The sequence below is a fragment of the Equus caballus genome, chromosome 24, assembly GCF_041296265.1.
Source record: "Equus caballus isolate H_3958 breed thoroughbred chromosome 24, TB-T2T, whole genome shotgun sequence".
Lineage (NCBI taxonomy): Eukaryota > Metazoa > Chordata > Mammalia > Perissodactyla > Equidae > Equus > Equus caballus.
Window position 1 is genome coordinate 51565496 of NC_091707.1, and position 288358 is coordinate 51853853.

Consider the following 288358-nt stretch of genomic DNA (forward strand, 5'->3'; position numbering starts at 1 on the left):
GCTGCTCTGTCCTGTTCTCTGTATCTCCAGCGCCTGGCAATGTGCTGGCACAAGTAGGTGCTCATTAAATGTTTGTTAAACTGTTGTTGATAATAATAAGGCTGTTAATAAGATTAATTGCACCTTCCATTGAGTGCTTCCTCTGTGCCAGGCAACCATGCCAAGCTCTCCAGAGACACCATCACCAGTCCCTGCCACAATCCCACAAGAGGGATACGGTTAGCTCTGATTGTCAGAGAGGAAAATAAAAGTCAGTGGGTCTAGCTGGCCCACACCATCTGGTTGTGTCAGGATTTGAACTCAGGTTTCAAAGCCTTGGTCTTTTTCTTTATACCCGGGGTCAGCAAACTTTTCCTCTAAGGGAAGAGATGGCAAATATTTTCATCTCTGCAGGCCACGCAGTCTCTGTTGCAACTACTCAACTCTGCTCTTATAACACACAAGCAGCCGTGGACAATACGTAAATGAATGGGGGTGGCCGTGTGCCAATAAAACTTTATTTTCCAAAACTGGCCGGGGGCTGGATTTGGCCCTCCGGCTGTAGGGGGCAGCCTCTCGTGTTATGCTACGTGCTGTTCGTTGCAGGTCACTGTGGATGGCATCCCGGACCCTCCTGGAGTTCCAGTCCTCCAACCAGAGTCAGCTCTTGCCTCCAAATGCCACATCGTGTGACAACCTTCAGGAAGCCTGGGACCTGCTGCACAGAGTGTTACCAGCCTTTATCATCGCCATCTGCTTCTGCGGCCTTGGGGGGAACCTCTTTGTGCTGTCGGTCTTCCTCTTGCCCCGGCGGCGCCTGAACGTGGCAGAAATCTACCTGGCGAACCTGGCGGCCTCCGATCTGGTGTTTGTCTTGGGCTTGCCCTTCTGGGCAGAGAACATCTGGAACCAGTTCCACTGGCCTTTCGGAGCCCTCCTCTGCCGCGTCGTCAATGGAGTCATCAAGGCCAATTTGTTCATCAGCATCTTCCTGGTGGTGGCCATCAGCCAGGACCGCTACTGCGTGCTGGTGCACCCCATGGCCAGCAGGAGGCGGCGGCGGCGGCGGCAGGCCCAGGCCATCTGCGTGCTCATCTGGGTCATGGGGGGCCTCCTGAGTGTCCCCACGTTCCTACTCCGCTCCATCAAAACTGTCCCGGAGCTGAACATCTCTGCCTGTGTGCTGGGGCTCCCCCACGAGGCCTGGAACTTCGCGAGGATCGTGGAGTTGAATGTGCTGGCCTTCCTCCTGCCGCTGGCTGCCATCGTCTTCTTCAACTACCACATCCTGGCCTCTCTGAGAGTGCAGACAGAGGTCAGCAGGACGAGGCACAGGGGCCCCACGGATGGCAAGACCACGGTGCTCATCCTCGTGCTCGTGGCTACCTTCCTGGTCTGCTGGACCCCTTACCACCTCTTCGCATTCCTAGAATTCCTGTTCCAGGTGCGGGCTGTCCGAGGCTGCTTCTGGGAGAACTTCATCGACCTGGGCCTGCAGTGCGCCAACTTCTTTGCTTTCATCAACAGCTGCCTGAATCCAGTGATTTATGTCTTTGTGGGCCAGCTTTTCAGGACCAAGGTGTGGGAACTTTATAAACAATGCACCCCTAGAAGTCTTACTCCGATGTCCTCATCCCGCAGGAAAGAAATCCTCCAACTTTTCTGGCGGAATTAAACAGCAGTGAGCCAAGATGCTTGGCTTCCTTATCAGTTATTTCTGATGCAATAAATACTATGGTGGTAGGCTGAATAAGGGCCCCCCCAGATAAGCAGGACGTAGTCCCTGGAAACTGTGAATTTATTTTTGGTAATGGAGACTTTGCAGGTGCAATTAAACTAAGGATCTTGCAATAGGGAGATTATCCTGGATTAGCTGGGTGGGCCCAATGTAATCGCAAAGACCTTTATAAAAGGGAAGCAGAAATGGCGGAGTCAGAGAAGGCCATGTGACAACAGAAGCATGAGGTTGGAGCGATGCAAGGAAGGCACCCCCTAGAGGCTGGAAAAGGCAAGGAAATGGATTCTCCTCCGGAGCCTGCGGAAGGAACCAGCCCTGCTCGCATCTTGGCTTTAGTGCAGCGAGATTGATTTGGGATGTCTGTCCTCCAGAGCCATACATAATAAATTTGTGTTGTCTTAAGTCATAAAGTCTGTAGTCATTTGTTACAGCAGCAACAGGAAACTAATACACATTTCCAGTAAGGGTCTCTTCTCACATTTCCACTTGCCTGTCCAAAATTTTCTAGGTTAACTGCTGGGAATACAGAGATGATAAAGCTAGAGATCCTAACCAAAAGGAATTTACATAGATCTAAATAATTATAGTGTCAAAAAAGAAAGTGATAAATCGCATGAGCACGCCACAGATCCTGTACCCTGAGTATTCAGAGGGAAAGAGGATGGGGTCCTGCTGGGGTATCAGGACAGCCGTTGTGAAGGGAGTAAACTGTGAGCTGAGTTTTACACCGTAGAATCTGGATACGTGGAGAGGGAGGAAGTGCTGGTGGAGACATCATCGAGACACACAGGTAGAAAAGTGTGGGTCCCCACGGAAGAATATCTACCGAACACCGAATGCATCGGCTCTCTTCTTGCTACCAGGAGCCCAATGGTGAACCTGGAAAGTCTGCCTTCAAGGAGCTCGTGGCAACAGGGACAATAATTAGGAGAGTGTCATAGGGCGGTTTGGGGAGAACGGAGATGTTCAGAGGATCTACGATGGTCCAGGGCAGGGAGGGAAGCCCAGAGGTGTCCAGTGGGCTGTGAGGGCCTGCTGAAGCTAGAAAGCATGGATTTCTTGTGTGAATGGCTCTAGCGATGCTCAGCAGGCCCCCAAAAGGCAGGAATGACCCTTTGGTCAGTGCTCCAGCCCTGTAGGTTTCCTGGAGAGCAGACTATGGTTTGGACGGCCTGGATTTAGGTCAACAAGCAGGATCCAGTCTGCACACGTGGTTCATTTGGTCCACAGAGTGTTTCAATGTTTTTAAGTTGGTTACCAATATTTAAATTCCACGTGAGAATCCCGTGAATATTTGGAAGCTCTAGCAACTCTGAGTCTGCGTTCGTTCCTTCAGCTGACATTTATCAACCATCTGCTTTGTGCCAGGCACTGTTGCAGGCAGGAGAACACAGCTGGCAGTAACACAGAGGAACATCCGGGTCCTCTTGGAGTTGACCTGCTGCCCACCCCCAGGGCACCAGGACAGCCTATACCCAGGGCAGAGGCTGGAGTCACCCGGCTTGCTCGCCTCCAACGCCAGTGCAATTCCTGAGCTCCCGGAGGGCGGGAGACGGTGAGCAGAGGCCCTGCAGTGAAGCCGCGAGTACAGGCAGGAATCTCAGGCAGGAACAGAGACTCGGAAAGAGAAAATAATGCCCAGTCCTCCTCTGCTGAGAGTGAACTGACCCGAATAGGCCCTATCTCCTCCTTTCTCAGCCCCTGCACTAAACCTGCAGCTCAGAAAAATTCCTTTCTACGGGTTCCTACATTCCAGAAGAGCGTGCTGCCTGAGAAATCAGAGCATTGCTCGTGGCCTGCAGTTCAATGGTAGAGTAAGACCATCACTGGGACCTCTGAGAAGCCAGACGCCTGACGGATGGAATGCACGTAACACTCACCGAGGCCCAGCGCACAGCCCGGCCGCGGGACGGAAACCGCAGACCCCACAGTCAGGACTCTGGTGCCCTTCTCTTGGGAAGGTCAATTATTCATCTGCAGAGGGAGGAACTCCTGCCTTGGTTAACAGGATCAGTGCTGTGGGAGAAGTTACTATTTGTGAGTCCCCCTGGATCTGGCTGGACCCGGAGTATTTCACGCCTGGGTCCAGGCCCGAGCCTCACCTTGTGGGGCTAACGCCTGGAGTGGAAGGATGAGTTAGCAAACGGTCTTCCAGCATCCCTGGCTCCAGCACCCACATGGGCTCCCGCTTTCTCTCTGAGAAGGGCCAAGAAGCTTCTTCTCCAATCCTCCTCCAGCTTGGGGCCTTTCGTGTGAGGCCACGACTGCCCACTGCCTTCCCCCCCAGCATCAGTGGCCCATCCATCATGGGCCCTGAGTGGCGCCAAGTACCCACACAGCCCAGCCTGGGGGATGCCTGGGTGTTGCAATGGACACAGGCAATTTCTTGTTCTCCGGAGATGAATCACGAGCTTGATGAGGAGCAGGTGGGAAGTTTTCTCCCATGAGCTACAAGAGGCTTTAAACATCATCGAAATGAGTGTGTGCCAAACTGGTACAATCCGAATAAAATCTGGAAAGTTCTATCGATGTCAATTTCCCTGCTGTGATATCGTACCATATTTATGCAAGATGTTACCGTTGGAGGAAACTGCATAAAGAGTACAAGGGATCTTTCTGTAAATCAAAGAAAAAGTCTAAAAAAGAAACTAGCAAGTCCAACCCCTCATTTTACAGATAAGGAAAATGAGGCCCAGAGATGGGCAGACACGTGCCCAAGGTCACCCAGTGAGCTGGACTCCTGGTGCAGGGCTCTGCCCAGACCCAGGGATGCCCATGAGGCTGTGAGGTCAGAGAAGAGGCCTGAGTGCCAGGGATCCCACCATGTGAGTCACCTTGATGGTGGCAGATGGTGGCCGGGGTTGGTTCAGGCAGGGAGCAGAGAGCCAGGCCTACTTTCCTGGAGCTTCAGGGGACAGAAATGTATCAGAAGGGTCAGTAGGGGCTCAGCAAGTAGGAGGGGAAGACGCTTCAGGGTTTTAGTTGACAGGGAGCTCAGTGTGCTGTGGCTGTCAAAATAGCTGCTAGGCTCTGGGGCTATATTAATAGGAGTATTACATCTAAAATGAGGGAGGAGATATCCTATTTAGCTTAATAATCAACAGAGTACATGAGGAGTATTGTGTCCAGCTCTTGGGTGATTCAGAAGAAGGGATCAGACTGATGAAGGGACTCAATATCATACCCTCTGTGACACTGTGAGGCCTGACAGGGCTTCCCTGAAGAAGATAAGGCTCGTGGGGAGAGGAGAACAAATGTATTTAGTGTGACCCCAGTAAGACCAAAGGCAAAAACTTCTGGCCCAATCTGAGGAAGAGCTTTCTGATATGCAGAACTGTCCATGATAGCTGTCCCCTGATAGACCTGGAATAACAGTGGGTCTCCTGTCACCAGAGGTGTCCCAGCAAAGTGGCAGGGGACAGGACGTTGCAACGAGGACCCCAGACGCATCTGTAGCACCCCCAGCCTCGAGGAGCTTGCTGCGTGCAGGGGAGGCAGATGAGAAGAGGTCACTCCTCAGGACGAGATGCGTAATCACGGGGTCACATGCACCTGGGAGGGGTCCGAGCAGGAAGGGGGTACAGGGGAGGGAACCCCGACCTGGTCTTGGTGGTAAGTAGGACAATGAGGGTGTTGGCCACCTGCAGCCTTTGCCTCACTCAGGTTCTCAGCTGATGACACCAAGGGCTGGGAGAATTATAGCAAGGCCGAGAGGTCAAAGTCCCCTCTAGGCCACGAGTGTCAGTGGAGACTCTAAACAGGGGAGTGAAGTTTGAGAGCGATCGCTCCACTGGAGTATGGAGGATGGATAGCAGGGTGTATAAGTCACCTGCTGCTGCATAACAAAACGCCCAAAAAACGAACGATTTAAAGCAACCTCCTTAGCTCAGGGTTCTGCAGCCTTGGGCTGGGTTGGCTGAGCGCTTCTCCCGCTGGTCTTGGCTGCGTTGACTAGTGTCTCTGTGATCAGCAGCCAGTCATCCTTGGCTCTGCTTCTGGGGGTTGAGCGGGAGGGTGCAGAGGTGCAGAGCCGACCTCAGATGGAGTTAGAAACCATCGATGGGTTAGGCGTAATGGTGGGAGGCTGGGAGCACCCCAACCCCGACCTCCCAAACTGAGAGCGAATCAGAGCGGCTGATTCGTCCCCTGCTCTGACTACGCTTATCCAGCGTCCAGTACGTGGCAGGCACGGTGCGAGGCACGGGGGTGCAGAGTAAAAGGAGACAGTTTCCTCGCTTCTGAGACTTCACAGGACATGGAAAAGACCCTCTGGGGCAGCCTGCTCATTTTATAGATGGAAAACCTGAGGCCCAGAATGATCCACGCTGTTGCACAAGGACACCATCAGCATGAGATCTGGACCAGGCGCCGGCTCTTCTGCTCTGTTGAGTCCTCCAGCCTGTACACAGGCTCCAGGAAAACGCTTGCTGAGAACGTCTTGTCTTTTGACGGGGGCAGGAGACGCCTCCTCACCCTCAAGAGAAACAGTATTGCTGCTCAGCGATCGTCCCAATTCCCCCGTCCTTCTGGGAAATGGGGGGATTGAATTTCCTCACACCATGCAGGCCAAGGGTGGCCTTCTCATTCCTTTGGCCAATGCGAGGGGACTTGTCTGCCACTTCCAGGCAGAAGCATCTGAGAACACAGTCTCCCATGCTCTCTCTTCCTCTGCTGTGGCAAACCCTGAAGCCTTGTGTTAAGACGGTGGTGTCGTTAAAATGTAGAGACCCCATCAGCCTGGAACCCGAGTGACTAGACGAGCAGAGTCCCCTGAAGACCTGCATTAAACACGCAGTGTGTGTGAGAAATCAGCCTTTGTTGGTTTAAGCCACAGAGAGTAAGGGGATGTTTGTTATGGCAGCAGAACCTAGCCTATCCTGACTGATGCACCTGGTTTCAGTGAGGAGGGGCTGCTCCCTAAACGCTGGGCCTCTTTCTCACCCCTGACTTGTCTCTATGGATGAAAAGCGACTTATCTGATTGACCAGCTTCCAAAAGAGAATTGAGCCTGAGGAGCTCAGTTCCTTCCTGCATCCTCGCTCCTGGAGGAGGGCCTGTCTCCAGACTCGGGTCTTCTCTCAGCCATGAGGTAAGCTTAGCGTTCGAGGCTCTGCCCCAGAGTGGGAACTGTCACCATTGCCTGGGCCTGGGTGGGTAAGTCGGCCTGATTCCGGGATTCAGAATTAAGAGGCCCATTGTTGCCACATGCCTCAGTGACGTTGTCCACCTGAGCCCTTCTCAGTAATAAGGATTATGCTGTGGCCCCCAACTGCTGACTCCTGTCTGCCTCATTCAGCTGAGAACTGAGGCAGGAAAACAGGAGTGTCCTCAAACCCCAGCTCCTATCATCTTGCCCATCCCTACTCCAAGGGACTCAAATTCCAAACATCTTGGGCAAAAATATGAGAGCCCAATGGTGGAATGCAAATTTGATTCCCGAGAGAGCTTCACCAAATCCTCAGTAATGTCTTAGCAAGTTTTGACTCCAGGTTTCTTGACCCCTTGGATATTTGAGGCCAGACAGTTCTTGGCTGTGGGGGCTGTCCTAGGCATTGTGGGAGATTGGGCAGCATCCTTGGTCTCTCCTCTAGATGCTAGGAGCAACTGCCCTCCCTCAGATGTGACAGTGAAAAAGGTCTCCAGATATTAGCAACTGTCCCCAGGAGCAAAATCACCCCCACCCCCACCCCCAGCAGAGAACCATAGTTTAGCTGATCTGATCCAGCTGGTCAACAACGGCCTCAAGGAAAGCCTGGTGGTCTGGGCAAACTTCTCGGAGGTGGTGAGACTTGAGCCCCTGAAGGATTGAATAAACAAAGACGAGGGGAGAAGCCATGGTCCTAGGAAAGCATGAGCGAGGTGAGGTTTGGTGGCAGGTGCCCTGGGAGATGGCCACAGCAGGGCAGGACCACACAAACCACAGTTGGACGATTAAGTAGCCAACATGAAAATCACCGAGAACCATCTCCAGCACGCATGGCGCATGCAATAAATGTTTGCTAATATCATTACAGCAGAATCTCTCAAGTCCAAACAGTGACATGAGTTTATAGCAACTCGCCATTATTGATTTTGGCGTCATTCCTGGTGTTTAACAATGATTCCCTCTAACCAACGCCTGAAGCTTCTCCCAGTGTTATTTTCCCTTCCTCATCCTGTGGCCAACCTTGTGAAGGGGCAGGGGAGGGGTGGACTGCGAAAGAGTCAGCAAAGGAAGGGAAGAAGGAGATTCATACACAGTGAACAAAATGTCAACATTTTAAGTAAAGATGGGACCCAACGGGCCCTGGCTGAGAGCCAGGCAACCAAGATGGGCTCCAGGTGCAGGGTCGGCTGCTGTCTTTATTAGAAATGGTGATGTTTTGTTCATCATGGATGTTTTCACATTACTTTTGGTTTTCTAAAAACATTGCAGTAAATTACTGTTTCTCTTGGTTATTGATGTGCCTGTGTCCACCCCTCCTTAAACTTTGTGCACAAAGCAGGTGCCGCACTCGCCTCACGCGAGTCCCAGCCCTGAGTGGTAGGCTTAGGGGGCTGGGGGCTGCATTTCCAGTAGAGGAAGGAATCTTGCAGGAAAGCTTAAACAGACTCACCAGAACACAACAAAAGATCTTTATCTGAATATAAAGCACACTTCCCGTATATCATGCCCCAAATATGCCTTATCAACCTCTTGCGAAAACTCCAGCAGGGGCAACTTTCCCAGAACAGCCCCATGTGCGTTACCACCCAGCTCAGTATTTGTTTACAGGGAGAAATTAATCGTGAAATAACATGACATTTTTATTTCTAATTCAAGCATTGTCCTCGGCTAAGACGAAGCTGCCACAGAGAAGCCTCGTGAAAGAGTTGGGAGACTGAGGATTTTTCCAAAGCGTTCCCACGAGCACAGGGTCAGATTTTGCGCAGGCTGGGATGCGCCCCGGGGCTTTGCAGGGCTGACGGCTGAACCAACGTTGCTCAGGAAGAGAGCGGGCGACCCCTGCTGGTGTTGAAGAGGGTTGCTCTTTCCCCAGAAGATTCTGCACAAATTTTCAAAGCAAGCCCTTTAAATGGATTACAACAGACCTGATTCAAAGCGTTAACAGAACGTGGAAATGTGAAAAGGCAGCGATTTCTCTTGAACAGGGTTTTTCAAAGATCTTTTCCTTTTTTAAGTATGAACCTTGCTGGTGGGTACAACTTCTACAAGAGGGCAATTGGCAATAGCCACCCAAACTTTAAATGGGTGCCACATACCATTGACTCGCTGTTTCCCCTTGTGGTGCCCTGTCTAACGGATAAACCACTGTGAAGCCGAGGGGCAGAGAAGCTCCGTGACTCGCCCCGGGGGAATCTTTGGGGTGGACAGTCAGCTAAAATTCCAGTTCAGCAAATAGGACACACAAAGGCAAGAAGACAGCTTTCAACATGAAATCTGGTACAAAGGCTTCTTAAAAAGGGTTTTGACGAAAATAGTATGGTCTGAAGGGGGGAAAAAGAAAGTAAAACTTTAACTCAAACTGAAATGGAGACGAGAGGGAGACATTTATTTGACCTTAGAAGCGTTTATTATAAATGAAAGGAGGATTTCTGAGTACGGGGCCATGACACTGATGCTGACTTTAAAATAGCCTAGTTTGGGGGTTGGGGTGCACTGAACTTGAACAAATGTTCAACGTATTTTGGAGTCACAGCCTTTAGGGCTCCACCACTACAAACAACTGGGCCACATCTGGGGTCACAAAATGCCCACATTAGGGTTTTGGCAGCAGAGTTAGCACTTTGCACTGAGCTTTCCTTTATCTCTCCGTGGAATCTGAATGTACACGAATGTTTTGCCCTCTTCTGAAAGCCTTAGAAATTCTCACTGTAAGGATGTGCTGGTGTTCGTTTTTCTCAACATCCCCAAAACCCAGAAGACTTACCTCCAGCACCTCCTTGACTTCTATTTCCAAATGCTACCCAAGCTGTACCCTTCAAGCCACGTTTCCCCGTAACAGGCCGTCCGAACGTCAGGCTGTAAAGGGAGCCGGCGCCCCCAGCTGTCCCAGTGCTGCCCCATCTGTGCTGACTGCTGGGGAAGCAGGTGTCCGGACGGTGGGGGAGGAGCCAGGCGGGGTCCTCAAAAGCAGGAATTCCACCTCTAAAACCGCTGGGAGGGGTTTCTCTCCTTTCCTCAGCTTGTGAGCCATGACAGGATTCCTCGGGAGCAAAACAAATTGATTTACATCTATAAAGAACAAAGGCAGGCGTGTTGTACTTACTCTGTCTTATTTAGAGTTTGATGTCTGCCCACTGGGTTCTGAGCTCCCCGAGAACAAGGACCATGTCTTTCATCTCTAGCCCAGGGCCTTGCACACAGTAGGCATTCAGAAAACAGTGACAATAATGTCTCTGACATGGTACTTATTATGTGTCAGATGCTGTTCAAAGCACTTTCCATATATTAACTCACGTGATCCCCATAACAACCCTATTATTGTCTCTGTTTTATAGAGGAAACTGAAGCACAGACAGGTTAAGCAACTTCCCCAAGGCGACACAGATAACAAGCAGTGGAGCCTGGGTTCACACCCAGACAGCCTGCCTCTAAAAATCTATTTTCTTAGCTACTATTCCAGTGATTCCCAAACTTTTCTATAAAGTAGAGTCACCTGGGCAGCTTCAGCAATACACCTGAGGAGTCATGATTTAATTGGTCTTGGGTGGGGCCTGGCTTTTGAATTTTTAAAAGATCCTTGGGTGACTCCAATATGCAGATGAGCTTTGAGACCCACCACATTATACTTTCCTGCCTCGTTACCCAGCAAAGGTCCCAGAATTTAATTCATTTGCTCCATGTGGAACTGCTTTCAGGAATATAAACAAACAAGCCGAGGAGAAAAAAAAACCTACCTCTGGTAGTAGCAGAGTATCTCAGAGTGCAACAAATTGTAATTCCAATAGAGCATGTGCTAAGAGTGTGGGTCTGGAGTCAGACACTCCTGGATTCAAATTCTAAATTGTGAGCTGCACGTAGCGAGTCTGGCTACTTTGCTCACCAACCCCAATTTCCTTCCTTCCTAGGCACACAGCAAGACTACATTACCCAGGAGCCCTTGAAGGATCACGTGACAGAATTCTGACCAATAGAAGGGGGGGCAAAAGTGAGAGCTCCTAGGCCTGGCCATAAAAGTGGTCCTCCTCTCTCCCCAGTGCAGTGATCCCCGTGGAGGATTCTGAGGCTCCGGGACAGGAAGAGACACAAGATGGAAGGAGCCTGGGTTCCCCCATCACCACTTGCAGGAGCGCTGCCAGATATTCAGGAGCACCGCCTGGACTTTACATGAATGAGAAACAAACTTCTTTTTGTTAAGCTGCTGGGATTTGGGGGTTTATCTGTCATTAGTGACTAGTGTTCCTTAACTAGTACATTGTGTGGCTTTGGATAGATCACTTAACCTAAGCCTGGGTTTTGTCATCTGCAAAATGAAGAGAACAGTACAAATAAGAGAATGCTTGAGTGCCGGAGCGTTTCCATTTGCCCTCCGGATCCACTCTGCACCGCGCTGAGCCTCCGATGCTGTATGTAAGTTGAGGTCCACCCATGGGAGGCTCCAGCACGAGAGGGGAGGGTAGAAGACCGAGGACGGGGGTTTCTCTGGCCCCCTCTGGCCACTTTGCTCCACCTAAGGCCACAGCTGCTGTCCGCAGCCCTCTCCTCAGCTCCAGGGGCTGTGAGTCACTCTCCCTTTGTCCCTGCAGACCTGCGATGGGCTTAGCACTCCTTCAGCCTCACGGTAGATGGGATGGAGAAGGAGGCGCCCTGTGTTCCCGTCGCCAAGGAGAGCAAAGGGGAGAAATCACCACAACTCACATGGCTGAGGCCCAGAGCTGAAGGTGGAAGAGGCGCCAAGTCTTTCCGTGGCCCAGAGTCAGCCCCAAGGTACATGTGGGTGTCCCTTGGCCCTGACCACCTGTGTTAAGTAGTCCCTGCCTTACACCCTCTGCAGTGGCCCGAGTGGCCATGTGCTTCCTCCCAGGGCCCTGGCTGACACTGAGTGTGAATGCCACATTGCTGAGTGCGGAACAGAGGAAGAGTCACATAGTGAATACTCGGCAAATGCGGAATTTTCATTTCATTTCTTATATATTTATGTATTTTATTACTTATTGCTAAAACCAAAAAAACGTGAAATTGCATTGAATAAAGGACATCTTCAAGCACTAATCATGTGATCTTGGGCAAATAACATCCCCTCTCTGGGCTTCATTTTCCTCAGCTGCTAAATGACTAGGTAGGACTAGATGACCACTGGGTTCATTCATTTGTTCGTTCATTCATTCACTCACTCCCCAGTCCCTGATTCTTAATTCTGGGCGAGGCCCTGTGCTAGATACCAGGTGTGCATGTACCCTGCCGGACAATAAATAGGGAAACAAATCCATATGGATTTGTAAAATGAGAAGGGCCGCAAAGGTTTGCTTTAAGGTTTGCCCTAATGGAGAATAAAGGGGTAGGTAGGGTGGCTGGGCCTGTCTGAAAACAGTGACCTTCGAGCTGAGCTGAGGAGGAACCAGGCAGAGCGCTCTGGACGCAGACGGGGGACCGCGGGAGGCCCCCTGGGCACAGCTCTCGCTCCAGGCTGCCCATTGTTCTCACCGGGGAGCTCTTAGCCCAGGGTTTGCACCAGGCGGATTTTGGCACCCAGGGGACATGTGGCCACATCTGGAGACATTTTGGCTTTTACAACTGAGGAAGAGGCTGCTAACTTGCCTCTATCGGGAAAGGCCACGGATGCTGCTAAACCTCCCACAATGCACAGGACTGCCCCCACCATAGAGAATTATCCCGCCCCAAATGTCAAGAGTGCTAAGGCGGAGAGATCCTGATTTAGCCCCATTCTCAGAGTTTGATTTAATTGGTGTTGAGTGGGGCCTGAGCTTCAGCATTAAAAAAAAGTCTCCAGGTGGTCTAACCCCTGCTTACAGGATGTGGCAGAACTGAAGGAGCAGAGTGCCCGGCACCCAGCCAGGCGAGGGGACGGGGCTGGAGATGCCGGTGAAGAGATGGATCAGCAAGTTCATTCTGGCTCAAGTGTTCGAAGAGCCTTTAATCTGAATCTTTCAGCAAAATTCCTTTCTTAGTTTCCTTATCAGTGAAGAGTTTTTACTAATTTAGACAACTGCTCGAGTTCCTCTTATGTAAAGTCCTAGAATGAGCCTGGGCTTCGGGAGTCACACCAAGTGACCTTGAGCAAGTGTCTTGACCTCTCTGAACCTCAGTCTCCTCCTCTGGAAAACAGACACTATACTGAGTGCCTCTCAGAGGGGCCACGAAGTTATATAAAGAACACGCACAGTACCTAGCACACACTCAGTATCTCCCTCTCTTTCACAAAAGCCATGTGTGAAGTGTGACTTGTGCTTTTTCCCTGATTGCTCAAAGTGCACGGTTATACAATGACATCTGTCACATCAAAACCTCCTTTAAAGTATTGTCTTTAAAAATAAGTATTTCTTTTAAATATTCCTTTTATAAGTAAAAACATTCCTCCAAACAGATTTATCAAGTATTTATCTAGGTCCCTAAGACCGAAACTACAAGATGTGTTTGCCACAAGTCTACACTGTGGGGATAAGATAACTAATCTAGGGATTAATATCCCAAAGGGGGGAGGAGGGGCAAGTTTTAACATTATATGCCCTTAACGTCTCAGAAATGTAGCAGGTAGATATAAGGTTTGCGATCAGAAGTTCCAGGAGTGTGGAACACCGTTTTCCAATAACAGGATCTGACACAGCCCTGTCCCCCTCCCCACCAGGAAGTACTTTATCCAGGTTTTTGGAACAGTTCTCGGCAAAAGACAATAGTGTTTCAAGTCAACTCCAAAGAGTAAATATTTTAATTTTCTTCAAGAGTATTTTGTATTCTTAATTTCATAATACTTTAAATAATCAGACTAACAAGTTACAGTTCCACAAAAATACTCATACAGCATCAGTATTCTTAAAGTATTCACACATATCCATGATGAGCTTAATTGGGAAACTTAGCAATGACAGTCAACGTGTACAAGGATGTTCTTTTGACTTGTGGTGACACCAGTTCAATGTCTACAACATGTCAGGAGGGACTAAGCTAAGAGCGAACTCGGGGCCCCTACCAAACTTCGCAGTGACAAAGCAAATAGTCCTGTGTGACCGACAAGCTATACAAACCGTGTAAGACTAAATCCAACTAGAAATTGGGAGCTGCCATTTCATATGTACAAAACGCATGTGGAACAGCAAAGTCAACACATTTTTTACGGGAGGGCTGCTAGTCCAACCACCCGGGGCATTAGAGACATCGGGGAGCCCACATCGCGCTCACAAGTTCTTGGAATCTGCGGAGAGCACTGGTGCTTACGTGAAGCAACGTGTGTGAAACCAAGGGGCCAACAGTTACAGGAGGCGAAAATATCTAACACCTATGTTTTAAAGAACTGCTGACATTGCAAAATATGAATTGTTGAAACTCACTTAAATTTCTCGTCCCAAAAGCAGCCATCATGGTGGTGTGTTAGAATGTCTTTTCTAGCTCTGATTTGCAGGCACTACGATGAAGGGAAAATAGCTCTGATTTAAACTGGCTGACTTGCAACTGTGCATATAAAGTCTATTAAAGGGAACGTGCCCTAGCATGATCCTGAAAATGGTGAGATAAAAATCGGCATTAAAGCACTCGATCATTCTTGTATGAAAAGACTGTATCTTCCAGTAAACAGAAATAAGATTTCTTGGTAATGAAAGAAATCTTTTTTTTTCCTTCATCATCTATACACTATGTAAATATCTTTCCTTTTTAACCTAAGACTCACAAATTTACATTTGATTTCTTCCATTCAATACCAATTGGTATGTCCAGTTGATGCATTTGCAGATACAAAAGAGCATCTTTGTGTTGCACAGTCCCTTACTTTCAAGGAACTTAAAGAACTTCACAGACATTCTCTCTAATGTCTTACGTAGCTCAGGAGGTTGTGAAGGGAAACGGGGATAAGACTGCTCGCTACAGAACACCAGCCCGGCCACACTCCCCACAATCCTCAAGAATTACACCCAGTGCAGGTGTAAGAAAACTGAGGCAAAGTTAAATGATTTCTCTTAAGTCATGTAGCTTTTTACATACACGAAATTTAATGTTAAGACAATTGTTAATGCTGAAACCATTCGGTACCAGTGTGGATTCCTCATTTTAAATTGCTTAACTTCAGCTCCGCCTGCAGTCTGTCCCTCTGGTGAGAGTGCACGGGGTCAGAGAACCTGAATCGAACGACACCCATGGAGACATGCCACCTCTGGATGAGCAGCCCCCGCAGGGCAGACGTGGTTGTGGCTGTTTGGAAACTGAACAGAGGCACTAAACCTACAGAACACAGTAAAAGGAATTCCCTTAACACCTGGAAATACTTTAATAGCATTTAAAAGTGACGTGCGGCAGGAGGCAGGAAACACTGGTTTTTAGTATTTTTGCCATTTTGGGCCCACTGCTACAGGGGCAGATTTTTTTTTCTTAAAGTGAATTTTGCATTATAAAAATAATGATGTTAAATAAATGTGCTTAAGTGGGAATCCAAATTGTACCCAAATTTTGTTAAAGCAAAAGTCTACTGCCACGATGTCTAGAAGAAACAGTGTATCACACAGATCCCAAAGGGCCAATGTGGAGTGGACATTTCACTTGTAGGTAAGAGCGATCTTGGGACAGACGAGAAGGGAAACTGCGGGGTCCAAATCAGCCCGCTTCCAGAGAAGACATCGCCACGGTCTTCACTGCCTTTACATTTGGGATGTAAGGTGGAGCTAACACCCTCCGCTAACACCATGTGCTCCGGATCTGGATCAAGCCTGCTCACCTGACTCCTTGGGGAGATGCCTACACGGACTCACGCAGTAACACCTGGACACGAGCAGTCTACTCCATTCAGAAGCATCACATCAAAAGTCCACCGCGCAGGCACTGTGGCCGTTCAGAAACGCATCCCTCTACGGGATCCAGGACGTAAAGGAGCCACAGCTACCGTGTGCGACGTGAACGGAGAGCTCTCATTCAACAACGCCACCAGTCCGAGGCGTCACAGGTCCGAGGCACTCCACTGAGCATCACGTCCCATACCATTATTCACACACACATACACACACGCACACACGCCTAATCATCTGAAAATCTCGGTGGGGCTTTGTCATAAGAAACTCTTCATTTATGAGGCTTAGAGAAATTAAATGGCTTGGCCAAGTCATCTGCTGGATAAGTTATAGATCTGGCAACCCAAGGATCATGCTTAACACTCTTTGTGCTGTGTTGTTGCAACACAAAAGATATTTTTAAAAAAGAAAAAATTAGGGATATTTAATAATGCAGAAGTATTCAAATATATATAGGTCCTCCACAGAAACACCTCGAGTAAAGAGCATATTGGTTAAACTGACAATGAATACAGCCTGACGCTGAATCTTTCTGACACACAAGGTTTCTGTTCCCAAACATGGGTTCTATCAAGAGCAGGTGCAGGAGGGCAGAACAGAGAAGAGCCATGGAGATTACATTATAAAGCTATATGTTTAAGTGGGGTTTATAAACTGATCTGTCAAAAGATGGGACCATTTGCAACTCAGACTACGAAGAGGAGGATGATTATTTCTCCCTATACTGTACCTAACCGAGCTTTAAGTATAACTATGGGAAATATATGTAAAAGTTAAAGAGAGAAGAACTTTTTCAGTTTGATTAATCATCATAGATAACACACAGAGCACGTTCCACTGTAAAGGAAAAGGAGAATACTGGGGTCGGTGCGCAGGGCAGTGAGGACGTGCCCCAGAGGCAGGCTTGACCCTTCACAGTAATAACCAGCGAGAGCTTGTGTTGACTCGGGGCCCACGGAGGGCTGCGGGCTCCAGTGGACTGGACAGAGTAACAAATGGTTCCGTGACGCCTAAACAGGCAGTTCCTCTGGGCACTGCCCTTTTAAGTTTTCCATCAGTTAAAAGGAAACAAAAGAAAATTAAATGCCATTTAACACAATTTTTATAAATTTTAAATGTTCAGATTTTTGGTTTACATTGTTTTCTTGTTTAGAGCTTTAGAGAACAACACTGACTCAACGTCATTTTCCAAACCCCAAACTGAAACGTAGTTCATTTTCCAAATCTACCTCGATGATACTCCCTCCACTTTAGAAAATGAGAAGTCATGTCACGCAGTTTTAAACAATGGATGAATACAAAGTCCTACGTTTTCTTTCTGCTGAATTAATCTACAGTCAGGGATTGGGTTTTTGAGAACAATTTCCCTCTCACTCCTAGGTAATGATTTACTTGATATTAACCAAAATCAATTTTGAGAAAGTGTTCCCAAGCATCTTGGGATAAATCATAGTATTGCATCTATGAATATGCTCTAAGAAAAGCAAAATATTCAGGGAAGCATAAAACAATTTTACCTTTAAATAAAAATACTTTATTCATTCCTGACAGGTTATCAAAATGTACATTGTTAAGCAAGTAAAAACGGTACTTTGAAATAGTTAACTAGGGAATATTTGGAGGATTTTTGGTTAATTTTAGAGTAAAAACCACTTCCAATCTCCCTTTGCACACATTCCTAACAAGTTGCACTAAACCTGCTTAAAATTGAACATACAATCTCTTGGGCCCCCGTTCATTATAGAATGCACGTTTTCATTTACATTTAAAATAAATGAAAGCTATTACATTTGAATTACCTTCCTTTGCCAAAAACTTTCAGACTTCCTCCTTACATAAAGAATATAGCACAAGACTTGTATTAATCTAAAAACACATACACATACAGAGGATAAAGTGCAACACAACAGAACATGTCTGCGACATCCACCTTCTCAAACTCCCACAGGATTTTCTGAGCTCGTGGAAAGAATGCTGTTCTCGAGCAGCAACGATGCGAACAATGAGGTTATTTCCCTCACTGCTGTCTATATTGAGCACCCCGCCTGCTCTGCTCTCCCTGTGGCTTCTCTCTCTCATTCTCAGTGAAAGTCTCAAAGCTGTGATTCTTTTTAAACCTTGAGAAAAATCAACTCCTTGGAGCCACATAAATAGTGCTTTCAAAGTGTTCAAATGTCTTTTAGCACTCTGTACTGTAAAAGGAGGTTTCCAATGACACCTTGTCTGCGACAAGGAGAACACAGTCACTTTAATAAAAGCAAGCATTCCACCAACTTGGCAGCAAAGGCTTTAAGGACTTTCGACACCAGCCACCAAACATTTCTACAGGCGAGTACCAAGCCAGCCCTAACATGCCAGAGGTTTGGTTGCGTGTTGTTTTCGATATTCAATTATTTAACTAAGAAATGCTTTTGTTCCTGAGATGAGCAAAATAAAATTAAACGAGTTCCCTCTAAAGCTGCCAATGGGCCACTATGCTCCTTGTCTCCACCCTCCTTATCTTCAGAAGGAACCGCCTCTGAAGCATCAGTCTTCCCCATGGCGCCATTTCTGTGACTCGTCTTGCCGAACATCTGGTCTAATTTGGTTTCTCATGCCACCTAACACGTTTGATGTTGCTTCTGTGGCAACAATCAGAGGTTTCACCACTGCTGGAGGAATCTGGCGCAGGACTTCGCCCACAGCGCCAGTAACCCCTCTGCTCTCGTGCTCTCGAGCTGCAGTTTCATAAATGGTCTGAGCCGTGTCTGTAATTCCCTGAAAGGGGAAAGTGGAGAAGAGCAAATTACTGGTCCGAAAACTCTCCAAATTACCCTATAACACACACTTTGGTAGACTTAATCAACATTATGTTTGTAACTAAACCAAAAAACCCTGCTTTTGAGATAACCCAGGATAGTTATTTTTATAACAAAATTCTAATTGTAATGGAAAGTAAGAGGCATTTATTATGATTTAGTATTCTGTTGTGACATGCGTGTGGAAGATGTAGCTACACTACAATTTCATGTAGGGAAGCTTACAGAAATATTTAATGAGCCAAGAGTAGCTTTTCTGGCATTATTCATCACTCTAGTTAAACATGGCACACAAAGCTTCTGGAATAAATATAATCACTAAAAATCATGGCGATAGTTCCTTTGATTCAACTGTAACAAGAAAACCTAATTCTACTAAGCTCCAAAAAATTATTTAATTTGTTTTAAATTACTGGCTGTGTACTAGAAAAGATAAACTGGAACATTCAATTAAGATAAAAGGCTAAGTAGAACATTTTATTGGATTAAATAGAGAAAATTCTGAGAACATAAGGCAGGAACATGTTTCATAATTAGAACAAAGCTTCTGAAGCATGTTTTAATCTTTCCTATAACTGTAGAACGTTGAAATAACCATCACTGCTAGGCTTTACAGCTGACCATACAGATGTGCAGGTCAAGCCAAAGTGCTAAAACTTCACACTCGACTTTCAAATGTCTACCATTTGCCTAACTCAGAAATCCCTTAGGGGACACAACAGCTGTTCCATTGTGACTGTTTCAGTGAAGGGCACAGCACAAGGAACTCTGGGCTCCTCGGAGAAACCAAGGAACCTTGTCCTAATCCAGAATCTAGCCATCACTTTGACAAGCTAACAAGAGTATCATTTCTACCCAGCACAGCACGCAAAAACACGTAATACCGTAGGGCAAAAAAAAAAAAAATGAAGTCCAAAAGAACTAAAAAAAGAGGAAGTGCTATTGTTAAAACTATCTACAAGATAATAGCCAATAAGTGAAACCATGAATACAATGAAGAAAACGCTTACAATGTACACCTTTGTTCACGTCATCTTCCTCCCCCCTCTCAGCTCCCCTCCCTAACCCATAAACAATAAACAGGTATTAGTTTATTATAACACAATGATTAACACCACCAGATCTGGAGACAAGAGAAGTAAATTTAAATCTCCACTCCATCACTTAGCTGTGTGACCTCAGACATCCTTTAACTGGGGAATTAAAATACTGTGGTGATTGTTAGAACTAAATGAAATAATGCATCTACAGAGCTTGGCACAGTTTAGCAGGCACTAAGTGTTCATTAAATGATTCCTAGTTAACTCCTACTACCCTCACCACAACTCCCTGACTCCCACGAAACAGAATTATGTAAAGCAGGGGTCGGCAAACTCTCGGTAAAGAGCCCAATGTTAAATATTTGTGGGCCACATAGTCTCTGTTGTATGCTCTTTTTTTTTTCTTTTTACAATCCTTTAAAAATTGTAAAAATCATTCTTAGCCAGAAGGCCCATATAAAAACAGGCCTGGGCCAGATCTGATCTGCAAGCCGTAGTCTGCAGACCGCTGATCTAAAGGATGAGCCTATCTGTGAAACACATGGGATGTTTTCTCTCGATCTTTGAGTTATTAACATCTACAAGGAAAAAGAAATTTACCAGCATTTAGGAACCTCTATTTAAAAGGGTCTTTAAAATAGAATTCAGATTGAGTCTCATCAAGCACACCTTACCTACATCCCAATCCTTGCCTACTCTTCTCCCCACACTCCCTTCATTCTTCACACTGACAGGGTTAGAGAAAGAGAACTCAACCTCAGACCCAGATACCTGGGCTCCAGCCCTGGCTCCACCACCGACTCGCCACGTACACTGGGAGGCTGGCCCTGCTGAGCCTGCTTCCTCGTCTGTAAGGGAGGAAGACCACCTATCTTTAAGAGTTACTATACACTTGCATGCAGTAAGCACACAAATATTTATTGTAAAATGAATGTAGATTAAATTAGGCAAGCATTGTGGGAATTGTGAAGTGCTACATGTCCAAGTGCTATCATATCCTGCTGCCAACTGCCCCTGCCATGCCTTAAACCCAGGACCATTTTTACGAACCTAATTTCTAACATGTCTGCTGATAACTGGTGCAACCCTGACATCTGTAGGAACCGGTCTGACTGGTGATTTTCTCTCATTCTGACTAAATCTCTTTTTCAGAAAGGTGACCAGTGGTCTTGCCTTTATTTATCCACTAATCCATTTCTTGGGGGCCCTACCTCAGTGCTCTTCCCACCATTTGGGACCACAGAGGCTACTTTTGTCAGGTCAAGGCTGTCCTAGGCACTTCTGCCTGTCAGAATATGATGAAGAAAAGTATCTTTAACGAAATCCTAATAGACGAATCCTAAGTTAAATGACCTCAAACTTCATGTCATATTAAAAAGAATGTCAAAAAAGATTAAGACAGAGAATGCCCCCAACAACACCCATAAAGAACCAGGGTTCACTGGTGCAACTACACTGCAATTTGGCAATGCTTAATAAATGTCGAGATTCAAACAGTTACGAATCACCAATCCCACCCTTAACAACCTCTTGCACATATGAACAAAGGGACATTTATATGAATATTCCTATAGCAGTATTTTAGGGGAAAAAATGGAAACTGTCCAACAGGACAATAAATAAATTATGCCATATTCATACAATGAAATACTATAAAATAGTTTAAATTAGATCTACATATATCAATACTGATAGATCTTGAAAGACAAGTTAACTGAATGAAATAAATAATACCATTTAGGTGAACTTTTAAAATATAAACAATATTTATGTTTTGCTTATAAATACATACTTACAACGATAAAACTATAAAAACACATACAGAAAAACTATATACCATCTTGAGGATACTGAAGGTGTAGGAATGAGATCAAGGTGAGTGATTTACCTGAAAAGTTGTATTTCTAAACAAATCTGAGGTAAATACAGCAAAGTATAAAAAGTGTTAAATCCAGTGGGGAGAACACAGAGTTTGTTTCTATTATTCCTTGCTTGCTTCTGCCTGGAAGGAGAATCAGTCTTCTTTCGATCACTACTCTTCTCGTCACAACGTAGCCCTCTTCTCTTACCTCAAGCAGGCATCTGCACTCGCTATTGGTAGCAGATCCAAATCCACTCCCAGAGATTTCTTGGGAACAAACTCCAAAGATGGAATGCTCTTTAGATGAAAGCCAGGCAAGCAGGCAAAAGGCAAACTGCTTCGGGCTCGTCCACTCAAGTGCTCACTTACCTCTTTCACGACACTGTAGGCCTTGGCCACGCCTTCCCTCAGGTCTACTGGCTGGTGGGCTAACCGGTGATGAGGAAACCTTTTGATCTTCTTGGGCTCGATAGAAAGGGTACCAGGAGACACCATGTCATAAGCAGTCTCTGCTGCTGCCTGGGTCATTGTAACAGAAAGTAAGAAACGAGTCAGAAGGAAGTCTGGAGAGCTGTGCTCCAACAGTGCACTTCCTACAGGGAGTGAGGACGAACAGAGGGGCTCACACGCCCTGACACTGCACTTCTGCAGTGTTTGAATTCCTTACAACAAGAATTTATTACTTTTATAACAAGAACATTAAAAAGTGTGCATTAAAAACTAATATCTGGATTGAGCTGATTTTTCAGGCCCTCCTCTGTCCTCTGAGAACACTCTCCATGTTACCAGGTTAGTCAAGAACCCACGGTTTGGGGCCGGCCCCGTGGCCAAGTTCGCATGCTCTGCTTCGGCGGCCCAGGGTTTTGCCAGTTCAGATCCTGGGCAAGGACATGGCACCGCTCATCAGGCCACACTGAGGCAGCATCCCACATAGCACAACCAGAGGCACTCACAAGTAGAATCTACAACTACATACTTGGGGGCTTTGGGGAGAAAGAATTAAAAAAAAAGAAGATCGGCAACAGTTGTTAGCTCATGTGGCAATCTTTAAGCAACAAAAACAAAAAAAAGAATGCACGGTCTGTGAACAACTGGATAAGGTCAATTGGTGCTTAATACTTAATATAACAAACTTTCATACAACTATTATTTGATCTATAATGCTTTCTTTACATTTAGCTATGATCTTTCCATATAATGGTGAAATAAATCCTTGACTAACTTAATGGTTATAATTTACCTGAAACAGGCAAACAAATTTGATACTGTATTCCACTGTTTTATTCTACTCAAAATATAACACTGGACAGCTAAGCAACAAAAAAAGAATGTTATTAAATCATTGCAAATAAAATATCTACTCTCAACATTTTGTACATTTTCACACTATGATTTTAAAACAAAATAACCCAACGACTTTACAACGGCACTTCCTCTTCGTGTAGATCAAGGTAGCGCATGGAGAGATACCTGTATGGTTTGAACCATTCTGTTGGTGAGTTCCAGAGCAGCCATGGCTGTTGAGGTGCCGAAGGAGGCAGCGCCTCTCTGAAATCCTCTGACGATGCGACCATCCTTCCGGTACTGCTCTATTGGTAACCAGACCAAGTCCTTTAGGCCTTGCACTATAACAAGAGTCGACACACAGAAATCAATAGGAGGATGGAGCTCAGATCTCTGCTATCATCCTAACCCTGGGGTTTTTAACCCCTGAAATGGCAGGTGAAGTTTTGTATGTATGTCTACACTTGTAGGCTTTCTAGAAAGATGGTCGTCACATAGACTCTCAAAGGCATCCATAACCCCAAAAGGGTTAAGAAACACAGATCAGGCAAAATAAATTACCTTTGATTAAAAAAGAAAACTCACCTAATTGTACTAGTGAATGCATAGGCCCAACACCTCCTAGGATTCCTGGTAGTTGGTTCTTCTTAATGTCAGTAAGCCATTCAGTGATTGCATATGAGAGTAATTTGTCAACACCTAGCAAACTAGAGAAAATGACTATTAGTATATAGGAAGGAGAAAGAAACTTATAGGTTTAGATAAGTTTGGGGGATTTTTTTTTTTACTTAAGACAAAAAAATTTACAAATTACAAGAACATTACAGACATTCGATCTGAATATATACATACATACATACACACACACACACACACACACACACACACATATATAATCCATACGTAATGGTAATAATTTCTACAAGACTTAGGTAATACGTATAAGTGCGTTTCTCCACTGTTCTTATTTCTTGATCATCTAAAGCTCTTGCATAGGATTAACTCAACATCTATAAATTGCCACACGGTTCTTAGCTACTAAGAATTACTACCTTGTGAACTTCTGGTCTTTTCACTAAATAAGCTAATTTACAACTTTGGGAAACTTTTAAAAATATAGCTATAGCTGTTTTTGAAAAATACTACTCTGTCCAAACTACTTCTACTCTCTCAGGATAAAAATTAGCCCCTAATCAGTAAGAATCCTCTGAAAATGAGCTCTCTGCAGACAATACTGTAAAATAATTAAATTATATATGCCTGCTAAGAAAACTCAATTTGTAAATTGCTGTAAACTTTAGCAACTACACCTTACAGCCTCATATAATAAATCAACCTACCCGTGTCGATAGAAAAGCCTCTTCAGCTTTAGTTCAGAGCAGTTTAACTGGGCCAGACCAATCAAAATCCCGGTTAATGTACCCTTTAAAATTAAAAAAAGGCCAGATTAATCTGTAAATCGAGAGATTTAACATTTAAAATGGTTGTTATTTGGCAAAGTCAAAGCAATATTCACTAATGAGGCTAAAACACTTAAAATATTTACAGCAAAAAAATACATATTTTATAATATGTATGACCCAATTTATATCAAATTTTACTCATGAGATCTTAATGATGTTTAATTTATTTCAAAAACAGAATTCAATTTTAAAATCTTGCACTTCATTTCAAATATATATATTAACCATGACAGAAAAAAGTTTTAAAACTTTAGTTCATGAGAAAAACAAATGAGATAATTTCTAGAGTACATCTGTGCCACGTTTCCAAACCTGATCCATTGATACATGTTTGCCGTGATAATCAAGTCGAATAGGAACTTCCGATGTGAATCTAAATTCTCTGAAGATAAAGAAAGGAGGGGAGTTATTTATATTCAAAATTACTAATAGTTGAAATTAGATATAAATTAATTTGTTCAACTGGAGAATAAAAACAAAACCACACAATACATAATGTGAATATCTTAAGGTCTAAATAAAGGAAAATATCTTTTAGCTCTATCTTTTCTTAAGGTAATATAACAAAAACCAATGTTAATCAGCTTATAAATTGTATTTATTTTATATTTAAATTTTTTCACAAAAGCCTTTTCCTAGTTTACTAAATTACGTTTACCTTAGAAAAATTTATTCTGGCAGATATTCTCAATTCATACAGAAAACAAATTAATAAAAACAACCTTTAGGATTAAACCAAAGAGTGTAATCACTACCAAGAAGTAAAAAAGAGAAGAGGTAAGGTATTTATTTTAGCTCCATGACGAAGCAGAGAGAGCCAGAAAACCTGGACATGAATCCCAGTTTTATCCGTTATATGGGATGCAATCACGGGCAAGTAACTTAAACTCTCCGAGCCTAAATGTCTTCTCAGTAAACTTAAAAAATACCACCTACAGTGATTAATTTTAGTGAGCATTCTTGAAATGAATGCTTGTAAGTAAGACACTGACACACAAATAATGGGAATTCTGTGAGAATGAAATTGAATTATACACCGATGGTACATATACATCAAACAAAAGGAGCGGGGTTTCAAAAGCTGGACTGTAAACTGGAACTTGAAAAACACTTTTTCTACAGAATAATGTCAGCGATTACATCCTGAGCCACCCCACAGAAGCCCACTTAACCTACAGTGAAATGGAAATGCTGTATTTCCACCAACCACTACGAGAAGCCTGGATCCCAGGTCACCCCGCATCTTCCGAATACGCATCTCCATCCGGCTCTCTGAGCCAAAGCCCCTCGACACCCGCCTCTTCCTTCCTCACTCTTTTTTCTTTATGGCACATATTAGCACAAATCCTATATTTTCCTTACTTGTAAGCTCAGTTAAATAGGGATTTTTCTCTACTTTATTCACTGTGCCTTGAACAAAACCGAGCACACACATAGTAAGTGCTCAATAAATATTTGTGGAATGCATAAATGTTTGGCAGTGGGAGGGGAGGCACTATTATGCCATCATTTGGAAAATGCACTGAATGTGAGATTAAGACTGTGTTCTAGCCCTGGCTCGGCCACGAACTAATTGTGTGGTCTTGAGCAAGTCACCTCAGCTCTCTAGGCCTTAACTTCCTCATCTGTAAAGTGAGTGATTTGGACTATATCACTGACAACCATCCCAGGGTCCTGGACCCCCTAAGAGCTTTTGAGAATAGAAACAGAAATCTATAAGCTATTTTGAATAGTTTAATGAGAAAAATTAACATGGTACCTAAGTAAGTTAAGAAAGGCTACATAAGCTGATTAAAAAGTGTCAATTTCTTTGCTTTCAGGCCAGAATTGTAACAATTCAATTTTCTTTATATTGGTTAACTGGTGTTTACAAAAAACCAAATTGGTAGTTTATATGTGATTAACACAAAATGAGAACTCAAATTATTACTTAGGACATACAATTTTTTTGGTAGAAAAAATTTTCTAAAATAAACAGATCAATGTGGGAAAATGATAAAAGAGGTTCTTCTTTTGCGGTGAAAAGGTTTAGAATCCCCAAAAGATCCTCTATCCCAGGATTTTTCCAATTCTCATATTCTATTATTTTTCTCTATTTTCATCAGCATACAAGGTATTTAAACATGAAAACACTTTAAAATAATTATTCTGCCCACTTTGGGCCACAACTAAAGTCTAACCTCAGATCTGAGAGGGAAAGACAGAATTTGGGGACCAGTGATGTCAATGGGAGAGGAACACAGAAAACCAGGGAAGGAGCTCATTGTCCTCACAACACAAGTGGCTTTGATCTTCAGCCCTTCTCCTTCCAACAGAGGCAAGGCTCCATCCCTACTGGCAAGAGTTGGGAAAGAAAGAAGACGGGAAGAATACATGGGTCTGGAAACGAGGGATAAACTCCAACAGGTATAGGAAGGGTCACGAATGACACGACAGTGAAGAGGAAGGGCAGAAAGAGAAAACTAGATAGAAAATACTCATAAAGGAAAAGGCAGGAATGCCAAAGTTGAGGGGAAGAGAGGGACAGAAGGAAGAAAAAAGGAAGAAAAAAGGAAGAAGCTAAGAGGAAAAGGAAATTCCTACCACAGAATCTATAGACAGATGAATTCTGAACCAAGGTTACTATGTGTAAATGACACGTGCCATGTAGGTGAGGACCACATACAAATAAATACACCAGTTGATTATTTGACACTGCAAAGAAAAGCTGGTGTAACCTCATGATTACCAGTATACAAATCTTCAAAACTCTAAAATCACTTCATTTGTTATCAAAATTAAATTATTTACCTAAAAAACACAGGCTGATCAGTAAATGATGCTTCTTCAGTTGAGAAGTCCTTCTCTTCCTCTCCATTAACCACTTCCACAGAATTGGCACTACCATTTTGGGAAGGGAGCTTTGGCCCAGGGAAAGAAAGAACTAGATTTGGTTCCTTCGAGGTGCTTAAATGCCTTGGCAGACTGCAGGTGACATCAGCTCCAGGAGACCTTTTAACTGAAAATGTAATGTGCACATTTAAAAAATTAGCTATGTTTCTTTAGAGAAACCATTTAAATCAATCTAGATTTAACTAGTTTTGCTACACTTCCTTTAATAAACACAATTACTACTCCAGAGAAAATTGACTTTCACCTTTTAAATTATTACTTTTACATAAACTATATTTGCATAATTTAACAAAAATAAACAGAGAATACATTTATGTAATTGACAATAACAATTGTAAGTGTATTCTCTAAAAGGCCTCACAACAATCAAAATCAACCCAAAGACTTGTTGTAGACTTTTTCAAACTATACATATTTAATACCTTCTGGATCTGGAGCCATTAGCAACTCCACTTCTGTAGAAAGACTTGTGAAGAAATCTTTCAGGAAAAACAAGGCATCCTAAAATTAAGAGACATAATTATAACTAAAAGGGGGGGAAAAGGTAACTTTATTTCTAAAGTTATGAAACAACGTATCTTAAAGTCTCATATTTTACTCATTATTCAAATACAGTGATAATTTACTGAGTCCTTACTAAGTCAGGCATTGGCTCTATTCTCAATCCCTTCTCTCTCTCTCCCCCACCACACACATACACACATACACACACACACACTCTCACTCTTCACTGTTAATTGTCACAACTTTATGTGAAAATTAATTTATAGATGCAAAAATTAAGACAGAGAAGTTAAAAATTACAAAACTAGGAAGGATTTCTAAATCAAAGTACATTTTAAGTTTTCTTAGAAACAGCGTTTTTATTTGGCATGAGTCCTCATTCTAAATTGGTAACGGTAATGTTACTAACAATAGTAGTAGCAGCAAGCATGTACTGAGCATTTGCCACGTGCCTTAAAAGTTCTTAAACCCTTACTCCTGCTTTACCACTGTTACACTGCCTTAATACATTTTATTCATTAGACATCATATTCAAAATAAAAATTAAAAACAAATAAAATCATCCATGCAGTGCAGTCTCTTCTAAAATTATATAATTACAAACAAAAATCTATGGATCTGTCTTGATGATGTACATGCAAGCCATATTTGCCTGTTATTAGCAGCTTCATTTTGCCTACCTCACTCAAACTAACAAGTTCATCTTGGAGAATACGAAAATTAAATGCCTGAACCTGTTCTTTCTTATTCTTCCCTCCTATTTTAACAATTCTAAATTAATATAAAATACTAACACTGCACCAAAAATGATGTGCAGGTGAATCACAAAGTCACAATATTGGGTAGCACAGCAACTTTGACTGACCATTCCAAAGGATCTGATAGACTACTGATCACATCTATCAGAAGTATATATAAATGACGTCAGTTAGAAAGGTACTTTTCTAAGTAACACGACATATGGGAAACTGAGGGATGGGACTGAAGAGCAAGCAGGTAGTTTCAACAGTATTGGAAATACTCTGGTTCTGCAGTAGGGTAGTGGATTCACGAATTGTTAATTATATTATTATGCTTTACACATATATATTTATGTATATATCTGATACATTATTTACATGATACACATTTATTATATATTACTGTCTGTTTGTGTATATATATCTCTCTCGAATACTAATGGTGAGAAATAGTATATAACATGTTATTCTTTGGCCGCTAGATGGTGATATTTTAATGCTATAAATGTTTTGACTCCATGACTGCCTTCAAAAAAAACAGAGAAAATTCCAGGTGTAAAGTTGCTCTTTAAAAAAAAGGAAAACTAAAGAAACAGTACTTTGTACTACAAATGCACAAAACAACAGACAAAGGGATACTATTCATCAGCTTTTCAAAATGTTCTCAGAATTTTTGATTTTGGTATTGATGCTAAACTCTTTATAATTCAATAAGACAAACAACTTAATTTTCAAACTAGCATCCCAAGGACTCTTCACAAAAGAAGATATACAAATAGCAAATAAGCAGGTGAAAAGATGCTCAGCATCATTAGTCATCAGGGAAATCCAAATTAACACCATAATGACCACCAGGTAAAACAGCTAAAATTAAGACAATAGCAAGTGTGGTGAGAGTGCGAGGCAGCTGCAGCTCTCATCTGTCACGGTGGGAAAGCACAACGGTACAAAACTGTGAAAAACTCTCTGGCAGTTTCTTACGATAAACACACATCTACCCTATGCCTCAGAAATCCTGTTTATACATACATATTTTGTTGTAAGTGTCCATCAATTCCAATTCCTAGCAACCCTGTGGACAGCCTGGTCTCTCCGCGCCATCCTCTCCCCTTCCAGCACTGTATCAGACAATGCTCCACTGCTATTCAAACATTTTTTTCACGGCCAATTTTTTGGAAATGAGGGTCCAGGTTCTTCCTCCTAGTCTGTCTAGTCTGGAAGCTCCACTGAAACCTGTCCACCATGGGTGACCCTGCTGGTATTGAAATACCGGTGGAATAGCTTTCAACATCACAGCAACACGTAGCCACCACAGTATAACAGTTGACAGATAGGTCGTGTGGTTCCCTGACCGGAAAATGAACCCAGGCTGCGGTGGTGGGAGTGCTGAATCTTAACTGCTAGACCACCAGGGCTAGCTATATATATATTATATATATAATATATAGATATATTTACCCAAGAAAAATAAAAACATATGTCCATTAAAAAAACGACACACACAAATTTCATAACAGCTTTACTCATAACAGCCAAAAACAAGAGAAATCCAAATGTAACTCAACAAGTAAATGGATAAACAAATTGTGGAATATCCAATGAAATACTACCCAACGATAAAAATGAATAGCTGATACATGCTACAACATAGATGAATCTTACAAACATAATGTTGAGCACAGGAAGCCAGATACAATTTCATTTATATGAGGGTGTGGAACAGGAAGAGCTTATCTATGTGACAGAAATGATTTAAATGGTTGCTTTGCGGTGGTAGAGACAGTCTACAAAAGGACATGAGGGGACTCTGTAAGGTACAGAAAACGTTGTATATTGCAATTGATGTAGTAGTTACTTAAGTGTATATATCTGTCAAGATCAAGTTGTACACTTAATTCTGTGCATTTTATTATATGCAAATTATACCTCAATACAATTTTTTAAAATTTAAAAAAATTGTTTTATTATTTATGCTAAACTTTGACTATAAAAGTTATTTCTAGCTTTAAAGTCCTATGATAGAGGATATTAATAGTGCAATAGGATGAAGTGTTAAAAGAATTATTTTTCATGTCATACTCAGGCAATTAAGCCACAATGCTGAAAAACTGCAAATGTGCAAACTGGCACTGCTACATATTCATCATTTCCAACCTCAGCTGACACCTACTTATCTTACCAGAATGGTCTCACATCACATCTCACAACCTGAATCAGGCCTTCAACGCCTTTACAAAAATCTCACGTAGCTGACTGCACAGCATTCCTGAAGACCTTTCCTGATCACCCCTCACTCCGCAAACTCCCGGCCTGCTTAGGAGCCCTGCTCTGTGGGTCACATCTTTATGCCTTTCTTATCACTTGTCTTTATCACAGGATGTTAAAATGATCTGTTTTATGGCGGTCTCCCCACTACACAGAGCTCTTTGAGGATGAGAATGTTTATTCATGTTTGTATCCCCAGTATCCTAGTACAGAACCTGGGACAAGGTGGGCATTCAGCAAATGCTTTGGAATTAACATATCTTCCCCCTACACTGCTTTCTGAGCAGTACAATACTAAAATGAACACAAGACTAGGAGAGTCAGGAAATCAGGCCCTTCACACTTCGGATCTCAAACTGCCTGGTTACATGACCTCCATCATCCACTGCCATGCCCCCTCCCCACCCCCTCCATGGAAATCACTCCATCTGCCTAGTTTCCTCCCTACCCTACATGCTGGACACGCCAGGCTTTGGAAGCAATTGCACTGAGCTTCAACAGTAATGCAGCTTTTTAAAAACATGAGAAACCAATGTGTTGCTTTCATACTTACTGTCTTTGATCCAGTTAAGATAAAGTCAGAGATATGCTTGGTAAAAAAATATATTACTCAAAGCATTATCATTCATCAACTGACTTCTTTTCAAAAGAAAAAACAAAGAACACAAATATTTGGCTTTCTGTTCAGATAACCATTGTCTATCTCAAAATATGTACGTCAATCTTACAAGATGCAAACCAGGCAGGCTGTTTTTGTATGGTAATATAGTTCAGTGAGGCTTAGATATTTGTAGCATAGCTTTGTTTTCCTAGGTTTCATATCTTGGGGAATTATTTCCCATTCCTCCTCAGTTCAGTCATAACATTTATTTCCCTGACTGTTTTCTCTAAGATTAATATTTCCCCATTTTAAAATCATAATGCTTTATAGTTGTAAAGAAGAAATTAAGCTCAACATTCAAAAAAAAAAAAAGTCTATTAAAGAAAATTAGGCTTGCTAAGTCTGGTAAAGTCACGCCATAAAGATGTAGCTTGCTCACACTGGTGATTTCCACAGATCGAACTTCCCATAAATACTTCATCATATTACTACTAGGCCAATGTATGGATAAATTAAATTAAAACAAGGGGATCAAAAGATGTTCTTCTCATAATGAGAAAACATAACTCTAAAGCACTCACTGGCGAGTCTGAGCCAGCCCAGAAGCTACAGATATTAAGATAAAGTTGGGCTAAACGTCTGTGCTTCACAATATATTTTTTCTGCTATTTTGTTTACAGTATAAATGCTATTTAAGCTTATTCCTAAAATATCTGTTACTTATTTAAATAACAAATCAACATAAATAAACAAATGAATAAAGAGGACAGATTAGTGGTTACCAGAGAGGAAGGGAGTTAGGGGTGGGCGAAAGGGCTAAAGGGGCACATATGTATGGTGCTGGATCTAAATTAGACTATTGGTGGCGAGCACGATGCAGTCTATACAGAAACTGATAAATAATAATGTACACCTAAAATTATACAATGTTATAAACCATTATGACCTCAATAAAATAACTGAAAAAATGAAGAAAACCATAAAAAAATAAGTAACAAATCAATATTATTTAAGCAAATGAATAACATCAACCCACATATTTCTACTTCCAAACCTGAGCTCACACCAATATGAGGTATGACAGGAGGGTTTTGTTATTTCAAAAGCAGATTATTTTAAAAACTTCATTTATTTTCTTCAGTTGTTACATGCTTCATTAATAACAGTAAGAGTTAACGCTGATCTTTAACACTGCATGCCAGGCACCAAGCTAAATGTTTTACATATACGTCTCATTTAATCCCCGTTTTTTAAAAAAAATGATGCTACACATATTGCTATTTCTTCCATTTTATCAATGAAGAAACTGAGGCTTGGAGAAATTAAGTAACTTACCCAAAGCTACACAACTAGTAAAAGAGAAGTGAGATTTAAACCCAGGTCAGACTCCAAACCCATGTTCCTCATCAGTCTACTGCACTACCATAAAGCATCATATTTTCAGATACTTGGAATAGTTTGTCAAAGAGGCACTATGTTTTAGCCAGTTCTCGGGGTCAAAGTGGAACTCAGAATAATTCAGTGGGATGCTAGCTGGAACACGGGAAAGAGGGTTTCTTTATGCCTTTCCATAAATCTCTGTTGCCTGTGACCCGTTTAGATGCCAATTTACTGATTTGTCATTCTGCCCAAAGCAGGAGTTCTCTGCCAGGTGCCGAGATTAAGACACAAGCCTTCCTATCTTTCAATCATAGATATCAGGGAGTCCTTTACTGCTCTCTGAGCATAAGTGTACATCTGCATTAGGAGTATGTGTGTAAGGAGTAGAGAATAAGAAGTAGGTCTTAAGGGCTATGTCACATAGACAACGAGCAGGAGACTGGAGGCAACATCTAACAAGGTTTACTCACCAACTGCTCAGATTCCAAATGCCTAATGAAGTTGCCCTGTTCTTCACGAGAGGGGGTCTGCTTTAATTATGCAACTTTCATAAACGTGAAACAATACTAACTATCACAATTCTACTAAGTTAAATCTCTCATTCTGAATGGGGATATACATCTATATATTGACTCCTAACTCCAGGAATCACCCTTGCAGTACCAACCTGGTCAATATTGAGACGAAGGGGCATCAGCGACACTCCTAAGCAGCATTCCTGTGGGGACCTGCCAGACTCTGGGCGCACGTGTAATGCTTTAACTGTCAACTACAAGATAAGAAAGAGAGAAACATTTTTTTCCCCAATGATAATTATGACCTTTTTTTCATTAAAAAAGGAAAAAGAGAAGAAAAAACAAAAACCATTTCTATTCCCTACATTAGAACAAAAAGTGGAATTCTTTACCCTCTTTCCTTAAAAACCTGAATCAAGGGGCTGGCCCCGTGGCCGAGTGGTTAAGTTCGCGCACTCCGCAGCAGGCGGCCCAGTGTTTCGTTGGTTCGAATCCTGGGCGCGGACATGGCACTGCTCATCAGACCACGCTGAGGCAGCGTCCCACATGCCACAACTAGAAGAACCCACAACGAAGAATACACAACTATGTACCGGGGGGCGTTGGGGAGAAAAAGGAAAAAATAAAATCTTTAAAAAAAAAAACCTGAATCACACTTTTTCAGGTGCACACTCCTCAAGAATCTGATGAAAGATACGGATTCTCTTTAGAGGAAAACAATTCCAACGGTGATGTTGTACGAGCAGTCTCAAAGAAGTCTGCTGAGCCCCTGAAGCTAATCCACAGACCCATATTCCAAAGACAGTTTCTACAAAGTTTTCTTCTAGAAGTCCTGAGCTAATCACTTCTGCTGTACTAAAACGTAAAGTGTTAGAAATCTGGAACACTTCCAGCAATACTAAATATTTTGTGTAGATCACCATGGAACTCTGCTTTTCCTCAGTATCAATATATTGGCAATTATCGTGAATGGACCCTAGAAGTGACATGCAAAATAATTTTTAAAACACAAAACTGTTAAGCAGCACATTTAAAAGAGATATTCATATTAAAATGAGGAAAAAAAAATCAGTAATCTTCTCCAATCTAAATCTTCTGCAGTTAGATATAATAAAAACACTTTTCCAAAACAAATATAACAAAAAATATGAAGTTTTAAATCTTACCATGTTGGAATGAGCTTTTCGAGGCATTTCTTTACTGCAATACAGGTACAAAAACTTATTCATTTGTGATGTTGCCAGGCGATCTCGAATTTCAAGATCCTGCACGATGAACACCTGCCGGGAGACTGGGTGTTCTAAGAGGCTGGAACTGCATTCTGGCTTGCATGGGGGGTAGACCTCATGCTGAAACTTCACCTTCACAGACAAGGAGAAGGAACATAGAGCAAGCTTTACATTTTATTTAAATGAGATTTTCTCCATAAAATGCAAAACATCACTCAGCAGTTTCTTTGAATTCTCAGCTTTCAATTCCACTTTCAGAGAATATAACATTCCTTCATTTGTTCACTTATTTATTGATTGACCTGTGCATACCCTACCATACAAAGATAAGCTTGACTGACACTTTTTATTTAATCCTGGTAAAATCCCTAACATTTTCAAGCAAAACCCTCAACAGGAATAAGACATAAACTTATCATCTTGCATATCTATGAAATTGCTTGAAAATCAATCATTGAAGGCAGACTTCAAGTTCCAAAAGAGGGTAAGGATACAATTAAATACAAGGAATTGTCATCACTACAACCCTCCTATGTTAAGCACCCTAGTGCATGACACTTGGCACAATCCCAGACAAGCTGACAGAATTGAATGCACACACTGCCACAGGCGGCCTGGCCCTACTGGTCTCTAGATGTTCACAAAGGACCTGACATATGTGCTATCCGACAGCAGGCCTTCCCAGACAGATGCTCCAAGGGCAGTGGTTCTCCAGGTGTCGTCCTGGGGAAAGCAGCATCAGAATCACCTGGGAACTCGTTAAAAACAAATCCACAGGCCAACCTAGGACCTGCTGAATGAGAAACTTTGGGGTCCAGCAGCCTGTGTTTTAACAAGCCCTCAAGGGGATTCTGATGCCTGCTCAACTCTGAGACACTGCTCTAGGGGTAGCCTAGGAAAACAAAAACAAAACCCTGCAGTCTTCTCAGAACGTCTGAGAAGGAAAAAGAGGTGAGAGTTTTATACAAGACGCCTGCACTTTTCCAGTCCGAAGGGCTGGGACTGCCGGCTCTAGGCCACAAGGCGAGGAGAGGCAACCAAAGAACCCCACTAATGCTTCTGCTTTAGTGGACTTTTCCTTTCAAAATGCCGTCTTACCTTGCTTAACTGTATTTCCATTAAAAAGTCATGGTTTCTTCCTTTTCCCCCACATACCATATTACGTCCATGTCTTGTGGGTGTGTGAGAAGGGGAACTGTGGGGACTACTATAAATGGGGGAAAAAAAACCTTTTGTTAAAGGAATATTCAAAGAAAGGCAATGAATAACATCAGGAAAAATAAGATGAAAAGGAAAATAAGATTACAGAACGCCACCACAAATTGTATTACTATAAACCAAAACCACATTTTTTATACTTTAAGACACTGAGAACATTAATTTTATTATTGCCATTAGGGCAATCATCTGCTTGCTAAATATTTAGAACTACAGAAAAACCTAAGTATGATATTGGTGTTCATATCAGAGGACAGACTTAGAACTGAGACCTCCTTATAAGTTCCTTATTACTTCACAAACCCTTATAGTAAGAGCACAAGTCCTAGAAATCCCAATTAATACAAAAAAGAACTATAGTAAAGTCAGAAGTTTTTAAAAATCACTTTTAAATTGAAAAAGTTAGTACACTGTCGTGCCAAAGGTTACCATTCCACACAACCTTTTCTGACCCTCCCCATCCAATGAGAATGTTTGCCCCCACCACACCTAGTCTCTCTCTCTAGTTCTCTTCTAGCACTACCGAACAATGCACTCATTTAACAAGTACTTCAGGAGCATCGACTCTTTGCGTAGTACCCTGTGGATGCTGGAGACTCAGGGGCATGCACGGTCCCTGGCTCCTGACGCACAAACATCACTTCATTGCCCTGATTTGCTCACGTAACTGTCTTTGCCTTTTGAACTGAGGGCAAGGTCTGGGTCTCATTCATTTTAGTGAACGTGCTGAACGGAAATCACATAAGTCACCATGTTTTAGTAAAAATACAAACAATGCAAACAAGTTCACAAATGGAAAAATGTAAGAGCATCATTTAAACTACAGTTTTTAATACTACTTTATAGATTTTTTTTTAAATGATAAATTCTCTGCATTTTTCTATAAAAAGAATATATTGGTCTGCCAAATAAACTTATGTAGAAATTAACTTACTGATAACTTTTAGCTGGAGAAGTAGGAGGGGCTGTTCCAAAATCTTTTCCTCCATAAAGATGCCAAACAAGAGAGACTTCTTTAACAACGTACCGAACCACAGGAACGGGAAAGTGTAACGGGGCTTTGCTTGTGTCTGTCTTCTTAACAGGCACACTAAAATAATTCTCTCTGATCACAATTGCATCATCAACCATTACTTTTACCACTGGTTCTTCTTCCTTCTCCTAGGATGGAGAAACAGGTAACACACACTCTCTTATCTCAGAAGAAACCACTGATTATAGTGCACATCTCAAGGGAATTTCTTGATTCTTTCTTTTTAATAATTTCAATATATAAAATGGAATAGTAAGCACTGACATTAATCATCACATAAGATACTCTGTTTTACTAACCACAAAATGGATCCCCTGTTCTATGGTTACTCCATAAGGACTTTTTATAGTCCACAATTCACATTTTACTACTTGTTTGACAATGAAAAGGCACAGATTTAGTGTGCGTGTGTTGATGCGTGTGCGCGCGTGTGTGTAGTTATTTAATTCAAAGTCAATACTGCACTCCAAACTTGACATACTTCAACATACCGACCAAATTATCACGTTCCTAATAATGAGCTTAACCTGAATTTGATTGGCTTTTTTAATTTCCTGGAACTTGGTAAAATTAATACACTCACCTAAGTTACCACTGAGTTCAATACATATAGACACTAAATGGTGATTTACTGGGTTCAATTCCAGCACCAATGCTTAACCATTTTCGTTAGTGAACTGTGCATTCACTAAATCCAGACCACCCTTTTTAAATGTCAGCATGATACTAAAATGGAAATTATATATATCAACCAACCACCAGCCTTCACACAAACCTCATCTTTCCCAGTTCTTGGACTAGCAACTCTGTGCAGCACTCCTTTCTGCCATTTAATTCCACTACCCTGAAGAGTTAACTTCCCATATACAACATCTGTAGTTCAATAATCTATGTAGGAAATTTTGCAAAGACAGAGCATTCTTCTGAGTCTCTGAGATGTGTCATAGAAACAGTAAAGTATATCAAACATTTATAAAGCATCAATAGTACATGACAAAACAAAGTAATTCTGAACTGTGAAAAGTTAAAATCTAAAGAATCTTTTTCAGGTAGCCTTTGGACAATTCAGTATATAACATATTTCAAGGCCTTGAGCCTATTATCAATTTATTACCTGAATGGTCGCTCTTGGCGCAAAAAGAATGCAGAAGTCGTCATTTTCCGTGGACACACCTGTCACTGCATCACTAATCAAGTGGTGAGTGAATGAGGCATAAGTGGGGCCAGGCTCCTGGGACACATTCCCACTCTCATCTGGAAACAGGAAGAGGTCTGAACAACACGGCTCCTGAATTTGAGATTTTTCATCCAAAACACCTAGGTAAAAAGATTACAATATTCTATTTAGGCAATTTTGAAACATCAATAACAGTAACACTTATTAAGCATTTTAACCACATGTCAGATACACATTATGTACCATTTATTTCTTACAACAGTCTTCTGACTACTAATAAAAAGACTAATAATAAGTTTGAAGTTCTCTAAGAAAACAGTAAATGACAGTCTCTTAAAGTTACAGACAGTCTCCTCTTAGTTATTTGGTGTTAGAGAAGCTGAGGAATTCGGCAACAGCTGGTTAGCGCTGACTGGAGTTTCACTTTAGCCAGAATTTCATATTGACAATTCTGTCCTGTGGGTGGAGTTCTGGAAGAAACTTCTTGGACAATATTGCAACAGAGGGAGAAACTGGTTACATCTAGTAGTGTCTCACCTAAATCTATAGGACATCTCTGCTTGTGGAGCAGGTAGGGGAATCGGTTGCTGAGCATATCTTAGGCCAGGGCGCGATTCCAAGCAATAAAGACTACTTCTTAGGGCGCTGGATACCCAAACCGGACACCTGTTCTCAGGCAGCTCTCTCAATATTAAGTTCACAAAAGACTGCATGTGTGCCAAAATCTGTATGTGACCATACATTTTCATACATTTATATTACATATCAGATTTATGAATTCTTTTGCCATTCATTCATTCAAACCAAACACTGTAATATGGATTGAGAAGACTAAGATGAATAAAGTGACACTTTAGCCTCAAGAGGCTCACAGATTAGATTTTAAATTCTTCTATGGCAGCACCTCAGACTTACTCATCCTTATAACTGCCCTGTGACTAGTACAAAATCTTGAATACTGAAGCTGCTCAGTAAATATTTACTAAATATTCTTTCCCACATAAATAGGTTAGCTGCTAATATTTATTACAAATAATGTAGCACATAGGACGCTAAAAGTTCCCATCTTCTTCCTTAGTTCTAATTTATTCTAAATTAGAATAAAAGCAACATGTAATGCTAAACTTTTCAAACACCATGAAATAAAATTTAAAAATTAAGGATTCACAACATATAGAAATAGCTATGTTCATCCAATTAGAAAAAAATATGTTTTAGATAGATGCTCCAAAATATTGAGATGCTTCCACTTGGCTTTCAAGACTAACTGTGTAGTTCCTCCCTGCTTATCTAACTTTATTATCTAATTCTTCTCAATAAGAAGGGAATTTCTGTTCCACTAACAGGCTGAGCGGCTAGATAATTAAGGTCCACACATGCCTTCGTCTGTACCTCTGCTGATGGTAATGACCTTGCCAAGATTACCTTCTGTCTCCCCTCTACACATCTAAATCCTACTCACTTTTTAAAAGCCAACTCATTTCACTTTCACCCAAGCCTAATGAAACGATTCCAATCCTTTCCAAACAATAGTCCAAGTATATACCACATTCTAAAGTGTTTTCTTATATCATTTCTCAATTATTCTAAGTACCAGCATTAGTCTGGTTTACTGCCAATTTGTTTTACTAAACTATAAGCTACCAGAAAACATAAGCTTTGTCTTCCACTTAATCTGTATCCCCCACAACACCCTGGCCAGTGTTATTCATCTGCAAGACACTCAATAAACACAAGCTGACTAATACATATCTACCACAACTCATACCTGTCTTTTCTTTAATAAGTTACTTACTGAAGAATTTATAGGAACACAAATGAGGTAAGCCTCAACTACAACATCAGTACATCCAGAGAAACGGTCTTGGTCTGTCTTACCATTAGATTGTGGTTTTGCAGATGAAGTAGCTTGTTGCATGTCAATCTCCTCCATAGCATCACTCATCAAATCTCGTAAAATTTGTTGATCTGCTTCAGGAAGTACTGGACCACGTGAGGATGATCGACCACTGGAATCTACCTACAGCCAAAAAACCTAATTAAAAGTAACTGAAAATGCTCTAAAAAGCAAACTATTTAACATTTATTTTGTCCTACAAATACACTACTTTTTACAAAAACACTAGAAAGAGGAACATGTTCATTCTTCTGTATTTGGCCCAGCAGCTGTTACATTTCCATTTTAAGTTTTTAGTATCATCATCATCACTCCAACAACTACTGGCAAATAGAAATAAATGTGTCATTGCCTCTAAGCCAGCACAGTGAACTAGGATCTTGAAGAGGAAATACATTAGAAGAAAAGGAAGTTGGAAAAAACTGCAGCAAAGCTGGGGAAGAGGGGCTCTCTCTCTGTAGAGAGTTTGATCTGCTCAAATCTGATGGCTACCAACGACTTTCACCCCTTCGAGACAAAGCCACTGTAGGTCAGAGACTCATTGCTTGGAACAAATAGACACACTTAAGGACAGTGGGGGGCATACACAAGAGAGACAGTCTACTAAATGGTGATTCATGGACTCAATTTCAGCACTGATGCTTTACCATCCTGGTTAGTGAACTGTGCTCATGAAATGTGAACATGACTCTAAAATGAAAAGATCCAATTCAAAACGGATAACTTAAAATAACTGTTAATAAACTCAAGAATGCTTTTAAAAAAGACTAAACAGTAGAGAGGGAGTGTCATAGATCACCTTATTAATAGTGAAAATATGGCAGGAGCAAGGAATCAAAAACAGAAGCATAACACATAACGTGTAAGATCATCCTGAACGAATGATAATGCAAGGCCAGCCAGACCCTTACTAGAGGCTCCACAGCCTAAGGGGATTGAGAATTCTGTTCACAGAAGAGGCTATAAAGAAGAATGACAACACTGAAAAATAAAAAATGTTAAACAAACTGGACATTGCTCAATCTGGACGTAAGACATGGCAGAGAGGTGACACTTGGGGGCATCAGAAAGCATTAAACCAGGAATCAAAATATCTGGGTTTTTGTTGCTGCGTCTGCTACTAATTAGGGCAAACTGCCTAAATTCTCTGGGTTTTAACTTATTCATTTGTAACACAGAGATGATCATCTTTAACCTCTCTATTGCACTGGATTATAGGAAATTACATATGAGAAAGTATACTGAAAACTGGAAAAGTATACTGAAAAGTAGATGATAAACATGGACGATAGTATTATATAAATAAGTCTTCTGGTAATAATATTAACATCTGCCATCTACCTTCTCAGAGCATTTTTACAAACAACTTGCACACAGGCAGCTCTTATATGTTAGGGGCCAGCCCCGTGGCCGAGTGGTTAAGTTTGCGTGCTCTGCTTCAGCGGCCCAGGGTTTCGCTGGTTGGGATTCTGGGCACAAACACGGCAACACTCATCAAGCCATGCTGAGGTGGCATCACACATGCCACAACTAGAAGGATCCACAACTGAAAATACACAACTATGTACCAGGGGGCTCTGGGGAAAAAAAGGAAAAAATCTTTAAAAACAAAACAAAAAGCTCTTATATGTTAAAAATATTTTCTTTCTTCCCAGACAGATGAAAATAACTTAAGTCTGGAAAAAAGTATTACTTTGGTTGAGAAGATTAATGTATTCTGAAACAAAGGATATCAAATGGTAGAATGGTTTTCCAAAAAGGCCCATGGAATCAGCTTTCCAGACCCTATCACTCTGAAGCGATAATTTTTCAGTTTCTTTTCTGTCTTATGACTGGCATGAAGAAGACCTCGCTGGCATAAACACGTCACTCACGTGGCTAGAATGGGGTGGGGGGGCGAGTGACTTCTAAGGAATGATGTTGCAGCTGTACCTTCATCTTTCTTGGAGGAGCTCCAGGCCGCATCTCCGCCTTGTTGGCTGCGTGTAAGTCCCCATAGCTTGCAATGTACTGAATGAGGTTCATTAACGCAGCACAGGAATCTGAGCACGTCCTGATATGGACAACATCACTGGAACAGTGTAACTCAAAGCGTGGCTCAGTCTGGACGGGACACAAGGGAAAAAGGATGACAGTGTTTTCCAAACAACAGACAAAAATTTCTTTTTTGCATAGGCTTATTACATTAAATAAAATATAATATGATAATTGCCTTGCAACAGGACATGTTTGTTTATAATAACTCAATCTTGATTTTAAAGTATTTTACCTATTTTTGACTAAAACTATGTAAGTGGAAAAATAATTTTATAGTAAATTCAATATTTTTTTTAGTGTCTCATTTGAAAAATAGGACTTAAATAAAAATTTCCATTTATCTTAATAACTTACTTGCTCTCCATCAGAATCAGACTTCACCGCAGTTATGGTTAATTCCAAAAGCCCCATATCCATCACACGAACATAATCTAAAATGTTAAAAAGTAATTAATAAAATGCCTAAGTACAGCTTTCAAAAGATGCTTATCCAGGGCCAGCCCTGTGCTGTATTGGTTAAGTTTACACACTCTGCTTTAGCAGCCTGGGGTTTGTCGTTTTGGACCCTGGGCACAGACCTACACACCATTCATCAAGCCATGCTGTGGTGACATCCCACATACAAAATAGAGGAAGACTGGCACAGATGTTAGCTCAGGGACAACCTTCCTCAAGCTAAAAAAGAAAAAACAAAGCTTATCCAACAAACACCTAATAACACTAGCATTTCTTTAAAATTCATGGCAGGTAGTGCTACAAACGTTTACAATGCAATGGAAATATAGTTTCATGCTACAAAAATCCTACAATTCACTTTATTTTAGTTAGAAACAAAATTTGTCTTATATTAAAAAAAGTGTATACTTAACTGATGTTATAAGGACATTACAACTTCAAACTGACATTTAATAAGATCCTTAGTTCACTGGCATTATCCCAGAGTTATAATGCTTTAAAATATTCACACACAAATATAATAGAGCATTATCTATCCCCAATTATCTTTTTTAACTCTTACCTCTATTCAAATTTATAGTGACAGTATTACACTTGTCAGACAGATGTAAAGCAGCTTCATCCAAAATTATTCTGAGAAAAAAACATAAAATCAACATCTAAAATACTTATTGGAATATATGCTAAGTGATTACTATATACATAGTTGTATCATTCTTTCTGATGTAAATATTATCAAAGTGATATGCAGTTTCTAACTTATAAGTATATCTAACACTTCTTTAAAATGCATGGTTTATGAGTGCTAGGAATATTTAAATGGTGTATAGAATGAAATTAAATCATCTGCTCAAATTAATTCTAAATTTTCAGCATTTTTTTGTTTGGTAGATGCCCAAATTCACAAGGTTTAAATTATGAAAATAAAGTATATCAGGTAATTTGGGAAGTTTATATATACGTTTTCAAAAGTAAACTAACAACCTCAGGAATTAATTTCCTCCCTATAAATGAAATACAGTAACGAACAGAAGAAATGAGATGAATCATCTTAGAAAGAAAAACTGAAAACTTGGATAAAGGGACATGACTATTAGTAAAAGGATGTTGGCTTTAACAAAACATCGAGACTTTAATCAAAGGGTTTAGACAAATACTAATTAGCATGCTCGGAACAGCTGCATTTAGCATACAATGAAGTGCACACAGGTACCTGAGAGTAGAAGATGACTTGTCCAAGGCCACACTGCTAGAAACGCTGAACGTCTCCACAGTGAGAAGAGATCGGATGGGCAGAGAAAGAGGCCTGAGACCACAGAGAAACGACAGAACATCAGACTGCTGTGACGACACACCCTCCTTTCAAAAGCATCTGAACCTTCACTCCACTGAATTATGTATTTTTCAAAACCTAGTATACATTTTAAACAAGAAAACTTTATCTTGTTCCATTTGTAAACTAACCTATAATCAAGGGCACAGCTCCAGAGATGAACATGAAAAGTTGTAAATGAAGTTGGAGGATTATATCCCAGAACAGGCTCATCAGCAATATTCAAGAAGTATAAAATCTATAATCACAAAAATATAAAACGCCCTGCTTTAGAAGAAAAAAAAAGTTTTGATATGATATCCTTAATATCAATGTCAAACAAAATATCTCACAGAAAAAGCAATGATTTATTGGAAAATCATAATACTAAAGGAAAAAAAGTCATCATTTTGAAGGAATTGACTTCAAAAAGTATTTGCAAAACTAGCATTTGAAATAAAGAGGCCCATCCAACAATTGAAATGCTACAGAAATCTTGGAAAATCATATCTGATGAAACTAATAAAGTATCTATAATATACTTTCACATTATTTTCCTTGGAATAATTCTTGAAAAAAATTTTGTTAAAGATTGCTTAAAACTCTCTATCTGGTTTTCTATATAATCCATTGTGGAGAGAACTTCTTTTTCCTTAATTTATACCCAGCGCAGTCTGAAAACCAGTCCCTACCAACATCTATACTCCCATATTTGTAATCTAAACACGGAGGTCAGGCTAAATCTCACCCTTAGAAACACTTCTGTGTTCATACTGCCCATCTCTCTACCCACCCCTATATACAGATATATATGTATATATCTATATAGGACATATAATATATATATCTCCTTCATGTTTCCTAAATGCTTTTATGAAAAAAGCTTTCTGAAAACATTGAAGTTTAAAATAATTTATTTTCCCAACACAAAGAAAAAGTTCCTCTTTCTAAAGAAAATGAACAAGAATGACAGTGTACTAGTCTTCATTCTCACATAAAGAAGAGTTAACTTCTTAACCCAAAATTTCCTCTGAAAAACAACCAACTGTATTTCATTAACCAAAGAATTATTACACTGGAAATTAATTATAGACACTCTTATAAATGCCTGAAAGCACGTTACTGGCCTAAGGAATAATTCTGAAGTTATGGCAGTTAAAGAATAGACATGTGTTAGAAGTGCAAGTCAACACATCATTTACTGCTCCTCTATGCCAGGCACTGTACAGGTCCTGGGACACAGAATCCCTTCCCTTTAATGACATAAAGGATGACTCTGTCTTTGAGATATATGGGGACCAAACTCTAAGATAAAAAAAATCAACCACATTCTGAGGTAGTGATAATGTTCCATTTCCTAACCTAAGAGGTAGTTACACAGGAGCGCTGACTTCATGATAATCCAATGAGCACTGAACATTTATGATTTGTGAACTTTTCCAGTACATGTAATATATGTTAATATAAAGTAAAACTTAAATCAATACATATATAACAGCTCTGTTACCTGCTCATGCCAGCTAAGCCCAGAAGGAAGCATTCTGTGCTGGAGAGTGGCTCCTTTCAGTCCTACAGCAATGAGAAATTCCTATCCAGAGCAAGACAAAGAATTACCTTTATCACCTACATAACCCTCTAATTCAAAACTTGAAAAGTTTTTCTAATTAAGTGTGTTTAAAAAAAAAAAAGTACGTTGCCTTTTATGCAATCATTTTTAGCTAGTAATCAAATCAACAGCAAGTACTTAATGGTATAAAAGTACAAAATACAAACCTTTGTATTGGACTCGGATTTATCAGACAATATTTTAACTGCAACAGAGAGCATATTCATAGCGTCTCCTCCAACACCATCTGAAGAAACTTTACTGAGGCCATCTTCTTCAGAGGAATAAATAGTAGGTTCCAACCAATGTGGGCGGGTAGAACTGGGCAGTCGTGTTTCTGTAGGAAGAATCACTCCATCCACTATGCCTACACCCGCATTGAGGTGAAAATATAACAAAACGGTTACTTGAATTAGTTCACGGACTTCTATAACTCCAAACAAAAACTCGATGTACCTCCATTGAATATAACATAATCCTGAAAGCAAAATGACCAACAACTAGCTTGGCAATAATAACTCATAACTCTCTGCTCATGCTGGTATGACTGACAGTACCCAACTTAAAAAAAAAATTAAGATTTGAAATGCTAGGAAAATTAAATTTAAATAGGAAAACCTGATAAACATTAAGAATGTGCAAGTATCTCATGTGTATTCACAAGGTAACACAGGAAATGTGCTCAAAGAATAGTAAACTCTGTATCTGTTACCAAAAGGAAATACTGCTCAAAAGAGAACAAAGAATGTAAAGTCCCATCAACTGATCAATAGATAATAAGATACGGTATACCCATAAAATGGAATATTATTTGGCAATAAAAAGGAAAAAAATACTGAAACACTCTAATGAACCTTGAAAACATCACGACAAATCAAAGATGCCAGTCACAAAAGACCATATATTGTATGATTCCATTTACATGAAACATCCAGAGGAGACAGATCCATGGAGACCAAGTAGATTAGTGGTTGCTTAGGGGAGATGGGAGGGCTGTGGTGGGTGGTTATAGCTAACGGGCACAGAGTTTCTTTTGGCAGTGATGAAAATGTTCTAAAGTTGATTGTGATGATGGTTACACAACTCTGTGGAATACTAAAAACCACTGAAATGTGCATTCTAAATGGGTGAATTGTATAGTATGTGAACTACATCCCAACAAAGTTGTTGCAAAAAAAGAACATGAAGTCAACTTCTAGTTTACAATAAGTATTACTTTGCCAGTGGAATCAGAACCCCCCCACAAAATAATTTCTAATATGAGAAATTTCTCTTCTCAATAGATTTGATTTATTAGACAAAACTTAAACATGTCTAAACAGAGGTGAACAAAACACACATATTTAACATTTGTCCTACCTTTGTGGTACAGACTGAAACTGCTAGAATGAAGGCAGATGTAGTGCTTGTCATCAAAACCTTCATATCTGGTCACACAAAATAAGGAACCACCGTTGAACTCTAACCAGAATTCACCATGCTTGTTTTCCAACAGATCTCCATTATCTTGCTAATGAGAAGATTAGAAAAACATAGACGCCATTATTTAAATGCAGAAAAGTAATTCTGACCCTTAGAATGCTCCTCTTGATTCAGTTTAGGAGAATCTCCCACATTGCAGCAAAGTGGTCTGACTCCTGAACCATCCAACAAGATGGTATTCAAAACTGAGTAATTAAATGCTATGTGGGGTCTCTTCTGCCAAATGAATCCCTGTACTTCATCCTCCTTTATAAGAGATAAATTACTAGTTATCACCTCAAGAGCAGAACCAGCATGTTTTCCAAAAGAAGGCCCACATACCATTTGTCTTTTGATCTGCAAAGAAAGCTAAATTCTCAAAGCCGCTGTCGTCATGGCGCGCCTCAGAAAACTGATCTTCATCAGTCAGTGAGACCACCTCAAACTAGCTCAACTACTGATGCATATATCACGGCAGATTGAAAACAGCACACACTTGAAAAAACACTTTGCATTTGTAAATGCTTACCTTTACCTCTGTAAAAACTGACATTAATCCATGATTAATACTCAGAAGAACTGAGAGAAAACTCTGCGAGTTCTTGTTCTGAGAGTCTAGTTTTTTTTTCCTACGGGAACGATAGTTGGGATCAACAGTAGAAAAATACTGCAAAGTCTCCTCTTCAGATCCACTTTCCTCATCTATGAGAAATAAATGTCACAATTACATGATTCTGACAGCTTATTAAAATAACAACTTGAACATTATCACAAGAATATTTTATCACAAGAATATTTTACAATCTATTTTTACAAAAAATCTGGAATAACAATAAAAATGTACTTTCTACGTTTTTCTCTTTACCACTGAATTTCAGACAATGTATATACTATCACTACAAAGATAACTTTAATTGATATTAACATTCTCAATATACAGATAGATGTGGGGAAATACTGTAAATTACTAAAAGGTATTATAAAATGTAGTTACAAATGGAAAACATCATCAAAGAAACATTTTTAAATCCATGCATTGAAGAGGCTACTACTTTGTTAATTCAGAACAAACTTAAAATATATTACCATAGTGTACTGTTGATTTAAATTGACTAAAACTATCTTTGTTGAAGGTATTAATCAGCTGACTGGCTACTGAGAGCCCAATACCATAAGAAATATTTTCGAATGTCTCCACTGGTGAAGGAGCTGTTGGTTCCCACAGCAGCAAGTCATTAAAAATCCTATAAAAACGAAAGTTGAAAAATAAGTACATAACAACTAGTTCAACTGAAAGCAAACTAAAGAATATCCCTTAAAGAAATCACAAGAATAATGGTTTTTATAAATAGTGACACAAATTAGATCCTACAAAAAAGTTTTGTAAAAAACATCAGGGCCCGGCCCTGTGGCCGAGTGGTTAAGTTCGCGTGCTCTGCTTCCACAGCTCAAGGGTTTGCCAGTTCGAACCCTGGGCGTGGACATGGCACCGCTCATCAAGCCATGCTGAGGTGGCATCCCACATGCCACAACTAGAAGGACCCACAACTGAGAATATACAACTATGTACTGGGGGGCTTTGGGAGAAAAAAGGAAAAATTAAATCTTTAAAAAAAAACCCAAAAACATCAATTATGTTGTTTCAATGGAAAAACAACTGACATGGCTCTAGTGCAGGGCAGTGAGGAAGCAATCTGTACAACTAGATACCTGCCTAGCCTTACCTGTGCCATATGCATCAAATTACATACATCTAAATGCACTTTAAAGGAGGAAGTTAATTAAAAATAAAAATCCATCAAGTACCAAAGGAAGACTGTTCGCATGTGCAAGAGCACTCTAAACCGTAACAGATCACGCGTGGTCTCATTCGACCCTCCATCAGTCCTGGGGGGCAGCCAAGGGAGGACCACTGCTCTCACTTTACATTTGAAAAAACTGCCTCACAGAGGTTAAGTGACCTGCCCAAGGTCACACAGCTAATTAGTAGAAGTGGGACCAGTGCCCAGATCATGTCCAGCTCCCCTCAGTTCTTTTCCATTACTCACTTCCTCTAGGGATATCTGCTTTTTCTCTCTTCAAGAGAAAGCACAGCTTCACTGGGAAGTTTGCATGAGATGAAGACTGCATATAGAACAGGAAATAAGGAGAGGAAACCCTTCCAACTTTCTAACTAGTTAGAACAGCCAAGTCAATTCTGGTGACTAATGGGGTGACAGATGTCACAGCTAGGCTACTACATCCTACTTTTTCGAAGAAATATTTGACTCTACTCAGATGCTCTTCTGTCCCTACCCTCTCCCCAACACCCATGCTCTAACCTTTCAAGAAAACTTTATAATGTCCTCCACGAAGACTTTTGTTACATTTGGATCCGCGGCATATCCCTCACATACATAATTCAATCATAACACCATAATACTCTACTGTATTTTCTTGTTTCCCCTTCCTGGATTGTAGCCCCTCAGAGATAGGAACTTGTGTCTCAGTCATCTTTATGTGTGCCCAGCACAGCGGCTGTCACATAGCAGGCAGCAAAGGTTTGATGATGAAAGGACCAGTGGATGACTCACATGGAAGGACTGCCAAAACCACAGACTCATCGTAAAGCCTAGTGTGAATACCAATCAAGGTGCCAAGCAATGATGTAGCCTTGGCCCCTTCCTGTGAGAAGCCACTTGTTTAGGAACTTCCCGGGCCAATTCTAGAGCTTCTGAAGCCTTGGAAGTATAATCCAGGACTGAGGACTATGACTCTCAGCAGACTGTAATCTCCACCCAAAAGGTCTCTTTACAGAAGCATCACTAGATAAAGAATACCAGGATTACGGGGCAGAAACAGGTCTGTCACAGACACAGTGACAGCTATGGCCCCGAACTGTGTGGTACGCACTTGGCTTGCTGCTTCTTAGGCATACTACTCACAGGACAAAGAAACACGAGTCTAAATCCAGGTCTTAGTCTAAACCTCTATATAGAGAAATAATGAAGGTATAAAATGAAGAATTTTCTCAGGAAATGCTCTTCCTTTACCTTGTTCCCAACAACCATACTCTGATCTTCATAGGTTAAGGAGAAACTATTACGTTAAATAAAACCTTGAGTTCGTACTATGTGACTGTAAATACAAATTTCCTATGATTTTACTATGTTTTCTTATTTACTTTTTGGTCTAAACACAGTCGACACCATTAATACCATAAAACATTGGATGATGTTTTCAGTATCAAGAAAGAAAATACTGCTTAAGATATTTAAGGACACATCACCATGATTCTGTGGCTATGAGCCTGAAATATAACAGATGCTCAATAAATATTTGATTAAATAAAACCAGTTAGAATTCTTCTTTATATTCTATTCTAAAGGACTTTCGACATAGAAAAAAATTCTCCTATACCTGAGCCTGTCCTTCTAAAAGGAGCCAGTTGACCAAAGCACTAAAGGAATAAACCAGTATTTTAAATGTTTGAAGTAAAGACAGAGTTGATTATAACTCCTGCTCAGAAAAATACAAAAAAAAATTATATATATAAAAGGCATTATTGAGACATTTAGCAAAACTTGAACGGGGTCTGAAGGCTACATGGTAGTAATGTATAATATTAATTTCCTCATTTTGATGGGAATGACGGTTATGCAGAAGAATGTCCTTCTTTGTGAGAAACACACACTCAGGCGCTCAAGGTTCAAGGGGCATCACGTCAGCAGGACACTCTCAAATGGTTCGGGGAAAAAAACTCTTTGTCCTGTACTTGTAACTCTTCTGTAAGTTTGAGAATGTTTGAAAAATTTTTAAATAATATTAATTTGAAAATAAAAAATACATATACACACAAAGCCAAATAAAGAGCAAAGAATCCACAGCCTGCAGAACTTAGATAAGGGATTTCTATGGCCCACAGAGTGAGGGAGCACTGCAGTATTTCTACAATTCTAGGGGCCTGAGAGACGGAGAAGTGGGCAGAGACAACCAGAACAGAAACTCTCTTAAGCAACCCCATTTAACCCACACTCCAGATGAACAGATAATCTCTAGTTCCCGGATTGAAGAAGTCAACCACGCCCCCCGCCACACAGACTGACGCTCCCCACATGCTAACCGCTGGCTTCTGGCAGACTACTCTCCAGCGCACCGGGAACTTCTGCTCCCACCAGCTCAGCTGTACGTTCTGTCCAGTGACCACTGGTCAACTGTGTTTGGCCTCAAATCTGCTCATCCCAGCTGTATGTTATTGTAAGTATAGTTTTATTCAATATTGTGCTGATGGCTTTTAAGTATATAGATTGAGGTGAAAAAAAATCTTTAAAAACAGGATTCTGCCCTCAGATTGCTGTGAAACTATTTTTTCACTCCACTTTAAAGAAACTGAAATTGAAAACGGTACACAAAGCCTTCTGGGCATACGTTAGGTAAAAATTTCCACCAGTGGCTCATATTCAAAGACAAGGCCTTGTCCTGTACTGAAAAAAGAAGTGGTAAATGAACGTATATTTATATATTGAACGTGGAAGGTATGCATTACTGTTCCATATTCCAGTTTAACCAACAGCCACCTGCTCAATCAGTGCAGAAAGAGAAAGAAATGGATTAAGCCCTTCTGACCTCTGGGCTAGACCCTGAACCGGTCGTTTCATTTTGTTCAGTCTTAGTGTGCACATTCGTTAGCTCTTAGTAGTAGACACTGCTCAATTATAAAACAGAGTAGCCTAGAGGTAAGTGGTTTCCCAACTTTAGCTCATGTGTGAAGTTGTACAGTTAAAAGAATATTGTGAGGGCAAGCCTGATGGCATAGTGGTTCAGTTTGCATGTTCCGCTTCAGAGGCCTGGAGTTCACCAGTTTGGATCCCAGGCGTGGACCTACACATCACTTATCAAGCCGTGCTGTGGCAGGCATCCCACATATAAAACAGAGGAAGATGGGCACAGATGTTAGCTCAGGGCCAGTCTTCCTCAGGAAAAAGAGGAGGAGTGGCAGCAGATGTTAGCTCAGCATTAATCTTCCTCAAAAAAAAAATAATAATTGTGAAAGCCCTCTCATGTGAACTTATAAATTATATGCTGCTATTTATAAAGTATGTATATTATAAAACAAATATAAAAATAAAAAATTTTAAAAGATGTTTTGGAAAGCTAAATAGAAGTAATAACACTTCCTTCCTACCCCTCAATAGACTCTCCCGTGAATCTCATCTTCAACACAACTGAACTATGTGGATCTTCCTGGAACTTAATTTTCTGATTCTAAGACCAAAAGCCCTAGTCATTGACAGTCAGTGAGGAGACCCAGAGCTTATTACCAACAGTTAAGGAAAATAACGGGCCAGGGATATTCTATACCAAGTAAATCTACAGAAGAAACAACAGTTTGGAGTTTCTGAAGATTAAGAGAAATTAGAACAACGTGCTTACATGTGGGAAGCTACGATGATAGACACGAAGGATGTCTTTTTCTAGTATCCCACAGGACCATCTTTCAGATATACTACAGAAGAGATTCCTTCAGTGGGTAGGAATGACAGCGGTAAGAGATGACTACTGAGTGCTTGCTCTATGCCAGGCACTATTCTCAGAACCTTCCAAGCACTGGATCATCTAATCCTCCAGACGACCCTCTGAGGCAGGTAGAAGCATCAGCTCCATTTGACAGTTGAGGAAACTGACCTTACGGAGGATAGGGAAATTGTCCAAGGTCTTCAGAGTTTAAGATCTTCCAACTCTAGAATGCCATTTATTTCAACATATTTGCTTGGTATACATGTTTAAGGGTATTTAAATGTAATAAATTTTTATATAGAAGTCTATGTTAGAGTTTATAATTGTGATGGGATGCTTTTTTGCACTCTGAGAAGGGATGCTGCTCACACAAAGACTCTAGGCTTCTGATTCTACCCCACTATCTGCTGGCCCCCTATACAAATATCTCCCAATTCCTTTCATGTCACTGTACACACAGAAGAGAGATCTGGTCAGGCGACAGAGAGCGACCAGCCAACGTGAGGGCAGAGGGAATAAATATCTCACACACAAGTAACCCAGTTACCAAACACACTGGTTAGGAAACTCTGCTAAGACAGTAGCCCGTCATAATGGTAATAGTTCTATAATCAACACCATCAAAGTACACGGAGATGGCAGAGAATATTAAACAAGGAAATAAAAGGGAGAAAAGAGGAAATAAAGAGGCAGGGAGGCAGAAAAGTTCAATCCCAAAGATTCAACTATAAAGGCGTTCAAACTCACCTATTATAAAGCTTCTCATAAAAGCCTTTATTAGGTAGTGTTAAATGAATATTGGGTAACGTAAGTTCCAGCACATAGTGAGAGTTGCTAATTGCTTTATCCTGAAACTCTGTCATTTCTACAGGGTCTCCAGGCATCACCATCTAAAATATAACAGTTTAGTACAAAAAAAGGTATCAATAACCATTTTATGTCAGCATCATCTTCTGACCCTATCCGTAGGACTTGGTATGTGAGCAAATAAATAAGCATGTAACTTTTAACTTTAACCAAGAAAATAATAGATATTATTCAATCTTGGAGTTAAAAACGTAGGAAAAACAGTATACAAAGTCTTTCTGAAAAAGATAAAGAATTAAAATCACTGCTATATAACAGAGGACAATTCCTTTGCTGCTCGCTCGCACTTTAGCTTTACCTGCTCATTTTCAAACATTACTCTTCGAGAAGAAAAGGGAGACGGGGCTGGTCTTCTCAGATCACAAACATCTTTCAGGGAATGAGCACCTCCTTCCTCTTCTTCCTGATAGTGGCCATCACTCTCTTCTTCCTCCTCAGCTGCTATTCTCTCCAAAATGGAATGTATGGCTGGTGGGTTTATTTTCAGTACAATTCTGATAGCAAACACAATTTAAAAGATCAAGCTCTAAGTGTAAACTCCAAAACTTTAACTTTTATGCAGACTAATACAAAGACCACTGATTAAATGATTGATAGGATTCAGTTTCTCTACAAAGTGTAATTATGTCTACTGAAACCCCTACTTGTAAGCATGCTGTAAACTTAGAAGTGTGGAATTGATGAAACAAGTAAACAAAAGAAGGGCCTTAGCATCTTACACATGGCTAACTGAAATCTGATCTTTGGAGGACAGAAAGGTTATTTTTAAATTTCATTAACAGTCAACAATTTTTACCTAAGAATTCTATTTATTATCATTAAACCAAATCTTTCCACATGCAGTCTCTTCTGCTATCACGGAGTACTTGCACATCTAAGAAACCTCATGTTATATAAATTGCTCATACGGAAAAAGGAAAGACTGATTAGGGAACGGTTTCAGAACTGCAACAACAGAGTAATGTTTTCCTTCAGGAATTTCAATAATAAAAGACTTGTTGTTGTTGTTGTTTTGCAGCTACAAACCCAAACTCTCAGGGGCTGCCAGCCTTTGATGACGTTAGATTTTGCTCCAGAGTAACGCCATTCCCTTCCTAATCCTCTGCAGCACATCACGAGCCCAAGGCTTTGCGGTCTCCCTTTTACCACATCAGCCCCTTGTCATCAGGAGGCATGGCACCTCAAACAAAACAGCTGTGTTCCATCTACAACAGCTTTTTTTCTAAGTCAGTGGTGCCAGCTGGTTCTAGTTAAAACTATCACAACTGTTTCCTAATTTATAGATATCCTAATAAATTATGCTTCCAAATTACCTAAGTGAAGTAGACTCAATTCTTATGATGAAAACTCATGCTCTTAACTCCTGCTCATTAACAGGCATGCACTGATAATGCCTGTCCTAAGAGTCCAACGGGGCTGATACATAGGGCGCATAAAAGGCATAGGGGTATAAAAGAAAACAGGCAGAAAAATGGCTCAAAAAGATCACTTTAATTCTTAGAAAAGCTTCAAATACTAAGTTTTCAATATAATAGTGGATCATTATTTCAAGTAAACTAAGTTCTTTTAAATGTAATCCAAGTCCACTATGAGGCTAATTTAAGGAATATCCCCTGCCTAAGAAATCCTGAAGCAGTGTTTCTCTAAGTCCACCAGCATATTGGAATCACCTGGTATAATTTTTAAACTATAGTGATGCCCGGGTTCTATACCAGTATATCTTAGGGAGGGGCCCAAGAATCAGTATTCTGTAAAAGCTCCCAAGATTTGAAAAACTGTCCTAAAGCAATCACTGACTATAAAATTCATTTGACGACTAACCAAATGGTACCATATGAGCTCTTCTACAGTAGCTATGAACTATTTTTAAAATGGTTAATGATTGTTATCTAATTAAACTAGGTATCGAGAACAGAGGACACATTTCATAGCTCCATCTCTCGCAATATCTAACGTACACCTTTCATATAGTAGTACTCAACACATACTTTTATTTAAATTGTCCATCTTCCTCAGGGTTCTCTCATCAAGGCTGAATATTTTTAGCGTAAATTTAACAGCCAAAATGTCAGTTAAAAAGAATACAGCAATTTATTTCTAAAAGGAAAATTTCATTAAATGTATGCATCGTATGCATTTGCTTACTCACCGTGGCCAGTCAAAATCATCTGATGATGCTGTATCTCCATCTACTCCACTAGACACTTGGAAAAACTTAATAGATGGTTCTCCTTTATCTTCCTGGAATGACCCTAATAAAACAAGACTGATTAACTGAAATGCATGTCTTCTCAAGTACTACAAGATACTTTTCTCCTTAGAGGAGCAAAGATCCTCTCAATCAAGGACAGAATGCAACGTTAAGTTCTACAACATTTATTCATTTGCTCCTGTTCCATGTGTACATGTAGGGAAACAAGATAAGCAGATAAATTAAAGATGCTGTTTTCTGTTCAAATTCTTAAATACCAATGTTTAACGTGTAAGGTACACAATCACAATATAGTAAATACAGCAGTTACCACTTACTGAGTGTCACTTGATTATTCCTCATAAAAGTTTATGCAGTTAATCTAGCAAAGATATAATAACTACATTTCTTAAATGTTTATTTTGTACCAAGCACTGTAAGAATTACCTCTAGTCACAACAACCCTATACATGTTTTTTCATTCCCTTTCACAAAGAATGACTTTCCTCCAGAATGAGTTTCTCACCACTAGAGTTAAGGCAAGATCAGATATCCCCAAAACGCCCTTTCATGAAGTCACAATCGGCAACAATTTTAAATAGGTCTAAGATGTGTACAACTGAGAACAGGGAAGGGAAACTGCAGCCCGCCCAGGAGGGGATGAGCAGAGGGGTGTGGGGGCAGGAGAGTGTGGTGGGAGCAGGGTGGCAGTGTGATGGCAGAGGCAGCGTGCTTAGTAACCACAGGCTAAAACATCAGGAAGTTCCCGAGTTCTTCACAAACTGGGTTCCTTCTAACTCTATATATTCTCTTCATTAGATGACAAAAGAAAAGTAATTCAGAAAAACTAAAAACGAGTTTGACAAAGAAAAGTGACCAGAGATGAGTATGATGGTTGAAAGCTCAAGCTCCAGTGTGGGACTCGGGTTCGAATCTTGATTCTAGCACTTTCTACTAAACGACCTTGGAAGGTACCTCTTCTTAAGTCTACAAATTTCTCACTTACAAATGATAAAAGTAATCGGAAATAATAAGCCTACCGTAACTACGATGATTAAAGGAAACAATATAAAGTGTGTGAAGTGCTCAGCACAGGAGCTAACACAGAGTGGTACCCAGTGAATTCTGGCTATGAGTAGCCTTACAAGTAAGTGGAAGGTGCTGGGTAAAATGTAAGCTAAAGCAATCTATTCCCCGTAGAAAAGAAATATTTTAAGAAAGTAAATAAATCATTGTGCTTAGTAATTTCTCTTTAAAAACTGACTTACATCATATATTTGTATACAATACTGGAAAAAAGCTGTTACTCTTGTTTTCTAACAGAATATTCTTTAATTTTATGACATTGTGGGGCTGTCAGATACTTTTTCATGATTTACATTTCAGTGGCACTTGTTAGTTTCTAGTCTGGCTCCTTTACAGGCACGTTCAATCTTACCAACTAGATCTCTAAAGGTAAGTTCCAATTTAATTTGCTCTGGGGTTGATCCTCCTACGAATTCAGTCTTAAATTCTAGATCTGTGAATGATAAATGAAGGATCTCCTTCTGAAGCGACTTCTTAAACCATGGTCCTCTTTCTTGATCTGATCGAAGATCAGGTATCGGGAAGCGAACAGAAAGGTTTAATGCTGATGTGGCAACTTGTACTGATATCCGACAATTTGCAGGATTATGTGAATCATCTAGAAATACTTCAGTGAAAGCCTTGTGCTAAAACAGAAAACATCAAAAATATGCCCAAATGTTAAAGTAAACATAAATTACATTAGTATTCAACATTACAATATGTACAATCACCGTTTCCTCATTCAGAATAATGCACTAAAATACAATCCAAATTAACTATCATATTAACTTAGTGAAATGAAATTTTATAATGCAACAGCTATTGACAAAAGTCATAACTAGTGGTAAAAGTTAAACCCTCATGAAAAAAAACAAAAATAAATCAAAATAGAAACTGAATCAAAGTAAAGACACAGGTGCTATAGACGCACATATATCTTACTATAGTCTAAAAAAGAATAACGTGTAAACTAGCTTATCAGCAAATTCAACACAGTCAAAAATCACTACAGCACCTAACATTCCATTTGAAGAATTTATCTACTAATACGCTACTCTAAACAAACACTCAGTATGAAATCAGATGAATTACGCCCAATGCAAAGGCCCATCCCTGACTCATCTTTATATTTCCAGGGCTAAGCCCAGAGCCTGGCACATCATAGATTCTAAATAAATATTTTAGAAACAACTCACTCCAAGCTCCCATCCAACCCAAGAGTATGATGATCCCATCTGATGGCTCTTAGAAACTAAACACACATATGCCATCTACTCAAAGCCGTGTTATGATAAAAGGATCAAAGAACATGCCCTTCAGATAAAACTCTATTCCTATTTTTTCTCTAAAATGTATTGAAACCAACAAAGATTTAGTCCAGAGTACACTGTAGTGACAACACTCCTTGATTTCATGAATCAGTCTCTAACCTCCTAGATTAGAAAGTTCCCTTTTATGCTAGACTTGGATTTTTAACAAACCTATTCTTTTTCTTCCATATTTAACATTCTATTATTAACCCCTACTCTCAGCAAAAATAACCCAAGAGATTAAACCATCATCCCAAAACATCTATGGCTAACAGCAAATATAGACACTAACCCCATAGAACTTAAAATAACTAGCAAATGGTGACAATAAACAATGCTGATTTAAAGTGAATACTCACCACTAATTAAGGGAGAAGCAAATAAGTTGAAAAAATATCTTTTCCCTTTTCTTTTTAATCAAAGTTGTCTCTGTTCCTGGTTCTACAGCCTCAAAATTCCTAACAGACTTCCTGCAACTCTAATGGACTTGATTTGCTTAGAAACAACACCAGGCACCAGATCTAAGTGCTCTAAAAGCGATATAACATGACGCTCGACAACACAATACTGTAATGTATGTTCTCATTTTCAAAAGTATATCCTGTATTATATGAGCTACATTTTATAGGTAGCTCAAGTAGTTTGTTAAATGTGTGAATAGATAAAATTTTGTAAAGATACTATAATCACAGTTTATAAAATTCAGATAAACAGGAAAGGAAAGAAAATCTAACTCTACTATTTTAACACAATCAATGCTACCAACTGGTGTATTTCTATCCATTTTTTTCTATACGTTAATTTTATTTACAGAGCTGTAATAAAAGTTTACGTGGAATAACACATTCCACTTTTTCACTTAATCCTTCTTCATGTTGTTGCAACATCTTTATAACCATCATCTAAAATGGCCATGTAAAATTTCACTCAGTATATTAGCAAAACTTATTTAGCTAGCCTATTATCTAGAAATAAAAGATGTCTCCCTTCAACAAAGATGCCAACAACATACAATGGAGAAAAGATAGTCTCTTCAATAAATGGTGTTGGGAAAACTGGACAGCCATATGCAAAAGAATGAAGGTAGACCATTATCTCACGCCATACACAAAAATAAACTCAAAATAGATCAAAGATTGGAAGATAAGTCCTGAAACCATAAAACCGCTGGAAGATAATATAGGTAGCACACTCTCTGACATTGAACTTAAAAGGATCGTTTCGAATACCATGTCTTCTCAGACAAGGGAAACAAGAAAAAATAAACAAGTGGGAGTTCATCAGACTAAAGAGCTTCTGCAAGGCAAAAGAAACTAGGATCAAAACAAAAAGACAATCCACCAATTGGAAGAAAATATTTGCAAGTCATATATCTGACAAGGGGTTAATCACCATAATATTTAAGGAACTCACATAACTAAACAAAAAAACAAACAGCCTGATCAAAAAATGGGCAGAGGATATGGACAGACATTTTTCCAAAGAAGATATACAGTGGCCAATAAACACATAAAAAGATGTTCAACATCACTAATCATCAGGGAAATGCAAATCAAAGCTACACTAAGATACTACCTTACGCCTGTTAAAATGGCTATAATCACTAAGACTAAAAACAACAAATGTTGGAGAGGGTGTGGAGAAAAGGGAACCCTCATACACTGCTGGTGGGAATGCAAACTGGTGCGGCCACTACGGAAAAGAGTATGGAGATTCCTCAAAAAATTAAAAATAGAACTACCATACGACCTAGCTATCCCACTACTGCGTATCTACCCAAACAACCTGAAATCAACAAGCCAAAGTAACATATGTACCCCTATGTTCATTGTAGCACTATTCACAACAGCCATGACATGGAAGCAACCCAAGTGCCCACTGACTGATGACTGGATAAAGAAGAAGTGGTATATATACACAATGGAATAATACTCAGCCAGAAAAAAGACAAATTCATCCCATTTGCAACAACATGGAAGGATCTGGAGAGAATTATGCTAAGCAAAATAAGCCAGACTGAGAAAGACCAACACCAGCTGATTTCATTCATATGTGGAATATGAACAAACATATGGACAATGAAAAACAGTTCAGTGGTTACCAGGGGAAGGGGGATGGGGGGTGGGCAAAGGGGGTGAAGGGGAGCACGTATGTGGTGACGGATAAGAAATAACATACAACTGAAATCTCACATTGATGTAAACTATTATGAACTCAATAAAAAAAAAAGATGTCTCCATTTCTTCATTATTACAAATAAAGCTGCTTTAATAATATATGCTATTTAACCTATTAAGAATACTTAAGTTCAAAAAACAAAAATAAAATCTTTCAAAAAAAAAAGGGTCCAGCCTCATGGCTGAGTGGTTAAGTTTGGGTGCTCTGCTTCGGAGGGCCAGGGTTTCGCTGGTTCAGATCCTGAGCATGGACATGGCACCGCTCATCAGGCCATGCTGAGGCAGTGTCCCACATGCCACAACTAGAAGGACCCACAACTAAAAATATACAACTGTGTACCAGGGGGCTTTAGGGAGAAAAAGGAAAAATAAAATCTTTAAAAAGAATACTTAAGCTCACAAATAATGCCAATAAGCCTATCAGCTAGCTATAATTATGGTTAGTATTTGCAATTTTTTGAATACTTACCAGACTAATATGCTTATTATATGAAGTATACATGTGAGACGCCATCATCTCCACTGTAGTAAGTTTCTGTGGTTGAAGCAAAGAATTTAACCTGTCCACAATACTGATATCCAGCTCACAAAACACTGGATTTAATTTAATTTGTAATTCTGCCTTCTGAGGCACGGAACTAAGCCTTGCTTGATTACCCTGTAAAAAAAAAAAAAAACAAAAGCATTAATATGATCAGTAACAATACTATAAAACTAAGTTTTATAAAACCTTATGATTGTGACAAAATATATATAAAATGAAAATTTACAGGTGGTAAACTCAGAAAAAGATCTCTTACCTGGGGTCCTTTATTCTCAGAATGCTTATAATGAAGCTGAAGACACACAGGGGGGTGGGAATCAGTTCGTTCTTCGGAATGGAACATTAAAAGCTTGAAAACAAAGATAAAGATAAATTAAATGTAAGATATTAAGCTATAATTAATCACATGAATTAACAGAGGTGCTAATGTAATAGTAGAAAGAACTTTTGAAGTCAGAAAAGCTGGCTCTAAGTGTCATTTCTGTCACTCACTAGCAACATGAATCTTAGACCAGTTAGTTAATTTTTGTGATACTTAAGCGTCTCAACTGCAAAATGCAGGTAAGGACTCAATAAAGTAATGCCCTAGAAAGTGCTCTGAAAATAACATACAAGGGCCAGGTAACAGCAATAACTGCCATTTTGATAGCTCTGAAAAGGCTCTCTAGAACACATTATTAGGATAGTAAAAAAAATAAAATTAATAATAAATGAACACAAGACATTTCACTTGTCTTGAACAGTGCTTAGCACACAGTAGGCATTCATAAGTATTTGTTGAATGATAGAACTCTTCTGAATGAAATCAACTCATTTGTCTCATAACCTGTTTGCCACTCTAAAACAAGTAAACTTTGGGGCCGGCCCCGTGGCGCAGCAGTTAAGTGCACACATTCCACTTCAGCGGCCCAGGGTTCACTGGTTCGGATCCAGGTGCGGACATAGCACTGCTTGGCACGCCATGCTGTGGTAGGCGTCCCACATATAAAGTAGAGGAAGATGGGCATGGATGTTAGCTCAGGGCCAGTCTTCCTCAGCGAAAAGAGGAGGATTGGCAGCAATTAGTTCAGGGCTAATCTTCCTCAAAAAAAAAAATAAAAAATAAAACAAGTGAACTTCTAAATTAAAAATTCTAACAGACTCTTATAATGGCCTTGAATGCCATACTTTAAAAAATCTGTAGCAACAAAATACAAATGCACACACACACAAAAAAAAACTCCTTCCTATAGGACTGCCTATACCTGTTTTAAGAAAATCATTACTGTTCATACAATTCTTAAAAAGCAAGACAAATTTAAAGAATAATCCTAAAGGAAAAGTATCTAGCATTTACCTCTGTATAGTGGGGAGAAACAGAATGAAAATCAGTCGGAAACAGGCACTCCAAAAGTTCCATTTGCCCAATGGACATGTCAGTACTAAAATATCGGGAGGCTGATCTTTGTCTTTGTTCATAGGATACTTTGATGCCAGTACCTATAAACCTATTAGAAAAAAAACGTAGCATTTAAGAGTATCCATATACTTCTAGATTAAACAGTGTGTCAAAGACTAGCACACAAGTGTTAATAATGTACAATTCCCTAGCTATTCTGACAAGTTCAACTTGTTAGTAATAACTAATATTCCTAAGGATATTAACTAGAAAAACTTTCAAATCTCCCACTCCCTGACATAAGATAAAGAAATCAGTTCTGTTGATAGGAAACTATACAGGATATATTTTTTTTTCCAAAACTGCCCTTCCTTCTTCCACGTTTTAAAATTTACACTTCAGTAGATAAAATCTCTTAAATCTGTAAAATATATAAAATAGTTTCTTGAAATCATCTAGAAGCATCATGCAATATTTAAAATCTTCAGTCAGTGGAACTCAAATGGAGATCTACCTCTAGTTTCTGCTGCTTTAGTTATATTCTCTACTGGTACATATTTGAAACTTGGTCAAAATGGGAAGGAAAAAGTGTTCTGCAGTTTGATTATAAATACTATGGTCCTAATCTGTAGAGTTTCCTTTGCTCGTTATAAAAAGTATTTTGCATAATAATTTTAATACTTAAAAAAAGTTAAAGTTAAAATAAAAGCCCAAAGTATTTTCTAAAAATATTAATATATGTATCTAAGCCACCGTATAAAATAATATAGAACTCGACAATTTATATGTCACTTCCACATAAAAATAAACAGTATTTGCAGGTTAACGATATTTTACTCACAAATTTAATTATCGCCTCATCTATTAGGACTGAACCCATCTAAAGATCCCTGGCTGTTTGGACAGCTTGGACTTTTGCAGCAGAAGTTGAAGATGCAGCATCCCAGGCGCAGGATCAGCCTTGGCACCATTTCCCACCTCGTGGGCAGTGCCATGTGACTCATTTCCCAGTCCCTTCTCTAGTTCATTCTACTCTCACCACCACTGCCATCTCAGCTAAGCTAGTGACAATAGGAACTATTTTTATGATTATAATGGTGTCAGTGGGGATGATGGCAAATTTAGTCAAAGATAGTTGACGAGAGCAGGGCAGGGAGCTGAAGAAAAGACAATTTAGAAAACTCCAGATCATCTAGATCTTATAACTGAATGTTCCACATGCCAAATAACCTAAATGAGAGATTCTATGGTAAATATCTTTGCAGCATTGCAGGAAGACCTCACCCATTCCACTCAATTACAAATAAAATGTGAATTAGGAAAACAAATAGAGAGAGGTTGGGTAGATGGATACAAAAGTCCACATTTGGTTCTTTTTCAAGGACTGTGAATAAATATGAGAGAGTTTACCTAAGGTGATCATGTGAGCAAGCTTCTGCAAATACTGCTCGGAAAGACTTAAAATCTTCTGTTGAAAATCTTGCTGGATCAATCTTTTCTATACAAGTAAAGAAAGCTATCGCCATAGGTGTCAATGGATTAAGGTTCAATGACGTTTCAGGTGGAGATAAAGGATCAATGTGAAGCACAGAGACTGAAAAAGCTCCCACAGCTAGTCTAAAAATAAGTTCAGGCCTGGATTCATCCACTGAAACAGATCTAGATGGGAGAGCTGAAATATGTATTAAAATTATATATATACACAAAATTTAATACTTAAACACAATCTATTATATCAAAATTATAAAACATTCACTCATGTATTAGTTTCAAAAAACAGGTGATCACACAATAGTTTGAATGATATTAAACAAGTAAAATAAAATAAACTGCAATCTTTCAGCATTTGTATGCAGGATCCTTCATACTTAAACTACAAAAAAAGTATGTTGCAATAGGACACATATGAACAAAGCTTTTGCATTAATATAAAAGTATATCGGAAAAGTCAGAGATTAACCAAAAGCTACTCGCCAAATTTTCCCTTTAAGCTTTGTGACTATTTTAATTAAATTTTGCAAAGAAGAAACCTGAAGTTCTCTTTCAAGGAAAGTGTAAAGAATGAAACAAAAATCAGATGGTTGATTGAGACTCCTTAAACTGCAATAATAATAGGAAACTTATGATATACTTTTTACTAAAAATATTTAAGCATTTAAATACACAAAGAATAAAATGCAGGGGCAACTATTCTCTAACACTTCACAGGCAACCGTTCAACAATATTTCATTTTCTTCTAAACTTTGTTAAATGGTCTAGAATCAAAAAAAACTTATGAAGAAAAAGAAAAGATGTAGTAGAATGGCATTTTTTAAAAACAAATATAGGGGCCAGCCCAGTAATGTAGCGGTTAAGCTTGCAAGCTCCGCTTCAGCAGTCCAGGGTTTGCCAGTTTGGATCCCAGGCATGGACCTATGTGCTACTCCTGAAGCCACGCTGTGGCAGGCATCCCACAGACGGAAAAGAGGAAGACGGGCACAGATGTTAGCTCAGGTACCATCTTCCTCAAGCAAAAAGAGGAGGACTGGTGGCAGATATTAGCTTAGGGCCAATCTTCCTCACCAAAAATAAAAAATATATATATATAATTTTTGAGCAAGATTAGCCCTGAGCTAACATCTGTGCCCATCTTCCTCTATTTCGTATGCAGGACGCCTACCACAGCATGGCTTGATGAGCGGTGCATAGGTCCACACCCAGGATCTGAACTGGCGAACCCTGGGCCGCAGAAGCGGAGCACGCGAATTTTACTGCTATGCCACTGGGCTGGCCCCAAATATATTTTTTTAATCTTTAAATTTTTAAAAATTCCAGTGGAAACTATCAACAAATATCTTATTTTTACTTACAGGTCTTCTGTAAAGGTGCCGAGTGAACTAGGTTGGATGGCAATGTGGACCCTCTCACTGGCGGTTCTTTATGATGATCAAGGAAATCTCCCCATGTTGGCTGAAGCTACAGAAGAATATTTTTAAAGCACGTGAATAAAGTGTAGAATTTTAGATGCCAACTTTCCGAGAATAGAACAAAATTTAAATAATACTTTACCACAGTAGCACTTAATGGAGATCCTGCTGGGGTATTTGTATATGTACTAGTTAGCGATAATTCAAGGTCCATATTTGGGGGATCCCCAAGGGGTGGAAGAGAAGAAAGACTATGGGACATGTCCATATCAGCCATGGAGAAGAAAACTTCTTCCTCTAAAGAGAATTACACTTTGTCAATTGTATTATAATTCCACCAATTCACGTCTTTAAAGTAAGTTAATACACATTAACATAACAGTCTTCCTTCAGATTATCTGACATATAGTGACACCCTAAATTTTGTTACTTCCAATGGGGTAATTATTTGGATCCAAGATATTAATGGCATAGTAAAAACTCAACTGAATACAGGTTAACAAAAGATTAAGCTATCCTACTGAAGAACTTGGTTTTTTTTTAATATATGAAATGCAGTATTACATGGTATATTTTTAAGTGTAATACGACAATTCAGGAGTTAAAATCCAGATTTTAAAATAGTATAAATGTCATGCAATCTCTGGTTTCATATGGATACAGTTATTTCATTAAAAAAAGAAAAAGTTAAATATATTATTTAGAATTCTATTTATGTTTTAATTCCCTCTTTCTGGAGAATATTTCATCCTCATACAAATGAAGTTTGTTATGGCCAAAATTTGAGACTTTAATTTTTTATTTAGTTCAACATTACATACTTAAATTGATTCTTATTATTTATGGTATTAGTGCTTCTACATTCTGAAACACCTGTAAATGCAAAGTAAACTAGGTAAAGATTATGTTTACACATAACTGATAGAAAGATTAATAGAGAAAGGCTCCTATTTAAAGGAATCTATTGTAAATCATTACATGAGCATATAAGAATTTGACAAAACAATTACCCCCAATTTATCTTTTGCGTAAATCTACATTTTTATAAATTGACTTCCCTTAGCATAAATCATGATTTACAAAACAAAACTACACAATCAAAAAACGATACTGTAGCACACATGTGCCTATGCTTCCCTGTAATGCTGTGGTTAGATCAACTTATAAATTTAAATCTTCTTACAGTATGGATCTTTAATTTATTCATTACTAAACTCCATTTCACAGCGGCCAAAATTAAGTTTATTTTGCTCTTTGAAGTTAATGTATGAGTTTGGTGTCAACTTTTGGAGTTGCTTACCACGGCTAGAAGGTGTACGAGCTGTTTCTGTCTCATAAAAGCTTTGCTCTGAAGATACAGCCACAGAGAGGGAATCTTTTCTCAAATAATACCGATTTAATTCCATCTGAATTCGATATTCGTCTTCCTGCTGCATGGGTCGATTTTTTCTATCTTTATTAGCTAACCCTATTTTGCTAGAATTTTCTACAAGTACACAAAGGGAAAGCAAAACAGTAATTAAGTTTGGAGTTACTTAATCATTTCTCTCCCAAAACCTACTTATCCAATACCAATGGCAACTTAATACCAGTCACTGCGAAACCACCACTATTTAATATTAATCAGAGAACTAAGCAATAGCTTTAAGCAGCTAGCTAGGAATCACAAAATCTTATCTTTGACAGAAAAGTCATTAAAAATATTTTAAAATGTGTGCTACTTACTGTGTTCAAGAATTATACTTTCTCAGTTGTATGAAGTACTATCCCCAACCAAGGAATTTTGAAAAAGTTAAGAATGTAACACAAATAATGTGAATGATAATTTGTGCAATGGTAACACAAATAGATTCAATCAAATTTAACTATTTAGGATTCTTATTTACAATACATCTTTTTAATTTCACACAATCCTATATAATAACAGAATTTCCTATATGCATGTTATACATTTTAACTAAAAAGTTTTAAAGAATTAAAAATAGTAACAACAGACTTATACTTGCCTGGTCCAGCAACAGCTGCTAACATATCCAAAAGCAAGTGTACCTGCCTTGGTGACAGGAATAGATGAATAGAGTCTATCTGTCCATCAATATCCAACTTCAAAAAAAAAAAAAATACTTAGGATGAACACGCTTTATAACTTCATCACCATAAATCCCAGTATTTTACTGCACTGAGATGAATACTGATTATTTAGTCTTAGACTCCTTCACCTAAGATTCTCTCTACTAATTCACACAATCTACACGAAAAGACTTAAAGGCCACCAAACTGTTACTCTAAGGGAGAAAATCCTTCTGAGAAACTCCATGTTGGCAAGTCCAGTGTCATACTTTTTGTCTCTAAGTTTTCTGAGTATTTAAGGTATTTGAGGAGGCCTTAAGACATAGTCTCCAAGAGAGAATATTAAGGTAGCAGTGGTCCAATATTCATTCCCATCATGATTTCAAAAAGATTCAAATCATCATCTTTAAAGCTTGATTCAAACCAACAGCGAATAAAGTTGGCTTTCAGAAGCTTGCCCATGGATCACACTCCTCAGCAGAACACGTGCCAACCTTCTCTACCAAGTGTGCCTCTCTGAACGCCCACTATCTTCCACAAAGCCCACTCTCTGTTGGGCAGGGGAGCGTAATGCCGATGGAAGAGGGGGCTCTGGGCACTTCCCTTCTCTTTTCCAACTCTGTCTATTTTTTCCTTCTAGAAATAAAAGCCTCATCCCATTCTCATCCTGATTCCTGTGGAGTATACTGTGACAAAAGCAATTACTCTCTTCTCTACATCACATTCTCACAAGTTGAATAGGCCTGCCTTACTTTTCATTCACCTCCTCTTAGTTCTAACACCAACTCCTATTATCTTTATGCCATTTTGCAATTTAAAAATAATTCAAAACCTATTTCTATTTGGAAAATGGCAGCTTCCCCAGGAGAGAAACAAATTTCTTCTGATTCTAAAAACAAAAATAAAATAATTTACATAGTAACTTGGAGAAATTTCCATGATCTAAGACTATATTCTCCGATAATAATAACATTATCATCTTCTTTTGAGTATTGAAGCACTATACTTTCATTATATGTTCTCTAATTCTTAGTCCTGTTCCTGTTTTACAGATGAGGAAACAGGTTCATGAAGATTAAGTGACTTGCATGAGGGCATCTCACAGATCCAGAGCCAGGATTTTAACCTAGGCTGACCCAGATGGAAAGCCCTCACTCCTTCCCTGGCATGGCTGCCCATTCTGCCCAAACAGGACTTGTTTTATGGGGCTCCTTACTGAGTGCTGACATCCCAGGCCATGAATCATCAAGGAGTTAAGGCTGGGGATAGTGGGAAAATCTCTTTCTGATCATACGTCAAATTTTAAAATTTTTTAATTTCTTAGTATTGAAAGCATAATCTCTGACCTTTATTAGAACGAACGATCAAATTTCATTCATAATTTTCATAGAAATATTTCATTATTAGTACATTCTGAGTTCGGCATACAAAGAACAAAACACATATTCCTTTCCTCTAGAAATATAAGTGATAGAATATAACTAAAATAGCAAATGTCATGGCCAACCCAGTGGCATAGCGGTTAAGTTTGCGTGCTCTGCTCCAGTGGCCTGGGGTTCGCTGGTTCAGATCCTGGGCAGAGACCTACACACCATTTATCAAGCCATGCTGTGGCAGGCATCCCACACATAAAATAGAGGAAGATGGGCACAGCTGTTAGTTCAGGGCCAATCTTCCTTAACAAAAAGAGAAAGATTAGTGGTGGATATTATCTCAGGGCTAATCTTCCTCAAAAAAAAAATCCAAATTCAATGTAACATGGTAATTGAAACAAAATGTCTGCAAATTCAATACAGGCAGTCCCCTATTTTCCTATATAATGCATTCCTGAAAACATATGCTAAAATTGAATACACAAAACACCAGACTTACACACTATCAGGTGGGTACTAATCTCAGAGAACTAAAAAATATATGAAATCTTTCATAATATTCTGAACCCACAGTTGAAAGACTTAAGTCTAACAAACACTGGAAAGAGACTAAAGCTCTCACCCTTTGAGCACTTCTAATTAATGTCATCTTTGTCTATACTGTATTAAGTTTATGAGATCTATGTTTCTCACTGCTAACATCTAGAGCTTTTATTTTTCCGTTTAGCACTGTCATAAATAAGAACAAAATGTACTCAAATACCCAAGTTATTACACAAAAATTACCAGAAAGGCAAGGACAGCAATGTCTGCAAATGTTAAACACCGGTTGGCAGACAATGCCACCGCGCCTTAGTTCCAGATGTTCATTAGTCGCCTGACACACAGATGCCCAAAAGTAACATCTAAAAGGCATTTATACAAATCAAGATGTAATGTGCACAAGTTTGGGTTTGCACAAAGATCAAATACACAAATGTTGAGGGCTGTGTACAACTAATCAAAACAGAACGATAAACCTTAGTGCTACAGTTCTTTCTTCTTAGAGAAACAGCAAATGCATTCCCCAGAGGCACGGGGGTTTGGGTTTCGCAAGGATGTCACCACAGCACAGGATTCCCGGCAGCGCTTACAGATACCCATAGCTTTCTGCTCCATGAACAATCTCACACTCTTTTAGGAAGAGGCTTAAGACCTGGTGAAAGGATTTCGTACCATCTGAGGTAGGACAGAGCAGTAAACAAGGAGGAGGGGATGATCAATAACAGGAATGCTGTCACTCTAACCACCACCTTCCCTTCCTCCTCCTCCAACTCTAGTCAAGCTTTCCAGTCAAAGGAAGGATTTCTGGGGATCCTTCAATCTTCTGCAAACCTTTTCATGTACACTCACGTGTACTCAGAGACCCCTCTTTCATGTTCCCACAGCAATTTCTATACTCCTTATATCTTTTTAAGCAAAGCGATATTGCACTCATCTCTGCCTCTGTCCCAAGAACTTGCAGAGGCCTGGCCTGCAGCAGTCACTCAAACACCTAGAGCTAGGGAGGTCAGTAAATAACCAAACGAATAAACCCTGATATCTGCTTAATATAAACTACATTTTACAGAGATTACATAGAAAATTAGTCTTCAAAGTCTGAAAATAACTCGACAAATACATCTTTGACTGACTAAATAAATGCAAGTTTCCTGATTCTCCAACTGACTGTTCAATATTGTTCCCTAAGAAACAAGTATAGCTGTCTTTACACTGTCTTCAAAAAGCTATGAAACATCATGAAAAAAATCAGTCTCTTTTCATAAATATTATACAACTATAAAAACAGTCATTCCTTTAAAATACACATAGGTGGACATTTTTACATCCATATCTTAAACATCTCCTACAGTTAACTTTTTGCTTTCCAAATCTCTTCTCCTTTAAACTTAACTTTATGAATTATAGAAAGACTCTTTAGTAAATTCCTAGTTACCTGAACTAAGGAATGTTTTGAACTGCTGGAATGAGGAAGAGCGAGTGTAAGAGGCAGCTCGAAAACCTGAGCTGCAGCAGGAGGGCAGACAGTCCGCACGTGGACTTTGTGACCTAAGGACAGAGCACCAGCTGAGAGTAAAATGCTGACTCCAGGACAGTGGATATCCTAGTTACAGGATAATCTACAGCAACGATCAGAGGGTCACTGCATAGATTAAAGAATACTTGTAGTTGTATTTTGTTTTTTACTATAGAAAATAAAACAAATACTGACCTTAGCTCCAGGAAGTACTTCATTCTGTTTCAAAGTGAGACTCAACTCCAACCTACCAACCAGCCCTCCAATCTGCACTGGGTCAGAGGGTGCTACCTCTGGCAAATTTCTCGTTAGTTGTGGGTGTGGCTCATACACAATTTTGGGATTCCAGCTAGGTGACAGCTTTGGCTCAGTTTCCTACAATAATGCAGTAAGAATAAAGTAATTCTTTAAAATACTTGTGTAAATAAACTGAAATGCAAAATACAATCACTAACTTAAGAAGAATGAAATATTTGACAGGCAAAACTGTATTACGTGACAATGGATAAACCAGTATCCTACAACTAGCATGAAACCCAGTAGTATGTTAGCAGAGTACCCTGATAATACAGGCAAATCATGGAGAAGAAAGTTATGAAAAAAGCACAGCATCTGTTCAAGTTATAGCAATACAAAAACTTAACAGACATTCTATAATTAAGAAAATATGATCTATGAAATAACATAAAAGGCAAATTATGGAATGACTGATTTATAAAAGGACTCTCTAATCTTAGGAGATTAACAAAGAGTTCCTTATAAAGCTTTTTTAAGGTATGATTTATAAGATAAATTTTCAGCAAAACATTCATTATTAAAGATACATGTGAACACTGTTTGATTTCCTGTTTTTACTGTTAAAGGCTATTAAATATTAATATACCATTTTTCCCAAAGATGCAGTATCTAATGTTTCTTTATCCAATTAATAAGCCACACTGCTAGGAAAGGCATTAATTATAAATATGAGTGTTTTAAAATCTCTGAAATATATACCCCCATTACTGAATATTTGTGTTAACTTTCAGATTAGATGCAAACTCATTAACAGATATTATATATCCTAGCAAGATTGAATAGCCCTCATTTAAACCTTTTAAAAATCTGTGATTTACTTGTTGTTTTTTGGTGGTGTTTTTCTTACCACTGGTGCAGCTGAAGACACTGGGGAAGATTTTGCTGATGCAGAAAACTCATCCCAGAAGAGAGACACTCCAGAGAGCTGAAGTAATTTGTGAGCAAAAGCTGTGGGTTGATGTACATTTATTCCTGAGGACTCGTCAGCAGTTTCATCACAATATACAGTTCTGAAAGTTAAAAACAAAATGAGCATTTGCATAAAACTTCTAGGAAAATCTACTTGCAATTAAAAGAAATGCACATAGCTTTTTAAGTTAAAGGGATTTTTCAAGTGTTAACACTCCTTAGAATATGCCTATAATGTGAGCCAGCATTACCATGCTTTACTTCAGTAAATATTCCCATGAAGAGACCTTGACCCAAGAAGAATAACTTTGAGAGGTTCCTAAATTTGGGGAAAACATTACTAACTTCCTAAAGTTAGCTTCAAGGAAAACATTCCCGTGCTCCCTCACAAATATCTCTTGGTAATAGTGAGAGGACATGTGGCCCCAAGTCACAAGTCTGAAGTGAATGACATTTCTTGAAATCAAATGACTATTCCATGAGTTCTTATGACTGATCTTCAGTTTCGACAAAATACAGAATGTAGTTCTAACTGCATGAGATTTTAGATAATTTTTAATAGACCATTTAAGATAATGCAACCTAATTTCAAAGATCTGTTAACAACAACTGTTTCACTAATAGGTATGTTTTGTGAAAGACAGAAACCATAACATATCTGCTTAAAATTTGGTAAAGGCCCCCAAGAGATCCATATACAAAGTGTCTTTGGCGCTCAGTGTGCATTCTGCTTACTTCCGTCAGCAGTTCAAATGGCATTAAGACACAGGTGAACAGCTCCTATCCCAAATCAGCACTCAGGAGTGTGTACATCAATCACTCCGTTTTAGAGTTCCAAGTGGGCACACACCGAAAACTAAAAGTGATGTGTGTATATCTTTTTAAGTAAATCACTATTACACATATTGGCCTTAAAATACCCTCAGAGAATCCTCAAACAAAACAGTAGTCTTAGCCCTTCTCACTAAAGCAGCACTTAGAGCAAGCACAGGAAAGCAAAATAGCCTTTCACGTTAACGAGACATGCCTAAATAGTGCACAGCTCGTATGAAAAAACTCCAGTGGGAATGCCTTAAATTCAGTAGCACTCAAAATTCATTATTCTGATTTGATATTAACTAAAAGAGAATTAGTTGCATTGACTTCAACATCGTATTATATATAATTATACCCCAACTGGTACTTTAAATTTTCAATAATGGGATTAGAATATAACTTGGAGAGCAGCACTTTACCCTGAAACTATGCAATACATTAATTTAACATCACCTCTAATATCTAAAAGCATCACGAAATATAATGAGAGTTAGATTTTATTACTTACAAAAGAAAAGACTAGGGTCATTTGTTTTCAGATATAAGAAGTCTTACCTTTCTATTCGAATTTCAAGTGCAGTTCCAGTTTTGGAATTTTCTGGCACATGTTCAATTCTCAAGACAGTGTCTATAAAAGTGACTTTTACTCTTCTTAGTACTAGAGTAAACACGTAACCATCAACATGAGACCATATGTATACTAAATAAAAACTTCTAATGAAAGGAATAAATACTAAATTAGTTTAATAAGAACTTACAAAATAAAAAAGTTGAATTTCTTTCCTTAAAAATCCCCAAATCTTGAGTTTTATAATAAATATTTGCCTTACTGAGCATTTACCCCACGTTACATCTCAACAGACATTTGGGGCAATGACTAACATTATAAGTAGAATTCTAATCCTTCATTATGCAAGTCTAATAAAATAAACAGAGGAGAAAGTAGGGTACAAAAGAATATGAAATTAAATTGAATACAATAATTAAAATAACTTCAATTCTAGTAATTCTTTTAAAAATCATTCCAATGGATTTGGCGTATACAAGGCTTACTAAATAAAGGTACTAAATTATCATATAAAACCTAAAATTTTTTAAAATAATCAGTAATGCCAAACCTGTTTCAATGGTTTCAGCAAACTTTTCAAGTCCTTCAAAAGGCTGGGATCCTTCTCCTTGTTCATCTGTCAGTTTCTGGCTAAGACATTCTTTTGCCAATTGCATACTGCTCGTCATGAAACTTGACCAATACATAGGCTCGGAACCAGTTGCTGCAGAAAATATAGATTAATCCTAAATAATTTCCCATAGTTACAACAAAGCCATTTCTTAAAACAACACATTTCAAACAGGTAAATTTTTAATCCTCCATGAGATATTTAATATCATGGTGTTACCGAGGGATAACAATTCTAGAATTATTTTAGAAATTGCTCTTGAGCAAACATCATCTTATAATAACTAAGAAGGGAAAAAAAACAGATCACAGAAAAAAGTCCAGAGACATGTGCTCTCATTACGTGATATATATCTGCCAAATATTAACTCACATATTCATTCAACAAGTATTTAACGGGGCATTTTACATCTGCATGGTACTGTTCAAAATACTGTAGGGCAAGGGTTGACAACTTTAAAGGGTCAGACAGTGAATATCTTAGGCTTCGTGAGCCATATGGTCTCTATCATGGCTACTCAACTCTCTCACCCAGTGCAAAAGCAGCCAGAGAATAAATAAATAAATGAGTATGGTGGTGTTTAAAAAAAATTTATTTACAAAAACACATGACAGGTGACAGACCCGATCTGGCCAGCAGTAGGAGATAGAAAAATAAAATAATTATTAATTCTGCCCTCAGAGAGCCCACAATATAGTGGAAGAAATGAGAGATGATTAAGAAGAATTAGTAGGCAACTACTGACAGCTAAGAAAAGAGGTTAATTCTTCTAGCTGTAGGAATTCACAGGAACTCTGGTAGAGGTAGCAGGTGACCTAGGCTTTAGAAGGTTAATACAAACGTAGATTAAACAGAAGAGCGTCCTTGGAGGAAGGAATACATGAACTGTGAAAAGTCCTTTCCAGCCTTCCCTCATGAGAGAGTTCCACCACACTTTGTTACATTATTCAAAACAAACTGACAGAGATTACCGTAATTACTGCCTTCCAAAATGGAATTTAAAAGCCCTTCTAATGGAATATTTTCAACGTAAGGGGAAAATATTTGACTTTCCATAGAAAAGTATTATTGTATCTACTCATATGGTTAAAAGATAAAATATTCTTGATAATTAAATACCAGACTATTAAGGAGGATTTCTATACATAGATTACCAATATTCAAAATAATGGTGCTACAATTCTAGAAGGCATAATTTAAAACTTTGGTGTTTCAGACAGTACTTGGGATTAGAATTCTTCACGTACATCTTTACAAATATCACTTGTCACTGAAAGAAAAATTTAAATTCAGAATTTAAGATGACTTACTGTCATAACTTATTGGCTTATACAATACACACACACAAATATACACACACTCTCATAGTTTTGCTGAACTATTTGAAGGTAAACTGCAGACACCGTAACACTCACTCCTAAATCCTTCAGCATCTGACTCCTAAGAACAAGAACATTCTCCTGCAAAAGCTCAATAGCATTAACACCCAAGAAACATAACGGTGACACACTATTATAATCTCATATACCTTCCATACCCAAATTTTCCCAGCTATCCCCAAAACATGCTTCATAGTAAAAAAAAAAACAAAACAAAAAACCCAAACCAGTATTATATACTGCAGTTAGTAATTCATGTCTTTAGTCTCCTTTAACCTGGAATGGTTCCTCCACCTCTTCTCTCTTTCATGACAATGGTATTTTAAGGATACCAACCAGTTAGTTTATAGAATTTCCCTTATTTTGGATTTGTCTGACTGCTTCCTTAAAATTTGATTCAGATTAAGCACTTTTAGCAGGAACAGTACATAAGTGGTGGTGTGTCCTTCTCAGTCCATCACATCAGGATATACGTGATATCAGTTTGACCCATTACTGAGGAGGTTAAATTTGATCACTAGGTTATGTGGTGACCGTCAACTTTCTCCACTGTAAAAGAAACTTTCTTCCCTGTATAAATAATACGTAATCAGTGCGAGATATTTTGATACTGTCTAAATATCAAGCTCCTCAACAACCTTTCACTAACAGGTATTAACTTTCATTGATGATTCTCACTTGTATCAATTTTTACTTTGGTGGCCAAAAACATGCTGATATTCTACCATTTTTTCTATGTTTATAAATAGGTATTCTACGGCAGTGAAGAGCTTTCCCTTCTCCCTGCCTCCCCTACATACTTATTTATTTGTATCAACATAGAGTTAGGGGCTTTTTTTCATTTAGTGTGTTATAATCCATTATTGTCATTATTCTTTTTGATACTCAAGTCTTCCCAGATTTGGTCAATGGGAACCCCTTCAAGTCTATCCTGTGTCCTTTTAACATTTCTCCATCAATCTCTGAGCACTTCTTTGCACAATACTTTGCACAATACTTTGAATCTTTAAAGCACAAGTCACTTTAGATAGTTGATAACAAATAATTAAACCAAATCATCTATATATTATTAAGTTCCTGTGGGTAAAGAGGGAGAGAAATAACTGTAAAGGTACAATAACACACACCCTACATAGACCAAGTCCTAATATTTTATACACTGAAAGTCTCACAAATACAACACTGAGTAATAAATACTGAATTTAATGCAATTAGGTTACCGTCCCAATCTCTGAAGAATAAAAACAGAAACGAACAAAACAGAAACAAATAACACACTTACCTACGCGAGGTCTAGGTCGAAAGACCATTTCTAATCCTTTCACTTCCAGTGCACAATTATCCTGTAGCAAGGAGCCCCATGGAACTGACAGAGAAATTGACTGTATGAATCCTTCAGTGACTTCTAAAGGCGCATCTGCTGACTCCAGGATCTCATTGAGACACTAAAGAGAAAAACCAAGTGCATTCTGAAATCACAAGAACTCAAAATTGTTAACTTATTCAAAGATGCTGAATATGCTCATATATGTGTCAGGCACTAGGGCTAAAGAAAGCAGAGACCAAGATAAAGATGATTCCCGGTCCTCACTAAGCTTACGAGATAGCTTACCACAAAAGACTCACGTAATTAAAGTGTGGCGAGCTGCATGACAGAGGAAGTACACTGTGCTATTTGAGGACGTAACAGAGCCAGCCCAGAGACCCAAGGCCGGCCGCCCGAGGAAGCACTATTTTAAGCTGAGGTCAGAGAAGGCCAAGGAGCTAACCAGGCAAAGTGGTCCAGGTAGAGACAACAGCACGCGGAAGGATTCAAAAAAGCAGAGGCCAAAGAGCACAAGTACACATACTGAGATACAAGAGCATTTGGGGAAAAAAAGGCTGCTTTAGGCTTTAGTGTAACGTGCCAGGGTGATGAGGCAGAGATAAAGCTACAAAGATAAGGGAGCGGAATCCAAAGAACCTTGTAATTCATGTTTAAGAGTCTGAACTTTCTCTCAAGGGCCATGTGAAGCCATGGAAAGATTTTAAGCAAGGGTGCCATGATGAGATTAGAACTTTTAGTGGGCTACTCCTGCCGCCATGTAGAGCATGTCAGAGGAAAGCAAAACTAAGAGAAGCTAAAATAACTGGTTTGGCAAGAATAATGACACTAAGGACAGTTACATTAGGAAGTAGAATTAACTGGCATCACGAAGAGTAAAGAAAAGAAGGAATGAAGAACGACTCCCAGGTTGCTGGCTTGAACTGCTCAGATAGTGGGCTGTTTACTGAGATAGAGAAACCTGGAAAAGCAGGTTAGGGGAAGAGGAGGAGCTCAGTTCCAAAGAATACATATGAGCAGACACCTAGGTGGAGATGTCTAGGAGGTGGCTAGATATTCTAGTCTAGAGCTCAGGAGAGCCCTCTGACCTGGAGATACAGAAGGGCATTACAAACACAGACAGTAAATGAAGCCTCAGGAGTAAGGAGAGACAGACAGCCTTTGGGAACTTTTGCAGGGTGAAATAACAAGAGGCCTAGGATAGAATCCTGATAAACACCAACATTTAAGAAACAGGTTAGGGGCCAGCCCAGTGGTGCAGTGTTTAAGTGCGCATGGTCTGCTTCGGGAGCCCAGGGTTGCCCGGTTCGGATCCTGGGTGCAGACATGGCACCACTTGGCAAAAGCCATGCTGTGGTAGGCGTCCCACATATAAAATAGAGAAAGATGGGCATGGATGTTAGCTCAGGGCCAGTCTTCCTCAGCAAAAAGAGGAGGATTGGAAGCAGCTGTTAGCTCAGGGCTAATCTTCCTCAAAAAAAAAGAAAAAGAAAAAGAAACGGGTTAAGGGCCAGCCCAGCAGTGTAATGGTTAAGTTTGGCATGGTCCACTTCAGTGGCCCAGGTTCAGTTCCCAAGGGCGGACCTACATCACTCATGGGTGGCCATGTTGTGATGGCGACCCACATACAAAATAGAGGAAGACGGGCACAGATGTTAGCTCAGGGCTAATATTCCTCAAAAAAGTTAATTAATTTAATTCAATAAAAAAAGAAATATATTTCCGATAAAAGTTTTTATGTTTAATTATTCAAATGTATAATATATTTATATTGTTTTGATCGACCACACTTATAATAACTGTAATAATAATGCAATCCAGAGGAAAAATTTTAACACAATGCCTAATGATTATCTGAAGGAGTTACTGATAAGTTAAGATTAATATGGTAAGCCCTAAAGCAACCACTAAGAAAGCCACTAAAAAACTCAAAAAAAAAAACCTGTGAAGACATCATTAAAGAAATTAAAATGTTACAGTAGAAAATATTCATTTAATGCAAAAGAAAGCTTAATGGTAAGAGGAAATTCTTTTAAATGATCAATTTCAACTTAGTTACATGTTCTTATTGTAGAGAAATGATAGCTTGATCAATAAAAGACTTAAGCATAAAACAAGTAAGTTACACCAAAACTCTGCAGAGGAAGTAGGATGGATATATGAGTTCAATAGGAAAAAATACGATGTCAGATTTTCAACTAGTAATAAAGAACTTATTCCAGCATTTCGAAAATATATAATGTGGGCATTTAGATCCTACTGGGCGAAAAAAATTATATTTTATATCAATACTACAACAAAAATTATCCTCTAAAACTATTTAAACTTATGAAAATTTTTAAAGTCAATTTTAAAGGAATTGTAGTTTTTCAAAATTTAAGAGAAAACTGAGCAAACACGACTGAAGAACGCTCCTTTCAAACAGGGCATGTGGTCAGGTCAGGCTCAGTCATTTACTAGCTGGGTGGCTTTGGACAAGTTCTTAACTTCTGAGTCTGCATTTCCTCATCCATAAAATAGAGACAGTACCTATCTCATAGGGTTACAGTGAGCGTAAATGACATAATAACGTGTAAAGCTACCAACATAGTTCCTGGTACCAAGTAAACACTTAATAAATGTTGACTATTGTTCTTTATTTTCTACAGCACCTACGTTGCACAATGACGAGCACTATTAGGAATTCGAGGTGTGCTTGACAGTATGAAGAAAGTTTATATGTTTCTTTTTAATACATACCATAAGACTAACTAGGAAAAGAATACATCCTTATTAGTTTAAACCAAGGCATCAGAATTCAAACAGAAATAAAATAGAGCATAAAAATTTGCAAGAACTGATTCAGACCAATTAACATTTAATTAGCACTTACTATATACAGGACACTATACTATTTTATACCTACATTATTGCATTAAATCCTCCCAACAGCCCTCTCAATGAGATATTTTTGTGTCCATTTTGCAGACATGGCAACTGAAGATCAGTTACAGAACAAACTTTTAAAACTAAATGGAAAAATTCTCAATCCCTTTAGTACTAGCGTTTTTCAAAATGCAGTCAAGGACCACATGCATCAGAATCCACTAGGAGACGCTTCTTAAAAATGCAGATTCTCGGGTCTTTAGAACCAGAATCTATAGGGAAGGAGACCAAAGTCTGCATGTTAGCAAACTTCCCAGGTGAATCCAGTGCTGCCAATGTTTGAGAAGCTCAGATCTCTTGAATCATTTGAAGCAGTAGGTGTACAAAAGGAATACAGGAATCAGAAAGACTTAGGTTTGAAATCTGGCTGCACTGCAAATATTAAGCCTGAGTAAGTTACTTAACTTCATGGTAAAATGGAAATAACACCCAACTTAGAGCAAGAAAATGTATATAAAAGCACTCAGTACATTATACAGAGATGGAAGGTGCCTAATAAATGGTCATTATCTTCCAAAGCAAACTAAAATCCCCTACCTCAACTCCAAGTCCCCTTGTCATTAACTGCATTCCTCTTTCTTTAGTCAAGGTAGCTATTTGCTCAAACCACAAACTACTGCCTGCTAACCCTCAGCTCCTCTGAAACCACTCTTAACTGCCAATAAACCGACAAAAGCAACAAACAATGTTCAGTCCTCATCTTCCTTGAATTCTTATCTCTATCTAATTCCTATGGTCACTTCTCTTTTTGGAATTCTAACTTTCCTTGGCTTCCGTAACACTCTTTACACTTTCAGTCTTTTTTCTAATCCTTTACCACTTAAAATGTTGGCATTCGCCTAAATTTCGTCTTCAGCCTTTTCTGTCTCAGTCTAATCTACCTACTACCCAAGCACTCCGTGCCGTTCCAGTGTTTCAGTCACTACTGATACTCTGATAACCCAAATTTTTATCTCCAGCTCTTCCTCAATGCCAATACTATAGCTCCCACCGCCTCCTGAGAATCCCTATCTGGATGTTCCAAGACCCCCTCAATCAATGTTAAAACTTATTCTCGCCCCAATCTCAATCTCTTCCTTTCCTCTCCCACTTGCTCCCCACCCACATGATTGGGACAACCTTCTCCTTCTCTGCTAGCATTTGCTATTTCACCACCAACCTAGTGCTTTTCCTATCTTTTCATATCAATTTTAAAAGAAAAATTTAAATATTTGATACTAAAAAGAAGCCATCATATAAGAAAAAAGCAGTAGCTCAGAACTGCTAATTTCATAAGTATTTCCATAATTAAAGTCTGAAATTTTTGCACCATAACGTTATCTCTGGGAGAGATGAAATAAAGGGCTATTACTTCATACTTTATATATTTCTTTATAGATATATATAGACAGATAGATATAGATAGATAGATATAGCACCTTTCTTTACTGTTTGAGTTTTTTTGCCAGGAGCATATATATTAGTTATATAAAAATAATTAAAAATATACCAAAGTGTTTTAAACTGTATATAGGCAATGACAGACTCTGTAACATGGGGATCTGTCAACATGAGACACCATCTAGGAAACTGGATTTGATAGAATTCTCTTCTCAATAAACACCAAGTCTTCATTTGTCTCAATTTTGTGGCCACCTTAAACTTACAGTTCAGGAAGTTTTATTACAGTACTGAAGAATACTATTAAAAGAAAAAATATGGTAAATGTTAAGGAAATCGTTCTGGAGAGAGTCAACAGTTCAAGAATTTCAACTGTGCCACTAAGCTGCAATATAATATCCCTAAGTATAAGATGTTCAAATAGGTTACACTTATACACAATCTTATACACACCTGGCAAAATCCCCTATATCCTATATCATACAGTACTCAGAAATGCACTTATTCTGTGAAACCCCAAAGTCTATGACAGTGTATGAGTACAACAAAATTCTCAACCTACTTGGCCAAGTTGATTTCCTGTTATTTACTCAGGCAACACCTTCCTCATTAGTCCACTGAAGTTATGTCCACATGATTCAATAATTCTTAAACTAAAAGCAGAGCCACCTGAACTACTCAGCAAAGAAGTGCCCTATGGTAGATTACCTTAGAGTTTTGCTTGTTTTGTTTAAGGCCATTTTGCTTTCAATTATCATCAATGAGTTTCATGCACAAAGACAGAAAAAGAGAAGCTAACACTGGTCTCTACTACAGCGTTTGGCAAATGATTAGTAGTCAATGTTTCCTGAACACAAGATAATTTTATTATACGTACCAGCATAAGCAGCAAAGCAACAGAAACAGATTATTAAATTGAAATTAAAAGGCTTCAATATAATTAATTAACATCTATCTTCCTGGACATGTTGAACTTCTGTGAGAAAAGGGTCTTTATCTAGTTCGCTGCTATATGCCCAGTGTCATCAGAGTGGCACGTGCCAAGAGCTCAATAAATGAACTAAGTAATGAAAAAACTTGACTAAAAAAATAAGAATAAAGTCACAGTCTTAAAAGTGTGAAAAGAATGAGTCATCAAATCCAAACGCCCACCCAAACAAAATTTCCTTCTTTTGATATTTTGCATTTTGACCACTCAATGGGAAAAGAACTCATGAACTAATAAGATAGCCCATTCCAATTGTGGAAGAATTCCAAATGCCTTCCCTCTGCTCCTCCCGCCACATCAGGCCCTTTTAAGGCAGTGATCTCCAAAGTGGGGCGTCTATATTCCAGAGAGTACAACAGATGATCTGTGTCTAGGGAAGGAGGAAGAAAATTAGACATCCTATATTAAATTTTTCACACTGTGAGATTTAAAAGTTGTGCTAATATTGAGTATACAAATGGGCACTGGCACGCTCACTCAGGCCATACATCAGACTAGTACAAAGAGAAGACTAGGAGTTCCACAGAGGGGAAGAGTGAAGGGGGGTGCCCTCAGCTGGATGCTCCTCTTCAGCACACTGAAACTTCCTTGAGCATACTATATTCCACATAATAAAAGCAGACCTCTGAACAGTGCAATCTTTGTAAAGAGACAGGAAGTGACAATAACTTTCTGATTTCCTGGGTTTTCTATGGCCAAATATCTAAGAGTTGAATTCAAAGATGATAAGCAATTTTCTTCTACACAAAGAGAAGAGTTCTAAATATGCTGACTGTTTATGTGATGACGGATGGTTATCACTAGTATATGCTACTTCAATAATAAGTGAGAAAGTAACTGCTTTTCAAAAGATACCTTTACTAAGGGAGAACCTTTTTTGAAAAATTATATTTGGAAATATTTCCATTGTTACATGATTTTGTTGCTGAAACAATATCTATTAAAAATACCACCTTTTTTTTAAGTCATTATCAACACAGGTTAAAAAAGGTTTGAAAACATAGAAAGATTATTCAAATGAATTTAAAAGTCTTCTGAACAAAGAATTTTTTAAAATAGGTTTTAAAGTTAATTTTTATATATATAAATGTATATTATTTATATAAAAATGAAATACCTTCCAATTAATTAGCAAGAATAACTGATTGAGATGCAGGAAGAAGGGAACGTCACAGCCAATTTCAACACAATCCTATGTCTAACTGATGGTTGAGAATTGAAACATTAGCAATGTCACCAATGACGCAACTCTTCTATTTGGATCCCTGAATCTTTGTAAGGTATCTTTTTTTCAGTCATGAAAGTCATTAAAATCAAGTGTCAAAAGTAACTGAATTTGGAATCAGAACTTTGAATAGTTATACCTAAGGGCCACATCAAGATTTTTCTTAGTCATCAACACAGAATGCTATAATTAATAAATAAATAAATCAGCACAGCAAACGTTTACTGGATGCTTTATTTCACGTTATCGTTTTGGTTGGGCATATCCTTCACCTTCAAGGAGCAGAATAAAACAATCTTCAGATTAAATCTGGCCATAAATTATTCTGCCAAGGATCCTGAAGTCAAACTGTAAAATTCAAATATCACCTCTGACTTCCCATGAGGATTAAATAAAACCACACAAATGAGAGTGCCTAGCACAGTGTTTGAAGTAAATAAATAGATGCTTAATAAACATTAACTGCACTTTCCTTGGCTTGAAGCCATATAATTAATGAACCAAGAATTAGACAGGTTTGAATCCTCATTGTACCACTTGCTAGCTGTGTGAGTAGGAGCAAATTATTTAACTTCAACTGTAAAATGGAAATAAAAATATCCACCTTATAGATCATTAAAAGAAAAGTCAATAAAGAATAATACATAAACTCATTCAACCCACAAAAGACTATTAATAAATGTCCAACCCCTCTCCTTCAAGATAGCCTATTCATAAATGTACCAAAAGTATAGACTCATAGGAGGTTAAATTAAAAACTATCCATCAGGGGACCAGCTAGGTGGTTAAGTTTGCACTCTCGCTTTAGCAGCTCGGGGTTCGCGGGTTCGGATCCCCGGTGGAGACCTACACACCACTCATCAAGCCCTGCTGTGGCAGCATCCCCATATAAAATAGAGAAAGACTGGCAACAGATGTTAGCTCAGGGCCAATCTTCCTACCAAAAAAGAAAAAAATACATCCATCAGAATCCCTATCTTCTAGTAAGAATTACAGCAATACGGTATCCTCACACAGTGCCTGGCATGGAGTGTACACTTCACTAATGTTCACTGAACTAACTGTGGCAGCCAGCGCTGGCCTCGTGTGGGACTAGGTCTTTCTGTTATTCAAACCAGGGCTCTTTCCACTATCCTGCGTACCCTCCCTAGTTTAAGTCATCTCCTTACTGATGAGAATATATGCTTATTCCTATTAGTACCAGTTAAGGGTCATAACAAGGTGTTACCATAATTTGAGTTTTTCAGGGTTCTATGGCTAAGGAAGTCACTACCCTGTTAAAAATACTTTTGCATGGGGGCCAGCCCAGTGGCGCAGCGGTTAAGTTCGCACATTCTGCTTCGGCGGCCTGGGGTTTGCTGGCCTGGATCCCCAGGTGTGGACATGACACTGCCTGGCAAGCCGTGCTGCAGTAGGCGTCCCACATATAAAGTAGAGGAAGAGGGGCACAAATGTTAGCTCAGGGCTAACCTTCCTCAAAAAATAAAATAAATAAAAATAAAAATAAATACTTTTGCATAAAAGAAAAAAACCCACAAGCTTCTTCCTTAAATCAGGAGGAAAAAAAAGGTTTCCTTTTGTTTGGCACAACTATCAGAGGAAAGTGGCCTATGTTTATGAATTCCTAAATGTAAACTGTGTAGGCATGCTTTTAGGATGGCAAAACTCTAGAATGGTACAACCAAGACAAACTGTAAGCAGCCAGCTCCAGCGCAATCAACAAAGCCACTCCATTCTTGTCAAACTCAAGGCTGAATACACTTGAGTAAAATACTATGCACTGAACATACACATGCAGGTACAACCGTATACGGTGAGTGGAAATACACATGAAGCACCTGTAAGACACAGTGAGTCAACCCGCAGCCTCTGGATGACAAATAGAAAACAGGTTTTAAAATGTCTGAAAATTGCAGCTTCGGCGCTTTCGCAACACCTGCGTTTACGACCTGTCACGTGAAGCCAACAGGCACTAATGGGGCCACACAACCATTCACAGGCTGGCTTTGTAAATATACGATGAAGCAAAAGCGGGCAGACCTGCAGAGGAGGCCAGCACCTAACTTTCTTCCAGGTGGCAAACGCTGTCCCGAGACTGCGGTGTGCAAGCAGCCAACCCAAAATAAAGGAAGAACTAAGGATTCTGACATCCGCAAAGGTCCTCCTCATCCTTAATCTTTCCGGGGTGTCATCTCATGAAATAGGGTTTGTATGCCACAGAACCCCGAGACCCCTCCTACCCCAAAGGGCAGCGCTGGTCCCCTCCTCCGATGGACCCCTTTCAGCCAGCTTCACAGACCCCAAACCACAGACTCAACGGATTCCTATACTGCAGATTCACTACCTCTAAGTTTCTGGAGCACGTGATTTGGGGGCGCAAACTCGCTAGAAACAGACTCAACAAGACTTGAACACATTTTTCTGAGCCCTGCCACGCTTGGATCCAAACAATTGCCGGGGAGGGTCTGAACGTCACCAACCTTGGATGACGCTAGTTCAAAGCGCCCCAAGGAGAAGAGCGAGTCCCGCCCGGCCGGCCGCCGGCAGCTCTTACCCATTTGTCCAAGGGAACCTGGGCGAGGGACCCGGTGCCCTGGTACAGGTCCAGGCTGAGCTGCTCCAGGCTCAGCTTCTCCTGCAGGAAGTGGCCCAGGTACCTCTGCAGGAGGTAGCGACAGGCCCTCTTCTTGATGGACTCGGAAAACGGCCAAGGCATGATGAGGGCTGGCAGCTGGGCCGGCGGGGGCTGCGGGCGGCGGCGGCTCGGGCCTCGGGGCCCAGGCTCTGGCTGCAGGCTGCGGCGGCGGGGCCTAGGGTCCCGGCCGGCGTCCCCAGGCCGCGGCGGGGCCTAAGCCCGCGGTGGCCCCTCCATGCCCTCACGGCGCCAGGCGTCCCTCAGGGCGACCCCATCGCTGGCTCCGCTCGCGCTGGGCCTGGCGGGGACAAGACAGAGGAGCTCCCGTCGCCCCAGACCCGGGGGCTTCCGCGGGGATCCTAGTCGGCACAGGGCAAGGGTGCAAGACAGCGCGCCGGGAGGCGGCAGGGGCTGAGGGGGACAACACCGCGGCGGCGCGACGAATTTGTTGTCATCCGCGGGGCGCGCTCCTGGCTCTGAGGACGCTCCCGGCGCGTTCGCGAGACGCGGACTCTCAGCGCGCGGCCCGGCGCTGGCGGAAGTGACGCCACACTGGGGGCCGAAGGGGGCGGGGAGAAGGGCCCGGAAGGGAGCAGTTCCGGCTCCGAGGGGGCGGGGCGAAGGCGGGAAGGGGAGGGGGCGGCGCCGGGCGGCTGCAGACGCCTCGGGAAGGAGGAAGAGGAGGACGCGGGCTGCGCGTAGGTGAGCGGCCGCGGGGCTGACTGCGGGCGGGCTGCCACTGGGTGGGGTCGGGGCTTGGCCAGGGGCCCTCCGAGCGGGACGCGGCGCAGCGGGCCACGCCGTCAGGGTCCACAGCAGATGGGGCTCTGTCTCCCGGTTGAGATGGGTCTGGGGGCGGGTCCGGCCTGGGCCCTGCGGGTCAGACCTTAGACCTGGATCCCGGAAACGGGCGCTCGGAGCGCCGCGGGCACCATGGGGAGGGCTGCAGCCGCTCTGGAGCACCCCCGCCCGCCCCCCGACCCGAGTATTGACCGGTGCCCATTGTCAGCAAGTTATTCGTCCCCCGCCTCCTTCAAGTATTGTCTCCAAAGCTTCGTTTCGTTACTGTTTGTCTAGAGGCTTTCAGTTTACAGAGCGCTTTCTTCCTTCTGGGTGTGCTGCACCAAGACCAGGAAACTTGAGTTTTCGAGGTGTTTGTGGGCAGAACTGCTTTCTCTGATCAATGTCAAAGCCTTCCGACCCCTGAGAAACCTGGGCGAAGTATTTGTGCTGTTCTGGGCATCTGCGCAATCGTAGTTATGTCTTTTTGGAGACAACTCCTGCAGGGGCGGAGCTGGCTCGTAACTTAGTTAACCCGGAGAGACCGGCGTGCTAATGTTCAGTGACCTGGAAGTCTTATGTCCTGGGTTAGAATCCTGACGCTGGCATTTATTAGCCGAGCCACCTTGAACCGGCCCCTGCCCTCTCTGAGTCTTTGCCAAGTGTGAGCGTATCAATATCTTGTCTCTGAGGATTATTACGAAGCTTAAAGGATAAGAGTAGGGAACGAACCTAGAGTCCTGATACATAGAGTTTAATTTGATAGTAAGTTAAGACGACCTTTTTAAGGAGATTTTATTAATATGTTGATAACTTTCATCAATGCCTTAGAAATGCTAACACAGCGCAGAAATGTTGACAGATAGAGAAAGCTCTGGTTCCCCTTTCCACAACCACTTTTTCATTTTAGAACCACTGTGCTCTCCAGTGTATGTAGTTGCTTGGATTGTTGGTGCCCCTCATTCTTTGTAGACTTGTCCTGGGCATTCTGGGTAACTTCAGTTCCCTTGCTCTTCATTCATTCAAAAATATTTGTTAAGGATCCATTAAATAAAGGTTTTTGCAGCTAGTGATGTGAAAACGTAAAGAATCAGGTAGAACCTTCAAGGAGCTTATATTCTAGTGTGATAAGTCTATTCCTTTATTCAATAAATATTTATTGATTGCCTGCATGTATCAGGGGCTGTTCTAGGTGTGGGGATACAGCAGTGAACAGAAGAAGTCCCTGCCCTCATGGAGCTTATATTTTATTGAAGGGAGGGAAAACAAACAATAATCCAATAAATCATATACCTTGTGGTGTTAGATGCCATAGGAAAAAATAAAGCAATATAAAGGGACAGGAGAGGGGAGAGATTTGCCACTTTCATATAGAGGGGTAAGGAAAGATCTCTCTTCTTTAATAAGGTGACATTTTAGTGAGACTTGGAGAAAGGTGGGGAGCAAGGCACATGAATACCTGGAAGAATTGTGTTCCAGGCAGGGGAACAGCAAGTGCAAAGCTTTGCATGCTTGGTGAGTTCAAGGAACATCAGGAGGGAGTAAAGGAAAGAGGCGTATAATTAGGGGCTAAGGGGGTTGTCAAGTCATATAGGGCCTGTAGGCCATTATGAGGACTTTAGCCTTTACCTAGGGTGAATGAGCTTGAGGAGAGAAGTGACAAAATCTGCCCTAAGTCATTTCGCAGGGTATTACAAAAGGCCTTGGGAGGTTTGAACTGGACTTTTGGTAAATGAGGACAATCAATTTCCTGCAAATCTAACTGTTAAATAAGTGATTTCCTTTGGAATATAGAATGACATTCAGGCTGTCCATGGAATGCTTGAGATTTCAAATATCAGAAAGGGAAAATAAAAATTGGAACATTTTATAACAAACATTCAAAGTGTTAAGTGTGTTGCCTCGTATGTTTTATGCTTTCTAGGAGAAATTCAGCATATATGTTAAGTTTTAGGACCTGTCATCATTATTTCTTTAGCTTAAATAGGGTACAAACTCGTCCTAAACCACAGTACTATTTTTGTGTTTTATCAAAGACAGAGTATTATCACAAAATGTTAACACCTAGCCTTAATTAAGTGAGGAAGATGAAGATAATTTCCAATCAAACACTGTCAGCTTTTTAAGAATTTTATAAAAGGATTTGAAGTGACAGGTTACACGCTACATACTAGAGGCTGAATGGGTCATCCTTCAAAGAAACCCATGTTAACATGTGAAATAGAAGCCAATGAGATGTTGTTGGCCTTTTTTTAAGACTTGCACCTGAGGCAACAGGAATATGAAGTTAGGGCTCCCGGGGGCACACAGCTCTCAGAGTGAGAGGGCAGCAGCCGCAGCCACCTTACATAATGTAAAGACACCAAACTTTGAGTCAAACAGCTTGAGTTTCAGGGTCAGCTCTTTTCTCCCTTAAAGATATTTTTAAACACTTTATTTTTAGTGAATAATAATTAACAGATAATATTTCTTGAGTTTACCATGTGCCCAGCACCATGCTAAGCCATACTGATCACTCCTTGTTCATGTTGAGAGGAATTTCCAGACCGTGGGGTATGATACAAATAAAGTAACTGATTAAGATACTGCTTTCTAGCCCTCAGTGACTGTTGTAATGTCAACTGAAAAGTCAAACTTTCTTTTGAAGTGAAAATTTTGAAATCTGTGTACTGCTTTTGAAATCTTTCTGGCTCTGTTCTTTTGTCAGGCTGTATGTATGGCCATCCTCCTACACCCATTCTTTTGTCATCAAGGCCAAAGCTGACCTCTGCAGTCTTTCCCAGCTCTTTGATGCTGTAAATTTGTGATGGCACAAAACAGAGTCTAAGAAATTAAGAAGTAGAGAATAAAGGACCTAGTAATCAATATTTTGATAACCAGTTTCATGAATCCCCCCAAAAACACTAACACAGCCCAAAAATTCTACCAACAGAATAAGAGCTGGTTGCTAAATTATATATGTATAATGTTATAAGGAGTCATTTTTGGAAACTTCATAGGAGGTGATACAACTTACCGGAGTAACTAACAGCAGCTGTAAGGTGTTCCAGTTTTTGAAGGTGCTGGCTACAGAACATTGCTCAGAGCCTGGTAGAGAGCCAATTTAGAGTTTAAATGGAAAGCAAAGAGGTTTTCTATCTCTTTAGATATTGATTTGTTTTATGTTGGTTAGAATGTACTTTATATTAAATATAGTTCCAAATCCTCCAGATATATCCTAGAAAATTATAGAGAAATGAAAAACTAATTCCTGGACTTTTTTTTACACTTTCAATCTTTGAGAGTCTTTTCTTAGAATCTCATTTACAATTTCTGGTTTTGAAGGAAAAGTTTACAGGGTTATAGTGTTGCTGCTCATTTACAGTTTAAAAGACTTCTCAAATTAGCACTATATAGTTCTTCATACTCAGCTCCCTCCTTAAGCAACAAAAGCACAATACAATTCTCTTGGCTTGATCTGTTATTACTAGGTTATGTGTATGTGTGTCTGTCTTTGGACGTGGGGTCCAGAGTAATTTTATGAATGGGTATACAAATGGAAAAATAAGTCATTTTTATTTACATTACAAATACTTTATATTTGTAATACTACAAATGATTCTGATTTGAAATTTTTTATTTCAAAAGTCTTAGAGCTATTGAAAACAGATTAAATGTTATGTTACAGAAAATAAAGAATAAACTAGCTTTAGCTTTGCTAAATTCTAAATGTTGCTAATTATAATTAATTAACGTTACTCATCTTTACTTTCAAAACAGTTGTTTGAAATGCAGATAAATCCAAACTTCTCATTTCAGTTGAAAGTGAAGCTACCGGTTACTTTAACTATCTTAATAGCCTGGCTTCTCTAAGGAGAAAATGTTTCTGCTTCCTACACCTTGTACTTTCCAACATATCACGTTTTTTTAAACTTTTTTGTCTTATTGCAAATATAATACATTTTCTTTTTGCCATAAAAAATTTAGAATATAAAAAATTAAAAAGTTGGGGCTGGCCTGGTGGCGCAGCCATTAAGTTCGCACGTTCTGCTTCAGTGGCCCAGGGTTCGCCGGTGCGCATCCCGGGTGCAGACATGGCACCACTTGTCAAGCCATGCTGTGGTAGGCGTCCCACATATAAAGTAGAGGAAGATGGGCACAGATATTAGCTCAGGGCCAGCCTTCCTCAGCAAAAAGAGGAGGATTGGCAGAAGATGTTAGCTCAGGGCTAATCTTCCTCAAAAAAAATAAATAAATAAAAAGTAGAGAATAAAGGACTTAGTAATCAATATCTTGATAACCAGTTTCATGAATCCTCCAAAAATGCTAACACAGCCCAGAAATCATGCCAGTGGATGGATTCAGAGCTATCAATAATCACCTTGACTTTTAACAAAGAACAATATAACTGAAGTGAGAAGAGCTATAAAAACTTAGAGAAGATCTCAGTACTAACTTTCTGCCAGTTCCCACCTCTACCTGTTAACTTTATACCCCCAACCCAAGGCCTGGAATTTCCAGCTTTTTGAGTTAATTTCTTGGGTTACAGCAGTATTTCTCTTACTTTCCACTCAAATAGGCAAAGGAAACCCTAAGCGTGTGGGGGCATAACCTAAAGAGGACATGGCTTGAGACTTCCATTTGCTTTAAAATTCTAGGCAATTTTGCATCATACTCCATAATATTGTTACTATAACAGTGATGTGTATTTTCCGGGATGTCTAATATGTTTATCCTTGTGGCTTTGTATGCCTCTTGTCACAGGGCTGAATACTGCATGGCTTGAGAAGCAGAGAGTTAGAATTTTTTCTTTGGTTTATTCTGTCAGAAAATATTCAGTGAAGACTCGCTTTATGCCAGACGCTGTGCTGGTGATAGAGACATCACAGGCCCCCATTTGCAATGAGGTATAAGTACAGCGGTACCAATGCAGAGGTTCTACTAAGGAAGGAGGATAGTGATTAACTGTCTTGAGATCAGGTACAGAATCCTGAAATAGATGTGTCTGTGCTGAATTTTGAAGGATTAAAAGTCTGAAAGTAGTGTCAACGTACAATTTTCTTAAAGTTAGAAACATGGGTCTTACACAAACATATAGTAGGCATGTGTCAAAAATGTATGTAACTCATTAGTGAAGGAAACAGCAAGACGGTAAAGTTGATTCAAAGTAGTATAAGAGAGACCAAAATCAATGAAAGGAAAACTAGTGTAATAAAATGGCAAAGTTAGCTCAAAACTGGCTAATGGGATTTCCACTTCTGGCTAAGATAGAGTAACAGGGACCAGATTACCCTTCTACCTGAAACAGCAAAAAGTGGGCAAAAATATATAAAACAATGGTTTTTAAGACTTTGGACATTAGGCAGTGGAAGACAGTGATCCCCGAGTGGCAAGATAGAAATGATGTAAGCCTGTTGCCCCGTTTATTGCCTGAAGAGAATTTCCAGGAGTGGCACTAGGAGGAGAACCCAGGTGGAACCCAGCAGTCTCCCTGAATTGAGGATATGAAGCTAGGAGAGGATAGGCAATTAGAACAGAGTACTGGGAAGTAGAGAGCTTCACACAGAGTGAGAGTTGTGGAGATAGCAGAGGGTCCCCTCCAGCCTGCAGCTGAGTACTGAGCAACACACAGGGATGAGGAAGTTGCCCAGAGCTGGAAAAAGAACAATCTAAAAGAATTAGAGGGAAAAAAAGAATTAGAGGAGTTTTCAGAGCTCAAACGATGAGGGATAGTTCCTGTTCCTATCACCCAGAATGGAAAACTTCATAATTCTAAAGACATGGGGTAGAGCGCTCAGAAAGGTTTTGCCTTTGTAGTGGGGCAAAATTAACCAGAGACTAAATGCAGCCTTGATACAGCCTTAAGTCTAAAGCAAGAGCCAAAAGAATCAAGCAGTTTCTAGATACCTACATCCCAGAACAATGCTCAATAATATTTAGAGGCATATGAAAATATCCAGCACCATATAAGGTAAAACTCACACTGGCATCCAATCAGAAATTACCAGGCATGGGAGCTGGCCCCATGGCCGAGTGGTTCAAGTTCCACGTGCTCTGCTTTGGTGGCCCAGGTCTGCAGCTTCAGATCCCAGGCATGGACCTACTCCAGTCCTCAGCCATGCTGTGGAGGTGTCCTACATACAAAATAGAGGAAAGATTGGCACAGATGTTAACTCAGGGTGAATCTTCCTCACCAAAAAAAAAAAAAAAAAATTTACCAGGCATGCAAAGCAGCAGTATACAAGCTATAATGAGGAGAAAAATCTATCAATTGAAACTAATCCAGAAATAACACAATGAAATTAGTAGACAAGGACATTAAAACACATAACTATTTCATATGTTCAAAAACTAGAGAAAAGATTGAGCAGATTAAGTAGCGACATGGAAAATATGTTTAAAAAAAAAAAGACCCAAGTAGAAGAGATTAGAAACCACAGAAGAAAAGATGAGTGAAGCTGAAGACATAGCAATAGAAACTATTCAAAGTGAAACACAAAAAGAATGAAAAAATGAACAAAGCAGTGAGGAGTAGGACAACTTCACTTGGACTAATATTCATGAAATTCGAGTCCCCAACGAGAGGAGAGAGAGATAAATGAAGAAATAATGGCCAAAAATTTTTGAAATTGTTAAAAACTATAAACCCATAGATGCAAGAGGCCTAATGAGCCAAGCAAAAGAAACACAAAGAAAACTACACCAAGAGGAACGAAGATAACGATGCATCATATTTCTCATGGGAAATAACGCAAGCAAACAATAGTAGAGAAACATCTTTAAAGTCTCGAAAGATAAAACAACTGTCAAACTAGGATTCTGTACCCAGCCAAAATATCTTTCACAAAGGAAGATGAAAGGAAGGCTTGTTCAGATACACAAAAGCTGAAAGAATTCAACAACAGCAGACTTGTGCTACAGGAAATGTTAAAGGAAAGCCATCAGGCAGAAGGAAGATTATACAGATCATGATACAGATGTAGATAAAGACAAAGGAATGAGGACCACCAGAAATGTTAACTATATGTTAAATATAAAATATTTTTTATTATTACCTAAATCTCTTTGAAAAAATAATTGACTGTTTAAAGCAAAACTGACATGTATTATGAATTTTCTAACATATGTAGAAGTAAAATGTGTAACAAAAAGAGCACAAAGACTATATAGTATACTCCTGTAAGGTTCTACACATGAACTGGTGTAATAGCACTTTAAGGTAGACTGTGATACATTAAAGATGCATACTATAAACTCTTAAAGCAACCGCCAAAAACACACAACAAAGAGTTAAAATAATCCACCAAAGGATGTAAAATAGAATCCTAAAAAGTTGTTGGTCCAAAAGTAGGCAGAAAAATAAGGAAGAGAGAATAAAGTACAGATGGGACAAATAGAAAACAAACGGCAAGATCAATAGTAACCATGTTAATCAATCACAGTTACCATATTAAATGATCTAAACATCCCAATTAAAAGGTTGAGAGCGCCAAATTGGATAAAAAGGCAGGACCAAACTATATATCGCCCACAAGAAACTCACTTTAAATATAAAGACATTGCTATTCCCATTTGCAAGAGCTTAAAACAGCCTGCCAAAAATCAAAATGAAATTCCCCTGTCTGGGTATCAGCATCATGTCAGATTGGGCCATCCCTATCTATTAATCCCTTAATGTTTTTCTTGTATTAGCTTAGCTAGGCTAGTCTCCTTACAATTCCTGCCACACCCTCTGCAGACTCTTGCTTATGCATTGTTCCCCTTGAAGAATCCTTCACAACTCTCAAGTCCTTTCTGCTTATCCATAACTCCTCATCTGTGCTCATTCAAGACCAATTTTGACTGGCCTGTTCCATGAGTCAAGCCCCATCATAATTAACAATTATGTCAGCACTCTTCAAGAACAGTAAAGAATTTACTGTCTTTTCCCTTTATATTATAGATGAGAAAACCATGAGCCTAGTGAGGTTACATGGCCAGCCCAAGTTCATACAAGTTTAGTGGTAAGTTTGTAGTAGGACCAAAACATCATTATTTTCTGTAATTATCTGGCGCTTAGAATTAAGTACATTTCTTAGGTTATAATTATGATGTGTGTGTATGGCGTTAATATTTGTGTGCATATTTCATGTGCCTGTCTTATCTCCCAAATTAGGCTGTGAGCTACCAGTAGACATCTTTAATTAGTATTCTGATACTTAGAAAAATGCTGGATATATAGATGCACAGTGGATTATGATACTTGATTAATAAACTTAGAGTCTAAATTGACAAGATTGAAAAATATAAGAGGTAATTCGTTAGTTTTTACCATTTGAAACATTGATGGGTACTTCCCGTGCAGAGAGTAGCTAAGATTCAAACTAGATTTTCTAATGTGTATTTCCAAATCTTCCTACTCATATATACAATGTTTAATTCAGTACCTTTACATCTATCGATTTTTCAACCATAATATAAAATCAGTTGATTTTCATTATTCAAAAATATTCACAACATCTAGACCCGTGGTTTGTGATACAGTAGCCACTAGCAATTTATGTTTAAATGAGTGAAAATTAAGTGAAATTTGAAATGTGGTTCCTCAGTGACTCTAGCCAAACTTCAAGTGCTTAATAGCTACATGTGGCTACTACTTACTGTATTGGACAGCACAGATAAAGAACACTTCTGCCATCACAGAAAGTTCTCTTGGTCTAGAATTTCTTATATAATGATAAGTTATTTTGCCTACAGCTTATACGACTACAACAAGGGGAAACCAACAGGGCTGACCCCATGGCCGAGTGGTTAAGTTCACGCACTCCCCTTATGCAGGCCAGGGTTCGCCAATTCGGATCCTAGGCGTGGACCTACACATCACTCATCAAGCCGTGCTATGGCAGCATCCCACAGAAAAGAACTAGAACGACTTACAACTAGGATATACAACTATGTACTGGGGCTTTGGGGAGGAAAAAAAAGACAGGAAGATTGGCAACAGATGTTAGCTCAAGGCCAATCTTCCTCACCAAAAGTCATACCTTAAAAAAAAAAAAAAAAAAGAAAGGGAAACCAAGGGTTTTTACAGGATTCACATTGATGAGTAAGCCGTTCTGGTAACCTGACAGCAGTTCTAATGTCTCAATAGTAATTCTAGTAGTTGTCCCTTCTCCGAAATGGGCATGTATTTCCTTGTCCTCAATGGTGCAGGCCTCCAGTTGGGTACACAAGATAATCCATTCAGAAATAAGAAGAAAATAAGTTTATATTTCATGTTTTACCATCTCCTGTTTAAATTCATATTTATGTTTTTAATATTTTAATTGTAGAATATATGTAAATAAATATACATATAATGAGATGTCTGCTCAAGATATTTTTAGTTATTGGAATGCATCTACATCAACGATGTAGAAACGACTTGTCTAGTGCCCCATTGCTAAGGCCACCCAGTTACTCCCTGCTCTGCTTTTCTAGCTCCTGTCATCACCAACTGACTTCGTGTTTTTTGGCTCTGTGTTCAAACTCCTCAAGAGAGGATCTGATTGGAGAGGCCAGTCACCATCCAGAATCAAGTATTTGGGCAGAGCTCTTGATTCAGGATGATTCATAAACCCTTTGCCAGCCTCAAGATGGTGCCTTTAATTGAAACAACCATCCCTGGCACATTTTGCTGTCATCATGGCATTGGAGTTACAGAGTACAAAGCATGAAACCTGTAATTAAGGAACCTTTCCAAGGAAGGCTGTGAAATTGACAAGTACTCTGGGCCTCCTTTTAAAAGAACCGTGCAAACTACCTGTTTCCATTGCCCATCTGATATGTTAAGTAAATTATGACTTCCAAAAAGGAAGAGCAGAGATTGAAGTCTCCTTGACCACCCTCATACCCTTTTCCTGATGATAGGATGTGGATGGACACTGCAGCAGACAGAATAATGTCCCCCCAAAGATGTCTATATCCTAATCCCCAGAAACTGTAAATATGTTACCTTACACGACAAAGGGAACTTTGCAGGTTTGATTAAGGACCTTGATTGGGGAAATTATCCTGGATTGTCCGTTTGGGTCCAGTGTCATCAGCAGGGTCCTTATAAAAGAAGTGCACGTGTCAAGAGTCAGAAGAAGGAGATGTGCCCACAGAACCAGAGGTTGGAGTGGTGTGCTTGGAAGGTGGAGGAAGGGACCATGAGCCGGGGAAGGCAGGTGGCCTCTAGAAGCTAGAAAAGGCAAGGAAACAAATTCTCCCCTGAAACCTCCAGAAGGAATGCAGCCCTGCTGACATCGTCATTTTAGATTTCTCACCTCTAGAATTGGAAGAAAGTAATTTGTGTTGTTTTAAGCCACTAAATTTGTGGTAATTTGTTACAGCAGCAGTAGGAAACTAATACACATATTAATATTCAAATTCTACAAAGCTTTTGTTAGACACTTTCTATATGACAGGCACAAAAATATCAGGGTTCCTTTTGTGTGTGTGTGAGGAAGATCAGCCCTGAGCTAACATCTGTTGCCAATCTTCCTCTTTTTGCGTGAGGAAGATTGTTGCTGAGCTAACATCTGTGCCAGTCTTCCTCTATTTTATGTGAGATGCCACCACAGCATGGCTTGACAAGCGGTGCTAGGTCCATGCCTGGGATCCAAACCTGTGAACTCCGGGCCGCCAAACCAGAGCACATGAACTTAACCACTACGCCACCAGGCTGCCCCCAGGGTTCCATTTTTTAAACCTCTTCTATAAAGCTATTGAAGAGCTAGATTAATCACTGCTTTTCATTTTGGCTAGCTCCTCAATCAGGATGCTAGCTTAAAATGTTAACTTGTGTAGTGATTCAATAATAAAATCTGTCATTTTCATTTGTGTGTATCATCAAAAGTTCTGAATGTGTCTGCTATGTTATGTGTCATCCAAAGACATTTCAGAAAAAAATCTTCTAACAGTTCACAGTTTTAGGAAAGGTGTCTTCCTCTTTTTTGCCCCTTGGTGCTAATTATTACACAACAATTTGATGACGTACTTTACTGACCTGTGAGGATTTCTTCCATTCTAGTATTAGATGTTTCATCTTTCTCCACCATTAAGGTCATAATTGCAATGAATTAGACTCTTGCTTTACATCAGACTTGCTCAGGTAGACATCTTTTTTCATGTAATGATTATTATTTCTGACATGCATAATTGAGGTACTTGATTACTTGAGGAAAATAAAGATGTTTGGTATTCATGATAGTAAGAAATTTACAGTAGACACATTTCAAAATCTTCAAAACTGACCATAAAAAAACAGAATGGGCTCACTTCTCATACATAAAACCAAGTATAATATTAAGGAGTATAATGATTATTTTTAGAATAAAGAAGAAACTTTTAGAAAATCAAATATTTTCCCTTTCATAGATTGTTAAGTCAATATTAGATTTCAGTTATATGACAAATTGCTCCAGCAATAATTGGTAAATTTATCATTAACTTGTATTATTAGTAGTGAGTGACTAATTCTGTAAGGTGCTGTGGGAGACAAGATAAAGGACCCTTAAAATATATCATTAGTTGAAATAGCATTGGAGGAATATATTTGCACATTTGCTATGTAATTTTTTGAAATAGCTTTACATAGTTCATCATAAATTGCCTTTGGCAAGGAGTTTTGACTTTTACTATGTGCAAATGACATACAGCTGTAGGAACTCTAGCTCCTTAAGATTTTTGCTGTTAATTTAGAGCAGTGGCTATACAGTAGAACCACCCAGAAGCTCTGAAAAAGTACCCAGGAGAATCTCCCAGAGATCTCATTCAGTTTCTCTGAGGGCTCAGTGGCCAAGGTTGAGAATCACTAACTTAGAGGATTTTGAGCTTCACACAAATAGGGCACAAGTTAGTAATTTTAGAAAAATGGATGGAATTTGTAAGGTAAGCGACAAATGGTGTGAATAAATGTTCATAACAAGTTGAGTCCTGCTACATTCTAGATAGAGGATGCTTAGTCCATATCAGAGAAATGAAATCTTAACTTACTTTTAAAGCCTGCAGGTAAAGAGAAAGCGTAATATCTTGTTCTGAAAAGCCCTTTTTACATTCCAAAGCAGTCTCACATTTATTAACTTTTCTTATGCATATATTTCTAATTTTAACAATATTCACTGCTACCCCAGTCACGGAAAAGAAGCTAGAACTGCATAGCAGCCTGGCAGTAATACTGGATCAAATTAGCACAAGAAATAATATTTTTTAAATTATGATGTTTGGGACAGTTCAAAAAAGTGGTGACTAGATAAGTTATTCAATAAATGGTGTTGGGACAGTAGGCTATCCATTTGGAAAATAAAGCTATACAGAATAAATTCCAGATGGACCAAAGAGTTAAATGTAGATGTAGAGAATGAGAATTCAGAAGACAATCGAGAGGATTTGAAAAATGTAACCATGAGGTAAGGAAGGCCTTCTTAAGAAAACCCCAAATCCAGAAGTCGTAAAAAGGAACTCTTGAGAGGTAGTGTACTGTAGTAGGTAAAGGCTTGACCTCTGATTTCAGACGACCTGAGTTCATTTCCATTTCTATGTTTTACCGCTACATGATCTTGGAACTAAAAATATCCTGTAAATATCCGAAAGACTGTTTAATCAAGGAAATACTTTTTCAAACAATGAAACATCATTGTTTGCCTCTCAAATAGGCAAAGATTAAAAAAGGATTGGACAGAATGTGGTGAGAAAGTACAGTCCTCGTATTCCACTGGTGGGGTATGAGTTAGTACAGCCTTTTTTTGAAGAGTGAATCAGCAGTATCTGTTGAAAATTAACATGAGCAAATACTTTGACTCACCAATTCCAGTTTTAAATCTCTCTCCTGATTTTCTAATAATTTCTATTTATTCCAACTATTCTATTTCTAAATATTTCTAAAATAAATATACTTTTAAAAATAAGTAATGTAGTAGGATTTTACTGAGAAATTGTTTGAAATAGCTGAAAACTAATATTCTAAATTCTTATCAATATGGGAATTAACCTTTTGGGGAGCAGTGGAGAACAGAGATCCTTTTTTGAAAATCTATAGGTGTCTGTAATTTTGCTGTGAAAATCTACTGAAGACGGCTTTAGGCAGTATTTTCCCTAAAAGTTGTTAGCTAGTTAATGTTTTTTATTAAGCAGGGTTGTAAGGCATCGCTCCTTTTAATCAAACAATATTATTTGGAATGTCTTTCTATAAACAAGTTTTATATCTACTTTTTTGCAGAATGCAAACAGACTGTAATCCCATGGAGGTGAATGGTGTGTCCCAATCTGAAGAAAATGAGCTTAATGGTTTTGACGGAACTGATATAAAAGACATGAGGCTGGAAGCTGAGGCAGTTGTAAACGATGTTCTCTTTGCTGTTAACAACATGTTTGTCTCAAAAAACCTGCGCTGTGCAGATGATGTGGCCTACATCAATGTGGAAACAAGAGAAAGGAACAGATACTGCCTGGAGCTCACTGAAGCAGGGCTTAGGGTAAGTCACTGTTCTTTTTAGAGAAAAAAAAGATTTATATCTTTACCACTTTATCAAAAAGGGATGGGGAAAGGGGGGAGGGAAAGGGTGTTAAATGAGAACTCAGCACTCAGTAGCTTCCAGGGTTTTTTTAAGGAAAACTTTTTTCCTAGGAATTTTTTATTAATAATAAAGTCTTTGGGTCAACATGGGGAAATTGATTTTATTTTTTTAATTTTTTGCTGAAGCAGATTCTCCCTGAGCTAACATCCGTTGCCAGTCTTCCCCTTTTTGCTTGAGGAAGATTGTCGCTAAGCTAACATCTGTGGCAGTCTTCCTCTATTTTGTATGTGGGATGCTACCACAACACAGCTTAATGAGCAGTGTGTAGGTCCACGCCGAGGATCTGAACCAGCAAACCCCAGGCCACCAAAGCAGAGCACTTGAATTTAACCACTACACCACCAGACTGGCCCTGAAAAGTTTTTGAAAAAGAAAAAACATTTGATTTTTGCACAGTGTCATTTTGATTTAATCACGTCCACCAAAATTATGTGTTCTCTGCATTGGATGAGTTGCAGTCGTTGTGTTGAGAGGATCTTTTTTCACCTCTTGTAAATGTCTTTTCTACTAAAACAAGATACTTGATTCCACTGTCCTCTAGCCATTAGATCAGAATTAAGTCACAGAAGAATACTCCACCTCCAAATTTCCAAGAGTGTCCTTTACTGCCTGTGAGCTTTTCTAGGCAGCGTGACCTCTCTGTACCCTTCAGACCAGAACCATGAGTTTAGAATAGTAGAAAGCACTGCTGATAGCAGCTTTTCTTTTAAAAGGAAAAAAAAACTTACTATTATGAAAATTTTTGACCTACTGAACAAAGGAGTAGACATTAGAAACTCCAAAATTTAGTTTTAACTTTACTAATTAGTTAATGTTCAGTCTTGATCAGAGATCTCTGAGTTTTCTCTTTCTATAGCTGCTAAGAGTAGTTCCCCAAAAGTTACACAGTATCATGAGGTAGAGGGCAAGATCTAAGCAAGTAAGAATGTTGTATAATATGATGTCAAACAAGTATGTGAACATCTCTTAATGTCGCTAGATTGAATTTCTTAAAAGTATAATGAATCGTGTGTTCTGTATATTCCTTGATAGACGATCACTTACCCTGAAGCAAAGTGCAAGGCCAGCATCTTCACTACCCTCTGTTCCTTCCCAACTCCCACGCAGATAGCTGCTTAGCGTTGGGAGTAGTACCTAAGTTAACTAACCTTCATGCTCTTCTTCCTGAATCCCTAAATTCATACTAAAAGCTTATAGTCTATAGAAGTGGATCTTAAATAGAAATAGGCAAATCGAAAGTAGAGATAAATGACCTCCAGGAAATTAATTCTGTCTTACATTGATTAGTTCTAAGGTCGCCCTGGTGAGGCTGGAAGGGTTCTGATCAGAGTCAGAATTCTTACATGTGAATTTTAGTGATCTTGGGTGAGTCAGTCACCCTCTCTGAGTCCCTGCTTCTTTATTATAACCTAGAGATTTAAAAAAACTAAAGGATTTAGGAGATGATTATATGACTAAAGTTTGCAGAAAAATCTAGATCAATTATAAAACCTGGCATGTAGGTATTCAAATATTTGTTTTTTCAGTCTGATTCAGTTCACATTTATTGAACAATTGTCCTGTGTCATGAATTGGAAATCAAACCGTGAATAAGACGTGATCCCTGGCCACCAGGAAGACGACATGCCGATAGGGCTAGAGAGGGGCACGTAGAACTGTGATAGACGGCAGGATGTCCTGAGATAGAGCAGGGTTCTGCAGAGGTGTGATTCTTCTTCCTTAGGTGTCTGTGTCTGCCTTTCATGAAAAACAACAACGTTGGGGGCTGGCCCTGTGGCCTAGTGGTTAAGTTCCACGCACTCCGCTTTGGCGGCCCAGGTTTGGTTCCCAGGTGCGGATCTATACCATTCATCAAAGCGGCCATGCTGTGCCGGCGACCCACATACAAAATAGAGGGAGATTGGCACAGATGTTAGCTCAGGGCAAATCTTCCTCAGCAAAAAACACACACACGACAACAACAACGCCACTTCTATTTCTAACATAAACTTGCATCTTCTAGGGCTTGAACAGATGTCATAAAAATTTAGGGTTTATGTAGGAAATTCACAAGCTTTAGTCAGGTCAACAAAAACTAAATTGATTTTGCCCTGCACTGTGTTGGTGAACCATGATATATCTTATAATCTCATTGTAGAAAAAAGCCTTAGCTTTGTTTAAAGAAAGAAAAAAAACACAGAGTAACTTTCCCTTTTCTCTCAGAGCTGAGCGTTCATTTCCCTGTTGGGTAAGTAATGTATTGGTAATGTGGAAGTGACCTTTCAATTAGAAAGCAGGATTAAAACTATAAACAATTCTTAGAATTCTATATAAAAAGAGTCCAAACCAAATAAATAACAATCAAAATATGGACTAAGCATATATTATGCATTATAGTGCCTTTATATGGTAGACCCGCAATGTATGTGGAATGAAATAGAAGCATGTTTTAGACTATGAATTTGAAATACTGTTTTTGTGTAACTTTTTAAATTTGGGGGAAAAAATTATAAAGAGAGCATTTTGCTGGTGGTGTTCCTATGTTATAAATTGCTTATATTTTAAAGGTTGTATTAAAAATAGGCATATTCCAACTATTGATTGAGGAATGGTGTCATTAGAGACTGACCCATTTAAACACTTGGTTTTTGCTTTCTGTGCCAAGATGGAACGTACTTATGTCCTTCACGGTTGCCTTTCTCTTGTAGGTGGTAGGTTATGCCTTTGACCAGGTGGATGATCACTTACAGACTCCTTACCATGAAACAGTCTACTCCTTGTTGGATACGCTCAGCCCTGCCTACCGAGACGCATTTGGAAACGCACTTCTTCAAAGACTGGAAGCTTTGAAAACGGATGGACAGTCATGACTAAGCTTTTCCTTTTAGAGGGGGCTGTGCTGGTGCAAAATGTTGACATAAAGCTTGAAATTCTTGCATATGGTCATAGTAGAAAATGCATCTTTGGTTTTATGTCTTTATCATTTCTTGCTTCAAATTTAGGCTTTTGACTCAGAACATGATTCACTAACGAACTGTCTTTTTTAGTTTCTGATTCATTAAGGAAATCCTGAGGCTATTGCTGTGACACCATCATTAAGACATTCCGATATCTTCATGTAGTGTCTCTGCATTTGAAAACCTAATCAGTATTTCATTCTGTTATTACGGGACTTTGATGCTGCCAGCACTCCCTTTTACATGGGAAATTCTAGATTTGCACAGTAATATAGCAATTAAAATGACCTAGTTTCAAACTTTGATTCAGCTTGCTAAATCAGGGGTTTACTACTAGCTTGGACTGACTTTGGAGTAATTATTTTGCTACTAGCCTTATTGGAAACAAACTATCGACTAGTTTCCCCTGCACAAATTTTGAAATTCAGTGCTTCACTTACTCTATTTATATTACTAATATGGACTAATAAAGATGAATAATTATGTATTACTTAGCTAGTATTAAATGAGAAACAGGTACTGAAATAGTTCTGTATTCCTCGTTTGCAACAGCCAGCCAACTAAGAGGACAAACCTTTAGGAAATGAATGTAATAATTACTTGTTTCCAAGATATTTAAGCACATAAGCAAATACAGGAACAGGCTCCATTCTTTTTCTTAGTAAATAGCATCGTCAATGTGTGTGATTTAAAAGAAAGAAGATTCTGATTTCCTGAAAAACAATATTTTGGCCTGTGTTGATTCTTCTTATGAATGTTTGTTTACATAATGTACAGAAAGTATTTTTGCTTCAACGTTTACTTTCTATAATGTAGTGCTTTGGTATTCCCACAGCGCCCCTCCTTCCCCGACAGATGTACAGTGCTCTGTCTCAATGCTAAATCTTCAACGGAACGTGAGTGCATTGTATGGGTTTGAAACCAAAGGATGAATGAAACATTCAGAGACTTAATATTTGAAAAAAAGAAACTCTGTATTTTATATTTTATTACAGGTACTAATATTTATAAAAATAAACTGTACCATTGCTGCTACATGTTTTCAAGTACATGTTGAATAATAAAGATTGGGGAGTTGTTTTTTTAAAAGTAGTCTAAAGCGGCAGCTGTAGAAATGTTGATCGAAAATTCTGCCTCTGGTCACACCTTCATAATTTGTCATTTGCAGACTTTTTAAAGTCATTATTAAATAATAGGTACTTTTAGCCTCTGAAGATCACGTGGACCAGAGCAAATTCAAGTTCCGTTCGGGTCGTTACTCATTGTCAGACTTCACTGGAATGCTTTAATTACGTTTGGTAAATGCATGTTCATTCTCAGCTTTATTTTCAGATGCTTAACTGTTTGGGCACTGAAGTCTAACTTCAGGTTGAACTTTCTCGTGCTTAATCTCAGGCTAAATGTAAAGGATATTTGTAAAGTTTGAATAAAGTTCTGTTTACTCATTTTGAGTTAAGTATGAAGAAAAGTGACTGTATGTTTAAAAATTGAAATTGTTCATTTTGTGATAAATGATTGATTCCAAGAGCTTCTGTTTCCATTTTTGAATTCCATATTGTTAGATTTTGATGTGAAATGATTTGCTCTTTTTATTACCATGAAAGAGGAACAGAGAGAGAAAACATTAATAAAACTACACAGATTATAAAACCTCCACTAGGGGCCAGCCCCGTGGCCGAGTGGTTAAGTTCTCTTGCTCCACTTCAGCGGCCCAGGGTTTTGCCAGTTCGAATCCTGGGCACGGACATGGCAGCACTCTCAAGCCATGCTGAGGCAGTGTCCCACATGCCACAACTAGAAGGACCCACAACTAAAAATACACAACTATGTACCAGGGGGCTTTGGGAGAAAAAGGAAAAATAAAATCTTAAAAAAAAAATAAAACCTCCACTAGAAAAGAAAACCTTCATTTTATCTAGATTGTTTAAAGAATTTAACCAGATAAATTGTTTTGATTTCACTTCCAAAAGAAAAGAGAAACTCTAAATAATTAATTCTTACAAATCAATGAGAAAAAAATGAGAACAGTGGGTAAATAATATTATCAAACAACTCAGAAAAATATACAGATGTCCAGTAACCACTTGAAAGATATTCAACCTGACCAGTAATTCAAGGAAGGAAAATAAGTGTAGCTATGTTGAGCCATTTCACCTAATAATCTAATAATTTCTCTTAAATATAATGATGTCAATAAAGATTTAGTGAGGGGCACTCTTCCATTTTGCTGGAGGATACAGTATGGTGAAACCTTTCTGGAAAACCTTGGTAACAAAGCCTTTACAAAGCTTACAGCTTCTGTACCGGTAATATCCTAGCAGTCTAGCAGAGGGAAATCATTGAGCAGAAGATACACTACGAGGATGTTCATTTCTCTAATGGAAAATTGGAAAGGCTCTAAAAAGTGGTTAAGTTATGAAATCCTTTTGGTGGAAAAATATGCAGCCATTAAAAATTATGAAAAAAATGACAATAGGGAAAAATTGCTACATGAAAAAAAGGATATAAAACTATAATCTATTTTGAAAAATAATCATATGCAGTAGAAGGAAAAATGAAATAAAATATTCTACGATGGTAATAGTAGTCATCACTAGGTAGTAAGATAGGTAATTTTCATTCTCTTTATGCTTTTTCACATTTTCTACATTACCTTGTATGTGCTAATTGGAGGGGAAATGCAACCGATACGGGGTTTCAGGTAGTTGAAGAGCGTTTCTCTCTAGCGGAAGCACCAAGCTGTGCCGACTTGTGTCCGCTCCCAGGATCCTTGAAGAGACAGTATGATTATGAAGAAAAAGACTGCACACCTCATTTCCCATAATGACACTCTTCCCACCTTTGCTCCAGGTCCAGAATCAGTCTTAGACTTCCCACACAGCTAATCAGCAGCAGCTAATGGTGTACTGATCCCTAGCTTCCTCCATCACAACACTGCACTATTCTCTCTCCAGTGTTCAAAAACATAAAATGTGCTGTTTGATTGCTAAGGGGGAACAGAGTAGGAAAACACAGATTCTGATAATGTGCCGTGTTGACCTGAGAACTCTGCCTTCAACCCCTTTGTTTTGTGGATGACATAGCTGAGGCTTGGACAGACTGAGGGACTTGCTCAGCAGTCCGCCTGTGAGCAGCTGAGTTAGGCAGAACCCAGGTCTTCGGACTCCCCACTCTCCCCATACAGTACATGTCAATAAAACATCACCCAAACTTCGGTTATATGAAAGCTGATTTTGAAAGAGGAAAGCAATAACAGTAAAAGAAAGGTTAGGTGGTATAATAGAATTAATCAATAGAATCTCCCTTCCTACCTACCAATATGATAGATATAAAATTCTCTGGAAGCCATCCCCTTCTAACTATGGTGCTAGCTTATCTACTTGCTATCAATAGTGCAAACAAAAATAAAACAAAGGTGAGTTCGATTTTATAATAGGATGACCAGTTGAATAACTTTTCAAAGTACGTTGCTGCTTAACTGCCTATCAATACAGACAAACTAGGAGCCAGCCCGGTGGCGTAGTGGTTAAGTTTGCAAGCTCTGCTTCAGGCGGCTGGGGTTTGCAGATTTGGATCCTGGGTGCAGACCTACACACCACTCATAAAAGCCACACTGTGGTGGCGTCCCACATACAAAATAGACAAAGATTGGCACAGATGTTAGCTCAGGGCCAATCTTCCTCACCAAAAAGAGCCGGGGGGCGGGGGGGTTAAACAAAATCCGGAAATGAGGCATCTAGTGAATTCTAGAATATTTGATCTTACTAGTCATTTGAAAGAATGCTGAAGAATATTTATTCCATCAAGTTTTGCACTGGTCTTGCATGAGTATTTTCACATTTAAATCGACACTGTCTTGTTGATAATCTTAAAAAAGGAATGTTGCTATGAGCAAGCTGTTCCCAAATTGAGTTTGCAAAATTTCAAAGTTTTAATTATTTTATTAAAATGAAGTTTTAATGAGACATGGATGAAAACAAAAGGAGGGTGGGAACCAGAAAAATTGAAGGAAAAGGCTCCCCATTTGCAGAAGTATGCCTTAGCCTTGCAGCGAAAAAGAAACAATTTCACCTTTGAAGACCGCTTACTAAACTGCTTTCATACACATCTTACTTAATCCTAACAGCCCTGCGAGGCTGGCGGTTTCATCCTGTTTTACAGCCAATTTAACAGCTTGGGGAAGGTCACAAGATTGGTCCCAGGCTTCCACAAACGGCTGCAGAGCAGGAACTCAAAGCCAAAGCTCCTGAGTGCCCAGAAGCCCCCAAGCTGTCTGGAACTCCCGGGCCACCTCCATTTTTTGAAGCAATCAGTATTTTAAAAAATACGAAAAAACTGTTGCGTGTGTTAAGTGCCTATATAGTGTTTAAAGCACAAAAATATTTCAATAGAATCCGGCTATTCCAAGAAAATGGCAAGACGTATTGCCAGTCCAGCACGACCTTTGTGGTCCTGTGATAAGACAAGTTCAACATCATCTTTTAATTGTCGGTTTATCTCGCCAACCGCACGTATATCTCATTTGGAAAGGTCAAAATCTAAATTCCACCCTTTTGTGAATGTGGGTGACTGCCCGGCACGTGGCCTCTAGCCGCCCCCAGCCCACCCCACCCCCAGAGGTCTTTCTGGAACTGCTTCGAAAGGACCCCTAAGCCAGCTGAGCCCCGTGGACCAAGCGGCACCCGGCTGCACAGTGGGGACCACCCATGCCGTCGTTCGGTTGTCCTAGACCCGAAACTCCATGGCAACAGCTCTTCTTTGCAGTGGGACCGTCTCCTGGTCAGACCATCCCACGGGGGACCGTTAACTAACTCCAACATTTCAGAAGAGGTGGGCTGCGGGCTTTATTTACCTTTTCATCAGATTCATCAATATTTTTAGTCCTCTCTGTCCACTGGACTCTGGAACGTGTTTCCAGAGTGTCTGAAAGAAAGAGATGTAAGGGAACAAGATCACACGTCCTCCTGTGGCAAGGATCCGAAAGAGGACGCCCGAGGACACGTAGCGTGCAGCAGGGCAGAGTGGGGCCCGGGCTGCACGCACGCGGCGCTGCCAGCAGCCCTCGCGCGGGACCCCCGTCCGGCCCCAGGCCCGCAGAGCCCGCCCAGCCCGGGAACCCGGCGGCCCCGCCCCCCGGACGCCCCGCCCAACGCCCTAGGCCCCGCCCCCAGAGAGCCTCCCGTCCCGGCGGGCCCCGGGCCCCGAACCCCCCTCCTTGGCAACCAAAGCGACGCTTTCTCCTTAGCAACCAGCGCGGCTCCCACCATGGCGAACAAAGTTGCTGCCCCGACGGAGAAAGTTCCGCGGATCCAGAGGGTCTTTATAAACCTGCTGGACACATACAGCAGCGGAAACATCGGCAAGGTGAGCGGCGGCGGGTCAGAGCAGGACCCCAGCTCCCAGTCCCCCGCGCCCGGCCCCCGGAACCAGCGGGAGCCTGCGCCACTGGGCGGTGTCAGGGCCTCCCCTAAGGGAGCGTCCCTGGTCCTGCGCACGGCCTATGCTCCCTGGACCCCAGTCCGCACCCAGGGTACACAAGCGCCCCACCTGGAAGCCCAGGTGTTTGCAGATCGCCGGTGCAGCCCCAGCTCCTCTTCCGTTAATGAGGGGAAACTGAGGCTCAGACGGAGACAGGGGCTTGCCAGAGATCACACAGCGAGTTGGGGACAGGACCTGGACCTGGACATAGAGCCCGGGTCTCTGGCCTCCTAACTAGGTTCTCCTTCCCCTCTGCCACCGCATCTGAAGCAGGCAACTGACAGATAAATCCAGCGGTTCTATCCCCCACCGAGCGTTTTTCCTTCATCCACCCCTTCAACATGCGGTCTCAGCGTCTATGTGCCCGGCAGTGTTTTGGGCCCTGACTCCCATTAGGCTTCCTCACCCTTCTCCATCTTTAGCCCTCGAAAATGAAGATATTCAAAAAGAGGACGCTGGGACCCTTCATCTTAAAATGCTCAGTAGTCAAAAGAAAGCCATAATTTTATCATTCCCCTGAGTAGGAGTCGCTGATCTTCATTCTGCGCCCTGGAGCTACGCAGAAGTCTAGCCTCACCCTGGGCATATTTCTGCGAGGCTATAATGATCACACTTTCGGACAACACAAGCTGCCTAAAATAGGATGAGGCTACAGTGCATACCGTCTGTATTGGTTTCCTAGGGCTGTGGTAACAAATTACCACCAACAACGGAATTTATTCTCTCCCTCTTCTAGAGGCCAGAGGTCCAAAATCAAGATGTTGGCAGGGTTGGTTCCTACCAGAGGCTGCAGGGGAGAATCTGTTCCATGCTTCTCTCCTAGCTTCTGGTGGTTGCTGGCAATTCTTAGCATCCCTTGGCTTATAGACTCACCACTCCAATCTCTGCCTCCATCTTCACAGAGTATTCTCCCCTGAGTGTCTCTGTGTCCAGACTTCCTTCTTCTTATAAGGACACTAGCCACTGGATTAGAGCCTGCCCCAATCCACTATGACCTCATTTTCGCTTGATGTGCAAAGACTCTGTTTCCAAATATGGTCACATTCACAGGTTCCAGGTGGGCAGGAATTTGGGGGCTGGGGGGAGCAGGAGAACACTATTCAACCCAGTACACCACCTAAAGTTGATCAGTCAAAAATATACGGGTTTAGATATATAATTTATATGTAAAAATAGTATATTTTATATATAGCATGTAATTAGATGTGATAAACAATATTTGTGATATTATATATGATATATATCTAGTAGAAGGGACTAAAGACACGTGATATATCTTCTCCATTACCAGAAAAGGGGGGAAAGAAGGGACAAGGACACACACAAAACAAACAATAAAAAGGTGGGTTTTTTTTTTTTTTTTGAAGAATGGAAACATTAAAAAGACAGGTGTATTATGAACTTATTTGTGTCTCAAAAAGTTTGATACAGGGGCTGGCCCCGTGGCCGAGTGGTTAAGTTCGCGCGCTCCACTGCAGGCGGCCCAGTGTTTCGTTAGTTCGAATCCTGGGCGCGGACATGGCACTGCTCATCAGACCACGCTGAGGCAGCGTCCCACATGCCACAACTAGAAGAACCCACAACGAAGAATACACAACTATGTACCGGGGGGCTTTGGGGAGAAAAAGGAAAAAATAAAATCTATTAAAAAAAAAAAGTTTGATACAGATGTAGAGAAGATAGATGGATCAATCACACAGAAAATATCTATATGCAGAAAATGTCTCAAAGGATACCCAAGAAACTTAACTATTATCCCCTCTGGAGGATGGGGTTCATTCAGTCATGAACACCTACTAAATGGCAGGCACAGAGAACTACACAGTGAATAAGACCAAAACAGGTTTCTGCCCTCAAGGACCCTGCCTCTCCGGAAGGAGACAGACAATAAATAATTTTTAGAATAAACGAGATATTTCAATGTGTGATAAGTACGCTGAAGGAAAGAGAGCGTGGATGTTGACCGGTGGCTGGGAACAACTGCTTTAGAGTCGCATGAAGGGGCTCTCTTGAAAGGAGACATTTAGTCTGACATACACGCGATGAGGATGAAGCTGGAGGAACTGGTTCTCAGGAGGCACAGGAGAGGCCAAGGTTCTGAGGTGAGAGTCAGGTTGGTGTTTTCAGAGGTCAGAGGTGCAGGGAACCGGGGGCTCCAGGGCTGACTTCATTGGTGCAGCAGGCGCAGTGCCCGGGGCCCATGAGACTGGGGCCCACAAAAATGTTCTAATTTCTTTTGAAGTCAGAAAGAAGCAAATGAAATTTTAGAGTCAAAGATTGTGTGTCTTTATAGCAAGACAGTCATAAAATAGAATTTTTAATATTTTTTATGGTGGAAAATGCCCATGAAAGTCAGCGTGTGGCCCTGCTCAGCAACGATCAGTGCCTCGCACCTGGTCAACATTAACACTTTATCGATACTTGTTGCATTAATTAACGAAGCAGAGTCAAGCACAAAGGCCCAGACTGTGCGGGTCAGGAGTTGGGTTTATATGCTAAATCCAATGAAAGCCGCTGCAGTATTTGAAAAGCGAGGTGACATGAGTGACGTTAGGAAGGAGGGAGAGAAGAGAACTGAACTTTTTACTTTACCCCCGTTTGGTCTCTGATTATTTCTGACAACATACTATTTTTATACTAAAACGTTTTCTTTTGGTATCAGAGATCTTTCTCAAAAGTTTTTCAATAATGAATTTTCTAGTTATTCCTTCACTAACCAGGACCTCTCTTTCTCAAATTCCAAGTAATTGCTGTGATATGTACTAAGCCACATGGGAGTGGGAATTGAAGCTGTCAGGGTGGGGGGCGAATTTTCCTCCTACCCCTCTTGAGTTCTTCTGGCTGGACTAATAAAAAACCTCAAGACCAATCACTAGGAGAAAAACCAATTTAATATGTATGCATGGGAGGTCATAAAAATGACTCTCAGAAATGACCAAAGCAGGCAGCTTTTATACCTTTTTACATAAAGAAATAATAAATTTGTGAGGATTTAAAAGGACAAAGAAACTTAGGTTTGGGTGCTTAATTAGTAAGAAATTTAAGCAGAATTTGGGTTTGAGGTAGTAAATTAGTAAAAAAAAAAAAAAAGGAGCAAGATTTCTCTATACAGGCTTCTTGGCTCTGGTGATAAGGATGTTTCTCTATCCTGGTGTGAGGAGGGTATCTTTCACATGCGAGATTTATTTCCTGCTTTCAGGGGGAGCAGAGAGAGGAGGGTCAAAATGCCCTTTTTGCCTTGGCTGCTTCTCAAGCAACTTTTTTTTTCCTTTTTGAGGAAGATTAGCCCTGAGCTAACTGCTGCCAATCCTCCTCTTTTTGCTGAGGAAGACTGGCCCTGAGCTAACATCCATGCGCACCTTCCTCCACTTTATATGTGGGACGCCTACCACAGCATGGCATGCCAAGCAGTGCCATGTCTGCACCTGGGATCCGAACCAGTGAACCCCAGGCCACCGAAGTGGAACATGCGCACTTAACCGCTGCGCCACCGGGCTGGCCCCTCAAGCAACTTTAATACAAAATAATCAATATGCCATTGTGGCAGATTTGGGGGCGGTCTGACCTGGGGCCCAACAAATCATAAAAAAGAAATAGAAGCCACATTTCTTGTCTTCAGGCCTACAGCCCAGTTGGGCAATGCCACCTCAGCCCCTTCTTGCCCAGGCCCCTGGGAGGGAGTAGCGTGGTGGGGTGTGGCACGTGTGCAGCCTTGGGTATCAGAAGGTCCCTGCCCATGCGGTCTTGGGAAGTTATTTACTGCTGGGCACCAATTTCTTTGTCTGTGAAATGGGATAATAAAATTGAACACGTATGTTTGAGAGAGAAATGAAAACATAGATGACCTACTTGAGAGAAATATATTCCAATAAGAGAGTGAAACCGACAACCTTGCATCCTAACTTGGACTGTTTTTTATCAAAATAAATGAGGTGGGACTTTATGTTTGGTTGGTTTTGGTACATTTTTACTCCCCAAGGTGTGATAATGTCATGATTATTTTATGTTATTAAACACATTACGTTTAATATATAAATTAAGATAAATTATTTTTATTTCTGTATAAAAAGTATATATATATGAAACTCTTTAATACTGCGTGAACTACTCCCAAGGAAAACTTTCATAAAAAAAGAAACATAACTTTGCCAACTTCATTCTGTTTCATTATTCACTGAGGCAGCCACTGGCCACATATTTAAATGTGGCGAGCCCAAATGGAGACGTGCCGTAAGCATAGAAATGCACCTCGAATTCCACTGGTTTAGTATGAAAAAAATATATAAAATATCTCACTAATAATTTTTATGTTGATTACGTGTTAACTCGCTAATATTTTGGATATATTGGGTTAAATAAAACATTAATTAATTGCACCTGTTTCTTTTTCCTTCCGATCACGTGGCTACTAGCAAATTTAAACCATCTGAGCGGCCCACATTACGTTTCTGCATTTCTCTTAGAGAAGTGGCGGCTATAGCCGAGCTCTGCCTGTTGCCAGAGCAGGATCGTATCCTTGACAAGTTCTTTAAGCTCTCTGAGCCTGAGTTCCTCATCTATGACAAGGGGAATCATAACAGTACCCACTTCACCGTGTTGCTGTGGGGCTAAGATCCATTCAATGAGATCCCCGTGTGCAAGGCCTTTGCTCCGCACGTGGGCACCTCCAGCAAGCCTTCAACAAAGGTTCATCTCCAGAATCCTCATCCACCGACTGCCCTCCCTCTAAGTTGTTCTTAGTAGTGGGGAAATTTCTGTTTTCTTGCAGTTTCTATCGAACTGTGTAGTCGGGGCTTCACTTGAAGAAATTACAGAAGAAGAGGAAGAGGAAGATGAAAGCAAGTCAGCTATGCAGGAACCCTCCTCAGTCAAACTGAAGGAAGGCACGTTCCAGATCGTGGGCACGCTCTCCAAGCCCGAAAACCCGCGGCCCACCTTCGCGGTGGAGACGTACAGTGTAAGTACGGGGGGCTTGCTAGGAGTAGACAGACAAACGGAAGACTCGCCTTCCGCTCCAACGTCTTACAGTGTGTCGTTACTCTGCTTCTCCTCCCCTCTCTTCTGTGGGGGGGCGGGGGGAGGGGATGACGAGGGACGGGGATGCAGGGGAGCGGGGAGGCGGGGACTGGGGTGGGGTGCGGATGGGGAGAGGACCTTCTCCTCTGATGGAGGAGACCGCTGTGGTCTCCACTTTACGTGTTTGCCTGAAGGACAGAATTTACATGCAATGTTCTTGGAAAGGACACATCTCCTTTGAACTTTCAGACTCATAGAATTCTCTATACTGTGTTTAAAATATATTCTGCCCTGCATCACCCTAGCACCACTCTGGGCCACGGTGGGTGGCATCCGTGAAGGAGACATCTCCTTTGGTAATAGGTCACTCAGGAATAACGTATCATCACAGGCTGTCTTATTGAGAAGCGCTGCTCCCTCCATGTGACAAATTCTACACAGTCCTTGTCTTGAGACCTTTAAATAGCTCCAAGAGGGGCCTCCCTCCCAGGCCAACCCCTCCCATCGCCCTGCCTGCTACTCTCCAGGCCCCACGAAACAGCTTTGCACATACAGGAATAGCCTTTCCTCTTCCCTCTCCCAGCCAGCCCTATTCATCCTTCAAGATTTAACTCAGGATGTCACGTCTTCCAGGAAGCCCTCCGTGATTCCCACTTCCCCACTCCTAGTTTGGATTCTGAGCTCTTTTCTTGTGCTCCCATAGCATCCTTTACCTTCCTAGATCATAACTCTTTTCACAGCCATTGTTATCGTCTGTCTATTGCAGGTCCCTCCGACCGTAACTGATCAGCTCCTTGAGAGCAGGGATCACGCCTCATTTATTCCCCTTCTATCCCTGCATCTTCCACACTTAGCACAGCAACTGGCAGAAAGTGGCCCTCAATAAACATTTGTGAAATGAATGAATGCGTCCCCTCCCGCCACCTTCGGGAACTTTCTTCACCACTTACCCTCTTTCACACCCTTCTGGATCTTCATTCGACACTGGCTTCTTTCTTTCCACCTATGCATACGCTCAAATCTTTCCCACTGTAAAAACACTTAATTTGGCCACTCTGCCGGCTGCCAGCCTCTGTCTCTCCCCCTGGCTCCTGCTACCACTGAACTTCAGAGAGGGACCAGCCACATTTGTAGGCCTCACTCCTGCGCTCCCAGGCCCTATTCTGTCCGGTGCTGGCAGGCTCTGTCCCCACCACTTCACAGGCAAGACCCTGACCAATGACACCAGTGAGCTCCTAATTCCCAAGGGCCTGTCCTACCCGGCTTCCCAGGAGAAACTCTCCTTCCTCCTTCTGCAGCCATTGCCCCTGATCTCCCCGATGCGTCCATGCGCTCCTTCCCGGATTCTTGCACCAGCTCCTTTTTTTCCCCAGAGCTCCCTCCTTCCTCGTAATAGTTGTTCTTCCTAAATCTTATCCAGTCCTCTGGCTTCAGCTCCCGCATACAAGCCAGTGCCTTTCAAATCTGTCTTCAGCTCTGTGGATTCACAAACCCAACAGCCTCCTGGCCCACCCACCCGGATGTCCTGCAGGCATCTCTAAATCAACATCCCCCCAATTAAGTTTATTACAGTACTCTACAAAACCACTCTGCCCTTTGTACTCCTGATTTTTATTAAGGACCTTGCTGACTATATCAATTGGGGCCGTTTGATGCTGCAAGTAAAAGAAAAAAAAAAAGCAATGGAAACTGGTTTAATAAAGAAATTCATCAGCTTATATGGCTGGTGGTCTCAAGGGAGAGCCAGCTTCAGGGCTGGCATGATCCAGGGGCAGCAGCTCCTTTTCCTGCCCCTTCCTGGGCTCTGCCTTCCTCTGAGGGTGACTTGATCCTCAGGCCAGCAGCACAGTCCAGGGCCTTACATTCATACAGAGCAACACCCCGATGAAGAGACTTTCAGAACATCTCAGAGAAAGGAGGATAAACATTCCAGCAGCCTCCTGCAAACATCTTGAATCTCACTGTCTTAAATTGAGCCACATGCCCATTCCTGAACCAAGCACTTGCCCTTAGATCAATAAGGCCCATCCCTTATGCTAGAGGATGGAGTTAATTTCCCAGAGGCTGAGAAGGGGAGTGTCTGAACAAAATTAGGGTTCTGTTGGACAAGAGGAAGAGGAAATGGACGTTTGTAGACACTCAGCAGTGTCCTTTATACCATTCGTCACGTGCTCACCCCACCAGGGCTGAAAGCTCTTGGCTCCCCGCTGCCTCGCATACTCTCTTGGTCAAAGGATGCTCAACCTGGGGCTGGCCCCATGGCCGAGTGGTTGGGTTCGTGCGCTCCGCTGCAGGCGGCCCAGTGTTTCGTTGGTTCGAATCCTGGGCGCGGACATGGCACTGCTCATCAAACCACGCTGAGGCGGCATCCCACATGCCACAACTAGAAGGACCCACAACGAAGAATATACAACTATGTACTGGGGGGCTTTGGGGAGAAAAAGGAAAAAAATAAAAACAAAATCTTTAAAAAAAAAAAAAAGGATGCTCAACCTGCCTCTCTAATCGCTAAGCAGAGACTCCTTCTGTTCTCGCCGCCATGTGCATTGGTTCAGATCTCCAGCTTCTCTCGCTATTTGTACCTGAATTTGCATCACTGAGTGTGCACTCAGCACCCTAAAGATCCGCAGATGAACACGGAGCTCGCAGCCCAGCAGGGACTCTGCGACTCACGCTAGTCACTCCAGGACAGCACGGTAAACATGACGACAGCATGTGCACACAGCACTCTGAAAGGGCGGGGCGTGAGTTTTCAGTCTTATCTGGAGAGCCAGGCGGTGGAGCTTCAAGCGCCTCCCTACCACACCCGTCAAGGCCCCCTCTGCAGCTCTGGTCTGGAGATCCCAGAGCCCCCATCAGCACAGTCCTGCAGATGGCCCTCCTTTGGGAGGCTGGGTCTGCTGGAGACGTTGGGATGGAGGCTAGCACCCAAGGCTGAGCAGAGCTTGCCAAGCAGATAAGGGAGCAAGGAAATGCCACACGAGGTGGGGGACACTAGGAAACCATACAGTGTGCTTTGGAACAGAAAGAAACGGCATAGCTAGAGCGTGGGTTCTGGGGAGCCAAGAGGAAGAAGCGAGGGTGGCATGAAAGGGGAGAGAGAATGAAGGATGGAAGACATCAGGCTGGTCCAGGTTGTGAAATGTGCCTCTGCCCAGCTCAGCCAACTGCCTGCCGCTCCCTGAGCATCCCAGGCTCTGCTGAGTAAGCTCATATTCACTCTTCTAACCTAGCTCAAATGTCAACTCCTATGAGCCACAAGCACATATTCCTCCTGGTCCACTGAACCTGAAATCTACCTCCATGGTAGCTATTTCCAAATTGGGGGCTGCCATGTAAGGCCATACAGGGTGCACACTGCACAACAGTGCCTGGCTAATGAGGACTGAAAAGTGACCTGTTCTACGGGCTGTACGGTGCCCCAGAGTGTGTTCCTTCTTACAATTTTTCCCCAAGAGCAGGCCGCCTTTTTCTCATTTGTACAAAAGCATCATACGTGCTTAGTTGTATCCTTGCCTACATTAGACTATAACTATTTGCTAAAAGTTTTCCCAATAACACACACACACCTACGGCTCCTTAGCATCAGCAACCATATATTATTTATTTTTGCCTCTATTCTTAGGGTCAAAAACAGTGCCTACAGATGTTTGTTGAACCCACAGATGTTCACCCACGGATGTCGGTTGAACAAATGAATGCATGAAAGTGGTCACTCAACACCTGGAGAGGACTATTCTCTTGAAAACATGGCTGTTTCATCCTAACCCCGTCCAACTATGATTTAACAGGTGTGCGTGTGTTTCCTTGGACACCATTCTCACGTGCTCTTACAGTCTGGAATCACAGATGCTTCATCTTCTTTCTCTTGGACCGCGTCTGGAACCCATCTCTTCGATTTCTCCCATTCCTCCAGTGTCCTTTCTTTCATGTGTCATTCCTGAAGCTCAATCAGTTCTGGGTGTACTGGGCAGGTAGAGTCCTCTCACATTGCCATGCTATTGACAAAGTAAAAGTCGACGTTTGGATCAGCATTTCCAGTGTCTTCCCTCTTGCACATTCGGTCCAGAAAAGACACTGAGTGGATGGTATTATGCATTAAATTGTGTCCCCCCAAAAAAGTTATATGTTAAAGACCTAACACCCAGTACGTCAGAATGCGACCTTATTTGGAGATAGGGTCTTTACAGAGGAAATCAAGTTAAAAGGAGGTCGTTAGGGTGGGCCCCTCACCCGATATGACTGATGTCCTTATAAAAAGTGGAAATTTGGACCCAGACATGCACACAGAAAGAACGTCATATGAAGACAGAGATCAGAGTGATGAGTCAATAAGCCAAGGAACGCCAAAGATCACCAGCAAACTCCCAGAAGCTAGGAGAGAGGCATGGAGCGCAGTCTCCCTCACAGCTTTCGGGAGGAACCCACCCTGCTGACACTTTGATCTTGGACGTTTAGCCTCCAGAACTGGGAGCCATAAATTTCTGTTGTTTAAGCTGCCCAGTGGGGGCTACTTGTCACAACAGCCCCAGGAAACAAATACAGCTGGATGCAAAAGGGCTGGAGAAGCCAACAGTCCACGCTGTTAAATTTAACATGGGTGCACTGACCTCGCCAAGGTAGTCCTCTTGTTTCATAAGGAAAAAGCATCTACTTTCATTTTTTTCTCCAACTAAATTGTGTGGTAAGAGACCAAGTTTGTCCTGAAATGTTCTGCTTTACTGCAACTGGTCAAGGATTGGTGGGGAATATCTGATCCTCAGCACCATGGGATAAACGACAAATGCAAACCCTGCTTTGGAAATGCAGGGTCCTTTTCTGGTCATCTCAATACCCACCCAGGGTATCGCACTATTGGGAAATGTTGCTGGCATCCACGCAGCAAAGAATAAGTAGGTAAAACACAACGATCACCGAAGTTACTTTTATCTAATGTAAAAACTTTGTATTTTTAACCATTAAAAGTTTTTGTATTTTTTTAAATATTCCCAACTGTCAAGTGTAATAAGGTACCTTCCATCTAGAAAGAGAACGGATTCATTCCGTCTTGAGGCTTCTGAAGCAATCCACATTCATCGCTCGTCGGCACATCTGAGTGATTCATGGTATCTAATTGCTCCAATAATCTTGCCTAGAGTTTGAGTTCGTTTTAAATGCCTCACACATTTTCTTCCAGTGTGTTCTAATCCTTCCCTTCTGAATCGGGGTTTAAGCAGCACGCAGAAATAGTATCTACGATCCTTATGCCACTTTTAAATCATCTGTTCCCAGCTATTTTCATAAACTTCTTTGTTACTTGAAAACTACACACAGAAGAGAGCCAGAATTTCATTTTAAAGAGAAATGCTTCTGCAACTGGTTCTCCTGAGACTCTTGAAGGCAGCACATCTAATATGGAAATTGCCATTCCGTCTAAACATTAAGGTTACTTTGTTAGCTTCTTGCAACAAATGGCTGTCACTTTTCTTTCTCAGGCCCTCTCTCGGGAAGACCTCCTCCTGCGCCTGCTGGAGTGTGACGTCATCATTTACAACATCACCGAGAACTCTCAACAAGTGGAGGAAGCTGTCTGGGCAGTCTCGGGTCAGTGAGGGGCACTCTTTCATCTCCAGGGACACTGGTTTTGTGCAATTTACTTTGCCTAAGAGTCATTTAATGAACGCTCAGCAAATTAGGAGCATGGAAAAAACTGATCTGAAACTGACTTAAGACACGAAATGCAATCAGGCTAAGGAAGATGCCCGTGGTTGGCGTTAAAACATAAACTGGGGCCTATTAAAATTTTTATGAATTTATTGGAGCAAAAGTCGATTTGAATCGGGCAGTGCCACACTGGAAATAGCTAGGATGCCCCACCTACACGAGCCAGGGGAAAGACTTTTATAGAGAAAAGCCGGAAGCAAGGCAAAGAAACTATTTGATTGGCTGTAGCTTAGGGTTTCCCTTATGTGAAGGAGCCCAGTGGCTGTTTGTGATGGGTGGTCCCTAAGCTTTGATTTCTTAACCTTGAGGCATTTACAGACTTAGGTTTTGGTTTGCTTAGCTAGGCTGCAAAGGGCATAGAGCCACCTCAGTCTAAAGGCCACCTTGCTTAATTAGCTTAACAATAGAATAGAATTCTTCCAAAGAATGGAATATTCTCAATCATTGAAAGAAATGAAACATTAACTTCCAAAATTCAACCCTTACTCATGCCACACGCACTGCTTAAGGAGGTGGGCTTGAATGTACTGGGAAAATACAAAGACAAATAAGAAAGAGATCATACTCTTGGGGCACCGGTAGACCCAGGAGTGAGCTACAGCATGATGACTCTTTGTGAGTCATCTCCTTACTAGGTCAGATGCAAAGGAGAAAGCAAATTAGCTTACTTGAATCATCATTCTAGAGGAGACAGCCAAAAAGACACAGAGCACCTTACATTTCAATATTTTTTAGACTTCAACATCTTTGTTTTAGGCAAATTAGATCAGGGGTCAGAGAACTCTTTATGTAAAGGGCCAGATAGTAAATATTTTTGGCTTTTGAGCCAACCACTCTGCTACTGTGTCAAGATGGCGGCCATAGACATATGTAAATGAATGGACTGAGTTCCAATAAAACTTTATTTACAAAAACAGTCAGTACTTTGCCAACCCCTGAATAGGATCAACAGCAAAGCTATATTTTGGCTTAAATTCAGAGAAATGGAATGGGGCCTCAGGAATGACGGTACCATATTGAGGGAATAATGCTGGAAAAGCACTGTCTGTGGAGGTGTGGGACTTCTCAGGAGCTTAGAATGTTTGATTTCTCGTCTATAACTCTGTGCCTAAACTTCCTTTAGTGAGATATAAATCAAAACTATGAACATTGTGTCATCTTTGGCAACAGAGCTTTTTGAAAGCCCACTTTCTGCCTTTTGTCCCTTTGCAAGTATTTACAGATGATGTATAATTGCACCTTCTAAAATAACTGTACCGCCTAAAATAATAATCAGAGCCAATGTTTACTGAGTTGTTATTTTATGCCAGGCTTTGAAGATTGATTTTTCTATATAACGTATACTTGCAACGTTTTTTTTTAATTTTAAGTTTTTTCCTGAAATAAAATCTGGATATGTTTTGCAAATTAAGAAGCACAGTAGGGCTCAGAATGAAAAGCACCCATTTCCTGCCTTTCCTTTCTATCTCATCCCTAATCCCCAAAAGGAACCACATTTCATCCACTTGTTCCTTTTTAACACATAAACATGCTTGCCCTGATGTCCTTTGACTGTGCATCCCAGACATTAACCGCTGACTTCCTGCTGTCACAGGGGAGCCTCAGCCCCTCACAGGAGCACCCCACAGCCCCTCAAGGGGACATGATCCTTTCTCAAACTTTGAGACTGCCTTCCTTTTCATGAGCTTTAAATGTAGAGTATGTTTTACTGCTTCCTTCTTCATGCTAATAACGAGCTTTAAATAATTAGGAACATTTTAGGGGGCCGGCCCGGTGGCGCAGCGGTTAAGTTCACACGTTCCACTTCCATGGCCTGGGGTTCACTGGTTAGGATCCCGGGTGCAGACATGGCACCACTTATCAAGCCATGCTGTGGTAGATGTCCCACATATAAAGTAGAGGAAGATGGGCACAGATGTTAGCTCGGGGCCAGTCTTCCTCAGCAAAAAGAGGAGGATTGGCAGCAGATGTTAGCTCAGGGCTAATTATCCTCAAAAAAAAAAAAAGAACATTTTAATTCTCTATTTAGTGGAAAGGCTTTAGCTGTGTTACCTCATTTTTGAGATCTAGAGTCTTTGTCTCTGCAAGAAAGTATAGTCAGAGGCCTTGGGTCTGACATCGGGGTCGCCTGGAGGGCACAGACTTGGTGGGGCCATGGCAAACAGGGGTAGGACCTTTGTCATTTTATCTGACGCACATTCTTAGATTTGGGGGTTTTTGTTTTTCCTATGGCTATGCCTTACTTATTAATAATGTTTTATTAAATTATTTTTACATGTTTTATATTAAAAGAATTACAAATATGTAAATATTATTACATTTAATTATTTATTAAATATTTAATTATGAAATACTTTATATTAAAAGAATTCTCCTACCTTTCACAGAGAGTGTCAAAGGAAGACAAGATGACATAGGAGAAAGGAATGCAGTATTAGAAATGAAAGGAAACATTTGCGTATATGGATGAAATGTGCTTGTTCGAAAGTGAACAAGCAGATCATTGCAGACCCATTAAAATGATCCTAAGCAAAGAAGGGCAGCCCAGTTCCAGGACCTCTAAGAGTGCCACCCGTCACAAAGCAGGCCAGTCTGAGGCACAGCTGAGCAGACAGGGTAAAAGAACAAAATTCAACTGAAGAGGCAATTTTTGTTAAGAGACTAAAAATAGAAGCTAAAATTAACATTTGACTTTGGGCTGAATATGTGGACATAGTGTTCTTCGAGTTAGTGCGATAATCCTTTCTCATCTTAGGGTGGGAAGTCGCGCATCTATTAGATTCAGGATATCAGCATTTTATTCTTTTGCTTGTTTAAGAAATCAGTTCACGAGACTAAAAATGTACCGTGACAACTGTGTCACTTAGATCCTCTGACAATTTAATTAGACCTCACTTTAGACTCTTTTTCCTGGAAAATTATACGTCATGAGACATATTTCAGTGGAACCCCGTGCCGAAGCGTCCGAGGAGATGCAATGCTTAACGAACGGCGTGGCGAGCGCTGCGGAAAGCGAGGAACCCTTTGGAAACCAAATGCTCCCCGCTCTGTCCACCGCTATCGTACATCCCCGTCCCTACAGATGGTTCGCATCCAGCATCCCCGCCTTACCCAAGCCCTCCGCATGGCCCACAGCCCGCACGGCCGGCCTGGGCGCTCTCCCCGGGCCAGGCCGAGGGGGAAGGATGGGCAGACCCCAAATTACTTCCTTCCACGACAGTTTAAGCCAAATAGGACTGCTTTATGGGAAATCATAGGAGGGCCTTACCTTCTGATCTGGGGCTTCCACGGCCCCCATCCCAACCTTGATGGGACCTCCTGCTCCACTCTCCAGGCAGCTGGCCCTGCCGCGCGTGGGGGGGGGAGCATAGGCTTTGCAACCAGGCTGCCTCCATTGGCCTCTCTGCCCCGCAACTTCCTTCCATGATTCTGCACAAACTGTGCCTCAGTTCCCTTATCTGTAAAACAGAGATCATAGTAGTCCCTGTCTCATAATGGTAAGAATTTCATAAAGTCCACGAATCGTTCCAATCCGCGTCAGCTATAATTATTACTGTCACTAGCCCTCCCCAAAAGTGGAAGCACACTGCTGCAGGGCAGGCGATGGCAAGGGGGTCAAGTTTGGAGCTGAGGTCAGGCGGCTGCAGGGAGAAAGCCGAGAACAGTGATGGGGAGGGGACAGGGAAGCGTCAGGGGTGACGCCGCCCCCCTAGGTGCTCCCGGAAGAAGGAGTAACTCCACGTCCCACTGGGAGTTGACAGTTTCCGTGATTTCGAAAACACGTTCGGCACGGGTCCGAATAACCGCTGTGCTTTTTGGCCCCACAGCACTCAATGAAGAAGTCAGCCATTTTGAAAGGCGAAAGGTGTTTATTTTATTGTCCACCGTGATGACTTGGGCGCGATCCAAATCCACGGACCCCGTAAGTAATGCGCCCGCTTTTCCTTTAGGCAGCGTTTTGCCCTCGAGTCCTTGTAATCTGCAGGCAGAGAGAACTTTGTCCGGTGAACTGTGTATTCCTGCGTTCCCGGACCTGTCCCGTAAGAAGCGCTCAGCAGCGTTGTTCATCGACTCTCAGCATGCTCCATCCTAAGGGGCCCCTTTGTTTTATATGCCACTGAAAAGAAAAAGAAAATGCTGCCTACTAAACCATAAGGACGCTTACTGATCACTTACACTTCGTATTTTAAATGTATTGAGAGCTCTCTTTTAGACTTATTTAGACCTTTTTGTCGTAGACATTCTTGTGGACACATTAAAAGGAAAATATAAGCAAAACAGTGACTATGGTATTCCCCAAACTTCTTCCTAGTCAGAGTCCAGTGCCTCAGAATCACACCTACGCTCTGTTTCCACACGATGACTCCGTCTAAAACCTGTCATGTCATTTATTTGTAGGTACTTTGGTTTCCTGTAAAGCACATGATTATGACTTTGCAAGGAAATATGGACTTACAGTCATTCTTCTAACGTTGCTTATTTTCTTTGCTGATAGATTTTCTCTGCTCGGGTGCCTCCGTGCCCGTGAACCACCTTTTCACCTCAGTGCTGACTCACAGTGTAATCTTTTAAAAGACAGTCAAAAAGGCAATTAGATCAACATGTGTAGTGCCTAACTCAGTGCGAAGGGATGACATTATGAACCGTTGTGCTCGAGGTCACCCAGGCACCAGCAAGGACGGCAGCAATGCTTCCAGGGTGACAACAGTTATAGAAAGCCATTGATTACAGGAGACATTCTAATTTCAGAGATGTTAAAATGTGAAAAAAAATGCACATGTTGGAATTGATGGAATACGTTATTTATAATAAGGAAATGTTTAGGGATTTATCACACTTTTTGCATCAAATGCCATTTGTTTGTTTAATTATCTCTCCCTTGGTGGATCTTTGAGGACAAGGACCAGTGATTTCATGTCTTTTTCTTGTAAAGTCACTTACCTACTCCATTTGGTTGCTGTCATCTCAAGGAGCAGGCTAGTCATTTTATTTCTGTTATAGTTCTTTCCTTCAGAGTGTCTCGTAAAGTGTCGGCTACATAACGATCATTGGTCACGTGACTGGCTGACCATTTTGCTGACCTGATTAACTGTCCCCACTCCTTCAGTTATAAACTAAATCGTGCTGACTTAAGCAAGATAGGAATTTATTGACTCACATAATTGATGAGTCAAATAATGGACTTCAGGCACAGCTGAATCTAGAGGCTTAGACAATGTCCTCAGAGCTCACCTAGTCTGTCTTTTCTATTGCTTCTTTTCTCCTCTGAGAAGGCTTCATTCTCAGGTAAGCTCTCCCCTCCTCCTGGCCCCCAGCAGCTCCCAGGCTTACATCCTTAGAGCTTTAATTGTCTTTTCCACTTTGGCCAAGTCCCCTCCTAAGACTGGAATATGCTATTCATCCAGGTCTCAGGTCATGGGCCTAACACTGCACCAGTCACTGTGGCCAGGCGATTGCAGGGCTCTGATGCACCAGACCTGGGATCATATACCCACTTCGAGAAGCAAGGATGATGAGCCCCCTAAACTAGGTGGACTGAGAGTAGAGAAGAGATGGTTCCGCAAATAAAATATGGGGAAATGGCTCCTGTGTTGAGCTCCTGTGTCTTTTTGGAATGTCCCCATCCTCTCACTGTGGTTTGAATTTGCATTTCCCTAATGGCTCATGATGATTTAAAATCGGGTTTATTAAGGTATCATTTACATACAGTAAAATTAACCCTTCTTACTGTACAATCTATAAGTTTTGAAAAATGCCTACAGTTGTGTAAGCACAACAATCAAGATATAGAACTTTTCCATCACCCCCCCAAAATTCTCTGCCTCAACCACACAAAAAGAGTTCCAGATGGAGCACACATTTAAATGTAAAAAGCAAAATTTTCACTTTTTAAGAAAAATTACGGAATTTATAGGGAAGGATTTCTTAAACAAGACCCAATAATGCTAAATATTTTAAAAAATTGATAAATTCAACTGCAATGAAATTAATGAAGTATTTATGGATGAAATGATCCTGTGTCTGAATTTGCTTGGAAGTAACCCAAGGGGCTGAGGAAACAGATGCGGGTATAGAGGAAGCAAGATTTGCTGCATGGAAGCCTGAAACCCACGGTGGAAACCGCACCCAAGCCAAACTGAAGGACGTTTGGTTAAACGATTGGTCCTCATTCTTTAAAAATGGCAATAAAAGACAAAGAAAGCTGAAACGCTGTTCCACATAAAGAAGACTGAAAAGACGTGGCAATTCAGTGCAATACATGATCCAGAATGAGACCCTATGTCGGAGGGAAAAAATGCTGTAAAGGACAGACTTGGGACAAGTGACAAAATGGGAGCATGGGCTGTGGATTGGATACAATTACTGTATCAGTATTTCCTGAATTTTCTTACCATACCATGGCTATTTAGGAGAATGTGCTTAGGAAATACACACCGAAAATTAAAGAGAAAAGGAGTATGATGTATGCAACCTACTCTCAAATGGTTCAGAAAAGATAGATAATAATATGTGTGGTGTTGGGGAAATCTAATTAAAAACAAAATCTTTCCCCAACCCAGAAAATCTCTCCACAAGGTAGTAGAGAAAGAAAACAGCTTTCTTAACTGAATAAACGTTGAACGGGGATGTCATGCGCATCACAGGCGGTCCGCCGGGAGATTGCAAAGATCGAAGGGAATCCCACCGTTTTGTAGAGGCAAGCAGATACAAGCACGACAGACATGTTTTCCTGAAAAACATGAAACTAGTCCCTGAGGAAGAGGACTTGACAGCACCATTTGTCACACGTATTTTGTCCTAGATCCACCTAGTAATTGGGGTGACCACGTGTGTTAGCTAACTGACTTCATCCAGAGGAAAAGCAAACTTTCGTATCTTTGTAAGAGGAGATCCTTTTGCAGCTTGGAGCAAGGAGCCCCCCAAAGTGAGGCTCCTACCCTCCCCCAGGGACTGGAAGATAGGGGTGCTGTCTCCTCTGACATTTACATCTCAAAGAAATCTCTCCAGGGTCCTTGAGGACGACATTTCTTAGTAGTAAAGCAGACAAGACACTTACTCATCTTCTAAAAGGACTTAGGCACATTTCAAAGAGAGAGAGAGAAAGAACTTACAAGTGTTTTAAAGTAAATGCTCTAAGAAAACCAACTGATGAGGGAGAAAACTCTATCCTTATTTTCAACAGGGAGAATTAAGCCTCTTATTTAAAATTTGTGTTTGTCCTTAAAATATACATATGAAGAGAGAGAGAGAATGAGAAAACAATGTGGCAAAATGTGAAAAGTGAGGGCATCTGAGTAAGGGATATGTAGGAGTTCTCTGTATTATTTTTACAAACTGTCTATAAATTTGAAATTATTTCAAGGTAAAAAGTTTATAAATAAATAAAATGTAGTAGAAGCACGCTGGGAGCAGAAGAAAGCCCAAAGGGAATTTTAGTTTTCCTCGCGTGATGAACAGTTTCGCTGATAGTCTGTTCTGGGAGTTTTGTGCGCGTCACAGGCGACTGGTAATTGTCGTTAAACTCACCTAACTCTGCCAGGGCCTCTGAGGGGCTGAGGGGCTGCAGACCTGCCTCTCTTTCTCCCTCAGGTCAGCACAAACATAGAATGAGGCCCTCTGTGTGCCACCACTTCAGGTCTACGAATGCCTCATTCCCCAAAGATGTTCACCGTACCAGAAAGAGTTATGATCGCAAGTTCAAACCTGAAGGTAATATCCGTCATCAGCGTCTGGCCATCGAGCTTATCGGTTCCCCCTTCTAGGGAAAAGGAAGCAAACTGAGCCCAAACTGGTCTTGGCAATGATCTTTTTGGATCTGACACCAAGAACACAGGCAGTGAAAGCAAAAATAAACTATGTCAAACTAAAAAGCTTCTGCACAGCAAAGGAAACCATCCACAAAGTGAAAAGGCGACCTAGGGAATAGGAGAAAATATTTTCAAATCGTATATCTGGTAAGGGGTTGATATCCCAAATGAGTAAAGAAGTCATCCAACTCAATAGCAAAAATCCCCAAATAATCCAATTAAATAATAGGCAGAGGATCAGGAGAGACATTTTTCCAGAGAAGACACGCAGATAGCCAACAGTTACCTGAAAAGATGTTCGACATCTCTAATCATCAGGGAAATGCAAATCAAAACCGCAACGAGCTATCACCTCACACCTGTTAGAGTGGCTGTTATCAAAAAGACAAGAAACAACAAGTGTCGGTGAAGATGTGGAGAAAGGGAGCTCTTGTGCACTGTTGGTGGGGTTGTAAATTGGTGCAGCCACTATGGAAAACAGTATGGAGGTTTCTCAAAAACTTAAAAATAGAACTACCATATGATCCAGCAATTCCGCCTCTGGGTATTTATCCAAAGAAAACGAAATTACTATCTCGAAAAGATATATGCACCCCCATACTCATTGCAGCATAATTTACACAATAGCCAAGACATGAAACAACATAAGTGTCCAGGTGAATGGATAAAGAAGTTCTGGCAGGTATATACAATGGAATGTCAATCAGCCATAAAAAAGGAGGAGATCCTGCCATTTGTGACAACATGGATGGACCTTGAGGACATTATGCTAGGTGAAATAAGTCAGAAGGAGAAAGACAAATACTGTATGACCTCACTTATATGTGGAATCTTGGGGGAAAAAAAGAGAATTCGTAGATACAGAGAACAGATTAGTGGTTGCCAGAGGTGGGGTCTGGGGGTTGGGGAAAGAGTGAAGGTGGTCAAAAGCTACAAACTTCCATTTATAAGATAAATTAGTCCTCGGGAATGTACAGCATGGTGACTACAGTGAATAATATTATATTGTGTATTTGAAAGTTGTTGAGAGAGTAGATCTTAAAAGTTCCCATCACAAGAAAAACAAAGTTATTATGTTGATGATGGATGTTAACTAAACTTATTATGGTAGTTATTTCATAATGTATACATATAGCAAACGATTATATTATACACCTAAAATGAGTACATTATATTTCAATTATATCTCAATTTTTTAAAAAAGAACGTTAAATCACTATTAAAATAAGCAGTAGTTTTTAGAATGCTTTATTTGAACGTAAGGGAACGTGGTCACTCTAGCATCTTTGGGCTTAGAAGTTTTATGTAGCCCTAACACACCAAGTCTGTCCTTTTTTCTTTTATAGGATGATTCTGACATTCCATTTACTGAAGAGGATTATCGAAGAAGAAAACAGCATCCTAATTTTCTGGACCACATAAATGCTGAAAAAATGGTCCTCAAATTTGGAAAAAACGTAAGTCTGGAATAGCAAAGTGTTTAGGGTAAGAAAAATTTTGATCTGGCCTGGTGGCACGGCAGTTAAGTTTGCACACTCCACTTCGGTGGCCCAGGGTTTGCCAGTGAGGATCCCACACACAGACCTACCCACTGCTTATTCAAACCACACTGTGGCAGGCATCCCACATATAAAGTCAAGGAAGATAGGCACAGATGTTAGCTCAGGGCCAATCTTCCTCAGCAAAAAGAGGAGGATTGGTGGTGGACATTAGCTCAGGGCTAATCTTCCTCAAAAAAAGAAAAAGAGGGGCTGGCCCCGTGGCCGAGTGGTTAAGTTCGCGCGCTCCGCTGCAGGCGGCCCAGTGTTTCGTTGGTTCGAATCCTGGGCGCGGACATGGCACTGCTCGTCAGACCACGCTGGGGCAGCGTCCCATGTGCCACAACTAGAAGAACCCACAACGAAGAATATACAACTATGTACCGGGGGGCTTTGGGGAGAAAAAGGAAATAATAAAATCTTTAAAAAAAAAAAAAAAAAAAAAAAAAAAAAGAAAAAGAAAAATTTTGAGACAGTATACAATGCACATGGCCATGACTGTTCCACATGCTTTACATACATCATCTCAACTCATTAAACATCTCCTTGTTTAGTTTCCTCATCCTTACACCCACAGATCTCTGAGCTTCAGGCTCACCCTAAGATGCACTGTCCTTAGGCCCTGGCCCAGGTTCTGGTCCAGCCCATTAAGTTGAAAGCCTTGTCTGGGGTCCCCAGCACAGCTCTAGCCATCACCTACCAAGGAGTCTGTGGGTCCGAAGAGCAGCCTAGCCCAGAGGAGGCAGATAACTCGGAGTTGAGATGGGGAGGAAGGGAACCACATTTTCCCTTTTTCAGGAAGGTATCCCATTTCCTTCTCACAACAACTCTGAAAAGTGCATGTTCACCTCATCTTACAAATAAGGATGGAGGCTTCCAGAGGTTAAGTAAGCTGCTCAAGGTTGCATAGCTGGGATTTACTAAGCACCGTCCTGAGCGCTTCTTGGCCTGTCTGATCTACCCCTTAGAGCAATGGAATTGTGTCCACACATAACCACCCCCATTTCGCGGATGCAGCTCTGTGGGAGAGGCGTCAGGTGGTGGAGCTGTGATTCAAACCTGCATCCGTCAGACACCAAAGCCTACCGGTTTTGTTTTTATTTTTTTCCTGACTCCAAAGCTCCCTCATTTGATAGAGTTGATCCTGGCACATCCATGGTGACCAATTATTAAAACATACGTATAGCTGAGAAGTTCATGTGAACAATAATAATAGCCTATTAGCCTTCTGTTGCAGCAAAATTTGTCATTTTGACATATATATTATAAAATTATTTTATTTCTCTTATCTTTTATCAAAATAGATGACAAGAATGCCCTGGTGATGAATGAGTAGTAACAGCTGAAAATTGTGAGCTTGCTCCCTATGTGCCAGGACTGTGCTAAATGTTTTACTTATGGTACCTCAGGCAATCCTTGTGTATCTCATATATAATCCTCAAAATTCTATGAATTAAGTTCTATTATCATCAACATCATTTAATGTATGTAGAACTGACATAGAACACCCAACCTCTAAAGGTTCCATCCACTGGAGTTTTCCCATTAGCAGAAGATGCGCAGTAGCGATATGTAATAATAGCTCTAAGATGACACCTAGTGGTCTCAGCAGATATTACCGTAGGAGCTTTGTCCCCAAGTCCTGTCCTACCATTAAATTTTTTTTTCTTTTTTACTTTGACAATACAAACAGCGTGAGTACAAACTATTTGAAGTAAACAACGTGGGACCAGGGATTCTAGCCCCTTTTCTACCCATTACCTTGTGACCTTAGCCAAGTCATTAAACTTTGGGGGTTAAAATAAATAAATAAAATGAAGGGGCTATACTAGACGGTGTAAATTCCTTCCAATTCTGAATCCTATATTATTTTATTAAACTTGGAACATTGCCCCAAATAGAAAATCCATGATTTCCTGATCATTTATGTCTAATTCATTGGGTGAGAACATGTGATCACACATACAAAAATAATCGATGTGAATGACAGTCTAAATTGGAGAAGTATTATCTTAATATCTTTTTTATTATTAAAAACATTAAATTTGTCCCATGCTCTAGATGATGCAATCAAAATTTCATTTTAAAAATCTATTCTTTTTATCCTCAGTTTTCTTAATCACTCTTTTCTGCACAATTAATAAGGTAAGGTTGGTGGCCAACTTGGTCATCTTGATGAGCCTTTTTTAACCTAGCGTTTTTCATCAGGTGGGTAGGACTTTAGAAGTAATCATTTAGGGGCTGGTCCCGTGGCTGAGTGGTTACGTACGTGTGCTCGTTAGGTGGCCAGGGTTCACCAGTTCAGATCCGGGGCGCAGACCTAAGCACTGCTCATCAAGCCGTGCTGTGGCGACATCCCACATAGAAGAAATAGAATGACCTACAACTGGGATATACAACTAAGTACTGGGGCTTTGGGGAGGAAAAAAAAGAAAAAGAGGAAGATTGGCCACAGATGTTAGCTCAGGGCCAGTCTTCCTCACTAAAATAAACTAGAAGTAATCATTTAACACATATCAGTTTATATCCTACAGTGTACTAGGCACTGTGGCTAAGAGCTGGCCTCAGCCACAGACAAAACAGATGTGGTCTCTGCACTCCTGAGGCTGGTCGGCCACGGTCCATCTACTGTTACCACACCTGCAGCGATCACGTTTATATTCATGTGCTGTATTACAAACACAAGAAGTTGCACTTATTTAGTATTTTGAGGCAAAGGGAAGCCCTAATAATTATACAAGTTAGCTAAATAGTTCTGATTTGCCTAACACCCCCAACACAGCTTTAACTGGGTGCTTCCATCTTTAAATGAGTCACGCTGACTATTTGGAATATTTTAAAATGTTTAAGACTTTAAATATTAAAATATTCAAAAATATAGTTATATTGACTTTAATTAGTATTTTGAATAAACCAGAATTGCCGGTCTGTTTTGCCCCAAGTCACTTAAATCATTAAGTGGCCTCCGAGCACCCATTGTGTATATGGTCCCAGAAACAAAATAATCTGCCAGATCTCAGCGGCAAGCTATGAAATTTGTTGTAATAGATAATTATCCCACTGGCTTTTGGTGCTTATATTCTCTGACCAACCCAAGGCACTCATGATAACTTTTTTTAATAAAAATGTTTCTGGATTTGCTTTAATAACGCGATATTTGAGATTTTTGCACTTACATTCAAGTTTCCGAGTGAGATTGGCCTATCGTCTTCCTTTGTCATACTGTCTTTTTCTGGTTTTAGCGTTGTGTTTCTACTATCCTCACCATTAGTTGGGAACAAAATTTTCTGTTCTCTGCAATATGTATGAGAATGGGCTTATCCCTTGAATATTTGAGAGAATTTGCCTGTAAAACTATCGTGGACTGTGTGAAGGCAGTGGCGGGATTTGGGGGCAAGAAATTAGCCTTTTACGCTGTTTTCACGTTAATTGACATAAAGTTGTCCGTAAGTCTCTCTTGATGATTTTTAAAATCTCTGTTTGTAGTTCGGTTCCCCTTTATGGACTAATATTTGTGAGGGGGCATCTCTGCTTTCCCACTCCTCTAGTTCCCACGAGGATGATCCTGGAGGCTTCTGCCTAAGTACTGCTCCCTTCTTACTGACTCCTTATCCCGCCTCCTGAAGCTCAACCAACTTACCTGATTGGTGGGTTTGGGGGCGTGGTCATGTCACTTTGGCCCCTCCTCCCTCCGGTCTCTCCGGGATCCCACTGACTGCAGCAAACGAGTTCTAGCTTCTTCATGCCCTAAGTTTTACAGGGCAGGCCCCCTGTGGAGAAGTCCATAATTTTCCAGCGCTGCCTGTGACTGGTGGGGAAAGTTTCTTATTGTGGGGTTCAGGATTAGGTAGCCCCTCGTCTTTGCTCACCTAAGGAGTGTCCTCCAGCCAAACCCCCATCAGTAAGGAAGGTGGTAATTTACTTGAGCCTTATGCCTTTTTTTCTTCATCCATCTTAACCAATTTTTCTATATTATTATTACTAAAGAAGTAGCTTTTGCTGTGTTAGTTCTCTCTCTTTCTTTTCTAATTCGTTAACTGTTCTGTCCTTATTATTACATCTTCCTTCTAATTTGGGTTTATGCCATTTTGAGTTAGATGCTAAATTTACTAATATTCAGTCTTTGCCATAGATTTGCCACTAAACGCAGTTTTAGCTGCATCCCACAAGTTTTGAAATGCCCTGAATAGTATTTTCATAACTATTAATTTCTAAAAATTTTCTAAAGTCTATTATAATTTCTTTTTTGGCCTGTGAGTTATTGAGAAGTGTTTTTTAAATATCCAAATATATGGAGAAGTCATTATCCTTTCATTGTTCGTTTCTAATTTGATTGCTTTATGGTCAGAGAATGTGGTCCATGTGGTGGTGATTTGGTGACATGCTTTGCTACATAGTACATGGCCAGTTTTTCTAAATCTTAAATTCCATATGGACTTGAAAAACCTGTGTATTTCAGACCGTTTGTGCTGAGTTCTATATATGTCTACTTAGGTCAAATTTCCTAATGGCATTTTGCAAATCTTACTAATTTATCAATTTATCAATTACTGAGAGGGGTATACTAAAAATCTCCCACTGTAAAGTGAACGTATCCACTTCTCCTTGAAATTATGTTCAGTTTTGCCTTATTCACTTCTAGGCATGCTCTTGTAACTCCTTCACAGTGTTAGACATTACAGGAATGAAACTGTAAATTTTTCTTTTTTTTTTTCTGCATTATCTCCCCAAACCCCCCCCCCCCCGCCCCGCCCCCGTACATAATTGTATATCTTAGTTGCCGGTCCTTCTAGTTGTGGGATGTGGGACACCGCCTCAACATGGCCTGATGAGCGGTGCCATGTCCGTGCCCAGGATCTGAACCTTTGGCCACCACAGCAGAGCGCACGAACTTAACCACTCGGCCATGGAGCCGGCCCCTAAATTTTTCTTAATAATTGCCACTAGAACAATATCTCTAGCAAAGTCCACAGCTTTTCAGACCATTCTTGGGTGTTAATAAAGCCTTTTCTAGTTCTTATGAAGACTCAGACGAGTTTACTACTAAAACCATCAGTCTATCATTTAATTTTAAACTTCTCTCCTCCCAGCTCAGCCTGACTCAGGCTCGAAGGAATGAAGTAGGCAGGGAGGCTAAGATGTGCTCAATTCTTTTCTCTGCCTTGTTCGACCTTAGTCAACCACCTTCTCTCTTGCTCTTCTTCATTCCTTGCTCTACCACCTGCCTGTTGATCATCGTCATCATCTTGTTCATTTGTTTTCCATTTCTTAACTTTTTTCATCATTTTAAACATACTTATTTTCTAATCTCTGCTAATTTATTTTCTAAAGGTAATGCAAGTCTCATTTCGCTCGTGGTGCATTGTTCCCTCATACATTTTGTAATTTTGGTTTATGAGTTCATCTTCAGTAAGTTTTTGTAATTACAAAAATAACTAAAGTTTCTTTCAATGAATGTAGTTTCTTGTGATTTATAAAACTCCAATTTAAACATAGACCTGTAATTTAACATGGATTTTTTAAAAAATAGCAGCTCTTTAAATTGTCAGCATCTATTTCTTTATAGCTCACCATCCCCCCTAAAAACCTCATGTAAATGAGTTCTTAGGAAAAAGTGGGCCGGTGCACCGTCCGTCTGTCTTCCCAAAGTGCTGCCATCAGAGTCTCAAGTTTATTGATGCATCAGGCACCTTCCAGATTCATGGCGGTCAGTAAGAAATGAGAGTTCACACTGAGAATGCACCTTGCAGTTTGTAATGGGCACAACCGTGATCTCGAATCAGCACTCGTCTGTTACTGTGAAGTTACCACCCCCGTCCCAGCTGGTATCCCTTTACTGGGGCTTTAAAGGACGGGAAAGGTCCTTCCAGGGAGTGGGGGGACCTTGTATGTGCCTTTATAAAGTTGCCAGGTGTTAAGTTTTTGGCTCTCGGATCCCTGGATTAAGCAGGTAATTTAAATTTGAAAGACAAACGCTTGAGAAGGCCAAGGCCAAGGTTAGAAGTCTCAAAGGAGCTTTCTTTTCTCCTTCCAGAACCCTGTCTGGGTTTGACATGTTTTCTTGTTGCCTCCCTCTGCCACAGGGTGGATTTTTTTTCTACTTCACTCTTTTGTTATGAATGGATCCTTCTTTGTTGTGGTCCAACTCCAAACCCCACCACACCAAATGCTGTGTCTCCTCTACCCACATGGGTTTAAAAACTCACCCATCCTCCAGATTAAGAGACCATGGACTTCCCAGGGCTGCCACCCCGTCAGCTCCACCACTTTTGTTTTCACTCCTCTATTTTTTGGCCCCTGGGGGGGGTCTCTTATTTTCTTGAGAATTCTACCATACGTAGAAGGGTACTGGTGGCATTTTATTTGGCATTTCTAGGTGTTTGTAGTAGGATAAATTTTAGACTTTTTAATCTACTGTATTACCTGGAGCAGAAGAGAGGGACTTCATTTTTCTTATAAAGGTTCTGGACCCAATTCCAATGTGTGTGTGTGGGAGCAGGGGGCTGTTTTCCACACCAAGCAATTCTTAGACACCAGCTAGGTGTCCTACATTCAACTCAATGCTGACACTATCTACCTGGAGATGGTATCAGATCCCACAGGTGAAGGGCTCTGTCCTACAAGACTGCCCACCCTTCAGATACCAGTAGCAAGCCCAGGTTGTCACCTGTACTTCTGACCAATGCCTATAGATTGGAGGTTCCAACGACCCCTGTTCAATTAATCTGCCAGAGCAGCTCACAGAGCTCAGAGAAACATTTTACTTACTAGGTTACTGGTTTATTATAAAAGGATATAACTCAGGAACAGCCAGACGAAGAGGTGCATAGGGCTAGGTATGGAGAAAAGGCAGGGAGCTTCCATATGGTCTCCAAGCATGCCACTCTTCCCAAATCTCCACGTGTTCACCAACTCGGATCTCTGAACCTTTGCCTTTTGGGTTTTTATGGAGGCTTCGTTACATAGGCATGATTGATTAAATCATTGGCCATTGAGGATTGAGCTCACTCTCTGCCCTCTCTGGAGGGGGGGGCCACTGAAAGTTCCACTCCTCTAATCACAGGTTGTCTCCTCTGGCAACCGGCCCCCATCCTTAGGTGAGGGTCCAAAAGTCACCTTATTAATGTAACAAAAGAGACCTTTATCATTCTCATTGCTTAGGAAATTCCAAGGGTTTTAGAAGCTCTGTGCCAGAAACAGGGATGGAGGTCAAGTGTATATTTCTTATAAATCACAATATTGATCCCGAGTGCCAGTATTATTATTTATCTTTAGTCAATGGCAGCTTTAGAGGTTAACACCATTTTTTTTATATCTTTACATAAATACAAATATTCATGGTCTCAGTAACTTGCTAGACTGAATTATCAAAGGCCAATGGAGAGTTAACACCAAAAATTATCAGAGACTTTCCAACTTAATAGTAGTTAATGTAGAATAATTTCTGCTGGCCATATAGTTTTTACATTGTATGGGTCCCATAAGACTCAACTCATAAAAGACACCTGTGTCTGAATTATGACACATTGGAATTGCAATTGTATGTTTATGTTTTATTTACACACAGAAGACAACAGGCCCAAAATGGAGTCACTTATGCTAAGCCCCACGTTACCAAACTGAGATTTAACTTAATCACAGTTTCACCTCTCCCAGAAATGGAATCTCAAGCTAGTCAATCAGGAATCACCTGATCAGCCCTAATGAGAGGCAATCTGCCTGATGGACCCCGCCATCCCCTAAAAGGAAGTAACTTTGCAATAACCAGCTCGCTTTTTTGTCTAGCATAACTTCCTTGTTCCTGCTCCTTTCTGCCTGTGAAAGTCTTTCATTTTGTACAGCTCGTCAGGGTTCCTTTCTATTGGCTAGATTGGATGCGACCGATTTGAATCAATTTCTGCTCCAATAAACTCTTAAAAGTTTGAATATGCCTCAGTTTATCTTTTAACACTATAATCCATCAGTTAGTGCTATACTTTTAGGGGATTTCTTCTCAAGCAAGTAGAGAATAATCATTGAAAGGTCTAGTACAAATATCTGTAACCTTGATTAGACTAAAATGTTCAATCTATGTATCCCCAATTTGGGGGTTTTTGTTAACTTTACTACGGAAAAGAAAAATAAATTTCTTCCCCGTAACTTGGTGTTTATGGCCCTGTAACCCCACATATCCAAATGTGGGATATGGTTTCACCAAAATTCAAACAAGCCTGCCAGACTTTGGCCTTCCCCTTTAGACGCTGACTATGCAGATGCTAGTATTTTATTCCTCATTGCCCATGTAAGTCATAGGAAGCAACTGCTTGGACAAGTTACTGCCTTGGGGCGTAGCACTCCATACCATCCCTCTCTCAAGCCCTCTACTCCACTTCTAGAAAACAGCCCCTGGGCTCCCAGGGAGAGAACACTCAGCGGCCCTCCTTCACGCTATCTTGGTAAGAGCAGAAATTGTATGTATCCATTTAAATAAAGTGAGAAACATCTGGTTCCCACCCGTAGCCAGTTTAGTTCCCAGTGCCTTTGTCCAAATTGTAGTCCCAGCTCAGAGTAAGCCATAAGGGAAAAGATTCGGCACATACCAAAACAGAGTTACTCACAATTAAAAATTTTGAACTGCAATCAGTTTCCTCCTTAACGATTTTATTGGGGAAGGTGAGCCAAGACAGAGCATTTAGTACTTTTTTGCCCTCCCCTCACCCACATTTAAAATCTTTGGCCTCTGTTTTATTCCCCTGGGTTTGTAGCCTCCTCATCTCTCAGCAACACTCTCCCACCCTTGCCTCCTTCTAAAACCTCAGCAGTCATCTCGTTTCTTCCCGGAAAGCCACTGCATGCCCATCTGGCTGGGCCTCAAGCCCAAAGGCTTTTCACATCCCTTTCGGGGTCTTCTGTTGTCACTTTACCTAGTGCAGTTAGGAAAAGCCTGGGAACCGGGGCACCTTGCCCTTGCCTGGCTCACCCACTGGTGTAGATGTGGAGGAATGTGGATCAATTACAGCAATAGAGTCACTCCTCAAAAACCCCACTCATTGAGCCTAGTTCTCTCATCCCATGGGGTTTCCAACTTGACTTGAGCTCCATCCTCAGTTCATCATTCATCTCTTCAACTTACCAACATCTAACCTTCCAAAATCTGGTCATCGTGGTGAAGGTGTGGGGGGGCGGGTCTTTATCCGTAATTCTACTTCTGACGCCAACTACAGTGTTTTAATTGGATGATGGGTTAGCAAGAAGAGATCAATCACACACAAGCATAGACTCACAAGTCACTTCCTCAGATAAGATTCAATTCCCAATATAATTCACCAAAGATAAAAAATCTGATCTGAAGTAGGCGGCCTCTGGTGGCCTGTGAGTCAAATGTCTAATAGAACCTAAACAGACCTCTGTTGGTCATTGCACCTTCTATACTTGGACCTCACAGCAGCAGACCAGAAAAGAATTGCACCAACCTTTACACCAACTCCCTCTAGATTTTTAAATTAAACACCATTGAAGCCACATGGTTATTGGGTTATGAGGGAGGAGGGCGTTAAAGCGGAAGAATCAATGCCCAGGTATGGCTAAGTCTTACCTCTGCCTGAAGCTCTTCAACATGCGAAAAAGCCCATTTCCCCACAGTGTAGATGCTAGTACCTGATGACTTTTTTGTGTGTGTGTGAGGAAGATTGGCCCTGAGCTAACATCTGTGCCAATTTCCTCTATTTTGTATGTGGGATGCTGCCACAGCATGGCTTGATGAGTGGTGTGTAGCTCTGCGCCCAGGATCCGAACCTTCGAGCCCCAGGTGGCTGAAGCGGAGTGCACAGACTTAACCACTATGCCACCAGGCCAGCCCCATGATGACTTTTTAAAATAGTTAAACATCGATGTAGATTCTCCCAGCCCCTAAATTACTCCCCCTGGATGAAGTGAACACTCTATGTCAATTAAAATCCTTGTATTAAGGCCCATTACTAAACTCCTTGGTTTTACGTATGTCCACCTCCCCTACTGGTAATTAAAGATCATCATGGAAGGACGGATTTTTCTATCTCCCTTTTCCCCTGGGGGCCCAGCATAGTGCTTAGACGCATTAAGTCTTCACAAATAATTAACTCTGGCTTTCATTTAATTAAGGGTCCCAATTAGTTTTAACAGTGGTCAGAGGCATCCTGGATGTGCGGGTGGTGTTGATTCCCCCTCTAAGGGATTCTATTTCTATCCTAAACAATACCTTAGCAACCCGAATGGGGTGATGAGACTTCCTAAAGTGCTCATTTTAACCACTAAAATAATCTGGTTCAATATGATCGATACTATTACATTTAGCTTTTCCCCTGTATTTTATTGAATAGGCCAAAAAATTCGTGACTTACGTAGTTGCTGCTGGACTTCAGTATGGACTGGAAGGAGGCATCTTACATACTTTTTTCAAGGTATGACTTTTCAGTGACTATGAGGAGTTTTTTTAAGTGTTTTACAGTAAAGTTATACAACTCGGAGATATTTTTGATTGCTTCTAGATGTGGGTAGGCCAGTAGAACAGCAGATGCTTAAGGAACATATGGATGTAGACCATAACCACCTATTTTTCTTTCCCATTATTGGCAACTTGTATTCACCACTCTCAGAATCATAAAGAAAAAGATGAATCTCCTTTCATTCATGAGATAAATGTTTCCCGAGTGCCTGCCACGTGCCTGAATCCACTGTAGAGACTGGAAATCCAATAGCATAATGAGGTCCCTGCACTTGTGGAGCTTACATTCCAGAGGGGTGGAGAAGAGCGAGGGATAGATAACAAACAAACTAGCCAGGGAATGTAGAGTATTTCAGATGTTGAAAAGTAAAATGGAAAACAACAAGGCAGAGAAAGGTGGAGAGAAAGTGCCAGGGGTAGGGTTGGGAGGTTCTATCTTATATATGGCGGTGGAGGAAGGCCTTTCTGATGATGCGATATTTGAGCAGAAAGTGAAAGGCCGTGAGGGGGCTAGCTCATATGCTTTCTGGGGAAAGGCGGTGGGAACTCTAAGTGTGAAGAACTGAGGCAGTAATGTACCGGCTGTGTGAAGGAAGAGCAAAAAGACCAATGTGGCTAAAGTGTGGGAGTCAAAGAGGTGATGGAGGAGTCAGATCGAGCCCAGACTTGTAGCCTGTTGTGAAGACTTTGGCTTTATTCCAGTGGCTTGGGAAACCATTAGACTATTTTGAGCCCAGCAGTGGCATAATCTTTAAGTTTTAATAACTATCTTCTGCTGTGTTGAGAATGTACTGTAGTGGGCCAAGGGCAGAAGCAGGGAGACTAGTTAGGAGGGTAGTGCCTGAGACCTGGGTGGGAATGATGGAGATACTGAAGATTGTTCAGATTTGGGGTATACTTTGAAGGTAGATTCAATGGGATTGGTTCAAAGATTGGATGTAAGGATGATAGAAAGTAAAGGATAGCTATAGGGATTTTGGTCTAAGTAACTGGAAGTATGGAGTTGCCATTTATTGAGATGGGGAACAGGTTAGGGCATGGTATGCAGTGGGAAGTTCAGTGTTAGACTTTTTAGGTTTGAGATGGCTGACGTCCAAGTGTAGATACTGAGTGGGGAGTTGGACATATGAATTTGAGGATCATGGAGGTGGCCAAGACTAGAGAGAGAATCTTTGGAGCCATCAGATACGTGTTGTATTTAAAGCCAAAGGATTGGATGACATCGCCTAGAGAGTAAATATGGAGAAGAGAATGGATCTGAGGGCTGAGTCTTGGGACACTTCAATATTTGGAGATTACAAGGAGATGGGAGGGAACCAGGACAGGAGGCTGAGAAGGGGGGCACCCAGGGAGGTAAGAGGAAAAACAAGAGGAGAGTGTTGAAAAAGCTGAGTGAAGAAAGTGTTTCTAAAAAGAAAGAATGACCAGCTGTGTCAAATACTGCAGATAATCAAGTCAAGTGAGACCTGAGAATTGAGCACGGGATTTTTTGGGAACTGGGTAGGACAAAAGCCTGATGTGTGTAGGTTCAAGAGGAAATGGCAAGAGAGGAAGTGGGGATGGTGAGAGTAGAGAAGAAATTTGAGGAAATTTTGCTGTAAAGTGGGGCAGAGAAAGAAGGCAGGAGTTAGAAGAAGTGTAGTCAAGAAAAGGTTGGTTGGTTGGATTTTTTGGTATAAGAGATATGATAGCTGAAGAGCGTGAGCTAAAGAAAGCTCTTTCTCGTTGTCCATTCTCAGCAACTCCTTACCTAGCTGACCATGGAATGTTGACATTCTCATGCCTCTGCCCTAGAGCCTCTTGTCTTCCCCATCTATACTCTTTTCCTGGTTTGGACTGTTCACACCCATGACTGGTGCCAATGACTCTCAAACATAAGTCTCCAGTGGGGCTCTCTCTCCTGTGTTCTTGCTCTGTAGATCCAGCTACCTATGCAGCATTTCACTTTGGATGTCTTTCATAAATCCAAACTATACCTACAGATACCTTCAAACCTGCTCCTCTTCCAGGGCCCCATCTCAGAAATTGGGACCACCTCCAGCCGGCTGCACCAGCCGGAACCCAACTCCTCCCTCTTTCTCATCCATCACAAAATCCCCAAGTCCTATAGAACTAGCCTCCTCAATATCTCCCTTCTCTCCAACATCACTGCCTCAACTCCCCACCCACATGCTAGGCTAAACCATCACTTCTCCGCACAGCTGTCATGGCCTCCATCTCCCCATTAAGACTCTTACTTCCCATCATCCTTCACAAGGTGACAAAAGTGAATCTAATGATGTCACTTCACTGCTTAAAACCCTTAAATGGTTTCCCACAGTCCAAAACATCTTAGAAGATTCAGTGGTCAGCTCTGGCCCCCACCCCTACCTCTTTCACTCTTTAAAAGCAATTTACATAATCTAGTACATGACAGTTTAACAATATCCAGACTGTCAGTTTATTTACTGAAATACTTAATGAAGGGAAAAGACAAGGATCTGGACTCTGAAGATCAGAGTTCAAATCCAGACTCAGGGATTTAGTAGAAATGCAACCTCCCACGGGGTACTTTATCTACTAAGCATTTCATCCATAAACTGATGATCATTACCCACTGCCAGTGGGGATAATTTTAAAATTTAATTTAATTCTGTGAGAATTTGATTTTGCGAGAATTAAAGACATCAGGCATATGAAAGCATTTTCTCTCTGTGTAGATAACATGCCGATGACGCCTAGAGATAGCTGATGAGATTATAGATTTCTTGAAAAGCATTTCAGACCGAGGTTACCCTTTATTTCTCATAATAGAATTGGATGGGCAACTAAATCTCCTCAGGACTGATTTACAGAGCATCTCCTACAGGCGATGACTTCGTCAGATAGATGGATCTATGGCCCTGGATGTGAGCTGTAGTAGTCAGACACATATGACTGGGGAAAACATGCTTCTGCTTTTCTTTCTTTTAGATAGCTTGGTTGGGTGACGTTCCTGCATTACCAGTTTTTGGCGATGGAACAAACGTGATTCCAGCAATTCATGTTCTTGATCTAGCAGGGTAAGCATTCTCCCGGAGATGGGACTTTCTAGAATGAATTGATTAATGACATTTATTGAGCACTTTCCAAGTGCCGAGACCCTTACATATATTACTGTGTTTGTTCTTCACAGCTACCCTATGCAGAAGGTACTGTGATTGTCTCTCTTTTGCATCTGATGAGATAGCGTCCATCATCTAAAATCTCCACTTCTGATGATAAGTTCAGGTTCATCTTTTAGAAAGTTTATCAGCTTTAGCAGAGTAGCATGTCTTCCAATTTTGGAAAAGAATTTGTTACGTGAGTCCTGGGGACCTAGTTTCTTATTCCTCTGTCCTAAATGAGATTGATATGTCCAGCTCACCAACTTAAATTCCAGAAATGAGATGGCGAGCTCTAAACCTGAAGGTTTTTTGGGCAGTTGTAGGTAAAGTTAACACATCTCTTTCACGCTCGTAGATTATCCCAGCTCTGTGCTCCAGACAGGTCCGGAGACCCTTTCTCCTTTGCAGACGCTGCCTCAAACACTAGGTCCAAGAGATGCTTCTCTTTATTTGTGGTTGTCAGCTCTACGCGACCCGTTCCTGGGGCTTCATTCAACCACTCATCCCCTGCGGGGAAGCAGTTTCAGCTCTTCCCTGAGATTCTGGCTTCTAGATCCCACTCTTCCTCTCATCCACTGGCCTCTAGTAAATTAGTCACAACCCCAGGCAGATTGACAGATTTACTGGGGAACAATAAAGCTTAAACTTCAGGACCTTTCACCTGCATGGGTCTCTTCCAAGGCCCTAAACTTAAATTTTTATAATTTTTCTTAAAGAAAGATCCCCTGAATTGTATAAGCTTCGAACTCCACAGAAACCTAGACCTGCTCCAGGCAGCATCTACCCCAGACGTGGGGGCCGAAATGCACCCTTCTGTTCTGCAGAGACTTTACATTATGACCTTGTCAGGTTTCAAAGATGTGAACGAATCTTTCACGTTATTAACACACAATACTTAGCACTGGTCCTTAACATCTTACTTCCAAACAGATAAATTAGAGAGTTCAGTTATTCCCTTTCAGAAGGACCCAGGGCCCCTCTCGGTAGCATTTTTTCCTACAGGTTTCTTTGAAGATTGTCAAATATTTAACAAAGAAAGCAGCAAAAAAATTGAAATGTTCTGAGAAATTAAAATAAATTAAATGATAAATGGACATTTAGATGTGTACATTTGTTTTATTTTCATTTTGCTGAGAAGGAAGCTAAAATGGAGGTAGAGTTGACAGTCCTCATGATAGACTTCTTGTCATTATTGTTTCTCTCTGGAATTCTTTCATGTGTATTCAAATCCGTGCTCTGTCTCTTGCTGGCTGTGTGAATTTGGGTAAGTTGCTTAACCTCTCTGTCCGATTTTCTCATTTGTAAGATGAGGATAACAACAGTACCTACCTGATGGGGTGGTTGTGGAAATTCAATGGGATAACACCTGCAAAGCCCTTAGCACGGTCCCCACACAGAGTTAAGCACTCAGACATGTTGGTAATCGTTGTTACTCCAGGGTGGGAAACCTCAGGTCCCCTCCCTGCACGGTCCCTTGACAGAGCCATGGCTTCTCTGAATCTGCGTCTTACTTTGTGAAACACCTGCCCCAAAGCGCTGTTGTGAGACATAAACGAGCCTCTGGTGGACAGACTTCATAAACTTGATAAACAAATGACAATCAGTAGGATATATTGGAGTATATGAGGAAGCCATTTGTTTTCAAACTAATTTGGCCTGATCTTGTTTTTCCAAAAGGGCCTGATGTGACCTGTTGAGCATGCATTGTACATCTGTTGTATTTTTATTTTTATTTTTTTATTTTTTTGAGGAAGATTAGCCCTGAGCTAACATCTGCTGCCAATCCTCCTCTTTTTGCTGAAGAAGACTGGCCCTGAGCTAACATCGGTGCCCATCTTCCTCTCCTTTATATGTGGGATGCCTACCACAGCATGGCTTGACAAGGGGTGCCATGTCCACACCCGGGATCCGAACCAGCACACCCTGGGCCGCCGAGGAGCGGAACGTGCAAACTTAACCGCTGCGCCACGAGGCCAACTATACATCTGCTTTAAATACTTACTGTGTCCCAAAGACAAGAAGGATGCCCCTAAAGATAGGGGTGTAACCTCCCCCGTATCAGCATTTCCTTTAGGATAAACATCTCTCCCTAAACTAAGCATTAATTACTGACCTGCTGTGCTCACCTTGTGACCACTGATCTTTGTCCACCAATCTGTTGTGCCAACAAAGCAATCTCGTGACTACTGTAAAAGGGACATTCCTGTCATAGGTGATGCGTGCTCTTTGTTCCAAGATGGTATATAACCATTCTGTACACCCCACTTCTCTGGTGCCCTTCCTTCCTTGGGGAAGGAAGACCCCGGGCTAGTCCTCAGATTTGGCTCATAATAAATTTTGATTTATAGATTGATTATGGATTATTTGTGTCGACAAACTGAAGCCCTGTTGGAGGTCAGGTCCCCTGTGCAGTACACTAGACAAATGTGGAGCCAGATGGATCTGGCTTTGACTTTCCCAATAACTCCTCCACCCAAGAAACGTCACTTAACTCTTGAGCAGGTTCCTCATCTGCAGAGGGCGGCCCATCATCCCAGCCCTGGCCTTGTCGGAGGAGGACTGAGATAACTTCCTAAAGCACCAGGCACCGTGCCTGCCCCCCCAGGGTGCTGGTCAGGGAATTCAGTTCACTGCCTCTCTTCTGCTTTTCCTCTCCGGTGGTGATTGTCCCTGTCGATCTGCAGTGTGATACAGAACGTCATAGACCACGTGCCGAAGGTTCGTTACCTGGTTGCTGTGGACGAATCTGTTCATACCCTGGAAGACTTTGTCAAGGTACCGCTGTTTCATCCCAGACTTGACGGCATTTCTTAAATTGTTTTGCCCCCGCAAACTATAGTTATGGAATCAGGAGTGCTCATGAGACGGGGGACTCCTCAAACAGAATATCCTTAAAACCAAACTCGCTATCTGCACTTTGCAGGATGTGTTGGGAAATTACAACCCAAAATGGCCTTTCTCCAGGATATGCACAGAGCGGGCAGGAAAGGCCACTGTAGGGCTCAGACACACACACATCACACACCGGGATCCTACAATGTGGCTGTGGACACTTGCCCCCAAGTTTTGATATGGTCAGGTTCACCAGAGCTACTGGCGGCTTCCAGGAACTCCAGGCCTGTGAGGGCTCCCTCTCCAGTCCAGGCCACTCTGGCTAAAGCCACCTGTCACCTGTAGCCCAGCTACCTGGTGAGTGCAGCCTTCTTGGGCCCTTCCCCCGGCCACTCCCGCTGTCTTTAAGATTCAGCTCAGATACCTTCCTCTGCACCCTCCCTGCCTCCTTCCCACCTCCCGCCCCCCTCCCGCACAGGCCGGTCACCTCTCTCCTGTACTCCCAGCATCCCCTTTGCTGAGCTGCAGACCTTACAGTTCTGTGTACATGCATCTGTCTCCCTTTTCAGACTGGGAGCTCCTGGAGGCCAGGGATGAGACCTTTCTCCTCTCTCCAGGCCCTGGCATGCCGTGGTGATCCTTAAATGTGCACTGAACAAATAAACCAGTGAATACCCTCAGTGCACTCCCCTCTACTTTGCAAATTTTCTTTTGTATTCAGTTATGTTTACATTCCTTTGAGAAATTTTATATTAAAATCTTACAAGTAAACCAAATAACATTTCTATTTTTCTCTAACAGTGCATCAGTAAAAGTACTGGCCCTGGGAAAATCCAGAAAATACCCAAAGAAAATGCTTTCCTAACCAAGGACTTAACAGTTAGTATATTAGAGATTCTTTTTTCTGCTGCTTTCCTAAATGTTTTGGTTCTTGAGAGATTTGGGGCCGGAATACCTGGCTTCCAAGCTCACCTTCAGCTCCTCCTTTGTAACTAGATGTCTAACCTCAAGCAGCTTACTCTTCTCTTCTGCAGCCTGAGCCTGTTTTCTTTTCTGAAAGACCCTCGGAGGTCTTGGTTGAAAATGTATTGAAAGCTGTTTAATATGTAAAATGCTGTACAAACACTGGGTGTATTCTCTTGACCTCTTTCTAAAATTTAAACGAGAGGTTGAGATTCTGATTCTGTTACAGCAAAAACCAGTAGTTTTTGTCATGCAGTGGGCTATTCGAGCTTGCTTTGGGATGGAATTCTTTTTAGGAATAAATTGCATCAAAACAGTGCGTTTGCGAACGTTTCTGAAAGGAGTGATGTCATTGGTTGCCTCTGAGAAGCAGAACTGGTGGGTAGCGATGGCAGTCAAAGGGAGTGTTTTCCTCTATACTTTTTGTTCCTTTGGATTTTGAACCACGAGATTACACTATTCAAAAAGTAGATACAATTAAAATTTTTTATACAGAAACCCATACTTAGACTTCCAGTATATTCCTCTTCTTTGAGCTGCATGTCTAATGATGAGAACCAGGTTGCTACTGTCGTGAGGAAGCGGCTGTGGGGTGAGTTTAGAAGTGTCACAGTGTATCCCAGTGGGTGCTCTGTCCATGCTTAGTACCGGATTAGTTGACTTTCCTGTTTTGTGAATGTATGTATTTTTTCTTTAATAACTGCAGTGGATTTTGGTCTGTTATAACCATAAAAATGAAGGGGAAAAAAGACAAATCACTGCTATTCCTTTATCTCTTAGCAAGAGTGTCTTGACCATTTACTGGTCCACTTGAGAATGGAAGCACTCCTTGTGAAGGAGAATTTTAACATTCGATGGGTTGCCCAAACAGGATTTGTGGAAAATATCAACAATATCCTCAAAGAGTACAAGCAAAGCAGAGGATTATTGGTAAGTATAACCATTTCCTGTTTAAGCTTCTAATTTAGACAAAGTAAGTGAAACTTTTAGTATAATTATACCAGCGGAAGAACTTTCTTTTTCAAATTTCTAAATTCAAGTTCTTTTTCAGATTTGACCCATTTGTCCAGGTCTAACAATCCACATGTATATTATGTTAATACTTGTCAATCAAATACAGCCATGTGCCACATGATGACATTACGGTCAACAACGGACTGCATATATAATGGTGGTCCCATGGTTGGCACCATACAGCTTAGGTGTGTAGTGGGCTGTACCATCTAGGTTTGTGTAAGTGCACTCTATCATGTTCACACAATGATGAAATCACCTAACGACGCGTTTCTCTGAATGTATCCCCATTGTTAAGCAACTCATAACTGTATTAAAAATTTTAAAGTTAACATAGATAATAACTGTTATGCTTGACACAAATACAATATGATAGTAAGCTCGATCACAACTTTTCAAGGTAGGAATTCTTAGGTAGGAAGTCTCAGAAAGATGTGACCTTAGCCTTCAAGGTCACACAGCTAGTCAGGGAGTCAAACTAGCTAGGGTGCAAACTTAACCAGAAGGGCCTAACTGCAGAGCCACCGCACCCCTCTCCGAAATCAGTGAAATGCACGCTTGCCCAGATCTTTGGATTTACCCAAGGAAAGCGTTCCTAGGATGGAAGTGGATAACATGTGAGAAAGTCTTTTGAAAACTGTAGAGTAAGATATGAGTAATAGGTGCGTCATAAACGTAATTACCCTTGAGCATGGGAACACTCCATACAAGCAGGTACAGTGTCGCCATTATATCCTCAGAACCAGGTTCTCCTGAAAAACGTTTTACTCACTAAAAATAAGTAGAAGATGTACCGCTTAGCAAAAGGAACAATGACCCCTTTAAGCATCTGAGATACCTGTGGTGGTTGTTCTTGGAGACTACCCTAGGGCATACATCACCCCAACTCAGGAGGGTAGACTGCTATTGTCCTCTGGGGGCCAACTGTAAAACAACCCACAGTTAGGGTAGAGATAAGACAAGACGCCTTAAAGAGACCATATGGTTCCTGGGTCTGGCCCCGTGGCCCAGTGGTTAGGTTTGCACGCTCTGCTTCGGCAGCCCAGGGTTTCGCCAGTTCGAATCCTGGCCGCGGACATGGCACTGCTCATCAAGCCATGCTTAAGTGGCGTCCCACATGCCACAACTAGAAGGACCCACAACTAGAAATACACAACTATGCACCAGGGGGCTTTGGGAGAAAAAGGAAAAATAAAATCTTAAAAAAAAAAAAAAGAGACCATATGGTTCCTGATTAACAAGATGGGACAGAACATGCTAGAAGGAATAAGGAAAGAATAAGCATGTGTAAAAATTAAACAGTCTATCCATCTCTCGGGGCACTGGTCAGCATAGTAGCATAGAACAGGAAACACTCCTGAGGGCAGTGTAGATAGTGACATACCAGCAACATCCAAAAAGATGGAGCCTTGAGCCTAGGGCTTCCACCATCCCAGTTGCTTTAGCAAAGCAAAGTTGTCCCTGTCTCAGAGACAGATGCATCAAGCCACTTTGACCTGATGCTGCTACACATCCGTTCATCTAGCTCTCCTCATTCTGATCAAAGCCCATCAGCAACCCTCCATGCCCGCCTGCCCTGAGGGAGTAAATGTCCCAGACGTGTGCGCTTGGACTGTGCTGAGTTCCCTGGCAGTCATCCTTCTCATTATAAGTGAACAAGCTGGCATTCTGGTTCTGTACGTGGATGAGGCGAGCCTATCCCAGGAGACAGATCCGCCCTTGGTGTGTGGACAGCACGAGGCATGTGAACCTGCTCAGTTGACAGCTGGACCTCAGCATTCACCAAGGCCACCTAGCAGCCCAGCCCTGCCCATCCAGACTCAGCTCCAGAGTTGCTTTCCTGACACCTGCTCCCTCCACTCCTTGCCATCTTGGAGGTTCCCATCCCCCTGAAAGTGTCTGTCCCTAACCCAGTGGAACCAGTCATGTGAGGAACCACTCCTCGCCCAGCACCACTGCAACGTCCCTGCCTGTTTCCTTCCCAGCCTTGGTGTCCTCGCCTGACAAATGGTAGTCATAATACCAATAGCCAACTTCGTGGATGAAATTATGTAATCTTTAATCATACGGGCACTCTGCCAATGGAAATCCTTTGCATTGGCATGATTTTTAAAAACTTTTTTTAAATTTTAAAATTTGTCTTGCAAAATACTAGACCTCTCAGTTTCACCACTGTTTGGACCACATTGAAAGATATGACTGTTTGTTACTGATATTTTTATTTCTGTTAGAAGTAGACATTGACTCACTGATTATGAAGATGACCGAGCTTCTTTTGCATTCAAGCAAGTTTTTCAGCAGAAGAAATGGTGGCTTTTTAAAAAAAAAAACAAATTTGTATTTTTAAAAACTGGAATAAATTAACTGTGTTATAAAGGAAAGTATAATTAAAGACAAAGTTCAGTCCAGAAACAATATTCCTGAGGCAAGAAATCAAGCACCCTCTACACCGGACCAGAGATTCTTCTCTTTCTTTGTTATCTTTACAGGAGTAACACAGTAAGCGTGAAACTGTTAGCATGTAATACCCGAACACTGCTTTTTAGTACTTTGGAGGTATCCCTGAGCACCTCTTGTTGAGTGTGGTATCCCCGCCATGCCCAGGTCCCTGCACATAGTAGCTGCTCATTAAGTACCTGGAGGAAGTGACTCTGGAGTCTTGAGGGAGGCGCGAGAGTTAGCCTGCAGGATCCGATCCGGAGACTTTCAAGAAGGCACACCCCTAACATAAAACACGGGCTACAGATGGTTCAGAGCTCGCTACATGAACCTTATTCTCTCCTTTCAGCCCATCAAGATTTGCATTCTCGGGCCTCCTGCTGTGGGAAAATCCAGCATTGCTGAAGCACTGTCCAAACACTACAAACTGCACCACATCAAGTTGAAGGACGTCATTTCCGAAGCCATAGCAAAACTGGTAACACTTTTAACTACGTTACTGGGAATTTTTCTATTTTAAAAAATGCTTGTCTGGGGGCTGGCCCCGTCGGCGAGTGGTTAAGTTCGCACGCTCCAATTCCGTGGCCCAGGATTTTGCCGGTTCGGATCCTGGGCACGGACATGGCACCGCTCGTCAGGCCACACTGAGGCGGCATCCCACATGCCACAACCAGAAGGACCTGCAACTGGAATATACAACTAGGTACTGGGGGGGAATTGGGGAGAAGAGGAAGAATGAAAAAAAAAGAAAAGAGAAAAAGATTGGCAACAGATGTTAGCTCAGATGCCAATCTCTAAAAAAAATGCTTTTCTTCATTTTGTAATAAAGAAGCCACTAATTTTACATGGCACCCTCCAAAGAGATTTATTATTTTAATTGGATTTTGTTGTTGTCCCCGGTTATGAAAACACAGCATCCCACAGGACTTTCCTCTGTGAGATGGAAGCGCCTTTCATGGGTTGCCGTTGAAATTTAGTCTGTCTCCAGCTGTTGCTTAAAATCCATCTTGTATTCTCTCTGTCAACTGGAACATTCTGAGGTTTTTTTCTCCTTGATGTATGTATCTCAGGGTATTATCAGACTGTTTATTAACTGCTTTTTTAAGAAAAGACTTTATTTTTTTGGAACAGTTTTACGTTCACTGCAAAATTGAGAGGAAGGTTCAGGGATTTCCTGTGCATCCACTAGCCCGCCAGCCCCCCAACACACACAGCCTCCCCATTATCAACATCCCCCACCAGAGTAGGCCGTGACAGTCGTGCGAGGCATAATACTTTAGTCAACGATGGGCCACATGGACGATGGTGGTCCCATAAGGTTAGTACCATACAGCCTAGGTGTGTAGTAGGTTGTACCGTCTAGGTGTGTGTAAGTGCACCTTATGATGTTTGCTTAATGACAAAATCACCTAAGGACTCATTTCTCAGAATGTATCCCCATGATTAAGTGATGCATGACTGTAGTTACAATCAATGAACCTACAGTGACATGTCATTATCACCCAAGGTCCATAGTTTACATTAGGGTTCACTCTTGGTGTTGTACATTCTATGAATTTGGGACAAATATATAGTGACATGTAACCACCATTATAATATCATATAGAGTAGTTTCGCTGCCGTAAAAATCCTCCTTGCTCTGTCTCCCCTTCCTCTCCCCAATTAATTGCTTTTTATCATTTTGTTGGGAATGGTAGATACTGACCTACATTTCCATAAGTGATTACTAAAAGTCTTGATTTCTACAAAACGTGTTTCCTTCAAGTAAGGTACAACCTGACACTAGAAAAGTGTTGATTCTTAAGCAGTTCCAGCATTAGCACAGAAATAGATTATTTTCCTCAAATAGAGAAAGAAAAGCCTCGAGGCTGTCATCCATCTTTGCAGATACCCACATCCTGACAACTTACGCACGACGCCTGTCTCGAGCACGTTCCCTGTTTGGGTACCAGCCTTTTCCAGGATCACTTGTCAGTGGATCTGTGAGTAGCGCATCAACGCAGGCATCATCCAACTTGAATATCCCTGTGGTATGCAGGAGGCGATTGTCGCACCTAAAGATGGAGGGGAAGGCGAAGAAGAAGGTGAAGAGGAGGAGGAAGAGGAGAATGTGGAAGACGCACAGGAGCTCTTGGACGGCATCAAAGAAAGCATGGAGCAGAACTCGGGTAACGCACACGCAGCATGGGGCTGCGCCGGTCTGGTTAACAGTGTTTTTTTCTTGTTATGAAAGACTGTTTGCTAGAAAAAGTAAAGTACAGAAATTATAACAACCACAGAGAAATCTCACTCATAATCTCCTACCCCAGGAAAAAAAATCACCATTAACGTTTTGGTGACTATCTGACCATAAGATGGGAAAGAACTACCTAAGTTAAAAAAAAAAAAATCAAATGTGTAGTCATAAATATTTCATAAGCATCAGAAATCATTACTTAAAAGGCAAAGGGTAAGCCAGGAGAAAAATGTTTGCCACCGTCGACGAAAATAATCCATAACCAATCTATAAATGAAAATTTGGGTGAGTTTATTCTGAACTAAAATCTGAGGACCATGGCCCAGGGCCTTTCTTCCCAAAAGAAGAAAGGGCACCAAAGAAGTGAGGTATACAGAGTGGTTGTATACCCCCAAACAGGACGTTTCACATATGACTGAAATGTCCCTCCCACAATAGTCACAAGATTGCCCTGTTGGCACAGTGCTTGATGGACACAGCAGGTAGCGGGTCTGCTATCTCATAGGGCCTAGCAGGAGGCAAGGCTGTTGTCTCGAGCTGGGTGGTCATAGGTGAGCGCAGCAATCAGTTCCTAGCCTAAGGAAAGATGCTTAACCCTTAAGGAAATTCCAACGTTGGGAGGGGGAGGGAAGTTGCACCTTTATCTCAAGGGCCTTTGTTCTTGCCATAGGGAATCTCTAAAGCAGATATACAATGTGTGCTCAACAGCCTCGGTCAGGCCCTTTTGGAGGTCAGGCCAAATTAGGTTTACACGAAATGGCTTCCTCATATGCTCCAATATATCCTATTGCTTGCCATTTTTATTTGTCACCACCAATATGACAAAGAGTTAATATCCTTAGTATATAAAATGCTCAAGCAAACTAATAAGAAAATCAGTAAATCCTAAATACAAAAAAAAAAAAATAAATGAATAACATGGACCCATAATTCATGTAGGAAGAAATACAAATAAATGGAAAAATTGTCTTACTCGCTTGGTAATATAAACCAGGTTTTTGAACAAAGTAATCACAGTCAAGTGTCACTTTAAACTCAAACTCTAGACTCATTCTTTCCCCACCCTTCGGCGGAATTTCAGGCGGGTCCCACTGCAACTTTTAGATGATAAGTGAGTAGCCTCTTTGCTGATTCTTGTTTTAAAAAGTCCATTCTAATCAAAGAATCACAAACTGGGTTTTGAACTGACATGTCTGTAAGGGAGCTTGCTACCCAGCAGGAAAACAGTAGCAGTTATTAGAAAAATAAAACCATTTCTTTTTTTAACTTTTTTAAGATTGGCCCTGAGCTAACATCTGTTGCCAATCTTTTTGTTTTTTTCTTCTTCTTCTTCTCCCCAAAGCCCCCTGGTACATAGTTGTATATTCTAGTTGTAGGTCCCTCTGGTTGTGCTGTGTGGGACGCCACCTCAGCATGGCCTGATGAGCGGTGCTAGGTCTGCGCCCAGGATCTGAACCAGCAAAACCCCGGGCCCCCTAAGCAGGGGTGTGAACTTAACCACTTGGCCACGGGGCCAGCCCCACCATTTCATCTCTATAGTTAGTGGAGATCCTCCATCAAATTGGTTGTACTAGTATCATCCGTAGACCGGTCCAATGTGACCAACAGCTTGGACTCTTACTCAGTAGGGTTTCACCCCTGGCCACCCCCTCAAGCACGTTTGTGTTTTTTCCTCTTACTTACTCCTCCCATCTTGCTGGTGGCTGTTTCTGATCCTCCAGGGTTGGGCTGGGGCAGGTGGGGATGAGGGGAGAAGGAGAGGTGTGTAAACTGGCCCTGGGGGGCCGATGGGATGGCGTGGGCGCTTGCTGCTCCTTCCTGGGGATGTGCTTCTGTGGGCCCCTCACAGATCCACCCCCTGAGGACTGCCCACCGCCTTCCCCTGAGGCTCTGCCCTGGACTGCCCGCCCCTTCTCTGGCCTTCTGGCCCATCACCCAGGTGGTCCCCTTCCCAGCTGCTCATCTTCAAGGACTCCACCCCCTCCATGCTTTCCTCTGAGGCCCAGGTTACCCCTCCACCTCCTTCCCCCACTCCAGTCTGGTTTTGGGGGTGGAGGAGGTGGTTTTGTCCCATACACTGAGTGTCCACTTAATTATCTGATTATCTGAGTCTTGGTTTCTGCTTTGATGTGGGCTGGGCCATGAGGAAATGGAATTTACAATTCCAGAGATTTCCCGGAGGAAAAGGAAGGTATATAAAAAAACACAAATTAATACTCGGAGCTGTAACACTGTCTCCATCTCGCCCAGGAGACATTTACGAGTCACTGTCCAGGTTTTAGAGTCTAACAGAGTCCTGGCTCCCACCATTTGGGGGAAGAGAAAAAACCCAAGATAAGACATTCCATTGTGAGAACACCTGTGGAAGGAAATCAGGCAAAGCGACGTTAAGGGCTGGGGACTGGAATTTTTAGGAATCCAGGTATACATGGCCATGTATGCATACATTGGAAGCTTGAGGTATCAGGCCAGAAACAAGGCTCTGGGGGCAGTGAACTATGTCGCCCTTGGAGGAGAGGCGAGAACGTCTATTATTCAGGCCAACAGGATGAGACAAACACTGGACAATACGTATTGGCAGAGACTTACATAGCAAGGACCGAAAAGTCTTATCCAAGGACATCATGTAATAGGACGCTGTGAAGTACTGACTGTGCTCTTTTCATGCCCAGGGAGGTGACCACATAGAACAAGAATTATAGCATAGACAGTACCGAGTTGAGAACAGTCACTGCAGCGCCCAAGGTCAAGGACAGCCTGCCCTTGGCAGAAGACTCTGTTCTTCCCTCACATGCAAGAGAGGTCAGACTGGGTCAGCAGCCTCTCTCCAGAGAGGCCCTGGGAGGGAGCAGAGGAAGTGGTCTTTGGGGGAACGGAAAGTCTTCAGAACAGCAAGCATCCCTCCGTCTCCCCTCTCCCTGTGGTATGCCCACCCGTCCGCTGCCCACAGGGCTGGAACAGTCCATTCCATCCCCTTTAACCTTAGGAAGGTATTTTTGTCTTCTTCAAGTCGGTCCAAAAATCCTTCCTATTCATATTTACCTGAAACTAGAACATGGACCTCGATTATGTTTGGATAAAGCAAGACCTTTGAACCCACTGCACGGAACTACAATAGCAATTTCACAGCAGGCGGACACGGGTTAGCTCGCTTCTCCCTCATCTGACCCAACTGGTTAGCATATGATTGCAATGATTCTAGCAGGACAAGTTTCACAACCTCCCAGCGAGGCACCTCCGTGTCCTACTCATTAGTCCTCTCGGAAGAGCCTCTGATGGTGCAGCCGAGGCAGGGGCGTGGTTACAGCCCAGAGTGCGCTAGCTAGGATTCTTTGTGCTCTCCTTATGTATCTCAAAAGCGCTGTGGGGTCATTGAGTCTAGCTGGTGGCATTCCAGGTGACCATTAAAATAGTCTTTGAACTTGTCTGTGAGTTTGAAAATAAAAAGTGGGTGGGAGAAACGGCTGTGAAGGTATGCATTTCCTGGTGTTTACACTGTCCGTGGATTATTTTTAAAACTTGGTTGCAGCTATCTATTTTTAAACCATGTTTTAGTGATTATGAATATGGGTTAATAGTAGCATTTTCAACATTTCTGGTATTTGAAAGATAGACTTAAAATTTTCAAAGAAGAAGAAGCAGCCGTGAGTTTTAAAGGCTGTCCAGTATTCATTTTAAAGCAGAAATGACAGTCCCCTTGCCAAGAACTCAACGCCGACTCAGGTCAGTGTTCTCCAGAGAAAGGCCCCTGCGCTTGGCCCCTTGTGCGCTCACAGTCCTCAGTTATCCTTCACCGCTGCTGGAGGTCCCTTCTTGCACCCTGAACACTTATGTTCTGAGGCCAACAGAAACGAATGGCAGAACCCACTGCCTGAAAGAAACCCAGGGATGCGTTGGAGGGGACCAAAGCCAGACTTCTGGGTTTGTGCCTCCGCCTTACCAACGAAGCCTTTGAAAATTGAAAATAGACTGCTTCGATAAAACTTGTCTTTGAATATTAGGGAATCCTTTGACTTTTTTTTTTTTGGCTTTATTTCTTTGCGCTATTAAGAACTTTCCTGGGAATTAATGTCAAATCATTTCAAGGAATTTTATTATGTTAAATAATACCTTTGATTATTTTTCTTTTTTACTCTGCTATAAATTTCTGAAAGACACAATTATTGTCTAATTGAAAGAATCAATTACTGTCTAATGATTCACATAACAATGAGAGATAGAAGAAAGGAGAGGTGTTTGTTTGTTTGTTTGTTTGTTGGTTTTGCTGAGGAAAATTTGCCCTGAGCTAATCTTTCTCTGTTTTTTAGTATATGGGCCACCAGCACAGCATGGTCCTAACAGAGCAGTGTAGGTCCACACCCAGGAACCGAACCCTGGGCCATGGAAGTGAAACTCGCTGAACTTAACCACTTGGCCACCGGGGTTGGCCCAGGAGAGGTGTTTTAATTAAATCATTTTATTGTCTTTAATAGAATGATGGGGGGGCCGGCCCTGTGGCCGAGTGGTTAACTTCATGTGCTCCGCTTAGGTGGCTCAGGGTTTGCCAGTTCGAATCCTGGGCACAGACCTACACACTGCTCATCAAGCCATGCTTTGGCAGCATCCCACATGGAAGAACTACAATGACATACAGCTAGAATATACAACTATGCACTGGGGCTTTGGGGAGAAAAAAAGGAAGATTGGCAACAGATGTTAGCTTAGGGCCAATCTTTAAGAAAAGAGAAAAATCACACACTGCAGTTGGTTTCAAAAAAAAAAAAAATAGAATGGTAGGAAAAAAAGGCCCAAAACTATTTATTTTATATAAAGGCCCCCTGATAAACTAAAAGTACAGTGCATACCCTAGAAAGAGCTTTGGAGATCTTCTCAAACTTGCCAAACTTACGTTACTGTACTGTGTGCACTAAGCAACGTAGGGGCAGGGCTGTGTCTTAGAAGTGACAGGTGTCCAATAATTACCATGGAATGATAAATGAATATTGTGGTGGAGCTACGTTGTGTTGTCCTTTAACCGCTGTGCCAGTTGTAGAACAAACTCCCCAAACAACTGCAGGAACCTGGCATCCAGGGCCTGAGAGAGAACTTTCCAGTGGGGCCAAGGTGAGAAAACTCAGGGAGCAGGGGCGCCATGTTCTTTTCCACAGCTTTGAAGAGAACAGGGTTTGTGAGGGTCAGATCAAGCTTTATTTTTATTCAAACGCAGCAGATATTTATTGAGCACCTCCTATGAATAAATTGTACGTTAGCAACACACGTGAATACTATCTCGCTTAACTCTCACAACGGAAGCATTTATTACTACTATATATTAAGGTTAAAGCGGCATAATATCAAAACAGAATGGAGTAAACTCCATTGGCAAGTGGGAACACTCTGGATTTCTCTACTTACTCTTCAGTCAACTTAACCCAAAAGCTGTGACCCCAGAAGAGCATTCTGGAAGTGCCAAGAAGAGCATTTGCTCCTGTTCTTTCTTGTAGACAAGCTCATTGGGTTCTCCTACTTTTTCAGAATTCATGTGTCATGTCCAAAATACAGAACCACGGATTTTTAACTTTAAGAGAAAAGTAAGAGATTTTCCATGGTAACTTTGACTACACAACAATTTTTGAGATGACTTTAGAAGGTAACCCCTATGTAAAATGTGACTCCACGGTAATATTTTTTTTCTTTTTATTAGGCCAACTAGAAGATCAATATATAATTAGATTTATAAAAGAAAAGCTAAAATCTATGCCTTGTAGGAATCAAGGTTATGTATTAGATGGGTTCCCAAAGACCTACGACCAAGCCAAAGACCTGTTCAATCGTAAGTTTGAGTTAAAAATATGTGAATTTTTCGCCGAGCTATCCATGTAATAACATGTAATAAACATGATGATGTATATTTTGTTTTACTAGAAGAAGATGAGGAGGAGGAAGAAGAGGTCAGAGGCAAAATGCTTCCCTTTGATAGACTAATCATACCTGGTAAGTTGAAAATATTTCTCCAAGGTCATATTTAAAGGAATGCCATTCGATATCTCTTTTGTACCCAAACCATCTTTTTCATGTTAATAAAGTAGATCTTGTCTTTTAGGAAAAAAGTAGAACGATATGCTTAAACACAAACTTCCAGACTAGAGAATGCATTGGGGGGTAAATATTAGGGATACTAAAGTTCTGAAATGGACAGAAGTCCCCTGGAGAATGTTCATTTCTGCTCCTCCCACCTGTTATAAACAACGCGTAGCCTGACGATGCCCTGACTTCTGAGTCCGTTGGTGAGACCACCAGGGACTGGATCATTGCTCCTTCCTGTATTTTAGGTGCTAGCGATGTCCTCATCTTTTCCGGGAGACATCCAGAATCCAGAATTGAGACTCGTTGGGTGAAAAGCTCTTCAGTTCACTGTTTTATCACATATTTATACAGAGGTTTCACAATGTACCCTTGAAAGCAAAGTGTCAACAACTTATTCCACGAAAAAGGATACACTGAGTATCTAGCAGGCATTTCTTGTGACCTTGCCGTGAACTTTAAAAAGTTTTTTAAAAATCGATTCACATGAGGTGTAATCGTAGAAAGTAATTTTTGGTCACCTGGTAAATACAACAACAGCTATTCTCAGCAACTTAGCACAAGGTTGTAACTCAGAAGGGCCTGCTCACTTGTGTCAAAGTCCCTGGGGGGAGTCAGTTCATGGCTGTAATCCTCTCCTCCTCTGGGTGCAGGCACAGCTTTCAAGGAAGCTTCTGGAAGTACTGAGACCACCAGAAAGCAGTCATCGTCAGGGATGGATATTTATTGTTTGCCTGAGGGCTCTGAAACTTGTGGCAGGCGCATGAAATGCCAAAGGGATGACTTGTCTCAGATTTCCCATTAATTTATGTATTAGCCTCAGAAAAGGTTAAAAAGTAAAGTTGATTACTCTGAAAAATCAGGTCTGTCCAGTTTATGAGAGTTTATCACTTCTGCGCAATATTCATTCATTGCAAACCTCGTCATAAATCCTCATGCTCTCGCTGAGGCAGCTTAAAATTCAGCTTAACTGATCATTTATCACGTGACCAGCACCACACACTTTTCCACCACCCTGCAAATCAGGAATTACTCTCATGTTTACCTGATCCAGAAGCTGAAGCCCAGAGGCTTTTCCAAGTCCACTTCGCTGGTGAATAGGAGGGCTTAAATTCAAACTCAGGTTTTCTCACTCCACTGCTTCCAAAAACAGAATTAATGAAACCCCTCCCTGAGATAAGGAAATGGAGACTCAGAAGTAGAATGATGAATGATGCTTAATCGTGGTCCCCTGGACTGCCCCCTCTCTGCTAGACACAGTCCAAACATGTCTCAGATGTAATATATTTGGAATGTTTCATCTCTTCTCAGTAAATTACCCTCTTTCCAGAAATTGTCATCATTTTCTATCTTCCTGAAAGAAATTAGAGCATCGTCTCATTTGCACCCTGGAATTTTAGTTTATGGAGGTGACTGAGTGATGACATGAGAGGTTAATGCCATTGAAAGAAGAATTTGTTACTCACATTTCCCCAGACGAGGGGGGCATGCCACACCATGCAGGGCCACACGGGGAGGCACCAGGCTTGGTCAGGAGGCAGACGCAGGAGATGGGAAAGTCTTGGACATAGTCTCTATTGGGGTTTCCATGGGAAAGACAAGGCAGGGCGGAGGTGACAGCTTTTTTAGAGAATTGGCTAATTTGAGTAATTCCAGTGGGCTTTGGCTTCTAGTTGTCTGGTACCTGGCCCTGGGATGACTTAAGGCAGGGGAAATATTGGCTTGGTGTGTGAGTTATGTAAAGGGGCTGGTTGACTCACCTGTGAAAGGCATGCTCCCAAGCATGTTGTTTACCATCTTTAGGTATTAGCTAGGCCTGGAAGGGGCAGTCTCTCCCTGGGTCTGTAAGTACCCCCCAAGATGTCAAAACATCGTTAGATACAGAAAATAAAAAGCATGACTAAAACAAGCATCGGTCAGTGCTTGATTTGAATGATGAAACATTCGAATCTACGGTAACCCACTCCTAGGTGGTATTATCTCTTGTTGGTAAATCATTGCATTTTTCCACTGCTGTTAGCCTATGTCCAGCTTGATTCTTTTCAGATCTCCTAGTTGAAGGAGACAAGTTTGAAGTTGTACCTACCTGGAATATGGAAATTTTGTTAAAATACAGGTTTTCACATGACTCCAAATAGCGAAATACAGTGACCTCCTTGTTATGTATCACCTTACCAGGCAGAAATCTATTGCTTGCCATCCACAGTTAGCCAGTAAAAGGACAGTAGACATTCTGAATAATATCTTGAGATACTGCAAAATCCTGAAGTTTTTCCTGAATCATTTAAGAGAAAAGATGTAAAAAAACAAATACCATATAGTGGGAAATATATTTTATCACATTAAAATTCTTTGAAAATTGGAAGCCAAGTATATCACTTATTATTCACAATATTTGATTAACTGGAATCTTCCTTCTCTCAATCACTGGAAAAGAAGATAAGAGTATTATATTTTGAAATTCTTAGATTATTAACAGAATTAAATTTTCATCTAGATGTCTGACACCATGGAGCTTAAACAGATTCAATTTCCAGTGAATTTACTGACATTATTTCAATTTAAGTACTATACCAGCATTCGAGGAATCATCCAGATGCCTCCTTTCCTTTTCAAAATATAGCTACTCATGAAAATCAAATGGTCAAAGATGAGAATCTATATTCAACTAAAAGAGGTGGAATAGTGGTAGCGTATCAGACTTTGGTTATGAATCAATAGGTTATTCTGTCAGCTGTGTCTTCAGCCTTTGTTGTCACTGTTAACACATTGTTCACACGTCTTCCACGCACCTAACGTGCATACCCTGCTCTGGGCTCTGCCGGGTTCACTTTCTTTTCTCACCCACTCAAGAAGCCTTAATAGAATGCAATTAAGTGGGAATGGCATTATTATGTGGCAAACCAATACAATTTCAGAATAAAAATCAAACCATTCCCAAGCTTTGCCAGGCTCTTATATTTTAATTTTATTTAATTAATTAATTTTTTTGGAGGAAGATTGGCCCTGAGCTAACATCTGTGGCAGTCTTCCTCTATTTTGCATGTGGGACGCCACCACAGCATGGCTTGATGAGCTGTGTGTAGGTCCACACCTGCGTTCCAAAGCAGCGAACCCCAGGCCATGGAAGCAGAGCGCATGAAGTTAACCACTATGCCGCCGGGCTGGCCCTTGCCAGGTTCTTATAGGCAGCAAGTTATTTTCAAGACACCTGGCTACTGATCTGGCCACCAGTGCACTCTGGTCCTGTTGAGAACATCTGAGAATGGTAACTCACCTAGAAAGTTTGTTTCACTGATCCGCCCTTTAATCATTTATTCATTCACTCAGAAAATATCCATTGAACTTGTCTTAGAAGCTGGAGAAACAAGTACTTTTATAATTTAAAAGAACATCACAGGTCGATGAAATGATCACCATCATGAATATGATCCACGTGTCAAACATTCACTAAGCGCCAACTATGTTGTATTGAACATAGATGTTTGTTTCATAGCCAATGGCAGTAAATGAGCTGGATCCATGGAAAATTAAAATCTCAAGAGGAGTCCTCGTTTTCATTAATTTGGCAAACAGGCAATCAGAGCATTTCACTCATAGTCATGAGTCTCTGAGAGCCTGTGACACTGGGTTGGCAAAGAGGCAAGGTGAGACTTGACTGGGAGGCTAAGGATAGACACCACAGGGTTATTAGAGATTTCCTATTTACAATTTCTGCTGCTTTTATGAAAAGGAAGGCGGGAAGCAGAGAAAGAAAAAAGAAAGGAAGGATGAGAGGGAGGGAGGGAAAGAAAGATAATAGATCTCACAAAAGACCAACTGGTTGGGCCTCAAAGGGTAGTCTCTGAAAACATCAGCGATGTGCATGTTTTTATCCTCCATGAGAGGCAGCAAGAAGGCCAACTTGTCAGGCCATTTGTGGCAACATGAGGTGTTCCAGCTGGTAACTAGATGTTTTGGTTAAACAGTGTCCTGTCCACCAGCACCCACTAGTTAGCTCCACTGTCATTGGGTTAACTCAGCAGCTTCTTCCTCTCCCCAGAGTTCGTCTGTGCCCTGGATGCCTCGGATGAGTTCCTCAAGGAGCGGGTGATGAATCTGCCGGAGAGCGTCGTGGCAGGGACCCACTACAGCCAAGACTGGTTCCTCCGGTCACTGAGCAACTACCGGGACATCAATACCGAAGATGAGACTGTCTTAAACTATTTTGATGAACTTGACATCCACCCGATACATATTGGTATGAAATGAACTCAAGGATAATGTGAATGTGGAGAGCCACTGCCAAGTATCAGGACCCCCAGCCAGTCCCGGTGCACATCTGTCATAGGGCTGGGGGAGGACAGGGAAGTAGGATCATGTGCCAGGGCTGGGGAAGTCACAGGATAAACAGGGCACTCCTCCTGGGGAGTCCTTCTACTTGAGGATTTGGTGGTGAGGGGGTGTTACTGTTACATGAAAACAAATGGATGTATTATGAAGTCGAATACCAAATTGGCATTTATTTAAGGGGACTTCAAAGATATGTGTGTTTGCTGCCGGCTGCTTTGCACCATTCTCCCAGCTCCCTTGAGGATAGCATTCTGTCCCCATAGCATTGCAGGGCACTGGTGCTCTTCACAGAGCCTCTCCTGACCTTTACACAGGGCAGCCCACCCCCCCAGGGAGAAACGTTGAGAAAGACAGAAATGATGGGGAGGAATGGATGAGTGGCCCTTGTGTTCTTGTCTCATTCTGTACCCGTCACGTTTGGTCTCATCTCCACACTGACAACCAGGAGATAACGTAAAAGCAAAGGGCAGAAATGTATCATAAGGATGGCCATGGTGGGGGAGGGTGTCATGGTCAGGAATGCAGCCCAGCCCCAGAGGATCTGGAATGGGGCCCTGGAAAAATGCTGGCACCTGCATTCTCTCTCTGCATCTCTGGACTCCACTTCTTTCTCAATATCTCTTTACTCTCTCACTCTGTGGACCAGCACCTCTCTCCCCTCTCTGGCCCATGTGGGGTACTGGGGCTACCCTACAGCCCCGAAGTTTCCATGTCACACTAGGAGCCAAACTGAGAGCTGGACGTGACTCTTTCCGTCCTAATTCTGCATGCCTAGAAGGACAAGTCGGAGCTCAGGGTTTGGTTAGGTGTCCATCCCTGTCTAATGGGCGGTTCTCCCCCGCCAGGGTGAGGGCAGAAGAATTGCTGGGGCAGCATTGTTCTGTATGAGCTTGTCCTCCAAAAGGGAACCTTTTCAAAAATGCCTCAGAGCACTTGCCAGCACGTGAAGGCTGTCATTACCCTACTAGAAGAAACGAGGAGAAATACATTGAAATGTCAGAGCTCAGGCAACGAAGAGCTGGCAGATGTGAGGGGTTTTTTGTTTTGTTTTGGGGTGGTTTTTTTTTTTTGCTTTTTTATGGGCTCGCTGCCATCCACCAACTGATACATTGGCCCTGGTCTTCCCCTCTTCTAGTGTTAGAACCAGGTGGTGCCTCTAGTCTAGGTCAAGGTGAAACAGTACAAACCTGGGGGTGGGGGAGGGGAGCACAGCGGGGCTGTGCATGGGGCAGGGTGAGAGGTTACCCAGAGGAAGGTCTGGAGGTACTCAGTACCAAAATGCTTCTTCTTTTTTTTTTTCTAAAGATTTTATTTTTTCCTTTTTCTCCCCAAAGCCCCCTGGTACATAGGTGTGTATGTTTAGTTGTGGGTCCTTCTTGTTGTGGCATGTGGGACGCCGCCTCAGCATGGCTTGTTGAGCGGTGCCATGTCCGCACCCAGGATCCGAACTGCGAAACCCTGGGCTGCCAAAGCGGAGCGCAAGAACTTAACCACTCAGCCACAGGGCAGACCACCCCAAAATGCTTCTATGCAGACCCCTTCGGAGCAAACCTAAGAGAGTGATAGAGAATTTACTACCTTGTGACTTTGCGGGGGAACTCGTTGTTACCAACAGGCTTTTCTTTCTTCTTTTTTGGTCTTGATATTAACATTGGTCAGATATTCTGGAATTTGGACTTTTTCCTGTTCAAGTAGGCTAACCGAAATGGTTAATTTTTTAATGAATCAAAAAAATGTCCCAGAATCATTGCTTCTCAGAAACGGAAAACAGCAGAAACCTGGAGGTTAGCCTGCCTGACCTCCAACAAGAGCGGGACTTCCTTCTGAGGAAAGCCCCATAGAAGTATCCCAGTCTCCGCTTGGATGCTTCCCGGAATGGAGAACTCATTCCTTTTGAGGAGGTCCATTCCCCCATCCATCCCGTCAAATCAACAGTGACTGTCAGAACTCAAAGACCGAGTCCCAGTCTTCCTCCCCGGGACCCCCAGACACCGGTCTGATATTTGCCATTGAGATGAGCAATTCTGAACTGTGCTGGAAACTAGCAAAGGAAACCCCAATGTGGTAATTTACATAACTTACCATCACCCATTTGTAGTAGTAACGAATTTTCCCCATGGCAGGCGGGCTGAGAACGTAAGCATGCCTTGATCCCCTTCCTCTCTCCTGGTATTTAAAGATGTAGGAAAGCTTGAAGATGCTCAGAACAGACTTGCTATCAAACAGCTCATCAAAGAGATTGGGAAGCCTCGAAATTACGGTTTAACGGATGAAGAAAAGGCAGAAGAGGAGCGGCGAGCTGCCGAGGAAAGCCTGGCCAGGGAGGCCATGCAGGAAGCGGAACGCGAACGCAAGGAAGCCTTGGAGATGGCAGAGAAGATTGCTCGCTGGGAGGAGTGGGTGAGTGCGCATGTGTGTGTGTGCATGTGTGTGTATGTGTGTGCATGTGGATGGGTAGTAGGGGGGGCCCTGCAGAGTCGTTTAAGCCAGTTGCACTTCTTATCTTGCTAATAGAGAAATGTCACAGAAATGCCCCAAACAAGTTTGTTTTGTTTTTCTGTTTTTGTTTGTTTTGTCATATGTACTACTTTTTTAAAGCTGCCCAGGGTCTTTTGCTTAGTATAAATAGTAATGATAACAATAACCAGCCACTGCCAGTAGTATTAATAACATGCACCCGTGTGAATGTGTCGCATCTGCTGCATGTCACCCTTGTGATTTTGCTTGATTTTCCTCGATTTACCCATCTACCCTGGGTGGTCAGCTTCATTCCATCCTCCTCATTCCCCAGATTCCTGAGTCTTCCCTATTTGCTTCCTAAAATAGCACTCAGATCCACCCAGAGGTCTCCACCTCTCCTGGTCAGGGGCAATGTTTCTTGCCGGAAATACGTGGTGCCTTCTCGCTGGTCTCCCCACCTCCACCCCTGTCCATCTCCAAGCTGTGTCTGTGCAGCTGCCAGGAGACCCTTCTAAAATACACATGGACCATGGCCAGTCTCCGTGTAAACTCTTCACAGGCTGTCCATCCCCGTTACAGCAAAGGCCCACTCCTTTCTGTGGCCCCCAAGGTCCTCTGTGACCTGCCTGCTTCTAGTATTTCCCAGTTTCAAATAATGCCCCAGTGCCCTTCTTTGCACCATCTGGGTGACCAACTTCCTCATTTGCTTCGAGTCTTGGTGAAAAGTCATCTTTCCAATAAGACCTTTCCTGGATATCGTGTTTCAAACTTCAGCCCCTGCCCCCTCCCTACAACGTGTCATATTCCCTTTTATACTTTTTAATTTCCCTCTTTGCCCTTATTCTATCTAATGTACTATATATTTTGTATATCTGTCTCATTTATTGTCTTTTCCCTGCACAGAATTTAAATTACATGAGGATAAGGATTTTTGTCTGTGTTTTTCTCTACTATATTTCTAAGGCCTAGAACAGTGCCTGGCATGTGATAGGCACCTAACAAATATTTGTGTAAGGAAAGAAGGAAGAAAGGAGGGAGGGAGAGAAGGAAGAAAGGAGGGAGGGAGAGAAGGAAGAAAAGAAGGAAGGGAGGGAGGAAGGAAGGCAGGCAGGAAGGGAGTCATCATGCACACATTTTGGAGTGCCTGATTATCTCCTTAGCGTGAATTTTTAAGGTTTGCTAGGTCAGACTAGACATGGTTTAATTTTTGACACACATTTCTAAACTGCCCTCCAGCGGGGATAAACCAGTTCACATCCTGTCTGACCGTGTGTTTCCCTACACCTCCTCCAACCCCGCTTTCTCCATTTTGCTCACAGAGGCCAATCTGATAACCAAAACCCATTTCGTCGTTTTAGTGTGCACTTCTCTGATCAGTAATTTAGCAACTTTTCCTGTGTTAGGTAGGCACTCATGTTTCTTCTTATGTTGCACGATTTCTCTGCCTGGGTTTCGGCTATGTGTCTTTTTCTTATGATTTTGTAAGAACAGCTCCTGATAAGGTCGTGTAATAGAAACAGGAATGGCCCCGGGAGACAACAGTCTGTCTCCCAGGCTATGTTGCTAGAGTCCAATTCTTGCTCGGCTCTCCGTGCAGGTATGTGGCCCTGCACAAGTCACTCCCTGTCTCAGTTTCTGCATCTGTAAAATGAAGATGATGCCAGTACCTGCTTCATAGAGTCACCGTGGTGATTAAAGAGCCAATATATGTAAAAATACCCAGACAGTGCCTGGCAAATAGTGTGTACTCCCATTATATCCTGGCTTTTTATAATATGTTGCAAATAGTTTTTCTCAACTCATCATTTATCTTTTAACATCATTTATGGTGGGTTTTTTTTGGCTATAAAAAGTTTTTTATTTATATGAAGTCAAATCCATCCATCTTTTTCCCATTTTGATTTCTGGGTTTGGTTTCCCATTGCTGTCTTGCTGGGAAAAACCTCTTTTCTTTTCTTTTCTTTTTTTTCCCCTCGAAGCCCCAGCACATAGTCGTATATCCTAGGTGTAGGTCATTCTAGTTCTTCTGTGTGGGATGCCACCACAGCATGGCTTGATGAGCAGTGTGTAGGTCTACACCCGGGATCTGAACCGGCAAACCCCAGGCCACCGAAGCAGAGCATTCGAACTTATTCACTCGGCCATGGGGCTGGCCCCAAGACCTCTTTTCAAACAAATAATATCAGTTAGGACTCTTTATCTTGCAAGTGATAAAAAAAGCAAACTCAAAATGGCTTAGAATTAAAGAAAATGTATGGTTTCACATAACAGAAAAGTCCAGGGATAGAGCTGGCTTTAGGTGAGGCTTGATATAGTGGCTCAGATGGTGTCACCAAGGACCTGGGATCCTTCTTTCTGCTCTGCCTTCCATGTTGTCGTCATCCTTAGGATCTGCCCAATGTGCCCGTCATTAGCTAACGTCCATGGCCAGGAGGCAGGCTGGATTAATGACCTTAAGTCCCACCTAAACTGCTAGGCTGAGAAGGGAGATTTCTCAAAGGAAATCTGGAATTATTATTCCTGAGAGGGGGAGCCGTATGCTGAGCAAGGACTAGCACATGTCCACCAGACCAATACCTTCTAGACTTTCTATTAGCACTTCTCTTGTTCTCTCTTTTACTTTGCTTCATCTGGGCAGCTGGAAATTATTTTCATTGAAGAAGTGAGGTAGGGATCCAGTTTTATTATTTTCTAAATGACTAGGCAGTTGTTATAACACCATTTACATCTTTTCTTTGCTGACTGGAAGTGTCATCTTTGTTGCGACATGGTGCACATTTAGAGCAGTCTCTGGTTCTAATGCACTCTGGGGTGAGTCGTGTGAAAGTGTTCGCTCCTTTCTGACTGTCTGTTTACCCCCTCCCCCAAATGTCCTGTTTATAGAACAGACGACTAGAGGAAGTGAAAAGAGAAGAAAGAGAATTACTGGAGGCCCAGTCTATTCCCCTGAGGAATTATTTAATGACCTACGTTATGCCAACGCTTATGCAGGGTCTGAATGAGTGTTGTAAGGTCAGACCGGATGATCCCATTGATTTCCTGGTAAGAGATTTAAGTTTTGGGTTTTTAAAAAAATATCAATTTGAAAATAAAATGTGGAAAGCCAGTTGAGATAGAGAAATTGCGTGTCTGGTTATCTGGGAAATAGCCTCTAACACCTTCACAGTTTATAATAAGGTTTTTCATTACTCATTTGAAAGTAAAAGATTCATGTATTTCATTTTTAAATTGTAAACATTAATAGTACAAATATATGACTAATAAATATCTTATAGTATCTTCTAAATTATTGACTTGGCTTTTCTCCTTTCTCTCGATTACAGGCTGAGTATCTCTTCAGGAACAATCCTGAAACGCAGTGAAACTTGAAAGATCTGATGTCACTTCACAGAGCTCGAGATGAGTTTAACGTTGTAATCCGAAAAATTGCTTTAAAAAAGTGTTTTTTCAGTTTTTGGAAAATTCTTTTTTTCTTCCCACAAATAAATATTTTATTAAGTAGAATCATTATAAAAAGCTCAATGGCAATGGGTCACTAATTCATTAAAACTATATTTGAAAGGTAAATTGATAACGTATTTGTGCGTAGCTCATGGCACGAATATTGATTTAATGTTTCATTCTTAGTCTAAGTATTCTGTACACTAATGTTTATAATAATTTAATTTGTAGCATGAAGAAAATCAGACTATATATTATTCTAGCATGTCGGCTGATGAATTTATGCGATTTGTTATGTCCCCAATACCAATGGTGTTAGAAATGGAAAGAAATTAGAGCAGTTGATGCTTTCTGAGTCACGTTAAGTCAGATTGCTTTTTGAGTCCAGGGTCAGTATGCCAGTCAATGAGTCAGGGAGAATTGCAAAGCTCTTCGTAGAAAAATTCATGTAACAGGACGAATAATTCTCATATTTGTGATAATTGGAAAGTCGCTGAATATTTTCCACAAACTAACTTTACAATCTAAGCATAAGCAGTCAATCCCTATGGTCTTTCCCAGCTCCAAAAATCCCACAATTCCCAGAATTACACGGAATGAGAAATTAGTTTAGGTTTATTTTAATGGCATATATATTTCATCCCTTTAAATAATGTAATCTGAATATAATTGCACTATTTTTTTTATTGTGGCAAAATACGCGCAGCAGAAATTTACCATTGCAACCATTTTAAAGCACTGAGTACATTCATGATGTTGTCCACGCCTCACCTCTATCTAGCTCCGGAACTCTTTCATCACCCCAAATGGAAACCCTGCACCCATTAAGCAGTTACTCCCCGTTATCCTTGTCCCCAAAGCTCCCAGCAGTCACTAATCTGCTTTCTGTGTCTATGGATTTGTCTATTCCGGATATTTTCTGTAAGTGTGATCATATGATATGTGGCCTTTTGTGTCTGGCTCCTTTGACTTCGTGTGTTTGCCGGGTCCATTCATGTTGTAGCATGTGTCAGTACTACTTCCTTGCTCTTTTTGGCCGAATCATATTGCGTTGTATGGATAGACCACACTTTGTTTAATCATTCATTTGTTGATGGCAATTTGGGTTGTTTCCGCCTTTTAGCTATTGTGAATAGAGCTGTTATGACCATTTGTTTCCAAGTTCTTGTCTGAACCCCTGTGGTCACTTCTTTTGGGTAGGTGCCTAGGAGTGGAAATGCTGTCATATGGTAATTCTATGTTTAACATGTTGGGAACTGCGAAACTGTCTTCCATAGTGGCTGTGTCATTTTACATTCCCATCAGCAATGTATGAGGATTCCAATTTCTCTGCGTCTTTGCCAACACTTAGTGTTTTGTGTGCGTGTGTGTGTGTTTGATGGTGATGCTAGTGGGTGTGAAGTGGTATTACATTGTGACTGGGCATCTTTTCATATGCTTGCTGGCCATTTATATGTCTTCTTTGGAGAAATCTATATTCCAGTCCTTTGCTTACTTTTTATTTGGGTTGTTTGTCTTTTTGATATTGAATTGTAAACATTCTTTTTATATTCTGGATATAAGACCTTTATCAGAAAAACGATTTGCAAGTATTTTCTCCCATTCTGTGGCTTGTCTTTTTACTCTCTTGATAGTGTCTAATGCACAAAAGCTTTTAATTTTGATAAAGTCCAATTTACCTATGTCTTCTTTTGCTTTACTGCACTATTTTTGACCCTTCTATTTTAACTGAAAATACTAAATAAAGTGAATACATTTTCAACACTTTGAAGTCATTAGTCTTTATAATAGTTATCTCTTCATGCCTTCACGATGTTTACATTTCATGACCTTGCTTCTTTGTTCACTGAGAAAACTCAAGCAATCAAAAGAGAACTTCTTCATCCTCCCACTGCAAACCTACCTCTGCTTTCCCTTCGGCGACAGAGGAGAACGGTCCGTACTCCCATCTGAGATCAACTCCCGACCTGTGCCCTGGATCCCATCCCTTATCACATAATCCAATTCTGCTTCTATAATTGTCCCCTCTCTTCTGGATCACCACCCTTAGCTTCAAACTTGATGTATTAGCTCCCATACTTCAAAATAAAATGAGACAAAAACCAATTAAAATGCAAAAACCTTCCTAGACCTCCTCATCCGCCTCCAGCCATGGTCCCAATATTCTGGTCCCCTTTAGAGCAAGGTTACCAAGGACCTCCACATTGCCAGATCCAATGTCAGTTCTCAGGCCTCATCTTACTTGGCCTCTCTGATCAGCTGACGCATTTTATTGTTTCCTCCTTGAAACCCTCTCTCCCCTCCACCTGAATGTCTAATAGGCTCCTCAATCTTTAGCACGGCCAATCCCGTTCCTGATCACTCTCCTCCCACCCTTCCACCTGCTGCTCTCCAATCTTCCCATCTCAGGTACTGGCAACTCCATCCTTCCGGTTTCTCAGGCCCAAAACCTTGGGAGCATCCCTGACTCTTTTCTTTTTCTCTTACCCCATATTCAGTTCGTCAGTGCATCATAATGGCCCAACTTCCAAAACATATCCTGCGTCTGTCTGCTTCGCACCCCTCCACCACTACTATCCTGGCCCAAGACACCAGCATTTCCTACCTGGATTGCTGCTGTCGCCTTGTCACTTAGCCTGCTCCTTTCTGTGACTACTACTCTCAACATATCAACAGGAGAATTTTCTTTAAACAGAAGCCAGACCTGCCAAAAGCCCTCCAAAGCTTTCCCGTCCCACATAGAGTGAAAGGCAAAGTCCTGACGCGGGCGTTGGAGGCCCAGTGCAGTCTGACCCCTCATGACCTCACTGCTCCCCTCGCTTCACTCTTCATTGCCAAGTACACTCTGTTTGGGGGCCTTTGCCTGGAATATGCCACCCACACATATCCACGTGGCTCTATCTTACTTTATCCATGGCTCAAATATCACCTCCCCCAAGAGGCCTCCCCAGGTGGTCCTCTCCATGACACTGCACTGTGTTCCTTTTTTTTAAAGATTTTATTTTATTTTATTTTATTTCCTTTTTCTCCCCAAAGCCTCCCGGTACATAGTTGTATATTCTTCGTTGTGGGTCCTTCTAGCTGTGGTATGTGGGACGCTGCCTCAGCGTGGTTTGATGAGCAGTGCCATGTCCGCGCCCAGGATTCGAACCAACGAAACACTGGGCCGCCTGCAGCGGAGCACGCGAACTTAACCACTCGGCCATGGGGCCAGCCCCTGCACTGTGTTCATTTGCTCTGCTCACACTTGACATCATTTAATATGGCTATGTGTTTATTGTCTGTCTCCCTCGCTAAAATGTAAGCTCCATGAAGACAGGGATTTTTTTTTTTTTTCTGTATCTCTACAGACTGAAAAAGAGCATAGCCCATGGTAGAAGTGCAATAAATATTAGTGAATGAAAGCTACTTAGCTGAAATTTTGTTACACAGCTATGTTTGTTCGTTTTTTTTTTAATGACTAATTCAAATCTCCAGTCATTCAACAAAGTCCATAATGTATTTACATCTCTGTATGGCTGTGATGGGACACTTAATAACTCCAGGGGTCACCAAGATGCTTCACTAAGTGGTATTCATTTTGGCAAGTTCGCTATGGAGTCTAGCCCTCAGCCATGCAAATTAAGAAGCGTGATCTCAGCAGCGTCTAAGGACAGATAAGGCCCTGGGATGCTGACTTGTCTTAACGAATCTCCTGAGAGACCAGTGGAGAGACAGAGTAGCCATTTGTTTACGATGAGAAACACGATTGTTGAGTGAGCAGATCCTTGCAGCCACTCCACCAGGACACGCTCTTCTTGGAAGCAGGTTATGTGAGAAGCCAAGTGCTCAGTGAATGTAAAACCAGGACAAGGCATTAGCCTCAGCCAGCTTGATATAGCCATCGCTGCTCTCCTGGCCGCCTGCTCTGGTCCTTCCTGACAAGGTGCACTTTCCCAGACATTGGGATGGGCAGTGACAGTTTTTACCTCTGTGACTCTCCTGGACACAGTCTCTCTTCAGATAGATTAATACATTCGCTCTTTAAGGTCTTCAGAGGTTAGGAGGCATTTCCTCTCTTTAAGGTGACTTTTCATATTTTTGGTTTAATCTGTTAAGTGTCATTTTACTGTTAAGCTCTCTGAAAGCAATTTCTACTCCGCAAATCTGAGTAGGCCAGTCACATATAAGCATCCTCTCTATATACCTATAATTTGGATAGACATATTATTATATATACCTATATTTTGGATAAATATATTCCTATATTACATAAAAAAGCTGGTATCATTTACAAGAAAATAGCTAGGGACAATCTAAGAAAGACGTGTAAGACCTCTACACTGAAAATTACAGAACACTGCTGATAGTAATCAAAAATGAAATAAATGGAGAGATATACCGTATTAATGGCTTGTAAAGCTCAATATTGTTAATACTTGCATTCTGCCCCAACATGAGTGGTAGAGTCAGTGCAATCCCAATCAAAATCCCAGTGTATTTCTTTTCTTTCTCTCTTTCTCTCTTTTTCTTTTTGGTAGAAATTAATCATCTGATTCTGAAATCTATATGATAATGCAAAGGACCTAGAATAGTCCAGACGACCTGGAAGAACAACAAACCTGGGGGACTTCACTCTCCAGATATCAAGACTTATCATAAAGCTACGGCAATTCAGACAGACACATAGGGGCCGGCCCTGTGGCCGAGTGGTTAAGTTCGCACGCTCCGCTTCGGCGGCCCAGGGTTTCCTGGTTCGGATCCTGGGTGCGGACATGGCACTGCTGATCAGGCCGTGCTGAGGCAGTGTCCCACATGCCACAACTAGAAGGACCCACAACTAAAATATTCAACTATGTACTGGGGGGATTTGGGGAGAAAATGCAGGAAGACAAAAAGATTGGCGACAGTTGTTAGCTCAGGTGTCAATCTGTAAAAAAAAAGACAGACATATAAATTAATGCAACAGAACAAAGATTCCAGAAACAAATCTACATATTTACAATCACTTGATTTACAACAAAGGCATCATTGCAATTGAATGAGGAAAGTATGGTCTTTTCAATAAATGATGCAGGGGCCAGCCTGGTGGCACAGCTGTTAAGTTCCCATGTTCCACTTGAGCAGCCAGGGGTTTGCCGGTTTGGATCCTGGGTGTGGACATGGCACTGCTTGGCATGCCATGCTGTGGTAGGCGTCCCACATATAAAGTAGAGGAAGATGGGCATGGATGTTAGCTCGGGGCCAGTCTTCCTCAGCAAAAAATAAAAATAAGAAAGAGGAGGATTGGCAGCAATTAGCTCAGAGCTAATCTCCCTCAAAAAAAAAAATGATGCAGGTTAGTTGAAGATCCTTATATTAAAAACAAACAGAGGCCAGCCCTGTGGCCTAGTGGTTAAGGTCAGTGCACTTGCTTCAGCGACCCAGGTTCAGTTCCTGGGTGTGGACCTACACCACTCACTGGCAGCCACGCTGTGGCAGCAACCCACACACAAAATAGAGGAAGACTGACACAGATAGTAGCTCAGGGCAAATCTTCCTCAGTAAACAAACAAACAAATAAGACACTAAAACACCCTTGACCTCTACTTCACACTATATGCAAAATTATTCTGAGATAGATCATAGATCTAAATGTGAAAGTCAAAATAATAAAGCTTCCATACTATAAAACATAAGAGGAATTCTCCTGGGCTGGGCAAAGATTTCTCAAGACAACATTAAAAGAGTGAAAAGGCAAGCCTCAGAATGAGGAAGATATTTGCAACACAAAAATATGACAGAGGACTTGGACTCAGAATATATTAAAAATTCCTCCAAGACAGTAAGACTGACAACCCAATTCAAAACTGGGCAGAAGACCTGAGTAACCAGATGTGTACATAGATAAAGATTCATACTGCTCAGTAGAGTTACAGAGATGGTGGACAAGCCCAAAGGCTTTAATATTTGTACACTTTACTGTGTAAGTTGTACTTTAATAACCTTTTAAGAAGAAGCTGGAGGGCCGGCCCGGTGGCATGGTGGTGAAGTTTGTGCACTCTGCTTTGGTGTCCGGGGTTCACAGGTTCTGATCCCCTGTGCAGATCTACACACCACTCATCAAACCATGCTGTGGCAGTGTCCCACATACAAAATAGAGGAAGATTGGCACCGATGTTAGCTCAGGGCCAATCTTCATCAACAAAGAAAAAAAAACGAAGCTGGTACTCTACTTTAAAAAATAATAAAGGATACCACTTGTCCTTTTTCTTTTTTTGAGGAAGATTAGCCCTGAGCTAACTGCTGCCAATCCTCCTCTTTTTGCTGAGGAAGACTGGCCCCCTGAGCTAATATCCGTGCCCATCTTCCTCTACTTTCTATGTGGGACGCCTATCATAGCATGGCTTGCCAAGCGGTGCTATGTCCGTACGTGGGATCGGAACCGGCGAACCCCGGGCCGCTGAAGTGGAACGTGCACACTTAACTGCTGCACCACAGGGGTGGCCCAGCACATGTCCTTAAAATTAAAAAAAACGCTCAAAAAAAACTCCATAAAATGTAGACTTGTTCATGGCCATGGAGTTCCTTAGATCCACTTCAGGAAAGAAAAATACAATTTGAATTCCCATTAGAAAAAGTTAGAGTCTTTTATATCTAAAAAAATGATCTTAATCAAAATGCCATCCAAATTCTTTCTTTAGAGTCTCTTTGGGTGTGGCACAATATTAAGCATTATACAAAGTAACTTTAGTTGATATGGCAGGCAGACTCTAAGATGGCCCCCAAGATCTCTGCCTGCTGGTGTTCATGCCTTTGTGTAATCTCTACCCTTCGAGCATGAGTCGAACCTGTGATTTGCTTCCATCCAGGGGAACACAGTGAAGCTTAGGTTGTACAAGACTGTGAATGAGATCATGCTAGCAGACCCCATGGCCTCTCAACTGACGTGCTTTGATAGAGCAAGCTGCCATGTTGGAGAGGCCCACGTGGCCAGGAACTGAGAGGGGCCTCACCAAACAGCCAGCCAGACACTGACACCTTCAATCCAACAGCTTCAAAAAACTGAATCCTGTCAACAATTTTACACAAGTGTGCAAGTGGATTCTTCCCAGTGGAACCTTCGAATGAGACCCCAGCCCTGTCTGACATCCTGAATGCAGCTTGTTGACAGACCCTGAAGCAGAGGACCCAGCTAAGCCATATCCAAATTTCTGACCCACAGAAATTATTTGATAATAAATATGTGTTTTTAAGTAGCTTAAAGTTTACGGCAAATTGTTACACAGCAGTAGATAACTAATATAAATGAATAGGCATCCTTACCTTCCAGGAGTTAATCTGAGATGATCCTTTTATGGACTGAATGCTTGTATGTCCCAGAATTTACGGGACATATCTAAGTTGTCTTTAAAGAATCAGAAACCACTTAAGTCTCTAAGTGCCAGTATAGGCCAGGCACTGTTAGGTGCTTTGGGTTTAGAGTGGTATGAACAATATAGTCACTGTCCCTACCTTCATGGAGCTCAGTGAGGATGATAGAATGAATAATAATATTAAAAATTAACAGGGAAGTTCTGATTATGTGATAAGGACTACAATGCAAATAAATACAGTTTAGATACGGTGGTCTGGGAAGGCCTCTATGAGGCAGTGATAGTGAGCTTTGACAGACCGAGGATGAGCCAGGCTTCAGAAGAACTAGGGTGGCACTGCAGACGGGGACAAGTTTGGGGGCTCTGAGCTGGAAAGGAGTTCAGCATGTTTAAGGAAAGGAAGAGAGGCCAGTAGGGTTGAAGCACAGCCGAGAGAGGGGAAGAGTCTGAGATGAAGTTGGAGAGAAAATCAAGAGCCAGATCATGCACGGCCTTGTCAGCCAGTGTCAAGTTTGGTTTTAGTCTAAGAGCAACGGGAAGCCCTTAAACTGGGTTTATGCAGGGGGGTGATAAAATCTAGAGCAAGTTCCACAAGTCTAGCTGCTGTACATGGAGAATGGACTGGAGAAAAGCAGGAATGGTAGCGGGAGAGGAGTACCAGGCTACTGCAATGGTCTAAGCTAGAGAAGACAGTGGCTAAGATTAGGGTGGGAGCAGAGGAGATAGAAGGGGATGGAATCAGTAGGACTTGATAATACATTGGATTTGGGTAGTGAGGGCAAGGAAGGAATCGAGGACACTGACTTCTTGTTTTGGCTTGAGCCTGGAAGATGGCTGTGTTGTTGCCCGAGAGGCAGAGACTAGAGGAGGCACAGGTGCTAGCCAGTTCTAATCAACACGCTATCGTGGTTCCTTCTTTCATGTAAATGGCAGAAGACACAGCCTGCAAAACACAAACTAACAAACATCTGAAAGGGGAATGTACTGAAAAAGGGGAATTTGCTGTACTGTAAAAGTACAGTAGTCATTAGCTGAAAGAGCTTATGTAATTTTTACTTTAGTGACTCAGAAACCCGGTTTTCGATGAAAATTTTTAAAAAGTACGCACCACTAATAGGCAAATGAATCATTGCAGTTTATTATTGGGATAAAAATCTCTATCACACAGCATCTCCAATTATCACCTCCTAAATGACACTGAAACACAATCCAGGTAGTTCCCAAAACATGAAGAGGTTCTGCTCTCAAAAATACTTTTGTGCATTTTTTTATTTGAGTGCACTGCGGATCTAAGAGAACCATTTTAGGAATTCTTCCCACTATGACATTGTATAGACAATGCAACATGAATGGTACTTAAGATAGCAGGAGAAAGCATCTTCCCCCTTCTCAGCAGCTGGTAGCAAATAGGCTGGGGTGGGGCAAGGGCTCAGAGAAGGGGCTGCAGCAGTGGAGACGGGCAGAGGCTGGAGGGAGTGGCCAGGGGCTCTGAGGACAAGCCAGGCAAGGCTAACAATACACATATTGTCTTAACCAGTACACTGGTAATTGGCGTTATCTCACTCTCCACTTTCCTTGGCTCAATTTATATCCTTAATTGGGTCCTGAATGTTGGGGGATATGTGAACACCTAGCTCATTACTCATTTGTGAAATGTGAGCAGGGTTAGATTGTAGTCGCTGGGAGTAGGTAAGGCCCTTCCAGAACTGAAACATGATTCCAAGACACACTTCTTGCCTTCAGAGTTTATAATCTCTATCTCCAGCCCTGACTTCTCTTCTCAGCTCCTGAAGCATGTGTTCAATTGCTCAATAGACATTTCTGAAAGTTCCACTGGCACTTCAAAATCAACCCATAGCAAACCACTCTCATGATCTCAACTGTTTACCCACTTAGCCTCCCGTTTCCTATTTTTGGTATTCCCATTTACTGGTATCTCCATCCATCTGTCACCCTCTCTACGTTTGAATCATCTTTGTCTTCTTCCTCTCCCTCCTCTCTCACATCCAGGATTAACTGTGTCTCCTGTACATCTCTCGAATTGGTCTCTTCTTTACTCCTTTATCGTAAGCTCTATTGTCTCTTCCCTGAACAATGGCAAGAGCAGTATCACCTATCCATAAAACCTCTCCCGGTTCAATTCATTCCCTTCCCTTTGGATGATCCTTCCAAAGACAGGAATGTAATCTCATTCCAGTTTTAAAACTTTCAATGGTTCCCCCATTCAGAAAAAGACAAAATCCAAATCTCTCAGGATGGCTTCAGGTCTTAGCTCAGAGGTCAGCTCCTCTGAGAGGCCTTGTCTGCCCATAATTGTCTGACCTCCCCCATAATTCTATCACCTGGTTTATTTTATTCCTGGTTCTTATCACAATCTGTAATTCCCTTGTCTGTTTATGGGCTTATTACCTGCCCCCCACCTCCCTAGAATGTAAGACCTAAGTGAGTCAGGGATCTCGACTGTATTTTTCATAGTGGAAAGTAACCCCCAGCTCAGCACAGTGCATGGCAGGTGCACAATAACCGATTTGTTGAATGAAGTCCCCTCATCAACTGCCTCTCACTTACCTTTCCAGCTTCATTTCCGCCACTCCCCACAATATACCGTGTGGTCTAGCTATTTCAAAAGTCTCCCTTTCTCCAAATAAACTGTAATTTGCACTTTTCTTTCTTCTTTTTTATTGTTCTACCTGTTACGCTCTTCTCCTCCTGTCCGCTTACTAAATCCTAACTTTTCTATCAGGACATTTCTAAAGTAAGCTCCTATGTGAAGTCTACCTTGACTCCATCCTCCTTTTGACCATCTTCCTGGTACCCAGCACATTCCAGGTACTAAATAAATATTCTTCAGTTGTGCTACCAGCTACCTCATTCCAGGGAAGGCTGAAACAAAAATGGTGTAAAGCATCTGTAGACTGAAAGCATGGGGGTTTAACGTCCCTCTCTCCTTCACTGCCTCCTGAGATGCCAGACGACAGCCACAAGCTCAAGAAGTTTCCATTCTTTAATTCGTAAAGTACATCATAAAGTACTATATTTACAGGCAAATTTTAAGACCATATTTTATTGATTATAATATTTGATATTTTATTGATTTCTCTGGATTTCAGGTTTTCAAACTTTCAAGGACAGGTCTGCTGCTAGGCCCCCAACCAAAGTCACCTTGATGACAAGAGGGTAAGGGAATCTGTATTAGAATTGAGAATCAAATACAAGTCTGTCTCTAGATCAGTGCTGTTCAAAAATGAGAGCCACATATATAATTTAAAATTTTCTAGTAGCCACATTTTAAAAAGTAAAAAGAGACAGGTGAAATCAATCTTCATATTTTCTTTAATGCGATATCCAAAACACAATATAAAAAACCACCAGTGAGTTATTTCACATTCTTTTGTTCATACTAACATCTCTGAAATCCGTGTGTATTTCGCACTTAACAGCACGTCTTAAATGGAGTAGCCTCATTTCAAGCGCTCAAAAGCCACGCGTGGCAAACGGCTACAGTATTGGACAACGCACGTTTAGACGTTCTGCTTTTTCCCATTGAGCCATTAGTTCTGGAACACTAGTCCCAACAGATGTTCTGTAAAAAAAGGGAAATCCTTTGCCAAGTTTCCTGAGGATCTACAAGTGCATAGTCGTGCCCCGGTACCCTCGGGGGATTGGTTCCAGGCCACCCCCGCGGATACCCAGATAGGCGGATGCTCAAGTCCCTTAGCCGCCCCTGGGTATCCTCATGAGCGGATACGGAGGCCGACTGTATTAATATATTTAAAGACTTTAGAACTTTAACTTTCCCATAGTTGTTTCTTTCCCACCCCTCCCCTCCATTAACCTTGTGTGGGACACTTCAGAACGTTCTAATTCGAAGAGCGAAGGAACATCCGAGTCTGTCTCGGGCACTGTTCCTCCAACTTGCGCTGGGGGTGGGGAGGCAGAATTCCAGGTCCCACCCAGGGATGGATCGGGGCTGCAAAAGACAGTCTCAGCGAAGCTGTGGCCGAAACAGCCTTTGCTAAAACGGTGACCGCCATCGAAGTTTCTACTGAAGGACAGCTTTACCAGTAAGTTCCTGCGCACCATTTGTTAGAGAAAAATTAGCTCGTGTTCAAGAATCCGCTGTCATCACAGTCCTACCCGGCAAATATATTCATTCAGCAAGTGTTTCTTGAGCGCCTGCGTACATACATTAGTGGACAAAAGAGCCGAGAAGCCCCGTCTCGGGAGACCAGCCCAGAGGGAAGGAGGGAGTCCTAACAACATCTCGGCGCCCCTGTACCAGGCGGTGCTAAGCATCCTTCCTGCACAATCGCATTAAACAGCCGCCGCAACCCCAGGAAGCAGGCAGAACCCTCCCTTTGTAGAAAAGTACCAAGAGATGGAGTAACTTGTTCCAACCCCAGGCGTCGACCCCAGCGGCCGGGTTCTGGGCCCCGCGCTCGGGGGGCACACGCGCACACGTGGGTGCTTCCGTCCCCTCCAAGCGCCTCCGCAGACGCCGTGCCAGGGGAAGCGCCGCCGCCGCGACCTCGGGCGGCGAGAACAGCTCCGGGCCTCTCCTCGCGCCGTCCGGGCCGCGTCGCTCCCGACAGCGACGAGAGCACCCCCAGTTTAAGGGACAACGCGCCGCCCGGAGCTTCCTGGGCCGCTCCCACCGGTCACCTGACACCCACCGCGGAAGCGCGACTGGATTGGGACGGAAATCGCCCGACGGCCGCAGGTTCACGGACTACCCTTCCCGTGAGGCTTCGCGGCGCCGGGCGGCCTTTGCGCAGGCGCGCGCACGGCGTGCGTGGCGGCGTCAGCGGTTCTAGAACGTTGCTGTGGTAGCGCTCGGGCGCCATGTTAGGACGAAGGGGAAGGAGGAGAAGCGCTTAAAGCGGCGGGAGCGGGCGCGGGAGTGGGGTTGGACCCAGGGCTGAGGCAGGCCCCCCCCTCCCTCCCGCCTCAGTGGATCATGCCCAGGGCGGCAGCGGCGGCGGTTGCGGGGGGGAAGTGACTGGGCGGTGCCGGCGCAGGAGACGATGCCGTTGTGAGTGATTTGTATTCTGTTTTCTGTCGCACGCCGGCGGGCCTTGGGGGCGTCGGGGGAGGGGGCGGGGGTGGGGGCGCGCGAGCCGGGCCCAGGGCCCGGGGGGAGGCGGGCGGGACGGGGGCTCTTCCTGTTTCCTCACCCGCTCGCAGCCGCGCTTCCCCGTGCGCTCGGGTCCCGCTTCCCCCCACCCCTTCCCGGCACAGTGGCCGTCGGGCCGGGGGCCTTCCCCTTCCGGAAGAGACTGGGCAACCTCCGATCCTCCTGCTCCCGCTTCTCCGCCCCGTCCGAAAATAAGAGGGGGTGCGGGGAGACGGTGCCCGGCGGCGGGGGTCTGCGCACGGGGCTCGGGGTCGCCCTCGGCGCCTTTCGCCTCGTTTCGAGGCTTCAGTTCCGGGTCTGCTTCTGCCGCGTCTCTGTCTCCCTCCCGTTTCCAAGATGCCCAGATCGCGCGCCGGGTTAGCCCACCTCCACGTCGGAGCTGGCATGAACACCAGTAAAAGCCGATTTTGAGCTTTGAGCCCCGCTCTTTGAGCCCCACGCGCGCTTCAGACCTCCCCGGGCTTTTGCCCGTCAGCAAAGGGGCCGTTTCCAGGATGCCCTCCGAAACGCGGCGTGCGCCGTAGTGCTGTCCCTGTTTTGTTTTGATAGGAGAGCCGGATTGCATTCTGCTTCCTTCTCTCTCCGTCGCTTCTGGCAGCTTTTCGGTTTTCTGATTGTAGGCTTAAAGCTAGTCCCTCTATGCCTTCTGTTCTCCTGAGGCCTACATTTCTACTTCTTTTTGTCTTGTAGAGTTTTTAAAAAGTTTCCTTTTTCTTCGTCTTTCAAAGAATGAGATGTAATTTGAGAACTCATTGTTGGGATCGAAAGTAGATTACAGCATTTTTTTCCCCTGCGTGTATACAGCAGTGTGGAGGCCTAAATAGTGAGACTGCATTTCTTCCATTTTTGAAGATTGAAGTGGAAGAGTGCCTTCTTGAGACGAGGGAGCCAGTTTTCTTTGTAACCCCCAAGCGAAGTTTGTAATTGACGCTGGAAGTTTTACTTAAATGCAAAGCAAGATTTCTGTGGCCTTTTGCAGTTCAACAATTAAAATAAAGCTAAATGTTTGCAGTGATGCCATGTGACCTCTTTGTGTTAGCTCATTTTATTGCTGTTTTTGAAGAGGGACTTCTCTTTCTAATAATCATGTCAGTGTTAAAAAAGCTTGATCAGTGGTAGGAAATGTGTACCTTAAAAGGCTTTTAAATGAAGAAATAATTGTGTCTTTCTAGAAATTAAAAGCACTTTTATACCTACTTTTCCTCAGCGTTCTTTGAGGACGGGAGGTATACATTTCCTTTAGAGACTTAAGTAGTTCAGATTATTTGGAAGTTAGTTCAAATTTATAAAAGGGAAGATAGTCGAGACAGCAGATTCGCACACAGATACTGCCTTTCCAGTGTATTTGTTGAAGTGTGAACAGTGTGGCCAGTTTAGGCCAATAAGAATCCCTCTCATTTTTAACCCCAAGTGTACTATAGTCCTTTTAAAGTAAACAGCAAAAAGACCAAAGACTACCTAGTTAAATAGGCCTTTTTCCTTATTAATTTGCTTTGTTTTTCGTTTTCTGGTGTCATACTGTCATTAATTTTGTTTCTTTGATGTTTTGAACTGTGATTTCCAGGCTATTTTGTATTTGACTTCCACTTTCGTTTTTGGTATGCCTGTCCTGTTAAATTTGGGTTGATAGGTGAGGTTGAGGCATAGACCTTAGGTGACATGTCACAATGGATTAAATCAAAATAGATTATTGAAGTTTAGGTCATTACAAAATGTTATGAACAGGTGTCCATTTTTTGTCTAAAAATCACATGTACTTGCACGTACAATTTTGAAAGGCTGGTATGATTTAAGAGCCATGGTGATGACGCTTCCAAAAATGTTGTCTTAGGATCTGTTAATACAGGCTTTCTCATGTGGGTACTGTTGATATTTTGGGCTGGATAATTCCTTGCAGGGGACTGTCTTGTGTATTATAGGGTGTATAACAGCATCCCTGACCTCTACCTTCTAGATTTTGGGAACCCCACCCCCCATTTCCCCAGAAGTGACAACCGAAAGTGTCTCCAGATATTGCCAGATGTACCCAGGGGGGCAAAAATCTCCTTGTGGAGAACCACTGCATCACTACAGAGTGTAAAGCCCTATGGAAACTATGTTCCAGTTTCTGCCTTACTCTGTGATGGTCAGATCATTATTTGCATCAGCTCAGTTATGGCTTTCACACTTAAAATAAAAAGACTTGAAGGAGAGTAACCAGTATCAATGATCTAGCGTTCACACCCCATTCGTAGAATGTCGTTGAAGTTACTGGAAGAGATATTCAGCAAGACTTAGAGGAGACAATAGCTTTTCTTCCAAATATTTGTGGGGCTGTCACAAAAAAGAGGGAATTGGTGGAGTAGTTTGATGTAGTCATAACAGGGAGAACTGGGACTTGGTGGATAGTAGTGTTGTGTAGCAGTGATTCTCAGAGTGTGATCTGGGGAGGGGGTGGCCCCTGAGATCCTTTCAGGGAGTACATAAAATCCAAACTATTTCCAGAATACGGAAATGTTAGGTCGTTTTATTCCCTTGACATTTGCACCACTGGTGCAAAAGCAATGCTGGGTAATGCTGTTCCTGCCTTAGGAAGAATCAAGGCAGAAACACCATGTTGTCCTGGTAGTCGTCGTGTTTCTTCACTGCACACACACACACACACACACACACACGCAGACAATTTTTTAAAAAGTCCTTGATAAAGCGGAGAAAATGTTAAGTCTCTTGATCCTACAGTTTATCTTTTAAGTATGCTGTGATAAATGGGAACTGCATGTAAAACTGTGTACTAAAAAGTAGAATGGTTGTTTTCAGAAGAGCACATGTATTTGATTTGCCAGCTAAACTAGTGCTTTTCTCCTGGAGCTGTATTTTTACCTGAAGGGACAAGTGATGAACCATGGATTCTTGACTATTTAGCATTTACTTGAAAACGAGGAGAGCCTGTTTGTGTAAGAGCGCCTGTTTTTGTAAGGAACTGACAGTGTTTGTGGCCAGTGATAAAATTTGAGCTTTCAAGCAATAAGAAGAATTCTGCAAAGCTTGTTTCTGCCATTGTGAGCTTGACAGCTTCTCAATAATTAAAAATGTTTCTGATTGGCTTGGTGATGATATGAATGAATGTAGGTTTTTTGATATTCTATAATATTATGTCAACATTTGGAAGATATGCATAATTCAGTGAACCCACATTTTCCAAACCACAAATCTTGATTGAATGAAATACATAGGTAAAAGATGCATTTAAAGTGCGAGGTAGATCAATGAATTTTAGTGCAGCAGAGTACATAAGGTTTATTGATGGGGTTTCAGCTTTTGTACTGTAACTAATCTTTAAGAAATTACCACTTGTGGAGTTTTGGTGTGGTATGCAAGAATGTCCAGTTATTTGAAAAGGCTATTAAAATACTCTTTTCCAGTTACAATGGTGTGATGCCAGGTTTCTTCAACTTACAGAAAGGGATTGAATGCAGAAGCAGATATGGGAATCCAGCTGTCTTTGATTAAGTCAGAATTAGAGATTTGCAAAAATGTAAGAGTGCCATTCTCCTCACTAAATTTTTGTTTTGGAAAAGTTATTTTTAAAAAGGTTATTTATGTTAACATGTAATAGATTTCTTGTTACTTACATGAATAAACATTTAAAAAAATTCCGGTTATAATTTCCAATGCAGTTCATATTGGCAGACATAATTCACATAAACAAAAGTTCTTTGGGGGTCTTCAATGAATTTTAAGAATCTAAAAGGGTCCTAAGCCCAGAAAGTTTGAGCACTGCTGCTGTGTAGTAACAGTGGGCCGCTGCCCCCGCTGGCTGCTGTTTCAGCGGTGGTGTCAGTGCAGCATCCCTGGTGGTGTTTTAACACAGTCTGGAGGAATGGACGCAGACCTGATTTTAAGATGTTTTTTGTTGTCAATGAAAAACAATGCATTGGATAACCTTTAGTGATGATCTAACTTCTAACTCTGAGAGATTTTGATTCGTACATTTTAGGATTTAGCGATTTTGTGGTGAATTGCTTGCTGCTTAATAAATGTTGGTTGTGGTTTTGCAATGTGGTATTTTACCTTAAGCTTGTTTTCAGTTCATGCTTGTTGATGGAGAAGTTGGAAAGGAAGGCATTGAAGTTGAGTAAATTTATGAGTCTGTTCAGTTCCTCTTCCCCTGATCCCACCTCCCACCCCCTAAGGCTAAAAGCCTTCAGTCTTGATCATATGTAACTTTTAAAATGTTTTCATTTATCAGAACATTCCATTCCTTGGTAACTAAGCTGTCTTTAATTTAGCATTACAATTAAATTTTACCTTCAGTTGCATCTAGGCAAGTTTATAAAAGCTACATTCAGGCAAAATGAGGCCATTTGGATTCCTCGCTGTTTCTCCTGTTTGGTGGGGTGGGAGGCATGTCTTTTTTCCTATATGTTCTTTGTTCTGATTATTCAGCTTTAAATAGTTGCACAATCTCAGTTTATGTTGCAGGAGGTATTAGTTCCCCTTAAAGTTGGTTAAATTGAGGCTCACAGTAGTCGCTTGTCCAGAGGTCTTAAGGGTGCTGAATTGTGGATTTGGCTTAATTCCACTGTGGGTTCCGTGTTCTGGTCTCATTCCAGTACTATACCATGTCCTCTGGACCTTGTTGGGAACTATGTTTGATCAGCTCAGTTGGAGTCTGTTTTTGTGTCTTAATTAGAATTAATTTTCAAGATCAAGTTTTTTGTGTCTAGAACATTTGAGTCTCAAATTTTTTACTGGTAGCATATATTTATTATGTACTTGTAGTATACCTAAAGTATAAGATACTGTAGAACCTAAGATCTTAGTATGTATTTTTACTGACTTTGTTTTATTTATTTAAAGCCATGTACAGATTTACCACTTACAGACTCCATTTTGTGACCACTGCCTTCCGTGGAACTTATTTATTGTTTTTTTTTAATCTTTGGGTTGTACGTCTGTGGAATTGTATAGCATTCTCATTTGTGGAAATCCAACGATTTGAGAAAGAAAAAATGTAGGGGTTTTGTTAGATGTCTTTACTTTTTGTTTTATTGTTTTGGTTTTTTTTTGGTGAGGCAGATGGACCCTCAGCTAACATCTGTGCCAGTCTTCCTCTACTTTGTATGTAGGACGCCACCCCAGCATGGCCTGATGAGCGATGTGTAGGTCCGTGCATGGGATCTTCAAACCCTGAGTCTCCGAAGCAGAGCATGCAAACTTAACTGCCACACTGCCTAGCTGGCCCCTAGATAACTTCACTTTTTTCCTCTTCTGTCATAGAATTGTCTTTCCAATTTGTATACCCTGTATATTTTATCCAGAAAACTTCTTGCATTTTGTGGTAGTTTTTTCTAGTTTTTGGGTTAAGAATGGTGTTCATGTCATTTTGGTCATCAGAAACATCTAAATTTGTATTTCCTGGAGATAATGGTTAGAATACTATCACTTAATGTATTTTGATTATTCCTGTCTGGTATATTTTTATACTTTTTCAAATTCTACTTTATTTACACTCCCTTCATTTTCAGGTGTATTTGGCAAATTTATGCAGGAGTGCTGTGGTTTGGCTGGGTCTTTTTGTTTGTTTCTTTTTTAACTTCTAGCCCCTTTGGAGAGAGGGCAAGGGAGCATTTGGAAGTGACCTTGGGAGGGACGGAAAAATAACCTGGTCGGTCCTTGTAATTAAGGAACAAGTACCCCTTCCCTGCATAATCAACCTTATATTTCCAAAATTTGGCCTTGGGATTCATCATAATTTATTCCCCTTGAGCATAAACTCTTCATCTGTGTTTGAGCTTCTGCTGCTGCTTACCAAATATTGGCTGGATGATCCATCTGGAATATCTTAAGAATATACACAGAACACATGGCAGGCGAATTGGCCATCCTTAGAATAATTTCTTAGCAAGCAAATACATTGTCTTGGCTATGTGCTTGACTCTAAGCTACTAGTAAAATTAAAATATCGTATGTTAAACTTCTTTTGAAAGAGGAGATTGTATTATTTCTGCTAAGAATTAATATTTACTGCACATTCAGATACTTTAGAGAGATCTCTTAGACCTTTTCTGTCCAGTGCTCCCCCCGCCCCCCGCAGAATCTGAATGGGCACATTGTGTTTAAGGTTAAGGCCTTTAAACGGCAAATTATGCTGTGGTGAATTGTTACATTAAGTAAATTATTGTGATTTGTCCAATTGCTTCCAAAGAATAATATCAAGCAGGTTAAGCTTTCCGTTTTAACTTGACTGGCTAAAACTAAGAAGAAATCATAAAAGTATTTTCTGTTGGCTGGTAGCTATAAATTTTGAGGCACTTGACCCTCTTGATACCATGGGCCACAACATATTCCAGATGCCCAACATGAGGAGACAGGGATTCCTCAGCAGCCTGAGCTTCGGTTAATTGGGATGCAAAGTTCGTAAACATTAAACTGTTTGGGAAAATACCATTGATTTGTTGTCCTTTCTTTTTGTGTGAGTCATCTGCCGAGAAGGCCCTTTTCGCCTTCTCTCTTGCAGTCATTTAGAGTGCACACCTCCTTAATCTTTTCCTTCAGCATAGCCTTGAGTCTTTGTTTCTGTAATATTTAAGTTTTTACTTTGCACTTATTTGTTGTTTAAGGATTTGAGTCTCAGACCAAATTTGAGATTGTCACTGAGAACAGAAACTATCTTTGTAGTCCTGATTTTACCACTGTCTTTACATATTTAAGAGTTCAGTAAATTTCAGCCTAATAAGTACTGTACTTTCTGACAAAAACAAGTTAAGTGAGAAAAAGGTGCTTTTAGGAAAATTAGGTTGATGAAGTTAATAGCCTTGGATGCCTTAGATTTTTTGAGTAATAAATACAGCATGATTTGCTTTGTATTCACTTTTTATAACCACAGAGTATTGCGCTGAAAAATCCATTTTTAAAGTCTTGTTTTACTTCACTTCTTTAAAATACTATTTTTATTACCAGAAACTGAAAAGCTAATTATTTTAAATCGAGCGTTTGTTTGGTGTCCCTTGCTACCAGGGTATGATTTTACAGAGTGATTTTAGCCTCCTTAATATCACTAACTTAATTTAATGGTGGATAGTGGAATTAGATGATTTTCAACTTTTATATGACATTATTAATATATATTTTTGAAAATAAGTTGGAACAAAACTTTATAAAATGAAATTCTCCCATATCGGTTTTGCGTGGTGTGTTTCTATGCATGTATAGCTAGAACACAAATTTTTAGAGATAGACAACTATATGTTGTGAAAGGTGTACAGAGGCACTTCAGCATAGAGGTTACAAGTATGGTCAGATGCCGGGGTTCCCTGGCCCAGTGGGTTTTGTTAAGCCTTTCTCTCTTTAGTTTCTTCATTGTGAAATGGAGACAGTTAATACTAGAGTTGTTGGGAACAATTGGGAATAATGTAAAGTGCATGACACACTACCTCGAATCTGTTGAGGCTTCAGTAAATAACAACTATTATCATAATTCTGTGTCTTTTCTCACCTGACATACTGTGGGCATCTTTCCATGCTACTACATGTAATAACTACCTCATTCTTTTTATATGGCGCAGTGTTACATCGTAAGAGTTTATTATAATTCACCAGTTGTGTGTTAATGGATATTTAGGCGGTTTCCACTTTATTAGTGCATTGTATACGGTGCTCCAGGGAACAACCTTGGATATCTTTTTGTGTTGTTCCTATGAGAAGGGTCAAATTCCAGAGCCTGTGGGATCAAGAGGTGTTTGTTTACAAATACAAAGCCTGTCCCATCTGTAGGAGATAATCCTGGGATAGACCAGATACTGCTCATTTCAAGCTTATTGTTGTCGTACAGGATTTTGGGCCCATGTTTGACTTGCCTTCTAATCCATTGTATCCCCACCCCAGGAGCAGCTGGAAATTTGGATTTTTATATAATATTTTATCTGTTAAAAATGTGTTGTTAATTAAAGAAGATATGTCTTCCAACTTCAAGGGCCTTCACTTTGAGTCCTGTGTCCTAGTGTTTCTTCTGTAAGATACACTGCTAGAGGTGAAGTTGCTTGACGCACTTTTAAAGTTGATATAGGCATTTTTAATTTTGATGAATATTGCCAGATTGCTTTTTAAAATGACGTACCAAGTTCACTTCCATTGCGATGGATAAGAGTGCTCATTTTCTTACACCATTGCCAACACTGGAGGTTTGTAATAAGTCTTTCATTTTTACCAGATGTACATCAACTTTCTTTTTCTCCAATCTGGCAGAAAAATGGTTGTCTTAATTTGCTTCCCTGATTTGCAGTGAAACTTTTTTTAGTTGATTTAAGAATTTTTTATGTATTAAGAATATTATTGTTTTGGCATAGGTTGCATATTACTTTCCTCACTTATCATTTGCTTTAGCTTTGCTTATAATGTTTTGCTATGTAAAAAGTTGCAACATTTTTATGTAGGCAAATCTCTTTTTGTTTACGGCTTTTGGGTTTTGTGTCTTGCTTAAATATAGTACTGTATATTTAATAATGTTCTTAAATAATGTTCTTCATTTTCTTTAATATTTTGAAATAATCTATAGTTCTTATAAAATATTTTGAAATATCACGGCCTCTGGAATTTAGGTATTTTTATGCATAACCAAAGCCATTGAGTATTCCATACTTTTCTCACTGACTTGAAATGGTTATCAGTATGATATATCCGGAGATTATCATACTTTGACTGTGGATGTATGGCCGCTAAACTACAGTTAACAAATCATAGGAACTTGCACTATTTGAGTTAGCTTTATGATTACCTTGCCAAAGTACTTCTTGGTATTTCAGAGTGTATACATATTGGTTAAGTTGGTTGCCTAAACTTTTGAAACAAATGTCTAGCTTAAATAAGCAGCCTACAATCATATGCTAATTTCACAAAAATATTGCTATTCTTTCTAAGTCCCTAAATATTTATCCTAATTAGAAAGGTCTTGGACAGCCTACCATGTGGAAAGGATGGACTTTTCTTTGAGTATTGGTTTAAAAACTTTCTATGTTTGGAAACTGCTCTTTAGTGTTGTAAATGGGTTATAGTTTCTAAATTCCTAGTTTGCTATCCAACGTAGAGAAGAAGTATAATAAATTCTAAGGTAAATCCATGGAAGTGCAACTTACCGAGAATAATAGAACTAGTGGCTGAAGTGAAACTAGAGTGATAATCAGACCTGCTTTCTCTGTTTCTGCTTTATCACATTGCTTCTGAGTTGAGAGCAGGCTTTGTAGACAGAGTTTTGAATGCCCTCACCAGAAGTCATGGAAGTTTTTGAGGAAACTGTGTTTTAGGAAGATATGCTTGGTTGCAGTATGCATGGTGGGCTGGCATGGCTAGGGAGTAGAAGGAAGGAGTGCGACCAAAGTGCCGAGAGTCAGAACTAAAGTAGTTGGAGTGGAATTGTTATATAGAATGTTGTTAAAATAAAAAAAAAAATTAAAAGGAAAGATGGGCATGTGTCCTGTGAGCTTTGCCTTGACAAGGATATTTTAAATATTGTAAAGAAAATACCCTGTGTTCTAAGGGAGAGAAGAATTCTGAAAATATTTAACACTGTGTCCTCTTCCCCCCTCCTCTCAAAAGGGTAGGACCGAGGAAGGAGTATTTGGCTGTCTTTTGAGAGGGGGCAAAATTGATATATGTACTGTATTTTTAGGTATGTATTTATATGTTACTCTGATCCAGAAAGGATTAAGACTTTTAAGAATGCTTTAGTCATGTGTTAAAAACTAACATGTGTTAGAATGTTTACATTAAAGGTGGGTGAAAAGGAAGAGCCAGGACAGAGATATAAAACAGAGCAAGAAATTAGGGTACTAAAAATAGTTCTTACAGAAATACAGTGATTTTTGGATTTTTGTAGAGAACTTGCTGGATAGCCACCCGTTTCCATCTAAGCTTTCAGGCAGTTCCTAAAGGTAAATACAAATCGTATTCATGAGATGAAAATAAACCAATTGCTTAGGAAAGGCACAGGTGTTCTTGATATTGAAAACCAGAAAGAATTTTTAATGAATCACAAATACTGTACCTCTGTATTTAGTTTTTCCCCCCCTCATTCTTTTACATAATTGTAGAAGTTTATTTTTAAATAGAGTAATGTCTGAAGAAAACTAACTACTGGTAAAAATGTCTCTTGAAAGTGATAGATGTGGGCAGATGCCTAATGTGTTCAAGAATGGGAGGAAGAGCTTTGCATTCTTGGGATTGATAGCTGTCTGCTGTATGGTTCCAGGAGAGAGTCTGCAAACCAGAATCCTTCTAATTACCCAATATTGGAGTTTGTGTTTTTGTCTTGTTAGAAGCAGAACAGTAACAAAAAGATCCTTGAGTTGTTTTATCCCTTTCCTTAATTTCTCATATCAAAATTAAATGGAAATTCTTGACTTCATCCATTTAAAGTACAATTTTGATTAATATTTCTACTTGGGACTTTTTATTTTTTTTTGAGGAAGATTAGCCCTGAGCTAACATCTGCTGCCAGTCCTCCTCTTTTTGCTGAGGAAGACTGGCCCTGAGCTAACATGGGTGCCCATCTTCCTCTACTTTATATGTGGGATGCCAAGCAGTGCCATGTCTGCACCCAGGATCCGAACCGGCGAACCCCGGGCCGCTGAAGCGGAACGTGTGCACTTAACTGCTGCGCCACTGGGCCGACCCCGCTACTTGGGACATTTTTGACATTCAGAGTATCTGACAGCCTGAAATTCCTAGTCCAGCCACTTAAACTAGATTAAGCCGTTTTTATTAGAGGCACAGGTATCTTATAACTTCGAGAACATGTATTTGTTTCTTTCCTTTTATTTGGTTGTGATTTATTTTTTTATATGTGTTCTTTCTTGAATTAGTGTATGTTCTATACTTGAATTAGATGTATGTTCTCTACGTATACATATATAGATATATGCTATATATGTTCTTTCTTGAATTAGGTGGAACAAATAAATGTCATTTATTCTTGGAGGATGTGACATTTTGAATAAAGTAAATAAAAATTTACAGCTTGCATATGATTTGTTTCCTCATCAAAACGTTAATGTGGAAACTGATGTAGACATGAAGATTTTTTTCATATTAGGGTGAACAGACTTGGTGTGAATTTAGAAATCTGAGTTTGTATCTAAGTTCTGGTAAATATAGTTGAAGTAGACAGGGCTTTCAAAGCATTGTTTTTTGTATGACAGTGAAAACCCTGAATATTTGAGAAAGAAAAAAATGGGAAAGATAAGTGAGGAGCTTAACCCCACAGAGGGGTATACTCATATTCTGTTGATGATCCACTCGACTGGTAATAAATTTAACCCCTTCAGAAAGGAAGAGAAAGAAATAGACTCCGTGCTCAAAACAAAAAAGAAAATCCAAAAGAGGTTTTTTCTTGAAGTTGTGAAAACGTGAATTCAGTTTACACTTGAAAGCTCTCCTTGCTTGAACCAAGTCTAGCTAGAATGAACTTTGCACTTGTTTTCGTTTCTGGCTCTACTCACGTTAAAATCATTTATTAAAGTATCTATAGTCCTGGGATAATCATGAAGGGCTATAGCTTACTAGAAGTAACTCGCATGAAGCAAGGAACAGTACAAGAGAATATAATTATGCTAGGATATGTGCTAAGTGTACCTTTTTACATTTAATAACTAATTTATCTGAACTCTATTAGAATATGGTGTGAAGGAGGGTTCTTTCAAATGGTTAGGCAGTTTTAAGGGCTACCTTTTTGATGCTAGTTTTATGGAACCTGATAACTATTTGTTGATTGATGAAAATGTGTATTAACCAAGACATTATGAATGTATTTACACTTACGTTAATTTGTATATTTTAATCATAGGAGATACTACATAAATTTGAGAAATAGAACATTAATGTAAGATATTTAGTCTTCAGACATTGCTTGGTGCTCATGTAGATCTCCAGCTCTGAATTAACATTATAGCCTTCTAGCGCTGTGCAGTTTAGATTAAAGGAGTAAGAGGAAGTGATCTGGCACGAATTAATTGCTGAGATAATAAGTCTGATTCATATTTAGTAAATGTTACTGTAAAATCTGAATTAAAATTGAAACGATGCATAACTAGACCAGGAGACACTGACTAGGTGATGTACACCCAGTGACTAATTAGTAACAAGCAGTATGGGCTTCCTGGCGTTCTTAGGCCTGTGCTGATACCAGAAGACAGAATGCAAAATGCAGGCCAGCAGTCACAGCATAAACCAGGACCCGGGGAATAGGCAGTAAATGCATAATGGGACTTACTGCATAGGATTCTTGGACTTGGCGTGTGTTGCTTAACTAGATTATTGCACTTTAGTTTTAAAAAGAAAAGTGTATTTAGAACTTGAAAAAAACTGGAGAGTGTGTGTGTATGAAATAAATACTTGATTTCTTAAGGAACAGAATTTGGGGGAAATAACTCCTCCAGTTGTTAGGTTCTTTCCTTAGCCCTTCCTGGTTTTATATGTTACTCGACTTGTTAGTTTTTAAATGGTAATTGTGCGACTCACCTTTAGAGTCCTTGTCCATTCGCTTATAAAGTTAATTATTTCAATAGGGAAAATAAAAAACAAGAATTAGTTTCACCAAAAAATAATCGAATCATATTAATTTCCTAAAGCATGCCATGCCTTTTTACCAGTTATATTAAAATCCTGTTGGTTGTAAAAACCTGGAATTTCTCTTAAGATGCATAAGACTTTTAGACTAGAATCATTGTTGAAGTGTAAATCTTTCACCAAAAATCTTTAACAAGCTTAGTGTGAATATGGTTCTTCCCCCTGAAGTTATGTCCATTATGTTTCTGTTGTTTGCCCTATTATCTATGAGTTTTTTCATTGTGAGTCAGATGTTAAGTTCCATTTGAGGAGTCTCTTGTGTTGGTTAAATAATGTTTTTTGTAGTATGTTTATCATTGCTTTAGAAATAACATTGTAACAGATTTTGGCTCCTTTTCAAGAAGTAAAATATTTCAGAAGTTCACTATATTCTAGATTGCATTTCTCAAATCCATATTTGAACTGAATTCTTATTTGTAGTTTATTTAGATATTTTGGTAGTGACAAAAGTTAAAAAAAAAATCCTTGGAGTGGGAGGTGAAATGTGTTCTATTTGGTCATTTGCTTTTGGTTACTTTTTTTGTGAGACAAGTAAAATATCATTTGAAAGTAAAGTTTTTTTTGGTATGGCAGTAAATCAACTATGTTTAGAAATACATCTTAGTAAAGCAGTTTTTCTAGTCATGCTAATTTGTTTCAAATTGTAGACATCTTTTGGCAGTAATTTTATCCAATTCCGTTTGTAGTCCAGTTACAACGCAGGGATCACAACAAACACAGCCGCCACAGAAGCATTATGGCATTACCTCTCCTATCAGCTTAGCAGCCCCCAAGGAGACTGACTGCCTGCTTACACAGAAACTCATTGAGACTCTGAAGCCCTTTGGGGTTTTTGAAGAGGAAGAGGAACTGCAGCGCAGGTAAATACACAGACACACACTTTTTGAGAAAGATCAGCCCTGAACTAACATCTGCTGCCAATCCTCCTCTTTTTGCTGAGGAAGACTGGCCCTGAGCTAACATCTGTGCCTATTTCCCTCTATTATATGTGGGATGCCTGCCACAGCATGGCTTGATAAAGCGATGTGTTGGTCTGCTCTCAGCATCCAAACTGGCACACCTAGGCTCCTGAAGTGGAGCGTGTGACCTTAACCGTTACACCACTGGGCTGGCCTGTATATTTTTTAATTGATAATTTTTTGTTAGCGTAAGAAACTGATTTTGAGGCATTCTCTACTTAGAATATCAGAATTTTTCTCCCTGTTTTAGACAAGAGTGATAATTGGAGAAGACTTTCTTCTACATAGAATTCTATTCTTTAATTTTGATTTTTGATGCTTTTGGTTATTATAGTACAGAATTGTCAGGAGAATGGAGAATGCATTACTCAGCTAAAGGGATGCCTTACCCAGTGTAACAATGCATATGTATAGCTAATTACTGTGTTCTTTGTTTCTGATAACTTAAAAAAAATGGGTTAAGATTTAGGAAGCCACCTATTGAAAACTGTTTTTCGTCTTAATTGATAATGATCTGGACTAACAAACAGCTTGCTACTTGATTGATATTTGCTCTATCAACAGGATTTTAATTTTGGGAAAATTAAATAACCTGGTAAAAGAGTGGATACGAGAAATCAGTGAAAGCAAGGTAAGGTGACTTATTTGTATATGAAATAATTTACCAACTGAACACAGCACTTGTCTTATGTAACCTGTTCTTATTTGAGTGTATTTAGAGTCTTTAATGCAGAGTCCATTTTAGACTATTGATAGCAGAATATATATATATATAAATACATAGCATATTTTAGTTGTGGGTCCTTGTAGTTGTGCTATATATATATAAATACATAGTAGCATATTTTAGTTGTGGGTCCTTGTAGTTGTGCTGTGTGGGACGCTGCCTCAGCATGGCCTGATGAGTGGTGCTGTGTCTGTGCCCAGGATTCGAACCAGTGAAACCCTGGGCCACTGAAGTGGAGTGCGTGGACTTAACCACTCAGCCACGGGTCCAGCCCCAGAGTTTATATTTTGTTTCTAGTTATTTTGAAAGCAGGAAAATCTGAACTGAATTCTGTAATTTTCTTTTTTTAATTAAGCTTTTTGGTGAGGAAGATTGGCCCTGAGCTAACATATGTTGCTAATCTTCCTCTTTTTTTTCTCCCCAAAGTCTCAGTACGTAGTTGTATATCCTAGTTCTAAGTCATTCTAGTTCTTCTATGTGGGACGCCACCACAGCACAGCTTGACAAGCGGTGTGCAGGTCCCTCCCAGGCTCCGAACCGGTGAATCCTAGGCTGCCGAAATGGAACATGCGAACTTAACCACTTGGCCACGGGGCCAGCCCCTAAATCCAGTGATTTTTATAAGTACTTTTTGGTTGCAACATTTCAAAGCTGAAACTCAGTAATTTCGTAAATGCTTCACAGAAATAATAGATGTTTCTCTGAAAAGGTGCTTTAAAAATGTATATTAAATGTCTGAGAATCTTATTACCTTTTAAGGAATCCTACAACAAAGTATTTTTCCCGTGTAGTAGACTCTCAAACTGAGTCTTTAGTCTTATAAAAGAACATTCTGTGAGTTCCAGTGCTTTACTATGACAACTCTTACACAGACTGGGGAATCCATGTCTGCGCTTCTGGTGAAGGAAATATGTTCTTAGAGTTAGTCGTGTGTGGAATTCATTTGACCCGTTTAAAAAAATTACATAAATAGTGGTAAGTTTTCCAGGGTAGCATAAAATGCATATTTAATCTATAAAACACCTGAAAAATTGATGGAAAGAGAGCCAAGGGTAGAAGAAAACCTGAGGGAGGCTGTTGACGTAGAAGAAAAGTTAAAATGTTTTGGTTTTAGTCAAATTTATAATGCTGTTTTCTTAAAACAGTGTATATGTATTTCAAGCAATTGATTAAAACTTTAGCAACAAGAGTGTTCTAAATTGGAGACTCTATACTGCATGTTTCTCATTGATAGAGTCTGTTACAAATGAGATTTTGAAAAGGAAGTTCTTTTTGAGCTGAGCAAAAGATGTCCAAGTTCAAGTCTGTTTTACTCATTTCTTGAATTTAGTGTTTTCCTCACCTTGTGTAGGAAGCAGCTGTGCTTCGCTGGCTTTTTCTTAGATGTTTAAAGCCATAGTCAAGTAGACAAGGTCAGAAGTGACTTTTATTTAAGGTGAATCAAGAGTACTGTCTTATTGATAGCTTTGTTTCAAATAGTTTTGTTTTGAATGCCTAGTAGGTTTTTTTAACCTGTAGTTTTTGGTACAATTCTTACTGCAGGTTTTCCTGAGGGTAAGAAAAACTGTTTGGATTAATGGAATTAATGCTCATTCCTCTGCAGATGTGTCTGTGTCTTTTTCTTTATAGCCTAACTCTGTAGGTAGTAAGTTGGTTAGAGAATGGGACCAAAGAGGTTAGGCTTCACAAGTTTTGATCTTTTGTAGAGAGAATTTCTTCCCCAGTTTTAAGACTGATACAGGGTTTCTTGATGTTGACACTATTGATATTGTTGGACCAATCCTGTGCATTGTAAGATGTTAAACAGTGTCCCTGGCCTTTTCCTACTAGGTGCACTGCCCCTGCCCCCTGTCCCCCCAAATTGTGACAACCAAAAATGTCTCCAAACATTGCCATATGTTCCCTGAGGGGAGAATCATCCCTGGTTGGAAACCACTGCTTTAATACACAGTTATGATTAACTTACAGTATTTTGGGGGAGAAATGATATAAAATATCAACTTTACTTTAGTTGTCTGGTTTGTTTGCCATCTAATATCCTGAGACATTAAAAAGAAAAAATTTTGCAATTGAAAATTTTTTTCTGTGACCTGAATTCAGAAATCTTAAGTTTTGGGTTACAATTATTATAATACCTATAAACATAGTAATGTCTAAAAGTGTACTAATGCAGTAGACACTAGGTACACATGTGGCTATTTCAATTTAAATTAACTAAGATTTAACATTCAGTACCTTAGCCGCGTTAACTACGTTTCAGATGCTTATTAGTGAAGTGTAGCTAGCGGCTACTACATTCTCTTAACAGTTCTCTTAGAGAGGGCTCATCCAAAAGATCAGTGTGCTTTACTAGAGATGTCCGCAGATCTTTGTTCACAGCTGCTTTCTTCCTAACTTCCTTTGAAAGCCTATTTCTCCACACATCTTGCTGGCTTAATTTAAATAACCAGTCCAACTTTGCAAGTGAGTTTTTAAATATCTGAATATAGGAAGACAAAGGCCTTGCCTACCTTGAAAAAATGTAATCTTGCGCATATAGGTTGTTTATTTTCTGCAAGTGATGATGAAATGTGCCCTTTTAAAACAAGGGAATCCTTGAATCTTTAGGGGTTTTGGAGTATGAAGTAACATTTCATGTCATTTTTGGGGGCGCAGGAGGTGGAGAGGAGTGGTTTTTTTATGTTCTGGTACTGAATAAGATTTTACTATACTGAAGAATTAGAGAGTAAAGAGAAATATTGACCTAGCACACATTAAAATTGTTTTTTGTTTGGACAGATGTCATCCTTTCCACCAGCGCTGTTAAGTACTTTATAGTAGTGCCGGGGTCAGGGGGATGATTTTTAGATGCTTTTCTTTCTCCTCCTTCCTCATGTTTCTACTCTAAGAAACCATCAGTAAGTTTAGTTCTGTTCAAAATCTTCCCATCAAAGCCTTTCGGAAATCTAAAAAACTAAACTGTTATGTTGCGATATTGGCTTTATAGTCACTTTTGATATGGTAAAATTATGCTCTAAGGTACTGTGGGATATTTGGTATAATCATTGAATGTAATCCTTTTTTTTAAGCAATCAGAATATGTGGTTTTGTTAAACTCTTAACATTCATGATTTATGTAATGTCTTTGTCATGAATAAAATCTTTGATTCTAAAATTGCTCCTGTAGAATCATATGATCTCCTCTACCTTAGTTTTCTTTATAGCGGTTTCCAAAAATGTGGCAAAATTCTAAAATAGTATAGGTATTCACTAACAATCAATCATTTAAAGTTGAAAATTGCTTGAATTTCAAATTAGGTTGATTTACAAAGACCTAGTATTTTGTAGAACTTATGGAGTTTGTTTACTGTCTTTACAAATTTGCACTGAAATCTTATTTGGGGTGTTTTTTAAAAAACATATACAGTGTTAACTGAAATAGTTTCCTTTGTGCTCCACTGGCAAAATAACTATTTTTTTGTTTGTTTCAACAGAATCTTCCACAATCTGTAATTGAAAATGTTGGAGGAAAAATTTTTACGTTTGGATCTTACAGATTAGGAGTACATACAAAAGGTAAATATTTTAATTATCTTGAGAAAGAATCCTTTTTTTATTTTTTAAAAATTATAATGATACACCCATCTCAGTTACTTGTGGTGTATTGTACAGCTTAGGTTTGCATGGAAGAGAGTAGAACTTGAAGGAGCCTAAATTTGGTAAGAAGAAAGGTGTAAAATGATGCTTTCTATACCTGCATTGTCCCAAGCAGAATTAAATAAAGTTAAAAATTCAGTTCCTCAATAGAAGTAGCCACATTTTAAGTGTTGAAGAGCCACATATGGCTAGTGGTTATCGTATTGGGAAGTGCAGATAGAGAACGTTTTTCTCTAGAGAGTCAGTTTTGGATGGTGCTGCTCCCTATATCATTTCCTTTGCCTGAAGAATATCAGTCTGGAAATCAGAAGAAAAATGAATTAAAGCTTTAAAAAAAACCAAACTTGTGGATTTTCATTTCTGCATGCTTTATTATAGGTAAGCAAAAGACAAACCAAAAAAATATGTATCTGTGGCCATTGATAATCACTGTCAATATTTTCTTATTTACACTTGTAATTTTTTTCCTCTGTGCTGATAAATACGCAATAAAAACATCATGGCAGAGAACATTTATTGAGTTGTTTTTACTGAGGACTGAGCTAATTTAAAGGTTTTGGTCTTCGTTAGCTTGTGTATTCCTCAGTACTCTTATTTTCATGTAACAGATAGGAATCTGAGACTAAAAGAGTTAATAAAGCTTGAACAGTTTCTCCCATCCATCCCTTGGCAGAAGTAGGATTCTAACCCAGGCAGTCTGAGGCTGTACTCTTACCTGTTAACCACTGGCCTCTATGTTAAAAGTGCCTGCAAGTGTAGCGTTCTCTGTGCTCTGGCATCATTCTCCTCATCTCCCACTACTCTGTACCAGTAGTGCTGCATTTGCTTTTGGTGTATCTTGTGCACTGTGTGCTCTTCTTGCCTTTCATGAATATGCTAAATAGACAGCCTTCTGTGTAGTGCCTCAGCTTTTGAGTCTTTGAGGAAAATGACTGTGTTGACCTGATTCCACATTGATCTCTCCCTCTTATGATCCCAGTTATTGATTTGAATAATCTTTTTTTGTGTTCTCCCTGTGTACTCAGTAGCCTGCTATCAAGCTCTAAATTAATAATAACTATCTTACCATGGTCTGCCTCTTCGGATTCTTGCCATTGGTCCTTCTTGAAGTTTATTCTGTAGGTTCCATTTAGGGGCCAGCTAGGATCCTAAAAGCATCAGTCACATAACGTATAGAAGACAACTGTATTTTTTTTGTTTCACTAAGAATGTGGCTATGACTAATGACATCAAGATTTTGGGTGTATTCTGGCATAATTCCCTCTCCACCATAAAAGTCCTATCTGAGTCACCTTTCTTTGACTCCCAGTTCACCTGGGCCACTACAAATAGAGGATGCTGCAGGAAAAAACATATACCATCAACTAAGATTATGTCTTTCCTATACTGAATGGTAATTTTTTTTTAAAGGGGAGGGGTGAATTTTTAGAGGCTCACCGATATAATGTTAACAGATTCTCACTATCAAATACTGCCATGATAAGATGCAAAATAAATAATTTTCTTGTAATAGTAATTAGTGGTTGATGGGCTTAATTTTTTTTAGGTGCCGATATTGATGCGTTGTGTGTTGCACCAAGACATGTTGATCGAAGTGACTTTTTCACCTCATTCTATGATAAGTTGAAATTACAGGAAGAAGTAAAAGATTTAAGAGTGCGTAAATGTTTGGGTTGAAAGGGGAGGAGTTATAAAAATTAGTTTAGTCACTTGAGTGAATTCAATGATATAGCCTCATTTATTGAACTCTTGCAATTTGCTAGACCCTTTGAAAAAAAGTACTTAATGTGTATGCTTGCATTTTATTCTTTACAACAAGCATAAAATCATAAATCTGTAATCTTGTGTACAGAGCAGGAAATGAGGCAAACAAAATAAAAAGCAGTTTGGCCATGATCACATATCTGAGTGGTAGAAATCAAGGTTTCGAACTGAGGTTGTCTAATTCAAGAGCCTAGTGGCTTAAAGCTAGTTGCCGAGAACCTTGTCTGTGTCAGGCATTATGCTAAGTTATGTTTAAACAATTTCAAGCATGACATTCATTTAAAAGGTCTAAAACTAGTATAGGTCTAATGTGTAGTTTCAGAGTCACTGAACTTGTTTAATTTTCTTACAGGCTGTTGAAGAGGCATTTGTACCAGTTATCAAACTGTGTTTTGATGGGATAGAGGTAAGGTCTAGTTCAAATAGATAGTTATTACTATGTGTAATTTTGATTGATGTAGGTTAAAAACTTGATTTATTTTAAAATTTATAATTAGTGAGTTGATGTGATATTAATAAGAATTAAGTTTTTTTTAACGGAAGTTACTACCTGTTCTTTGTAGAATATCCCATTTTTAGTCTTTTTTAAAAGAGCCTAGTGAAATTAGGAGCTAAAATCTAGACAGAAGTAATGAAACATTGATTGTGTTATGCTGCTGCAAAACAGTTTACTTAGTAGTTTTCCATTACGCAAATTTTGTGTACTTTTAGTCTTATTAAGGAATAGCACAATATGTTTTTGCACATAGAACTTTGCCTTGACTTCATTTGAATTAAATATTTAAAAAGTGAGAAGAAATTGTGACGGGATATTATATATGCTGAAATATTTTCTGATGGGGAGGATTTATGAGCTCAAATTCTTAAGACGATGTACGTTTCTCTTTGTTGCTTTAAACATATGTAGTGAAAGTAGTTGGAACAAAGCTGACATTGAAGCAACTTTAGTTGTTTGTTAGGGTACTTCTGCTGTACATAATGGTGCTGGAAAGTCACTAGTAGGAAGAGTAAAGATTATGAAATTTTGGAAACTAGGAGGATAATAGTCCATTGTTTTTCAAAAATGGTGGTTTCTATAATTGCCTTGTAAGATGGCCCACTTTATCTTCCCTGAAAAGTCGAACGACTAACCTTAATAAGTAGACATAATATATTAAATTTAGTGAAAGGTTATCAAGTTCAGGTAGTTTTGATTTACTGTCAATGTTTAAATAAGTACAAAACAATCTGTAATGTAAGGTGATGCTCCATTTTCCAAAAAAGAACATTACCAACAAAGGAGAGATTTTTGTCTTTTTGTGAGAGACCCAGCTCAATTGTGTAAACTTTTAAGGGTGGAGATGAAAGTCATATGGTTACTTGAAATACTTAATATATTAGTTTTCTATCTTTACATTGTATATAAAATAGTATTAGGGAATGTCTTTCCATTTCAACATTTTTCAAAATAATTTTATACCAACTTTTTTTAATGTTGGCATCATCACTGAGTTGCTTTTTGAGTTATCTGTTTTTGTGAGCATGTAGTCTTTATTTCTTCTTTTGGCTGAGAAAGAGTCACCCTGAGCGAACATCTGCTGCCAGTCTTCCTGTATTTGTATCTGAGCCACTGTCCCAGCATGGCCACTCACAGACAGTGGTGTAGGTCCGTGCCCCTGGGAACTGACGCTGAGCTGCCGAAGCAGAGCGTGCTGAATTTAACCATTAGGCCACCAGGGGTGGCCCTATAATCTTTATTTCTGTCTCAGTTGGGGGAGATCTGTTTGGAATCTGTTTTATTAGAAAATTTATGCTACACCACAAGTGCTTATTTGTGCAAGTGTACAGTTTTTTCTATCCTGCAGGTGCATGTTTAAATGATTTTTCATAATAAGCTCTTATACTGCTTTTTAATGTGATCTTATAAAAGATTTGTTTCTAGGAGCATCCAAAGTTTTGGAACCGTGAAATCATATCCTCAGGAATCTGCTAAGTTTCTTTGCCCTCCCACCTTTCTTTGAAAAAAAGAAAGAAAAAAATCTTCTTTTCTTTTCTTCTATAAGCCTTCAAAATTAGCCAGTGTTTGTTTTTGTTTTGTTTTTATTTAGTCAAAACTAAGTTGGAGAGACATACCATAATATTATAGATACATAAGTTCTTAAATATAAGGAACTCTCTTTGTACTGATAGGTATATTTGGGCTGAATACAAGGATATCGACCTTATATTTGGGCATCTTTTAGTACAATCAATTCGCAGTTTATATAGATGGAGAGCTTAACAATTAATTTTAAGTAGCCCAGTATATACATTTAGCAAACTTAGTAAATCCAGTAGATAGCGTTTAGTAAACTTAGTAATAAGGATAATTAAAATGACAAGTAGATATTTGTACAAGTTCTGTTTCATATTACTATCTTAAATGATTAAATACTGATTAAATTACTTGTTATATGAATTCATATTATTTGGACTTGGGAGACATTGTCGTGTTCATAATTGATAAGATGATCCTGATTTTAAGGAGTATTAAATGTTTTCTTTTAAGAAATGCCTTTAAAATAGTTTGACAGATATGAAATGTTAAGTTTTGTTTTTGTTTTAGATTGATATTTTGTTTGCAAGATTAGCACTGCAGACTATTCCAGAAGACTTGGACTTAAGAGATGACAGTCTGCTTAAAAATTTAGATATAAGATGCATAAGAAGTCTTAACGGTATGTCAAAACCTACTTCCTTTTGCATAATAGCAGTTTTTGTCAATTATAAAGTAGTTTTTAACTCAAGTATTATAATGAAGCTTTTTATAGCCATATTGTTTATCCATAGTCAAATAAAATGTGCTTTACTTAATAGTTAGACTGCAGAGGGGTATCTGGTAATTTATTTTACTCACTGGTATCTTGCACTGTTATTTCTTTCCTTCCTGGGACATTTAAAAACTGTCTTACATTTGTACTCTCGCTGGTGATTTAGGTTTCACCGCGTAACCCTAATTAATTTTGATTCTGATATGCTTTGTTGTGTTTTCAGCTGTTCTGCTTAAAAGGGTTACTTTTGAACACTTTTGTATTAGCATTTCTAGTTACCATGCTCTTGAAGAATTATTTTTGAAAACTTTAGTGAATCAAACCCCCCTCCTCAGTGTATCTGAACTGGAGGAAGTTTTAGTTATGGGTTGAAAGTTTGAGATTAGACAGATTGCAGTTAGATCTTTGGTTTAGGGTACTGCTTATGTTGGGGGTTAAAGTTTTAGTTTTTATTTGCTGCTTTGTTGCATTAACATTACTGATTCTACCAAGTAAGTTTTTATTTAATTTGACATCAGTCTCAGAAAATTTAAAAGAAATACTATCATTAAACTTGATGATTTAATATTCTGTTTTTTCACTCCTATTAATCAGGTTGCAGGGTAACCGATGAAATTTTACATCTAGTACCAAACATTGACAACTTCAGGTTAACTCTGAGAGCTATCAAACTGTGGGCCAAACGTGAGTTCAGAATTTGTTGGCTAGCTTATTGAAAATGTTTAAACTTTTGTTCAACACTAACTTTTCTTTTTGCTTTTCCCTTATCAACAGGCCACAACATCTATTCCAATATATTAGGTTTCCTCGGTGGTGTTTCCTGGGCTATGCTAGTAGCAAGAACTTGCCAGCTTTATCCAAATGCAATAGCATCAACTCTTGTACATAAATTTTTCTTGGTATTTTCTAAATGGTATGTGTTTAGATTATATTAAAATAAAATTGATTGTAGACACTGAAGTTTAGTCTTATTTCTATGACATTTCTGCAGCTGGTTTCAGATTCAAATTTTAGTTCATGATGTAGCCATTTAGGTAGCCTTGGGGGAGATCATACTGTATATAAAACGGCAAACGTAAATTCCATTCCTTTCCCTAGCTTTCCCAGGATAGTAAGGGAGATGCTGTTTGTACTTCCATGTGTAAATTTACTCTCTAAATAAATTCTGAATTTTAGCTGTAATGTCTGCTAAAATCCAATGAATCGATAGTTTGGGATATCAGTTACTTGGGATAAAACTTATATACCACCTCTTTTACTCTTGTAATTCTTCTAAATCTGTAGGCTTTTAGTTTCTTGTGATTATTTTTTGCCTACAGCTGCCCACTTATCTTTGGTAAAATATTGAAGATGTATATAAAAAATTTTTAATAATAACTGTAAGTGCTTAAAAAAAAGCAATTATCATTCCTTTGAGATTAGTCGTTAACCCAGGAGAGGATTTTTTTTAAGCTTCCTCGTTTCAATATGTTCACATTTGTCAACCATTATTTCTTTTAAGAAAAGTAAGATAAAAGACGATTGCCAATTTTTAGTTGCTTTGGCCCAAAAGGTTAGGGTTCTTGGTTTTTAATCAGATTGATCTTACATCCGTCTTTCTCCCTATTCCTGCCAACTCCTGTCCTGCCTCCTGCTGAAAAAAAGACTCCTTTCTAGTTTACTTTATAAAAATTAGAGTTATTGGAGACAATTTCTAATTTAGAACTGTGCCACACTTTTCAGTACACATTTTGTTACTTATGGATTTGATGGCCCTTAGCATATATAATCAGTCATGTTTGATGAGATTGATTAAAGAATTTCTTTTCCTGCTACACATACATAGCAAATAATATTTTTAAGAAGCTAACCTTGATATTAAAGATGGCGAATGTTTTTCGCTTTTTGATCTCTTCCATAAAGGACTGAAGTAGCTACCTAACTCAGGAACGCGTCTTGAGAACAATGTGTTTGCGTCACAAAGTTTTATTACACATATTCATGTTATAACTTTTAAGTCATGAGATAGAGAAGAATTTTTCTAATCAGTTTTTATAATTCATAGTCCTTTGCCTGTAATGAGTTAACTTTTTCATCCTTACTTGTCTTTGGATGGAGCTAGTATGAAGAAGGTATTTTTGTCTTTCAAGAGGGATTTATCCTGTTCAAAGTTGAGGTGACACATCAGATATGTCGGGATAGTACTTTATTTAAATAGTGCTTTATCAGTTCTTTGAGAGGCAGAGAAGATGTTTGAATTCAGTCTCAGAAAGCTACCAAATGGTTTAAGTTAATTTCATAGTTAGGGGAAAAGTATTTTGAGTAGTCTAACGTCGACCTTGAGGATTAAAAGATTATGTATACCAAGAGGGCAAAATGAATGAAGAAGGATCACATTCACAAATGCTGTATGTTTAACAAGATACGTTTAGATGGTAATATCCAATAGTCTTATCAAGTGCTACAATCTTTTTAAACAGGGAATGGCCAAATCCAGTGCTATTGAAACAGCCTGAAGAATGCAATCTTAATTTGCCTGTATGGGACCCAAGGGTTAGTGTATTATTTTTTCCCCTACAAATTCACACTGTGCAATAACAAGTAAAAATCATCTGCATAAACTTCAAAGAGACTTCCCATTCCTTTTACATATGAGTGGACATGTCCGTATTACACTTTCTTTTAGATAACCTCAACTATAATTGTCCTTTGGTGTGAGAAACCTAATTATGTACCCTGTAAACTACATTTAATTGTACATAGTTTATAATACCAAGTTCACTAACATTTTAATTTATTCTATATAGAACCTTGTAAGTCAAAGTTGTGTGGGCATTTGTGCTTAAAAAAAATAAAAGGATACTAAAAATCCCTGTATTTTTTTATTTGATCTAAATATTCTGTTAAAATTGGGTTGTCGTACCAAAATTGTTGGTTAATGTTTACCTGTGGCAGATAACTTCTAAGCAATATCACTTTAATTACTATGATGTAATTGTAAAAATTGGTTTGGCTATTTCAGATTGCAAAAACACGTTTGGGCTAAAGAAGAACTTCCATTCTGCTGCTTGGGAAGTTACGACCTTTACTGCTTACTTAGTTTAAATGTTAACACACCTGTACTTTATTAGTTGATAAAAGAAGTTTAGGTCTGAATAAGACTTTCTAGGTTTATAAAATTCTATTTTTCTACATTAATTTGCTATCTTACTGCAATATGAAAAATATTGTTAGTTTTAAATTCTGTTAATTACATCAAGCTATGTATTTTCAAGTTTTCCAAACCTCAAGGCTTTTCATTTTGGAGGGATACGAGTTGACAGTTTTCTTCGTGGAAATATGCCACTTATCGTTAATATATGGATTAAGATGAACACTTGTTAAATCATTTCATTGTGGGTTAAAATGATAGCAGCATGGATAATGTAGTTTCACCATGTGTTAGTAAGCTTATACTCCTTAAAAGTTAAGGGTATATTAAAAACTGTTTCCATCTTGTTTAAAATTTGTTTTACACAGAGCATATTGTGGTATGACATTTCTCAAAAGAGTAGTTGTGTGTGCGTTCCCATTTCTGTTGTTGACAAAAGAAAAACTAAACATTAATAGATGCCCAAGCAGAACCTCTTTTGCTCGACAGGCACACTATTTCTAGTAAGGTTGCCAAAATAGTCATGCCCAAATGATTGAAACAAATCATTAGTTTAGACCAAATCTCTGATTCTATAAAGAATTCCTGTAAAAACGATGTCTCTTACATGGTTTTTCTTTCTCAACTCCAGCTATGAATGAAATAAAATTTAATCATTGGTTCAGTTTAACAAGGGGTAAAAAGTCCAAGTATCTGTTGCATATGTACTTGAAGAAACTGATTGGCTGTTGTTGTATGTAGGTAAACCCCAGTGATAGGTACCATCTTATGCCTATAATTACACCAGCATACCCACAACAGAACTCCACGTACAATGTGTCCGTTTCAACACGGATGGTCATGGTTGAGGAGTTTAAACAAGGTAAGTGTTATCCTTATGCTCTCCTTTATACACGAAGGATTTACATACTATTTTAGACCCAGTAGTCGGGTATGCAATTCAATGAAGAAAACGTTCAATGAAGTGGATTTTGGTGTTTAATTTATTGATTACAGTATATATTTGAGAATTGACTTGAAAAACTCAGTTTAATTGCTTTTAGGCGCTTTATTTTTGATTATATATTGCAAGATTAACCAATATTTATAGCCATATTCTTAGCCAGGCCTTTATGGACTGGTTTAGTGCCATACTATTGCCATGTGAGAGTTTAAATGGTATCATAGTTTGTCTCCACTGGGTGATGGCAGAGATGCTTTTAGCAGACCATCATCTGCTTGGAGAGAGCTTTCAGTAAGATTAGGGCCAAACTACCCGTTTTGGAAGAACCTCCAAACTTTTCCGAGTCCCAGTAGTCCTGTTAATTTGATGGTATACCTATTGCCAGTCTTGGAGGAAACTAGCTGGGGCAGGATTTGATTTGACTGACACCAGTCGAGGAAATAGAACCAGCTGTACAACTACCAGCTGCAAACTCGCAAGTGTGAAGTTCTTTTCTGTAGTCTAAAGAGGCTCTTAATGGGAAGATTTTGCTATCCTTTTAGAAACAGTGGGAAGCATGTTTTTAGAAAGGCAAGAAACAAAGCTTATGGGCAATTTTTCTTTCTTCCGTAACTACAGTGCGTCACTTTTCTGAGAGAGTCATTCTATGAGCATGGCATTTTAGAGTAATAGTAATTTACCAGAAATTGGCTCTCAGAAAAATCCACCTTTTTGCAAAGTGTATCTGTCTGTATATGTCTGTAAGAATCTTTATGCTCTAAAGTCATAGACTAAAACTGCTATTTGATAAAATTATAATTTTAGGATAACAGTGAATGCATGTATGTTTAAGATCTTTAAAATTCTAGATTGTTAGACTGAAGCATGCAAACATTTTAATATGTTTTTAATTTAGGTCTTGCTATCACAGATGAAATTTTGCTGAGTAAGGCAGAGTGGTCCAAACTTTTTGAAGCTCCAAACTTCTTTCAAAAGTACAAGTATGTATTTTAAGGCATGTCGGACATTTTGCTCTCTTAAGTAATGGTTAAATGGTAGCATATTTGACATCTCTGCTTGATAGACTAATGTAGTTTCGAATTTTCCTTTAAACATCATCTGTAGAAGTTTTCTTCCTGTCACAAGGGGCGTACTGTTTTTAGTAAACCTTACTTTTTGTCAAGGTGAAGTGTAGCCCCTACAGTTTTGCTGCTTGATGTAACCAAACTCCTACTACATTTGTAGCCACATCAGTTCTTTAGGCATATGTTAGTCATCACCAAAGTCTGAATCTGTACCTTGGCAAAGGAGGTGAATCTTTAAAATCTGTAGTTAATGTTCTCTATTAAGAACTAAGTAGCCAGTTCTGGAAACTTATCATTAAGATTCTCTATTACATAGGCAAAGCTAATCAAATGTCACTATATAGTCATGAAATGTTTTTAGTAATTACACGATTAGTCCCCCTAATGTTAGTAAAGCCCTTTCAAATATTTCTACAAATAATTTTCTTGGAATCTAAGTGGGTGTAGTATTTTTTACTAATGGTTTTAATATAATCGTTTAATACCTTAGTACAGGTTAAAATCCTGATTGTGTTGGTTTTGATGAAAATTGTAAGTTATAATAAATCTTACTTTTTTAAAAAAATGGACTTGCACTTTTATTTGCCCTGAGCTGAAAACTTGCCAAAGTCCCACTTTAAATTTTTTTCTTTAACGCTTGAAACTTTCCTGACCATTTGATCTTGTGTTGGATTGTGTTTTGTAATAATCTAAGCAAGATTGCTTTACTCTATTTCCCCAATTAAAAACAAGAATGATGACCTTCATGATGTCTCTGTGTTTTGTTTCTGTATCTTTTGCATGAAAAAGCAATAATGGAGCCAGCTTAATTGTTGTGTTCTGGGAGCACTGCGTTGTCAGTAAAAATTGAAATAGCCTAACACTGAATGCTCTTGTTTATTACTTATTCCCCAAAAGTTGTGCTTTTTCCATTTGGTGGATAATTTTGTTTCTTATTTTAACCAATGTTGAGGAAGTACTTTTGAATATTTAAACTTACAAATATATGTTCTGATACTTTAAAAACTATAACATAGAGGAGTACATAATTACTTGTAAGGAGAATAATAAATTAGTCTTGAAGAAAAGTATCTGCATTTCTTAAATCCCCGAGAATCTAAGATGATACTAGATTCATTTTTCCTGTCTCACTTTCTTATAGGAGTAAGAGGTAGGTAGAATGAAGTTTTTTACCTAAGTGGCTTCCTTCACTTTAAGAAAGGTTACTGTTGAAATTGAGCAAACTTTGATAGTGTCATTCATTTGAGTAAATTTGCATAACCAGAACTTTGACTTTTTTTTTTTTAGAAGCTTGCTTAAATCTTTTTTCTTTTAAAACTTAAGTTATCCTTCAGTCTGCCAAGTGGTGTTATAAGGTCTACAGTTGACTAAGAGATTATAGATTACTGTCTTTCTTGAATTCTCTTGATAGAAGGATGTAGCAACAAATAGAGAAAATTGTATCAGGAAAGTTTAAATTTCAGCTGTGAGTCCTGAGAAAACAGATTTGAAAACATGACAACAGTGGGCTAATTTTATCTGTACCAAATTCTATTTTTATTTTTTAACTTGTCTCCAAAAATTTCCCTCTTTAAGATATCTAGTGATTACTACATTAGACGTTAGAGGTATTCACAGATTTGAAAATTTTTTTAACATATATGAAGTACCCCAAAGATTGGCTGTACAACTGAATTGAAATTCTTAGTTTTTCCTTGAGTTAAAGTTGGTTAAGCCTTGTTTGAAGTATTGCTATTTGTTATGTATAGGATTTTAAATCGTGTGTAATATAACTGCCTGCCATTCTTGGAAGGGAGGGAACCATGGAGGAAATTTCATTTGTCTTAAAAAGCAGACAAATCATCTTCCAGAAGATATCAGTGTTCCTTGCGAAAAAGGGGTAACATTGCTTTGTGAAATTTTAAATAGTTCTAAGAAAATATTTTTATGTTTTTCTTTCATGATGTTCAAATTAATATTAGCAAGAAAACAAATCATTATTGACATAGGAGATGTGAATACTTATTTCATGTGTTCCATTTTACTAGGCAACAAGGAAGGAAAGGTATTAGGAAAAAAGCCAGAATGTTCTCCAAGGTGTAAGATTAATAATTGGTAATTTCAAGGAGTATGTATATATAGTATAATTTAGCCTTAAAATGTTTAAACAGCTTTAAAAATAGTGAACCATAACTCTTGGTCCTGAGTTACTGAAAGATGGAATTATAAAGATTTTTGTCTAAGAGATAATAGATTTTTCACTGCATGTATCTGAGCTGTGATCTGTGCAGGTAAAATATTGTGTGGTGAAATGGCCAGGATACCTACGCAGGATGCATTTTTTGGGGTAGTTTTAAGGTAATAATAGCAACTAAACTAAGTGTTCTTAGGAGTTTTTAAATAGGTTTTAATTATTTGGAGTACATTTTTGTAGTTAAATTTTTTATTTGAAACCGATAATCTTTAAATTTGGGGAAAAGTTAATCACAGTTGCATTAAGACTTTAAAGTGTCTAATGAAGGCATTTGAGCATCTTAATCACGATAGTGGCGGTATGAAATAGGGGATTACATGTTTTTGGAACAGCAACAAAATAAGTACGGTCTAAATTTAGAAATACCGTTACTTGGTCTCTGTGCTCTGTTAGGGATCTTAGGAATTGAATACCACTTCTGGTTTTTAAAACTTAACAAAGTGAATTGGGATTTTATTTTCAGTTTCCTAGATGGATGAATCTTTGTTTTGTAAACAGATTCCTAATAGCAGGTTATTTCTATTAAACTTAATTTTTGTAGTTTATATCTCCCACTTCGTATTTGCTTAAATGTGAAAATGTGGCTGAGTAAAGGACATTTAACCTCAGCATAAATACTTATTAGAGTTATTTAACACTTTTAGCTATATTTAAACATGCCTTTTTGCGTAAACAGTGTACACAGTAGGTACCTCCCTCCCCCAATTTCAGTAAGAACTGAAATTGAACTCTTTAAGCTTTAAAACTTTAAACTTTGAATTGCCAACAAACTTACGTTCAGATGGATTGTACATTTTGCTTTCGTAAATAGAGAACATTGTACATCATTTAAACTTTTCTTGGAGACTCAGATGGTCTAATGAATATCCATTTTGATAGTGTGGTAAAAGAGTGATTTAGAAACTGAGAGTTGCGTCCCTACACCAGGTGAACCCAGACAACTTTGCTTCTTTTTGAGTTTTGTGTGCATGCTTGCTTTTTATACTTTGTTGTCTCATGTTATACTTTTGTCAGAGCGCTCTTCTCTTCGTCTCCCTTTCTTTTCTTTTTTGGAAATCTGTTGCCCATTTTTAATCTTCTAGAGACCTGGAAATCAGATTACTGAGCTTGTTAGGATTTTTTTTTATGAGCATTTAGGACTGAGAGTGAGTTTCTCTATACGTAAAATGCATGAGCTTTTAGTGCTTTTATGTGACTTTTATTGCATTTTATTTATTTGGACTTTGTGTGTGTTCTGTATATTGGGTTTGCTCCAAATAATGCTGAACAAATTAAATTTGGTAAAGGAAGTATTGGTTTCTATGGATTTAGACTGCATATTCATTAGTATATCTGTCGACTTGTTTTCATATTTATGTATATATTACCTCTGTTACTTTAAGTTTATAAATACTTAAAGTTAACTCATTCAAGCTTAACAATTCCTCTGCCAGTAAGACAGATGTCATCCCGTTTTACAGATGATGTACACAAGTCTTAGACCTGGATTACATAGCTAGGAAGAATCAGAACTATTTTTCAATTACTTTGTGAGCATAAATAGCAAATAATCAAATGGACTCTTCTAAAAGGGAGTATGGTTAAAAAATGCTTAAACTTCCCAAATCTTCAGTATCCCTCTCCTAAATGTCCTTTTTTTTTTTCGTTTGGCTAATTTGAACTGGGTTGGTAGTTCTTTTTCTTGGTCTAGTTGCAGACATTTGATTTTTTAGCCAGAAACCTCATTTGTAAAATGTGAAAGATAACATTATAAAGGTTTCAGCCTTTAAAAGAGTAAAGTAGTTTTAAATTTTTGGTCATACTCTTGACTTTCCAAACTAGTAGCTATACTGAATAATGGTGTCAGTTTACTTTTTGAGTTAAAGTTTCTGGTGAGAAGTTTGGCTTCCGGTGCCTCTAAAATGGATTCTGTAGAAGAGTACGTTGGATTGAACATTTTTAGTCTTATGAAATTGAATTATATGAGTTATACTTTAGTTGTAAATAATTTGTTTTAAAAAGGCTTAAAATAGATCCTTGGTCATGATGGTCTTTTCTGACATGAAAACTTGCCTTTTCTCTAGTTTGATGGGATTGGTTTCTTTGTTGTGTCTTACAGTGGTGACTGCTGCCTTGTTACACAGTTGGATACTGTTCTTTGAAAAAAATCCTGAGGCCTAACTTCAGTATTCAGTTTAGTTTTTGCTATTAAAAAGTTTTTGTTTTAGGGATTATATTTTAGTGAGCAGCTCTTTAATTTTATGGATAAAACGCTTCACCTGAGTTATTGAACCAAATTATCAGTTAATGTTTATTCAGCATGCTTGAATTAAGCTGCTTTGTAGGAAATTATTCATAAAATCACTCTTGTTCAGAAGAATTAAACTCTCTGGTAGTTAGAAACTGTGCAGTTTAGCTTTTATCATTTTATGTGCATATTGAAATTACAATTCCCCCTTGCTCAAGTGATGCTGATCTGTAACTGTTACCAAGCTTATTACATTATGGTTTTAATATCCAGCACAAAGCACTTAAATAAAATAAATAGCATGTTGTCTTTATCTTCAAAGGCATTATATTGTACTTCTAGCAAGTGCACCAACAGAAAAACAACGCCTAGAATGGTGAGTATAAGATTGGATTTTACAGAAAAGATAAACTTAAAAATGAATCAGATAGACACAGAACACAGTAGGATATGGAGGAAGTTCTTAAAACTTCGTTTGGTTTTCAAATAAATAGAGCATTACTACTTGTAATAAAAGTATAGGGATTTCGGGATCCATATACAACTTTTTCTTTGTTTGCCTTATATCATTTCTTAACTGTATATTTAAAGTGCTTTGTTTTAGCTTACTGATTTTTTTTCTTTAAATATTTCTGAGGATGTCTTTTGTAGCCTTCCTAATTTGAAATGTTACTTGATTCTCTTCTCCCCCAGTTTTTCGTCTATGTTGTTGGGTAGAGCATAAAGCTTGGTTTTATCTGTGGAGGTTCAGACACTTGAACAGCCCTCATGTGTGTTTAAGTATGAACTCCACATTACTGCTTTACATAAACATTTGATGTTGTGCATTTTATTTTTTAAATTAACTGGAATTTTCATTAATACTAAATGACATTTGTTCAGGGTGGGCTTGGTGGAGTCAAAAATCCGAATCCTGGTTGGAAGTTTGGAGAAGAATGAATTTATTACACTGGCTCATGTGAATCCCCAGTCATTTCCAGCACCCAAAGAAAATCCTGACAAGTAAGCCATCTTCTAATTTAATCGTTTCTTCTTCCTCCTTTCAACTTTTACTCATAGAAACTCTTATAGGCAATTCCGCACCCCCCCCCCCCCCCCGCCCAGATTAGTCCTGAGCTAACATCTGTGCCCGTCTTCCTGCGATGTATATGTGGGTTGCCACCACAGCGTGGCTGCTGAGTGGTGCAGGTCCACGCCCTGGATCTGAACCTGTGAACCAGGGCCACCGAAGCAGAATGCCCCAAAGTTAACCACACTCTGCCACAGGACTGGGCCCCATAGGCAATTTTTAGTAATTAGAGTCACTATACTGTTGATTGCATATGGTTGAAAATCAGTTTGAGATTTATAGTTTAGGGTTTCCTGATCAGGAATATTGAAGACAAAGACTTTCTTGAGAAAAATTACCACTGAAATAGGTTTTTCTGATAATAGTCTGTAATGTTGAGGTGCCTATTAACTAATTAGAGTTCAAATTCTGCAGAGGTGTCCTTTCGCATTTCTTCTTAACAGTCCTTTTTTCTCCCGTTTAGTACAGTGGTTGTCATAGTAGCTGCTATATCTAACATCAGTCTTTACTTTTTATCTTAATTTTTTAAAAAAAGAGAACATAACTTTGGTTTGACCTTGGAAAAATCTGATTTGTGGTAGATTCTGCAAGATTGAGAAGATAATATATTAAAAGCAGGCTCACTTTCTCCTTTTAAGATTCTATAGGTTAGTTTCTGGTTTGATCATTGCTATATTATTATATGAGATTTTACTTCGCCACATTTGGAGGGTGAGGGAAGTTTAGTAATAAGCTTTAAAAACAAAGTAGCATTAAAGAAAGATTGAAAAAGGTAAGGAATGGATCGTTCAAGATGGTGCGGTAATAGAATAACTGTTATTCTGATTGTTTATATAAATTATTTCCTTTTGGAGTCATGTAAGAGTTGCTAGTTGAGTTTTTTACATTTCTTTGTTGCTGCAATCTTAGTTATTAAAAGACCATATGAATTATTATAAAAGGCTGTATGATCCATTCAGTAGGTATATTGTTAAACGTTGAAAAGTAGCTTAGTCATCCTTTGCTCCTGTTAGGTTGTAGCCAAATTTCGGTTCATGCGGCCTTTTCAATTGAGTTTTAGAAGTTTAAGGAATCTGAAATTCTAGTTAAATTTTTGTATCTAGAATATTCTTTTTTGTTTCAGACTTTTCTAAAACATGTTACTCCTTTTCCTTCATTAGTTTAAACATAATTCTTCTGTGTTTGCAGTGCATTTTGTACTTTGGGATCATCAGTAAGAACATTGACTGTCAGTACTTAGATGATAAGAGTGTGTTTGTCCTAGTACTCTGATTGTTTATGTAGTAATGGGAATATAGAGGACAGGTATCAGGGGAGGACTTTGATTGTTCATGGAGTTTGGGTTAGTTTGCTTATACATTTGTATTCCAAGTTTTTCCACATACCTCAGGTTATCAACCACTTTGATAACTATATTTTCCTGAAATCCTGATAAAATATAGTAATACTTTTCTTACTTTGCAGGGAAGAATTTCGCACGATGTGGGTGATTGGGTTAGTGTTTAAGAAAACAGAAAACTCTGAAAATCTCAGTGTTGATCTCACCTATGATATTCAGTCTTTCACAGATACAGGTATATTTCTGCTTGGGTAATCAAAACATGTACTTACATATTTGAATTTGTCTTTATGTATACCATAGTGATATAAACAATAACTGTTAAAATTACTTGGGAATATTGAACATTGATCATCAAAATAATGTTTTTGGATTAGTTGTTAGATTCAGTAGTGAGTACTATATAAATGATTTTTTTCCATCGTAGTAGACCTAAAGTTAAGTAGAACCATTTTAAATTTGATTTGTCCCTAATTACTTAGGAAATTAGAAACCACCTGAGTATTTTTTTGTCTAAGAGACTGAGTCTGTCTTATTGCCCTAATAATCTTGAACCTTAGAAATTTATGAAGCTAAACTTCTAATGACGTAAGGAAATTTACCTCTCTGTCAAGTAAAGACTCGTGTTAATTCATGTGTAGGAAATAGGATGATTAGAGCTACGTTTCAGATTGACCTATGCCCTGAGATATAAGTTAGTCGTATGATTTAACTAAGGACCAAACGGTGGATGTAGTTGACAGAAGCTAAGGCTGTATATAGATGCACAACTTTTCAAGGAAATGGTGAATATGCATAGGGACAATGATTAATGTGCAGATTCTTTAGGGACTAATTCTATTTTCTTTCAAACATCTCTCCTTTTCCCTCCATTTAAAAAAATTTTAGTGTGTGTCATTTTCACCTGTCCCCAGTAAGAATTTTCCCCCTAAGGACATTTCAGATTTAGCATTAAAAATTTTTTCCTCCTTGGAGAAGGAGAGACAAAATTTGTACAGTTTTTTAAAAAGCCAGTATCATACCCTAACTGTGAAGGAGAAATAAAAGGAAAAGAGGTGTATTTCAGTATGTAAGTGCTAGCTACAGTGACTGAAGACATACTTAGACGTAGCCAGGTGATTGTACCTGTATGTGGATCACTACTCGTGTGACGTTTGTGAATTCCTGCGCGTATGCGTGTGTGATTCAGAGACCGTTAGCAGCAGTGCCATTGGTGACACGATAGAAGTTAAAGTTTCAAATAAGACGAAAGGTGATCTCTTGATGAATACATGGTACTTGCGTTCTTGGAAAATTCAGATTAAAAATACTAGATGTTTTTGTGTAAAATTGAGTTGAGTTCTTGGTTCAAATAATTGATAAGTAGGTTTTTCATCTTTAGGAATCTAAATAGGTCATGGTACAATTCTTCATTGTGAGGAACTGTCCACATTGAAGGATATTTAGTGTCCCCAGCAGGTTTAATCATTGTGACAACAAAAACACTCATAGATTTTTAAGGATATGATCATTGTGACAACAAAAACACTCATACAGATTTTTAAGGATGTGATTTGAAAAGTGATAACTCTACCTGCTGAATACCACAGAAGTGATTTTTTCTAAAGTAAAAATTTTGATGTCAACGTAAACTATTTATGAACTAACAAATCATGTAGATATACTTAAATTGGAAAATTTGTACATTGCATCCAAGATCGGCTGTTTATCAAAGATTGTTCTCATGAGCCATCAAGATTTTCAAGAAATTTAGGTATTTTGGGAAGGAAATATTTAGTTCTCCTGTATCTTGAAACATTTTAATGGAATACTTTGTGGGATTTTCTAATAAAACAAATTTAATATGTTCAGAACTCAAATTCGTACCTCCAGTCTCCTCCAACTTCTTTTAAAATCTTTTTTATCTCAGGTATTGGCAACCATATCCTTGTAGTTGTTCACGCTAGGAATCTTGGAGTCCCCCTTCATTCCTTTTTTTCCATACTTGATATTAATCCGTTAAAAAATCTTTTTGCCTCTACTTTCAGAATACATCAAGATTCCTGCTACTTCCTGCTATTTCTGCTGCTCTCATCCTAGTCCAAGCCACTTGTCACCGCTCTGTTGAATTACTGCCATTGCTGTAGTTTCCCTGCTTTGCCCTTGCCCACCCTCATCTCTTCTCAGTCAGCATCCAAAATGACATGAAGCCAAATCATATCTAGCCTGTTTAAAACCTATAATGGCTACCCATCTCACTCAGAATAAAAGTCCAAGTCCTTACTCTGGTTTGCAATCCTTTACTTGATCTGGCCTTCTCATTATGTCTCTGACCTCATTTTCTATTCTAAGTTCAGAATCCTTTATCCATGTGTCTTGGGGCCAGAAAGGTAGTAAAGTGAGTAAGAAAGATTCCCAGTGGGCCCTGCAGCAGTATTGTAGTCAAAGACAGTAAGATTTCTGCAGAGAACTGTTTGATACATTAAGCAAAGAAAGAGACCAAATAGTCACAAAGAGTTGAGATTAAGGTTTGTTGCCAGATGAGTTTTGGTGCCAGTTTTAGGAAAAACTGTGTTGGGAGTTTTGGGGATTTTAGAATTACAGATAAGGGGTTAGGGATCTCTACTTTCCCTCCTCCCCAGTGGCCTTTTTGTTGTTCCTCAAACATTCCAGGCATGTTGTTCCCTCAGAACGTTTTGTCCTTGATACGTGGTCTTCTGGAATGCTGTTCCAGCAGGTGCTCTCAGCTCACTTCCTTGCTTTCCTTAAGTCTCTGCTCAGGTGGAATCTCAGTTTCCAGACTGAGCTTCCTGTCTTCTTCCATATTTAGTTTTCCTCCGTAGCACTTATCACCACCTGATATGAAATACATTTTACTTAATTTTTTTGTTCTGTTTATCATATTGTCTCTATTAGAATGTAGACTTTGTGAAATTCTTTTGGTCTCTTACTCTGTGCTTTGTCTCCCATATCTAGAACAGTGTGATACGCCATAGGTGCTCAGCTAATATTTGTTATATGATGAAATGAATGAATTTTTCCATTTGGAGACCCTTTGGAACTAAATTATTTGAATTTATTTTTAGCATTTTGTTTTTGTTCCTGTGACCTCTGTTATTTGAATTATTTTTATAATAGAAAATATGTTATTACTTGTGTTAAAATGTTACCTTGCACATTCTTGACAAGGTGTCTTTAGGTATCGTTTAATAAGTTTGACTTTGGTTTTGCTGCACTTGTTACATGCTTGGGCCGGAATTTTAAATTATACTGGGGAGCATAAAAGGGTATGGGTTTAAGAAACCTCCTTTCTCCAATTCTGCCGTTTCTTAAAGAGTTACTCTTTCAAGTTATGACTTTGAGAGTTACCACACTGGAAGAGTTAATATACTTTGTGCTTTTATTCATTATGTACACCTTGTGGTAAATGAGATTGAGAGATTGCTCAGGCAATGAGTTATGTCAGATTAGAGAGAGCTTTTGACTTGATAATTCTACAGATCTGCAGTATTGATGGGAAAAGGATCCCTACTTAGAATAGCTTCTCCTGGGTGAGTTTAACTGCCTTTGTTAAAATATTTACGTTTCTTGTAACAATTTCCTAATTGTGTAGTTTATAGGCAAGCAATAAACAGCAAGATGTTTGAGGTGGACATGAAAATTGCTGCAATGCATGTAAAAAGAAAGCAACTCCATCAACTACTACCTAATCATGTGCTTCAGAAAAAGAAAAAGGTAAATTTAGAAAGTACTTACAAAAGCATTGCTATCATAATGTTTTATGCATCCAGCCTATGAGTATTTCAAAATTTAGGCTCAGTTGAGTCATATTTGAAACAGACCATGACATTTAAAAAATTTATTACATGGAGCCAGTTCCATTGTGTAAAACCTTGCTCCTAATCAGGTTTTGTGCACACACTAGCTTAAGAAAGATTAGTGGCAATGCTTCATATCCTATTTTATATATACTTATATTCTCTTTCTTAGCCATTTAGTATCCCACGTCAGTATCTAATTTCCTTTCCTTTAAAAAATAAAAATTAAATTAGGTCATAAGTGGATCAAATAATTGTATGACTTTTTAAATGAAAATGGCTTTATTTTGTTAAGAATTATACATGTATATTGTTTAAAAATTAAAAGTTTATTGAGTATAAAGATGACTAACGGGTAACCCGAGTTAATATTTTTGTACTGTGTTGTTCTAGTATGAGTGCGTCCTGTTGAATAACTTGTAGCCATGTTTTCTTATTTGAACGTACTGTAGAGGACATTTAATGCAGAGATAACAATTACATTTTTATTTTAAGTGGTTTCAAAAGTAGATGGCTTATTCCTATAGTGCAATACTTAGGCAGAGCAGTGAAAATAAATGCGTTAGAGCTACATATTCTAATATGTTGAGTTAAAAAGGTACAGATGCATATGTACCGTTTGATACTTCCATGTAAAATTTACAAGTTTAAAAATGTAGAACCATCTGTTATTTAGGAGAGAATATGACATAAAAGTGTAAGTTAGGGAATGATATCCACTACATTCAAGATGATGGTAGTTGTCTGCAGCTGCGATTGAGAAGAGGGGAATGAAATTACAACACAGAGGGCTTCCATTTGCATAATGTTCTGCTTTTGAAACAGTACAGACTGTGGTCCGAAAGCAGCTGAGTCCAGGGCAGGGACTTGGAGTGGACGGCCGAGTGCAGTTTCAGGTCGCACTGCTTCCCAGCTGTGAGTCCAGGGCAGGGACTTGGAGTGGACGGCCGAGTGCAGTTTCAGGTCGCGCTGCTTCCCAGCTGTGAGTCCAGGGCAGGGACTTGGAGTGGACGGCCGAGTGCAGTTTCAGGTCGCGCTGCTTCCCAGCTGAGTCCAGGGCAGGGACTTGGAGTGGACGGCCGAGTGCAGTTTCAGGTCGCACTGCTTCCCAGCTGAGTCCAGGGCAGGGACTTGGAGTAGACGGGCGAGTGCAGTTTCAGGTCGCACTGCTTCCCAGCTGAGTCCAGGGCAGGGAGTTGGAGTAGACGGCCGAGTGCAGTTTCAGGTCGCGCTGCTTCCCAGCTGTGAGTCCAGGGCAGGGACTTGGAGTAGACGGCCGAGTGCAGTTTCAGGTCGCGCTGCTTCCCAGCTGTGAGTCCAGGGCAGGGACTTGGAGTAGACGGCCGAGTGCAGTTTCAGGTCGCGCTGCTTCCCAGCTGTGAGTCCAGGGCCGGGACTTGGAGTAGACGGCCGAGTGCAGTTTCAGGTCGCGCTGCTTCCCAGCTGTGAGGCCTGGCAGCTCACGTAGCAGACATTGTGTTCTTGATTTGCCTCCTGTCTGAAAGGGAGATTGTGTTTTTACCTACCTCATTAAGTATTTTGTGAGGATAAAATGAGTCAGTATCTCTAAAAAATGATTTAGGCTAGTGCCTGACACATAGTTAATGCTTGCGTTTGTTTCTGTTACCGCCGTCATCCTCGTTCATAACTTGGCGGTATAGGTGCTTGACTTCTTTTTGGTCTAAAATGCAATTTTTAAAAGCATGTTTCACTTTTAAAAATAATGTATTACATTAAAGCCTTTATATGGCTTAACTTGTTATTCTCTTCCTGACCTAATGGTTTTATGAGTTAACTAAATAATCTAGAAAGTGACAAAAATGTGCCGTTCTTTTCTTGAGCAGTTTTATTTATTAATTTGTCATAAAATATGCATAACATAAAATTTACCATTGAGTAGTTTTATTTTTATACTAAAATGTCACGTCAGACATTTGTCTTCTAATTGTCCCTTGGTGTTATATTATTAATGGGTTAAGCAGTAATATTTAAATGTGTATTTACGACATGTAAGAATATCAACATTTTGTGTGTTTTCAGAAGCAAATGTAAATAGGTTGTTGTGTTCCTTAACGCTTAACCAATTTCTTTTTTATTAAAACAACTATTTATAATTGAGGTAATTCGAATTTCCAGAACTCTTGATTCAGATTACCCTCTGAAACTCCTGTTTACTTGGCATTATTGATATTTGGAACAATTAGCATTCATTTTAAGTAAATTCTATTTTTAGTCTATTTCTTAAGGTAATATCTATCTAGATATAATCTTCTGGAATATAAAAAGAATGATTGATGATCAGAAATTTATTGGTTTAGTCCCAAAATTGTAGTTACCAAATAAAGTTTAACTATAATCTCATCACCCATTAATAGCTACTCTTAACATTTTAGTTTATTTCTATACAGACTCTTCACTGCACATATGTAACTGCCTATAATATGTATTTTTAAAAGGTTTTTGATGATAATTCCCATTTTGTGACTGGCTTTCTTGGGTGCTTACTGTTTTGTGACAATCTGTGCAGTTTCATTACGTTACAAATTCTAAGTGACTGCTCAGTAATTCTTTGTATGGCTGTAGTATGATTAAATCTATCCTCTATTTGATATCATTTAGATCATTTCCAAGTTTCCACTAGTAAAATAACACCCTTGTTTTTATAAGCAACAACTGTCTAGAACTCTAGATCCATGAATCTTTTCTTTGGACTCTTATTAATAGCGTCCTTTTATTAACTGCTATTTGCAAAGCACTAAGCCAGTATTTTTCTATATTTAATGGTACAGCAACCCATAGGTATTATTTCTTATAGAAAAAACCGAGTGGTTAAAAACTTGCCCAAGGTCATGTAGTATGAGATGTGAATTGGATCTAAGTCTGAATGCAAAGTGTGTGTGTTTATTTCTCTCTGTAGTATGTTTTGTCTTTATTTATCTTTTGTTAGAAAGTTTTGATAGAATATTTATGATTTTTTGGCATTGAAGTCTCTTCTGCTGACCTTAATACAGACAAAGAGGTAAAGCAGCTTAATACTGTTTTGTGTTCAGACCAACTAGTTAAAAACGTTCATATTCATAGATCATCCCCACCAGTGGCCTGTTATCTCACAGGTGTTTGATCACCTGGTCGGGCAGGTAACTATGTAGAACTGAGTATAAATTGCTTACTGAACAAATCCTTGTCTGGTGGAGAGTGAGATTGGTAGCATTTTTGCACAGGAAAGGGGCTTATTTAGAATTTGATTCACAACTGACTTCATAAGCAAGTGGCATTACTTTCTCCTCTCCATTCTGGCAAATCTCATCTTCCCCATTTGATCAATACTGATTGATGTATATAGTGATGTCTCCATAGTGCTAAATCAAAGATTAGAATATTGTCTCATTTGGGGAACTGGAGAGCGCACACAGACCACACACACACACGGAGTATTGAGTTTTTGTCAAAAATGCAAATCATTTCCATTAAAATGTTTCTGTACGTACGTGAACACTGAGGCTGGAAAAAAATAGGATGAAAAAATCAGTGTGATATTATAATAGCATTGATTGCAGAAACAAACTTTGTAAGTCACTTTAGGAATCAGCTTTCATCCTGTAGAACCGTTTGTAGTTTTTTAAGCTTCATTTTGGTTTTCCTACATTAAGTAACTCTTTTTGAGTGCTTGGATTTTTTTTTCTTTTTTTTTTTGGCTTGAGGAAGATTAGTCCTGAGCTAACATCTGTGCCAGTCTTCCTCTACTTTGTATGTGGGATGCCTCCGCAGCATGGCTGATGAGTGGTGTAGGTCCACACCTGGGATGCAAACCTACGAACCCGGGCTGCCAAAGCGAAGTGTGTGGAACTTGAACAGCTTGACCACAGGGCTGGCCCTAAGTGCTTGGGCTTTTAAGAAGCAGATCCAGCAGTAGGATTTATATGTGGATATTAGGTTTAGTTTTCAGGAAATTATTTCTCCTTTTGTTTTCACAGGATAATTTACACTATTAAATGTACCATGTTAAAATCCTAAGTTGCACTTAGAATGCTAAAAATCTCTTGCTTTTGAGAGAGGCTCATTTATTTATAAATAGGAGTGGAACTAAATTGTACTTACTTGATAATTTTTTTGAAATTCCACAATTTTTAAGTTCATTGTAGCATAGTAAAAAAATCTATAAACAAACAAAAAATTACTTCTAATCCCACTAGCCAGAGATATGCATTGTTAATGTTGTGTTTATCATTAAAAGACTTTTTTCTTAATATTTGTATGTGCGTGTATATATTTCTAGTCCTCTCATTTAAGATTTGTGTTTTCATATCACAGTGCTTTTTAATTTGCAATATGTCTTACATTCAGTGTGTATGTTTAATGTAGCATTCCTTTCTCCTTTTTTCTCCCACAGAAAAACTGTAGTTAGGTTGAATGCCTCTTAGAAGTCAGGAAGTATGTGTCTCCCAAATCTTTGCCTTTCATGGGCAGCAAGATACTTATGATTTTTGTAGATTTATTGATTTCTGCTTTTTGGTAGAAATCATTTATCCGTCAAGTAAAAGATGTTCGTGTTTCAAAGATCCAGGTAAAATAAAGATATATTTGATTAAATATTTTATTAATTACAGCATTCAACGGAAGGTGTCAGATTGACACCTCTAAATGACAGCAGCCTCGACTTGTCTATGGACAGTGATAACAGCATGTCTGTGCCTTCACCTACTAGTGCTATGAAGACCAGTCCATTGAACAGTTCTGGCAGCTCTCAGGGGTAAGGAAAAAGAGGGAATGAAAGTGGAATGGCCATTTACTAAACACATTGGTATATTCTCTTGTTGTTGAAGTCATCTATTCAAGATACTATTTTTATTCCGTCTTCTAATTTTTTGTTTTTATTTTTTGCTGAGGAAGATTTGCCCTGAGCTAACATCTGTTGCCAATCTTCTCTCTCTCTCTCTCTCTTTTTTTTTTGCTTGAAGATTAGCCCTGAGCTTAACATCGGTGCCTGTCTTCCTCTACTTTTGTATGTGGGTTGTTGCCACAGCATGGCAGACGATTGGTGTAGGTCCATGCCCGGGATCTGAATTGGCGAACCCTGGCCGCTTGAGTGGAGTATGCCAAGCTTAACCACTACACCATAGGGCCAGTCCCTAGTTTTTTAAAAATAGCAATTTAACTTAGTTTGGTGGAAAGTAACTTTTGTTTTTGTCCTACTGTGTCATACTTGTATTCCATTTTGGGGACAGGTACGTCTTGATTCAGATATGAATGAAAGTTAGCATTATAACGCCTCCAGTTTCATGTCTTGAGACACCTGTTGCCTACAGAGAGCTGTGTGATATGCTAAGGAGAACAGACAAGAAGGACAAAATCACCTTTCTGCCCTGGAGCTGCTGAGGCCCATGTAGCAGGGGAACTTACCTGTGAAAATATTAGGGATCTTCTAAAGAAGCTAAAGATCTCTGTGGTCTGGTTTTGCGTTTGTTGTTAGTGCTGTTGAGTTGACCCCACTCCTGGTAGAACCTTGCCCAGTCTTTTTGCACCCTCCTCTCATCTTCCAGGTTTTAGTTAGAAGTAACTTTTTTCAAGAATTGTCTCTCTTTCAAAACATTTAAAGCAGCTAAAGATTTTTATTATGAAAGAAATGCATGGCTATGGTGGTAAAAATTAGAACACAAAAAGCCATATTTCTGTTTAACTTCTGTGAAACTTTGTAGTATTTCCTTGCAGAGTTTTTTAAGATGGACACACTACCATATTTTAAAGGGAGCTGTTTCTGGTAGACTTCCACGGTGCTGCTCACGTTTTAAATTATGATGGTTACGTTGATCACTTTCTTAATTATTGAGTTGATAATTAAAACTTGAGCACTTTTATGAGTGTATGTTATATCTTAGTTTTTAAAAAAGCAGTTTTAAAAATTGGATTCTTAGTTAAAGTCTAACCACTGGCGAAGGTGCAGGTTAGGATGATTCTTTGGATGAGTATGAAATGGAAAATGCCGAGGTGCAGAGGATGGCTTCAGTTTTCTTTCCTTGGATTTTGAATATGTGTGATGTGTTTTTTAGGGTAATTATGCATAATCTGAAGACATCAGGCATGAACATGACCTCTAAATCTTGTAGTTTTAAAACAATTCCCCATTTTATTAGAGTGTTAACTCCAGATTTTTATTTTATTTTATTTTTTGGTGAGGAAGCTTGGCCTTGAGCTAACATCTATTGCCAGTCTTCCTTGTCCCTGAGCTAACACCTCTGCCAGTCTTCCTCTATTTTATATGTGTGATGCTGCCACATCAGGGCTTGATAAGTGGTGTGTAGGTCTGTGCCTGGGATCTGAACCTTCGAACCCCAGGCCACCCAAGCAGAGCATGCAAACTTAACCACTGCACCACTGGGTCGGCCCCCGGATTTTTATTTTCAATGATTTTTTTTTGAGTGAAGAAGTAGAAATTTTAAGAATTTTAGGATTTGTAAATCTTTGTGTACTTTGAGTTTGTGCACATGTATGTAAAATAGGTGTACATACTAAATAATTTCAGAAGTTTAATATTAGTTTTGTGAAGTAATATTAACTTCTGTAAATAAGACTTCTGGGTTTTAGTTTATAATTTTGTTTTTGCTCAACAAATGCTATTTGTTATGTACTAGCCACTTTGCTAGCTATTTCATGTTTTCTCCTGTGTCTGTGGTGGTTCTTTGGCTGACTCCTTTTCTGTTGAATCATTAGATGTTTGTGCTCTTGAGAGCTTTCTTCTCAGTCTTTTATCTCATCTTTGTGTTCTCCCTGGGGGTGTGGCAACACCCGCTCTGTTGACTTCATTTACTCTGTGTACCAGTGAGCTCCAAAGCTTTAATAAGCTGACTGACTGCTCTGTGGTTGTATGAGAATGTCCCGTAGGCACCAACAATCTGACTTCTCTAGTGTTGCACACAACAGTTGGAGAGTGTGAGCCATAGCTGAGAGAGAGGAACCACAGAGGACTTTTCTGCTTTTGTTTTTCTTTCAGGAGGTAATAAAAATGAGATTATTTAAATGCAAGTGTATAGGATTTGAGAGAGAAAAGTTGGAGAGATAGGAGAGTGGAGGAGGGATGATGTGACTTTCCTGAGATGACGGCAGGGAGTGGGGTCCAGAGTATTGAAGGAGGGATTGGGGTGTGAGAGCCTTTGTTGTTTATCTGGGCCACTGTGGACCGGCTTTTAGGGTTTCATGAACCCTTAGATTTTGTGTGCAGAAACTTACTTCTATTTCTCAGACCATTTTCTTGTTTATAGCTTTTCATAACATTTTCTTATACCCCAAATCAGGTAAAAACAGGTTTTTTTAGAACTGTTCTAATGTGAGTAGCCACTAGCCACATGTGGCAGTTTAAATTTGCTAAATATTAAATCAAATGGAACATACAGTTTCTCACTAGCCATATTTCAAGTGCAGTGTAGCTCTGTCTGTATAGGGGCTACTGTATCGGATAGCGCAGATCTATAGGACATTGTTACAGAAAGTTCTCTTGGACAGCACTGCTTTACAGTGTACTTTCCATTGTTGGTTATGTTTTATCAAATACAGTGAGTTACAGATGTGTATGTATGAGAGGTGACACTAAAGAATCATTTACTTCAGAAAATATCTCCTGTGCATTTTGTTATTGAATTTTATTTTATTCCTCTTTATTTGCTTTTTTACTTTTTTACTTTTTTTTTTTTTAGCAGAAACAGTCCTGCTCCAGCTGTAACAGCAGCATCTGTGACCAACATACAGGCTACTGAAGTTTCTGTGCCACAAGTAAATTCCAGTGAAAGCTCAGGGGGTAAGGAGATTGGTTTGACAAGTTTGAGAATACTTACCTTATATTTGGTTTAGCCTTCATTTTGAAAGGGGGCTTTATTTGTTAAGTAGTTTAAATTGTTTTTTTGATGCCATTTTATTATTTTCATATAAATCAGTGAAATCAAATTCAGAGACTTAAAGCTTTATTTATAACGATGTTGATACGATTTAATTTTTATGTATTCATATACTTACTACTTAGGTACATCGAGTGAAAGCATTCCTCAAACTGCCACACAACCAGCCATTTCACCACCACCAAAGCCTACGGTCTCCAGAGTTGTTTCTTCAACACGTCTGGTAAACCCACCACCTAGACCTTCAGGAAATGCAGCAACAAAAATACCTAATCCTATAGTAGGAGTCAAGAGGACATCCTCACCTCATAAAGAAGAGAGTCCCAAGAAAACCAAAACAGAAGAGGTATCTATATATTAATCATGGGAATACCAGCTTGATATTTTAAAATCCAGTGGAACAACCTTTCGTGAGCCAAAATTGAGGAGGAGCAAGGAGGAAAGCAGTTAGAAACTTTGTAGGTAGTGCTTTAGTACATGGCTTCTCTTCACCATTTCTCCTCTTCTCGGTAACTACCTCTTCCGTAAAGCTGTGCCTCTCATTCAAACTTGTACAGCATGTCTAGTCTATAACATAGTTTAGCATGGACTTATGTGTCATCTTAATTTATTATTCTCTGATAACGATATCTTTTATGTGTACTGATTCTTTGATGGTCCTTTTGGACACAGAAATGGAGTTTTGGAATTCCTACTCTGTACTTGGTAATAGGGTCACTGCATCCGAGAGGTTCTCAGGGAGTTCTCACTGCATGACTGCCCGAAGTTGCAAAGCCAGATCAGTTTTGGGACCTTGAATGATGATTTCCTCCAACCCTTCAGGAAATTTTCTAGCGGTACTTTCACTTTTTATAGTGGCTGATGTACCTTGTCAAAGTCTTAAATAGTTTTAGAAAAACCCTCAAAAGTGTACATTGATTGTGGTGTGTATCTTAAAATAGAAGTAGCCTCGTTACACAGATTTCTTGCTCCCTGGAGTCACTCTTACGTTGTTTTCCTATTAGTGAGACATTCACCATTGCCCCAGAAATGACAGTCCAAAACCACCAATTTCATTGTGATTTTCGGCCAGAAGTTTGTTATTTAGGAACTTACTCATTACGCCAAAGTTTGTTTAGAATGGGAAAAAAAATCTAGGTTTCTCATGGGGGTGTTTTGATCTGTAATGGAGAAAAATTATTGTCTCTTTGAGTGTTCTGTTCCCTAGCTTATTCCAAAGCCTTTTGTTTTAGATCTTTTGGAAATAGTATTAACTAAATATGAATAGTTTGATGCATTTTGTCACTCTGATGATGCTAATGAGAATGAAAATGAGTTTAGTATATTATAGCTTACAAGATGTATTCTGGGAACCTATCTGTGTCTGTATAATTATCTCTTAAGGCACTGATTTTCAAACTCAGTTGTACATCAGAGTTACTTTTTCAGATTTGTTTTTTTGTTTGTTTATAGAGATGTGGGGGCCTCCTCCAGTTTTACTGAATCAGAGAGTCTCCAGGAGTTAGGCCTGGGGATCTTTTATCAAAAGCCCCATTGCTACATGATTCTCTTATGCAGCAACCTAAGAACCTGCTAGTTTTGGTATAATTCCACATTCTGTCTGTTGATATTTGGAGTTGTCAGAGCATTTCAGAATTCACATTTCTTTTTACCTTAGTAAAGTATATATAAGGATAACTGTAGATGCCTATCATTCCATTTCCTTGATGGTAATGGCTTAATTCCTTAATGGCTCTCTCAGAGCTTTGACTAAATGTGTCCCTGCACAATGTTTGTAGTTTCATTGGCACTTACTTTGGTAGAAGACACTCGTGTTTCCTGTCTGGTTTAGACAGGCAATAGAAATATAGAATTTTTTAACTTAGTACAGGAAATTTAAAATATATACACAACTAAAGAGAATCATTTTGTGTGCCCATGTACCCATGATGCTGCTTCAGGTATAACGAAGTTGGCCAATCCCTATACCCTTAATTCTTTTCCATTTCCCCTTATACTTGGATTATTTAGATGCAAAATCCAGACATCATATCATTTCATTAGTATTTTTAAAATCGTGTATCTAAAAGATAAGGATTACAACAAAGAAAACATTAACACAATAAACTTAACTCACTTAGAAAAATCAAGTTTCTTAATATCAAATATCTAGTTAGTGCTCAAATGTCCCTGATTGCCACAGACTTTTTTTTTAATTGATTGATGTCTCTTAAGTATACTTTAAAAGATAGATTTCTCTCTTTTTTCCTTGCAGTTTTTTGTTCTATATATTTCCTCACAGTCTTGGTTTTGCTTGTGACAGCTCCATGGAGTTGACTAACAAAAGCAGAATTTTAAGATAGAGATGAGATCTTAGGTTATCTCATAGGCTAATCTCCTGATTTCCCAAAAAAGGATCTTGAGATTCAGTGGCTGTCCCATTTTAAAGCTAATTAAAGTCAGAGCCAGGATTAGAACAGAGGCTAAATCTCATGGTGCTAAAGTTCTTGAAGAAGATTGTTAGAAATACCTTAATTTTGAAGCTCCTGGGTCTTTTATTCTCTGTTAATGAGTACTTGGTAGTAGAAATTTCAGCAAACCAGAAAGAAACACTGGTCCTACTCAATTAATAATACACTGTCGTGTATATAGATGTGAGAGTTTTAGGTATTGTCAGGTAGTTTAGTTCTGCTTAATTTGCATCATGTTCTAAAGCTTTTCAAGTAAATATAAAAGGTAGGAATCTAAGATAAAAATAGAAAAAAAAATTTGCCCTATCACCTGGATTATATGACTGAATGATACTATATATACATATTAAAACCTTTTTCTTATTTAAGATTTCAAACATGTACAAAATTATAACAGTCCTGTTTGCATCAGTTAACTTCACTAGTTAACAACTCACAACTAGCCTTGTTTCGTCTACACATCTACTCCTTCCCAATTGTTATGAAGCAAATCTCAGGCATGTCATTGTAATTACCATAAATATGTCAGTGTATATCTAAAAAAACACAACTACAGTATATTACCACCATATATATTTGTGTGTGTATATATATTGGTATATTTGCCAATATTAACAATAATTCCATAGTGTCACATATCCGGTCAGTATTGAAATTTGCCTTGTTTTGACTTACATTACTCTCTCAAGATGGTATGTTTGCAGGACACAAATAAGGTCCTTATTGGAATCGGTTGCTATTGCTATTAAATCTCTTCTGCTCTGTAAGTTCACCTGTGGGCTCTTTGTCTTGTTTGAAAGCCACATTTAAAGTTAAATTTGAGTTTTGCCTAGTAAATCAGAGAAATTAGTGTCAAAATGGTTTTTCTTAAGAAAGTGATGTTTATTGCAAGTCAGTGTAGGAATTAGAAAGTACAGCTATTTTTGGCTTCTGCTTTTCCCTCTTTACCAAAAGTGAGTTGTTTGTTTTGAATAGAATTATAATACATTTTAAAATTAAGAACTGAAAAGAGCATTTCCCCAACCTCCTATTCTTCAGGATGTTAATTATTAAGCCTTGTTAATAAGGTCTTGCTAATAAGTGGGGAGATTCTGTGATTAAGTAAGTTTGGGAAAGTTAGAGATATTCTTCATAGAACTTCACAGAACCTTTCATGTGCTAATGTATGTATACTCTCCCAGAATTGGATGATAGTATTCCAAATTCCTAAATTGTTTGATCAAGGAACCCTTTTTCTCTTCCTTACAAAAAATATTTTATGAACCTAGTCGTTTGGGGAGTGTACTTTAGCTGGTGATGATCAACAATAACAGTTTTCCTTATGTTCATTTTAATTTTGGTAGATACTGAAGCCAGATTAAATTTGTTAATATGAAAAAAAATTACTTTAAGGGAACCAGTAATCTATTTTAAGGCCATACTTGACCTTAACGGGTTAAATTATTTTATAATTTTAAACATTTTTATAAATTAAAGTATTGATTGGCAAATAATCTAAATTTTCTTTTTAGAGAATAAAGCTTTTTTTTTTAAAAACAGGATGAAACAAGTGAAGATGCTAACTGTCTTGCTTTGAGTGGACATGATAAAACAGAAACAAAGGTATACTTAATTTAGCCTTGGAATACATACACAGTTAACAGTACGGAACATGTGATAGAAATGTCTCTAGAATATTGTACGATGTTTTGTTCTGTAGGTTTTAGATTGTTTTCAGTATTGTTTTTAGAGTAGTGTCTGTCCCTTTTTAATGTTAATTTATAATGCTGAAATTGAATTTCTGTAATGTTTGAGGTCATACTAGATGCAGGGTAATCTGGGAGACGCTGAATGGAATAGAGTGATAAGGGATAAATGTTCTTTACCTTTAAAGGAACTTATAATTAAGTAGAGAAGAGGTAGAGACAGTTACATTTATCAAAGAAAATGAGGGTAATTGAGGCTGCTGTGGGTGGCGAGGGGCAAGAGGAGTGAGTTGTGATTTGTGACTGCTGAGATAGTAAAAGCCTTCATACAAGGAAGGTGTAGCATCTAAGGTAGTCCTGGAAGGGCACGTAGAAGTTTTGGCAGTCCGGGATGAGAAGGTCATCTCACTATTGGGTTGAGAGTATGGTGTGTTTCGAGAAGCAGTTATTGGCAGAAGCTTCTGACTAGAACTTGGGGTGCATGGGGCTTGAAATGAAGTTGATGGGGTGGGAGAGAATGGTTTAGCCAAACCGAATTAGACTTTGAACATCATTTCTTCAGAAATTGAAATGTACTGAAGGCTTTTAACTTTTTTCTGCTTATAGAAAAATTGGAAATCTTCCTCCTTCCCCCAAGTTATCCACATTCCCAGGGTTGATATTTCAGCAAGTGTTCTTTTGGTGTCTTTGTAGATTTTGTGTGTGTATACCTACCGGTTCCTTTGCTGTTAAATATGTATTCACTCTTTAAACCAAGAAAAAGTGTTCATGTCATTATATAAACTACAAAATATCAATAACTGCATAGAATGCTGTCTTAAGGCTGTTACCATATTTTATTCAACCAGTTCCCTATTGTTAGCAATAGTTTCTGTTAAAAAGAGAAAGTTACTCTTTTTGCTATAGTATTGACTGTAGCTGAATACTTGCCATCGTTTATGTTTATTTCATTAGGATAAATTAATGAAAGAGGAATTACTGAGGCAGATAGTACGCTTACTTTTAACACTTGATACGTATTGCCAAATTGTGCTTCAGAAAGACTGCATTTCTTCCATTTCTACTTCTTATACCCTACTTACCCTTTTCAGTTTCAAAGGAGAAAATTGGTATTTCATTGTTTTGTTATTGTATATAGTTTTTTAGAAATTCAAATTTTTATATGTTTTTCATTTGTGCGTGTATATATGTATTATTTTCTTTTGCACTCTGCTTTAGAAAAGTTAGAGCGGTGGAATGGAGTGGTTCACCCTGTATTTTCTCATTATACTTAGTGTAGAATCAGCACATTGATTATTGAGGAGGGGAAGGGAGACCATAGGGAGGGAGAAATGTTTTAGAGACGTTTCCTACTTTTAATTAAAGGCGTGGGAGCAATTTTTGTGCTTCTGGGTAATTTTATTTAATAATACTGAATGCATTTTGGTTTTTTTTTCACATAGCTAAGAGCTTGGGTTTATATTCTGTTAATTATTGTCTGGGCAACATTTCATAATGTGCCTGTGCGTGTCTTTAATTATTGTTTGCCTAAAATGTCCAAGTTGGAGCTAGTTGGAAAGTCATGAGATATTTTGACCATGCCTTATAAGACTTAAGTAGGCAAATAGAAATTTGTGTGTATCTGAAATGGTGAAATAACCTACAACAAGGCTTAATAATGATTTTGTAATATGGTCGCACCTTTCTCTTGATCCTTCCTGTCTTCCAGCTTGTCTTCTTTATTAGCCACCAAACCCAGTTATGTTTTTACATTCTTTTTTAAGTCTCTCCTCCCCCGTCCTCTTTGTCTCACAGGAACAACTTGATACAGAGACAAGTACAACTCAATCAGAAACTATTCAGACAGCGGCTTCTCTGTTGGCCTCTCAGGTACTAAGTGCAAAAAGCAAGGAGAGTTTTATAAATGTTAAGATTAGTGTGGTCTAATGAATTAAAATGAACATATACAGAAGTCTATTAAAATTATCTTTGTGAAAGTAATTACTTGCTAGCTTGTAAATGTATTTATTATAGTTTAAAAGTAGAGCACTGGATTGATGGAACCATTCTTGTGCACTGTCAGGATGCTAACTCATCGTACCCTTCTGTATTGTTTGATACTGCAGATCATTTAAATCCTCACTAGTCACAATACAGTGTTCATATGGAGGTTTTTATTTATAGGTCAGAGTGAAATTTAAATTATGACAATTAAAAACCGTTTTTCATGGATGTTTTAGCAGGTTAATATGATCTTTGTATTTTTAAAATGTGTTTCTGCCTCACTTTTCACCTCTGATTTTCACTTATTACTTTAATGTAACCCATACTTCTTTAAAATTATTTTTTCATTTGTTGTAGAAATTCTCCTTGTAACAATCCCTTGTATACAGTAGTAGGCACCTGGAATCTTTTTTCATTGATTTGTGAGCTTTCGTTTTGTTTGTGAAATAATTTTCTTGAATCCTTTCAGATGGAATAAAACTCCAAAGTCTAGGTCAAACTCTGACATAAAGTAAATATCTTCTTTAAGTAGACATTAAACTGGGTAACCTCTGCGCAGTAACTGAGAGAACTCTGCTGCAGAGTGGTGTTGCTGAACTGATACAGAGATGTTTTGCTACTTTGTGGTTCAGAGTTATTTTAATGTGATAATTTTAAAATGTGTTTTTGCTGACTGTTAGCCTTCATTGTCCCTAAAGATTTAAATATTATGCATACTTTCTAGAGTGTCTTTTAGTTCCATAACCTGTATCTAATAAAAAATTGGGGGGGTGGGAAGTAACTAAAACAACATTAGGAAATCTGGTGCTTGATACTGACATATGGACACATTTATTTTATCAAACTTATTAAACTGTCCTGTAATTGTGGTTGCATGTCTTTTGGTTTGCCATGTTACTGTCTAGGGAACTATTGACACAGTTTTGTCTTAGTGGGTTCATCCCTATAGTAATTAGTACCCATGTGTGTTTGCCTTTTAGATATTTTTATTAGGAAGTAGAATTTTCTTCCCAGTGAAAAAAAATCCACAAGCCATTGAGAGAAAAATCACACAGTTAAAAAAGGGTGACTGTTGATTTTAAAAAATACATCCCTATATGTGATGATATAAAGGGCATATTTATTTCCTGGGAGTTGATTATAATGTGGCTGTGTCTAACAAAGAATTCTTACTGTTTTGAGATAAACTTGAAATATTTACAGGTGAAATGATGGGATCTCTGGGATTTGCTTCAGAATAATCTGGGAGTGAAGGTGGGAGGACAGTGCATTGGCTTTGATGTGACAGTTGATGAAGCTGGATAATGAATACACGGGAATTCATTATATAATGCTCTCTCTACTTTTGTGTATGGTTGGAACTTTCCATAATAAAACATTTAAAAATTAATCTCTATGTTCTTGAATGTTAAAGAAGGTTTGTGATTTCATGTTTTTTAACATAATAAAACTTCCCTGAAATGTAGAATAATTAAATTATTTCTCACTTGTGTAGATTTAATTTTATAATTTACAGGGTCAGAAAATAATAAATTTACTGATAACTGCTGCTCCTGTGCATAGGGTGAACTTTAAGTATTCTCCCACATGGGGGTGCTCCAATACCAGTTAATATTACAGCTGTTAGTGTTATTACAAGTAAATATGGTTTAACATGAACTTAATAATTATATGATAGGTGATTCTTAGAGGAGTGTGTTTATAGACGCTGTAATTGAAATTACTTAGGAGTTTTCTGTATATTGCTAATGTATTCCTACTTAAGTTTTTGAAAATTTCTCCAAGTGTAGAATGGATAATTTTATAGTAATGGTTATGTTCATTTGCACTCCATTTTGATACTCTTTTAGAGTGTTTTTCTTAAATTTTTAGTTGTTCTTATAAGCTCCTGTCCATTTCTTAGAAAGTAAAGCAGTGGAAAGTAAATCTCATTAAGTTACAGTGCTTTGAACAATGCTGTGTTCTTTGCTTTTGTTCTCAGAAAACATCCAGTACAGACCTTTCCGATATCCCTGCTCTCCCTGCAAATCCTATTCCTGTTATCAAGAATTCAATAAAACTGAGATTGAATCGGTAAAAACAACCTCAGGGGTCCATAAACAATATCTGCCAACTCCACCTGTTGTCTTCAAATGCTAAAAAAGGAGAATGGAGGGTACAAGACTAGACACGACTGAAAATGGATTTAGGTTTTTTGTGACCTCCCTTACTGGGCTAATCAGCACTTGATCGGAAGTCCAGGTTACAGGTTAGTATGTGAAGCCAGGAGTACTATTATTATTGTGTTAGCAACAGTTGCATTAACTATTTCAAAAAATTACTGCCTTTAAAAAAAAACCTCAAGCTATATTTGTATCCATAATTGACATCTGGATTGGGTTTATGTTTGATGCATTGTTGGAAAATTTGCAATACAAACTGGCATAAGAATTCCTTATTCTAATGATGCACTTTTATGTATTTTTTTTATTAGAAAGTAGAACTAATTTTAGATTTTCAACTTGATGGATTTTCATTTTTTCCTGAAGAGTTTTCTTTACCATTAGTCTTCGAATTGGATACCATTGTGCAGTGGTGTACTGTTAGACTTCAGAGAAGGGTAAGAGTACATCTAGTTCAGTCCTTATGGGGTAGCTGTGACCCTTCAAAATGAAATGTCAACTCCAGGGTATATATTTGACATTGAAAGAATAATTAGGAAATACTTGGTTTTGGTGGTGTCATGATTAAGAAATGATATATTGGTTTTATTTATAGAATTGTTTTAGAGTGCATACAAATCAGCGATCAGCCAGCAGATACTTTTCTTTGAGCTTATTAAAGCTCCGTATTCTTTTGCTTTCAGTCTCTTGTCTTTGAAAAAACAAAGCTTTTTGCTCCCTCTCCCTTCTTTTTCCTTTTGCTTGTATGCATAAGGTAGGACTTATTTCATAAAACCCAAAATGCCAGTATTTTTTTAAGCCATGATGTGAAACCAGTGACCCTGTGGCCACATGGCACAGAACACTACATTTTGGTCCCATGGCTGGAACTTTAGGGTGACTAAAAGTAATGCGTGTGGAACATGATATCTATCTTGGATGGCCATTTGACCTCTAAACATGAGGAATTTTGTACACTCCACAGAACTCCTGTCTCTAGTAAAGTTGATTTTCAATTTTAAACGTGGGCAAAAAGGCGTTTTCTCCAAGAATTTTAAACTGATTTTTATTTTTAAATGGTTGACCAAAATTTGTCAGTAAATTTTACATGTAGAAACATTTTAAAAATCATTTCTAGCAAGTACTTGACATCTAGTCAGCTCTCTACTTTTTCATTTTGTTTTATCCTATCGATAGATTAGGAACTCCTTTCTTTAAAGAAAGTAATTCCTCATAATTAAGCAGCAGAACATCCATCTTTACAAAGTATGAGGGATGCCAGATGTTGATAAACTTAGTTATTGTTTCTTAATCTGGACAAAGCAAACCTAACAGATTTTTCTGATGAGCATGTTTTCTGAATCCTCCATTGTGCTCCATTCTATATCACATCTGTATTTTTCATGTTAAACTGCAATTACTTAAACTCTTCCCCTGTCCTTCTAAATTAATTTTCCGAAGTTGGAGTGTAGTCTTTCCCCCTTAGGCTATGCATTAATTGAGGCTTTCTTTTCACCACACTTTAGAATGTCTGGTGTACAATACTTCTACTTCCCACAGCTTTGCTCTGCACAGTCACCTTGCCTTTCCTCCCACCACCTAGGAAGAAAAGATGGTCATGCTAACAGGTGAAGTGTACAAGGTGTCTGTGTTTTGTGTAGCTTCAGAGTTAGATTAAAATTGCCAGGCACAGATTTAGTCTTGTCATTTTGTTTACACATTGGGGAAAAAAAAATTCGGTTTATTAAACGTTTCATGTAACTGCACCCAAGTTTTGCCAAGCTGGAAACTTGGACTTTTTTTGTGTAGTGACTTTTTAATTCTAGTTTTCATAACCTGGAGATCAGACTGTTGCTTTCGCATGATGTATGTAGTGTCTCATGACTGGAGTTTGCTTTGTTTTATAGTATCTGTACTCCTTGTATTTTTCAAGAGCTATTTTGTAAACAGATGATGTATTTCTCCATTGAAAACACAATAAAAAAAAAACAGCACAATCTCACAGTTGGATGATTTCTTTTGACTGACTTTTTATTTCTTTTGTTTTTTCAGTGATAGAATTGGTCCTCTTCATAAGTTTAGAGTATTGCTCTAAGTGAGGATTTGCAAAAGAATTTATTTTGGCTACATTTAGAAAAGATTTATTTCTGGTTAATTTATGCCATTAGCAGCAGCCTTTAATATTAATTCATATCTCACATAATCAGGTATTTGTTTTTCATATAATTGATCATTAGGGAGGAAAACACGAATATGGTTACTATTAATTCACTTTCAGCTGTGCCATCCTCTAAAATATTGTGTGTGTGTAGACACTGTGCTTTTTCTATGTATTTGCTCCATGCATGTAGACAGTGTTCCGATGTGCTTCCTTCTCAAAGCAGTTGGTGCTTTATCTTTAATGTCAGCAGGTGGCACTCTTGTTTTTCAGTGAATTTAGGATTATAGACCACAACCAGCTAGGATCCTATTTCTCATTTTACTAAACCCAAATCAAATACTGCTTTCCTGAAATCTCCACATGCTCAACATGCCATACTTTAGCTCATGGGTTAGGAGGTGCCACTCTGTATGTTTGTGATGGCCAGTTCTTCAGTATTACTACCTTAAGTGCTTTGAGTGGAGGGGTGGACCGACCTCCTTATGTAAAAGCCGTTATTCTAAGGGACAAATGGTTGTGCATATTTCATTCTGAAATTCCAAATTCTAATACCTTTACTTTATATAAAAATATGTAACTATAATGTGGGATAGCTTTTTATTAAAATAAAATTTAGTTTTTGGGACCGTGCAGTAAAAGGGAAAATACTGTAAAAATCACCATTGACTCCATTAACACCTACAGAATTGAACTTGCCACACTTCTACCTTGATAGACATGTAAACATGAGACTGAATATCACACTTTGTGAGTTTTATCACCTGTATGACCTTTTGGCATTTCATACTTCTTGCTGAATTAGTAAAATGATAAGTGAAAGTTTGTGTGTTCTGTGGCTGTAGGTATGTTCTGGAATAAAGTTTGTATTTTTCTAATTAACACCTCTGTTTTTTTCTCCAAACAGAAAAATGTTTTAGAGCTCTGCATAGTATTAATTCTGGCTGCACTCAAGTGGCAATAAATGATCAGCAGCTTCAAGTAGTAATTGATCTATGAAAGGATAAAGCATTAATATACACACACTTACAGACCAAGCCCTGGAAATAACCATTAGTGCGCTTAAAGCATTTAAACAAAAACATAAAGTGTTTACTTAAGGAGTCATTGAACAATCCTTTGGATATACTTTTGCCTATTTTAATCCTAATAAAGAATAGTACAAAGAAAATTAGTTGCCTTTTAGCCTGCATTGTATGTTTTGTTTTTTAATTCTCCACTTTATTCCTCTTATGTTAGCTTTTCTTCAAAGCAAAATCACAAATGGATGCTGTCTTAACTGAGACGTGAACTTGGTAAATGAAATATTAACTGTATTCTGTAATAAACATTACCTTCAGTCACACAGAGACAAGTGGTCTCTCTAATTCGGTGTAATAGCTGTTTCTCATATTTGTAGAATCACTTTATTCATCCTTTCTTTATACTTATCGGTTTAAAAATTCTTGTGACATTTTATCTAGCTTTATTGGCACCAAGAAAGATAGCATCAATATTTCTGAGCCATGTATTTAAGAACTGATTGTATGTACTTCATTCTAGAAGTGACTTCATATGCTTGAGAAGTCATTTCAACTTCTGCTTTTCTTCCTCAGAGACATGCTTTTGTCTCAATGTTCTGGGAAGATCATTGCAGCTGATCAAACTATACATGTATCTTGTTGAAAGGGATGGAATTTTAAGTACATTTTTCTTTCCTCATCCCCTCCTAATTTATAGGCCTTTCCTGGAAAGGGTAGAATTGAGGCTCTGATCAAGTTCACATTTCAGAAAGCTCACATTCGTGTGAAAGGTTGTGATTATAATTATTGTGCTTTTTTCTCCAGTTGTCTTTTTAAATGCTTCACATTTTCAGATAGGTAAAAATCATATCTACAGAGGGCACAGTATTATTTAGAGTTTATAGAGTTTAAACCATCTATTTAAATGTTAACTTTGGAAATTCTCATGCTTTAATATATTAATAAGACAGGGCAGTCACTTTCTGTCTGTTGTGGGTATCTTTCTGTTCCGCTAGTGGGATGGGAATTGTATCTTTTGGAATGAGAACAGAACAGTCTGTGTACTTTAATCCTGACTTTATATTTCTTGCTATGATATTTCTAAGGTACAGGATAATGCCCTTAATCAAAAAGAGGGTTCTCCTTGCTACCCAGCTTAAAGTTTTTGTTTTTATATGTTGTTTTTGTTTATTTTTTAGTTGTGAGAATGGATTTATGCTAAACCCTCCACATTCCTTCTTACTGGGTCCCAGAAGTGACATGGGAAAGCCTAAAGATGTGTTGGTTTTGTTTTACACTGTGCAGTAAACAGTGAGGGTCTAGAAGCCCCGGGGCTGATTAACCCTGGGCTTGAACTTGCCCGTGCCACTTTGGTCTTAGAGGCAGAGTTCCTTTTCCACCTGAGCGCAGGCATCACAGCCCTAACGGTGGTTTATCTAAGACATAGCACAGCAAAATCCATTATTTGGAACAGTGTAAATAAAGTTACATACTATCAGTCTTAAAAACATTAAAAAAATTTTTTTTGGTGAGGAAGCTTGGCCTGAACTAACATCTGTTGCCAGTCTTCCTCTTTTTTTTTTTTTCCCCCCTCCCGGAAACCCCAGTACATAGTTGTATATCCTAGTTGTAGGTCATTTTGGCTTCTCTATATGAGATGCCGCCACAGCATGGCTTGATGAGCAAGTAGTGTGTAGGTCTGTGCCCATGACCTGAACCGGTGAACCCCGGGCCACTGAAGTGGAGTGTGTGAACTTAACCACTTGTGTGACCCTATTAAAAACATTTTATAAAAAGGTGTTTTACCTGTAGTTATTGTGTTTTTCAAACAATTGCAACAGTAGGTTGAAATACAAAATAAAGGGAAAAGCATTAAGGCTAAATCCTGACCTATGATAGGCTTATGTCTTGGGCTGAGTAAAATATAACTAACAGTTAAAATGATGAAGTGTCACCTAGTCTAAGTACCATGCATCTCCGTATTTGGTACTATCCGGACAGCATTTCACTTCACTTAGATGTTTCTAATTTCATGTTAGTCATGTGATTACAAACTATTTTTTTAATGTCTGTCTCTTAAAAATACTTCACAAACCTTTTAGAGACACCTCCTTTAATTAATTTGTAAGATGCTATTTTTTGATCCAACAGATTTCATGCTGAAAGTATGTATTTTGAATAATTCAAAAATTTCAGTTTTATGGGTTTCTTACAGCTCATTGCAGACATTTATCTCAGTCTTGTATGTTTTCTAATTTCATATAGTCCTAAAATCATTAAATTTTTTTAAATATACAATTTTTTGCTCCAGGAAGACTTATGGAAATGCAAAATAAAGTTATTTCTGGGGAGTAAGATGACCTCTTGCCATTGCCGTACTCCTCTCAGTCCCATACATAGGCATGTATGTGGATATTTGGGTTCTTTGCAGATTTTAGGCATAAGAAAGCAGGTACATTATTTTAATATAATAATGTAAAATGTCCCAACTTTATGCTTGTTTCTTGTGGATGCTGTCTTTCTCTTGGCACAACACCCTCCTTACAAACTTTCACACTGTGTGGTGTCTGGTGCTGTGTGATTTCCAGAAATCTGGCATGAGAGTTGGTCCTTGTTTGCGTTTTCTGACTGCAGTGGAGCTGTTAATAGAGAGATTGATGATAAAGTTGTCGAAAAGAGACAGTTGGGCAGAACTGCTCCCTGTGAGTGACAGAGGGCACGATCTGCCTTCACAGCCAGGAACGCCGCCCCAGCCGAGAGCCGGCCGTGCCTGGACCCAGCGCCAAGACCGCTCGGATGAGCTCACCGCCCTGCTAGGCTACTCCGTCTCTTTAATTTCGACTTGTTTCCCATTTTCATTTTTGTCCTTAAATTCATGGACTGCTCAGGACATATTTGCAAATATGACACACGCTTCCCAACTATAAAATACTTATTTTTGCAGATCCTTAAAAGCACTCATGATTCATCCTAATTGAGTAAAATTAAGTTTTACTTGGAAATTATTACTACAGTTTTTATAGAAAGCTTAAGTTTCTTCTAGACAGCAGCTTCCTCAAAGTCTTAAGGGAGGCAAGTCTGACAGCCTCAAGAATAAGTATTGGTTATGGGATGTTCAGTATCTTAGTCGTAATGGTAATTGTGTGTATTTTTCATCTGTCACTGCTAGTAAGCTTAGGCTACTGGCATTCAGGCCAGCTGTTCTCTGTTTTGTGCGGTCTCCTTGATAGTCCACTAGAGCTTTTGGCAACTCTTTAAAGATACAAGTTTTGCCTGTAGAATTTTTAAACTGTCCCTAGGCTACGTGTTTTCTACTTTAGTTTTCTTGAATATGAGAATATTTTATTGGTCAGATTTCTCTTTTAAGGAAATTACCATATCATTGTGGCCTTTCCCTTGTTAAATGACCCAAATGTGGACACTTGGATTTCTTGACAATGAAAATTCTTGAAAAAATCAATTTTGCAAGTGTGGCTTTTGCCATCTGCCAAAACTGTTGGATTGCTTTATATATATGTGTGTGTGTGTATATATATATATATATATATAAAAAGTTAAAAAAAATTTTTTTTTAAAGATGTTCATAAAATCTCAAAGTTAGAAGGAACCTAATGAAACATCTAGTTCATTGTATCCATGACAGCCTCAACCATTGCCATTGAGGAAGGAGGCCATATTTCATCATTTCCACTGCTGGACAGTATTTAAAATTTTAGATTGGGCTCAAGGTGGTTTCCTTGATTCTCAGTAGTCTTACTGTTCCCTTTAGAAGCAAGTTCTGACCAATCTCTACTTCCTTTAACATGAGATCTTAAAAACAATTCTGAATTGTCATTGTTTGGTTTTCTTTATGGCCAGAATGCATTGAGACTTTGAGGCCAGACTGGGCCACGGTACATTAGCAAGTCACTTACTCCCTATCATTTGGGTCCTGGTAACCTAACCCTTACTGTGCATCCCCTGCAACTGGACGGCTGAAGGGGAGTGAGATGAAGCTCCTGCCCTGGAGTGTAGCGTAGTCAGGCTAAATCCTCCAAGTGAAGTGGTGCTGTGGGAGTAATGGAGCACCTTGTACCTTAGGGTTATAGCAGGATCTTTTTCAGTAGGCATATTTGAGGTTTATGGTGAGCATGAGTTGCTAAGCTGGGGATCCACTGATAGAGGGATGAAGAAAAGCATGGATATACACCAGTAATTTACAATAAAGAAATCAGCTTAAGTAACTTGTCAGAGATAATGTAATTTTTCTCCATGTCTGTCTGACTCTAAAGTGTTCCTTCCTGTTATTCTGCGTTGTTTGTTGTCTTGACTTGAACCTTTGTTTTGGAGAGTTAAATGGAATGTTGCATAACCCTGGTGTAGTGAGCATTCCTGGCATGCTTGAACTGTAGCATGTTAAAGGAGCCTATTCTCTGAGGCTAGGTTTGTTCTTAGAGTCCCTTGCACCTCCCAAAAAGCTTCATTGGCTAGACTTCCCAGGTTGACTTCCCACATTGGTTTTAATCATAGACCTATAAGCTGGAAGTCCTACAGAATAGACCTGGGTACTGTGGTGGCTAGAAGAAAGGTGAGCTGCAAGGATTCCTGGTATTTTCAATCAGCAACCTGTTGGCCTTGTAGCACTTTTATGAAGAGCATTGGATTTGGCTATTGTTAAGCAAACAGGTTGTAAGAAAGCTTGAAATTTTTACATCATTTCCAGAAGGATTTGAAATGGCTTAGAATGAAGTTTTTTAAAAGGGTCATGCAGTTGGGATAAAGGGGAAATGTACAGTAAGGTGAGGCCAGAAACCTAGAGAAAATAACTTAATGCCCCCCTCCCCCCTTATTTATTCAACACGTGTTTTCAAATTCTCACTGTCAGCACTTTTCTAATTGCTGGTTTCGTGGAATTTACATTCCAATGGAACTTAATTTTTTTGTTACACTTTTATTAATGATGCCTAGTTAGTTGCTAAACCACAGAAATTAGGAAAACTTCATTCAGAATTTTTTAGAAATTCTCATTTGTAATCTTTGGTTTGGTCACCTCTGAAGACGTATAGCATCCAAAGCAGTGGAGCTTCCATGAATGAAGGGATAGACATTAAAGCATCTAGGGGGCTCTGACTGAGTGGGGTTTTACTGGAAATCTGCCATATTGGTCACCATGGGAGAATGACACCTGGGTGCTTGAGGCAGGACCAGGCACTGGAGCCAATCGAAAGAGTGGGCCCCCATGGAGAATAAGAGGAAGGCTAGGCTTTTCGTTCAGTGAAAGGCTTGAGCTGCCACTTCTGGTGGAAGTGGCATTGTGGTAGGGGTGCTTAGTCCCTAGTGTAAGAATTGGATCCATAGGATACTGGCTCATCTGTGTCAGGCTTGGCACATGCTAGAAACAGTCTTCAGCAAAGTGGCCATTCACCCATCCATTTTGACTGCCATTTTATCACATTAGCCGAACTGAAAACATTAGCAAACACCTTTTCTGTGTGATAGTGAACAGAATGTCTGTTGTCAAGTCAGAGCTGCATTCACATCTCGGCTTTAGCACTTCAGCATTACCCTGGAATGCTTGCTGGCCTTAAAGTTTTGAGTAAGAATTTTAGTTCTTACTTGGACTAACCACAATGGCCTATGACAACTTGAGCTTTGGTCCAAGGTAGGAGTTAGGCAGTCTTACAGTGGAAAAAGGTTGAATGTTTGAGATTCCATTTAAGTTTGTGTCATATCAACCTGATGGTGATTTTGTTTGCAAATAATTTCAGCCAAATATTGCCACTAATTAACTTCTTGCAATTTTGTGTCTATCTCTGTGTGAGTAGCTTAAACCTGCCCCACTGAAGGTTCCCAGGTAATAGTGGGAGAGAAAAAAAGAGTAGTTTCTTCTGATTTCTAAGTTGGATATTGCCAAACCTTGGCCTTTCAGTTGAATTGTACTCCAGTTTGCATCAAGTCTTGAGCTTTATGCCTCTGAGCCCACTGCCAGCGTGTGTAATGTTTGATTAGTGCTAAGAAGTGAACCTGGTGCAGTGATGAGAAGAAAAAGCCTAGGCCTTCAGGGAGGACAGATCCTGTCTGTCTGTCCACCAGGGCCTGGTGACTGTGGGCAAGTTGTTTAACACTAATTTCTGAGTAAAATGTAACTCAGTCTCTTATCTTAATTTCTTATTGGAATTTTATGTGGATTAGCAAGTTAATAATAATGTGTTTAGAGAATCATAGGTGTTTTTTTTTTTTTTCTTTTTGCAGGGAAAGAGTCTCCCTGAGCTAACATCTGTTGCCAATTCTTTTTTTTCCCTCCCCAAAGCCCCAGTGCATGGTTGTATATCCTGGTTGTAAGTCCTAGGTCTTCTGTCTGAGCCGCTGCCACAGCATGGCAACTGACAGACAGGTGGTGTGGTTCTGCAACTGGAAAACAAACCTGGGATTCTGAAGTGGAGTGTGCCAAACTAACCACTGGGCCATCAGGGCTGTCTCGAGAATCATAGATTTTACAAAAGTACCAGGTTAAGCCTAATTTGAATTTGTAAGAGGGCATGCACAAAGGCCAGTTGCAGATTGCAGAGGAATATCTGGCATACCACCCTTCCTCACTCCTTCCAATAGGAAATTTGGGCAGGACCAGAGTAGAGAGAAGAAAGTCTGGAGTCAGGCAAAGCCCCCCCCCCCCCCCCTTTTTAAATTAATGTCCAGTCCAGGCAGACGGATCTCCTTTTCAGAAAACTCTTTCTCTGCCTTAGTGCCAAGACAAACGCAGCACACAGTTTCTCAGGAGATAGTGAGCATGCTGCTTGCTTCTGGCCGAGGGTTCGAACAGGGTGAATGGACCTGGGGAAAATTGCTGACAGGAGCTGGTGTCAAGCAGTAGGTCTCATTGTTACAGCAACCTCTGAGGTTGGTAGTGACGTAGTAAATGGTGTCACCACTTACCGGTGAAGAGAACAGGTTGTTTCTGAAATACCTTGCCATGATAACGGGATTTTAACCTGCTTTACTCTGTAACTTAATCCTGAAATCTGACCTGTGTCTCCCACTCTGCAGTGTTGCCTTTTAGTGCGTCTCTGGATATCATCACTGGAAAGGCCTGGGTTATTCGCTCTTTTTTGCATAGGCTTCCAATTTCAGAACAGCTAAGATGCATTTATTTCTGCTGCTTGGATGCCCTTAAAGCTGACTACTAAAGGTGAGGAGAGACAGAGCTTTTCAAAGACTGGTGGTGAATGGCTGTAGGGGAGATGGACTTCAGTGAGACTAGAGCAAATGAATGTATTTTTACTACTGGAAAGTTCAGGCTGGTTTGGGGTGAACTGACCCATTCACGCCCAATTCACTTAACAGTTGGCTTGCCAAAAATTGGAATTGTTAAAAAATGTTAATTTTCCATATTGATTAGGGTGATTTCTTTTTTTGTTACAAATATATATTCTTTAACCCAATTAAGATTACCTAGAAGAAATGCTAAAAAGTGTTAAACTGCTCAAGAATAGAGCAATAGAAATACCAACAATGATACCCTAGAGGTTGTGCAGGAGGAGCTCTAACTCCTGGATCGTATCTGAAGGTATTCATTTGATAGATTTTTATTGAAAACAAAAATTAAGGCAGAGGTGTCCTTAGAGGAATTAGATAAAAACAATACTTAAAAAGGTAAAAATAGAAATCAGTATCTAAAATTGAATTTTTTGTGTGGAGGGCTTTGTCCATTATGTTGTATATAAAATGGTAAATATTGTTTACAGTGGGGATTGTGGGTGAAAATAGGTCATTAGGCAAATTCATTGTTAGGTGAATTGATTTTAGACATATTTGATATGATCTAGAATTTGTTAATGTTGATTTTTTCCTGATTATAATAGGAGTACATATTCATTGTAATACTTGAAAAATACAAAAAAAAAAATAGAATAAAAATTATCCATAATCCTACCTCTCAGAGTTAGTTTTTAAGATCTCTCATGTTTTTTCTTTGTCGTTCACGTTTTTTTTGCGTAGTTGAGATCATACTAGATAAGCAGTTTTATATCATGAGTGTTTTCCCTACAAATTGTTGTGGCAGTTGAATAGGTATAGTGAAGAACCCAGGAATATGCTGTGCATCCTAATGAACCACCCTGTGGCGTGTGGCCTTAAGGACTTGGAGAGACGTGGTGGTGTCTGGAGCCAGGAGAGGGAGTGGAGAGAACAGACTGTGACGGCGAGAGACCCCCTGAAATTCCTAAGGAGAGGATTGAATTATGGTGGTTCACTGTGATGACTGGCTTATGTTGAAATGAGTACCCCTCTCAGATGGCTAGGAAAAACAAATAAGTTCAGAGAGTCTTAATTTAGCCAGATCTTACCCTCAAGTTCCTCTCCCCTTTCCTTCTGTGGTGTAGTAATGTAATTCTGATGGATGCAGTTCTGCTTCCTGTGAAGATTTATTCATTCAACAAATGGTCACTGGTCCTCCCTAGTGCTAGATGCTGTGACCATGAGCCAGTCAGGAAGCAAGAGAAAGGGAGCTGAGATTCACTGAGTATCTGCAGTGTGCTGGGCACTTCGGGGCACTCGAGGTGACATCGAACTTAGCAGCTATGACAATTCTACGTAGTAGTTAAGAAGCAGTGGCGTCAAAAAAATAGGTTGAACTGTCTGGTTCCAGCATCCAGGCCCTTTCTCTTTGGAGACACGAGTTCCTTCCTTCAGCACTTGTGTAGAGGCGCTGGGTATGTGTGGTGAACAAAGCTGGCAGTCGCCTCTATGCTTGTGAAAGCTTAGCGTTCGCAGGGAATAAAGATGGCAGATCACACAAATGAGTAACAAGTCACTAAGGCTCTGCAGGAAAATAACCCAGTGCTTCCAAAAGGACAGGAGCTCCCTTTTACACTGGACGAGCTTCGACCTGAAGAGTGAGGTGGCACCAGCCAGGTGCAGAGTGAGTTGGGGCAGCATTTTTCTGAAGCAAGAAGGAGCTTGGTGACTTCAGAGGAACAGGAAGATGCCAGTCTCTGGAGCTTAGTGAACGGGAGCTGGGGTTGAGAGAGATGAAAATGCCCAGATGTGTCACGGTAAGCTAATAGCAGCCCAGACGTACTGAGGGAGCATGCAGCTTCCTGGTGGCCTCGGGAGGATGTTGGCAAGTAGGTGCCACTTGAAGGTAATTCGGTGGTGAAGGTGAAGCAGAGCAGGAGAGGTGGGGGGCAGGAGACAGCATGCTGGGTGGAGCCGAGGGCCTTCACAGGCGCAGATGGGAAGGCACGCAGGGTGGGAGAACGGCCACAGCCGGCTGGTGCGGGGAGCAGCTGGGAAGCAGGAGAGGTCGGCTCACCACAAAGAGATGTGGCTCTGCTGAGGGGTCTTGAGAGTGATGCACCATTTCAACACAAGGCGGTCCAAGCTCTTAGTGGGGTTATAGGTCATAGGTTATAACCTATGTGGGGGAGGAAAAGGAGGACAAACTAAACCGGCAGCCGGAGGGTTCAGTCCTTCTCAGGCTTGTCCCTGACCTTGCCTCCGAACCACTTCCTAGGTGCTTGTGTTGTGCTAAGGGCCAGTGAGCGACCAAGAGAAAGAGTCATTCACCAGTGACCAGCCCGCACTGGGACATTTGGGACCCTCTTGCCATCATGCCCGTGCTGTTGCTCCTCGTTCCATTCCAGATCCAGTTCTGAGCCCCCCTTCATCTTGCCCCTTGTCCGCCCATACTCCTTGACAACAGTTGAGTGCTCTCAGGTTTTCCCCTGCCTTCTCATGCTCCCTGATCTGTGTGTTTGGGGACAGATCACCCTGCCCTATGGTACAGAACAACCCCGATCTTTTGAGTGGCAGACTTGCACTAGGTGCTGTGTGGACGCCACCTCATTCGATCCTTCCCACAGCCCCTCGAAGCTGGATACTACCGTCCCACGGTTCTGAGGAAGAACTGGGTCCATTCCGTGAGCAGGGGCACCAGGCTCAGTGCGGAGGCAAGCACTTGCGGTTGGGTACTGTGGGTTACTCTCTCCAGCACTGCCACCCCCTTCCTGCCCCAGCCACTTAGCCACGAGCCCCAGGAATGTGCTGGTAGCACTTCTCTCCCGGCCGCTGTGGGCCCCAGGTCCCTGAAACACACGTTTATGTGGCTTGCAAGGCAAATAAGAGGGAACAATATGTCACTGAAGCCGGGGGAGGCTGTGAGCAGCATGCCCTTTCCATTCCGACACTCATGTGGGGGCCATGACATGACCTATTAAGACAGGGGCCTACGTCTCTGCACAGTCCTCCTCCAGAAAGCCTTTTAGTCCTTGACATCCATCATTGTGGGGGCTCAGCTTTGCTAAGCTGAATATTTATGAGTCTTTATTTAATTAAGGCTAGAAACAGCTCTTCATATGTTCATTGATAAACATAGTCACCCCTCCGTGCCCTCACCACCACCTCTCAGCCACCAGCCCCAGCCAGCTCGTGGCCCAGGCTCTGCTGCTCACTCATCATGTGTCACGCTGCTGACCGGCCTCCAGTCTCCACCACCCAACCACCCATATCAGAGACGTCAAGGCTGGGTTACTCTCTGCCCCCAAACCGTGGAGGTGAAGTGAGAGGCCTTTGCACTCACCACTGGTGGGAGATGCTGTCCTTTGGCCAAAGGGCACCCCAGTCCCAAGGCGTTCGGCAACTTGTACCTGAGTGGAAGACCCCGGAGAAAACAACCTAACAGGCATTTGGAGAAGCGCCCATCCCCTTGACGCTGCGTGTCTGTCTGCTGGTTCTAATTACAGCCTTCACTGAAGGCTGAAGGGGAGGGTTCGGCAGTGAACAATAAACATCTCTCAGCCAGGGGAGGAGATCCGAGGGCGGGGGTGTGAGGGGGAGGCTGGAGCAGGGGCCCGGCGGGAAGAGGAGAAATGAGGACACATCTTTGGGTACCGTGGCTATAAAGAGGCAATGGGAGTGTGGCCCCCGAGGCAAGACTCACATACCTCGTGGCCCCCGCTTCTTCAGGTATGTGCCTCCCCTACCCCAGACCCCTTCCTCAACAACCCTGCCCAGAATTTTGCTTCCTAAAGCCAAGCCACACAGCAGCACCTCTTGAGGCCCCAGGCGGTACCTCTGACTGAGAACCTAGGGACCTGGGTGTGTGAGCAGCTCCCCAGGGGGTTAATGGTTTTCCATAGCAGCTTGGCCTGCCATATCCAGTGGTACCTGGGCACAGCCACCCACGTGCTCCATCCACACGCTGCCCTGCCGTTTCCTCGGGTTGGTCGTGCTCTGCTTCTGGCTTCTGCACAAGAGGGAGGGCGCGTCTCTTCCCTGGAGACTGGAGCGGCACCTCCTTGGGGAGCCGGATGTAGCCAAATGTAAGGAGGGCACTAGCCATGTGCAGCAGGCTACTGGTTTCCTCCTTCAGCACTTCCTCAGCCCAGGCACCTGGCATGAGTTCTGGGCATGTCAGATGAGGAAGATGGAGCATGTCCGCTCCCACTGGCCATTGCTTGCCCTTCTGTATGCTCAGAAACTCTTGCCCAAACAACTCGCTATCCATCACTCTTGTGCTTGGCTGGCTTCCACTCCACCTGCAGGTTGTAGCTTAGATATCATCTTCTCTGAGAAGTCTTTTGATCCCTCAGGATAGGTTAGACCCCTCTGCTCCCAAAGCACTCTGTGGCTAAGTCTTGCCATATTGCAGTGTCGCCCCACCCGGAAACTGAAGCATTGTTGCCCCAGCTGGAAACTGAGCTCTTTGAAAGCTGGGGCCGTGTCTTGATCGTGTCTGTAGCCACAGCCCACGATGTGTGGTAGCTGTTTGTCCATGTAAGTCTGGAGAATGAAGGATAGACCAATTCCTGCCCTGAGGAGCTCCCGATGTACTAAGGGGAATACCAGCTCACATTTATTAAGACTTGATGTACTAGACACTGTGCCAAATGCTTTACATGGATCATTTCATTGAATCAACAATTCTTTAAGTAAATAAGATTATAGTTCCCATTTTACAGATGATGAAACTGAGGCACAGGGCAGTTAAATACTTGTCCAACGTCCTACATCTTCTAGATGATGGAGCCAATTGCTAGGATGGGAATGTTTAGGGCGATGGAATAGAGAAGAGGGGCACCTGACCATATACTAGGCTCTGATCAGCACTTTTGGCATCTCTCATTCAGTCCCCAAAACAGCCCTGTGGGATTAGTGTTGTTGCCTGGAACCTAGGGATTCAGAGAAACTTGGTGACTTGTTCAACGGCACAAGCCATGAAGCAATCAACTCAAAATTCGAACCCTCTGACCATTCTTTTTCTGTTTTTTTTTTTTTTGAGGAAGATTAGCTTGAGCTAACATCTGCTGCTAATCCTCCTCTTTTTGCTGAGGAAGACTGGCCCTGAGCTGACATCTGTGCCCATCTTCCTCTACTTTATATGTAGGATACCCGCCACAGCATGGTTTACCAAGCCGTGCCATGTCCACACCTGGGATCTGAACCGGCAAACCCCAGGCTGCCAAAGCAGAACATGTGCACTTAACCTGTGAGCCACCGGGCCGGCCCCCTCTGACCATTCTTGAGCAGACAGACCCCGAAGAGAGGACTCTGAGGTCCAAGGGGGCCCTCAAGGGAGGAGCTGTGTCCGCCTTTGGTCTCTCCCATCTTACAGAGAGAGACTCTGACATGACAATTCTTATTGTCATTCAGTGAATAAACCATGACAGGGAGCCCAGCTAATGGGGATGTGGTTGGTAACCAAAAGGTCCTTACAGATCTCAGGGGTCACTGTCAAAACCCTTTCCTTGAATTAGGTCTAATTGCTGGCTTCCAGTTCATCCCCTCCCTGGCTATGGCAGGTTTTGCGGAATAAAATGACAGAGACTAAACAAGTTTGTGAGTACGGGTACAGCAAATGAAGCACAGGGCTGGACCAGTGCTGGTGAAGGAAGTGAAGCTGTAACTTACATGATTCCGAAAAACCGATCTTGGCCTGTGATTCATTTTTATATATATATAAAAAAACGAATGTGGTATCACTGCCCTAATTCTCATTTCTTTAAATGGATGTGAAGAGCATTCAAGAGAGAGCAAATGCCAGATTCACAGCCTTAACGGTTTGTCCTTCTGAGGAGCACAGGCTGACTTCAGAGTAATTCTGTGATCATCACAAATGGAGTTGGCGTTAGAAAGATGCAGGGAGGACGCAGGGAGGAGGGCAGGCGAAGTGAAGGCCTGTTTATCTGGGTGTCTGGCTTCCAGATTCTCTGTCCCTCTGGAACTCAGCCCTCAATCTCTGGACCGAGCGGCGAGTGCAAGAGGCTTCCGAGCTCTGGGGAGAAATGTCACACAGCCCGTGCACCAAGGCTGTGCCCCGTCCTCTCCAGGCGCGAGGCCCTTAGCGGCCGTCTCACATCTCATTCGTGGCTAACATCCACACTTATATATCTGATTTCACAGCTCACACCTGATTATCCTACATGCCTTTAACTTCAGCTAGCCTCATGCCCACCAGGTGTGAAGCTCAGTGTGGTCACATGCCTGGCCTCCTACATTCCTCACGGAAAGCCAGTGAGGTCGGCCTTGTTAACTGCATTTTACAGATTAGGAAACTGGTACAGAGAAGCAGTGTAAAGCTTGCAGGTTGCATGTGCCTGGCGTGGACAGCTGCTTTGCTAATCGATTTGCTAACTGTGCCGGGGGAGCGGGGGTGGGCTGCTTTCTGGCCTCAGTTGACTTTTTAAGAGACACGCACTTGGAACCATTGGAGCTGTGTCTTTTCTCTGCATCCATCTATAGATATAAAGACCGGTGAGATTTTTGCGCAAAATTTCTCCAAAAAATCCTAAGGAAGGGGATTTGGCGGGGTGAGGGGGGGGGCCAAGAGTGGGGCTCAGAGTGACATGAAAGGAGGGTGCAAGTTGGAGCGTAACTAGGGGGCTGACAGTGCCTCCCTCCGCCAGCCCCCCTGAGCTGAGAGTGACCCCATGGGGATTCCAGCCGAACCCGCGGGTAATACGTGCTCATGGCCTCCTCCCAGAACACATAGTGTCCCACGCTTTAAGTTCTTATTACACTTTGCTGTGTGTTGTTTGCTAATGTTCCACACAGGAGCAGGTCTTTTTATTCCCACACAGCATGGATGCATCTTGAAGGCAAGGACCACACCTGAGACTTCTTGTTTTCCCTCCACACAGTGCTGAGCAGAAGGAGCATGGCCTTGACACGATGAGCCTCTAAGAATCTCCTGGATCCTCCTTTCCCTCTACAGTATGAACGGAAATGGGAATTAAACACAACTAACTGGATTTGTACATGAACCCGCAAAATTACAACTAGCTGTGTGTCTCTCAGAAAACTATTTCTCCTCGCTGGTCCTCAGTTCTTCCATCAATAAAATGAGGCCATTTGACTGGGGTTCTTGGAGGTGCTTCTGGCTCCCAGCTCCTTGGGGTTCTAAGTTTCCTCTTTGATCAAGAATGTTTATCTCCTTGAAAACTGCGGTTTGACAAAGACTTGGTCTCCCCACCCGTTCCTAGCCGTCTCTCTTTGTTTGCTGGCTCTGGAATTCGAGAAGAAGCCTGGCCCCTCCTGGCTTCTCAGTAGAGAGTCCTGATGAATACAGATACTGCCTTTTTTTGCATATTAGCACCGGTGCCAGTCTGAGCCCAGCTGTGTGCAACGTAAGGTGAAATATAGATTCCCCCATCCCGGCCACGGCTTCTCCACGTGGCTAATGGAAACGCTTTCTGCGTGGGCCCACGCTGCATATGCATAAGCTCTCCTCTGGCTGTTGGGTGGGCGGAGGGCCATTTCGCTCTCTTTTCAATTGTGTCTCTTTGTGCTTCTTTGGGTTTCCTTCAAGAGGAGCAGGCCATCTGGGCTGAACAGTTATTTCAAGTGGCTTGGCCGAGCCCTGCACTGGCCTCTTGGGATCTCTGGGACTTGAGTCTTGAACCGGAGCCCATGCTGCTGCCCACCCGCTCAGCGTGGCAGCAGGAGCCTTAATTGTCAGGAGCCACCTGAAGGAAGAGGCCTGAGGGTCCCCTTCACCTCCTGCAGGATAAAGATCAAGCTCCTTTCCTGGCATTGGTGCCCCGGTCTGTCTGCTCCCAGGCCCCCATGGCCCCCACCCTCCAGCTGTCCAGACTCACCTGCCAGCTCCTAAGCAGGCCAGGCTTTCTCTTGCCTCAGCGCCTTGCCTCGGCTGTTTCTTCTGCCCTCCCTCTGGACTCCTGCAGGGCCCAGCGCTGAGAGGAGGATGCAGAGCCCCCTCTGGCATACCCCCACCCTGGGAACTCGTTATCTGTTCCCACTAGCCCCTGGCCCCTCCCTGGCCCTGGCGCTGGCCCAGCCCCTGCTGTGAAGAAATCCCGGGCCAATGCCCTTTCACCTCCTTTAGCAAGAATTCGGTTTTAACACCTTGCTGATTCTTGCCGCAGAGGCCGAGGTTAGGTAGAAAAGCCAATCTGGGATGACCATCTCGGCCCCTTTAACGGGAAACCACTCAGCAGAGAGAGGCTTGGCTGGGCGGGTTTCTGTTGCTACTGCTGCAGCCGCCACTGAAGGCTCCTTGGGAGGAAGCCCTCAGATCCTCCTGCGGAAGGAAATGGAGAGGAAGGTGGCTGCCTGTCTGCCAGGGCCGGCCTGGGCACATGGAGGTGGGGGCGCCGCGGGTGGCCAGCCCACAGCCTCTCCCACCTTCTGCTCCCTGCCCTAGCCAGGTCTCCCAGGCACCCACTCTCTCCTTCCACCCCTTGATTCGGATAGCTGGAAGAGCAGAGGGGCTAAATTGAGTTTATATAGCTTCCCCTGTATATATTTAGAGATAAGAAGTTCATTTAGGGATTAGGGGCTGCTTCTTGTCTATGCATCATTAAGCATACCACATCTGCTACTGAGCTAGCAATCAGCAGAATATTGAGAAAGTTATAAAGAAATCTTTGTGTCGGTTCATTTTCGTTCCCAGCTCCCCGCGTCCTGGCTCTCAGACTTTCTCCTGCGAGCGGACAGGAGGAAGTGGAGCTGGAACTGCTGAAGCTGCCTCTGACCGCACTGGATCCAGAGAGGCAACAGTAGTTCAACTTCGACCTGCCGCCTGCACACACTGTGCACGTGTGTGAGAGCGTGGAGGGTGGACGGTGGCAGAGAGGAGATGATGTAAGAAAAAGCTGTGGGTGCATTTTCCCATGGTGGCCATGCCAGGAAGGGCATGTGGTGGCCTTGTCGGAAGCTGAGGGACCCCTGGCAGGCCTGAGCACTGCTCTGTGGCCAGAGGCTGCAGACCAGACTTAGGTGCCATCTCTCTGGGTGACCTTGACCAAGCTGCTTCCCCGTCTGTGGTCCTCAGTCTCCTCATCTGTAAATGAGGAACAAGCGGTCTTGCCCTGTTGAGTGGCGAGAGGGCTGCGGAGCCGGTGAGAAGGTGCTGCTCTGATGAAGTTCCCAATAAACGGGTGCTCTCTGATGCTGTTCCCGCAGCTGGTGCTCCCGGCCGCTGCTTCCCCACCCAGCAAGCGCCCCGCCTTGGCTTGTCCAGGTTGGTGACGGAGGGCTGCGTGCTGGCGCGCCTGCCAGGGGCCGAGCAGCAGGCCCAGGGCCTCGGTTCTGGAGGCTTGGAGTGGAAAACCGAGAGCAGCAAGAGGGTCTCCCCCTCTGGCTCCTTCTCCAGGGGACTGAGAGCTGAGGCTCCTCACTCTCTCCCTGGGGACCCCTGGCCAGCTTCCCCATTCAAACCCCGCGGGGGAGGGGCATGGCGTGGTGGCCGGAGGCCCCTAGCCCCCTCCCGGCCCGGCTGTCCCGCAGCGTGACATGCGGCGGGTTAAACTGCAGGTGTCACTGTTAGCCCTGAAATGGGGGCTCGGCTGGCGGCCCGAGGGCGGCCCACAAAGGAACCCGCCGGCTCCTGGCCGGGGGCTCAGCGACCGCGGCTCGGCCCCGGAACCGGCGCGGCGCCCCTCTTCTCCAGCCGGGCCGTCCCCCAGATGGAGACAGCGCCGACCCCCCGCAGCCCGACCAGGGGAAGCGAGCCGAGGGCTCTCCGGGCGCCTGCGATCCGGAGCAGGGCGCAGAACTCGGTGTTCGCGGGACCAGCGCTTAACCTCGGCGACCTCCGAGGAAGGAGGGGCGAGCGCGGCGCCGCGGAGGAAATGTGGACTCGAGACTCGGCACCGGGGCGGGCCCTGTTCGGTGCGCGGGAGGCCGCACGCGGCTGCGTCCACGCGGGCGGCGCGGGTGAGGGGGGCCGCTTCCACGCGGTCGGGGCCGCCTTGGAGGGCCCGTGGGAGGGCGAGGACTCCGAGCAGCAACGGCCAAGCGCGTTCCCCTTTATTGGGGGAGCAGGAGGAGAGGGGGACCCAGATAGCACCGGGTGTTCCAGCTTGACCCTTGAACAGCACGTGGTGGCACCCACCCCTCTCAGAAACTGCCAACGATTTAGTGGTCCAGGATGAAAAAGGCCCACTTTTAAAAATCTGTTTTTCAGATGTGACCGACAGGGTGTTGTTTGTCCAGGGAATTTACTCTCCCACGGCTCCCTGGTCATCCGCTCCTGCACTGGCCCGGAAGGGCCAGCCACCCGCGGGCACCTGTGAGGACCCGGGCCCAGCTCCCCAGCCCTGGCTGGGTGATCCTGGAAGCTGTCCAGTGACTCCCACCCTGACTTCACTTTCCGGGGCCTGCCGAGCCCCAACATGCCCTCCCCCATTTGTTTTACTCCCCTTCTTTTTAATTCTGCGGTTTACTCTGAATTGAGAAACCTCCTGGACATGAAAAAATATGTATCTGCTGGAACCAGGTTTTGGGGGGGCCTCTATGTGGGAGCTGGGGGGTCCTCCGCAGGTCCAGCAGCTGCACAGGAGGGGGCTAAGGGGTCCTGGCCTTGGTTCTCCTAATTTCTTTTTAAAGAGAACAGGGAGAGAGGGGCGTGTGTGTGTTGGCTGAGAGAGAGGGCACGGAATATTTCCAGGCTTTAAAAAAAGAAGAAAAATAAATTTTTGAATAAGAATGGTCCATGTACTGTGACCGCAGGGCAAATGCAAATGGATGTTTTCAAACACAGACTCGTGAATTCTTATTAGAGTTCGTGCCTGAGCCTCCAAGCAGGACATTACATATTCATAAGCGTGCGGGACCTCAGCTCCCCGCTTCAGGTGTGGCCTGCCCAGCACCCATGTCCCTTTAATCTTGGGGCGGGGGGGAAGAAGAAGAAGAAATAAAAAAAAGCCAAAACTCATGACCAGCCGTATTTGGTCTGTTTTCTTCAGTTCCTAAAGTGTTAAGGGAATAGGAGATAAAAAGATGCATGCAGAAAAGCAGCAGCCACAACCATCCTCCACAAAGATCTTTTTAGTGTCAACTTAAATGTACACAAATAGCGGATGATGATCTCTTTTATTGGACTAACATTTATCCAGTAATATCCACACACTTTTAAAACCATTGAGGCCTCCTCTTCAGGTGTTCATTTGAATAGAAATAGCTGAATGAGTGTTTTTATAATTGATCCCCTGAGAACGGAATGTCTAGTGCTGCATAACCAACATTTTCCCATTGCTGGGTTTTTTTCCCCCCCAAATTGCCACTCTGCAAAATTAGGATTTCGTACAGTTTTGATAAGAGAATTAACCTCCCACGTGCCAAACTCCACGAGTGCGAGGGGCTCCCGGGGAAGACGGCCTGTGCGCGGTCAGCTTCCACACCAGCTCGCTTCTGGGGGCTTTGCGGTTTCTCGGTCTCAAGGAGAAAACTCCTAAGATGGGTGGGAGGTCGGTCTGACGGTGGCGACTGGAGGCAGAAGGAGGGGAGGCGGCTTCTGCACACACCTGGCGGTTCCTGGGCCCGGGAATCCGAGCGCCTGACTTTTTCCTGTTGTCCCCAGCGGGGTGAGCTTCGTGCTCATCAGAAACGCCAGGACGGTCGGCTGTGACCTGATGTGGCGTCTGCGGGTGCCTGGAGCCCTTGCACCTTCAGGGAAACGTGACGAGACTTTTCTTTTCTCTCCTTCCAGTGCTTCCTTTTACTAGTCACTCTGTTTTGGGGGGTTATAATCCTAATATATGCTCATTGTAGAAAATTTGGAAACCATGTAGAAATAGAGAGTTGAAAATAAATGTTTCCCCAAATGCCACCACCTAGGGCTAAATACTGTTGTATTTGCTTCCAGTCTTTTTCTGTGTGTATATTTTTAAAAGATATATATATATATATAAAACATATACAAAATTGGGCTCATACTGTACATAAAATTTTATATCCGTTTTTTTCCCTTTTAATAGTATATACAAAGCATCTCGCTTGTTTTGAAACATCGTTTGTCGGCGTCACTTTGGCGGCTGCGCACAGTCATCGCATGGCTGTAGCTGAAGGAATGTAATTACCCCCCAGCGATGGACGGTGAGGTGGAAGCTTTCTTGTTTGTCTAGAAAGGGGATGTTCCTAGTCCTTCTGAGGGAGGCTTATTTAAGCCAGAGTAAGAAAGTTACTTAGGAAAACATTTTCCCTTTCTGGCCTAGAAGGGGTGGAGAAAGCAGTTTCTTGCAGCAGAAACTGACCAGTGAAAGGCGTCTTCAGTGATGAGCCCGCGGTGACCACAGCCGCCGGAGGAGGGGGAGCTGGTCGCCAGGACGCCTGTGGCGGGCCTCGCTGCTCTGCGCCTGCGCTGAGTGGAGTTGCAATCCTCGAGTCCTGGGATGGGCGGGCTGCTTTCACTGAGGGTGACAGAACCCCCAGCTCCGCTGCCTTCAAGAGCAGGACAGTCTTTGTCACGTGACAGGATTCCCGAGGGGGCAGCTCCCGGTTGGCTAAGTCAGCGACTCTGCGACATCACCAAGGACCCGTGACTCTCCCAGCCACCCTCAGCATAGCAGCTCAACCCCAGGCCGCCCCTGCCCCATTGGCTGCCCCCGTCCAGGCATGCCGTACAGACGTGGTGAAGTCTCAGGTGGAAAATGGACAGTTTCTTCAAATGGGATGTTTTTTATCAGCAAGGGCAGCATTTTCCAGACACCCAGGCCTCTTTCCCCAGCCAGCTTCCCTTGCCTCTTCTTGCCTACATCCACATGTCCGTGCCTAAGCCGGTCACTGGCAAGGAGAAGAGATTCATCCTTTCTGAGGCTGAGAGCCACCTGGGAAGGGCATGGGCACCGTGGATGCCTGGATGTGCCCTCTTGCCCTTCTGGGTTTAGAACCCCTGAGTCCCTGCACCCCACCTTCTCCAGGCCCCTCTAGGCTGTGGGCATTGACTTCTTCGAGCTGGAGGTTCACCCAGACCCCAAGGCAGCCCATGCCAAGTGACCAGAATGTTAACCATCCCAGCCTCATCAGCTGGTGGGCACACCCAGGGCCCAGGGGTCCACTGGAAGACCTGGGCCAGCCTCAGTAGTGGTCTCCCCAGTCCTGGAGGGCTCCAGGAGCCTCAGTGATGGCCTTGCGTGGGCCCCCCCAAGAGGCTGCCTCACCCGCTGTGTTCTGCTCCCTCTCTGTGTCCTGCTCGCTCAGTTTCATCCCTCCTACTTCTGGAAACAATGTTAATTTTCCTTTGGAGAACCCCTCCTCCCCAGGCAGCTCATTTGGATTGAAAGGGGCTGACCCCACCTCGACCCCAGTGCCATGGGTGGGCCCAGAGTACTGGATGGCCGATCACTTCATCACACCCCCAGATCACTCTGGTTGGTTACTAAGGAAATGGGTCCATGATCCAAAATTGGTTCAATAAGAGTTGATCCGTCAATAGATGCAGAGAAAGCATTTGACAAGATTTAACACCCATTTATGGTAAAAACTCTCAATAAAATGGGTATAGAAGGAAAGTACCTCAATACAATAAAGGCCACATATGACAAACCCACAGTCAACATCATACTCAATGCTGAAAAATTGAAAGCCATCCCTCCGAGAACAGGAACCAGACAAGGATGCCCACTTGTATCACTCTTATTCAACATAGTATTGGAAGTCCTAGCCAGAGCAATTAGGCAAGAAAAAGAAATAAAAGGGATCCAAATTGGAAAGGAAGAGGTAAAACTGTCACTATTTGCAGATGACATGATTCTATATGTAGAAAACCCTAAAGAACCCACCAAAAAACTATTAGAAATAATTAATGAGTATAGTGCAGTTGCAGGGTACAAAATCAACATGCAAAAGTCAGTTGCGTTTCTATACACTAACAACAAACTAACAGAAAGAGAAGTCAAGAATATAATCCCATTTACAATCACAACAAAAAGAATAAAATACCTAGGAATAAATTTAGCCAAGGAGGTGAAATACCTATACACTGAAAATTATGAGACATTATTGAAAGAAATAGAAGCAGACATAAAGAAATGGAGAGAGATTCCATGTTCATGGATTGGAAGAATAAACACAGTTAAAATGTCCATACTACCTAAAGCAATCTACAGATACAATGCGATCCCAATTAGAATCCCAGTGACATTTTTCACAGAAATAGAACAAAGAATACTAAAATTTATATGGACAATGAAAGACCCCAAATAGCCAATGCAATCCTGAGAAAAAAAGAACAAAACAAGAGGCATCACACTCCCTGAATTCAAAATATACTACAAAGCTATAGTAATCAAAACAGCATGGAGGGCCGGCCCCATGGCCTATTGCTTAAGTTCAGCACACTCCGCCTTGGCGGCCTGGGTTCAGTTCCTGGGTGCAGACCCATGCTACTCATTGGCAGCCGTGCTGTGACAGCGACCCACATACAAAATAAAGGAAGATTGGCACAGATGTTAGCTCAGGGTGAATCTTCCTCAGCAAAAAAAGAGGAAGATTGGCAACAGATGTTATCTTGGGGCAAATCTTCCTCAGCAAAAACCAAAAACCAAAACCCAAACAAACAGATGATACTGGTAGAAAAACAGACAGACAGATCAATGGAATACAATTGAGAGCCCAGAAATAAAACCACACATCTATGGACAGCTAATCTTCAACAAAGGAGCCAAAAGAGGAAAGTCTTTTCAGAAAGTGATGTTGGGAAAACTGGACAGCCACATGCAAAAGAATGAAAATAGACCATTATCTTCATTGTACACAAAAATTAACTCAAAATGGATTAAAGATTTGAATGTGAGACCTGAAACCGTAAAACTCCTGGAAGAAAATATAGGTAGTACACTTTTTGACATCAGTCTTAGCAGTATCTCTTTAAGTATTATATCCACTCAGGCAAGGGAAACGAAAGAAAAAATGAACAAATGGGACTACATCAGACTAAAAAGCCTCTGCACAGCAAAAGGAAACTGTCAATAAAATGAAAAGATAGGGGCCAGCCTGGTGGCACAGCAGTACGCACTCTGCTTCAGTGGCCCAGGGTTTGCCGGTTCAGATCCTGGGTGCAAACCTGCACCGTTTGTCACGCCATGCTGTGGCAGTGTCCCACGTTTAAAGCAGAGGAGGATGAGCACGGATGTTAGCTTCAGGCCAATCTTCCTCAGCAAAAGAGGAGGATTGGCAGCAGATGTTAACTCAGGCCTAATCTTCCTCAAAAAAAAAAAAAAAAATTAAATAAATAAATGAAAATAAAATGAAAAAGAAAAAATATTTGAAAATCATAGATCCAATAAGGGATTAATTTCCAAAATATATAAAGAAGTCATACAACTCTACAACAAAAAAATGAACAACCCAGTCAAAAGATGGGCTCAGGATATGAAGAGACATTTTTCCGAAGAAGATATACAGACGGCCAACAGGCACATGAAAAGATGCTCAACATCACTAATTATTAGGGAAATGCATATCAAAACCACAATGAGATATCACCTCACATCCATCAGAATGGCTATTATTAAAAGACAAGAAATAACAAGTGTTGGAGGAGTTGTGGAGAAAAGGGAGCCCTCGTACACTGCTGGTGGGAATGCAAATTGGTGCAGCCACTATGAAAAACAGTATGGAGATTTCTCAAAAAATGAAAAATAGAAATGCCGTATGATCCAGCTATTCCACTGCTGGGTATTCAGCCAAAGAACATGAAAATACTAATTTGAAAAGATATATGCACCCCTATGTTCACTGCAGCATTATTCACAATAACCAAGACTTGGAAGCAACCCAAGTACCCACTGACTGATGATTGGATAAAGAAGATGTGGTATATATACACGATGGAATACTAGTCACCCATAAAAATAGATGAAATCATGCCATTGCAACAACATAGATGGACCTTGAGGGTATTACACTGAGTGACATAAGTCAGGCAGAGAAAGGCCAATGCTGTATGATCTCACTCATATGTGGAAGGTAGAATACAAACACAGATACGGTGAACACATGGGTGGTTACCAGAGAAGAGGGTCATTGGAGGGTGAAAGGGGGAAAGAGACACACGTGTGTGGCGACGAACGGAAACCAGACGTTTGGTGGGAAACAATGCGGTCTATACAGAAGCTGAAATATAATGATGTAAACTTGAAATTTACATAGTGTTATAAACCAATGTGACCAAAAACAACAAACAAACAAACAAAAACCCAGTTGATCTTGGGGTGTCTGCTGAGAGCCAGGGGAAAGAAATGTGGTTTCCTTTCCCCAAGGTCTCCATGAGGTGAGCCTGGAGCTGGTGGCCCCCATCTCACCACCATAGGGGAGAGTCTGCCTGAGAATGAAGCCAGCACAGAGGAAAGCAGAGTTAAAAGATGGAGAAGGACAAGTCTTGATGACATCAGTTGAAGCCCTGGATCCATCCATGCCTGAAGCAGTGCTACCTCTGAAATGATCATTTAGAGAGGCCACAATGTTCCTTTTCACATAAACCAGTTTGAGTTGGGTTTTCTTTTGCAACTGGAAAGAGTCCTGACTAAAACACCCACCCAAAAGTCTACCCTTCCCAAACCAGGGTCCCATGGCTGTGCTTTGATAAGCATCCCTGATGCTGAGCCAGGCCAGGCCCCAGCGAACCTGACTTTGCCACTTCCTTTGGGCTCTAAAGACTGAAGTCTGGTCGCCCCTCCTGGGGCCATATCCTCCTGTCCACAGAGCTTCCATGCAGGGGATCGGCTTCCTCTGCCCATTGCATGCTCTGGTGCCCTCTTCTGAGACGTCAGGCGGAAAAAGGGAAGGCATTTCTCCCTCCCTCTTCACATCGCCCCCTCCTCCCTCTGTCCAGGCTTTCACAACTCCAGGGGGAGTTTCCTGATAATTCAGCCAAAGATTTCTGTGCCTCAGTTTCTGCTTTCTCTGAGTTGCCCCTTGGGTTCCTCTCACGACTCAGCCCGCTCCTGGGGCTGGCGGTCAAGGCCTCTCTGCCTGCGTCACTGTTTAGCCGAGCTCAGCACATTTCCTGTGTTCATCCCTCTTCCTAGGTCACGTCTCCAGCCTGCTGAGCTCCGTGGACCCGTTCTGAGGGATGCTGTGACTCTCATCAGCCCTGGTGTTGAGAGGGCTCCCAGCTTCTTCCAGGCAGTGGGGCTTTCCCCCTAAAGGGCAGGTGCCTGGGCCCGCATCCTCCCGGAAAGGAAATGCAGGGAGCAGGCCCTGCGTTTGTAGAGGTTACGATTTCTCAGGAAAGGCGGAAATCCATGTTTTTATGTGAAATTTTCCATTTTTTAAAACTGCTGGCAACAAAATTAAAAAACGTAAAGTCTGTGAAGACCAGCTGTCTCTTGGCCCACCAAAGATTGGGATTTTTATCCCGGTGGATTCATACAGTGGCAGGGTGTCAGATCACAAAGAGCAGGATGGCCTAGTGGACAGACACTAGGTGGGAACAGGAGGCCTGGGTTCTAGTCCTGCCCCACCCACCATGTGACCTTGGGCACATTGTTTAGTCTCCAAAGATTCCTAGCTATTTACGCACTTTTTCTTAACCCTGACAACCGTCCTATAAGGCGGACTTCATTATTTCCATTTTACAGAAGAGCAAACCCAGCTCAGGGCGGTGAAGGGGCCGAGCCTCTGCTCCCAGGGCTGGGCTGTTCGGGTCACATGGCCGCTCACCGCTCTGAGCCCCCGCATGTCTCAGGGCATCCAGGAGGCTGCTATCTGGGCGAGGAAGAGGCTGATCCATCTTCAGCGGCTCAGGCTGGTGGCAGAGTCCTGGACCCTCCAGGGTCACAGGCGGTTCTTCTTCCTCTGAACTTGAGATTGTCTCCCTTCTCTCCCCTCCCCTCGGGTCCGCCCCTCCCCTCTACATGTTCCGCATATTTTATATCCATAGCCCCATTGTCTTGCCACGGTCCTGGTTCTGGGTGACCTTTCAAAGACTATTGGCACTGGGTTAGTAATTTCATTATCTAAGTCAGAAAAACGCCAAGAAGAATTTCGTGTATGAGCGTGGCCTCCCCATGGGCCTGTCTCTGCCTTGTGGCCAGGACGTGGTGGCCTGGTCTTCGTTGCTTTCCAATCTTCTGTACTCTTTCCTTCACCCAAGATAATGGTTTCTGAAAAGATGGAGCTCCCAAGCTCAGGCAGTTGGACCCATTAGCTCTCAGCACTGGCTTCTTGAATGGTTAATGGTGCTTGGTGGTGGTAATGGTGACACAGTGGAATGTCCCCTTGCCACACGCTCTGAGAAGGTCGCCAAGATCTGCAGAAGCTTTGAGCTTTCATGTTGTCCTTGTAAAACTGACAAGGGCAAGCTGGTTGTATTATCCCATTTTACAGATGGGGCAGCAGAGGCCACGCCTGCTGAAATGACTTGCTGTGAACCCACACAGCAAAGCAATAGGTAAACCTCACTTGGCCTAAATTTTCAGTCTTAGGTCTATGGTGATGTCCTCCCCATCCCCGACCCTGTTCACTGTCTCTGGCATTGCTCCCTGCCTCTCCGGACACCTGGCCTGACTCTGTTGAGGCCTTGATCCCAGTGGTTCTTCCTCAGGCCTGAGCAGGCCTCCCCACCATTCCTGGCCCAGCTTGAATCCTCCCAGGGCCAGATGGGGCCTCCTGTTTTCTCTTGGTCTCTGCAGCCCACGTGGCAGAGGTATGGGCAAAGGGGCTCTTCCCTGGTGCTCTCGGGCTGCCCCAGACACCAAGGGTGGAGCAGCAAGAGCAGAGGGGCTGGTGGTAGCCGTGGGGGGCTCCACCAAGCTGCAGAGAGAGAGGCAAGAATAGATTGATCCTCCCCATTTCTCCTCCAGACCAGCCCTGGGCCCTGCAGCGTCCTGCCCAGAGGGTCCCCACGTGTCCTTCGATCCAAGGAGAGCTGTGAACCTGAGAGAGGACCAGCTGCCGGAGAGCCAGCCTACTTCCCAGCACCCCTCCAGCCGTGCAGACCCTGCCTCACGTTCTCCTCTACAGGCCACTGGTTTCATCCCCACAATTCTGAGGACAACTCACCTCGTCCACACCCCTTTGTCGCCTCTTCTGGCTGCTGGGGCTCCTCTGTCGGTTGAGTAACTGGGAGAACAGCCCTCTCTGGTGGGAGCGGGCCACCTCTCGGGGGGGGGGGGGGGGAACACCCTCTCATGTTTATTCTTGTTCTCTGTCTCTCTCTCCCCCCATCTGTCGGCCTTGGACAGTCCTTTGCCAAGAGTAATTTCAACGTTTCAGGTCTTGGGAGATGGGGCTGAGTTTGGGGGTAGTGATGGAAAGAGTTGAGTTGTCCTAAGAAAATAGGGGGGAGAAATTGTCATGTTCCTGAGAGGCAGGAGCAGAGGCCGAGGGGAGAGCAGAGCGGGAGAGGCGAGCCGTGCAGGGAGCCGGGACAAGGTGAGGAGAGCGAGGCGCTGGCCCCTGGCGTGGAATATATGGGGCGCCCCAATCTCAGTAATCAAGAGAAATGGTATTCTAAGGCCTTATCTAAAAGCTCAAAATTCCTGAAGAAACCCGTGATGAACAAAATAACGTTGTAAAGACAAGATCAACCGTGCAGAGCCATACTGGAGCCTGAGGCGAAAGGAAAAATCAGCAAGGATGATCCTGCCTTTATTTAGAATGTTGATGTTTTGTTCCTCGTGGATTTTTTTAGCCGCTTTTTGCATCAAAACATTATCCTGATTATCTTAAATTCTGTGCCCAATGTCAGTGCCTCGCTTGCCTCACCCTGATCCCAGGCCTGGGAGGCCGGTGCCACGCGCACACGGTGAGGCGCCCATCGTCCTCTAGCTGTTCCCTGGCTGACTTCAGTAGACTCCCTCGGTTGCGTAAAGGCCTCACAGTGGGTTTCCCATGGAAATTAAGGGGACGGGGGGCTTTGACAGCGGGATGGAGGCCCGACCAGCAAGGGTGGCCGTGTGAGATGACCATGGACCAGGCAGTTGGTGACAGAGGTGGGCGTGGACCCTCCCCAGGCAGGCTTGGAGCTGGGCCCACCTTAACTAGGGGGTGGCCGGCTGACTTCAGGGCTCAGAGGTGATGCCAACTCCCCGGCTGTCCAAGGCTGAAGCCTTTGTCTCAATCCCCGGTAGGCATCGCTCATCTAGGGCCGGGCCGCCCCGGCTAACAGGGCGCCTGCAATCCCAGGGCCTCTTTGGGATGGGAGGGCATTTGGGTCTGGTCACAGGCCCCAATCTGAGGCTCATTTTTGTAGCTGGAGGGCTATCCTTCCTGTTCCTCTCTGCTTTTCCAGAAGTTGACAAATACCCAGCCCTCCCTCCCCATGTCTGGGGCAGGCACAGCTAAGGGACCACAGCTGCCGAGCCCAGAGGCCCTCCTGACACAGGACTTCAGGGCGTCGCGGCTAACTTACAGCGGTTGGCAAAAAAAGAGGAGATTTTCATCCTCGGCTACGTCGATTCTTCTGTCTCCTGTCCCTGGTGGGGATAGTTTTGTGCTGGAACGTCTCCTGGAGGGAGGATCTGTGGGGGAAGAACTTATGGGGAAGCGTTGTGTTAAGTCCTTCAAGACCACACGTGCAACTGTGCGTTTATGGGGATAAACACACTTATAGACATTCCCTGAAAAAGTGAAAACAGCAGTCTAACTAAAGAGACGACCAAACGCATTTCACAGGTTGTGAGAGAGATGAAGGGTACGGTACAGTTCATTTCCATGTACTAGCCACGTGAGAAATGTTTCCGGGTCATTGATACCAGCAGCATCAACAAAATCCTAATCATTCACTCCGATTCCCCCAGCTCCTCTGTGCATTCGAGCCCACGCTGCGTAGTAGGCCAGGTGTGGCCCCGGACCTGAGTGTGAACTCCAGCTCCACTCCTGGGACGACTTACCCCTTTGAGGTCCAGTCTTCTCGTCTGCAAGATGGGAGAACAGCTTTCTGCCAAGTTGTTGGGAAGATTAAATAAGATAATAATTTAGAGTGCTCAGCATCATGCACACAGTAGGCACTTAATGAATGTGCACACAGTAGGTGCTTAACGAATGCCAGTTCTCACTTCTTGCTCCCCTCCTGACCCTCACTCTCTGGCTTTTCTCTGGAGGGTCCTCCATCCAAATGTCGATGCCGTTCCGATTTAAGACCCGGCCTCTCCCAGCCCCCCTCAGACTTGCTCTTGGTCTGACTGTCCGGATCCCAACCCTTGGTGTAGATGAGAAGGCGCAGTTGAAATTTTATACGAGGGGCAGATCCAGGTTTGGGGGGACCTGGAGATTATACAATCTGGGATGCCCTCTTATAAAACTATGAATCCCAGTTTGGGCTCAGGGCCATGGAAGGGGCCTGGGCAGGCGAGGGGCCTGAACCTGAAGCCTCATTGGTGTCACAGCAAATGCCCTTTGATCTGCGCATGTCAGAATGTCACGGGTGGTGGGTGGTGAGCTGGGGATTGGGGACCACTGCATGCTTGTGCCTCAGGGCCTAGACCCAATCCCCTCCTCCTTGGAGCCCTCCTTGGTGGCTGTCTGTGAGCCTCCAGAGAGGAGCCTGGAGGGGGAGGAGGTGGAGGTGGGGTGCCCTGACCCCCTTCACCCATGCCCAGCTGTGCCAGGCTGCTCTTGAAATCCGGCTGACGTCCTGCCAGAAGCCGCCTACACGTCCTCTGCCTGGGACTGAGGGGCTGCCCTGGCTGTCGGCGGGAGCCAGACGGCGTGAAGCTGGGATCCAGGCTGGGCACTGCCAGGCTCGCCTGAACGTGCCCAGCTCAGAGATGAGGCTTCCCGCGCCAGGGCCTGGGCCTCCACCCACCTCTCCTCGCTCCTCTTCTCCTTGCTGTCCTCCCCTCTCCTCCCCCATCAATGCCTCTTCCCGCCCCCCCATCTCCTCCACCTCTAGCCTTCTTCCTGCTCCCTTTCTCTCCCTCCCCCTCCTCCCCTCTTTCTTCACTCCTCCACTCCCTCCTCCCCCTTCTCACCCTCCTTTCCTCCTCCAGCCTCCCCCAGGGTATCTGGGCTCCAGAAGGCTCTCCTCCCTCTGGAGGGGTCTGCTCAAGGCTACAGGACTCCCACTGCCCCCCGCTGTGCTAACATGGGCTCAACTGAGACATCCTGGTGACGATGGAGCTGTCCAGTTGCCTGGAAAGGGCTGACAGCAGACACAGCCCTGGTCGGGCAGAGCAAGTCCCCAGCCAGCTGGTGAGGGGATGGGCCCGAGCCAGGTAATTATTGCCTGGTGCAGAGGTCGAAAGCCGCAGAGCGGCTGATGTACTAATGAAACACAAATGGGACATCTGTGTTCAGGAGTTCAGCAAACCATGGAAACCCCAACTTTGCCAAGAGTTTATGTACTACTGAGTGCAGAATTGCTCCTTCCAGCTACGGGAGCAGTAAACACACCAGGAACCATTTTTTTGCTGCTTCTCCACACATTCTTTATCTGGGGGGTGTGGCAAACTCTCTCATCCCCAGGAAATTGTCGGAGCTGGAGGTGTGTTGGCACGTGGAGGGCCTTTCCCCTCAGTCCTGAAAGCACCAGTGCCCGGGGCTCCTGGACATGCTCCTAGGGAGGGGGCGAGAGGCAGTGAGGCTGTTTCTTCCCCCACAGGTCTCTGTCTCCTCTCACTTGGTTCTGAGCCAGATCAGGACTTTCCTTCCTCCAGCAGCATCAACCTGCGTGGTGTGGGGTCCTGTCTGAAGCCAGAGCCAAGGGGACTGCGGGAAGGCGCCGAATTCCACGTATTAAGAAATGTCGGAGAGTGAGGGGTGGTGCCCAGAAGTCTGGATTCTCTCAAACCTGCCATTTGCTCCGTGTGCAACCTTGACAAGTCACAAGACCCCCTGAGCCTCAGTTCCCACACCTGTAAAGTGGGGGTGTGGCTGAGGCCCTGTATTCATTCAGATTCTTTGGGTGCAAGCAACAGACACTGATTTTTTCTCATCCAGCAAAGAGAGTTTACTGCAGGCAGGAGGTGTTCTGTGGAGTGAGAGGAGAGCAGGGAGCGCAGGATCAGGGCGGCCTTGGGGACCCGGGCAGCAGGAGGGGGCGCTTGCCCTTACTCGACTCACTCCAGTGCCATGGCCCCACGTCTTAGCACCTTTATGTCTCAGTTTCCAAATCCTAGGGGGCAGACTCTTTGGCTCAGCCACTCAGATGTCTTTCCTGGGAGTGGGGTGGGTACCATAGATGTGGTCACTCAGGATCAGTCTCTGCCTCGGTGGCTACTTCCAGAGGAGGGGGCGCACAGAGCGCCAGATGGCCATGGTGTGGTGGCCACAGTGCCGTAAGGTGAACTACAAATGGAGTGCACCTGTCCTCCTAGGGCCCAAAGCCAAGGCAGCCTGGGGACCTGACCTCTCTACTCCCATCTGACTCTTCGCTCCTGACTCCCAGCCTCCCTTCCAGCCTCTCACTCACCTCGGGGACCAATGCTTGAGCTGGTCCTTTTGGGAACACACTTCAGCTGTGGTCCACATTTGCCCTCAGGATGCTGCTGCTTCTGTAACCAGCAGGTACAGGCTTTGATGTGTGTGCCTAGTCCCAAAACTCCCAGATTGTTTGCTGAGTGCTGGTTGCAGAATTGGGGCCTTAGCTGGCAGTTGCTGGGGCTCATGGCAGTGGCATCAGGACTGCCCTGGATAATGGGGGCCAGATGGGAGTGGGGTTGGGTCTGAGGCTAAGGCCGGGCTGTGGATCCCTCGCCAGGCAGCGCAGCCTGAGAGCCAAGCCACTCTGAAACCCGTCCCACTAGCTGAGGCTGTAATCCAGCAAGGGCTGTGCAGGTGCCAGTCTTGGAGGGGCCGAGAGTACGTTGTTGGGAGGCTGGTCAGAGCAGAAGCAGGGCAGGAGTGAGGAGGGTGGGGAGGGTCCCGGATGGTCTGGTGGGCCACGACTTGCCCTCCCGGGTGTAGTACTCTCTCTCCTCTGCTTCCCTCCACTCGTTTTCCTGCCACCTGTAATCTCGAGGCTGGAGGAAGATTCATGGGGACCATCTTAGGCATTTTCCAGGACAAGAACTTGCCAGACCAAGAATTCGACTGGAGACGTGGGGCCAAGGGCAATGACTCCACCCAAGGCTGCTGCTTTCTGAGTTGATGTGACCTGTAGCTCTTGGATGTGAAGCGCCAAGGACAGGATTGTGCATTCTTCCCAATCAAGGTCTTACCAATTCTTCTTACCCATTCTCTCAATGCCATTAGGAAATGCTCAGAACGCTTTGCAAGGAGATGAGAACGTTCACACTCAAAGCTCTCATGTGAGCGGGTTTGGCAGACGCTGTTGTTTGCTTGAATCGGATCCTCCTTTTTCCCTGCCGGCAGATTCTGATTTGTTCAAGATCCACCCTCCTCCACCTGGCCACGGCTTCGTGAGCTGTGCTCGGTCTGGGTTCCCATCCCTTGGACGTTGAAGCTGGCCAGCCGACCTACCAGGCCTGATGTGTACGTGAGGCAGTGACTCCTTGACCATTTAAACCTCTTTGAGTCGGTGTTCCTGTTACTTGCAGCCTCAAGAAGCCCAGCAGACCCTGCAGGTGCAGAGTGACCTGCTTTTATGGGACACTATCTGTGAGGCACGAAACCCTGCACGGTTACGACAGGCTCTGGGATGTCTTGCCTTCGAGCCTCACAGACCTGAAGTGGGGGAGGCATGACATCAGCTCCACGTTTCAGATGACAACTGAGGCCAAGGACAGAGAGCTCCCTGGTGACAGAGCCACAACTCAGACTCAGGAGCGAAGGGCTGGAGGCCAGCGTGAGGTCGTCCTGGGACCTGACAGCTGAGAGTAAAATCGAAGCCACACCCGAGATGGAGAAAACCGCACCAATTTGTGCAACACCGGTGTGTTCAGCGTGGCCCAGCCCTCCGTTGGGGGACTTCCAGTCCCCCCCTTAGGAGGGGCTCCTTTTAGTAATGACAACACCCAGCGTTTAACAATGGCTTCCTCTGTGCCAAATACTATGCTTGATCTCACGTACTCCCGTGGTGTCCCTGTAAGATTGTTCTGTATTATTTGCATTTTAGGCGGGGAAACTGAGGCACAGAAAGGCAAGTGGGGACAATTGAATTGGAACTCAGTCTTACAAAGGTTTGAACCATTGTGCTGAACTGAAATTATGACCTCTCCACGCAGAAGACAAGCCAACAAAGGTCACAGAATGGCACCGTGGTCCAGTCCAGGACGGAGAGGGTGGCATGTCGCTTCATAGCTCAGCAGACACCTCGTCCAGGGAGCACTCCAGGCCCCAGACTGCGAGCGGCTCATGGGAGGGACCTTGTCTCAACTGTTCCAGCACCCCAAGACCTAGCACAGTGCCTGGCACACAGGGGATGCCCCACAGGTGTGTTTGTTGGATGAATGAGTGAGCGTCTGTATTAGAGGCTGGAAAATCAATCATGGATCAACAGAGGGCTTAGACTGGAGACTCTTGGATTACAGATGTAGAAACAAGCCAGAGAGGGTCCAAGTCATGCCGCGAGTTGGCGAAAAGTCAGGACTGGAATTTGGGTCTCCTGCCATCCAGTCCAGTGCAGCCCAGGGACTTTGTGTCTTATCTGCAGGGACACCACGTGGTCAGGAGGCGTATGGGAGGGGAAGGAAGTGGTGGGTGTGCATGTCTGTGGGGGAGGCTGAGGGGGAAGGGGATGGGAGAGAGCAAGGGAGCACTCCACGTGGGAGCACAGCTGCCAGGAGCTGCTGGCCCTCTCAGGGCCTCAGCGAAGGAGAGCACCGGGGGGAGAGGGCTGTGAGCTGCCCAGCTTTGCCTGGCCCATCTCTGGCCAGACTGGATGAGGAGTTGGCCAGCCCCTTGGGCCGCTGTACTGAGAGAACATTGGCAAGAGGAACATTTACTGGACTTCCTGCCAGTCCCAAGCTGCCAAACCGTAGGGGTTTTGGGGTTGCATCTGGAGCAAAGAGATGTCCCACCAGCCTTGCCCCGGGGTGGAGAGGAGGTGGGCTGGGACAGTGGCCCAGGGGGTTGTCCTATCCCGGGATCCCCCAGTGTCCCCTGAGCCAGCGGGACCAATGGGAAAGGCTCCGTGGGGCTTGACTTTGTGCTGCCAGCGATGAACTTTGCTCAAAAGTGCTCTGTAGGCAGAAAGAGGAGTAGCAAAAAGGGTTTCATGCGCTATTTCAGGATTGCTGGCCCTGAGCATTTATCACTTACGGATGCATATAATTTGCCTGATGACTCAGTTTCATATATTTTAGTTTCCAAAGATAAACAGTTTTTGCATATTTCCTGCAAATGGGGGTTATATTTAATAATCTGAGGGTAGGAGGGCTGGAGGCGGGGGACGGGGGTTCGAGGAAGGCAGAGGACATGGAGCAGCATGGGCACTGCGGTCTGGGGTCTAGGCACACACTTGGAATTTTGGTAAGAGGTGGCTTCAGCCCCGCAAGACCTGTGGGAAGTGGTGCAGGAGGCAGCCCAGAGGTGGGCTGGCTCTAGAGGTGGTGGAATTGAGTGAATGCGGCCTTCGATGCCTCTTTTCAGGTCCATGGTCTTCGGTCGGGGGACGGCTGGGCTGGGCATCAGGATGGGAGCCCTAGGGTGTTGAGCCAAGACAAGGAGGCTCATCTGATGCCCGCCGAGTCCAGACCTGGTCCTGGCTGGCCCTCTCACCACCTCTGGTCACAAGCAGGCCAGCCTGAGGGGACTGACATGTCCCCTTGAGTTGGAGCACTAGGAGGTGGTCTGGAAGGCCCGGGGGACAATAACACCAGCAGCACAGGCGAACGTGGGAGCCAGGTCCCGCTGTTACTGACTCGGGTGCGACTTGGACAGTTTACTGTTTTTGAATCTTGACGGTAATGTTTACCCTACGGGGTTCCTCAAAGGTTGGGATGATGAACGACATGTAAAGCCGCTGGCACAGTGCCTACCGCAGAGTAAACCCTGGACAATCGCTTCTGCCCCAAACGTGCGCTCAACAGTGTGTTAGAGTCTCAGGGTGGTTCAAGGTGTGTGCCGTGGGTGTCTGTCCTCAAGGAGCTTGTGTCTCCTTAGGAAGGCAAAGCACCCCCTGGGAAGTTCAGCCAGAATAGTGGAGGAGAGGGTCGGATCAGAGTGTCGTGTTCATCAGCACTCTTTGGGTGGCAAGTGACAGAAACCAAGCTCACGTGGCTTGAGCAGATTCTTGTAACCAAACAGAGCAAGGGTAGCTTCCTCGGCAGTGGCTGCAGGGGCCCAGGAGAGGTTGTTGGGACCTGGTCTTGTGCCTGCTGTTTCTGGGAGGGTTCCATCCTCATCAGGTTGCCCCCATGTGGTGCCAAGACAGCTGCTGAGTGCCCATGGGAATAAATGCTTCTCTTTCCCTTCAGGCCAAATGAAAGGCTTAGAAATGAATCTCGTTGACTCAGTCGGCCTGGCTTGGCTCAGTCATCCTTGAACCAACATCTATGGCAAAGGGGTTACCTGATGAAGTGGGTGGTGGATCGTGTCATTGCTCTCGGCTCTTCCTTCTCCTGCGCGTCAGAGGATCATACATCCCCTCCCACGCCCCCTGACTTACAGTGCCTCCCCTCCCCACCGACCTTGAGCTCGGCATGGGACTTGCTCTGGTCAATGGCATGTGAGCAGATGCGATGGATGCCACGTCTGAGCAGAAGCGCTAAGAGCTTTAACATTTTCCACCAGCTCTCTTCTTCTTCTCCCTCTGCCTCTAGAAGGGGCTGTCACAAATAGAGCCTGGATCCAAAAATAAAGAAGACACCTGAAAATAGATGCTGTTGTAAGTCATTGGGATCTGGGGATCATTTCTGACTCAACACCGTCCAGTAAAAGCTGACTGATACAAAGAGGGAATGGATGCTGGGCAGGCAGAAACAGCAGATATGTCGCAAAGTGGCGAGAAGGCGGTAGAATGGAAAAGCTCTGTGAAAGCAGAGAGAAAGCCCCCGTGACTGGCCTACGGCGTGACACAGAGTGGGTGGCCCGTCGGCGTTTGGTAAGTTTACTGAGCCTGCTGAGGTGGCTCAGTATCTGGTTCTTTAGGCCGTTTCTACACAGGTCAGGTTGAGCCTTGTCCTGGATTCAATATTCTCTGAGGGTCGCCTTTAGAACACGGTCCTGATCCTATAACTTCCCTGCTGAAATCCCTCAGTAGGTCCCCAGGGTGAAGTCCAGACCCCCGAGTACGCCACACGTGGCCCACCTTGACCTGTCACAGGGTCTGGTCACTGCGTGTGCCAGTGAAAACCAAACTGTGCGTCTCCTGGTGCTCGCCGTCTCCACGGCCTGCACTGGGGCCAATCTGCCGTCAGCCATCAGCCGAACTATGGCTATAACCCTAATTGGTTCCCCGTGGCCCCTCCAATCCACTCTCCACCCGGCAGCTTGCAAAATCTTCCGAAAATGTAAATCAAGTTGTGTTGCCCTCCCACAGCATGCTGTCACTTGTTCAATGAAACCCAGCTCCTTGCCAGGGTTGGGCAGCTTGTATTTTCCAAGACTGGCCATCACTCTCTCTCCCATCCCCCATGCTCTCCTTACAGTGTGGCCCTGACATCCCTGCCATTGAGAGGGGGGTCTCTATACCCTTCCCTTGAATTCGGGTGGGCTTTTGACGACTGGAAAAGGCAGTCCTCCTAAGGCTGGATCATATAATAGGTGACACAGCTTCTGCCTGGTTCTCTTGGACGCTCGCTCTCGGAACCCAGCCACCACCCTGGGAGAAAGCTTGAGCAGTCCATGGAATGGCCCATGTGGACAGGAACACAGCCTGTAGCCCACAGCTGAAGCCAGCCATGTGAGTGAGCCATCCTGGAAGTGAACTCTCCAGCCGCCTGGTCCCACCACCCCAGCTGACGGCACGTGGAGCTGGCACAAGCCTTCCCTGCCAAGCCCTACACAAATTGCATATCCATGAGCAAAATAAATGACCATTATTGCTTTAAGTCACCAAGTTTTGGGGTGTTTTGTTATGCAGCACTAGGTGACTGCTGCACATGGCTGGCAAGGCCCTGAGGGATCTGGCTCCTCCTGGCTCACCCCCTTCCACCCTCATTCTTATGTTCTGTGCATTATATTTTTTAATTCCTATTTCTCAGACAAGCCAGGTCCTGCCTCAGGACCTTTGCCTATGCTATTTTCTCTGCTTGGTGACTTCTTCCTCCATTCCACCTGACTGGCTCTGTCTCCTCCTTCTGTTCTAACTGTCATCTCAGAGAGAGCCCTGCTGACTGCCCTGGTTAAAGTCAGTTCTGCCCCCTGCCCACTCCCGCTCTCAAATGACTGCTCTTGTTTTATTCTTTTCCATACCACTTATCGTTACCTGAAATTATCCTGCTTAGTTATTTCCGTATTTTCTGTCTCTCCCCATTAGACCACAAGTTGTAGGAGGCAGGGGCCAGTCATTCTTATTTACCATGCATGATGGTTAATTTTATGTGTCAGCTTGACTGGGACCCAGGGCACCCAGATTAGACGCTATTTCTGCGTGTGTCTGTGAGGGTGTTTCTGGATAGGACGAGCATTTGAACTGGGGGACTGGTAAACCAGACGGCCCTCCCCGACGTGGGTGGCCCACATCCAATCAGTTGAGGGCCTGAGTAGAACAAAAAGGCCGAGGAAGGGAATTCACTCTTTCTCCCTGACTGCTGAGCTGCGACGTCAGTCTTCTCCTGTCCTCGCTGGGACTCACACCGTCGGCCCGCTGGGTCTTAGAACAACACTCCCGGCTTTCCTGGGTCTCCAGTTTGCGATGACAGATCACGGAACTTCTCAGCCTCCACCATCCCATGAGCCAACTCTTCATAATAGATCTGATATGTCTATATCTGCATCTGTATCTTTATCTAGCCAATAGTCTCTCCTGTTTGCTCCCACCGTCCTTCTGGCTGCTCCCACGCTGCCCGTTCTGTAAGTTTCACAGTCATTGTCACTTCCCTGGCTCCCCAGACTAGAAGTTTTGTATTTGTCCTTTAAAGCCTTCACCACAAGGGCAATTATTTGTTTCATGCCCGCCCTGGTCCCCTTGTACATAATCTCCACGGGGCCGTGGTGTCCACCTCTGTCCTCACACCTGCCCAGGTGGCTCTGAGAGGTGATTGGTCCCCTGTGCAGGGTGGATGGGAAAATGGATGTTTCTATTCCCTTCATGAAACCTTGAAACCAGCAAAGGTGGGGTCAGTACCCCCACAGATGTCAGTGATCCCAAGGTGACTCCCCAGGAGGTGGCCCACAGAGCTGTCACCTCATTGGGCAGAGCTGCGCCTGTACTGAGGAAAGACCCCTCTTTCTTTTGTACCCTGCTTTTTAAAGATTTGCACCTGAGCTAACAACTATTGCCAATATTCTTTTTTTTTTCTCTTTCTGCTTTTTTTCTCCCCAAAGCCCCCCATTACATAGTTGTATATTCCAGTGTGAGTGCCTCTGGTTGTGGCATGTGGGATGCTGCCTCAGCATGGCCTGATGAGTGGTGCCATGTTGATACCCAGGATCCGAACCAGCGAAACCCTGGGTGCCAAACTTAACCACTCGGCCACAGGGCTGGCCCCGCTTCCATACCTTGTTTGGTTGTGCTTCAGAAGATACGTCAGATAAAATGACCCCACGTGCCATTCAAGGGCCAGCCTGATATGTTTGTGTCCGCTGCCTGAGGACAGGGGACATGTGCAGAAGAGAGGCCGTGGGGCAGCCCATGAGCTCAGTAGGACCAGTCAGGGCTGTGGATCAGCCTGCACTTGGAACGTGAGCCTGGTGAGCTCAGCCATCTTTCTTCATGGGGTGCCCCGTGGCAGGGAGGGCCTGCAGGTAAGAGTCGGCCAGAAGGGCCGGGAGAGCCAGGGCTCTGGGGGTGGGGATGCCCTTGCCCAGCCTTGGTCCCTCCCAGAGACCCTGGGACGTGGTCAAGGGCAGAGGGGGGTCGTGATCAAGAAAGGCTTATAGGCCGGAGGAGGCTGGCCAGGGGTGGGAGTCCTGACTTTGCACCAGGCAGCTGGGCATCCCAGGGCGAGTTGTCTCTGTTGTCTGAGCCTCACTTTCCTCCTGGGGATTCTGGGGACAGTGACGTAGGCCACCCCTACGGCCATTGCCGTCGTCTTCCTTTTGGACACTGTTGCGCGCAGTACCTGTGGTCACCACCCTCCTCCACCTTTGTGGTTTTTCAAATACTTTCTCACCTAAGGGGGCTGTCAGAGGGGCTGAAGCCCCCTCTTGTCCCTCCATGGTCCCCCCGCAGCCCCTGGTCCACGTCAATGAGTTAGATCGGGGGCTTAGAAAGGGTTTGGCCGAGCCCTCTGCTTTGGGGCCAGGAAAGGCCTTGTTCATTCCCGTGTGTCCCACGCCGGCAAAGGCCTGGCACAGAGAAGGTGTCTGGTCAGCCCAGAAGAACGGAAGCGTGAGCTAGAGTCTTCATGGGGGGTGAGAGGGGCTCTAACCTCTGCGGTTACACGGATGCGTGACTACCTCGTTCTCCTGGGCGCCTCCCCGGTGCTTATTTGGCACGCCTCTTTTTGGGTGCTTTGTGGACACGGAGGAAAGTCACCCACGTCCTCTGGAATCAGGCTCCTGCTCCCCTTTCAGTCCCTGCCCAACCAGCCGCCCCCTCCCAGCCTCCCGCAGGTCCCGAGCCACAGGCTGCCTGGCCTGGAAGGTTCTGCGAACACCCGCCCCCTGCTGTCGAGGGACCCGGGTGCTGCGGAGAACAAGGGGCCTCTGGCAGCCCCCTCCTCAGCCCACCCCAGCCACCCTCCCCGAGCTCCCAGCATGCTGTCTATTGTGCAGTCACAGACTTTTGACTATGTCATCTTTCTATATTTTTTTCTTCTGACTATAAAATTGATATGTGTCCATTGTGGAAAATTTGGAAAACACACAAAATGACAAAGAAGAGAATAGCAGATAGCTGCTGTTCCCATTTTGGCATGTTGAATTTGTGCTATGACTGCATCTCCTTGCTTTTCTTGCTTCTGTTTTACTTTTTTTTATGTTTTGAGAAAGATTAGCCCTGAGCTAACATCCACTGCCAATCCTCCTCTTTTTTGCTGAGGAAGACTGGCCCTGAGCTACCATCTGTGCCCACCTTCCTCTACGTTATATGTGGGACGCCTGCCACAGCTTGTGGTGTGTAGGTCCACACCTGGGATCCGAACCAGCAAACCCTGGGCCACCAAAGTGGAACATGCAAACTTAACCACTGAGCGACGGGGCCAGCCTCTCTTGCTTCTGTTTTTGAGGAGGTTTCCTCAACTCCGCCTTCTGAGCTGTCTACTGAGTTTAAGATTTCTTCAATCATATTTTTAATCATATTTTCTCAGGCCCCTTTCTTGCTCTCTGGTTGTTCCTTGCAGTGTTGCTGTTTTCCTAGCATCCACTCTTAATTATCAGATGCAGTATTTTCTGTGATTTCTGTTGCTGTTTCCTTAACGTTTCTTTTCTTTTTCTACCCTCTACTAAAGGCTTTTCTCCGGCGCTGGCTTTCATGTGTGGTGATCCTTGGTTGTCCATCCATAGCTAAGATGAGGCACTAAATGCCGAGCGGAAGCTCTGGCTGCAGGGGCGGGGCGTGTGGGCTGATGCTTCCCACAGAGGATGGATGGATGGTGATCTGGTCATTCTCTCGGAGGGGAGCGTTCCCCAATGTCTCTGTCTGTAGCTCTTTCTTCTTGGACAGTTGCCTCAAAAGGGAATCTCTGAATCTCCTCCTGAGGGTGGAGCTGTGTGTGGTGGGAGGGTGGGATATAAGCCCAGCTGCCAAGATTCTGAACCAAATGAGGAAAGTGGGCCTTGGATCCCACCATATTCTCTGGGCAAACTTTCTCTTAACCCCCCTAATTTCAGTAGAATCTTCACTGAGCTTGGAGTTGTTGAACACACAACTGGCTCGTTTCATCACAAAGTAAACTTTATTCCATTCTTCCCCTGGGTGAGAGAGACAATTTCACCGGAGCAGAGGGTGGAGGTGGGGAGGAGACCCGGTGGCAGGGTGACCAACTCACCCTGGTTTGCCTGGGGCCATCTTGGTTTTAGCACTGGAAGTCCCACTTCTTAGGAAACCCCTCAGGCCCAGGGAACCAGGACAGCTGGTCATCCCAGCTAGTGCATCTCATCTTACTGGCCTTATGACAACTTTCCACCAATCCTCCTGTCTTCAGCCTCGTCTTACCCCTCAGCCTTCAGACGTCCTTGGTTCTGGCTCCTGGGCCTGCCTGGGCTCCTGTGTGTGGGGGAACTGGCTTGCTTCTTATTGTCCACCCTTCTCCCCACCCCTTGAAATCAATTAAATTTTAGCTTTCTTGCGTGCTAAGTCAATTACTACTGATCCATCAATTATGCATCTTCCAAAATTTTGTTGACATTCTCATTTGCTGTGTAATCGTCCCTATTTTCTTTGTTCTTGTGGGTTTATAGCTGTTTTGTTCTGTCACCACCATTGAGGTGGGGTTCCTGGACCCAGCGTAGATGCACGTGTTTCCCCTGTCTTGCTGGACTGTAAGTCCCTCCATGCTTCCATTTTAGCACCATCAATTGGCTCTCAGCTCTGAGGATGACTCTCATACCTCCTCCCATCTCCACCCCTGAGTTCTGATATATTTTTTTAAAGATTTTATTTTTTCCCTTTTTCTCCCCAAAGCCCCCAAGTACACAGCTGTATATTCTTCGTTGTGGGTCCTTCTAGTTGTGGCATGTGGGATGCTGCCTCAGTGTGGTTTGATGAGCAGTGCCATGTCGCGCCCAGGCTTCGAACCAATGAAACACTGGGCCGCCTGCAGTGGAGCGTGTGAACTTAACCACTTGGCAACGGGGCCAGACCCTAGTTCTGATATTTTATGATACCAGTCTCTTCTAAAACTGGAATTCCACGTTGTTGAATTTTAGTTCCATATTTAAGTAGTTCCAATCCCCGCCCTGGGACACCAACTTCTTCCTTTCGTGGTTCTTTAGTTGAACTGGTTGATTTCAATGACTAGACATTTTTTTCAAGGGCTTGGGTGCTATATTTCTGGAGTTTTATCATGTTTGAGAATATTTCCTGTTCCCATTACGCTCAAATAGCATCCTTTTGGGTTGTAATTCTTTTGGTTACTCTAGAACCCTGGAGCTACTTCTCTGGCGCTTCCTGGCATTGAACATGGCTGCAGACAAGTCTTTGGCCAACTGGATTTTTTTCTCCTTGTGGGTGATTTGCTTTTTCTGTCTTGGCCTTCAAAGAACTCATTTTTATCCTTGACATTCTAGAGCTTAATCACACAGTGTTTGTGCTGATGTCTCCAAGTTAAATTTTTCTGGAACATTGAATGTATGTTTTTGATTGATTGAAAAAGTTATCCATTTAAGAGAAATTTTCCTGTGTTATTTCTTTAAATGCATCATCTGTTTTTTGGACTGTTTACCTCAGGGACACACATTTCTTATGTTTTACCATCTTGATCTACTTTCGATATTAACTTCTCTCTAATTATTTTGATCCCTTTATTTCATCCGTGTTCACTCAAGCTTTTCCATAATGTCAACAGTTTTGGGTTTGAAGCATGTCTTCTGTTCCTTGTTGTTTAAAAGTTGGTTCTGACCCTTGCAGCAATGTTTTGTTCCAGTCTGTTCTCTTCTGTCTGAGCAATCTCTCTTTTCATCTCTTCCCATTGTTTTATTTTCTGATCTTTTGGCTCTTGTTCTGTTGAGTTACCATGGTCATTAGTTGTTCAATGATGAGGAATTTCCTTCTCTTCCCAGAATTATATTTTCCTATAGGCCAAGATCTCTGTCTCTCTCTCCTTCCCCCCCCCCCCCCCCCCCCCGCCTTTTCCCCTGAGGATTGCCCACATGGGTGCCATGTCATTATTATGAGGCTATCTCCGTTGGGGCAGCTCTGCCCAGATGTCGTGTGCTTTGTTGGCTTGGACTTGGGGAGATACCTGTGGGTGTGGGGGTGACTTCCCAGATCCTTTCCCATTATATTTGAGATCAATTTGTTTTCTTTTCCAAGCTGTAACCTGAGGGTGTGCAGAGTCCTATCCACTTTTTTATAACAGTGGGATGGTCAAGGGGGTGCAGTTCAGCTTAGGGGGCAGGAGGTCTTTGTCACGATGCGGGGGCTCCACCCCCTCGTCTGAGATGATGTAAGGGTTCTCTGCTGGAGTTTGCATCCTTGGTTGTGGGGTAGATCTCTTCCCACCATGGGTTTCGGATAGTTCTCCAGTTTGGAGTGATCTTGAGGACTTCCCTTCTGTTGAGTTGTTGGGCTGCTTCTGACACAGTTTCTGGTGGGCCATTATGGATCAAAGCTGAGGAAGAGAGTGGCATGTGGGCTCTTGGGGTGAGGGCTGAAAGAGAGGCTGGGGCAGGGACAGGGAGAGGGGTTAGGGGCTGGGCGTTTGGGTGCTTGGGCCCAAGAGTGATGCCCAGCTGACATGATGTGCTGGCCAGTGTCTGTTCTGAATTGAATATTTTCAACACCCCCCTGCTTGGGCCCCACCACTGAGAATGGGCCATGGGTGGGCAGTAGCCTTGCACATGCCCAGTCTGAAAGGAGAATTCCCTTGAAGGTCATCATTTGGATGCTCAGGAGCTGTGGGGAAGCGGAGGGCTGGCCCTAGCCCGCAGCTGGGGGATGACGTGCTGGGTAGGCAGTCTGAGCTCTGAGACCTGGCCGCGCATGTACTGCCCCTTCCTGGAGCCCTCAGACTTCATGTTCCACGACACCCATCACCCTGTGAGACCCATCCACCTCTCTGAAACCCTCAGGCCTCTGCAGGCCCAAAGGGGACCGTGAGTCACCAGTGGGTTGGAGGGACATGACTACCCATCATTGCTCCACTGGACTGAGGGGAATGGTCACCCCAGGTATACCCCATTCCAGACCCCAGCTGCCTACAGTGAGAGGGATGTGGCGAGTCCCCTGACTCCTCTGAAAGTGGACCTGGGGACTTAGATGCTTCTTTTACTGGGAACCAATTCCAGACCCTCAAGGTGAAGGGTCCTCCGCTTACCTCCTGTTTTTATCTCCTTCACAGCATCTGTTGCCCTGGGCTGTAACTTCCTCTCTGTGTGTCTGTCTACACCTCACCCATGAGCCTCTCCAGGGCAGGTACCATGTCTTGTTCGCCCAGAGCCCAGCACACGGTAGGTCCTCTCTCAATGCCTATTGAATGGGCAAATGACTTCACTGAAAACAAATAGATCTTCTCTTCCCCGATGCCTCGCCGCATGCCCCGCATCCCAGAGACCACGGACACAGGGCACACCTTTAGCGAGCGGGCGATTTTAAGGCTAACAGGATTCATTCATAATTACATAGTTAAGTAAAATTTATGTCTGGCGGCATTAGCCGGCTCCCTGAGGGCAGCATAAACCAGAGAGACGCTCCGTTTCAAAGTCCCGTCTCCCCGTTTTAAAATAGTTTGTCATTCTTTTGTGGCACCGGTTAAGAGCTCCTGGAGGCACACGGAGGCTTATTTACTGATCCACAGATGACGGATGGTGTAGTCCTGCTTTGTTTGGAAGGGAAAACTCGAACAGCTTGTCTGCACCTCTCCACTCGGACATTAAATCAACATGGCTCTATTAGTGGCCTTGGGATGCCAGCTGAGCTGTCTCTGAGCCTGTCACCGTGATGTCTTCATCTGTAACCAGAGCAGACGTGAGCTCCTGGCAGCTTCGGGAGGTGACAACAAACCCAATTAGCTCCTCTCCACGGCGCCGCAGCAGCACTGCGAAGCGGCCTGACAGGGAGGGTGGCTGTGGTACCCTGCACAGCGGGACGTGGCATTTGCAGGATGCAGAGAGAGAGAGAGGGAAAGAGAGAGAGAGAGACAGAGAGAGAGAGAGAGAGAGACGGGAGGGGAAACAAAGGGACCAGGCTTAATTGTCGGAGTGACTTTCTGCGTGAGTGGAGAGACCTCGTGCCAGAATGGCCTGAAACGGGCCAGCCCCTCCGGTTCTTGGCTGGCTGACGAGGCCGCCAGAAGCCCAGCTGATAGAGTCAATCCCTACTTTGAAACCTTGCTTGACTTTGATTCTGGTTATCTCGGGGGACAATTTAACATCGCATTTCCCTCTCCTCTGCTTCCTTCCCTGCTTCTCTCCTTGCCCCTGAGCTCTGTGCATGGTCCAGAAAAAACCAGAACTTTCGGTGCTGGTGGGAAGTGAGCATTTGGTATTTCTCTGGGTCGAGGTGGGTGCCCGAAGACAGATTCTCTCTTGGAAGCGAGTGGAGGTGGTGGTGGGGGTGACGGGGGAGAAGGTGCTGGAAGGAGGCAGTGGAGGACAAGTTCCCCACTTCAAGCCTCCAGTGGGAGTGCAGGAAAAGAAAGCTGGTTGCCGAGACTTGGCTGTCTGCTGTGTGTATAGGTACTGGGGAGGGTGGAAGGCAAAGAAACAAGAAAGAAGAAAAAGAACTGCTTCTGCAAAAAGCACGAACTTAAACCAGCTCGCCAGTCTGAGAGGTCACTAAAGTTTCCGAGCTCCCGAGAGGGGCATGGCGTTAACGGTTTCTGGGTCATTTGCCTCCTAAGAACGACTCCTCTGCAAGCGCCAGGACATTTCCAGCCATCCGCCAGGCCCGTTTGCCCTGTCCGGAGTCAGGCATTCTCTGTGCTCCAGGAATAGCCAGAAATGGAGGAGAAGGAGGTGGGAACTGGGACAGTCGCAGGAGGGGCCCCTTGAGGTCTTGGGACCAGAATGTGAAGATTTGGAGGAGAGGGGCCAAGAAAAAGGGTAAAGAGAGGAAGGAAGTGGGCCACGGAACAATACTATCACAGACATAGATGTCTGGTCTGCATGGTCCCCCACCCACGGTAAAGGGATTGAGTGACCGGGGCGGGGGTGGGGGGAAGGGGGTGCAGGTGGGGAGGTGTGATAGAGTCAGCAGGCCGCGCCTGAGATCTGCCACCAGCTGGGTGGCCTTACACACTATACTCACCCTCTCTGAGCTTCCAGTTTGCCCAGTAGCAAGAATGAAGAACAGGGTCCCATAAGGCTGCCTGGAGGGTAATATGGAGAGAGCCCTTGACAGCTACTCAGGTACATTTTATCTCTTTCTTGCCCCTCATCCTTCTGGTTCTTTGGGGAGCGCTGGAAGGGGGATACAGGTCCCTGCCTGCAGAAGCCAGGCCTCAGGAATGCCTCTGGAGTTGGACCATGTGAAATGGGCCAGAGTCACTTCCAGGAAAGAGCTCGGTGCATGGACTCCTTCCCGGGAGATGCAGCGAGCAGGAATTTGCAACCATCGCCCGCCGGAGCCAGCGGGACTGCAGTCAGTGGCTAAGGGCTGGCAGTGCAGGGGGCTCTGCTGCCGGCTTGCCAGTGGGGCTGTCGCTTCCTGCCACAACCTGGTACCGTCTACCTGTGGGGGGCTGGCAGCGGCAGGGCCTTCGGGAGAGCAGTGGGAGGGGGACAGGCAGGGATGTGGGGCCGGGAAGCTGCTTTGTGGTCCTTCGTTCAAAAGCAGGTTGTTGTGAATGTACATTACCACAGTCCAACTCATTCCAGATTAATTGGGCAGGATATGGAGGCATCTGGCTGCTGCATCGAGCAGCGAAAGATCCCGCGTGCGCTGGAACACCGGACGGCTTCTGGAAGCGGCCCAGTGCTGCCAGGCACAATTATTTTCAGCAATGTCTTTCTGCCACCGAAACTTAGGACTGTGGACTTTGGCATGCAAGCTAAGTGCCGATTTGCGAGCTCGCAAATTGACACGATTCTTGATGCAAGATGTTGTACCCGGGCTGAATGGCAGGGAGGCGGACCCCCGCCCGCTGCCACGTGGTGGTCGGGCCTGTTTGAAGAGAGCTCTTTGTGTGTGTGTGTGTGTGTGTGTGTGTGTATGTGTATGTGCGTGTGGTGGGGGTGAGAAGGCGGCTGGGAGTAGCCAGGGGCCAGCTCATTTAAGGGTCTTATAGGCCAACTGGAGAGTTTAGACGTTAGCCTGTGACAGTGAGAAGATCCTTACTCATTTCAGCCACTGGTCCCTCCAGAAAGCCTTGCACGGCCACCTGAGACTGTCAAGTGGCCCTGTGTGCTCCCACTGTGCCATTCGCTACCATAGTTTGTCAGGCGTGTGGCAGTTCATTCTTTACTTGCTGTTACTTTTGAGCCTCTTGAGAGAAGAATTTTGTTTGGTCGCATGGACACCCAGCACAGGGCAGACACATGTCGGACCCTCCTTTGATGCTGGTGGAGTGGGCTGCCCTCGATGGGAGAAATACGACCAGGTCATCGGCCACAGTGCGGGGCATGTGGACCAAAGAAACCTCATGGGATAAAACTTCAACGGTCCAGTAAGAGACGAGGAGGCTGGAGCTTGAGTAGAAGAGATGGAAAGGAGGGAGCATATAAGAAACGTATTTAAGAAGTGGAATAAACAGGATTTGGCCCCCTTTCGATGTGAGGCACAGAAGGAAGGAGCCCCGGGTGACTCCAGGTTCCAGTTTTGGGTGGTGGATGGTGGGAATGTGGGGGAAGGGCAGGCATTTGGGAGAGAACAGTTCAGCTACAGCCATGCTGAGACGGCAGGGGTGCCTGTGGGACATCAAGCTGGAGGATTCCCGCTGGATTCACTGGAGTTACCTGCGTCATCAGCCGTGGCCAGGAATGAGCATGGGCAGGAATGCCCGGGAGAGGCTGAGGGTTGAGAGGAGGAGAGGGGATGGGTGGAAGGCAGCAGCTGAGGGTTGCGAAGAGGAGCCAGCAGGGAATCTGAGCCGGTGCCGCAGGAGGGCTGAGGAAGAGCAGGTGCATGCAGCAGGCTCCAGGGGAGGGGATGGGAGAGGCCTGAACAGCACCTTTGGGTTTGGCCACGAGGTGGTCCCTGGAGGCCTGAGTGTGAACACTGTGGGTGGGGACCGGGTGGGGCACAGCCAGATGGCAGTGGACCGGGGAGCACAGGGCACCTCCAGGTTCCCAATGTGCTGCCACTTAGAACCACCAATCACAGCTGTGTCCAGAGCCATGACTGCAGCAGGGAGAGTTCCAGAGCCGCGTCAGAGGAGGCAGGGAGGGCTGGCAGTGGCCCTCCTTTCCCCAGGGCTGGACGGAAGAGCTGGGTCCATTCCTGGCTCTTCCACCTGCCGGATGGAGACCTTTGTGCCTTGTAACCTCTCTGAGCCTCACTTCTCCTCAAGCTGGGAACTAAACAGGGATTAAGTGAGATAATGCACATAAAGCAGAAAGTCAGGGCTCCACCGATGCGGGATCTTATTGCTGCTCAGAGCAAGCGGCTGGGCGGGGGATGCTGCTATTCCTTGCACTTTCCAGATGAGAACCTGAGGCTCGGAGAGGTTAAGTGACTGGTCCACAGTCACACAGCCAGAAAGCGGCAGGGTTTGATTCTAGGCAGCCTGACTCCAGAGTCCAGCACTGAACTGTGTGAAGGAACCCATCCAGGGTCTCGGCCATGCTGCTGTTAACAAATGAATATTGAATCAGCAAATGTGCGAGGAGGAAGATGTCAGCCAGGACCATTCCAGGGAGAGCTGGAGCATTGTAGAAGCTACAGGGTTTAGACAGAAATCCTTCTCTCTACGGGTTGTGGTGCGCCCTTTGGTCCTGCAGATAGAGTCACACAGTCTGCTCTGCCCCATGGGCCTTCTCCCTTTGGCCAGAGTCTCGGGGCTCCTCCCTAATTCCTAAGACATATGCGGGCCTGTGCAAAGCCACATCCTTCCCTGGGGTTTGCACCGAGTGGCCGGTGTCACCTCATCTTTTCCTTCTCCCTGTAGCTCTCCCCCCCTGTTCCCCCGCGAACCAGCAGTTCCTTCCTGCCCTCCCTCCTTCCTTCTGTCTACGTGGTGGCCCTGGGGAGGAGCCCCAAGTGAATGACCTGGGTGCGTAGGAGGGACCAAAAGGCCCTCTGCCATCATGCTGTGCTAAGAGCCACAGGAGGGGGAGGGATGTGTAAGGAGGGCGGAGCAGGGTCTCTGCTCAACCTGGGGCAGGTGAGGGGTCCAGGCAGACTCCCCAGAAGAGGTGACATTTGGACTGGGTCTTACACTTCCAAGGTGAGGACACAGTCCAGGTGACAAACACACCATGAGTGAGAGCACAGAAGGGCAAGGGGCGTGTTTGGGTGGCGGAGAGGAGTTAGGACAGGGCAGGTCCATCCTAGGTGCGGCTTTTGTTGGGGCCTCCTTTAGACTTCCGTCCTGCTCACCCAATCAAGGCCTCCCACCCCCTTGAGCCCAGAACAGGGACCACGTTCTTGGGCCCCCCTGAAAGAGCTCCATGGGATTGTTGTCAATCAGGAGAATGCCAACCACACGTGCCCAATCCCTCCATGTCTGGTCTAATGAGGATATAGAAAGGCGATGGGGAAAGGAGGACCCGGAAGCCCTGGCTTCCACACGAGGAGGCAGAGTCTGATCGTTGCTGTGGGTCTTGGCAGGAATGGCTTGGGGGAAAGGGGTCAGGGAGAGCTGACAGGAGCCCCCAAAGGTGGGTTCTGACCTAGAGCAGGCAAGGTTTGCCCTCTCCACACTTTCTGTCAACCTGCTATGAGTGGGGACCCCAGGGCCTTGGGTATTAACTCTGCTCAAAAGGGGAACATAGAAAAAGCCACAAAAATACAGCAGAGTGGATAATTCAGGGGAGGAGAGCGGAAACTTCAAGAGCAGCCTCTGCTGGGTGGGATTGCTCCATGTGTAAGCTCCACGATGGTAGGAGGCAAGGTTGTGGGGTCATTGGTGTATCTCCAATACTTCATGTGACATCAGACACACAAAAGGTCCTCAGTAAATATTCACTAAATAAATCAATGAATGAATAATGATCCATTCAGCTATAGCCACCCATTTGGGTAACAGCAGCAGCTGCTTTGCCCATAAAGTCTAAATTATGGCCAATATCAACTTTATCCAGAGAATGGAAGCAGCCTCACCTTTCTGACAAAGGGGGTACGTGGCAAGAATAAACAGAAATGAGTAACAATAACAAGATAACGCAAAGCACTGAGTGTTCATACTCTGTGTGTAGGGGCGCTTCCATGGGAATGCGGGTCCTACCTCAATGCGTGTTGCTAACCCTCCTTCAACTTTCTAGAAACCCCCTTTAGCCAGTTTTCCCCCTTTATCTGCCTCCTTCATGACTCCCACTTGTCAAGTTTATATTTTTATTTTGAAATTACTTTCTGTGTTGGATCTCAAGGGCACAAATTGGGCCAATCTATCCACACATCTTTCTCCTCAGTTAGAGACGCAGTGTCGTCCTTGGTGCAGCCCCATGTCCCGCCCGTTCTACTCCCCCTAGATACCCAATCTCATCTATCCTTCAATTTCCTGCTATACTCCTACATATACGTATGTATGCAAATAAGATATGGTGTTGTCTTTGTATTTTAAAAAATTTCCTTAAAATCATGTCACACTATACATTCTATTCTACAAGTTGGTTTTCTTCCTATCAACATAATATTAGATTATGTTACAAATAGAGATCTGGTTCATCTTATAAATTGCTGTATACTCTTTCAAGGCACGAACATGCCATTTTTCATCTATATGTTCTTCCAATGATGGGCGTTTTTATTTTTGATCTTGCTGTAACAAACGATGCTGTAATGAACATTCTTGTACCTGTCAGTTTGTATAAGAGTCTCTCTAGGTCTCGGTGTACACTGAGAAGCGGAATTGCTGAGCTGTGTATATGTGCGTATGGCGGATGGAAAAACATGGCCACCCTAGTTTGCACTTCCTCCCACCCTTGCATCTTGGCTGGCCTTGTGACTTGCTTTGACCAACAGACTCTCCCTCTTGATGGAAGGAGCTGCATCAATATGTGTGACCTTAAACAAGTCACCTGCTTGGCCCACCTCAAGCCACCAGCAGCTTGATTCCCCCCCTCTTGACTGTCCCAGGCTCTCTCCAAGGCCAGGGAGAAAAGCTGTCAGCCCCAACAGTGTCTTCCTGGACCAATCATGCAACAGGGAGAGAGACAGAAGGGGGATGGAAGAGGTGCAGCAGTTTTTACAGCCCCCTTATCCTCCCGAACCACCCGGCTGAGGAGAGGCCTGAAGGCGGAAGGGTGGCCGGGGGGGAGGGAGTGTGGCTCTGTTCTACGTATTTCTAGACCTTTCTTCTCCAGGGAGTTCTTTAGCCCTCTCTGCCAACGAGTCCTTGATCCTGATGGTGCCTCCTGGGAAGGTGGGGAGAAGCAGACCAATGTTCCTCACATGTGTTAGACACCAGGTCAGCTGGGCCAGGCCTGTGGTCAGCTGGGCATGTGACAATGCACCTCTGGTGGGGGCAAATTAGGGACATCCCAGGGAAGATGCATCTTGGAAGGTCAATTTCTAACCTTCCAATAGCTCCTTGTAGCCCTCCTGGGTCCAACCACACGTGAAATTCAGCCTCTCAGGGCCTTTCACGAGCATCAAGTCGGTGCTGCCCCCAGAAGCTCGCGAAACTCACCAGGCTGTGGCCATCACATGTTTAGCCAAGGCCACAGGAGACACCAGGCTCAGATCCCACCCACTCCGAATCTGCTTCCCATCTCACCTCTGTCCGGTGTCACCTCCAGACAACCCCACCAGACATGGTCACATCATGTATAGCCGGCAATTATGTCACCCCTGCGCCAACAGTACGGTCCAGGCAAAACATTATCCACAGCATGAGAATCCAAAGTATGTGCCCAGCTTGCAAATACAGCACTTACAGCTCTCTTCTGTTTGAAAGTTAGACGAGGTTATCACTCCCTTGTTTTTCGAGATTGTTTTGGAGAAATTGAAATCACGACACAAGTACAGTCTCTCTCCTGGCCACACAGTCTTCATGTTCTGCCTAGCTCTAGCTACAATGTGCTCATCTGGGTACCTGTCTGAGCCTGGGTCTCCTTGTTTCTATCCCAACTCGTGAGGCATTGCCTTACCCCACTCCCTCCCCAGGGCCAAATGAGAGATGAACCTGCTTCCTCTTAACTTGGCTTCTCTAACTGCAAGTCCAAGGAGAAGAGCAATGCCCACCCCGCCACCGTCATCCCTGTGCCCTACCTCCGCACAGTCCTTGGGCCTTCAGGCCTGTTCAGGGCACCCTGCCAGCCACGCACTGACTGATCAGCAACCAGATCCAAGAGCCAAGAGGGCCCACGGCAGCTGCAGCTGACCATCTCTGATGGCCCCTGGTGACC

At 41.9% G+C, this 288358-nt stretch overlaps 5 protein-coding genes and 3 long non-coding RNA genes across 23 annotated transcripts in view; 4 read left to right on the plus strand and 4 right to left on the minus strand.

The window, feature by feature from the left end:
- Positions 1 to 11029, plus strand: part of BDKRB1 (bradykinin receptor B1) — a 20700-nt gene extending 9671 nt beyond the window's left edge. For 2 of the 6 annotated variants that reach the window (XM_070250330.1, XM_023628349.2), the window contains one exon: positions 586 to 2127. In XM_070250330.1, coding sequence (XP_070106431.1) covers positions 596 to 1654 — 1059 coding nt within the window. In that variant the 5' untranslated portion in view covers positions 586 to 595 and the 3' untranslated portion in view covers positions 1655 to 2127. Of the gene's footprint in view, positions 2128 to 8519; positions 8645 to 10768 lie in introns of those variants that run through there. The other 4 variants (XR_011432306.1, XR_002803673.2, XR_011432305.1 and 1 more) reach the window with 4 other exon arrangements.
- Positions 8319 to 10777, minus strand: LOC138920683 (uncharacterized). 2 transcript variants are annotated; one of them, XR_011432308.1, is made up of 3 exons: positions 10598 to 10777; positions 9628 to 9932; positions 8319 to 8742 (listed from the first exon to the last, which is right to left on the minus strand). It is a non-coding gene; the product is annotated as an uncharacterized lncRNA (long non-coding RNA). The 2 variants fall into 2 exon arrangements; XR_011432307.1 differs by having other exon boundaries at positions 8609 to 8742; positions 9628 to 9904; positions 10598 to 10748.
- Positions 11030 to 17163: 6134 nt separating the features above from the next.
- Positions 17164 to 85468, minus strand: ATG2B (autophagy related 2B). Of its 3 annotated transcripts, none has more exons than XR_011432304.1 (43): positions 84834 to 85460; positions 75720 to 75882; positions 72999 to 73151; positions 72436 to 72538; positions 71003 to 71165; positions 70054 to 70233; positions 66366 to 66462; positions 65660 to 65845; positions 64502 to 64656; positions 64303 to 64408; positions 62863 to 63124; positions 61411 to 61561; positions 60331 to 60423; positions 60000 to 60188; positions 56414 to 56687; positions 54934 to 55036; positions 53083 to 53278; positions 52665 to 52807; positions 47508 to 47665; positions 46951 to 47123; positions 46320 to 46470; positions 45128 to 45327; positions 44862 to 44942; positions 43507 to 43613; positions 43256 to 43348; positions 42605 to 42675; positions 41941 to 42017; positions 41482 to 41652; positions 39531 to 39672; positions 37590 to 37792; positions 36377 to 36603; positions 35323 to 35431; positions 34162 to 34356; positions 33916 to 33971; positions 33148 to 33249; positions 27413 to 27491; positions 26889 to 27096; positions 24411 to 24480; positions 23976 to 24058; positions 23221 to 23342; positions 22822 to 22976; positions 21721 to 21870; positions 17164 to 18409 (listed from the first exon to the last, which is right to left on the minus strand). XR_011432304.1 is itself a non-coding variant. In XM_023628346.2 (43 exons), exons 1-42 carry the CDS (start codon positions 84993 to 84995, stop codon positions 20746 to 20748), a joined length of 6036 nt encoding a protein of 2011 aa, XP_023484114.2. In that variant the 5' UTR covers positions 84996 to 85460; the 3' UTR covers positions 17164 to 18409; positions 20702 to 20745. The 3 variants fall into 3 exon arrangements, 2 of the variants coding, with proteins under 2 accessions (XP_023484114.2, XP_023484113.2); XM_023628346.2 differs by lacking the exon at positions 33916 to 33971 and adding an exon at positions 20702 to 20775; XM_023628345.2 differs by lacking the exon at positions 33916 to 33971 and having other exon boundaries at positions 84834 to 85468.
- Positions 84779 to 103713, plus strand: GSKIP (GSK3B interacting protein). 3 transcript variants are annotated; one of them, XM_005605433.4, is made up of 4 exons: positions 85539 to 85616; positions 93616 to 93676; positions 98893 to 99148; positions 101938 to 103713. In XM_005605433.4, the coding sequence occupies exons 3-4, from the start codon at positions 98894 to 98896 to the stop codon at positions 102097 to 102099; spliced, it is 417 nt and encodes a 138-aa protein (XP_005605490.1). In that variant the 5' UTR covers positions 85539 to 85616; positions 93616 to 93676; position 98893; the 3' UTR covers positions 102100 to 103713. The 3 variants fall into 3 exon arrangements, with proteins under 3 accessions (XP_070106433.1, XP_001489224.2, XP_005605490.1); XM_070250332.1 differs by lacking the exons at positions 85539 to 85616; positions 93616 to 93676 and adding an exon at positions 84779 to 84932; XM_001489174.6 differs by lacking the exon at positions 93616 to 93676 and having other exon boundaries at positions 85499 to 85616.
- Positions 91705 to 107319, minus strand: LOC111770408 (uncharacterized). The gene is made up of 3 exons (XR_002803675.2): positions 107039 to 107319; positions 104840 to 104955; positions 91705 to 91807 (listed from the first exon to the last, which is right to left on the minus strand). It is a non-coding gene; the product is annotated as an uncharacterized lncRNA (long non-coding RNA).
- A 1-nt stretch (position 107320) lies between these two features.
- AK7 (adenylate kinase 7) lies at positions 107321 to 167171 on the plus strand. Of its 2 annotated transcripts, none has more exons than XM_023628350.2 (18): positions 107321 to 107550; positions 112433 to 112621; positions 118155 to 118263; positions 122211 to 122305; positions 127538 to 127648; positions 138067 to 138147; positions 141144 to 141232; positions 144001 to 144091; positions 144950 to 145027; positions 145892 to 146041; positions 148914 to 149042; positions 150603 to 150732; positions 156484 to 156612; positions 156705 to 156773; positions 160906 to 161103; positions 163375 to 163595; positions 166539 to 166697; positions 166979 to 167171. In XM_023628350.2, the coding sequence occupies exons 1-18, from the start codon at positions 107452 to 107454 to the stop codon at positions 167015 to 167017; spliced, it is 2166 nt and encodes a 721-aa protein (XP_023484118.1). In that variant the 5' UTR covers positions 107321 to 107451; the 3' UTR covers positions 167018 to 167171. The 2 variants fall into 2 exon arrangements, with proteins under 2 accessions (XP_023484118.1, XP_023484119.1); XM_023628351.2 differs by having other exon boundaries at positions 107341 to 107550; positions 166544 to 166697.
- A 10574-nt stretch (positions 167172 to 177745) lies between these two features.
- Positions 177746 to 178789, minus strand: LOC111770409 (uncharacterized). Its single transcript, XR_002803676.2, has 2 exons — positions 178266 to 178789; positions 177746 to 178013 (listed from the first exon to the last, which is right to left on the minus strand). It is a non-coding gene; the product is annotated as an uncharacterized lncRNA (long non-coding RNA).
- Positions 178790 to 179087: 298 nt separating this feature from the next.
- PAPOLA (poly(A) polymerase alpha) lies at positions 179088 to 235988 on the plus strand. Of its 5 annotated transcripts, none has more exons than XM_023628352.2 (22): positions 179175 to 179462; positions 192851 to 193024; positions 193688 to 193754; positions 197324 to 197405; positions 199033 to 199142; positions 199603 to 199656; positions 201835 to 201946; positions 202634 to 202723; positions 202814 to 202952; positions 204499 to 204571; positions 205911 to 206031; positions 207008 to 207092; positions 211959 to 212012; positions 212519 to 212638; positions 214170 to 214279; positions 217637 to 217758; positions 222449 to 222591; positions 225530 to 225630; positions 225853 to 226073; positions 229717 to 229779; positions 231657 to 231731; positions 233827 to 235988. In XM_023628352.2, the coding sequence occupies exons 1-22, from the start codon at positions 179455 to 179457 to the stop codon at positions 233920 to 233922; spliced, it is 2220 nt and encodes a 739-aa protein (XP_023484120.1). In that variant the 5' UTR covers positions 179175 to 179454; the 3' UTR covers positions 233923 to 235988. The 5 variants fall into 5 exon arrangements, with proteins under 5 accessions (XP_023484122.1, XP_023484120.1, XP_023484121.1 ...); XM_023628353.2 differs by having other exon boundaries at positions 225533 to 225630; XM_023628354.2 differs by lacking the exon at positions 229717 to 229779 and having other exon boundaries at positions 179088 to 179462.
- Positions 235989 to 288358: the final 52370 nt, after the last annotated feature.

What these genes read in the sequence shown, in the direction of transcription:
- GSKIP (XM_070250332.1), top strand. Translation starts at nt 98,894, where the DNA reads ATGCAAACAGACTGTAATCCCATGGAGGTGAATGGTGTGTCCCAATCT. An exon ending in TCACTGAAGCAGGGCTTAGG is followed by an intron (nt 99,149 to 101,937) that starts GTAAGTCACTGT and finishes TTTCTCTTGTAG; the next exon opens with GTGGTAGGTTATGCCTTTGA.
- PAPOLA (XM_023628352.2), top strand. An exon ending in AGTTCTGGCAGCTCTCAGGG is followed by an intron (nt 222,592 to 225,529) that starts GTAAGGAAAAAG and finishes TTTTTTTTTTAG; the next exon opens with CAGAAACAGTCCTGCTCCAG. An exon ending in ATGATAAAACAGAAACAAAG is followed by an intron (nt 229,780 to 231,656) that starts GTATACTTAATT and finishes TTTGTCTCACAG; the next exon opens with GAACAACTTGATACAGAGAC.
- AK7 (XM_023628350.2), top strand. Translation starts at nt 107,452, where the DNA reads ATGGCGAACAAAGTTGCTGCCCCGACGGAGAAAGTTCCGCGGATCCAG. An exon ending in TCCTCAAATTTGGAAAAAAC is followed by an intron (nt 127,649 to 138,066) that starts GTAAGTCTGGAA and finishes TTTATTGAATAG; the next exon opens with GCCAAAAAATTCGTGACTTA. An exon ending in AAGCATGGAGCAGAACTCGG is followed by an intron (nt 150,733 to 156,483) that starts GTAACGCACACG and finishes TCTTTTTATTAG; the next exon opens with GCCAACTAGAAGATCAATAT.
- ATG2B (XM_023628345.2), bottom strand. Translation starts at nt 84,995, where the DNA reads ATGCCTTGGCCGTTTTCCGAGTCCATCAAGAAGAGGGCCTGTCGCTAC. An exon ending in TACCTTTAGAGATCTAGTTG is followed by an intron (nt 55,037 to 56,413) that starts GTAAGATTGAAC and finishes TTGTTTTATTAG; the next exon opens with GGTCATTCCAGGAAGATAAA. An exon ending in CTCCTCCAAGAAAGATGAAG is followed by an intron (nt 39,673 to 41,481) that starts GTACAGCTGCAA and finishes TTTTGGCTGTAG; the next exon opens with GTAGATTCCAGTGGTCGATC.